Below are 265,205 nucleotides of genomic sequence, written 5' to 3' on the forward strand. Positions count from 1 at the left end.
CAACAATAATAATGACCTTACCTGTTGGGGAGGGAGAAGGAGAATCTTGCTTAGGGAGGTAGTAAAGCCCCAATCCCCAAGTTACCTGTGTGAAGAAAACAATTATCAACTGGAGTCCCAAACCCAACTGATATTTAGCTGGACTGGCTTAGGGTACAAGTTAAATATTTTGTCAGGGGTTTTGGGGAGGGGTTGAGGAGTGAGGGAATGTGTTTAGGCTTCTAGGGTTACATGCCTAGTGGGTATTAGATGTTGTCTTGGAATGCCTAAAAACCTTTATCTTAATCTTCAGGTGCTAAAAGATCTTTGGAAATGGTCCCCTACACCTTGGGAAATGGTGGTGCCCAAATGTAAGTCTTCAATCTTAATAAGTTCAGAAGTAGCACAGACTTTCACTAGTTCTGTGAAACCACAGGTAAGACATGAAATAAAAAGAAGACATGACTGGGGAGGGGATGCAGTCATGGCTTTTGAAATACCTTGCTGTTCAGAAAATGTAGTGTTCAAACCAAATTGCTAGGCAATCTAATGACTGCTAATGACCTCTTCATGCATTGAAGGAGCAAAAGTTTTGCTTGTGTTTGAGCTTGAAATGTTTTCTTTGTCAGAGTTTTGAACGTGTTTTGGTCAGGACTCACCTGTGCTCCCACTTCAGTCACTGCAGGATTTACTGTGTTTTGAAGGAGCTCAAAATAAACATTGTGGATGGCAGCAGTGTTTGTCTTATATCCTGCTTCTCCCTTGAAACCTCATTTATCTATTTAGGAAGGCTCACAGGGAGTTGATAATCTGTGCTATCTCAGGGCTAGGATTTCCAATTTCCAAAATTTTTGCTTATTTCCAGTCATGAAGTTACGTGAACAGAATGTGAACTGCAGTATTTGCAGAAGTTTTTGAAGTACGCTGAAAGGGCTGGGGTGGTTTCACAAAAGGGCTAAGGTTTATACTAAGGGCTAAGACTGAGAGTTAACTTCAGCCCAGAGTGGCATCACTGTCATGTTAATATATAGTGTAGAGAAAAGATGAAGGTCAGATGCATGTACTCACTAGCAAGTACTAACCAGCCTGTCTTATTTAACCACCACTGCAGGTGTCGTCTCCAATTGCCAAAATTAAGGCATGTCATTACTTTGTGTAAATTACTGTTATCATTTTTATACAGTAATCAGCCCCTGGCATAACTACATTTCTGTCAAATCAATTTCACATCCTTTTAAACTGCATACTTCATTTTAGGTTCTTTACAGATACTGCGTCTTCCAGCAGGACATTGGCAGTGAGCATCTGGCACTCTCTCTATGTATTTTATACATATATATGTGTATAGGTTTCAAGTCCCACTTACTGATCTCAGTTTCACACAGCCTGGAGTGGTTATGAACCCAAAATACTGCCAGAGTCCATTGGCAAAATGTCAGACCATGAGCTGTGTAGATAAGTTTTACCACTTTGAATCCTTCACATGTTTCATAAGAAATGAATATGCATTTGACATAAGTACTGTCATGTGCATGGTATAAAATGACCAGACTCCATTTTCACATTTCGCCTGATTGCCTGGCAAAAAGCTCCTGGAAATTTGCATTACCTCATGTTCTCATAGCACTCCTAGATAAAGATATTTCCCAAGTCATTTGGACCACTGAGGTCCATTAGCAACTCTTCCAGCTCTTTAGCTGGACAAGTTTGGGGGCCATGATTAATTGGACATTTTCTTGAAAAATAATAAAACAATTGCATGTAATTTGGTAAAAACAGATCCAAATGCTTCCTGTGTGGCCTCAGGTTTATGCCAATGACATTGAGATTCCTGATTTGCACTGGATCCCTTGAGGCTTTAGAGTAACAAACAAACAAACAAAACCCAAACCAAAACAAAAAAAACACAAAACTCCCCCCCCCCCCCCCCAAAACCCCAAACCAACCACAAAACCACAAATTTAAGTATTACAAAAGTGCAGGTAGTATTGTAGAAGATCAGATACAAAGGGAAATGTGGATTTTCATAATACTCTGAATTTATTCAAATCTGTACCTAGTAAATCGGACCTTGCTCCTCTGGTGGGCTCAGCATGGGATGCAGTTTTACAGTCATTGCTGATGGCATCACCAGGGACTGGTAACTGCTGCTTTGGGGCTACTTCTCCTCTCCCTTTGGGTTTTACTTTGTAGGAGCAAATATTAATAGGACCATTTGTCTCTTCCTGGAGGAAATACATGCCAGTTTCTCACATAGTTTGAGTCTGACCTGGCTAAATCATAGGAAACTTTTATTATAGAAATCCAATTTAGGAAGCCTGCCACATACAGGCTCATTGTCAAAAAGATTAAATTGTTTACTTGAACCTATACTGGCCATCTTTGCGGAGTTGAAGTGGCTTAACAATTTGGGACCTTAAACTGGATTAATCTTTGCTTGATTTAGCCTTATTTGCCTTCCTACCTCACCAACTGAAAGAAAATTGGGTGAAGAAAGAATCCATATACGTGGGCCCACTGTTGGGGCTTGCAGGGTGTTGTATTTTAGCCCTCTGCATAGGGCTGCTTTCCTCACAGCAAGTTGTGTTACTCCTGCCAGTTCTCTGGGCTTGTTGCTGTCCTTGAGGTTTTCCATCAGTAAGGCAGCCTTCCTCATCCTGTTTACTGTTATGTTCTGGCTGTTTGCAGAGCATCTTTTCCTGTAGACTTGAAAAAAAAAGATAAATAGATGAGTAAATAGATAAAGAATAAGGTTTCTTGTTTTTGTCACTGTGGTTCCTTATGAAGATGGACTCTGTAGAGAGTGAAACTCTTAGCCATTAAAAAAAAATGGCTATTTGAATTTATTGTGACCCTTAGAGAAAGCAGAGGAAATACATCCCAAGATGCAACAGGAGAAGCGCTGTCTCAAGAATGCCCTTGATAGGGGCACGTGATGACAAATCCAGCTGACCTCATTACAGCTTACACAATCCCCTTGCTGCAGTGTCTCACATAGCCTTCTAATTGTGTGTGTTTGTGTGTGTATCCTGATAGGAATGGTTATTTCACACTATTCTTTTAGGAGGAAGGTAAAAGAAGCTCTTAAGGATACTGCTTTAAGGAGGCTATTATGCTACTGAGCATCATGTCACTTTGTGAAAGGGTTTGCTCATTGTTTTCAAAACTGTTTGAAGAGGGTGCTTTTTATTAAATGTAGTTGCTTATGAAGTAGTGAACAATTGTTTTTTCCCTTTTTTTCTTTAAAGGTTTCAGTTCTTGAAGTTAGAAATGTACAGTATTTAAATAGGAAGGGTTGTGTGTTGTGGTTTTCTTTTTTCTTGTTTTCTCTTTCTCTCTCTCTCTCTTTCTCTCTTTCTCTCTTTCGCTCTCTCTCTCTCTTTCGCTCTCTCTCTCTCTTTCGCTCTCTCTCTCTCTTTCGCTCTCTCTCTCTCTTTCGCTCTCTCTCTCTCTTTCGCTCTCTCTCTCTCTTTCGCTCTCTCTCTCTCTTTCGCTCTCTCTCTCTCTCTTTCGCTCTCTCTCTCTCTCTTTCGCTCTCTCTCTCTTTCTTTTTTAAGGGGTCCACATTGCAAAACTGCTTATCTTCCAATTTGGGACACGAGTCGGTGTTACCTGCAGACATGCAGAGGAAGTGAGCGTCAACTGTGTGTGTTTGGAGCAGGTGAACCCCCATGTTTGGCTTGTCACCTCTCCTAGGTGTGTGTCAAGATTTAGTGTTAAAAGCAGTAATTGTTTGTCTTCTGTACTTCAAAATACAGCATAATGCTGTTCCTCTTCAAGGTGTTTTTAAAAAATCTAACTACGCTGTGACTAACATAAAAATAATGAGAGAACCAAACAAAAACAATGGAAAAAACCCCAAATGAAAAACAAACAAACAAACACTCAGAATCCCTAAACACACACAACCCAAAAGCCTTGGCTATGCTGTGACATTGTAGTTTCAACACCCCAAACAAAACTGATGGCACCCTGGCCTTGCAGAGGTTGCATGCTTTCAGTCCTTTGGTAGCTGTTATGTAGTTTACCGCCAAGTCTTGGCAACATTGGCAAGTGTGGCAGTGAAGTAAATATTCAGCCATAATTTTGAGGTAACCAATATAAAGATGAATCTGTCTATCAAAGATATCTATGAAGCTGAGGGTAGAGTCCTACTACATGGGCAGAAAGCCACTGCATAGGAGGCTTTTGGTCAAAAATGTACTTGGGCTGTAGCCAGAGAACTGGTAAGCTCAGTCCTTGAAAGAAATGATTCTGTTGTGAGCAAACTGGGAAAACTGATCAGGGTGAACAGGACCCAGAAAGGCCAGATTTTTGTGGGTGTATGAAATTGGGTCCCATGGCAAATACTTCCTGTGGCTGGGGTATACAGGGCTGTGGAGCATCAGCAGGAAAAAAAGGTTCAGCTCAAAACAGTTCATCATGCAGTAGCCTTGTGTCACCATATGGCTAAGGAGCATACAATGCATTTGTGAAAATTTTGGCCAACTTTTCCTCCCTGTTTTTGAATTTCCACAGGGAAGAGGACAAAGCTTCCTAAAATGCTATGATTTTAGGTTTGGTGAGGGGAAAAAAGCAGGCTCAAATGAGAGTGATGGCAGTGTGGATGTATACTGCTGTCTGTGTTGGTAACCAGAAATCTGTTTTAGAGACTCAAATCTCTCAGTTGTCATTTGAGAGGACAAGATGTTTAATTGAAGTAGGTGGCAGTTTGATTAAATGCTTTCCTTGCAATACAGTGATATGTTTCTTAAAGTGCCTTTTCTTCTTAATGTAAAATGATGAAAAGAAGGCAGGCTATCTCAGCTTTGTCTAGCTTCACGTGCACCATTTCTTTTAACTAACAGTGAATCTGCTTTGAGAGCCACTTGTGGGTATCTTAAATTAATGGATGGGAAGCTGATGAAGAGCAGCTATTGGGCACATTTGGTCTTTGCTACTTTTGCGTTCCCTTCAAATAACTTGTAAAGGAGCTGGTGTCTTACAGCACATGCAGCTAGGGGCCAGCACCAGCTCACGTTTGCATTTTGCCTGACAATTGTCTTGCTTGGCATGGCCTTAAGCAATAGGAGCTCATCTATATGGTGCACTATTTGCATACCCTAACGAGATGGGCTATAATTGGCCTTCATTGATTTTGTTTTCATTGAGCTAAAATAGAGTCAGAGCTTCTTAGGCAAGAAGAGTGGATTGATTTGTGGTAGGATTCAGGACTATTCAGCTGAAGAAATAATTAATTATGTTCTTATTTAGTAATCATCAGGGTCTAAGTTTGCTCCTACTTTTCCAGTAGACACTGCTGAATTTTATCACTAGACTGAGCCCTTTTAAAAGCTGGGATAAGGTGCCAACATATGGAAAATGGTTCACAGGAAACACTCAACTCGCTTCCTTCTCTACCCCTTCATTATAACTTCTTTTTTCTCTGCACTTCCTCCCTACTTATACATAAGCATGCAGTTCTTCTTCCCTGGTGTTAATTGATCAGCTCCATTCCCTGGCAATTTTCTTTTATATAATTCCAACAAGGCACCTTTTTAACCAGAAGCTGGAAAGCAAAAGAAAAAGTAATTGCTTACTTTAGAAAAAGTTATGTTCACATGCTGTTAAAATTTGAGGGAAGGTGTGGTGGCAGTGTTAGTAGTCAAGTTCTTGCCTTACTGAAATGCTTTCTTGTTTTGAGAATAGGTGCTGAGCACATACACCTGCGTTGATCAGGAGCTGGGGGGTGTTGATTGCGTGCTGTTATGCACTCGTAAAGTTGAAACAGTGGATATGTTTGTGTACAAGTGAGTTATGGTCTGTCTGAAACTGTGGAAGAGTCCCTGTCCTTCCTTGTGCTTTTCTTACGAAGTATTTGTTCAATTAAATGTTAATGCTGTGTCTGAGCAGACAGTGCTATACGGCTGAAGCAGATTTTTTGAGCTGGTGCAGTATAGTTGAAAGCAAGGTTATAATTGCCACATACAGCAACGTTAGTGTTGAGAGATATGTAACAAAAATGTTTAGTACGTTTTTTACTCATCTTGTGCTTGCGGCATAATATGGAGGCAATGTTTACTAGTGCTTGTTAAGTGGTGGATCATATTGCAACTATAATATTAAACATTAATGAATTGAGTCCAAGTGCTCTCTGTGCTGCTGCCAGGAATACAGAGCTCAGTAAATACCTTGCACCAAGCAAGTAAATGATAAAGGTGCTCCCTGGACAAACAACACCCACATGTGAGAGATTGTTCTTCGTAACAAATTAGTTCTTAAATAGAAGGATCTTCCACTGGCTTCACTGGACGAAGCCTCTTGGCTCAGTGAGTGCACTGAAGTGGACACAATTGCCAATAATAAGCAAGACACAACCCCTGGGCAGCCTCAAGTCCTTCACGATATGAGAGTTGTAGGGGTGGGAAAACCAGAAGAGAAAACTCAGATGAATGCGGTTTGCTCCAGGAATGCTACCCGTTTGCATGAGAGTTGCTGGAAATCTTATGGAAACGGCCATGGAAAAACTGCAAAATTCCTTTTCATATGTGCTTCGCAGGGAAGGAAGAATTGAATTTGGAAGGATCTTAACAAAAACACCATGTTAGAACTCCACTGTGTTAAGGTTTCTCCTTTCTTCTCCAAGGAAACGCAGGAGGAGGAACACTTGGATACACAGGAGAATCTTCCCACTCATTAGTTTCCTTCAAAAAATTATGGAAAGATAGAGAGGAAGTAGTTTCTGAGTTTTTTGGGGTTTTTTTTATTCATTTTGTAAGAATAAAGGGGCGTTGTTGTTGTGTGTGTTTGTTTTTCTTTTGTGAAAGATTTCTTATTTGGAAAAGTTGGACCAAATTTCTTTAGCAGTTTGGGGAATATCATTCCTAGCCTTTTACATTTCCCACATGTGAACAAGCTTCTTTAGTCCTACTGTATGGAAGGAGCTCCTCCAGAGAGAGAAAACAGACTGGAGGCAAGGTTCTTTCAGCTGATATCTGGACTTTGAATGCCATCCCGTGTCTGAGATATTTACAGGCTCGTGGCAAATTTGCAGCTGGATAATAAAGCCAGGGCACTCAGTGACCTGTGAAAACTTCTGGCTGCATCATCTAAGTTATCTTTTTGGTGGTGGCTTTTCTCTAGATGATGCTCTGTATTATTCTGGATGGTCCTGTTTTGAGAGCTTAAGTCTTCACCATTTCTATAGAGTTGCCTCCCCTCTCCTCTCTTATGTTACTGACCTGTTTTAAGGAGCAGGGATGTGTTGCGTTTTCCTGCAGAATCTTCCTCTGTGAAGTCGAGGTCTTTCATAATAAAGTCCCTCTTTGTTAAAAAAGTGAACAGGTGCACCATGCCACCAGGCAACTAGCATACTTTTGTGTCTGAATGTTTTTCCAGTATGGAATTAACCAACATATGTACCTCCTGGGATTTCTGTCATTTGTGCTGCCCTCTCGCTATTTGTTCTGCATCAGAGGTCACAGGTCATTTTGGAGCAAGGAAGGCAGGAACTCGGATATTTTGCACTGGTGCTTTCTTGCTTTCATACACCAGAAATCTGAAGGCACTTCCTGCCTACATTCAGTTTACCAAAGGCAGCTTTCTTCACTGCGTATGCATCTCTTGGATTGGATTCTTACATATTTCTGCCTTGGAACAGAGGTTGTGTGTCAGGCAGACCAGTGTATTTGTAAAGATTATCTGGCTTTGTCAGCATTGTGAAAATAATCTGAATTCCAAGTGCTGGGGGTTGAGTGCATCTGCCATACTTGCTAAGTGTTTTTCCCTTTGCTTTCATTGAAAGCAAAATGAGGCCTTAAACCCATCCAATGTTAAACATGTTTACAGGTCTCTTAAGCTCAGATGTTTAGGGTGGACCAAACTTCAAAAACTTGTCATGTATACTATACTTATTGCCTTGAAAAATAAAGAATTTTCTATGCTGTTATGCTCTGGATAATGAATAACCAGCCTAGAAGAAGGTGAGCAGCTTGGCAGTTGTGAGGATTATTGGACCACCTATGCTGGAGCTTTAGCTATTGCATTGTAAAGATAATGAATTGATCTCATACTTAGTACTTAACTTAATTGATAGCAGTGTTTTGGCTGCACTGGCTGCTGCAGCAGCTTAGACTTAGAGGATATACCGTTCTATGTCAAAAAAACCCCAACAAGGGGCATAGGACAAGGAACAAAGTGCCACCCATAAGTATCCTCACTGGCCCACATAATTGTTGTGTGTTAAATGAGAGTGGAGGAGAGAGCTGGAAAAGGGGAGCACAGCAGGAGTGTTCCCAGCAGGGGAGATGCAGAAACTCCTGCTGTATGGAGAGAAGAGCTTGCATTGCAACCTTCTTCTCCCTTACTAACTAAGACCTCAATTTCTCTCTTTTCAGAAGAATGCAGAACTATGTGAAATGTCTGAGGCTGACCTGGGTATCTCTCCTGGGTATCTTCTCCTTTACAAATGAGTTTATTGCAGCAAGCTTCAGCTACAAGGACTTGTTGCTGCTGTTGTGCTATTTCCTCTTCTCAGCAGTACTGCCTAGATTGTCTGTGTCCTTGGCAGATTATTAGGCCCTGTACTCCTGTGTTTCCAAGGGTGAGTTACAGAAATAAGTGGCTGTTAAAAGAGGCAATTGGCCACAGTATGTCCATGTCAGACATGAAGTTAGTTCATGTTAGCATTGCCTTTGTCTTTGTAACCAGCAAATCCCTATTTTCTGCCACTTGTTTGTACAGTATGTAAAATAACTTACCAGGTCTAAAGGGAGCCCTGGCAGCTGTGCAGCTCCAATCTTCTTTGCAACAAGGGAGAGTTACAGTCACATTTTCTCTAACAGTCTGCCAGAAACCATCACACATTCATTTCACAAAGTGGGAGGAAAAAGCTCTGCAACTCCTCAACATAAATCAGGGAACCAGCTGTACAACTACATTGTCTTTCCTCCTTTCTGACGAAAGGAGAAAGGGTCCTACAATGACTCGCATCAGAATAGGATGCTGGAATAGATGCTTTCTGGGTTGTTCATCTGTCCTTTTCCTGGGTGAGCCTTCATCTTGAGGGAGGTGATGGTAGCAACATACAATGGTTGGAATTGTTCCTCTTGCTGAAATTCCTCCCTAGTTTGGAAAAAGGCTGAGGTAAATCTAGTAAAATGGCACTTGAAAATGAAAATAGGGACATTACATTGCGAATATATGGTTGAATGGATGGAGCGTGAACTTGCCTATACATCTGTGGTAATCTTTATGACCAGTGAGCTGACTTGGGAAAAAAACTCTGGAACAAAGGACTGCAGCTTTCGACCAGATAGCCCAATTTTGAAAAGGACAGACACGTGTCATTAGTGCCCCAGAGATGTGAAATCCCATTGGTGTGAAAATAAGTTCATTTTCTAATGTGCTGTTTCTGATTTTGCAAGTTAGAAATAATTGCCAATATAAGAGTGGAAACAGATACAAATGAGTATGCTACGGTGTTAGCAAATGGAAGTTATGTTAATCTTGGTATGAAGAGTCTATATATGTTAATAATGATCAAATAAAATTGCTCATTAATAGTCATCATAAGTAATATTGATCTCTACGGCCCTTTCCAACCAGATGCTCCAAAATGTTTTACGAACCTTTGAAAAATCACAGTAAGATGAGGTTAGCAATTTTGCCTAACACAGGCAGTGGGAGGGGGAGATGAGATCTGGGGTCACAATGACTTGGCTTTCTTCACTGAAAGTTTTTGAGTTGTCCTGAGCAGAACTGAGACTTCTTGACTTGGTCTGATGCCTGAAGACAGATGTTCACTGATGTTACTAGCAAGTGGCAGTGCAACAAAACTTAGTAGCTTTGACACTGCTTCTGCTGCTGTGGAGCAACTTATTTATGGTGTTCTGGGTACATGATATGCCCTTGCAAGATAGTGAGCGTGGTATATTTCATAGCAATAATGTGTGAAAAATCTTTTAGGTTGATTTTTCTAATTTGTTTCTGCTTCAATTAACTTTTTTAACTGCATGTCTTGTCTTGTAAAATGATGAACGCCTTCCAATTTATTGAAACAGTGGTTCTATAAAAGAACAATATGCTTGAGCCACCCTTTGTACTGATACATCATCATCAACCTTAGTAATGAGTGGGAGAGAGATAGAGCTGGTTTGGGCTCCACTGAAAACATTTGTAGATTTTATCTGCAACAGATTTTATTAAAATTGCAACAAACTTTATAAAGCCCAATATACGCTTCATTAAGTGAAGATTACCTTACAATTATGATTAATTAGATTAAACTTATGAAAGTGTGTTATTTGTTCAAATCAAAAGGGTGGCAGGGAAGAATGATGGATGATGAAAGAGTATGATAAATGAAGAAAGCAGCTGAACTAAATTGAATGTGTATTCATCCGTTTTCACTTCATAACTAATGATAAATTGAGCATGTCACATTTAACAATACATGTCTGAGCTTAAGCACAGTCCCAGCTCCTGTAGTCTAATGTCTTTTGTCAGGTAGCTGCATTCAGGGGATGTGATATTTGTTTAGAGAAACGTACACAGTTCATTATCTATCTGTCCTTGCAGGTAAAATCACAAGTGAAAGCTCTTGCACTCTTCTTGTAATAAAATCACGGAAGTCTCAACTAGGATAGAGCTGTCTAGGAAGCAGAATCTGACTGTGAAGTGTTAATTTGACTCGAAAATCAGGTGATGTATTGAAAATTGTGTGTTGTTGACAAGAATACAGTTTGGGATAATTGCGAACTTGAACAAGCCTGTGAGGGTCAGAGTCTAACTCATGGGCTCACAGTCACTTATTGTGCAGCCACTTGAGAAGGATGCTGTTTGGCACCAGCTGAAATGTCTGAATTTGGCCTGAGGGACTCGGAGACTTTGTGTGGGCAGTGCTTGGGTTCCTCAGGATGGTTTCACAGGCTTCTGCGCTCATACTACATTTTCTTCTGGGTTAACTGTTTTTTCCCTCTGGAAGTCAACCTAGAAAACAGTCTTTCCAATGATAACCAACAATTCTGCTTCTATTCCTGGTTGTAGTAGATGTGAAGCAGGGTGACAACAATGAATGAGTACTGAGGAGAGGATCTTAATTTTGTTATCATCAGAATTAGAAAGAAAATCATTTTATTCTGGCATCACCAAAAGCTTTGGTCACCATTTAATACCAGAAATTTTGTTTTAGCTGACTTTGTTGTTTCATTCCTGTTCCAAAACTATTAAAACATGTTAGGCCAAATTCACTGATGGTGGATTGATCTGCTGAGCTACACCACGGATGAATTTTGGGTGTGAGATGTTTAGCACTTCCAGGAATAGTTCAGCAGTGATCCTACAAATCCTTGTGTGCTGTTAGACCAAAGAGTGAGAAAAGTTTGTTGTATAGTATAGGGGTATAGTTGTATAGTATAGTATAGTATAGTATAGTATATTATAGTATAGGGGTGTTGTATAGTATAGTATAGTATAGGGGTAATAGGAAGCAATTGCAGAAGAGCTGAAATAGTCCTCCAAAACCAAAATGGAAGGAAGTCCTGCACCTCTAAGAGTACTGGGCATAAAGGAATGTGCTGTAAAGAGATAAGAAATGCCAAGGTGAGCATGGGCATAAATGTCACGAATAGTGGTAGCCAAAAAATATAGGGAAAGGTAAGTCTCTTTCTCTGGTTATTAGGAAAAGGATTCCTTGTTGGCTGCAAGATGTTGCTTTAGTGCAGGACCCATTTTTCTCCCTGTGCTGTTCTTGAAAGTCATGTATCCCCTGTTTGCAGTCAAGTCTCTTGACATGAGAACTGCATCCTGTGCCACGTCCATGTCCCTTGCCTGAAGCTCCCCTGTAGAGTTTGAATGACAGTTGTATTTTTAAGCCTCTAAGTCAGGAGTGGACTCAACTCGATTTCTACATGGTGCTGCCTGTAAGACTGGATGTTAAAGCAGTTCTGGACCGTTAAAGTCATTTAAGAAAGTCAGTGAGATTGAACTTTGCTGGGTTCTCTAAATTTAGTGGTGGGAGGAAAGGGGTTTGTGTGTGCAAAAGTCAAGAAAAAGCCTGAAGACTGCCAAATAAAGGGAAGCAAGCTGTAATGTTAAACTTTTCAACCCATTTTAATAATGAAGTTGTTTTCCCCCTAGACTAACACCAGGGTTTGAAGTGGTTGCAGTATTGTTCAGCACTGGTCTCGGGTGGGTGGGTGCTTTGTGGCTATGTGCCAGACATCACACCTGGGATGGATGTGAGGGAGTTTCTGTGAAGTCATCTCTGCTTTGCCTTTGTCCCAGGAATGCTGTAAAAGGTTTTAGTCCTTTCAGCTGAGGACTGCAAGAGAGAATCTCTTGGTGTGTAAAGAAGTAATTTATTTACGCCTGTAACCACCACCCATAAAACAGGAACCTGAGTGTCTTGAACTATTCAGGTCTTATCCTTTGGGAAGGCTGTGATAACACACAGCATAGAATTGTCTCTAGCAGTCAGGTTAATAGGGGTAGGATTCTGTTTAAATTATGGTGTTTGTAGTGAAATGAATTCTGCACTTGAATTGTGTAGTTACTAGCAACAAAAGTTTAAGGAATTTGATGGAAGTCCTGTGCAAATTAGCAGTTTCATTTATCCTGTGCTCCATGAATGTGGTTGGGTGGGTTTTTTATGTAGCAGATACATGAAGTGCCAATTTTGTGCTTATCTCTGGCTATTATTAGTGATGCTTCTCAAACAATAGTTTATGATTGCCACAGAGATATTTCTGACTCTGACCTGATTGATTTGGTGTGTTTTTTGAGAAATGGTCTTTTCTGTGAAGATATTGAAGTCCCTAGGAGGTGGTGTAAGTGGCCCACATGACCTATTTTAGCCATTTCAAGCTTCAGTATCTCAATAGGTGATTTTTACAGCAAGGCTAGATTTGGGTGAGAAAGGAGGGTGTGAGCTGCAGGGGCTTCTTTTTGGAATATTCCCACAGGCCCTTTGATTGCGTGTCCTTAATCCAATACCCTTGCATCTCTGTATTGCCAATTCTGTAAGCCCCTTCCCTGCCAGCTCTGCTCTGCTTATGCTGCTGCATTCTCTTGTAGAAAACAGCAAGTTGACTGAGCAGGATGAGAAGGTGACTCTTCTGGAGAAAATGCTGCAGATTGTTTGGCCCCCTTGAAGAGATCACTTCTTCAGTGTGTCACCCACCATTTTGGGTGGCCCAGTTGGAGATTCCTTGAAAAAAAATGGCTATGAGTACTTTCTGGACTTCAGATTTCTTCAAGGCTTTGCAGTGTGAGCTCCTATAAAACAGAGGTAGTGGAAGTAACTCCCTTCTTAAAAGGCCACCTTTCGTCTTTAAAGAGTTATGTAGGCCACCCTTCCCCCATGGCTGGGTAGAAGCAGAAGGTGCAGAGGAGACACGGGTGTAGGAATCATTAAAGTGAAGTGTGAGTCATGTTCATTAAAGGCAAGCTAGCGGAATGTCTTATATTAGTGGCTGTGTAATGATTAGAGCTTCCTGTAATAATGATGATGGCGATTCAACTATATGAATTGAACATTCATTCTAAGTTAATTCACATCCTTTTAACTAATAAGTTATTTAAGGGGGGAAAAAAACCCAGTCCTTTTTAGCTCATAATTTGAATAAACTGGTCAGAAGAATACTGAAATAGCAACCCTTCTGCTGTGCTGGGGAGATTCAAACTCTAATCTGTATCTGAATTTTCTAGTGAAGGCATACTTATATTTATTTATTCATCATTCATTGCATCTCTGCTAAATGCTAGACCTTCCTCCTATTGGAACTTATATATGTGTTCACTAGCAATATGTTCCTTGCTGAGATATTAATAAAGAGCTTTATTTTGAGATTATTTAAAGAGAGCTTCACTTTGATTTTCGTTATTGTGAGACATGGCAGGGAGATGAATGATCTACTGTTTGCCTTACAAACATCTCAATTTTGAGCAAGAAATCATGGTCTACAAATACTACTTGTCTGTGAAAAAATGTAAAAGGCAAAAGAATTATTTATTATATATTGGAAATAGAAATTTAGAATAGCAAGATGAAAAGGAGAGCAAAATGTTTAGGTTAAATATTGAAGGAAAGCTTTGGTGGTGACAGCCGTGGCTTTGCAGTAGTCCCTTGGTGGGGAGGGAAACCTGTGGTTAAGGCTGTTTAAAGATAGCCTAGAGGCTATTAAATAAATAAATATGAACTGCCCCAGTGGACTGGAAGATGGCTTCAATTAATTAATTGGTCTTTTGCAGCTTTGTTCATTCTGGAGATCTGGATCACAGTATCACAGTATCACAGTATGTTTGGGATTGGAAGGGACCTCAAAAGATCATCTAGTCCAATCCCCCTGCTGGAGCAGGAACGCCTAAGTGAGGTCGCACAGGAACATGTCCAGGCGGGTTTTGAATGTCTCCAGAGAAGGAGACTCCACAACCCCCCTGGGCAGCCTGTTCCAGTGCTCTGGCACCCTCACTGAGAAGAAGTTTTTTCTCAAATTTAAGTGGAACCTCTTTTGTTCCAGCTTGATCCTATTACCCCTTGTCCTATCATTGTTTGCCACCGAGAAGAGCCTGGCTCCATCCTCATGGCACTCACCCTTTATAAACGTTAATAAGGTCCCCCCTTAGTCTCCTCTTCTCCAACCTAAAGAGACCCAGCTCCCTCAGCCTTTCTTCATAAGGGAGGTGCTCCACTCCCTTAATCATCTTCGTTGCCTCTCTTCAGCAGTTCCCTGTCCTTGAACTGAGGGGCCCAGAACTGGACACAATATTCCAGATGTGGTCTCACCAGGGCGGAGTAGAGGGGAAGGAGGACCTCTCTCGATGCCATTGGCCTTCCTGGCCACAAGGGCACAGTGCTGGCTCATGGTCATCCTGTTGTCCACCAGGACCCCCAGGTTCCTTTCCCCTACACTGCTCTCTAATATGTAGTTTCCCAACCTATACTGGAACCTGGGGTTGTTCCTGCCCAGATGCAGGATTCTACGCTTTCCCTTGTTAAATTTCATTAGGATCCATTAATAAGTCGACGATCTTAGAAGCTGTGCTCCATTGTTGTCAGCTTCTGCATGTTTGCAAATCTGCTTGAACAATTAAAGGTATTTCAGTTAAAAAGGTGAGTTTTCTCATCATTTCATTAAATACCTTTGCCTTGCAGTCAGAATAGGTATGTCAAATAAAAGTTTTGGCAAAGTTAGGTATAAACACTGTAGAGAATGCCACAGTGCTTGAGCCGTGAATGCTGCTTAGAAGTAACAACTGAATTATTACAATGATTTCTGTTTTGATTAAAGGATTACATTTATTAAAATATTTCTTGCATTGCCATACATTTCAAGACTAAACTAGTCAAAAGCTCCGCTGTGAACACTGTCAAAACTTGGAGGAATTCCAAATTATGTGAACTGAGGGGCTCAAAGGGAACTTCAGATTAATATAATTTGGTATGAGTCTGGATGATATATTCTGATGTATATTCAAGCTTGTTCAGCTGACTTCTAGCACATAATAGGTTTTACAGGTTGGCTTGTGTGGAACTGCAAGCATGTAGGAATTGTAAATAACTTGTCATAATTTATTCTTCAGGTTGTGCTCTTGTTTCTGATGTGCAGTCTAATCTGCAAAGCCCTCAGAGTCAGTACTTGCCTGCAATAACTCAAATAGAAGATATCTGTTTCCTTCTATATTAGTCACTTGACAATGAGCAAATGGTTATTTTGGTTCTAACTAAAATTAGTTTGGCAAATGTTTGGTTTTGGATGTTGCAACATATTCTGGAGGAGAACAGCCATGGCGGGGAGGCCGGCTGCTGAAGCCTCTGACTCAGAGGGCCCTGCGGGCTGAGGGAACTGTCCAGCCTTGGGTTCTGCACAAGTTTTGCAATGGTACCTCTTAAAATATTTTTTTTTTTCTTTCCATAAGATGAGAGCTTTCCTGTTTGCCTCTTCAGAACTAAAAGCAAATCCTTACTGTGCTCAAGGCTGCTCTGGAATAGCAGTACTGGAAGCCACGCCAAATCAGGCTTGGATTAACGTTTTAATAAAATAGCAAGTACTAACTACCCTAGTTCAAATAGACTGAAACACTAGCATTTTACTGTGTTATGATGCTGCAGATGACATTTCCACTTCAGGGTGTATCAAACTTGAAGTAATCTCTACAATGTGGCTGTCTCCTCATTCACAGCTCTGAGAAAATAGTTTTCAGTAGGCTTAACTCTTCTGATTTTGAGCCATATTGCCTTCCTCAGAAGTGTTTATGTGCTTTCATTGTCTTTACTGATGATGATACCCAGAGTCATCGTGTACGATGATGTAGGTGTTGAAGGATGCTGGCAGTTCTAATCCAAAACATATATGAAGTAGAATACAAGAGAAGGCCTAGTATATGCTGTCTAGTGCCTGCATGTTAGACTCAGGACTTGAGGAATTGCTTAGCAACTTTGTTGATGACAGAAAACTGGGAGGAGCAGTTGACACTCTTGAGGGCAGAGAGGCCCAGCAGAGGGATCTGGACAAATTGGAGAACTGGGCAATCACCAACCACATGAAGTTCAACAAGAGCAAGTGCTGGACTTTGCACCTGAGACATGGCAACATACAGACTAACGCGTGAGATGCTGGAAAGCAGCTCCGTGGAGAAGGATCTGGGGATTCTGGTCGACGGCAAGTTGAATATGAGCCAACAGTTGTCCCCTGGCAGTCAAGAGGGCCAATATGTCCCAGGGTGCACCAGGCAAAGCGTTGCCAGCCAGGCAAGGGAGGTGATTGTCCCGCTCTGCTCTGCACTGGTGCGGCCTCACCTGGAGCACTGTGTGCAGCTCTGGGCACTACAGGATAAAACAGATACTAAGCTACTGGAGAGTGTCCAAAGTGGGCTATGAAGTTGGTGAAGGGTTTGGAGAGGAAGCCACATGAGGAGCAGCTAAAGTCACTTAGTTTGTGCAGCCTGGAGTAGACTAGGAGGAGACCTCATCGCAGCTACAGCTTCCTCACAAGGGGAGGAGGAACTGCAGGTGCCGAACTCTTCTCTTTAGTGACCAATGACAGAACCCAAGGGAATGGCAGGAAGATGTGCCGGGGAGGTTTAGGTTGGACATTAGGAAAAAATATTCTTCACCCAGAGGGTGGTGGAGCACTGAAATAGGCTCCCTCCAAGCCTGACAGTGTTCAAGAAGAGACTGGACAACACCCTCAGACATATAGTGTGAACTGTGAGGTTGTCATATGCAGGGACAGGAGCTGGACTTGATGATCCTTGTGGGTCCCTTCCAACTCAGGACATTCTATGATTCTATTTTGCAGTGGAAGATAGCTGGATATTCAGAAATTAATCAATAGTCAGGATCATAATGATCAAAAAGAATGTTCATGGATTGTAATTAGCTATCTTCTGGCTTTATTTTTTTGCCAACAAATATAATGTTCTGATGAAGTTGTAGTTTAATTAACCTCATCTGAACAGTCTCCAAAAAACTATTCTTTGCAAGAATCAGTCATGCCCTGTTAGCTGTCTACAGTGATGTTTCCATCAGCATTATTTGCTGTAATCTTCACATGTTGACTGAAAATTGCATCGAACTTTACTGTGAAATTCATTAAGAACTCTGCTTCAGAGCAACTGTCAGAAGAGGTTTTTTATCCTTGCAACCTGAACATTCATGTATTTACATTTAGCTCTGTGGGAAACCACTTTAAAAAAGGGATTTTATTTTCCTTCTCCTCTTACTTTCCTCCTTCCACTGCCTTTCCCAACACTCTCCTTTACTTCCATCTCCCTTCAATAATGTCGCCTAGATACCTATTAGCTCTGTCTTTCAATAGCACAGCTCTGGCTTCAACAAAAGTGCTTTTTAATGTTGGAGATGTACTTCAGCCATAACACTGGGGTCATTTTCTGAGTAACATTTTATGGGATTGATTAAACTTTAACACCATAACTGTTGACTTTATAGGCCAAGGAAGAGACACTGAGTGCTAAGCTCCAGATAATTTGTGCTTCACAATTTTTTAGAATCAAATAGAGATAAGAGTTTAATGTGTTTGATAAAGCAACCCTCTATTTTTTCCCATTGTCTTCTATTTTAAAAGATTGCCAACATTTAACATGAAATAATGCCTTTAACACTAATGAAGTAAAGTTATAGTAAATAACCATATTAAAAAAAAAAAAAGTGTTCAACCCTATGGGAAGAATATGAGAAAGATTTAATTTGCTCTCTACTTGGCTTCAAATGTGAGCACCTCTTATTTTTTGTTATTTCTAGAAAGTGAACATATGGGTGCTGTAGGCTGAGATCTGATGCTGCAGAAACATTGTTCCTTCACACTGAAAATTCTCTCCTTCCAATGACTTTGGTAGGGCAGAAAAAATGGCAGTTTTGTTAAATTAGCTGAAGAACCTCAACTCTCCTTAAATTGCTTCTTTCAGTGCGCACATGTGTTGCTGCTGAGAAAGTGCTGGATGGGAGTGCATCTTGCCATGTACCGAGAAGAAAGATGAGCATGAAGGAGGCCTTGAAGGACAAATGTGACTGCAGGTCTGAGGACAGTTCTTGGGTTGGTGGCAGTCTCACATGACTTTAAACAGGTCATCTGTGATTTCCTCATCACCTCACCTGTCAAGTGGCTAACAGAGCAATTATCTACCAGGGTCTCCCTTTTCTTTTTTAGCCTGTCAGTGTCTTCTCTGGCTGGAGCTGACATACTGTTCCTAATGACTCTGGCACGTTCACCCAGAAAAAGGGATGTACAGTTGTACTTCTTTGTGGAGTCTGGTAAGTCCAATGCATGGTTGACCTCAGATGGGAGGACACTGAGGTTCAGTTTCATCCTGGCTGAGTGACTCAGGTGCAGGTTCTCTGGAGACCCTGGAGACATACCCAGGCTGCTAGAATGTGCTGCAGGTTATGAGACTGATGCTTCCCTGCATGTTTTTACTCTATTAGAGCAAATTTGTGCAGGGATGTTGGATAACACCATGCGGATCTGTGTTATAAGCATGAGCTTCCATTTGGGGTTTCTGGGTCTCAGATGAAAAATGATAGTTAAAAGCTCTTAATGAATCCTTCGAGGTATTAAGCCTGTGTCCTGGTGAAACCCAGGTACCTGCAAGGAGAGAGACACCTTCCCAGTTGGAAAAGATGACTTGGTGTGGCCAGTGAGTGCAGTTATGGCCTAGCATCAGCACATTTCCTGATGAAGTCACAGTAAGATTGTTATTTTAGAAAATCAATAACATGGTTAATTGTCTTGTCCTAACATTTCTTGGGAAGGGTAATTGCACCACTTAAAAAAGAGCCAAATTTTAAAAGCCTTGTGGCTTACCATTTGAGTTGAAACATTTTAAAATGGAAAGCTAGATCATGCTTGTATTGCTAACCTACTCAAACACCTCAGCCAATTTCTTCTCTTGAGACTTGAAGGAGGGGAGTTCTGGAGGAGTTTCGTCTCTCTCCTGAATGCATGAGAGGCCTGGCCTCCTAGGAAGGCAAATACCCTGAGAGCTGCTGGGAAAAGCTGGAGACCTCAAGGTGGGTTATAGCTAAGGAAGGCCAACCTCTCCATGAGCCCTTCACATGATGTTCTTCTGCCTGGCACTATTCCCAGTAGCTCCGGCCAACATCTAAATGCCCTTCTCGAGAGATGGGTGGTAGTGGGAAGGGGTAGGGATGGCACTGATTTAAGGGCAGGTCTCTAGAGCTGCTCAAAAGTGTTAGTTCATCAAAAGCACAATTATGCTGTTAAGGGGGATTGGATACTATGAGTGATGTGGAAGAGGCAGCCTCTGGTTCAGGAGATCCTTGAAACGCTTTCTGCTGGAAACTGGGAATAACACCCAGAGAACAAACGCTCTTTCTTGATCTTGTGCGGTTTCTCAGGAAGTCTACTACTTGCAGCTATCAGAGATAGGTGCAGTACCGAATGGATGTTGAGTCCATTCTTAGTGTTTGTTAAAACTCTTAACTAGTAACTAAAATGGTTTGATATGTCTCCAAGAAGCTCCGTAGCAAATAAAATGAAGGTTGCTTTGTTTTCATTCCCAGAATTATGCGTATGAAATATAGCAGACTTTTTTTGTTTGTTCAAGTGTCTGAGTTGTTTTATCCTGGCCTCTCTGACTGCAAAAAATAAGAGTTTGTGATGTGGGGTTTTTTGTTGTGGTTTGTTTGTTTGTTTGTTCGGTGGTGTTGTTGTTTTTGTTTTTTGTTTGTTTGTTTTAAGCAGGTTATCCACAGTCTGTATACTTTTTCTGTTCATAAAGAGCTGCATATTCATAAGCCAAACTCATATTTTTTAAGATTAAAAAATACAGTCCAAGATCAGATCAAAGTAAAAATCTCTGTGAAAAAGCAAAGCATGTGCTTGCTTTGGGTTACTGTGCTTTCTCAGCTGCAGCAGTACCCAAAGGTTGCTATTTCTGCACATAAGCTAAATCCAGGGGAGTTCAGATTGACTGTGGAAACCAGGAGGAATCTTGATCATAGTTCCCTAGATGGAATTTCACAGGTTGAGTATAAGGTTGCAGATGGTGGAGTCTCATTCCTGCTGGAAATTCACTGTATTGGATGCCTGCTTTCTCTGCTACTTTATCTTAGTGGTTTTCTTTCAAACGAATATGTTTCTAATTTTATACTTTGCCTTCCCAACTTTCTTAGAACTTTTCATTCTCTGGCTTCTTCTCATAGGTGTTTCTTTTGCCTCCTTAAACTTCATCTTTCTCACCCAAAAAAAGAGCCTACTAAACATTGGATGTCTTTTCCCTTCCACACTGACAAGTCAGTCTGTATTTTCCCCTTAAGCCGAATATATTTCTTAGATAATTTCTCTAGCTGTTTCATTCTCTCTCTGAATCCATACAGGATTTGTTACTTGTGATTCCCCTTCAGTATTTTCTTTGCCCTTGAGTCTCGTGTCCTTTAGTGTGCCACTTAAGCTGATCGCTGAAGTCTCAAGAGAGCCTGGCAGGCACTGTTGCTGTTTTCTGATCTTGCCAACAGTAATATTTCTTCCAGGCAAGGCCCCTCATAATTCAGGTGAGGTCAGTCAGGACCTAAGAGCTGAACCTGTCCTTTCCGATGAATCAGCAGTGGCATTGAAAGAGTTTATGCAAACTATCAAAATGATTTTGTTTGTTCCCAGGTTGGAGGTAGGTCTCATAGCATCACAAGTGTTCTTTTCTGCAGCAAACAGTTAAAAAGTGTAGGATCCGTTAGAGATCAGCTCAAGCCTCATTCATCCTGGATGTGGGCCTTGAGCCAGTCCTCTTACTGCACAGGAAGCAGAAGAATGAAGCTAAACACAAACTTTTAGGTAACAATTTATCACAAGCCTGCTTGTTCCTCCTTGAAGTTGCTCACCACCACTCAGCACCTGAGAGTCCTGCCTCTCACCTAAGGGAATGTGGTTTTCCTCTCAGGCCATAATTAATTGCTTTCTCAGATACAGGCACTAGACTGAGAATTTGTCTCCTACTCTGCGTTTGCTGTTGTTTAGAGACTCTCAGATGAGAGAAAGAGGTGTTTTTCTTAGAGCAGGCTGTACTTTCAGAATTAACTGGTGTAACAATAGTCCATCTACCTACTTACAGCTGTTTTATTGAAATTAGAGCTCATTTGGACTCAGCAGTGTGTATTTTGGTGTCATTTAACTTTCTGAAGGCTTTGAGATCTGACTCCTGGTCCAAGCCTGGATTTCTGTTGTGGGCACTCATGTTGTAATGAGGTGGACCATGAGAGAAAGAAACACAAAACACAGATGATTTGAACCTTCAGGGAAAGCTTATCTGTACAGAAATGCTGTGGAAAGAAAAAAACTGACTGGGTAAAGCAGTAAAATCAGTTTGTGGACACTCTGAGGTACACCTGGTAGGTAAAGGCAAAACATGCTCAGCATGTGCTTCAGGTTGCCTGGAACCAAGTCTGCTCTAGTGGGGAAGCTCTTCTTTGGTGCTGTGCTTTGCCTAGTATCTCACTGCTGCTGTGCCTTTTTAAATAGTCTGCCTTTAAAGGTTAGGATAAGATACCTTCTAATTCTCTTTCCAGAAGACTGTTAAGTGTGCAGACTGCTACCATTGTTGAACTAACATGCTATACAAGTTAAGTCAGCCCAGTTTTCCTGAAAATTTTAATGTAGCCGTATTTAGATTCAGCTCTTGGAGATTTTGAAACCTTTTCCATAAATAGTTTCCTATTCTAAGCACTGTTTCTTTTACTCTAAAATAAATCGGGAGCATTAGTAGTAGCTCAAAAGTGTGAACTGCACCCACTGGAGCCAATGCAGTCCAGGTCCAAAAAATGTGGATGTGATCTGTTCTTTGTTTTGGTCGCTTCTTTACCAAGGAAAAGTGTCATTCATCTGTGGAAGAGGACATAGTTAAGACACGCAGTCTTAAATCCAGAATGTGTTATCTTTGCTCACGTGAATGGCACCTTGGTTCCTGAGCACTCCTGTCCTTGTCAGTATTTTCCAGAGCAAGGTGCTACAGCTGAGGGTTGTTATCCACCCATGAACAACACAGAGCACTTTAAACTCACACAGTAAGGTTTTGCACACTTCTCTCCCTTGAGCTCGTTGCCAAAGCAGACATTAATCAGCTTTACTCTCAGAGTTAGAATAGGAACTTGCTTGTAAATTACGACCATTACATTTCCGGCTTAAATTTCCCTACTCCTTTAAGCTAATGTTTTAAAAGACTAACCCTGCCACTCTGGCAAGAGCTGCATCTTGCCTTTACATCCATTTGGCACACTCTGTCTTTTTTTTTTTTTTTTAAGTTGAAGAATTACATGATGTCTGTGAAATAACTTTTCCTTCTTTAGTTGTTCAATTTGATTCAAGGATTTTTGATTAAGCTTTCAGGGGTTATGAATAAATAAGAACCAGCAGCCCAGTAATTGGTATATCATTACTCCCTAGTAGCACATTTAATCCTCAGCTTCGCTGCACCATGTAACCTTTTCCTTCAGTCCTCCTCCTCCTCAATATTGCTTACAAAAAAAGAAGGGGGGGGGGGAAGCTATGTCACTGCAAGCTTCACAAGTTATCATTAAAATGAATACTTTTTAATTTCTCTGGATGAGATGGGGCCCTGTGCTCTGGGACAATGCTGATGGATGACATTTTAATGCAGCCGAAATGTTATTTTTACTGAACCAGGGAAAACTATAAATTTTGCTTCATTGCCACTGATGGCTCTATGCATAAAACTATGGTGGCGCCCATTGCCCATGAATAATCACCTCAGCATGGCAGATGTTACTTCGCAGGGAAAGCAATTCTTATGCCGAAGAATTGTGGAAAGATTAATTGTCTACAGCTGTTTCATGGCCCACAGCAATCTTGATACATTTATGATAAGTTTAAGAGCTCACTAGAGGCAGCCCCTATTCCCTGTTGTGAGAGAGGGAAGGGGGGTGAGCTGAATGGCTTTATTTTGACACCTGGATTCATAGAATCTGTCAGCTCCATTACAGCCTTCATAGAAAGCTGGTGGTTGGCAGGTTTGGGATGATTGTGAGTGGGCTAAGATGCAGGAATTATCTAGACATAGATAAAGAAAAGGAGACTGAGAAGAATTATTCAAATTTGTGCAAATGAATTGCTTCCATTTTTCCTCCCTCTGCCAAGTGGAAATTGAACGTAACCCGCTCTGACCTTTCTCTATTAAGTGCTGCAAATTGCAGTAAATGCATAGTTCTGAGTGCCCTAATGAGACAAAGCTCTAGCAATGCCTCATTAATAAGGAAAGTTTGACCTTGCTGGTCAGCCCTTCATTCGATATTGAAAAGAAATAGGAAAAAAGAAGAGATGACCTGCTGTAAATTTTGAACAATACCTTTGATTTAGTTTGTATATACTCCCAAGCAGACACTTCACAACCTTTTTTTTTTTTTTCTTCCATTTTTGCTACACTAGTGAAGTAGAGGTATTTACTTACGAGGTTCCTCTGTAAATTCATGATGACTGTGGTGATTTGTGGCGGTAATGCACACAAGCTATCTGATGAAGCTTTTTTAAAATCTGGTTTTAGTATCCTTGTATTGATGAAAGAATATTGATACCATCCATCTTGTACTGGTTTGTTTTCCCTTTTTCCTCAGCCCACATCCATGATCACTGTATCTGAGCGCCAACATGTATTCCTGCATTACTTGAAAAGAGTACTGCAAAGAAATAATATTCTGTCCTTAAATATACAGTTGCTGGAGCAGGGAATCCATCTGAGAGGGTGATGGGAGATGTTTGCTCCCCAACCTGACAGACCAGCTCTGTGATTCCAGCCACTGGTCCTAGCTGAGATATAACTTAAAGGGCATGGTACTTTATTTACTGGTATATGCCAATAAGCCAGGCTAAAGAGCTGTATTAGAAAATGCCAAACCTGTGAATGTGTGTGTATGGAGGAGAAAAAGGATTGAATGAGGATAGAAATTAAGAAAGAAAACTCAAAGTCATCAAATACATTTATATAGGTAGAATGGTTATAAACTGTGGTATTCTATGGTCAGTCTCACTCTTAGAAATCATAACAGGTCAAATGTTGCAAAAGTATATTCCTCTTTTGAATTACTTGTTCATGATCATAGAAACATAGAATGGTTTGGGTTGGAAAGGAACTTAAAGATCATCTGCAGACATTCAAGCCAGGCTGCATGGAGCTCAGTGGAACCTGATCAGGGTGAAGATGTCCCTGCTTATGGCAGGGGGGTTGGACTAGATGAGCTTTGAAGGTCCTTCCTAGCCCAAACTATTTTATGACTCTATGGCTATGAACAGTAAATGAATGGGTAAAAGGGTGAAGTCTGCTCAGAAATGGTTGATGGACAGAACTAATGTCACTCAATTTGCTGAATAACTTATAAAGAAAAAGTTGACCAGCTCTGTTCGATGTTCACAGTGCCTCCAGAAATTGCATCCCCTGGGATTTGCGGGTGGTGGGGGATGTGGAGGATGATGCCCTTAGGGATGCTGTAACAAAAGGGAGATGGATGGAGGTTTTGTGAGTCCTGCAGAGACTTCCTGCAGTGGTATCCTTAGATCAGCTTTTGGCAAAAAAATGATTAGGAACGTGTTGCGAACTATGATCCATTTTGTGAGTGGAGCAGTGGCCCTCTTGAGGTGAACTGGACTGCCACACAAAACAAGAATATGAGTACATGCTTTGCAAGATCAAAGCATCAAATGTTGAAATGTTGACCAAGGAATCTAGTTTCGTCCATCCGGTTTTGAAAGTGGTTTTAGGGGCTGAGGGGTGTCAGGTCTTTACGAATAGTATGGTTTTCTACAACAGATCATAACATCTGTGCTTGCCATGTTCCTGCTGGGGACATAAATAGCTGCTGACCTCCAGGTGGCTTGTGAAGCAGTGTTCGTTTTCTGGAGAACAAGGATGCTGGGGTGTGTTTTCCGGTTTGAAAAGCTAGTTGTTACTATTGCCCACAGACACAGATATTTTTTCAGTTTCACATTGTCATGTGGTATGGCTGTCATGGATACTAATGTTATGGGTTCTGAATCAGAAACAGCCTTCAGAAGAGCTTTAAAACTTTTGGGACTCCAAGGAAAGGATTGGGTTACCCCACAGAGGCAGTGTTGCAGAGCGGCAGCCAGAAAATGTCATCAAATCTGGTGGGGGAAAAAATGAAGTCTGAAATTCCACTTTGTTTAAGAAACTGCTGATGACAAAAAAATACTCCCTGAAAGATTTCAGGAAATAAAATAGATGTGTTAGTGTTTTTATCTATACAGTGCTGTAATCAAGAGCAGAGTTGTGCCTCTTAGTGTGGGTGTCACCGGATGCTTTGCAGCGGTACTGTCCATTCCATAGGTGTCCCTCATATACAGTCGGTGGACCTTATGTAAACATGCACAGCTGGAAACTGAGTCTCAAATCCTTAGTTTCCACATGGTAGTCTGTGGTCTGTCAGGTCCTAAGTGGTCTGTGGAGAGTCTGTGGACCTGTGATCCGGAATAACATTTATATAATCATGGATTTCTAAGTAGCAGTGCTGGCGATGGAGAAAATTTGGAGGGGTGACAGCAATCATCAGCCTAAAATGTTTGGGAATCTTTGTAGTAAAGGGACATCAGCTGCCTGGTTGAGCCCTGTATAGGGGTTTCTATAAAGGAATCTGGGCAGAGGATGTATATAGTAAGGTATTGTGTAATGGAAGGTATGAGCATATGGAAGGAGGGCATTTTTAATGGATGGATTAGTTTTAAGTAGTTTTTTGACATGTTTTATATTTCTAACTTTGCAATCTCTCCAGGATTTTGCTATTAGACCTACAGTAACAAAGGTCAGTGGCCATATGAACAGAGGTATATGAGAAAAGAATCCTAAACAACAATTATGGAACATATCAGCTTAATAGTTTCCTTGCATTGGCATACGTGATGGAAAGAGTGCAAGTGCTACATACATGGCAGCATTCTGCCCGCGCTTACTCATTGCATCTAGTTCTAAGACTAGTATTTTTTCTTTTAATAAGTTACACCTGGGAACAGATAGAATTTCATCAATATGTTAATAATTCAAAATAATTTACTAAAATTCTGTGAATGTATCTTAAAATGAATATTATTTGCAAGTGGGCTCTGACAAATATCACTTTAAATATTCTGAAGTCAAGACAAGCCAGACAGCTTTCTTTGGATATGTGAGCCTCATGCCTCTGATTGGATGAATGTAACACTTTGAATTCCCACAGTGAATATTTATACTTAAGACTTAAAATGTTCATTTTGTATCAATATTTTCCAACGTGAACTTAAAATGTACTGTTTCTGCAAACATTCCTCCAGAAGGAGTCACTTGTTTGAACATGGTGAAAGTGTCTCAAAAAAGGTTGCCTGCACAGCTGGAATAATTTTGAATAAAAATTCTGATGTATTTACCCACAGGTTGTATAATACTCACTTACCCCTCATAAAGGGAGCTATTTGAGCTTGGTGAATAAGATTAATAATCTGCTGCCAAATTCTTCAGTCTTCAGGATCAGATTTTTAAGCATAGCTCGAAGATTGCAAATATTTAGTAAAAGATTAATTACGTAAGAAACCTGTTTGCAGTTGGAAGTGCAAAAACACTTAAAATGACATTTTGTGGGAGCTGTCACTGGACTAAAATATGACGTGATTTCAATGAGATTTTTTTTTTTCAACTATAATTAACTTTGTCTTTTGACAACTCCTTCTGAGGCATATATTAATTAAATATGGGATAATGAATAGAGACAACTAGATCATCAGGGTATAAATCAATTGAGGGGTTCTGATGATACCATAAACCACAAGAATGGAGTATGTGCAGTTAATAATAACATCAAAAGACTGTGATTGATTTGGAACTTAGTGATCCTTCTACATTCATTATTATTTTATATAAAGCATAAAAACGAGTGGTGTTTTATGCAAAGGCAGGATGATTTTTATCCCCTGGGTTCTTTGATAATGGAGAAATTGTCATTGTTCACAGTTAAAGAAAAAGGCCATGGTTATTATGTGGAGAGGGATAGTGGAAGATCCTTGTGTGGTCACAGAGAAGCCCTGGGACTAAGAACAGTTTTACTGTAGTTATTGATATACTGTCTACAAGGAAACAAGGGCCAAATTTTCTGATGGTTTAAAATGCAGCTGCTACTTGGAACCCACTGAAATTTTACTGACTTTTTTTTTTTTTTTTAAACAAACAAACAAAAAAACCCAAACAAACAAAAAAAACCACCCTGCAGGTTGTGCCCTTTTGCCAGATTCTCTTCTATGGTGTCTAAGACCCTTTCTCTGTAAATGACCTCAGTTTTTTATTTTTTCCAGAGAAATAAACCCCTACACTTACCGATGTTTAAAGTATAGAAATGATAATAGCCTTTTTTTGTCAATGGTAATGTTCAGTTCAAACTAGTGGATTTTCCATGCAGTCGTGCATCTGCACATTAAATCTGGACCAGATGTGTGCTCTCTGTGGTATGACAGTAGTTGTTTTAGAAAACTGCATGGGGATAAATATGTTTGTGTGTAAATACACAGACGTATATAAAAGTGTACTTTTGTAAAATAGCATTGGATGAGCACGGTATATCTCTGGCTTATGCCATATACACTCCTTACAAATTCAGTGTTTTCCATTTTAAATTTATTTAGCATGGGAAGAGGTGGTGGAACATGAGATGTTTGATTCCCAGTTCAGAATGTTCAATGGGAGAAGTCTTCAGACAGAAAGATGAGCTCCTGATTCTTTTACCTGTGCTGTGATGCTGTCAGAAGTACATACAGAAGGGGTTTTAGCTGATAAATAGGGCACTGGTCGAAGTCTCGTTATTATTTCTTAATAAACCTTTCAGTTGTGGTCAGCTATCTCTGGGCCTTGCAACACTTTGTAAACCAAAACAAAACTAGCAGATGGCTCTGTAATTGCATACCATGCACAATGATGGAACATGATTTTGGCTGTTTGATCAGATATAGCATTTAAGAATGAGGAGTTGAGTTTGACTTTGTCAGTTAACCCTGCTGTCATCACCGACCAAGGATAAATGCATTAAGTTAAAGTCTCTGTCCCCTCCATCCTGACTGCTTTCCCCAGGCTGATTTGCAGAGCTTTCTGGCAGCTCTAACATTCATTCTTTGCTGGTAACTTTTGAAGTTACAGATATTGAAAAGAAAGACCCTGTAATCCCAGAGGGCATGTGAGCCCTGGAAATTGTTGGCTTTGCAGCCTGGTGCTTGCTGCTCCTCTCAGCATTGCTCATTTTGACACCGAGAATCTGTCACATTTTATGTGTGTGAGGGTTAGAGCCTAGGTGTTGGCAAGAAGATGCTGAGAGGTTTTGGGAAGGGGAAGGAGAACCAGCGGGGTGCAGGTTATGATATAGCAGTCCATGTTTGTGAGCTTCAGCCCCTTTCTTGTGGAAAGCTGGGCTGGGCTCAGGGGCCAGGAGTCAGCCACAGCTGCTGGAGGAGGATCAAAGGCTTGAGGGGCGTTTGGGTTTATCTTGACTCCCCCACACTCTAGGTATGTTTTAAAACCAGGTTCATTTATACTTACTTTGCAGTTATAATTGTGTGCACACATAGTCCAAAGTAACTGGTTGCTTCAGGACCTTCTCTTTACCTGTAATCTGCTCTGAGTCTTAAAACGAACCTGACTGCAGATGGCTTGGCCTCAGATTCTTTTTATATCACCTCAAATTGGCTTCCAAACACATGGGAGAAAAAAAAAACAAACAGTCATTTTTTAAAAAGTCTATCTGTCCATCTAAAATGTAAATTTGCTGCTAAGGGCACTGCTTATAAGTAAAGCACATTTTAAACATAAAATCCATTTTATTTGCTGAAACTTTGGGTACATTCTAATACTTTAATGCCAGCATTTTAAGTGTATTTTTGTGAGGCCTCTAGAGCGCTGTTGCAGATAGGCACCATATAAATAACGTTTATTGTTATTATCATTGTATGTTGTATTCACTCTGTTTTGCTACCATTAATAAACCATTCAGGCAATGTTGTTGCAATGTATAATATTAGCAGCAGCCTCCTTTGGGAGACATATAACGGGGTATTTAATATTCTAGCTGTTTCCTGGGCCATCTCTCTACAGGCGCAGATGCTACAGTGTGTTCAAAGTTCAATACAAAAAATATGGGCTGGCTGTGCAAAGATCACAGCATCTTACAACATGCCCCACGTTAACTCACATGCTGGCTGCTGCTGTCAAAATTCTGCTACACTAGATAATAGTAAATTAGTGAAATTGCCTGTAATTTGGAGGACACTATTTTGCTCTTTTAAAATACGCCACTGCTCAGAAAAAAAAAAGAATTTACTAAATTAATTGTCCTCATCCTCAGAGATAAGGCTGTTGCCCTGCAGGCCTCTCGTGGGACTGCCTAAATTAGAGAAAAGGCTCGTGCTAATGGAAAGTGTGAAACCCAGGGTTATTGGAGGGCTATATTAATTTTTGCTGAGGATCTGAGCCTTATGAATATCCTCCTTAATTGCTTGCAAAGCACAACTGCTATGACCTTTTCTTTTACTAAACAATATACAAAACCCAGCCATGCTTAAAATTGCGCTCTTAAAAAACACAAAAAGAAACAACATTTTTGGATAACAACATCATTGTGAATATGGAAGAAACAGAAAAGTATACAGGTGTGAAAGCACCATTGGATTAGTGGGTGGCTTTGCCAGACAGGGAGGAGCATCCCTCCTGCAGGGCCTCCACACCATGTAGCCACCCAAATGCTTCATCAGCTCACATGGCAGAAAGCACAGGCTGGCAAACACCCCCGAAGGCTCCTGCTGGCCAGGTGGGTTCGGGTCTGGCAGCCACGTGGCCCTGTAAGGGCAGTCCTGGCTGTACCTGCTTGCTTTGGGTTTTCTCCTTTTAGAGTTGTACAGCTTTTCTTGTGTTGCTGCTTTTCCTCTTGGGTCACATTTTCTTACCCCTCTGTGGATTTTCTCACAGCTCTTCCTTGGCACTCTGAGTCACGGTGACGTGGCTGGGACATATCAGAGCTTGTCCGTGGTCTGGCAGCTGACCTCGGGAGGACAGGAGGGAGCTCGTGCCAGGCAGCCTCAGCACCCACAGGCATCCAGGTAGGAACACAAACCTGTGGCTCCATGACTTTGTAGCTCTAGACACACTTTTCTTTCCTTGTTGCCTGTCCTGCCTTTACATTTTCCACACCTAGGAAATAAAACCTTGCTGACATCAGCCACCAATAGCGAGCAAAAAGCCAGCACAAGCCGTTGGTTTGGAGGGCCCCCATGCTGTCACCCCCACCCTGCCTGCCAGGTTCTGGAAGTCTCACAGTGGCTCCGCTGTCCATATGGCCAGCTCATAGCATGGGATGGAGCTGTGTCCTGCAACTGAATCATCTTGAAGGTGAGAGTGTGCTACCACCTCCTCCCCAATGTCATCAGGAGAGCCCTGTGATCTTTACAGCAACTAACACTTTTTTCCAGACTTCCATCACTTATTCCACATAAAGCTTTCGATGTAACTTGCACACTCATGCATTACTTGTTTAATGGCCTCTCTGGGACTGATTGTTCCATCTCTTTGAACATAAGCTGTTAACTTTTCTGTCTAATGATTGGATCATCATATTAGTCCATATTAGTGCAAAACTCCTCCTAGCCATGCATAGCCTGGGAGAAATGTTTCCTTGCCTTTTATCAGAAGGAAACTGCATTTCAGGGCAGGCTAACAGGTTTTCAGCCTGCACACATGATGGGAGGGCAGGGGTGTAGGAAGTGTGTCCTCATCAAGGTCCAGACCAGTGCACTGTTTCTTACACAGACAATGCTATCTGTGGAGGAATCTGAATAATGGGCACATAGTAGAACAGCTGTCTGATACTGAGAAGATTAAATATCATAAATTGGTGTTGTAAATGTTCTCCGTGATTTTTTTACATTCATTTCACTGCATGACTGCTATTGGTAGGCACCTGCTTCTTTAAAACCTTAATAACTGGCAGACCAGCCCATGGAAATTCACCACCTCCTGCCGTAAGTTCAGCTCAGTGCAATTGTGCCACCTCGTGAAATGTTTGCAGCCAGGCAATGATGATGTTTTGACCAGTGGTCAGAAGTGTGGTCAAAGTCTTTGGGGTTAATGCTGAGTATGTTCCCTAATTGTTCTTGCACATTTGCAGGACAGCTAGTACTAAAAAAAAAAAAACCAACCCAGACAAATTGATTTTAAAAAGAAGAGATTTAAATAAATCGAAATGGAGAACAGTAACTGAATTATATACAAGACATAATCAAGTTCCAAAAGCAATCTCAGATTTCTTCTTAAAGGTTACAAGAGGAATGCAGGATTTTAAGGATCATGGACATCAGCATGTCAGCTCCTTCAGAAACTGGTGACCATTAATAGATACCATGTCCAGAAAGGCCCAAAAGGACTGTAGTCTCTGGTTGCCTGGTGTGTTTTCTGGGTACTAAGCCAGACTGTATCTCATTATGACAGACTACTTTTAAATAAAGCTCCCTCCTAAAGACTGGGTGCCGAACAAGGCTGGGGATCTGGTTACCAGTGTGTCTCAAGTGGATTTCTGCAGTTCGTTCATTCACTGGATGCAGTCTGTTGTTCTTGGTAGCATGGAGCTTTTCTGTGTGATCAGTTGATGGGGACCTGAGGGTATTAAAGAGGTATTGGAATATGGCAAAGCTTGGAGGAAGGTGATGGGGCCTGAGTCTATCTGTAACTTAGATATTTCTGTATGTACATAATAAACATCCTTCAGTACACAGGTCAGTTGGGTTGCGCATATCTTGGTTTTCAGCAGCGCTTCATCAGTTCAGTCGTGTATTTTGTTGTGAGAGTAACACTGTCCCCATTCATGACCATTGCACAGATGTGGTGCAGAAAATAAATATCTGGTTTTCCCAGAGATTTTCTGTCTGTCAGATCTGCCAGCGTGGGGATGCTGCATGGCTGTTATAGGTCAGGTGTACAGTATCATCTTTATTTCAAATGAAGACAGGAGATGTTACACTACTGGAATAAGACCTTTGGCTTAAAATGTTAAGACTGCTGGAATATTGCAAACAGTCAGGGTGACACTCTCTCCCATTGAACTAAACATGGGAAGAGAGATCACTTATCCCTCTTCAGCATCTGTGCACTGCCTGCTGCATCCTTTCAAACTCTCACTGACCCAGGCTGTCACTTGTAGAAATCCCAGGGCAGCGTGTAGGCCTCACGTTGTTCTTTGTGCTTATTACTTTATTTCAGCCCTTTCTTTTTCAATTCTGGGATTGACATGTGGCTCTGGTGGTGATGTGCAGTGTCATAAATAGACACCCTGAGTGCAGACAGTTAGTAGCTTGGGAAATCAGGGAGTGAGCTGTTGCCCTTGCACTCCCCCTGCTTTGCCCTAGGCTATAAAGCTCAGAGAAAATTATTTCTATATTTCTTTTATGTATAAGAATACTATGTATATTTTAACTTATTTTTTCCTTTAAAAATCTTTGAGAAGCTATCTGAATGGTAGCATTTCACGAACATTTGCTTTATGCAAAATGTTTGTGGGGTGAATCTGGCTTCCTCAAAAAATACAGTGCTTCAAGCTCTGATGAGCACCTTCCAGAAAGCTCTTCAATGGACACGGAACTTTCCTGGGACATTTTGCTGGCCTCTTTGGAAGCTGTGAGCTAATTACCCACTTGAACTTCACAAAAGAAACTGGGCCATGCTTTCTCCCATGAGCAGGGAAAAATGGGATGAGGACAGCTAGAGTAAGATAGAGAGGGGGGAGAAAAGAGCAGTGAAAGCAGCTCATCAAAGTCCACTCTTGGCTGCTACCTGTTGATAGTGAAGAGAAGATGAATCACCAGCTTAGGTCTGTGACAGGTTTCCTGAGATGAGAAAAACAGGGGCCCAGCAAACGCATACAGCCTTCTCCTATCATCCCTTTAATAACCTGTAATATTGTAGCAGGATATTTTTGTCGCACGGACTCTGATTGATGGTCTTGGCTATAAGACATTACAAGTGTAGAGTAAATTGACCGAACACCTAAACATACAAATTATTAAAAGGAGGGGGGAGCAGGCTTGAGCCTCCTGGGGAAAGCAGGCAGGCTTTAGTTAAGATGATCCCATTTCCAAGTGCAATTTATAGTCTATTGACTTGCAGCAGTGTCTTTTCAGATGTGAGGAAATTGTCATACATTGCAAATGAGAAGCTGTTTTGACATCAGGATCGCAGAGAGTGCCAGGAAGAAATGATATCAATGCCTGGTCTGTTAAGGTTAAATGAAGTTGCATTGTTGCCAGCAGATAGGCATTCATTTCCTTTTCTTCCCTACCTGTCCCTGTGTACAATTACTGTGATTAGGATGAGTAACAATGTGCTTCTGACACCCATTGTATTGACAGCTCGTCCAGTTTTTTCCACTCAAGTGGCACTAGTCATTACTTAAACACTTGGGTATTTTGACAGGGAAGATCCACGCCTGCCAGTCAAGTGTATCAATGACAAGGCAGCCTTAGCTCCTGGACACGTACCTCTGAATTAAAGCAGTCGAAGTCATCACTGCTGGAATATGATGAACCTTTTTAGAATGGGACTCTGGCAAGCCTACAGATGCACTGATGCACTAGGTCTGTTCTTTCTGCCTTCTCCATGTATTGCTGCTGTTAATGTGCATATTTTTTTCCCATGTACTTTGTGATCTTTTGGAGGAAAGTATGATTGCAAAGTAAATTATAACGGAGGAGAAAGGAGTCAAAATGGTTGTGGGTTTTTAAATTGGGAAATAGTTTTAATTTGGACTATTCTGGAGAAGAGCCTCAGTTTACTAGAAAGGGGCAATCTTGCATATCTAGATACTGTCAGAGAAATGATAGCGTGGGCTCATGCGAGTAGAGGGACGTACATGAGAGACCAGCAAGCAGCCAGTTGGTTCTCAATGCTTTGAACAGAAACCGGTGACTCCCAGGTTAATGTCCCACCTAATTCCTTCCCTTTGGTTTGGCGGACAATCTCACGTTCTCTCTGAATGTCTGAAGAAGGTGTATGCCCTGATAGGGAGGAAGGGCGAATATAAATATTAGTGCCTTGGGCCAAAGCACTCTTGAAATAATGAATTCTGCAGCTTGAATAGATCAAGTAGGAGAAGAGAGAATTGTTTTGGTGTGGGTTTTTTTGTTTGTTTCTTTGTAATTTTTTGTTGTTTTTATGGGTGTTTGTTTTGTTTGTTTTGGGGTTTTTTGTTTGTTGGTTTTTTTTTTTTTTCTGTCAGTGGGATCAAAAATATTGATATGTATTATATGGGAAAGTTTACATATGGCAGATGATCTAATTACAGGCAAATTACACACTGCATACCATATGTGGCATTTGTTATATATGCTTGACTGTACCTACTAGTTTGCTCTGTAGCATGTCCTGAGATCTTTTTCCAAATTGCATCTTTCATATGTTTCAAAAACAAATGAATATATAAAAGTTCTTCTTTTTTTTTCTTTTCCCCAGGAGGCTTTGATAGTTGAGAAAAATTTGGGAGGAATAAAAAACTAGCTTTGTGCAGAAGGATTCTGCCAATTGAAAAAATATTTGTGCTGAAGGTGAGAGGATGAAGGTGTACAACTAACATATATGGAACGGGGAAAAAAAAATCCCAGCTGTGAGTTTTTACTAGGTTTCATTTCAATATCTTTGAATACCTGGATAAGTGCTTGGGCATGCATGCAGTTGTTTAAGTGTTATTGTGCTTTCAAAGACCTTCAGGACTTTGCAGATGTCCTTGTTTATGTGAATATAGGAGCATGTACATGCACACAAAGCATTTGACAGATTATTCTTAGAGCTACTAAACTAGTACTTTAGTACTTTGCAAACCCACCTGATTTTCATAATCTGCCTCTTACCCCATTTTTCCTCACCCTTCCCCAGTGCTGGATGATGATAAAGAAAATGGTTCACAGATTTCTATTAGAATCAGAAAGGAGTCTAAGCTTTACTGGAAAATCAATTATGTAGTAGGCAAAGTACCCCATAACATTCAGCAAAAAAATATGCTAACATCCAGGTCAGTACATTGGAAAACACATTTATCATGATTTCCATGATAGCCTCAGCATAGTGCATCACAAGAGCAACCTCTGAACTTTCTTGAACCAAATATTCAAATGGACAACTCTGCCTACTTAGCATTTTAAAAATTTGCATCTCTACTGAGCCTTGAACTGGAAGTCTCGGAAACTGAGCCCTTCAGTCTCCCCAAGGAGGTTTTCATAAACATTTCTTATAGAGGAGATTTTTTTTCCTAACTTGTTTCTTTGACTCACCTCTAAAAAGGACTTCATTAGAGTCCCTAAACTTCTTTATTCAGTGTTTTGCCTTAAGAAACATTGACTACTAAATGTACAAAGCATCAAATTTATATACTATCAAATTACAGTTTCTGGCAGTTACATAGGTTTCCTTTAAATCCTTGCTTCTTTACTTAGCTTGGCATTCCACATTTCTGTTACGGTTTATCATGGAGATGCTAGTTATGGGCTTGGCAGTGTTGTGCTTAGGTGCTGTACGAGTACAAGACTAGAGATAGAGATGGTCCTTTTACTGAGCTGTTTACAACTAGAAAATGTGTGTACACTTGAGGAAACGCCTGTGCCGTGATCGAATGAGAAAGCTATAAATGGCTGAAAGTCAATCAAAACTAATTTCAACTTTGCCCTTTTGAGAGTTACCAACTCTGCTGCGGCCTTTGGACTGGGAATGCAAAGCAAATTTCCAAATGAAAAACCAGCCAAGCTCCTGTAGAGCTGTCTGTGAGGAGGATGTATCATGACATGCAATGTGGTGCCCAGGACAGGTTAAATAGTCAAGCTGACTTCCTCTGGTGAGACAAAATCCTTCAGCCCTCTTCCTCTCAACATGACCTGCAGAAAAGAAACCTGGGGTTTCACATGACTGCCCATATCTCAGGGTATATCCTGTCATCCTGATGTGTGTCAGTCTCTCACTTTTTCTGCGTAAGCTGTAAGCAGAAATTGTCTTTGAGTAGCTATACATTTTCTAGTGGAATATTTGAAATAAATTAGGGGGAGCATTCAGCATCCACATTTGACTGCCTTGCTCTATCAACTTTAAAATAAAGTATTAATGTTGTTAAGTCTTGCTAGACTTTATTTATAGTGTCATTCCTCAACACAAAATAAGCACAGTACTGGGACACAGTGGCATCTGCAGATTCCTTTGCTAAAAAAAGGTGGAAGATTTCTCTCTTTTTTACCCCAGCTGCATTTCTGAACTAGCCACAAAAAGTGTAGAAAAACAGGACAGTAGGGACCATTGAAAGCAGTTCTGTGCATTCCTCTGCCCCAAGCAGACTCAGCAATACTTCTGTCATTCCTGACAGATGTCTATAAAAAGAGAGTTTAAAGATGTCCCATTCTGGAGGCTTTTGCAGCCTGTCTGGGCTTCATCATCCTTCCCATTAGACGGCTTTTTAATGTCTAACATTTTTATTCCTCTGCCTGAATTATATGCGCATTCTTTCTTGGCTTATCCACTGTGAGTGTAAAGAACAAGTTACTCCTTTCCTGTTTGCAGCAAAATTTGAATGTATTTTATGACTGTTTGGTGTCATATCCACAACCTCAACTCTTGCATTTGATAGGTTTCTCTGTATAATTTCCCTATGTATCTTGTGAGGCATATTGATTCACTCATGTGATATTCTTTTCTGCAATGATAACATTGGTCTGATAGTATTTTTTAATCCACTTTTAATGATGCTTAAACATGCAGAGGATACAGTGTGTCCCTTTCCATAGCTAGGAAAAAGGTCTTGCCAGCTTGCAGTAAAGTATAGTGCTTCCCACAGCCTCATCAATGTACTGATATCTTTGGCTAATGGGCCTCTTATCTCAAGTAGCAAGTGATAGGACAAGAGGAAATGGCCTCAAATTGCACCAGGGGAGGTTTAGATTGGATATTAGGAAAAATTCTTCATGAAAAGGGTTGTCAGGCATTGGAACAGGCTGCCCAGGGCAGTGGTGGAGTCACCATCCCTGAAGGTGTTTAAAAGGCATTTAGACGAGATTCTTAGGAACATGGTTTAGTGCTAAAGTTAGGTTAGGTTATGGTTGAACTCGATGATCCTGAGGGTCTTGTCCAACTTAAATGATTCTATGAATCTTGTGACTTTGTTCTTGTTGATGGATGGAGACAGAGTATGCATGGATGAAAGGAAAATACCTCAGATCAGTTATTATTGTTACTAGTTGTGATCCTAAGAATATTCTGTGACTGGAGCAGGAAAAAAAGATTTAGTGGAAGTCTATATGTTTTCCTTTTTTGTTGCTTACCTAAAATGTACAATTTCCTGTCCTGGTAGTGAAAGAAAACAGTGTCAGTCCTAAAAAGACAATCTACTTAAAATCAATTTGTAATGAATTTCAATATGTGGGGGAACAGTGTTATTTAAATGAAGCTGCTGCTGGTGATTCTCTCAGACAGATGAGGAGGTTAATGCACTTACCCAAAAGTGGGCCTACAGCTCAGTGTGCTCAAGGGAAAATAGGAGCAGAAAAGTCCGTTTCTCTTTGCCTTTGAGTAAAAAGATGGTCTCTGTTCAAAACTTATTTTAAGCATTGGAAGAAACAGCAACATAGCACTTTGTATTGGTGTGAGGTGCTTGGAAGGGGATGGTAACAGATGTAATGCCCTTGCCATAGGAAAAGTTAATCATGCGAGAGGGGATCACACTCATAAAATATGCCATATTTTCTTGATATGTAGTAAGAACACAGCTATAAGGACAGTCTCACACTTATAGCCAGAGTTTATCTAAAGAAATTCTTCACCATGCCTGATCCAGAAAAGAAAGCTGAGCAACAGAAATGGGTGAGAAATCTGGGTGGGCTCTTTTGCATGGCAGTGTAAGTTCCGGGTGAGCAGTGCTGAGACATTGTCTTGCTGAAGTTAAGGTGTGGAGATGATGCTACTAGGTCCTATTATGATTTTTTTTTTTTAATTTTTATTTTATTTTATTTTAACCCTGCAGCTTCTCATAGGGAGCTAATTCTTTGTGTTAAGTTATAGTACACTGCCCTTCAAATCTACCCAGACATGTTTTGACATCTTTCACTCTGAAATGTTATAATCCTCACATTGGTTTTGTTGCTGGCATGGCAAGCCCTATCAAAAACTAGTGATGAGCTGTGTTCATTGCTCTCTTTTATATGATTGTAGAAGAAGTGATTTTGTTTTTTTTCAGTTCATATGTTGAGCTGAAACTTAAATCCTTCCCTGCTGGTGTGAAGGGAGAACGGATAAATAATTTTTTTTTATAGTCAAGTTAAGTACCAGGCAGGTCTTTAGATTCTGCAGCCACCAGTAAACAAAGCTGCCTGGCAACACCCAAGGGATATGAGCACTTTCAAGCATTCTTTGCATGTCTAGGAAAAAGCTTGACAGTCTTGTGGGAAATGCTAAGCATGGATATCTTCATTACTTTTCAATTAAGCAGCGAGCTTATGGATTACAGGAAACCCTTGAGTCAGAAGCTGAGCTCTGACTGTGACTCTCAGGGGTTGCATTGGGGAGAGTTTGTTGCTAGAACAGTGTATATTTTGAGAAAGGATCCCAAAGATGGGATTTATTGTCTGGAAGATGTAGGACAGTGAGAAATGCCTTGAGAATTAGTTTTATCTGGCACTGTGGTGACTGACAGGAACAGAAGCAGCAGAGAAACAGACCTCCAGAATTGCTGGTGGTTATAATTCCTCACTTATTGTGAAAAAGACAGTATTTCCTAGAGCTTGTGATCCCATTGCCTCATGTTCCACTCCTATCTCCATGTTTCTTAGTGCCTTTCAGCTTCTCACCCTCCATGAAGTGCAATTTCTTCAGGGACATGTGGCTTCACAGTGGCAAGATTTCCAGAAACAAGGCAAAATCCCCACATAGCTGTGCGGTGCCTCCCAGTGAAGCTGGGAAGAAGTTGACTGTGCTCTGAGCTGGTGAGGGAAAATGATCTGATCATAGGGAAATACTTACTGGAACATTATTGTTTGTTGTAGGAGAGTGGGAAGAATGCCTCCGAACCCCAGTAATGTCATTGTAAGGTATAGATGCTGGATGTTTTGGAGTTCGGTGTTTGGAACAAGACCACTGCATCTCCTGGGCCACTGCATGGCAGTTGTACTGCAGCTTCTATGGAAGGTTATTTTACATAAACTGAAAAAGGGCAGAATGGAGTAAACTGAGGCTGTAGTTGGTATATCTGCTGAGTGTCAGAATGGGATGATATATAAGAGATCTATGTTTGGTACAGAAGTATCACAGGGGACAAATAGGGAAAAGTAAGAACACAAAACACTGCCTGTTCAGTTGCCTAATAAATAATATCGTAGATAATGTCCTCTATGTAAAAGAAAAAAGCTGACATTGACTTCTTTGACCACACAAAACTAAATGCCTTAAAGGTTAAGGAACAACTATTAAAAACCTGAGGTATCTTCAATTTATATTTCAGAACTTTATACCCATTATAAAACTGAAGATATTTTATAATTATGCCAACAACAATTAATTAACTTAACATCAAGAACTTCAGAATGATTGAATTAACAGTAAAATCATTATAAGGCTTCAGTTCATCTTAGAGTTTTAGCAAATAATTTATTATCCAGTAAATGCTTAGTCTTAATCACACATTTTAAGAGTCACTATTTTTCTCTCTTCCTTTACATGAGTTTCAGTCCCGGTCTTGCAGTCCAAGCTGAAATGCCATCTCCTATGCAGAGCTGTGCTTATTTCAGCAAAACTCTGCCAGAAATCCAAAGCCAGCTTGGGAGGAGCAGGTTTCAAACCAAGCCTGTGACTATAGGAGAAAAACCCCACATTTGTTTTGTATGTTTTAAACTTTGCACAATGGAGAGCATACTTTAAAGGTAGTTCAGCACAGAACCATTTTAAGCAATAGAACAAAATGCATTCTGCAGTGATCCTGATGACTCTCTGCTTGCACTTGAGGTTGTTGGCACCGACTGGCTGGGTGAAATGGGTGGAACATGGCATTAATGTAGTCGGATAGCTTCTGTTCCTGCTCACAAATTGCCAGGAAAGCCACAGTGCTCACAGTGAATTGTCTCTGGATTATTCTAATTTTCATTTTTTGAGCACCTTGACATCAATGACAGTGTAGAAGAGCTTTGTAATACAAATGAGCTCACCAGCAGTGCAGTGGAAATCGCCCTGGCATTATATTGCTTCCAAGTGGAAGTGGTTTGATTCCTCCACCTCCTTGCCTGTTTGCTGTAACTACAGTTCTTTGGGTGTAGAAGTTATTTGGGGTTACTGCTGTCAGAACTGCAGGGGTGGAACAATCAGTCCCTTTAACGGAGAAGCTGATAAAGTCTGGCTCTGTATGGGTCTGTCTCAAGAATGTGCTTCTGTGTGGAGTCTGTGAAAGGAGTCCAAGAGCATTTGTGTCCCTGATGGTGAGTTTATGTTGCCGCTTTGATCTCTGCTGGGGAACTGACAGAGGCTTTGCTCACTCCCTCTCTCCTCTCTCTGGCCACCCATTTTCCTAAGGCTGTGGGAATTCAATGTCAGGGAGAGCTTTGTCTGTGCATTGGAGTTGGTCAGAACTTGTTCTTGGCTTGAAGAGTTATTGGGAAGGGTCATCAAGACAGATAGCATGATTGCAAGTTTTATTTCTTCAGTCATAACCAAAACTAGTATTTCTAGACAAAAAGGGCAAGCTTTAATACAAGAGAGAACCACGTTCAAAATTACTCACTTGGTAGTCACACTTTAAAAGCCTTTAAAAATATTAATATATTTAAAAACTTAGATGCAGAATATAAACATGGAATATCAACCCAGTGTCTCCTTTTTTGTTCTAGGATTTGTGCAGTGACTTTGAATCTGATTTATGTATCCATAAATATGGGATAGACTTCTTCTTTAACTCCTACAAGGGATTTTGTGTCTTGGCACAGGTCCCAGGAAAATTTCTTATTCACTAGGTTGGCTGTGCAGTTTAATTGACATGGAGCAGGGAATGCAGAGCTTCTTACTGTTCAACCCAAATGTATGCTGACTGGGTAGTATCTCATACCTAGTTAATTTCTTGTATTGGCTTTTACAAATATGCAGGAATATGGAAAATCAGGCTCATATTACTTTCTTAGGCAACTTTTGGTAAAACTTCTAAAGATTAAATCTAGATTCTCATTAGCACAATATGTCTTTGCTACTTCCAAATTGGTTTGAAGAATTCCTTTATGAAAGGGTCAAATTCTACTCTATTCACTCATGTTGTTCCCACTTCCTTTGATTTTCTGTAGTCCTCCTCAAAATAAATATGCTGAACTCGAACTTCTGTCTGCACAGCCAACACAAATTTTCACAGACAATGAAAAACTTCTGTCAAGTTCACAGGATGTCTTCTGCTGAGGAGCCTCGTTAACAAAGGCTTAGTGCTCTTGCTTTCTTAGTTTTGGAGGAGTGCAAAGATCTTCATTCCAAAACAGACAATGAGATAAAAACAAGTAGCAGAAATACTGCATTATTATTGTCCTCCCTTGTGGCTTTTTCTCCTTTGGAGTTTTTCTAGGAGTTGCTTAGTTCTGTCCTCTGATTAATCTTCAGCATTTTAGCACATTTCCAGTGATTCCTAGACAAATTAGCTTTACTCTCCATGGCTGTCTGGGCTGGCTCAGGCAGAAAAAAGAAGCATGAATAAAGTAAATCTTCTGTACACCATTTGCAACCAACCTATTATAGGCCTCTGAGAAGTCTGGCTATATAGAAAAAAATGTATATACATACCATATGTTTAAGTACAACTACCTTCCTCTGTCCCTGCCACTTTCACCCATTTTCATCCGGCTTTTTCCTTTTAATAAGTTGCCACCTTTCAAAAGAGAAACAAAACCAGAGAGGTTGAACCCGATAGTTTGGATGACAGCAAGGGTGCATCTGAAGTTTAAATGATTTCACTGAGAAAAGTAGTGGCACAAAATAATGTGCAACGAATATGGGTGACTCATGGTTGTTGTGTTTATAAGCATCTTTCCTATGAAAGAACCCAAATGGTATTCACCATCAACAGCAAACAAAGGAGAGAGGTGGTGCTCGCTCCTGTCTTAATGTAAAGATCAATCTATACTAGAAAGAGAAGGTCAGATTGTTTATGGCCTTTACTGTAGGGGAAAGGGAGGGCCCATTCCTTTATGAAGGATGAGAACTCTTTACTTGTGTAAGGCTTATGTTGGGAATAGCTACTAAAAGTTGGAGGAAATACTTGTCTGTGATTCTCATTTAGACCATGGAGGAAAACTAGGCTACCTGGAAGCAAGAAGGAGGTACCACGTCGTACTGACTTGTGCACAGAGTGCTCATCGGAACATGGCTCAGCTTAGCATTGCTGCTTTCCGAATTTCTTGCATTTCTCAAACTTGGGACAACATGGAGGGGATTTGGGATATTTTCTGGTTTGGCCTGTTTTCCTTCCTCTGGAATTTTCCAGAGGGAAGTAGTGACTGCAATTAAAATGAAAGTCAGCTGAGGATTTTTTGTGTAATCACAATACATTTATAACTGTTCATCTCTGTTTTTGAAACCCTGACCACCAAGGCTTCTGACCTACATTGAATATAATTTTCTTTTGGGAAAGCTTGCATAGCTTTTGCTGGTAAATTTTGCTCACTTATACTAGTATAAATCCGTTGAATCCTGTCCTAGAAATAGAAAGAGAACTTTAGCTCCTTGCACTTGTAAGTTTTACATGCTGTGTTCTTTTTACCCTGAACTTAGGCTGCCTTTTCCCCTCTGGTGACACTGTGAGTGGCTGTCTCATATTAAGTCAAATGTATCACATTTGCTTCAATTTCTTCTAATTTCAGAAGAGAATGGGTGATTATTGAATGGCCGTTCACTGACAGGAGAGGTATGGATAACTCGAGATGAATACATGTCATGATGAGGAAACAGCCAATATTGGTATGGAGAGATTTCTGAAAGGACTACACAGAAGAATCTCCTAGAAGGCTGGCAAGTTTCTAGTTTCCACTGCTTGGGAACCAGTTGTGGTTTTGGAATTCAGCTCAGACGGGAGTCTATAACAGCATCTTCTGCTGTTATGAAGCTCAGTGATGAAGCTCATCTAGATGAAAAGAACAAACAAAAAGTCTAGTCTGTTCCAGAACTGAGAGAAAAAGGAAGAAGAACAAGGTTTTACAGGGTAAAGATCTTAATAATGGGTATAATTCTGTGTATGAAAGGCACAAGCAAGAAGCAGTTAAAGTGTCATGGGGCCTGGGCCTTGTACCTACATGGAACTGCATCCGCAAAGTGTGACTTGGTTGCTGGTGGACCCATACACTAGAAGCAGGGAAGGTAAAATGGCAGTTTGATGTATTCAATAGACACTAGACAAGTGACATCTATCTTTTGGGCAGCACTGGCCAGCTGAGGTCACGCATTATGTTTTGAAGTAGTTGAAAAGTCTTCTGTGGTTTCCCCATCTCTCTGTTTCCCAGAGGTTCAAAACTGTTAGCTTCTGAACGGCAGGCAACGTGGGAGGATGCTGTGCTATGGACACAGGTGTGTAGACTGGAACCACTCAGGTCAATGTGCAGCTTAATGATTTGGACGGACAAGTGTTATCATTGTTCATTGGCTTAAATCCAACTTCAGGTACCCAGTGAGAGCATGATTTGCCTCCCAGGACGGAGCAGTCTTATGCATCCATTGGAGTAAACGGCATGTCATGCTGATGATTATTTTAAATTTAGGAAAAGAATCACTGCTGTGCCCTATGAAGTTTTGTTTTGCTTTTTAAAGGTGTGTTTATGTGTGTGCTGTGGAAGGTGTGTTGTGCCTGTTGAAAACAAGAAGGAAGCAGCTGTTTTTCTCTAGGTGTTTGATCTGACTGACAGCCTCTGTCTGAACTTACTAGTGATTTGCCGTTTCATTAGCTGCCAGGTTTTCAATTTCTGCCTCTTGGAAGTTACACCGCTTTGAACAAGTCCCCACAGTAATTGAATTTGCCACAGAAATAGAACACTGGAAAATTTCATTTTCTTCCCCGCGTGAAGGCAAGCAGGCAGACACATATTCCTGCTGGACTGCTTATCTTACTGCCCCTCCATCTCCTCCTGCCCCCTTCCCAGCATGGCAATACGTTTGCTGGTGGCCCCCACCATCCACACACACAGTCACCGAAAAAAGACCTCCTTTGGAATCAGCTCTGAGTGCATCAGCCTGTCGCTTTGTAATTTTCTTCTAAATGCCTTCCACAAATAATGGTTTTCAAAATGAGCATTAACAGGCTTGATTACATGAAATTGTCCTTTTAATTTACACCAGGATTCTATTGATCACACAAGTGCAGATTAAAGTGTTCAATGAAGCCCATGATGAGGTATTAACCAGCTAAGGGTCCTCCAGGGGCCGCCAGGGACGGCCAGGAATATGCTAGAAGTGTACAGTTATTTCCCCATAATGAAGTGGCACTATGCGAAGGCATGAATCGCTGGCAGGAAGAATAGATCGGAGATGATGAGCTCTTCAAAGTCATTTCTTGCTCACTCATTCAGCCTCATGCCCAGATCCTCTTGCGATTCTTCTGCATTACTTGTCATGAAATGCCAGGATTTACTTAGCCAGCTGATGCAATTTTTATGACCTTATTGCTTTTTCACCATGGTAATAGTTTTGAATCAATTTATCAATCCAGCAGTGCCATCAGACATATTGCCCTGAAGATCAAGTCCAGGTCATTCCATCAATTCACTGCGGTTTACGAAGATGGAGAAAAAAGCCGGGCCGTGTGGGCTATCAACTTCAAATGGCTTAGTAAACATGCTGCTGCTACTTTAACTGCTTCACTTCTGACTCCAGACCTTTTTGCTTATAAAAATCAACCACTGCTCTCTCCTTCTCTCCCTGCATCTTAATTTCAAACATATTAGCTGTGTGACAAATAAGCTAGGGAAGAACTGGTGGAGGGCTACACAAGGATTTCAAGCCTGCCACAAAAGTCTAGAAAAAACAAGCAGCTTTCTAATACATTTTCCACTGTTGCACTGATGAGCCTCCTGGTTTTGTTAGTTTGTCAGCTACTTTTCTTGTGTCGTCAAGGAATGGCAACATCCTATGTCAACAACGAGGAAATGAAAGTGGCACTAACAAGCAGAAGGAAAGCGTAGCTCCAGGAACAGATAGCTGGACACAAAGCTTTTCTCCCTATTAAATGTTTTGGTCAAATAGACTTAATGCTCACTGTGTCCAGAAGACATTACCATCTGGGGGAAGCTGGTTATAGACTAGACCCTACATTACACAGTGCAGAAAACAGTGGAAGTTCTACTGGCAGTCATAGAGTTGGGTTCTGGATGAAGCTGTGCAGCAAGTGTGTCGGAGTCATGATAGAGAAAATGTGGTAAAGAGCTAGCAGAGGATAGTGTCAGGTTAGAGCCAATGTGGGCATTTCACAAAGATTTTAGGGGTAGGGAAATATTTTTCCTTTTGCATGTTTCCTTTAAGGTTTTGTAAAACCAATGCTAGCTCAGTTTCCAGTCTGCTCTGTGAACCAGTGTCATCCTTCGTAATTTCTTGATGCATGGTTATCCAACTTCATTATATCTCCTAAACCACAGCACTCAAGAGAACTTCTGTAATTACATTTGGCCCCACAATTCAGAGGGAGGAATTCTCTGAGTGCTAGGAGGTGACACATTTTCCTTCATCATAATAAGCAGGGTCAGAGATATAAATCCCATTTTTCCAGTATTAGCAAACACAGACTGATGAGAATTACTGAAAGTTTTTCCCTGCCTCACTGCAGCTGTCTAAACTCTATGAACACATGTGATTCAAGCACAATTAAAGCCTTTATAGTGAAGTGATGAAACCAGCCAGAAACCATTCACATAACATCCATGCATGGTTTCCACATGTCCCGTAATTTGCAGCGTACCTTGTTTTCACAAATCCAAGCAATGCCCTACAATAGGAATAATAAGCGTGGAAACATAGGCTATTTGGGTGCATACACAAATGAGATCAAACGCATCTGATCTGCTTTGAAGCCTGAAAAACCCTTGGGGACAGGGGACCTGAAGAATGTCTTGGAATCTCATCTGCCTGGCCCCCATTTATACCTGTGGGTCTGTTAACAGCTGCAACTCTTCCTATGTCTTGTTTTGCTTGTTCTGTTAGACCAGCAAAGTTGCAGTGGTATTATAAACCATATATTGTTCAAGCATATGAAAAGGGCTTGTAAAGTGCTAGTCAGTGTGCACGATGACATGAGCTACCAGGTTGTGACTGACACCGCCAGGAGACAGGTATGGCACAAGTATGGATGTATGTATGGGTAAACGTAGCTGACTGCTTCAGCAATTCTGGCAGAACGTCTTTAAATACAATAGAGAGATAATACCGTTGTTGTTGTTATTGATAGTAGGAAAACCATGGCCAAAAAAGAACTGGAGGTTGTGGCTTCAACTGGGTGGGGGCTTTCAAACTTGGATGGCCAGTGTCAGCATCAGCTACTGTCTATAAATGTCTTATTATTTTTGCTTGTTTTAAAATAATTCCTCCTTGATACACAAACCTGGTAAGTCTAAAGAACTTAATAAGAAGAGCAAACATCATGGAAATGTTGGCTTTTTGACCAAGCAGGCTCCAAATTTCTCTCTCCACCCTGCAGTATAAGCTTTAGCGTGCAGAATGAAGTTGTGGTAAAGCCATAGCCTTTTGGTCACAGTGCCAAACTTCCAGCACGAGGCTGCTGGGAGCCCTGCCTTGGCTATATCAGCCTAACAGCTGCTCATGATAGTAAAGCAGGTTCAAATTTATACTTGAAAAAAATAGCGGCTCATAAAAAAGAATATGGAACAATGACAACCATGGGGAAAAGGTAATAATTTAAGCCATGAAAAATTAATCAGGGGGTGATACATTATTTTTTTAAGCAAAATGTGTTGCAGTAGGAAAAAAAAATCCTGTGGCTTTAATTAATTCTGCTTAACATTAATAGAATAAGGTCAGGCACACCAAAAACTGTTGAATAAAGCAAAACTGTGTGAAAGATATATTCTCTGATGTTACTCATAATGAAGAAGGGTTATCTTGTGGTCAATACAGCACCATTATTTTTAAGTTAGAGGTGGAACTGCTGAAAATATACAGTAGCCATAACAACTTACCCAACTGGATTGTGAAAAAGGGTTCACATAAAAAGCGTTTTATGAAATGATACTCCCATTTGGATGATCACAATTTACAACTGTTTCTAGCTCTTAAACAACCCCAGGTTTGTTCAGTCCAAAATAGGGAGCCTTCCTAGCATGAACAAACCACACCGTGTATTTGAAATGACAAAATGACAAGAATATACATTTGGGAATAACTTCTTGCTAAAAGTCCATGTGCAGAGAAATGGCTCTCAGCCCAGCTGTTTTGTGCATCTACAGAAATAGAAGCTCTGGGGCAACAACTGTAAGCATGTTATTTATAGCCAGAAACAACCTCACATGGTTTTTCTTATGGCTGTGTATGGGACCTGTGGAAACGGCAGCTTCCCAAAAAAGGAGAATACTTTTAAAATGTACCAAAATGTGTCAGAAACAAATGGGTTCCCAGCCAGCTCAAGTTCCTTCTCTGTTCCTGAGACTGGACTAGGACCCTCTGTAGAACACAGGTCAAGGGTATGGATTCACATCTGCAAAATTCAGATATCCACATATCTCCTAGCTGCCCACATGCCTTTTATGATCAGTGAAGAGACACCTCCAGGCAGTGATTTGTCTGACATGTTTTAAGTGACTGACTTTAGTTCCTCCCAGCCAGTCGGTGGTAGCAGGGACTCGCTCAAAGGCCAGCTGAGATTAATTTGATCGTTGGTGTCTGAGCAGAGCTCTGGCAGGCCCTGAAGGCACCTGGACCCTCAATTTCCCTGGGCAGGTTCATCTGCCCTCGTCCCACATGCTCCATTTATTGGCTCAGGACCCCTATTTAAGCTCAAGTCAAGAAGTATAATCCTTTTCTCCCATGTTTTGGGTTGGTGCTGTTACTTGCTTGAGTGCCTTAGTGCCTTGTTGGTGAAGACTTCTTTTTTTTTTTTTTTTTTTTTTTTTTTTTTTTTTTTTAAAAAGACTTCTGGATGGTTGCTGACCCTAGTTGCTGTTACCAACCTGTTCTGCTCTCTTCTTTTGAGTGCTGTGATCTTCTCTGGCTCCTGGATTGCCTGACCATGTGGGGTTTTGTAGCCTAGTTCCTGCTACTCTAACAGGTACTCTCAAATCTGTTGCTAATAGAATTTTCTGTTGAGTTAATAAGAGCTAAAAATATTTAGAATCATGCAAGCAATATTTGGCATTCCTGAATTTTTAGAGCTTTTATTTAGGCTTGACCAAAGAAGACAGATGTAAACAGCCTTCAAAACATCTGTTTGATGAGTTGTTACACAAAAATTGTGCAGCTATAGATTTAGTTCAAGTGTTTCTGCAGGTTAGTATGTAGTTATACTGACTTTCCAGTAGTGCAGAGCAATGCTGGGACTGTTGTTCTGTTGTGAAGTTGCTGTAGGTTTCCTAGACCTGTTACCACAGCTTCTTTTCTCTGTTCAAACTGCTAACAGAGCTTCAGGTGGCGATACGGATGATGTTTTTTAATCCATGAAGCACACTAACATTTTTGCATGTGTGATATTTTTGAACAGTTTCTAAATGGTGATATCATGAGAGTTCCATACAGCTGATGTGTGTCGTAATACAAATGTTTCTTACTGCCTCAATACAGTTTGACCCAGTATAGTTCACATGTTTGCCATGGTTTAACCCCAGCTGGCAGCAAACCACAACACAGCTGCTTGCCCAATACCCCCTGGTGGGATGGGGGAGAGAATTGGAGGGGTAAATGTGAGCAAACTCGTGGCTTGAGGTGAAGACTGTGTTTAATAGGTAAAACAAAAGCTGTGCCTGCAAGCAAAATGAACCAAGGGATTCGTTCACTACTTCCTATCATCAGGCAGGTGTTCAGCCATCTCCAGGAGAGCTGGGCTCCATGATGTGTACTGGTGACTTGGGAAGACAAAGGCAGTAGCTCTGAATGTCCCCTGCTTTCTCCCTTTTCCCCTGAAATATATACTGAGTATGGCCTCATATGATACGGGACAACCCTCTGGCCAGCTGGGGTCAGCTGTGCCCCTCCCAGCTTCTTGTGCACCTGGCACAGCGTGAGAAGCTGAATAGTCCTTGACTGCTTAGCAACAACTAAAACATGAGTGTATTGTCAACATGATTCTCATTCTAAATCCGAAACACCAGGGTCTGGTCAAGTGCTCTGCGCTCCAGGCTGTGTCCTGCCATGCACCAGTCTTTATTTCTCTTAGCTGCGGCTCAGCCAGTGAGGACTGTGACAGAAACTCTTCCTCAGATGGTGAAATACCTGATGACAGCTGTGTGCTAATAACCAGTGCTCACTCTCAAGGTATTCCTCTTAAAGCATCCTGTGTGGATTGCTTGCCTATCTCATAAAGTAAATATTTTCAGTGTTTTACTATGATCTTACCTATTTGCTCAGTTTATGGTTATTTCTCTTGTAAGCAAAACCTAATAGCAACAGTCTGCTTATTGATTTGTAGATGCAGCTTGATATTTTGTGTATTTGAACATCTTAAGAGGTGTTTGTCTTTAAGAACAAGGATACATACGCACATGATTCTTCCAGTCAAGCAGGCCTGTGTGTCAGCCTTCTGGGCCACTAAGCTGTGATTCTTCAGGTTAGTGCAAGAGAACTCAGTTTGGGCATTCCAGGATAGAGCACTGGAAGCCACCCACCCCATTAAATAGACAGTCTATTGGGAAAATACCTGTTTTATTTGTGGTTGGTTGGTTTGTTTGGTTTTATTTTTGTGTGGGTGTTTTTGTTTGTTTGTTTTTTGTGGTGTTGTAGTTTTTGGTGGTTTGTTTAGTTTTAACTCCTGCAGGTTTGACTGTTTTGCTGGGTTTTTTTTCCCTCCTGCATAGGAAAGATCACAAATAGTTGTGCATAGTGGAACCTTGCATTGGCAGAAAGTGTGTTATGCAGAGAAATTGTATCTATGATTTTGTTGCTTGTACTGCTGGCTGTTTTGGATAACTTCAATAAAGTATTAGGTAGAGTCTGTTTATAGTTTACTTACAACTTCAGATCTGGTTTTGCAAAAGGGACTTTTTAAGTCCCGATGTTGCTAAATATTGGTGTCCTGTTGTGAATTTTCTAATGCTTTTTGTGTTCTGTAATGCTGAAGTAAAGAAATTGATTTGGGGAGCAGTGTTAAACTCAGATTTCACTTTTCAAAAAGTGATAGCCTCATGATTTTTGAGGAAAGGCTTCAAAGTAATTGACTTTTTTAAATTTTTTTTTTTTTTTTTTTTTTTTTTTTGTCCCTAGGGCTTTGAAAAATGGAGGAGGAGGGAGATGAACTGCTTTTCTACTGTTTTAAACCTTCATGCTGATTTTTTGAGAGACTTTTTTTTTTTTAAATGTTGCAAATAAGTGATATTGAGAGCAATTTGAGACTGAATTATTAACACTTATCTTTGAGTGACTTACTGGGAATCAAATGGATTACCTCCTATGGAATGGCTCATGAAACAAGGAGTTTTATGGTGCAGCTTGTCTCCCCTTCAAATTCACTGCTTATTTCTTTGGCTAACTTCTGGCCATGCAGAGACCTTAGTCAATACACTAAAGCTGCTGAAATGAATTTTCTGAGTGAGCGATAACATGCTGATGTTGCTTTTGCTGGATGCCAGGTTCTATACATTTCAAAGGGTGTTTAAGAGCTGTTAAGATACTAGACTTGCGCAGGTTTTTTGGACAAAGTAGAAAAGAAACTTCTCAAGCTGTATGTTAGAGAAACTTGTTTACCTGTTGATAAAGACGATGGATCTGGCATCTTCGCAAAAGTAAAATATCGTTGTCTCCTCTGACTCTGATTCAATGTGCTTCTTGTGTCTGTGTACTAATAACTAACGTGCTTATTCTTCAGTGTGTGAGATTAGGTGACCTAACCATCCAAGGGTATTTTTAATAGTTGCTAACGTTATTAAAACAGCTTAAATATTTAGTGAATAGTCATTTGAGGCAGTAATACCAATTGAAAAAATTCTTACTGATCAGAGAGTAAGATATTAGGGAAATGTAATGAGGCTCTCCATGAGAAGAATTTAGCTCATGGGTGGGATGGTTGCTCTCCAAGGGGAGATGTGCCATCCTAATGGCAGCAGACTGATTTGTGGAAACCTTGAGTTACCATGTGCTCTTGTGCTCTTTTATTCTTAACTGTCCCTTCCACCTCTGCCTTCCGAATGTAACAGATCTCAATTCTTGCTTAGCAACAGCAAAATAAATATTCCTTACTGATGAGCTGACCCTTTTCCACAATATCCTCTTCATCAACAAAGTAGTGCCCTAAGCCTGTGTTCACTGACTGCAACCATATTTATTATGGAGGCATATTGAATAATTGTGTATTTACCAAGTTCCATGTAACCTCAAGGTTTGAGTCTTTTATCCTCTCAATTTGACTGATTTTTCTCTGCAAAATGAAAAATCACGTGTTTCTTCTAGACCTGTAGTGTTTCATTGGCACTGCAGCTGTTTCCTTGCCGAGAGCTGTTGTCTCAGCTGACAGCCATTGGGAAGGAGGCTCAGTTCATGGAGGATTTTTTTCCAGTCTATTTTAGATGTCTTTATGCAAATAATAGATCAAGTACCTATATGTTTTCTTACATGTCTCAGAGGGGCACCCTTTCATAGTGTACATATTATTGGGCTGCTTCGTAGCATTAATGGGGGAAGACTTTTTTGGGTGATGTTTTGTCTCTACATACAGTTATTCAAGAAACACTTTTGCGCCCTTTCTGTTAAGGAATGGACCTCAAATGTGTGTGTAGTGACTGGAGTATCTTAAACCCAGAGTGGGCTGTGTTAGAGCACCTTCTTAGACAGCTGAGACACTGATTTTGTTAATGTTTAATACTGTCAAGGATCTTATTTTAACAGAGATGCAAGGGTAGATAGCTACTTGGGCATGTGTTGACCCCTCTAATTATCTGTTGTAAAAATAGATATTATCCTCCCTCTGAGAAACAGAGAAAATAGGAGGGTAGCAGGGCCTGGTGTTAGCTCTTACCTCTGCTCTAAAGGCAGGTTAGGAAGCTTTAAGGAAGTTCTATAAATTAACTAAGACCAGTAGAGTAAGAGCCAGATTAGTTTCTTTTAAGAGTTTTGGGGTTGTCTCAAACTTGCAAAGGGTTTGTGCTTCCCTGTGCTTGTTTCATTTTTCTGCTAATTCTTGCACATCTGTATTTTCTTACCAGCTCCCAAACATTCTGGCTCTTTCTTCTCTCCTTTGCCCCATCAGAATGCTCTTCCATTGCTGCTGCCTCAGGTAGAGGGAAGCTGAATAAAGTTTGCTTCCAATATTTCTACCTTTGAAGATTCATTAATCCTTGCATGATTTTCCAAAGCAGGCAGTGATGCTGGTGTTTCTTTCCCAACCTTCTCTCAATAAGAATCTAGTTGCCGAGGAAATAAGTAGAGGACCTGCTCTCATTCCAACAAGCTAATTTTTTATTTTTGACCATTGGAAATGAGCCTGGTGATCATCAATATTTTTACTTAAAATGAACAGCTGCATCATCTTTGAATATGTGTACCTTCAGAAAGTAAAAATCTGTCTCCTGGGCAGTGCCTATAGGTTTTGACCCTATTAGGCTACAGGTGAACTGAAGAAAACCTAATAGCTTCTCCCACTGGTGAAGAGATTCCACCTCTATAAGCACAGACACAGTGAACAGAAAGCAGCACTGTGTGTAACTATGCTCCATGTCTGCTTCTTAAAGCAACAACCAAAGAACTTGTCCCAAATGGTAAAATTCATTTTTATGAGCTCTACTTAGAGTGAGGTCCTTATCTCATTTCATAGTAAATAGGTTGTTATTGGCTGTGTGAATAGGGGCACTCTCAATGATATTTAGTGTGATTTCCTTCCCCCCTCTCCATTTAATTCATTCACTGAAGCCACAATTCAGTATTTCTGACGTCAGACTTAATTCCCATAGAGGCCATTGTGGCCTCAAAAGCATTGAACTGTGGCCTTACTGAATGAATCAGGCAGGAGAAATAGGGATAATCATCAAGGAGGAAAGTGTATATTTATACACGGATTGTCATAACTGATAATAGCTGAAAGGGAAATGCAGGAGAAATACGTAAGTGTTTTAAATGAGGATTTTGAGTAGGAGTTCTCTAAACATGCTGCAGGAGTAATTACTCATCAGAGCTGTAGCTTGGGGATTATTGCAATGTGTTTCTGTGAAAGGGAACAAGAACCCTAAAACCACTCCTCCTCCCTCCCCCCCCAAAAAAAAAAATTCCACACAACCACCACAAATCAAAACAAACAAAAAAAAAAAAACACCCACCAAAAAACTTTAATCAGTGTTTTCTTTTTGACAGCGGGTGCTTTAGCTCTGCCAAGACATTTTTACTATGAAGTCAGTTCTGCATCAAAGATTTAAATGATGCGTAGGATTTCATGGCTAGTTCTGTGGTTTAAATGTTATGACTGATCAGGGCAGAAGAAATGCCTTTTCATTTCGCTGTGATACTACAGGAAAGTCTCATGTTGCGTGGAAAGAAACTACAATTTTTTTTCTATACCCTTTCCTCTTCGCCACACATCTAAAGTTTTCCCCCTACTGTTAAAACAGTCCAGTCTAAACAATAAAGCACCATAGGCAGGCTGTACAAAGATCAGTCCAGTTCCATGTTTATTAGCCTGAGAGATCTGGGTTTTAATAATGGCCAAAAGACAGGCTTTCCTTGTGGAGAAGGGGAGGGGGCATCAGCAACGCTCTACCTTCAGCCTTCAGGCATCTGCATGCTCTAACAGATGTCCCAGTCGTGGTATTGAGCTGTGTGGTTTAAAACTTTGTCTTTCCTCCTGGACTAGCTGAAAGGAGCAGACAGCAGAAGTGCTTATGTTCACATAAGATAGGTCTCAAACCAAAGCTTGGGCTTTAGACCATGAGGCATTGTGCAGATATGACATGGCCAAACCTTTACCTGCGGAGCCTTGTGAACATCTGGGACAAGAGAGAGCTGCTCTGTGTACTCTCAAGAAATGATGAGACTTAAAAAAAAAAAACAAAGGAAAATTTGAGTTGTTTGCCTGTTACAAAACATGATAGTGAAACATAGATGACCAGCTGTCCCCTTAGTGATGATTATGGGTCTAGAGCTCCTTTCTTATGAGGAGAAACTGAGAGAGCTGGGTCTGTTCAGCCTGGAGAAGAGAAGGCTGAGAGGGGATCTCATGAATGTTGATAAATATCTCAAGGGTGGGTGTCAAGAGAATGAACCAGACTCCTTTCAGCGTTGCCCAACAACAGGATGAGGGGCTATGGGTACAGACAGTAGGTTCCATCTAAACATGAGGAGAAAGTTCTTTCCTTTGAGGGTGCCAGAGCACTGGAACAGGCTGCCCAGAGAGGTTGTGGAGTCTCCTTCTCTGGAGACATTCGAGACCCACCTAGACACATTCCTGTGTGATCTACTCTGGTGAACCTGCTTTAGCAGGTGGGTTAGACTAGATGATCTCCAGAGGTCCCTTTCAGCCCCAACTACTCTGTGATTCTTTGATTCTATGTAGCTTATTGCTTCCCTAACTGTGTAGATATGCTGTTCTGGCTGGTATAAGGTTAGTCTGTGAGGCCAGTAGAGGAATCTGATTACCTTGGGGATGGTTTGATTTTATATATATATATTTTCCTTCTCCATCTTTTATTTCTGTAACTTCTAATAGGAATGTGTGTGGTAGAAAGTTGTTTATGTGTGGGGCCTATAGTAAGAGGGCTGTTTGTTTAAATTAGTCAAAGCAGGAAAGATTCATGTTTAAAATCAAACATCTGGGTATGACTGAGATGACATTTCCTAACAGAAGATTCAGTGTGTTAAAGGTATATATTTATAAATACTGAGGAAAACGGGACACGTGTAGATCTAGCTCTATTGGATATTTATGAAGTGCCATAGTTTTATTTGGATACAAGTTTGGTAATTATCAACACTAGGGCCATTTATTAAGTTTGAAATTAAATTAATAACAAATTGGTATTCAATTTATTTTGTGACCACTTTGCTGCCGTCTAACATGCCAACAAGGTGAAACAGAATGCGCCTATGGGACTGTCACATGTACCAGGTACAAGGAGAGACCCATAGGTGTGCTTTCCACTGTTAGTTGCTTTCATGAATTACTGTGTTATAGTAAGGAATTTTCAGAGGAGAATGAGGCACATACTCCCATGGTAAAGGAAAAAATGATTGCAATGTGTGGGGTTCAGCCGATGGGTGCCAATGCGAACTGAAGAAGCTCTGTGGTAAGGGGCTTGTTTATTGTGTGATCTGTTTTAAATGCCTTGGAGCTTTTGCAAGTGCTGGGAAAGACATTTGTTGTGCATTGCTTTGTTATGTTTGAAAGTAGCTAAATATGCAGAATGCTACCCCAAGCCAAGAAAAGCTGAGTGTCTGCTCTTGAATTGCTGACAATGATCATGTTAGCAATAAAAAGCATATGGTCAAAAATGACACCAAAAACTGAAACCTGTATATTTTTACTGGCAACACCCGTTAAGTTTCTGGTGACACAGGTGGAATAAAGTAAGTAATTAGAGGTGATGAACCTCTGAGGCCAACTCTTCCTTGGGCACATTGTTCTTTGAGGATGGCTTGTTCTCTGGTAGCAGGTTTAAGTTTTGTGGGACAATAATACTGTTGTGCTGGGTATAGGTAGATCTCTTTGTTAGTTCAGTTTTGCACAGTATCTCCATGATTTTGTGGCAGGCAAGAGTTGACATTGTGGCTCCCCTGGAGAAGGGAGCTTGATCTTATCCTATAGACTTGGCTTCAGCTGAGCTTATGGAATACATGCTGGGCTTGTGAGCGCGTAAGAATTAACACCCCTTGTTACATACCAAAAAAGGGGGAAAAAAAAAAAGTAATATGTGAAGTTTGCAAACTGTTCTGGGGTTTGCGGCAACAGTATGATTGAAGATCTTGTGTGCAGCGGGTTTTGGAAGGATTCAGAATTCAGCCATTGGCACCTATCACTGAGCTGTTGCCTCAAGGGACTGAGCCAAAATCTGAGATCCTGATCTCTACTGATACCAGTTTAGCATCCAAACACAAATCTCTTGGCGCAGATCTCCTCTGTTTGAGTGTGCACTGAGGAAGGTAGGAAATATATTATAGTCTTAATAGTATTACTCAAATTAAAAACAAAATGGAGGGAAAGAGTCCAGACACAGAGAAAAGACTAATTGCCTGGAAGCTAAGAAAGTGTAATGATCCTTAAACAACCAATTTGCAACAATTACTGGTATTTAGATTTTCCTCAAGGACCTTCATCCTTTGATCATGGCTACTGCTGGTTAGCAGGTGGAACAGCATTTGCTGTATTTGTGAGTTTTCTGGCCTGGCTGTGTCATCATGAACTAGGAGCTACCCAAATAAACTAAATTTTGTTGCACTGAGCTGCTTAAGGAGAGGTTTTAGTATGTGGCATTTGAACCATGGCTAAAGTGACAGTTCAACAGAAGAACATGTGGTCTGCCTTCTGCTTTGAGAAGGTATCACTTAGGAAGTGGAAGCTGTGGCTGATGTCCTCAGTGTGGTGACTGTTGTGCCTGATCATCTATCAGTGAGTTGATGGAAAAGCCAGACTAGCAGCTTTCAATGGATTGTTTTTTTGTGGTTGAGGTGCTGGCAAACTCATGCCCAAGAATTGATCTGTTGATTATCTACCTCTTAAAAGCTGTGAACCTTATCTGACAGGGGATTACAGAATCATTTTGGTTGGAAAAGACCCTCAAGATCATTGAGTCCAACTGTTAACCTAATGCTGTTACTAAACCATGTCCCTAAGAACCTTGTTGACGTGTCTTTTAAACACTTCCAGGGATGGTGGCTCATCTGCTGCCTGTCATACAAGCAACATCTTTAGGTAACCTTAGCCTTGACTGGTAAAGATTCTGTAGTTAGGCCTTGTTTCAAAGTTGTAAACGTGTTGATTTAGTAACTGTTGCCTGGTGAGTGGAAGGATGACAGGCTCTGACTTCACCTGAGGAACGTGCAGGTGTTTCTCAGCTGAGGATGTGAGGGCATGAATGGGAATGTTGGCTTGTTGGGAAGTGACGTGATCAGATGCTCTGCCATGAGAGCTGCGATGAGGTGCTGTTATTGCCCTTCCTGCAAACTGGCCTTGTGTTTGTGAGAGAAGCAATGGGTGAAAGGTTCCATGCTCTGCCAAAGTCGCTGTGTTGGAAGAATACAGCAGATAGTGAGATATGAAAATACAAATAGCCGGGAGCCAACAAACCATTTAGTTGAAAATGAATGAAATATAAATACTCTCCTGTAGAGCAAGCAGAATATGTCCTGGACCTGTCTTTCCAGTGACCTACAGGATTTTAAGAGAAGAGCTTCAGAATTTTATTGGCATTGCCACTATTAGACGAACTTTTCTTTCTCTTCTCCCCAGACTGGGGTCAGCTTTAAAGAGAGCATTAAGTGAATGGCTAATGGAATTAAGGGTATAATAATAGAAGGATATAGTGAGACAATTGTATTAACAAGAAATAAATCATGTTGAGTGTAAGGTAAGTGTTTTTTAATTGATTGATGGGAAGGATGCTCCATAGGTTTTTTTCGAGGACTAACAGCCACTTGCCTTCCCATCTACAGTAAAAAGCCAAAAGGGAAAAAGAGATAAGAAAATTATGCAGTGGGGAGATAAATTATTCAGAGAAGATGGCCACTTTGTGCTGACATCACTAATGTGAAAAAGCATTAAATCTTTGACACTAGATGTGTTCCTCGAAGGTTGTGGTGGCTGGTAAGAGATATTAGAGATTACAGCTAGAATACCACTTCAACTTCCCTGGATGCCTTCAGTGGCTTTCCAAGGTGATCCAGTAAGTAAAGACTCAGCAAGAGTTGTAGGTACCAAGCTGCTCTGACTTTTTCATTTATTTATATTATTCTAGTGACTTCATCTCTAGTGAAAACAGTTCTGATATTCTATGTAGTATGGCCTGGAGATACAGTCAATATATGTAGAGGTTAACGGAAGATGATGGCTATTTTAAGTGGGGAGCTTAAAATCTGTGTGTACATAACTCCACTGAAAAAGAGGAGATGGGAATGTTAAGTATGAAAGGAAGTTTTTAGGGACAAATCTTCATACTCTGTAAATAATCTGATTTTACAAATAGGAGCATGATGCCAGGTGTGCGTCTTTTCAGGACCTGGTTTGCTTTAGTCAGGGGGTGCAGAAATTAGGTCCTAGACATAAGCTGGTATGGCAACTCAAATGGAAGCTTTGTGAAAATGCAGTTTACGGTAACCACCAAAGGTCTATAGAGTATGTAAGGAAAATCTAAGTAATGTGAAGGGAGAGAGGTCATTTCATGGCTTTTTTTCAGTTGAGAGCTTTTATGCACCGCAGTTGAAGTACCTTTCATTGTCAATAATTCAGCAGGACCATCTGTATGATGCAAGACCTTAAATCTAACCTTGTTTGATTCCTCAAGACTTGAATTGACTGTCCCCTCAACAATTCCCTCACCTATTCTGTTCATCTGTGTGTGGCGTCTCCTGAGGTCAGAGTTGCGGCTGACAGCCCGCACCAACAAACCAGAGCAATGATGCCTGCGTGGAGACACATGTCTGCTGGTGGACAGCGTGGGGATGCCACTTCAGCAGCCACATTGCTTCTACAGCTTTTTTTACTCCAAATAGGGTAACCCCTAACTTCTTGCACCACTTAAACCACAGATTTCACTTAAAATCCTTCAGTGAGTGTTACCTATCAGGTTTATGTGTCCCTTTGAGTTGAGAACTCTGGATCAGCCTTGCTGGGCAACTTGAACATCACTGCAGTGTTGCTGTTTGTGTCCTACACATGAACACAAACTGTTTTTTCAAATGAAGGAACAGAAGCGTGTGAATTTTTTTTTTAATGAGTTTGTATATGCCTCCAGTAAAGCAAAAAAAAAAATGTTTCTAAAAAGTCAGCTCAGTAAAATGCAATAGAAATAAAATGGAGAGCTCTAATTAATACTTGTTTTGAAAGACAGTGTCTTGTTCCCTGTTTAGTTTTCAGCTAAATACACACAACTTGCTAAATAGACATCTTTGAATATTTCTGTTTTCCCTAAAGTGGGATCAACTTCTACCCTGTCATGTTGCTGTCTTGAAGCTTCAGAACTCTCTGAATGCTCGTTTTTGCTTTAGTGGTGTGCGGTGGTCAGCCTGTCATTGACTTGTCAGTAGCCGATCACAGCAATTTTTGACCATACCGCAGTGTCATTCGCTGTAAATTAATTTACTTTTGCCATTAACTACAGACAGTATGCGGTCAATTCAATTTTGTCCATTAAAGACAATAACCCTAGCCAAGCTCTTTGATGCTATTCTTAGTTCACCCCTTGGGACTACTCTACTTACATCTCCAGAGGTACTGATAAATTTATATTATCATTCCTTGTCTAATATTCATGATTTGTTGGCTTTGCTTTAATACATGCACAGTTAAGTCTAAATGCAAAGGCTCTTGCACAGTGTAGTCTCAGGGATGTGAAAGTTCTAGGAAGAGAAACTCAGGTGGAAGGGAAATGAAATTACAGAATATATCCTCCTGTGTAAGGGAAGACTTAGCTGAATGTACAGAGTAGCAGATGTGCAAAGCTTATCTGGGACTTCTGTCTATCTGTGTGCTGTGAAACATTTTCTAGCCCTCTGTAGGGTAAATGTCTCAAAGTCTTGCCTGCTGGAGAAAGTGGATGTGATTGGGAATAGCAGATGCAATATTTGTCATCTGTTTTGGAGTTTGATCATCTTTGTTTCCTTACTTTCAGCATGACACATTACTACTTTCACCACAAAATACGGTGGCATGTCCTGGATTGCTCAGCGGTCTGTGAATATCCCACCAGCTGTATAGGTATTTAGATACTTATTGTTAAAGTAATACAGACAGATTGAGAGCTACATGCAGTTCATTACTTTTCTGCAGCTTTATCAGACATTGGAGAATCTTCTAACCTGTTGACTTCAGCTTCTTTTACATGCAAAGATAGCTGGCAGAAAGGGGAAGTAAATAAAGAAAATTACGTTTCTTTGTATCCTGTCTCTCTTTACTCATTTAGACTTGTGTTCTTCTATAACTCTCATATCCAGATCCCCTACAAGTTGTTTTTTCCTCAGTCTTCTGTGACATAATGAAAAATGCTGTGTTCCTGCTTGGGTATTGCTAGAGATGCAAGTGTTAAATAGTTTTACTATGTTTGTCCCTGACTTATCTTGAATAACCATGTGTTTGTTTTTGGTCTTATGAAGCCATGTCAGTACATTCTCTGGATTAGTAGTTGATGGTGTGTGTATGTACTAAGTACTTAGCAAAGCTGTTTTCCACTAGTGGTTTAGAAAGCTAGAAGCTGTAACAAACAGCACATAACTTCTTGTGGTAGTGGATTCACCATTCCTTGTGGTTGTACAGTTCAATGAAGAATTAGCTTTGCTTCAGAACTTTTTGTAACAGTTAGGTTTTTCTCTACATAATTTTGTTACCTAAAAGCTGGGTGACATGCTGTCTTGCTAAATGAAAGAACCTGATCAAGCGGAAAGCAGTTGTGACTTTATGGTCTGGCCTGTAAAAGGGAAGAAAATGCACCCAGGATGACATGGTAGTAACATTTGCAGGACACAGAGAAGTTCTGTTCCTCCAAGGATGCTCTATATGTGGTGTAGGAATACTTCTAGCAATACTTCATTGCTGTATTTTGGCTGTTTCTGTAGAATTAAAAGGTGGTATGAGGTATTGTGCATCAGTAGTTCTGCACGTTTGGACAAACTGAACCAAAAGATCTTGCCTTCCAGTTGTAGGCTGGGTGCACGAGGAGGGATGGAGAAAAGCATCTGAATACTGGGGAACGTGGCAAAGTCTGAACCATCCATCCCTGAAAAACAGGAAAGCAAAACCGATTTATGCTATGTCTTGGCCAACAGGAGGAACAGAGGTTGCATGTTAATCAGATAGACTTGAACAGGCAAGAGACGATTGGAAAAATATCTCCATTTCTTTGGGTTAATGCAGTATGCTAGCCTTTCACCCCTTGAGACAGTAGGATCAATTCAGGTTTGGGTCACAAGTGGAAATGAGGTTAGCGAGCTCTGGCTATTCTCCAGTGGACATTTGTCTACATTACAAAGTCATAGTGTGATGTGGCAGGGATGGCCAGCAGTGGTTTCAGGGAGGCTGGGGGAGCTGGGACTGCCTCAGCAGTTGTACCTGAAAAACAACCAAAACACAACTTCATCTTTGTTCTGCTTAAAGCTGCTTCCTAGGTATTTTGCCTCACTGCTGTCAAAAAAAAAAAAAAAACCCAAAAAACTCTACAACACCAAAATAACACTACTCCCCCTGTCTCCTCCAAAAAAAAAAAAGGTAGCAAAAAAATGCTTGAAATTGCAGTTGGACTACTGTTGTGCTGTCCAAATCTGGAAATGACTGTTACAGCTGAAATCAGGCTTCTAATATACACACTCTGGTAAGCGCCTAAGCAAGTGCTGGTGGAAGGCAATTCTGGCTCTCAAAATGTTGCAACTTCTACCACTAATAGTAACTTCAGAGCATGGGGGTCTTGACAAATACAAGTGTGAAAATGATACTTTCTCCAGGGAGCCAATACCTAGGGTATAAAACTGCAGTGGCAAGAGAGGAGTAATGATGTTAGGACTCAGTCATGTCCCGGTGGTTGAGGGAAGTTGTCAGCTTCTGAGTTCCCATTTGTGGTGCTGCACAAAAAAAAACACTGGGCAGGAGCAAAACGACAGTGTGGAATCAAGTTATCATGTAGTGTCGTGGCAGATATGGGAGATCATTTGGATGGCTGGTACTTTTCACTGAGTAGGATGGCTGAAATAAGAGACTATAGGAGATAAGAGGACAAATAATAACTTCAAATTTTAAGGAGAGGAATTAGAGATGTAAGTGCTGCATAAATGGAAAGGGATAGACCAGAAGATCACTAGGTGACAGTCTTTGAGTGATCATCTCCAAAGAGCGTTGTTGCTGATGCTGGGCAGGTCTGAGATGGAAAATAAATACCTTAATTTTGCATTCTAGCAATTGCCAATTCAGTTGGAAGCTGCAGAGAGTTAAGGTAAACATATGAGTTCAGTAGCTTGCTCTATCTCCTGGCATGGCTTTTTCTTACTTAATAGGTTAAATAAAATCATGTCAATATTGCTGACTCTCTTGCTCTTGGTTTGATAGTGAACAAGTGCAAAACTGAAGTAAAAGGGGGAGGGAAGAATAAGTATACCAATGTTTTGGAGAGCTGAAGCTCTTTAAATGTCTCTGGTTGTAATCCTCCATTTCAAAGGTTTAAATTGACTTATTCCTTAATTTAGCTACAGGAATTGCTTCTTGCATCTTGCCTTTCAACCCACCTGCTGCTGTTATGTGTTTCCTGGGGATTTTTTTCTTTAACTACTTTACAAAAGCTTAAAAATAAGATGTCCTCCCAGACTAAAGAGCCATGGTGCCTTGAAAATGTGTTTGCTGCTGTGTTCAATTGTGTACTTCATGTCCTTTTAATTTCTCCAGCCTGAGGACAGCAATGGAAGCACAGTGGGCAGCCCAGCAGCAGGAGAGGGTCACGCAGTGGCTGCTGGGCCCATTTTTCTGCTAATGGCCTGGGGGCTTTAAACTCTGCTGACCAGCCCATGGTTGGACCTCGTAGTCACAAAGCTGGTTTAGTACAGACTGACTCCATAGGCACAATTGCCGTATGCAACTGTCTGGCCCCTAGGTGGGAGGTGAAAATTAAGCTTAAAGTAGTTTTCCTGCAGTGTTTTGCACACTATGAATTTGCAACAATGTGGTATGTGTGTTGTTTCTTTTTTTTTTTTTCCTTAATTTGAGAAACTTCTGTTTTCTTTCAGATTGATAGCAGTGATTACCTCTGAGTATAGAGCAAAAATTGGATCCCCTGTGTTAAATACGTAAGTGCCTGGAGCTTATTTAGGGAGTATTACCACAGCGGGTGGACGCTGCTTTTCTTGCTGGCAGGAGCCATGTGTTCAGTCACTGTTTTGGAGCTCTGGCTTTGCAACTTGACAGTATTTGGGGTTGTTTAGCTTAATTTCAGAGTGTGGTTTGGGTCAGGACTTGTTTGAAATTTGGGTGCTCAAGGCCCCTCTATGCTGGCAAAGTATGGAAAGCCATCACTTTCTTCCACTGTTCTTTTCTCTCTTCGCACTTTGATATCAGCATATATTCAAGAACAGGCAGTTGTGTAACATACTGGCAACTGACACCCACCAGCCTCACCACAGGCCTTAGTGAGCAAAGCAATTGTATGTAAACACTGGTTTAAAAGTAGTTACAGAGATCCTCTTAGCTTCATTCAGTACACAGAATGAGTGTGAATGACAAGCATCATATCTCTAAACTGGGGAGACTATCCAACAGAAAACATTTAGTGGAAGACATTGATACAATTTAAATAAATTGCTGTTTCTGGTGTGCATCTACAGGCTTTTGCATGACCAAAGTGGGATAAAACCCACTGATCTCTGATCCTGTGGTGAAAAACCAACTTCTCAAGACTTCTACAGGCAGCAATAACAGCAACTAACTTTCTAAATGTTAGGTTGTGAGCGCCATGAGAATTGTTGGTTGGCAAATGACTTTCTAGTAAGTGCTTCTGTAAGATGCTTACTTGAAGGGTCTAAAACTCACTCCCTGATAGCTTGTCCTGCTAAATACAGAATCACCACTCCTGGTCCAAGAAATTACTAATCCAAATACTACTAGAAGCCAAAAAACTATTCTGGGGAGAAGCCTTTGTATACTTGTAAGTTTTCATTTTCTTCCTGCTGTTCCCTGGACATCTCTTATGGACTATCATGGAGACAGGATCCCAGGCTAGACAGACCTGGTTGGAGGTGGTAAGGCTGTTTGTACAGTCCCAGTGTATAAGCTGTGTATATGCCAGGCTCCTCTGAGAAGGTTTAACTGAGCAAAGCCTGCCAGGTAGCTCTTGTGAGGTGTGCTGTAGTTCATGGAGGTTTTTGGTGATGTGGACCATGGTCTGGAGTTCTTCCAGGCCATCTTTCTATGGACCCACACTGAAAGGAGCAGGGGTGCATCAAGAGCTTTGAGCTGTGCTTTGGAAATGCAGGAGGCATTGTATCCCTTGGTGGCTGGGCAGTCCATCTAGAACAAGTTTGGGGCAGGGTTTGTACAGAAGCTTGCTATTTGAGTTAGCCTGTTAGCCTTTGATATGCTGCAGGAGCCCTTGCAAAGCCCGCAATGACAGTTTGATCCCTACACCTTAAAAGTAAGCACTTGAATCAGATATTTTCTTCTTAAAACCCTAGTATTTGAATACTGAGCATTTGTCCAGGGCATTCAGTTATGTCACAAGTTGTGTTGTGTGGTGGTGGTGTTTGTTGTTGTTGTTTGTTTTATTGTTTGTTTGGTTTTACTTCTGTGCTTTCTTCCTAATATAAGTTTTGGAAAATTGCATTGTAGATGTTGAGACTATGAAATGGCTTGAGTTGGTACATTGCAATTAGTATGAGTTAGATAGTAATGACATGTATAGTCTAATGGCCCTTCTGATTTCTTTCAGAGAAGGGAATATTTGCTTTGAAAAGGGGCAGAGCTATTAATTGCATCATTTGCTGTTCAAACTCAGTGCAGGCTTTCATCTAGACAGCTGAGGTAGATATGAGTCTACATCTATCTTCTCACTGTATATTTATGTTTTTCTTTTCCATGTATGCAAAGCCAAGAACAAGAAAAAATATTCTTTTGAAAGCTGAGAAATGCCATATTACTAATGAAGCATATGTTACAAAAAATATGGATTGGAAAGTGCCATCACTGAGCTGAAAGGAAAGGGTACTCTGTTGAGAGGGAGCCAGCAAGGGTATATCACAGATGCCATGACCAAATTAAGAGACATTTAAGTCCTGAAGCCCTGTTGTGCTGTGGACTTGTGTGGAGATGCTGCTCTGTGTCCAAAGAGTTTCAGGTGCTGTTTCTAGTAGTGGGAGCTGAGCTATCTGTTCGTGGGGTGCTGCACCTGAAGTGATGGCTGCAATTAGATGCTCTGGGGTGTGCAGCTGTATGCCTGGTCCAGGAGTGCTGTTGCATTACTGGGGACCTGTGGGCAGGTTCTGGGCCGGGTGTATTGGTTCCGACATTCAGGAGTTGTCTGTAGGTCTTCCATACTCTTGGATGAGTCAATTTACTACTTGGTTTAATTTCTCTGCTTGTAAAGCAGAAGTGATAGTATGTATTTGATTCTACTCTCCTCCACTCTCAGAATCCACTTGCATAGGTGGGGGACATGTAATTAAAAGATGAGATAAGAAGAGGGTCTGTTCTCTAGAAAGTTACAAAACTGCCAAGAAAAACTCCAACAGAAAATTTATGTTTACACTTTACCCAAAGTTTTACCTGAAGCAAAAATAATAGTATTTGGATACTAGAGAGAAAAGGAGAAACCTCTAGCTCAGTTGTGCAAATATTTCATCCCAGATTCTGCTGATACTCTGTTGTAGGTTGGCACTGTCTTATCAAAATACTGGGCTGCTGGTCACAGACTCCCTGGTAATACAAAATTTCGACCTGCTGTTCCTTGGAGGCCAGCAGATAAAAATCCATGGAGCAAGAATTCAGTATATTGAGGGAGATTCTAATATTCTTTGAGTAAAATCGATGAACTGCAAAAAGTGGGAAGAATACTTTTTTGTTTTTTCCTGAATTTTTTACAGGTCCCCGTTGAGCTCTCCTTGGCCTCCTTGAAGCAAAACAAATAACAATCCAACCTACTGAGGCTGTAGAGCTAAATTGAGCACAAGTTTTGCTGCTGTGAAAGCCATCAACATGAAGCTTTAAAATGTTGCAGAGCAAACTAGATAATAAAAACTTCTTTAAAGACTCATTCAAACCCACAGGCAGTGGGTTGACCAGATCAGCTGGAAGTCAATCTAGCTTTCTCCATTGCGTTGCTGAATTAAGCTGTCATATCACCCCCTACTGAAATCTTGTCTTTACCTCCCATTGCAGTCACGTACTGGAAGTGCTGGGGAGAAGCGTAGATGCCTTTGCCCTGCTGGAGTCTTGACTTCTGCTTTAGGCTGATTTCTTCTGGAGGAATGGGATCTGCTCAGCTCCCTGCCGTTGCCATCAAAAGCTGTTTTGTGCAAATGGGTTGTGGCTTTTGTCTGTCAGATCTTCTCGCAGGAGTAAGTGCCGCACAGTGCCAAGGATAAGAGCTTGGTTCAGCAGAGGGGAGGGATTATGAACTGCTTTCCTAAATTGGGCAAGCAGGCTCTGCCACTTCTCTCACAAGTGGCTGGTTGGCTTGGTTTGGGTAAGTTTATCCCATAAAAAGCAGCTGCTTGCGTACCACCTGCTTCTACGTCACCACCTTGAGCATCTGTTTGAATATGTAAATAAATGTTTGTGGTAATTATTGTTAAGGGATCCCTGTGTAGAAGAGCTGTGGTGCTTCTAATATGAAGAAGTAGTAGAGAAGATGGGTTGCCCCCAGCATTTTGTTTTTCAGGTTCCTCAGTGGACCAGAGAAGTGTGAGTGAATAGTTGTCCTGAACTGAAACATCAGGAGAACAGATCTGTGTTTTATAGAGATGCAGCATCTGAATTCATGGTGTCCCAGGTGAACTTTTTTTGGTTGGTGCCTCTCCCTAGCTGGCTTCACGCCTCCCCTTGTGCTCACGCAGCCCTGTGCTCCCATGATAATCATCCACCTCCAGCTATTATAAGCAGTACAAACAAATGACAAATCTCTGGGTGCAGGAAGGTAACAAGAAGCTGATCAGTAGCTTTAGTTATCTTTCCTTCATGTTTATTGCAGTCTGCGGCAGTTATTTCAAAGGCACTGACATTGATCGACAGCTTCTATTAAGGCCCATCCAAGGCAGCTGGATTGAACAGATACATTAAATAAAGCAGTTATTGCTTTTCATTGCCTTTCTGTAAAATATCACTGCTAAATAGCTTCTGCCATCAGATGCAGTTAGGTACATGGTTTTAATTTGAGGGACTGCTTTATAACACTGCACAATCAACACTGGTCTTTGTTTCCCCTACAATAATGATTGTGTACATCCTGGAGAATTGATGAGCTGTCTTCTGAGGGTAGAGGGAGGGAGCCAGGGGGGCAGCCGCCTTTGTTGCTCTCACTCTTTTTTTATACTTGCCATGCTTGTCAGTTGTTTGCAGCACAGACAGAAATAATGTCAAGCAGGGCCCCTTATCTCAGGATGTTGTAATGTAGCTGCTGTAAGCCCTCGCCTGGAGACGAGATAAGAGCAACCTTACAAGCTGGTGGGGGGAGCGGGGAGGGGGAGACCAGCAGTGCCACTGCTGGGACAACAATGGCAGAGCTGTCACTTGCACATTATGACTCTTTCTGGTGCCAAGGAAAGATATGTATGCTGAGTGGTGAATAACAAGCACGAAAATAAAAGTCCCGAATGTTCATCTGATAATGATGTATTTGTAACGGGATTAGACTGCCCAATGATATTCTTTCTTTATCTCCTCGCTAAATGGTGGGGCAGCTGTGTGCTTTGGCACGGCATGATGTCCTTTCTTTTGTGTGCTGCATATTAATCCTTTATTGAAGTAATTAAATGTGTGCTTAATGGCAATGAGCTGGCAGAATGAACGTACAATTGAATTAGCAGTTATGACAGGGACCATGCTACAAGATGAACTAAATGCAATTACTGTAGGCATTTTTCTCCAAGTCGAATCTAGCTACATGACATGACTTAATTACAGGTTGTTAGACACACTCCCTGATCTTGTGGTGGCGCATGTGGAGGCACAGCTTCAGCTCTGTCGCGGACCTGTAACACGTGCACAGGCACCCGTTCACTAACAGATTTACCCTGGTGAGAGGGTCGATGTGGATTCCTGCTGCAGACAGCTGGGAAACACAGTTGCAGTGGGAAACACAGACTAAAAAACAGGCAAACAACAAAAGGAAGGTCAGTATTCTGCTACTAGTAATCTGGTGGGGTCTTTGACCAGCTCCTTGTTGTCTAGTGATCACCCCCCTTTCTCAGAGGACACCTGTTCTTTCTTGAGGACAAGGTGGACAAAAAGCAGGTAACAGTCTTCTGAGGAGTCCTTCTCTCAACATCTGTGCCTCCAGTCAAATTCTGCTCTCAACAGGTCCACAGATAAACTTGTCTTACCCCAGCTGGACATCTCTAGACAACCAAGAACAGAGTTTGTTGGTTTTTGAAAAAAAAAAAAAAATTGGAAATGAAATGGAAAAAGGCAAAACCGTGTGAAGCTTTTAATTTGCAAAGATAACTAAGATCCATAATACAACCTGCAGTTGCATCACGACAAAGATAGTCCTGTAATTTAGGCCTTTGGAAGTCCTTGAGATTTCTGACACTAGGGGGACTGTAGGTACAGTTGTGCAACTATGGATTTGCCAACTCTTTAGGCATCTAAAATGCCAAATCCTGGATTTCCAGAGGTGTTCTGTCTCTGGTTCAGAATTGGACTGAGCTTCAGCTGTCATCAAGGAAAGATTTACTCAACCATGGGCTTTGGGATTTGGTCTGTTTTGATAATTGTTGAGTCTGGATCAATGTCAGCAGCATATAAATAGGGCCTGCCTTGTGTTACTGGCACACAAGAGAGAAGGTGGCCTTCTTGAGGAAGGCAGGACACGAGGTATGAAATATCTCAGACAATACCCTGAGATGGAATGTGTTGTGGCCACTCAGTCCTCAGTCTGGAGGTGGCCCAAGCCTTTGCTTACATCAGAAAGAGCTCTGCTGTCAAGTCTGTGCATCCTATTGCTTAGCGAGTCTTAAACTGCAAGTCTCCTGTGACCCTTCAAGGTGATACAAACCTTATAGGGTGTCTCTGAGTGGCTGTGGAAAGGTGCAGGTGATCAGTGTTGCACTTGGGTGCATTGCTGTCCTGTATTGATTGTGGCCTACGTTCCTTCCTAAATCTGACATGAGAACACAGAGCAGAGTAAGGGGACAGAAGTAACAGTGAAACTGATGGTACAATATGTAACAGTTTATGAAACAGAAAATGTTCTATTTTTTATTTTAACCTAATATGGCAAACCTTCTGGTCACCAGGGTGCTCAAGGTTTATTTTATAGCCTTCATTCTCTTCGGGGCCATAAATGAAACCCTTTCAGCCCTAATGACCACAACGACTTTCCTCGATCATGTTATTGCTACTTTGGCACATTTATTGCTTTCACATGCACTAATGGATGAGTTTGGATATGTTAACAATTTATATATCATTTGATCCTAAAAAAGAGCCCCCTTCCACCAACCAAACTAACTTAGCCCTGAGGATTGAGTAGCTTTTAAGGAGTATAAATGAATTTAATGCTTTAGAAAGAGCTTCTGTAAATTATGAACATGACACCTATTACATTAAGCTGCATTAAGCATTAATACATCTTCATTACTGGCAGGTTGCCCAAACCTCCAAGGTTGAAAAAGCTGCCTGAAATGCCCAACGTGGTAGTCACCTAAGCTAAGATTTATGACCTTTTTTTGGGAGGGTGGCACACCCTGACTCGCAGCCTGCTGCATTTGCCCATGGAGACATGTCCTTGTGATACCTGTTGCATGATGGCTTTTTATCCTAAAGTTTTGCTGGCCTTTCTGCATTGAAGTGTCAGACTCTTAGGTAAAAAGGTGCGATAAATCTCGTGGTAGCTGCTGGAGAAACAGAAACTAGTTGCACTAACCTTTTTAAGCCACTGGTAGTGGATTGCTTGACAGATTTTTTTCTAACCACTGGCCAAAAATTATCTCACTAAGCATGTAACAGTCATTTCTTATTGTAAATCCTTTCTGTGATGTAGGCACCAAAAGCTGGAATTGCTGAATTGGTGTTTCCAATGGTTATGGAGGAAGAAAGTCTAAAAAATAATCACAGTACATTAATAAGAGCCTGCTCTACACGGTCAAAGAAAGAAATAAAAGTGATTTTAGTGTCTTAAAAAGCAATATCCATTAGACTCAGATTTGGCTAAAAGTGGACTGAAAGGCTCTTATTTCATCAAGAGGTACAGGCTCAGGAAAAAAAAAAACACAAGCTAAATGCTTCTGACATTGTAATTGATTTTATGCGGTACATTTATGAGACTTTCAATTCCTGTTCCATATGAGTTGTTGCACTGAGGTGTTATTGCAACTTCTGAGAGGGTTATGTTGTTGTTCTTGATGGAAAAATTGGGCGATTCCCCTGGTCCCAGAACAAGTGCTGACTTGGGCTCAGTGTTTACACCTTGCAATGGAGAAATACCTAAACTAGGGGCTGCTTTGGCACAAATGGGAATACACGGCACAGCTTGGGAATTTGGGTGCCACAGGATGCTGTAGTGAGCATCGCGTTGGCAGGGAGAGGGTGAACTGCTGTCTGGGAGAGGCGACAATACAAGACTGCAACCCAAAACTAAAGCGATATGGTCGCTATATGAGATGGAGATTTAATGGATATTGTTCTTGGTGTTGGAATATATGAAGCAATAAATTGCTTTTCTGGATGATTCAGTGCTGAAGCAAGAATGAAGACTTAGGTAACTGCACATGGTTTACTGCAAATACACTAGCTTTACAGTGGTAAATGCATAACCTATTAGACAGCGGAGGGGAGAAGGAAAAACAAGCAAACCCCAAATCCTTTTAATCAAAGCAGTACTCCAAGGTTCAAAGTCAAGCTCTCAGAAGCTGAGAAATACCATATTTAAGGTAACCTAGCCTTCTAAATCACACAGTCTCTGAGTGTTTGCGTGTTTATATAGAATCAAAGATGTGTGTGCACATTTTATTATAGGCTTCAATTATAAAAAAATGTGTGTGGGGTTTTTTTTTTTCCGGATGTTACTAGCTTCAGCACACAGCATGAACCATGCACAAAGTGTGAAACAACTCAACAGTATTTCTGCCTGTAGTCATGGCTCAGTGCCAGGGGTCATGTAAACTCTGCGATGAATATGCATTTAATAATTTCCTGATGTTGTTCTTTGTGGCAACCATCACTGCTGTAGACAAATATTAATGAATTTGTCTTGATTGCTTTCCTGTGACATGGCCAGCTGACATACTTACATCATTAAGCATAATTCACCAGAAGTCAGAGAAAAAGCTTGAGTGCTTCAAGTTAAGCACATGCTTGAATCTCAGTGGGATCAGGGCCTTGAATGCCTTTACTGGATTAGTGGAAATGTGAAAATGAAAATAAATGGTAAAATATATCAGTGTGACTTCTTTGAAAGTATGAAGCTTACCAGTGTGTCCTGAAAAGCATATTGAGGAAATACTTAGGCATGCAGGATTTAGACACACATTTATGTTTAACTGGAGCTCTGCTTGCCATTCCTTGGCATGCTTGGTTTTCTTTTTTTGTTGTTGTTACTGTTTGCAAACAAACACAACAGCTGCTAGTATTGTATATTCTCTTAACTGAAACTTAATTTGAAAGTGTATTGTTTTTTAAGGTTATTCTGGTTCTATTGGTGTCTGTGGCAAAACTCCTATATTGAGAAGTGTGTCCAGGAGGATGTCCTAGAAAATGATATACCATAAAAAAAAAAAATCTCTTCCTGCTGTGAGGTGCCTGCAGGAAAGCTCTGTGTCTTTTGTCACTCATTAAGTAATTTGCTGGTGCTTGTGAAGAATATACTTCATTATCTCATCTCGTGTAGATTGTCTGCCTTGCTCTGTGTTTAACAACAGAACAAATTGCTTTTTATAAGGTCTTCCCAATTTTTACAGAAACTTCCTTCATAAACAATATCATGTTAATTATTTGTCCAGCACTTGTCATAATTTAAATATTTACCAGAAGCATTTATTTTAAGTTTACATTATCAGTTATCATTAACTCCTACAGACTTTAAACTGTACAAGGGAATATGATCTTGAGCCTTTTTGGCTATTGTAAAATCCTGTCCTAGCAGAAACTATAGGTCACTATTAAAGTTATGTGAAATAATTTGCATCTACTGGCTTCGAAGGAATTGAATAAAAATATCCTTAGGGTTCAAATAGAATAACTGAGCTTTTGAATCAACTCTAATGTTTAAGCTAAGAATTTGCAAGTGTATCTAAACATGTGAAGAACAAGAACTCAAGGCTTTTTTTGAAAGTTGGACAAGACCGTGTATGAAGTTAGGATCTCCTTTAATTGAAGGCTTGTATGGTAATTGTATCAAAACCCAAAAGATCATTGTGTTTTGTTTTGTTTTTTTCTTGTACGAAGTGCTGTCCCAACTCTGAAAATATCATGCTTCCAATTAGGCATAGAGAGAGGAAAATATGGATGCACTTTGAAGTATGTAAACTGGTTACTTCCCTGCATAAACTTTGTATTTCTGGATATTCCAGGCTATAGTAAAGAGCATAGACAATTACTCTTTACTTTGCTTCACAGGAAAAGTGCTTGGAGAATGTACAATAGATTCCTTGACTTCTGAAGTGTATAAAAAGGTTTTTGCGGGTTTCAAGGCCTGAGTTAATCTATTCAAGGCAGAATTTCATATATGCAAAATGTACATATTTAAGAAACTATGTAATTATCAAATATTTGGCAAACGTAAAATATTGCACTTCGTAGACATGATGTGTGAAAGGTGTATAGAAATTGGGAATTTTAAAACCAGAAAGTTATCTGTATTTAAGTTTAAGGAATTCTATCTTCTCTCCCAGTAAGCTGAAGATATGAGCTATGCATCTCAGTTGTTGTCTTTATTAAGCCAAGTATCTGAATGCATTGAACTGTGAATCTACAACAGATGCAGAGCAATCTCAGGCCCTTTGATTGAGCTCACATACTTAACTAAGTATAGATACAGACATCTGAAAATGTTGATTCATGTTGTTGCTGTTTCAGTCTTAACTACTGGGCTACAAAATGCACTGAAACCAAGTCATAGTTAAAACTATATTATTTGATTATTTTAATGCTGCTGGAGCACATGTTTGCTGGGGCAAGGACCAGCTTGAAGTGGATATGTTTTTTTCTTTTGAGTGAGTTATGTAGGAAAATGCTATGATATGAGAAGCAAGAACTGCTTTGCCCCTGTGTAGCCCTTGTTTGATGTACCTGGTTACTTCTTTATTATGCAAAGGTACCTAAATATCGGAGGTGAGATTAGTTTAATACATTAAATCGCTTGGAAAGCACAAGGGACTCTGTTATCATGCATCTCTTAATGACCTGCACAGTGTGTGTCCCATTCAAAGCATGGAGCAGGAACTAATCTGACTGCTATTTCAGTGCTGTTTGATTGGAAATGGACCAAGAATTGAAAGGAAAGTGCGGGAATCAACCCTTTGTGTAGGTGGTGATGTTGCTCATAATGCCCAAGCCACCTCATCTTCAAGGTGATTCATGTTTAAGATGAGCCAGCAAAGGAATGCTTTTCTCTTTTCTAGTTCAGGAATAGCTGTTATTAGATTTATACACCTTATAAATGCTCTTACAATACACAGGATTTCTGCATGTGTGTATTTGCCTGTGGTCAGCTAGAGGAATACAGACTTTCTATGAATGAATGTGCTTCAAGTAAGATCTCAGCATCTGAAGGCACGAACTCCACCAGTTCCCTTTCCCTTCCAGGTTTTGGGGGTGAGATGACCCTGGCACAGAGCTGTGTGTGGGACTTTTCTGCAGACATGAGCTCGGAGAGGAAATGTTACGGAACATGAAATGCCGTAGGCAGCACTCCACCATACTACGTGGATGTGTGTTACACAGCCTGTTGTGTTAGACCATTTCCAGTGCTTTCCAACAGGAAGGAAGACTTGAAGTCAGGAATGTTCTTCAGTCTGCAGCTGTGTTTTAATGGTTCCTCAGACTCCATGGTTTGAGACATCTTTCTTTCAAACTGCAGTAGATACTAGAGCAGGGGTGTCAAAACTTGTTTTCACTGGGGGCCACATCAGCCTCACAGTTGCCTTCAAAGGGCCGAATGTAATTTTAGGACTGTATCACTGTAGGAGTAGTTACATTTATAGAGTCTAGAGGCTTTAATGTTTGTCCCTGACCGATTTTTAGGCTGAATCTACCCATTTCAGGTACATGGAAGCCTCTTGCTGTTCCCGTCAGACAATTTGTTGTTATGATTGCTATGAGCTTTCTGGATTATATGACTGCTGAAAGTTTTAATGAGATTAAGATTGCTTCTACAAATGAGCACTCAGTATGCTGTTAAAATTGTTCTCTCGTTGAAAGACATTGTATTTGAGAGGCTGCTGTAACCACAGGGAAAAGTGGCTCAGGCAACAGCCAATGAAGTCAGTAAATCAAAATAAATAAATGGAAATGCCAGGGGCTATGAGCATGTATTTTATGCAGTTCAGAGCAATTACTGTTACCTGGACAGGGAATTCCATCATGCAGAAGCAACCCTACCTGTGGGTGGAAAACCTGCTCAGATTTCATGGTTCCAGTCATGGTCCCTCAGCAGGAAGTTTTGCCTCTGAGGGCACAACTTGAAAGTTTAGCTTGACTTTTTTCAAGGACCCGAGTAATTTCTTGGTTTCTATTTTTACATAGGCTTCTCTCTGCCATTAGAAAGTGATGATTCTGAATTCTGCCCAGGAGGGATGTCATTCTCTTTTGGACTGTTGAGAGCAAATGAATCTTGTGATGCTGCCCGTTTGCAGTGGCCAAACATGTTCTGTGTGTAAAAATGATCAGTGAATGTACATGTGTTGGTGTAGAGTACCTAAGCTCTTTGGTGTTGGATATTTTAAACACTGTTGTGAATTTAAGTAGAATTCCTCCATGTATTTCCTTGTTTGGAATAAATGGTGGTATGAAATTCAGCCCAGTTTCTCCAGAAAGAGAAGATCAGTTGACCCTCACATTCCTAAAAGCTGAGCTAAAAATTTTGAGGCTCACATCAAAGCTCTGTAAATAAAGTGAGTAACACTTTGGCCGCTTCTGGTGGGGAGCGGGGGAGGGGGAAATTCCCTCTATAAAGAACACCCAAGTATTTTAAAAGAAATGGTTAGGTTTAAATATCTCACTGTTTTTCTTCTCCAGGGCTCCATGCTGAGGATTTTATTTTCCTTTGCAATGCTTATGCTGCTGAGCCTGTTTCTCAGAGGTAGGCTGATGTTAGCATGCTGAAGCAGCTAGCAGGTTCACTAGAGCAAGTTTATTTGTAGTGTGGCCTTAGTTGCGTTTGAGGGTGCCATTATGATTCAGAAAGCTTCACAAGGCTTGAATATCAATGGCACTTCAAAGGACTAGAGCTGGGAATGAGCAGACCTGCTCCCTTGCAGGCCCCAGGAGGAGGGAGGGATGGGTTTAAAGGTAGGAAATGGGTGAACATTTTTCCAAGGGTACTAATAGCAAAGTAGGCACCCCAGGTCCTTAGAAATGTGGTGGAGTCTCTCTGGGATCAGCAGACTCTGGATTGTATAGAAGCCAGACTGCTCTCCTCCCTTTGCTGCCCTGTGTACCCCTTTTGTCCAGCCAAGAACTGAGGAGAAAGAAATGCTTTCACTTTTTCCCCACAGAGTTTTGCATGTTGGTGGTTTGTGCTGTGGGGTTTTTCTGTGTGTGGTGGTTTGTGTTTTGGTGGCACTTGTGGTTTTTTGTTTTGTTTTTGTTTTGTTTTGTTTTTCTGTGAGAGGTATAAATGGAAACCATATAGTTTATCTCAGGCTTTTTCAGGTATCATTTAAGACTTTGGGATTCTTTCCTAAACCACTCAAGTCTTCTTTCACTTGGTATAAGCAAAACTAAAACTAAGGGTAGTTCCTTTTTCTTACTCTTATAGTTCAACTAAGCCAATTACTTAATTTTCTTACTGGGGGATGAGTGAGGAAGTGTGGTAATTTTTGGTTTTAACTGTTGAAGCACTCTTAAAAATTATATTAGAGATCAGTGAAGCTGGGCAAAACATCAGATGATCAGAGAGACCTACATTTCGAAAAAGACTGTGTCCTTATCAGTAAGTCTGGTGAATGCAGAAGACCAATATCCTTAATTCAAGGACAGGAAGCTTGTGAACAGGTATTAAATGACTTAACCGAGGTCAATCAAGCAAACAATGGCAGGAATAGGAAACTGGTGGCAATACAACATGATTTCATGCTGTAGTAATGAACTACAGGTAAAAGTATGGTCTTGATACCTCTTAACTAAATTAACTCTGCTCAGGCAGCTTGTTTTGATGGTTTTGTCTATTTTAATTTTTTCAAAGGGATTTTACCACCATGCCTTTCTCTCTGGAAAGGGAGGGTCTAGAACTGGATTTTCTGCCCTAACTTTGGCTACACCTGAGTTGAGTATGCTTAGGCTTTGGAGAACCTCAGCAGTATCTTAGCAGTATTTTTGTGCTAACCCTTGCAGCTTCTAGGCCTGGAATTTGTGATTGGATGGAGCATGCTGTAGGTTTGGACTGGCTGCACCACATGCAAGTGCAGGGCTCTGGATGCGTTGCCCAAGCAGATCTTGCCAAATGGCTTCATATGTGCCAAGCCTGAAGATCTCTGATTTCATGTAAGGTAGGCAATGCACTGATTTACTTAGTTGATACAATACTGTGCCCTGGGTTCCACCAGGGAAGCTTTTTTCTCTTCGTGGTTATAAATATAATTAAATTGAATTGAGCATTTAAGCAGTTGGTTTACAGACATCAGCACATAATTTTGAGCACTGCTAGTCCAGCTGCTTATGAAATGTTAGACTAAGTACGATACTAACTCTAGTATCGTACTAGATACTGTGCAGAATAGTATTCAGCAATGCTTCAAGGTATGCTCAAAAAGCTATTAATAAAATGTGCAACACAACTGTGTTGCCTGCTCTGCTAAGTCGGTGGCTGAGGGATTCTCTTTGTCGTTGAGCAAATGAACGATAATGCTCCAAACGGCTCTTTAAGATGGGATGTAAAATATGCAAACTGGTTTTGCATTAACCACAGTAGGAAAAGGGTTTAAGGACACCTAACCAAAAGGTACTTAGAGGCTGCATCTATGTCTAGATCCTTGTTGTAATTTCTTGTGAATCCTTCCAAGGTGGAGATGACTGTATGATTTGCAGCTGAACCTGAACTGCTGGGACAGGTTCCAGTTTGCTGGTCTGCTGCCGGCTTTTTCTGGAGCTGGGGATGAAATCTGAGCTGGCTAGGTTAACTAGGCTGCTTTGGGGAGGGAAAGTGTAATTCAACTTCAGCTAGACAAGTGTGTTCTGACTTTAGCTTGTGTTTTGCTGGTTTATGCTAGCATAAGGCTGCCTAGTATGTGTATTTCTCTATGTAATTATTTTTGGAACTTTTCTTTTTATTCATCTGTCTCTAGCCTGAGACATGTTTTCCCCTTTAGACTGCTGGGTTGCATTCATTTTATTCACAAAGTAGTTCTTCTTCCTTGAGATCAAAGACTATATTTTATGTTGATGTTCCTCATCAGTTTGCTTTCAAAATTGTTGGAGCATGCTTTTGTGTTCTAACCTTTCAATATTTAATCTGACCTTGTTTGGTTTGGAGCAAATGTCTTCATTAGCTGCTGTTTGTTCAGGACTTGGATAATAGAGGCACTTTGCTACTGTGAAGTATTTTACATTAGACTAAGGCCCAAAGCACATTTCTCATGGACAGCAGCCAATGTAAGACACAGGCATCATCTTGCCATTGCTTTGGCTCCAGTGATGGGTCCTGTGTGAGAATCGTGGCTGGTTTTGGCAGGTCAGGAAGAGTTCCCTGTCCTAGCAGTGCTTGTGCTGCTCAGTGGGCACATCAGAGCTGGGAAACACGGGCAGTGCTTGGGGTTTGGACTTGCCGTGTGCTGAAGTTGGAGGAGCAGCCAGAGTAGTTACTGCCCTACCTCAGAAGTCACAAGGCAAGTAAATATTCAGAAGACAGAGGAATAGATAACAGGGGCAAGTGGAAGAAAAGCAGGTGGTAAAAGCTGTTATTGCAGTTATCGGAGAGAGGCTACAGACATCTCGCCCTCTCCTCTGAGAGCACAGGGAAGTGGGAAGAGTCTGAGCAATACCAATGTGTTAAAATGGAAGAGAGCTTACCTCTTTGGTACACAAGTTGTTGCTTTTGTCCTTGCTCTGAAGACACCTCGTGAACTTGTGCAGCATCTGGTCACTTGTGGAGGAGACTGGAGGTGCAGAGAAGCTCTGAACACAAAGCAGACATCTGCAACCTGTTTGCTGATGCCAAGCCACATCAGCTGGTCTGAACGTGTACTTTGTCACTCTGAGGATGCTCCTGTCTGGCATGGCTGTCCCTGTCCCTGTGAGGGCTGAGACTGTTGCGGCACATCCCAGCATGAAGCAGGAGTTGGTGAATTCATAGACTTCATTCTGCACATGTTTAACCACTGGTGTATTAGTGATTCTGCTGCTGTGCCAGCCTAATGACACAGTATTGCCATTTTGTGAACTCTGCTGGGCAGACAGGAGCTTATTAGTTTCTGCAAGGATTTGCTTTTTTCCAGACCCATCACTTGTTTTATAAAGCTATCACGTACCATTTAGATACTTACTGCTGTTCTACAGTCTGCTTACAGTACTTTTTGCTCTGATATATTGCAAAATGGTCTATGTTAAATCCAGGGTAATATGATTGAATATCAATCATTATTAAAATTTTTTTGGTTCAATGATATTTCGGTGTGGCCTAAGATAAAAGGAATTAATCTTTTAGGGATGGACTCTCATTATTCTTCATTTCTTACTTTATTCTTGGAATATTCTCTTTTTTTTTTTTTTTTCCAGATTGCTTGCAGTATTAGAATGAGTAAATAGGGCAAGAGTGAAAACATACTGTGTAGGACAGCTCAAAGCTGGGAAAGCAAATCAAGTTTGATTTTTTTTTTTTTTTTTTTTTTTATCTGTTACAGTGTATTTCCTGTGCAATGTTTTTACTGCTTTTAGATGGTTCAGGTTTTTCCTTTTCTCTAACTATACTTTTTGCTCACATGCGTTATGAGGTTGCATTCTAGACTCACTTGCTGATATTTTCCACAGTGACAAGTGATTTTTTTTTTTTTGAGGTTTATAAACAATCTCAACTCGAGCTTCCATCTTTAGAAGTCTTAATTCTTTTGATTTGAATGCTCAGCCACCTGTTCTCCAGTGGCCAAGTGATATGTTTTACTGCTTAGGATGAATGAGCTTTAATAAACTTGATTATATCTGTCTGTAATATTTCTTCAGTGAGTAGATAGCTGCATACACTTATTTTTCCATACTCGGCCGTTATTCTTGACAGCATATCTGACAGCATTTTCTGCAGAGGTTTCTATGACAGTCCAAGAGGCTGCACAGATTTTATCTCATCAGTGACAGGATACAACATGAAAATACTCAACATTTCAAGTTTAACCCATAACTCCAAGGTATTAAGCTGTTAATTTGAGAGCACGGCAATGAAAATTGATGTGTGGCTGTCTGCAAAACAGGCCAGAAAATATCACAAACTCCAGATCTTGAGCCACAGACCCTGTCTGTAAGCTGTGCTGTTTCCCACTTAAGCACTTGGTGCTGAGCCATGGGCATATCCTTCTGTTGTGGTAGTTCCAGTGTACGATGACTGCACGGAGTAGGTGACCTGTGTTCTCCAGGTCTCTTGCATTGGAAGGTGAATGTTATACTTGCTGGAGTTTTGTCTTCCTGAGTGTTCCTGTAAATACAGGTAACCGCCACAGACAGGAGCAGCTGTGCACTGGTAGCAATTTGCAATGGCTGATTTTCCACATTATATGAATGTTCCATCAAGGCACAGAAATTGTTTTGGAATCAGTTAAGATGCGTGTAGTCACCATTCTTAAGACAGTGCTGAAAGAGAGCAGCCATCATATGTGGTCTTTAGACTTCAGATGCCTGACCTCTGTGTATTTCTGAAAGGAGAGTGTGGATGGACTAGGAAAACAAAATTGCCTGCGAATATGAGGCCAAATCATGGGGCTGAACAGCTGCTAGGAGCCTCTCCACATGATGGAGTCACTGGGGGCTGCTGTTGTACTATGTACCCTCTGAGACTGGAGTGGCAGACTTTGGGATATCTGGAACTGTCTGCATTGGAAAGGGCCTGTAGGATGACACTTGTGTTGTATAGGTGGTTAACGTGAGCAACCAATGAAGCCCAAAGCTCTTCTGGAGCTGATGTTCCACTTTGGCACTTGTATTGGCAGACTGACTCTTTTGAGATACTTTTCATATTTTACTGTGATGCAGGTAGGATCAAAATTTTTGTCTTGAAAGACTCCTGTAGATACCAGTGGAAGTATGGTCAAATGTGTGGTATGAGAGATGACCTCTTCATATTAATTCCAGCTACTTCGGCTGTGGTGCACAGCAGGGCCAGGAACATGTACTCAGTGTTGGCCCCAGAAGCCATTGCTCTGTGAGACTATCAAGATAAGAATGACTAGCAGATGTCCTGTGAGCTCAGAGGAGCTTGCTGGACCCAACATGAAGCTTGAGTGAACATTTAACTGCAGCTTTTGGTTGGGACACCGGGTCCACAAAGCCTTATGTCTCAGAGAAACAAGCCCAGCAGAAAATAGAATTGGTGTTCTGGCTTTATGAGTATCAGATGGGGGAAGACAGGGTTAGTGTCAGGGACTAAGCAGCCAGTCCAGCATTTTGTGCCAAAGTGCTTTGCCTCAAGCCATGTCAGTAGAGAGGTTGCATGGTGTACATAAGCTATGTTAGTAACTGCTACTCCAAAATTATTGGGGGGAAAAAAGAAGGAGAATGCTGTAGAGTAATTATTTTTCTACATTAACAATGAACATTTTCTTGTCTTGTTTTCCACCGGGATAGTAAGATAGTGTCATACTCACAGAGTGTGAGACTGTCCAATTGAGAGGAAGGTATTCTGTAAGGGCATGCAAAAAGGGGCTCATCTGCTGTAACAGAGAGGGATAAGTGAGTACTTGTAGAATAGAACATCAGTTTTATTGCAGCCTTTCAGTTCTTAAAAGGGGCCTGTAAGAAAGATGGGGACAGACTTTTTAGTAGGGTCTCTAGTGATAGGACAAGGGGTGGTGGTTTTAAACTAAAGAAGGGGTGATTCAGGCTACACATGAGGAAGAAATTTTTTTACAGTGAGGGTGGTGAAACACTGGCCCAGGTTGCCCAGAAAGGTGGTGGATGCCCCATCCCTGGAGACTTCCCAGGCCAGGCTGGATGGGGCTCTGAACAACCTGATCTGGCTGAAGATGCCCCTGCTCACGGCAGGGGGTTGGACTTGATGAGCTTTGAAGGTCCCTTCCAACCCAAACTATTCTCTGATTCTATAATGAATTGCTTGAAGGGAGTGAGAAGTAGAGAGAAGGAAAACACGCTATGGCAGGGTGGGGGGTGGGGAAAGGCCAGGTAGTGACTCTCATCCTAGAATTAGTCATGGTTTCCATGTTGTCTTTGTGCCTTATCTGATGCATCCAGCCATGATGTTCTTGCTAATAGATGGTTTTCACTTTGCATCTACAGTTTCATTTTTCTGTGCCCCAAATGGAAATGTATGTTACTTTGGTGAGCAAGCCTCTCAAGTACCTACTGTCAGTCAGAACCTAGTATTCATTCATGTGCTTTATTTCCTTATCCAGTGCAGTCTAAACTTTTATTTTGATCCTTTATATTATAATTAGGTGGCAAATAATAACACACTCATGTGACACTGTCACACCTGACAGCTGCTCATGTTGAATGGAGATGTTCTGAGCTTTTTAAAAGCTTTACTTTTTCCCATGCATTATGTGATGCATATTAATAGAAGAAAAATCCTCTTTTGAAAGAAACTGGTATAATTCCTTTTGACTTGAATAAAATCAGGAGTAAATTCTGGGAGTTGAATATAAAATAGACCTAAAAGTAGGAAGGTGCTCTGAAGTACTTGAAGTAGTCTGATTATTTTTTTTAAGGACTTTATTCAAAAAAATATTTAAGAATCCCCCCACAAGCAACATGCCCGTTGATTAGGTATTTTTATTACCATAAGCTTACCTTTCTAGTTGACAAAATATTGCTAAATTCTTTATATGGGTTCAATGCCAAGAATAGTAGCAGGGGGAAAAAACCTTATAGTGTATTTATATGTTCACGTCATTCATTTGCGTAAATGGTTGTAGAAGCTGCTTTGATTTATATGGCCAGCAGATGTTGGAACTTAAAGCACCTGCTAAGAAAAGCAGATTCTTTACGGCCGCGGCCTAGCCCCGTCTCCACAGGTTTTTATTTTTCCCCTGGCCTCCTTGCTGCGGCCCAGCGGTATCTGTGCTGTTAGTTCATCTGTGCAGGCAGTGGCTGCGGTGGGTCTTGGATGCACTGTTCTGCATGTCTGCCAGGCCTGCTTTGATAATGCAGCCAAGCCACTGCTGGTTGAAATGTGAAAAATGCCAGAAGCTTCTTTTTCTGTGTGTACAAAACCAGCCCAGGAGGCCTGTGACATGAAGAAAGCATGACTCGTTCTACTATGCTGCTTAAAAAAACAGCAAAAAAACCAAAACAAATAAAAGAGGCTTACTAGCAACACCTAGGCAGCACTGCAGCTTAAAAGGCTCGTATTGTGTGAACTTGATACAATTGCTCTATCTGGACAAGAAAAAGTCCTATTAAGAAACTATGAAGGAACTAAATTAATCCTAAACAAACTGTTTGTTCCAGTGTTTTGGTTTTTTATTTTTTTTTTTTTTGTACCCATCAGTGTGTTTGTATTAAAAAGCAGCAAGCTGTCTTACATGCTATTTCTGGGAGCTGATGTTCCAGCAGCACTGCCCAGAATTTGAGTCAAATGGCACTGATTTACCCCCCAGATATCTATCTATCTATCTATCTATCTATCTATCTATCTATCTATCTATCTATCTATAATCTCAGTAAAAACAATCTGTTGCTTATAAGTTTTCTCCTCCCATCATTACCTCTGTTGATCTTCCCTGTGCCATCCCTGTCTTTCAAAATAGATGCACAGCAGATGTGGAGCAAGCAGACCAGAATTTCAGGTTTGATGCTAGTGGGCACTGATGAACGGTTTCTGCAGATGATGGAAAATCTGCCTGTGGTGGCCTTTTAGTGTAACCTTGCTGTATATGAAACTGTGAACAGGCAATGTGTGCCTCGTCAACAGGTGACCTTTTGTCAGGGGATTCATTTTCAGCCTGGAGAAGTCTGAGTTGGGGATCTTATTTATGCTTATAAATGTCTCAAGGGTGGGTGTCAATAGGATAGGATCAGACTTTTCAGTGGTGCCCAACAAGAGGATGAGGGGCAACTGGCACAGACTGAAGCATCAGAGGTTCCATCTGAACATGAGGAGAAATTTCTTTCCTTTGAGGATGCAAGAACACTGGCACAGGCTGCCCAGAGAGGTTGTGGAGTCTCCTTCTCTGGAGACATTCAAAACCTGCCTGGACACGTTCCTGTGCAATCTGCTCTGTGAACCTGCTTTAGCAGGTGGGTTGGACTTAGATGATCTCCAGAGGTTCCTTCCAACCCCAACTACTCTGTAATTGTGTGATAGGACAGGGGGTGAGGCTGACATGGTGTCAAGGACGATTTGAGGGCGACAATAAACCGCGGCAAATGCTTTAACTCCCTCCCCTTCCCCTCCCTTCCCCACTTCACTCTCCCCTTCCCGCTAAATAAGGGCAATAGGAGGGCAAAGAGAGGCGAAAAGAGAGAGAACTTGCAAGTTGGAAAGAATTAAAAATGTGTTACTAATGCTACTAATAAAATAGAGAAAATAATACAACATATACAAAACCAATCTTGAATTTCCCAGCAAAGCTCAGCACTGCTCCGGCAGCAGCAGGGCGGGCACCCGGAAGTCCTGGGTTGGACTCTGCAGCAAACCGGAACTGGATTCAAGGATGCAGGATCTGTTACTGGGGACAGGGACAGCAGACAGAGAGAGCCTTGTGATCTCCCATTTTATATGGTGTCATGATGTGGATGGGATGGAATACTTGGTTGGTTTTAGTCATCTGTTCATTTTGTTCCTCCTTTCCCTTCTCACTTATGTGATGTCCTCCTTCCCCTCTACTCTATCCTGGTGAGACCACATCTGGAATATTGTGTCCAGTTCTGGGCCCCTCAGTTCAAGAAGGACAGGGAACTGCTGGAGAGGGTCCAGCGTAGGGCAACAAAGATGATTAAGGGAGTGGAGCACCTCCCTTACGAAGAAAGGCTGAGGGTGCTGGGTCTCTTTAGTTTGGAGAAGAGGAGACCGAGGGGGGACCTTATTAATGTTTATAAATATATAAAGGGTGAGTGCCATGAGGACGGAGCCAGGCTCTTGTTGGTGGCAAACAATGATAGGACAAGGGGTAATAGGATCAAGCTGGAACACAAGAGGTTCCACTTGAATTTGAGAAAAAACTTCTTCTCAGTGAGGGTGACAGAGCACTGGAACAGGCTGCCCAGGGAGGTTGTGGAGTCTCCTTCTCTGGAGACATTCAAAACCCGCCTGGACATGTTCCTGTGTGACCTCACTTAGGCGTTCCTGCTCCAGCAGGGGGATTGGACTAGATGATCTTTTGAGGTCCTGTCCAATCCCAAACATACTGTGATACTGGGATACTGTGATGTGCATTCTTATCAGCGACCTTGCATACCATTGCTATGTCTACCAAAACATGTATCCAACTTCAGAAAAGTGCAGTTACTAAGAAGGGCTTATCTGAAAGAAAAATTCACTAAAAGAGAAACCAGTCTTGTTTTTAACAAAACCAGGACACACAGAAAATACATCATGATGCTAAAACAGCTGAAAACCTCAGATATCTGCACCAGGTCCCACACAGAAGGGTGATGCCCACTTCCTTAAATGAAGAGCAGACTGCATTTGAAGTGAAAAGGCAAAGACTGTAGGCACAACACCACTGACAGACAGACTGGTGGAGAAGCCATCAGCATTAGGAGATGGGTTGGGCTGAGTGCATCAGGGCAGCTGAGTAGCAGGTGACTTTTGGAACAACAGTGAGATGTTTGCAGTGATGGTGTCACTCATCCTTCCCTGGACAATTCCCATGCAGAAGCAGAAACCTGCTGATCTTCAGGGTGTAGTGAAGAGCTGTGCCTCATTGGAGACCTCACTTCGTGTAATGGACTGTAACTTGAGTCTGGATGGGTGATGGATCAGAAATATGAAAATGAGGCTTGCTTACCTTAAATAAAAATCACATCACAGCTCACAAATCCTCTAATGATAAAGTTTTTCATTCAGTTATAAAACTCTAAATTGTATCTGAATCAAAGTTACTCCAATTATAACAGTTTTTTAATGCTATGAATATTCTGTCAAGTACAGAAGCTTAGGTATTAAAGGAATACATCATATCCATTAGTTAATGATGTAGTTTTGTCCAGCCAAGTACTGCTTAAAAAAAATTGGAGAGCACTAAAGGAAGTGACATAGTTTGGCACCTTGACTGATAATGAATGATCCTTCACCTCGTTTAATTGAAGTGGTAACTGATCTCAAATACAGTATTTCTTTTAGCTCCTAATGACTTTTGCAATATCTGCTTGTAGAGTCAGTCCTCTGCCACAGCTGTTAATCGTTCACTTTTTCAGTTCTCTGTCAGTCTTGACTTCTGCCAGACTCTGTGTTACTGAAGTGGGTGCCTTGCCCTTTACCTCAGCAGGTACAGAATAAGCCCCCAGCACAGGAGGTGGCCTCTGTGAATGTCACTCTGTCCTGCTCACACCAAAGGGAAGATGAGTCCAAGTCATACCCTTGGGGATGGGGCAGTTACCTCTAACTTAGCCAACACAGCCCTCCAGCTGTTTGTTTCAACAGCAGTGCTTTCACCTACTCTGAAGCCAAGTCCCACCCAGGTGAGGGAGTAGTTTCTCTTAATCTTCAGCTTTCTCTGACGTACTTTACAACTGTTACTTCTCATCTTCTCTAGGCAGCCTGCAAGTTAAAACTGAAGATTGATGATGTTTGCTTGTTGGAACATAATTTTGTTGTTTTTCCTGCTGTCTGGGCTGCCAGACAGGGAGAAATAGTTAAGATGTGTTGTGCTACAGGGCATAAATGAGAACAGGGCATTTGTATTGTTCAACAAGCTGGCATGCTGTCCTGGCAGGAGCCAGCTCTTCCAAAGGTGTTCTTTGGCTTTGCTGCATCTCATTCACTAAAGCACTCTCCTTTGAACACTGAGTGAGCCTCCTTCTTAGAGCTAAGCATTTAACCTTGTGTTTGGCATTAAATTGCAGCTTTACTCTGAAAAATGTCAGGCAATAGCCTGTTAGGTTGTATTGGTCTCTACTGGTGAATTGGGATGGACTGTCTGCAGCAAGTAAAATTATTTGGAAGAACGAGGCAGATCTGCAGTGTGTGAATTAAGCCAGATGACGTGTCTGTTTAATCAGATGTGACCATCATTTGTGTTGCTGCAGTTTATTAGTGCTAAACTAATAAAGGCTTTCTGTAGCTAACAGAATTGTCATAGCCTTCCTCATTGAAGTATTTCCAAATTTAAGGTAAAGGTCTCTACTCCTTGATGGAGTGAAAGTCTTGCTGACATGAAGTGAAAGGTTTTCTGGGTTTAGGATTGCATGTATAGACAGGTCTGTTTGTGAATGACAAACTCAGATTGAAAAGACAGCACCAGGAATGTGGATTAAAAAAAAGAGTGACTCGGGCATAAGCACAGCTTAAAATTGGTGTTCTGCATTACGATGTAAAGAGAAAGATCGCTTAACAGTAAGAAGAGTAATTATACAGTACTAGTAAAACAGTGTGCAACAAGAGGCCAGTATATCACATGCAAATCACTGCACTGAACTGCCGAGCTGGAGAAATACATCCATTGACTCAGCTGGGAGAGGGGACCAATGCGCAGGGAACATCTGAGGCACCTTCTCCAGCAGAGAGTGTGTGCCTGTGGCTGCGGACAGAAGCTACAGATGAGGAAGTATACAGGATCTGGTGAAGATGAGGGATGAGAGTTGTGTCCCCTCTGTGGAGACACGATTCTATTCATGGGCTCTGTTTTGTTTTGCCCAGATGGCTGCTGAAACATGAGACAAAAGTAACCAGGGAAACTTAGGTTGGAGAGGCTCTGGCATCCTGGTGGAGCCTTAGAAATATCTTACAGCCCCTTTCTGCTTTAAGGAAGACATAGGGCTTGATGAATAGAGGACAACTTATCTCTAGAAGAAATTATTAGTTATACTTAAAATTATAGGGTTGGAAATTCAAATCTTGTCCTCTTAAAAAAAATGAGGATAGGTGAGGGGTGATCAGACTGAAACAGTAAGGTGAATTTAATCACGTATATACAATACAGCTCCAAGGGACAAAATGCTGAGGAAGAAGGTTTAAGATATTATTTAACTTCTTTAATGATCTTGAAAGGTAGTAGGCAGTACATTAATGAACTGATAATAAATTAGGAGGATCTTCGGATAGATAAATGATAAAAAAGGGGCATTGATTTCTTAATACAGAAAGAATAGCAAAATGATTTTCAAGCAATCGCCACTGAAGGCAGCAGTGAATGCCAGAAATCTCTAATATTAAAGAGGTACTTATATAAAACAGTGGGTGTTCTGGCTGCGTGGTGTTTGAAGCTAATTTTTTTGCCCAAGCTTGTTCTTCTAGCAAATGACAGAACAAACTCTTCTGTTCTTCATAAATATTTAAATTTTGGTAGTTTATCCTTGATAAGAGGTTTTCCAAACTGATTTAAATGTAAAGCAGCAATACATTGCTGGTGTATGATACTGTGAGTTTCCAAAATTATCTTGAAAAATTAGTCATTGTTTTCCTAATCGTATCTGTATGTTCCTCTGTAGGTGGGCCGTCAAACTACAGGAAAAATTATCAATTACTGTTCAGAATTTTGCCCACTCTTTCTTTGGCTTCATCTGAAAAATATTGGGGCAGCACTGCACATCATAGTCCATAATTTGCGCTCCCCAGGCAATTACGAAAGAATTAGTAGTGTCTTCAGTTAAATGTGAAATGTACCTTAAAATTAAATGGCTACTAGAATAACCCTCTTGGCCAGGCTGGTTGCAGGAGGTAGTCCCTCAATTTAAGGGACTTTACGTAAAGTTGAATCACAGAAAAGGAACCTGAGCACCCCAACTTGTTTTAGGGTGAGTGTGGTATGAAGTGTTTCCTCAGCTCAAAGACAAGATATTTTGATTAATGGCTTAGAGATGAGGACTCATCTCTATTGATACCATAAAGAAACCTTTTCATATTCTTACATTTCTGTATGAGAATCCTGGCAGTCATTTTGGTCATAGATGGAGCAATAAATATTTGCCAAAGCTCTAGACAAGCTAAAAAAACCATGACAAACTGTCTTTTTATTTGATGTTTATTGAAAAATACAATGCCTTTTTACTAAGTACTGTAGAAACAAGGTTGATAATCAATAGTAACAGGAAATACAACTCACCTTTAACATCTCTATTTAGGAAACGTCCAAGAAAAGCTTGAAAGGATGTGTTGTGTTTTAAGAGTTCACTGTGTATGCACTGTATAGTGGCACAAAACAGGGCCTGGAGGGGTTTTTGTGTCAAGAACTTGACTCTCTCAAACTGCTAGAAACAGCAGCCTGTAGCTTATGCAGTGTATCATATAGGCATCCCCTTCTATCTCTTGCATGTAGGTCTGTAATCTTGCAGTTTTACCCATTGTGTTCTCTTGCACTTCCTTCACATTAGATTAAAACTATCCAAACAGCATAAGCAGGAGAGATTTCTGGCTGGGTATGGCTTAGTGCTGGTCCTTTTCCCTCACCCTGCAGATTGTGGCTTTCCACTTGCTGAGATGATGGCTACAAACCCGAACTTTTGGCATGTAACCTAGGCAAATATTCTGATGTTGTCACTGAAGCATGGGCAAAAGGGTCCCAGGAGAAGCTGTGTTTCTTGGAGGCCCCAGCTGCAGCTGTGGCTTCTGGAGATAACATTTGATTAAATGAAAGCAGTTGCATCCCCAGCTCTTTATGCTCGTAGCTCCCCTTGGTGGGGTTGGAGTACGGAGTCTCTCATAGCGACATGCGGCTGTGATGGTGCTGCATGGTCACATATGGCTGTATTAACTGGGGCAGGAGCAAGTCTTGCCCACCCTGAGCACCATCCCTGGTCCCTGGGGGCTCCCGCTGCTTTGAAGGGCTCTGTGGTCCTGCCTTGTCCCCTTGTGCTGCTCAGGAGGAGCCTGAGGACCCTCACTTGTGTCCCCCAGCAGAGGCTCCCTGGAAGGGCTCATTATTGTGTAGAAACCTCTGTGGTGCTGCTGTTAGAAAGACATATGTAAGGAAGTCTCTCAGGAGACAAAGCTGATGTTGGTAACACAGACATCTTCGGAAGCCCTTGGCTGCCAAAGTGCTGGAGCCACCTCTTCAGCATTGTGGTGGGAGCTCCCAGGCAGATGTTGGAGAGCATCTTTCCTATTAGCCAGAGACTTACCTTTGCTGTAGAGCAGGTACAGCCTTCCTGTTTTATCTTGGAAAAATGCATGCTATTGAAAAGAAGGTGACCGGGGTAGCCTGCTAAGTGCTAGGCAGGGCCCTGATCTGAGGTATTCTCTACATCCTTGCTGGGTGTTGCTGAAATACAGTAAGGAAAAAATGTTGTGGGAAACTTCTTGGTTGAAAACTATTATTACTGCTTGGGTCCATTTTACCAGTTAAGTATTTAATGTTAATGTTAATTTTTTTCACCCAAAACCAAGTGCATGTTTGGGCTCCACAGATTCAGTAACTTCAGCTTAGTGAAATTTCCAATGCTCTGAAAAAGTGACTAGTTTATAAAATGGAAACAAAACTTCGTCCTTTGTTTGCTGGTAAGTCTAAGTATCGAGGGATTTTTTTAATTATTATTATTACTGTGCAACAGAAATGACTTTGTACAGAATTAAAAAATATTATCTGCTGGAATTTTAGGTATTGTGTGTGTGTAATCTTCTTGTGGCAGTACGTTTATGAATTCAATAAACCTTGTCAGTTATATACCAAATATAAGATAACTGTTGTATCTGCTAATGTCTGTGAGCAAGCCTTTAGAGGACTGAACCAGGACTGGTAGACAGGAGTTGGTACATCTGAATCTTCTCATCCATATTCATTTTTACTAGGGCAAAACAAGTGTAAAAATTATTCAGTCAAACAACAGTGTTAAACTCATTTTTCTCAAGCTACCCTGCAGTGAAAGGGGATTGCTTCTCCCTGCTGCTTATTAGTTGGGCCCAGAGAAACTCTACCTATGTAATTATTTTGTAAGTCTTTTGAGGTGGAGACTGAATTTTGTATGGTGTCTTGTTGGTATCCTTGGGGCATAGCCACTTACTGATTAACAACATACATATACAATATGTAGTCCATAGGTATTGATATTGAAAGCTGCAAATGTTAAGAGAAAACATGGCCCAAGACCGTTATTATCAGGGTCTAATTAGATATTGTTGGCATCGTCACATACTAGGTCAGGTTTTCAGTGAAGTATTTGGTTCTAAGTGCTCGTGTCATATGAAACTGTCATTTTTTTAATCCAGGCTTAATACTCTTCCTTCTGAATAAATAGGTTAAATGTGCCGTGTTAATTTGAGAGAGAATGTAGCATAAGAGGCAATTGCGTACAATTGGAAAGAAATATTTACGGTCAGTTTAGCAGGATCAGCTATCAGATGACCTATGACATCCACAATCATCTACTAAAGAGCTAATTAGCTGTAAAAGTAGATGACAAGTCAATTGCATCAGCACAAAGGATTAATTTGTCTTTTTGGGGTTTGCTGGTAATAAAGTCTGCTGGATAAAGGAAGGCAGAGAGCCACCTGTGTGTGAAAAGCAAACTTTCCTGACGGAAGGTTAACGGAAGATGCCATTGTAAACAGAAGCATGAGGGCACAGTAAAGGTACAGGATGGGGGAATGTTTGTGGTTAAATGGGTGGAGGGGCTCATGGTGACAACAAGGTAATGAAACAAAGGAGAAAATTCAGTCTGTAGACAATAGGTTTAGCCTCATGGTAATTCAGATTGTCCTGATTTCTAAAAAGTTGTGCATCCTCGTTGCAGCTCTTGAGGATGACATTGGCTACATTCAATGATGGCATGTTTATCCCGGAATGAAGTAAAGGAGACTTTCTCAGATGCATGAGTGCCCTTTTTTCAGTGCAGAGCCTTATGCTTTCAAATACACAGCCTGCTTATTTTTATGCAGCAGTTGCCAATGGGACTAGCCCCAGGTTCATGCCTCAACATTAACTTCTCCATTTCTGTGTTTTAGCCTTGAGACAATTGAAGTTCTCCTTCACATTGGCATAAATTGAAATTAATTGTTCTGTAGCTTTGAAATTTGCTCCAGATAACTGGAAAGAATGTTTGACTTGGTCAAGTGAAACTCCCTATTTTGTCTTCTCAGCTTTGTCTGCTCCTTGAAATGTTTGTAGCTGCTGCAAGTGGATAGAGGCTGGGGGAACTGCCATATGGGATCTAGAGAAGCTGAGACATTTTCAGCAGCATTGAGAAGATCCAATGGGAGCTGTTCAGCCCTACACTGCACAGAAGACCTTCTGGACTGTGCTCTTCCTTTTTTCCTTTTGTGGTGTTTTTTTTCCTACAAAGTTCTCTTCTGTGACTTAGTCCTGTACTGTGCAGTTGTCTGCACAGCCACATAAAGTGATGCACTGGTAGCTTTACCAGCAACAAATCAGGGTTACCTCGTCCCTCTTGCTGTTTCTGAAATGCTGGCACAAAACTCTTTTCTGACTGGCTCTACTGGGGAAAAAATGGGAGCGGCTACACTTCCTAGTGATTCTGAGATGGGGTGAGACCAGGGTTTATTTTGGGTGAAATGGTGTCTCAGTAGCTGTGTGCTTCCCTTGCTCTCATTCTCTGCATTCTCCTGCTTTCTCTTCACCTGATGCACATGATGTTGCACATTTGGTGGAAAAGGGAATTTCTTCTCCTCCGAATGAAGAGCCAAGCAGTCCTGGCTGAGGGACAGATTCTGTTTTGGACAAAATGAGATGCTGTAGTGAAATGATTGCATTGCTTTCAGGTAAAAAATAATCCATATGGAATCAAACTAAAGTCTGGAGTGGATTGCAATAATCCAAGCTTAGTTAGAATTCTGTTTGTTTATTTGAAGTTGTTTGAGGGTAAAGAGCGTCTCTTGAAGTGTGCAATACTTAGCTCTTTATGTTGCTTTTCATATTTTTATAGAATTTTTAAACTATCTTTTAAAATTATTTATTAAAAAGGAAAACATTTTGATCCACTGTTGTGCCCTTATATTTTATTCAGACTCTTCTATCGTGCCCACTTCTGGGGTGCCTGTATGCTTAGCTACCACTGCACTACAGCACACCAGCATGAAGCAATATAAAAGACTATCACAGCAGTGAGAAAGCATGATTGAAGGCTTTAAAGGGCTGTATAGGTCAGGGAGAGCACCTTGGAGCTAATGTGAAATTTGACTGGCAAGCAGTGGATGATGGAGACAGAAGTGGAATTATGTGCTCACTCCATCTGGTGCCAGTCAGAATCCCAGCAGCAACATTTGATACCAGCTGCAGTCTGTTAATTGTGTGTTCAAGGAGACTGGCAAAAAGGGCATTACAGTGGTTCAAATGAAATTAAACAAAAGCAGGAGCAAATACCTCTGCTTCTGAAAGGGCAAGTTGCTGGCACAGCCAGGCAGTGTTTCTGAAGTAAAAAATGGTGCATTTGCTTGACAGAGAGCTTTCATCTGCATGTGTGTAATTCCAGGTGCAAGGAAAAGTCTGTTTCCTAAATGACTAAGGGAATAAATTGCAGTGATCCTTTCAAAATACGTAAATAAAAATAAGAGATTGAAGGCAGCGTATGTAGATGACTTTTGCAGTATTTATTTTTAAGTTTTAATTAAAGAACGCTTCAGATACTTCCACCCAGGCTTTGGTATGACAAGAAGGCATATGGCGTGACCATATGAATGTGATATAACAGTGGTAATGGTTCACTGTGACTTGAGAATTGATTTAAAAACAGGTACCTAGGAAAAGTGTCAGAGGTTATGGAGGTACATCTCAATAGTCACCAAGTGGAGAAGAAACAGAAGTGGGACAGATTTGGACCTTTCTTATACAGCATGATGTGTCAGAGGAGAGAAGGGCAGAGGTCCCAACTCAACCTACTTATGTCCTGTACCTTCCCACATGAGATCCTCGTGCACCAGGAAAATGGAGTGCAAGCATATGCTTTTCTAAAATAAAAATGAACTAGATTCAGGAAGAGTGTGTGTTACAAAGGCATGCAAATCTTAAATGGCTGAGGCACAACATATAATACCAAAATACCAGGAGAGCAATAAAAGCTGAGTTTTATCTGCACCTTCCTGTCTTGCTCATCAGAAAGGATGTAAGGTAGTTGGATGCTCTTTGTATCACACACTGACAAAGCTCATGCACTTGGCTGAACACTTGATGTACCTTCCTGGAATGCTTTGCCTTTCAAATCTGAGAGCAAACAGCTGACTCTGCACTGCAGTGTTTGCTGTACCTGTCCTCATCAGGTCTGTACAAGCTGCAGGAAAGATGTTGACAAAAGGAATCAATAGAGTAAAGAATGATGAACCAATGAGAAGGATCTGACTGAAAGGCCACAAATGGAGATAGCAACAGTCATGAAGTGTCATAATTATCATTTTTGGGGACGGTAAATTAAAATGCTAACACAGAAATTAACACCTTGCTAAGTGTAAGGTTAGAGAAAAAAGGCCGAGGTGGTAACTGTTCTGCACAAAAGAATGCTTTCTTTACTGTTTAGTTTATCGGCATATTCATCAGTTGTGATGCAATCCTAGACCTGTTTGCAGACTCCTTCAAATACTGATAATACACCAAAGAACTGGAGAGTGGAGGGGAGATAATGTTTTCATATGTAGGTATTACAGAAGCCAGGTTCCTACTGGGTTGTGTTGCTGCCAGCTGCTTGTGTGACCTTGAGCACAGGACAGTTTACTTCCTAATGATTCCTTTTTCATGTAAAAAAAGGATTATGCCTTTTAAATTTGTGTTTTGAAAGTACTTTGCTATACTTGTATGGAAGGCAACTCTAAGTGTTCAGACACAATATTCAACATTGCATTAAAATGATACTACTTAACGTTAACTGCAGTAAAGCTGTGGCTTAAGATCTTGATTCACAAATTCTTCTAATTTTACTATTTGCCATGCTTGGAGTTTAGAGAAAGAGTATGACTGAAGGTTTACAATACTTGTGTAACTGTGCAGGACAGTGTCATTATGGGTAAGCAAATTAGCTTTGTTTAAATCTCTGAAAATACTGTGTATGCAGGCTGAGTCCTAATTTGCATTATTTGAAAGCTCTATTTCCATTTGTGAGGAACTGGAAGGCTGAAATGAAAAGAAGGGAGAGGGGGAAAGCCCAGAATTCAACAGGAAAAGAGGACGTGAGAGACTAAATACTGAAGGTGAAAGAGAAGTATATAGAGAAAAAAAAATGGGAAAGGATGTATTTGTTAGTGTAAAATGAGAGTGTTTGAGGCTGATAGGTGCCTCCAGAAATGGTCAGTCTAATGCTCAAGCATGATAAGAGAGAACACCTTGCCAAAGACCATGTCCGGTTGGGTTTTGAGTATGTTCATGGATAGAGACTCCATAGCTTCTCTGGGCAAACTGTTACGGTGTTCAACCACCCTCATGTTTAAGATTTTTCTTGCCTTAAAAATTAGTGCTGCTTGTCTCTTGTCCTGGCACTGGGCACCAAGCACAGTGGCCTGGCTCCCTCTGCTTTAGAACCTTTCCACCTTCCCAGCTGAACGGTCCCAGCTCTCGGATTCTCTTTGTCTGAGCAGTCGTTCATCACTTCTGTGAGCTGGAGTCACCACAGCCAGTGGCAACCCAGTCTCGTCCTGGGAACCCAGCACTGAACCCAACACTCGAGATGCCTCTCACAGGGAGTCATGGCTCTTGACCTGCTGGCATCACTCTTCCTGATGCAGCAGCTTTCAGGGACTGATCTTTGCAAAAAATCAGCTCTTTTAAAAAGAAAAAAAAATTGTGAACGTGCCAACACATCTCAAGAGCATTGTGTGATCTTGAAAATGTGTCCACCAGTATGCTGATTCCTTCATGGGTGCAGGGCCACTGTCCATGCTATTTGGTGTCTGAAAGATCTAAATTAAGACATTGATTTCTGCAGAAAAGGTTTACACCACATCTAAATGCTAAGATGCACTTTTAAATATTTTTCACGCTTTTTTCTTTTCCTCCAGCTTGTGTATTGCATTGTGTAGAGCTATTGCACTAGCTTGGCTCAGTGCATGTTATAAGCTCTGCTGGTGCTCTGAAAATGGAGAGGACTGCTGTTTAGTCCTAGACCTAAAATTTTGGTTGACGAGAAGGTTTTGGTCACAGCCTTAATTTATCATCATGTTTAATCAGGAAATGTAATTTCTAAAACAGAATTTAAAAGCAGTTCTTTCACGGCCACCTGTGATCAAATCTTAGAGATGTTCAGTCCCTGCAGCACACTTCACATTATCATTGTTATTGACTCTTCTGCTATGAAAAGATCAATAGATATATATTACACAAAAATTTCTGTGAGTGTTCTTTCAGTGCAAAACTTAATTCTGTTGTTGCTGCTTTGCTGTGTCTGAGTTTGTCTTCCCCTAGTGTTTCTGTGACTAAAGAACTTATAAAGACATGGGGAAAATGAACTTCAAAAGGATTTTGTTGGTTTTACAGAGAGATTGGATTCAAACTCTTGCATATATATATATGTGTGAGGAAAAACACTGGATAAACAACTAACACAAGGACTGATCATAAACATATTAAGGGTGAATAATAATTCCCAAAAAAAATCTTAAACTTGTTCTGAGGAATTAGGAATTTTTGATAAAGCCTACATTTGCCATGAAAGGAAGAAGCTTATGTTCAAGCTATTTTCTTACCTGATTCTATACTTTAACTGCATCTTATCTCAGGCTCTCATATAATGTAGATTTTTCTGTACTCTTCTGCTTTGCCCAAGTTAAACTCACCTTATTGAAAGCTTGAGAGTAACACCATGTGACAGGCACCATTAGCTTTTTTCAGATGTATGCTGCTTTAATTACCGTGTGTCAAATATTTCCAACCAGCTTGTGGTCTGCAGAACAAATTACTCATCTCCATAAAGTAGTTTAAAAAATTATCCAAAACTGGACTAAACTTGAACCATGAATATATTAATGATAATCTCAATCTGTTCATGGACACACTGAGCAACAAAAAGCAGCATTAATCAGGTCAATTACTTGCTTTGCCATTTTCACTTGCTCTACATTTGGGTAGTAGCACGAACGAGGGAATTTGATTTTCAGTGTTCTCTTCAGTATGCTTATTTCTTTCAACTTTTAATTGAGCATAGACTTTTCTATCTGTATAAGGTAGAAAGTGTCTTTGTTAGCTTGGGCAGCTTTCGTGTTGGAAAAAGCAGCCTGGTCGGTCAGTTAGAAGGCATATTTCCCTGCACACGTGCTGCCTGTAATTCATGCTGAGGTTGTCAATCAGTAAGCTAACATGTCTACAGGTATCTGTGTCAGTGTGTATAAGATAATATTGCTTTTCATTTTCTAGCGAAGGGCATTACTCCAATAATGGCACTATTCCCAGTATCCCTGTGAGTTTGCCTAGGACTGAAGCGTAGCTCCTGAATATAGGTCAGAAAAGGACGTTGTTATATCTAGTGTCCTTGATGGAAACTGATATGTGCTGAATCTGCAAAAAGTCTGAGTTCAGTGTCATCCATTTTCAGTATTTCCCAAACAATTGATTTATTTCACATTATTAATGAACTTTGCAGCAGTTCTACTTGTCAGGCCTACTCTGCAGGGGTCAATAATGAGAGGAAACCTGATGTTAGTGGATCCAGCTTAAGTGATTCTGTCATGCTAAGGATTCAATATATCAGGACAAATGTCAGCTCCTTCCAATATGTTAATTCCTCTGATCCTATTTGCATAAACTACAGTCAATGAAATACAAGTTCCCCCTCCAGGATAGTTAATGGAGATTTGTAAGGGATTTTTATTTATTTTTTTTTTCTGGGTCTCTTAAGAAGACTGAGGAGAATGGGACCTAATTCCTGAGCTCTGTGTGTAATTTGGAAGCAAATATGTGGCTTTACTTGACCATGAGTGCTTCAAGGAGTAGGTTTAGCTACCTGATTTAGGTGATAGTAGAGGTGAGGACGAGACATCCACTGTCTCTGATTTTGGAAATCTTGGATGGGCTTGCTCTTGAACCAAGCAAGCAGAGAGTTCTGACCTCTTATGCTCAGAACAGAGGACTAACATTTCAGGTTAGTGTGCATGGGAGGATGTATTTTCCCTGTCTTTCAGGCAAAAAATATTGCTCAATTGTCTTCATAAAACAAAAGTTGCTGTCAACAAAGCACTCTCGGTAGCTCTGCACTAGCAAGCTTTCAGAACATGCACTTCTGGTTCTCCGGGGTCTTGTCTGATTTCTCAGTTGCTTAGGCTGAAGGTGTTTCTGCATTTGAAGGGGTGAAATCCTTGCCTATGGATCGCACCAAGTTCTTCAACATGGCTGAATTGGGGCTTCTGAGGTTTGCACTTGACTTGTCCACAGCAACGACCTTATTTTCTTCTTACGTTGCTGTGCTTTTGTGTGCACAAATTTTCATTTAGGAATGAAAAAATAAGTCATGGAAATTAAAAGTGGGAAAATCAATTCCCTGTGTGTTTGTGGAGTAGATGTTACTTGTTGCTGTGCACTTGGTTGTGGTCCATGTACTGCCTCCTTGGTACCTGAAGATGCTACAATGCTTGAATAACTTAAACATTTATTTCTATAAGCAACTCTACGGTGTACACTTAAAACAAGATTTTGTTGTCTGTGACTACTTTGCTTCTACCAAAATTTCGTAATTAAAAATGAGGGGATTTTTATGGTACTTCCCTCCCTCCTTCCCCTGGCTTTTTGACGTGACGCTTCAGCTTTCAGTAGCAGCAGTAAAAGCCTGGAATACTAATGGTTGTAAACACCATGAGGGGAAGGCAGCCTTTCCCATAGAGTGTTAAAGTTTCTCAGGACCCAAAAAAAAAAAAAGATAAGTAGCTACCACTTTGTTTTATTCTACTTCCTCTGTGTATGAAATCACTTTGATAGATCTGCAGGAAGAGATTTAGTTGCAGATGGCAGAGGTCAGTGTATTGTGTATTCAATGTAGTCAATAATAAAGTCAGGACTTATGCTAACTGAATGTTAATAAGGAATCACAAGGACCTTGGAAAGTCATTATGTCTGGTCATTTGCTTCACAATGTTGCTCCAAACAGACTCTGGAGGCCAATGCAAGGGGGTTAAAAAAAAAAAAAAAAAAAAAAAAAAAAAAAAAAAAAAAAAAAAAAAAAAAAAAAGTCTGGAGGAATAAGGGAAAGCAGAAAGGCTAAAAATAGAAGGTTCATGTAATGTGCAACAGAGCATTGTAAAGACAGGGTATGGTTGTTACACGGGGAAGAAAACTGTATTACTTCATTTCATGACTTCAACGTTGAGCTTCATCCTAGCAGTCCTTTCTCCCCCCAAGATTGCTGTCCAGTTGGCCTGGGAGATTAAGATGAAGCTGTGCATTTTTTCCGTAATAGTAGAGATTTTAACTATGGTTATAAAGTAGAAATAACGCAAACTACATTCAGTTGTCAAGATTACAGGTGAAATAGACACAAGACAGAAGTGGGTTGATTCATGTAGCTCTAGATACTTGAGCAAAATTTTTATTTGCTGTGATTTTCATATGTCTGAACAATTTGAGATTTGTCCTAGGAGCTCCATTTTGGGGTTGGGCTCGAAAGTAAAACTTTTAGGCTATAGCATGACCCAAGTCATTAGTCTTTGTATTCTACAAACCAAATATTTATTCATCCCTTACAATAAAGCATCATTATTTTGTTCCCTTGCCTGAAATGATCAAAACCGGAACAAAAACTTCGAACCCTAAATAGGATCATTTGATCTCAACCAGACAAAGCTATCTTTGGAGGAGTGATTTCACTGCACTCAATGTAGGATCTTAGTGTTGCTCCTCACCTTTATTTCCTGAGGCTGCTAATGAAGGAAATACCTTTCAGGAAATTATCAGTGTAGTCGGTGAGCCCGCAGGTGATGTTGCTGCCATGGGACATGCAGCCGCCCTATTTCTTGTGACTTGTGCAGATAAAACTCCAACCTTTAGCATTTCAGTGAGCAATGACCCATCCTGCAGTACACTCAGTTCTACTACTTGGCTATGCATGATGCTGTCTCTGTGCCACTGAGCTGGCCTCCACCAGTTAATTTATTACAAATGCCTATAAAATGCATGTAGAAGGCAGATAGGTCTGTCATAAATCTCAAAGAATTAGCTTAATGCTCTTATTGTTTGCAGGCTGAGTCCACGGGCATAATGCCTGTGTGTTCATTATAATTTGGTCTGAGGGTAAGAGTTCGGTAGACAAAACTGCTGGTTTTGCAGCGATGTTCCAGTATATTTACAGGGGAGAAGACCAGTGAGGTTGTTAATATTGCATTGAATTCCATTACTGGACACGTTTCAAACCCCATACATAGGGCACCTTAATTTTCATCAACTTTGCTGTAGTGAGGAAGCTCAGCCCTCTGTACAGAAAGTCAGTGTGGGTCATAAGGCTTCAGATGACTTGGGGTTAGGAAAATTGATGGTCTCACTTATAAATATGCTCTAGTCAATGAAGCTATGTCCACAGTTTAGATGAAGCTTGAATACCAGAAAAATGCAGCCTGGTGAGTGACAGGGATTCTGTTGGGATTAATTCAATTTTCTTGTCAGAGAGAGTCAAGATCTGGGTGGAAGTCTCACACCGCATCCTGAGCCATGAGTGACTTGCATGCCTTAAACATTGCTTATTGTAAAAAATATTAAGACCCGCAAAGCATTGTATTTTATTTATTTGAGGCATATAATTCCCTTACTCAGCTTCTGTGCAAAACTGAACTAAGTGTGATTCAGGCTGAGTTTGCCCAACCCATCCTCTTGTAGATCTGAAACGCAGTAGTGATATAGCTCAGTATCCTGAAGACAATGTGAATGTTCAGCCTTTCCCTTTAATGTGTTGGGTGTTTCTAGGTGGATCTTCCATGTTGGATGGAAAAATCTGTAAAACACCTCCCAAAGACTCATCTTGTCAGTGCTCATCAGAGCAGATGGTAAATATAAATAACCTGTGGAGCAGTTTTTCTTTAACCTGTGCACTCCACTTTAATCTTCACTGGAGCAATGCTGGTCCATCACAATTTAGTCCTCAAATATCACATCCTTGTTATATTGAAAAAGCCACTGGAAAATGTCCTCCATGTTGATCTAAAGGGGAGAGTAAATGAATAAAAAATGAGGGAGTTGTCCCTCAAAAGTTGATATTAACTGCTTTGCCACCATTTGTTAGTGCTCAGAGGAATGTGTTTCAAGTATTAAAGTATCACAGGAACTTACTGCCGTCAGCTTCCATCCAGTTTCCTTTGAGGAGAGAGTGTGGAGGCTCTGGGTTGCAAAAACCTTGTGTTGTCAGTGACATCATCTTCATTAAATTCTTACACATAAATCCTAGATTGTATTGTGTGTGAAGGGCTGTGAGGGATGGAAGCTTTAATGAGCATGCACATCCTTTTCTTCCTTTTTTTTTTTTTGTTCAGTGATCCTTCATTTGATAAGGAATTGCAACGTTTCAGAGTTCCAATATGTAAAACTATGTGCATTTTTAACAAACTCAGAAGCACAGAGATTAACTGTCTCTTTCTGCTTAACCCCAGGCTAAATAACACATGCTTGCTGATAAAATGAGAATGAACTACAAGTTTCTATATTACAAACAAAGTATAGAAAGGGTATTTAGCTTTTGTCAAGTTATAATAATGAAAATATGACTCTTGTGTTTAAGGTACCTTCTATCTCAGAATATGTTGGCATATTGGAAAACTTTACAGGAAGCCCTTTTTTATATTTTTTGATATCTGGGTGGCAACGTATTTAAGCTTTGGGGATGCTGCTGACTTAAGTCAGTGCAGCTTCGTTGTTTTGTGGGTTTTATTTTTTAAGGGATCTGATTCACGTGAAAGATGGTTCAAAACAAATATCAGCCTTTGCATCTACCTTAACCTCATGTAGAGCCTTGTGTTACTTGAGGAAAGGAGAACTCAAATAGCCCTATAAATGTTTTGCAAGCATACCTAATGCAAATTACATCTTTGCTAACTCCCAAGTAAACTCCAGTTGTCCAAGGCCCCTTTTACTCCAGGAATATTCCCCTTCTACCCAACTTGGTCCCATGACCTAACCCTTTTTCTATTCCACGAAGAAAACCACTGTGTTGAGATGCTGCAGGACATGAGTTGAAATAAATGTAACCATTTCAAATATTAATGCTCTTCTTCTAACAATTAGTAGACACAGTGGGACTTAAATAAGCATTCCTCGCAGGATGAAGCTTCTTAACAAATGGAGACATGAATTGTGGCAACATCATGAGGAAATAATTCCAGCCCAAAAGCTGCGCAGTTGTCCAAATGTGGGGTGGTATTCTTAAGCAGCAATTTGTGTATCAACACACTCTGCACAAGATTGAAGAGCAAGTTTCAATTATAGGCCTTTTAAAAACATTTGGAAAATGCTGTTACTTCATGCCTATTGATTTCCTTATTGAAATCAATATTCATATAATGAGGTCTGACGCATTTCTGACCTGTGTAAATGCAGTGAATTCTTTGGGGGGAGGTATGGAGGGGGAGAAAACTCTGGTAATGGAAATTTAAGGATCTATCTTAAATCTGTATGAGATACAGGCACTTGAAATATGCCTCTCATAAGGCAGAAGGTGGTTTGGTACACTTAATTTTGACCTTGATTACATAGGCATTTTTAGGGATGAGAACAGGGTCTTTGCTTATGCAATCACCTAGCAATAAGCAATAAAATATATTGAGGTCATATTTACTTTACAAATCCTGAATGGTACAAAACTGAATGAACCCTCGGATGATACAGTTGATCACCATCACTGCTGCTGAAAGATGTCAAAATGGGGACAGTGAATGTAAGAGCCCAAGCTGAGATGAATGCAGTACAGTACAATGTAACCTTACTTAAATGCTTAGTTAAGAGTATATCAAGATGTTCTCATGTGTAAATGTATCAGGCTGTCGCTGGGTGGGGTGGGTTTATGTGGTGTTTTTTGTTGTTGATTGTTTGTTATGTGTTTTTTGTTTTAGTTTGTTTTTTTGTTTGTTTGTTATGTGTTGGGTTTTTTTTAATTTAGTTTGGTTTTTTGTTTGTTTTGGTGTGTGCAGTGGGTTTTGTGTGTGTTGTTGATTTTGGTTTTGTTTTCTTCTGTGGTATTGTAAACAAAGTGATAGAGAAGATCTGGTATATATATTTGGCATGATTTCTGCCCTTCTGGATAGATCTGCTCTGTGCTGCTGTCTTCATAAGTGGAAAGAGAAAGAGTAGCTCCCACTCCCTTTGTGAAGTGCTCTGATAAATGAAGAAAAGAGCTGATTTTCACTAGCATTCTACCTAATCCTTAGACATTATGGTTGTTTTAATACCTGTTCCCTTCTTGTGTGGGGAGCTAACAATTTTCTTAGGATTACTTGGGGCTTTTAATGTTTGCTGGTCAATTAGCTGCAAAAAAATAACTATTAAGGAGTAGTTGCAAATGAGAAAGCTAAACCAGAAAATACTCATTTTTGTTTTTGTTTTTTCCCCACTTAGCAGGCATTTTAGCTAACCAAATAGGTAAAGTCAAAGTGTGCCCCTAAATGAGACCACCAGCATAAAGGTATGTGGTCCTAGAGTAGTTTATGCACATTAATAAATCCTATATCAGGCCCAGGGCTGTGTCATTACAGTTTCTTTTCTTAAGACACAGCCCTATTCTCATTTAAGAACATGACTTTAACATAATCTACTATTTCAAAGGAGAGGATTTTAGTGGTCACTTGGCCTCATTGCTAAGAATATGCTGTTCATCAGTAGCATGAATTTATTATGCTTCAGTTTCTAGCAGCTGAATTTTTTTATTTTGTTTAAAAACTAAAAATCTACCCAAAACTTGTATGTTTTCTTGGTAGGTGATGGTATTACTCCTTCATCTTGTCTTGCCATGCTTCTAATTCCTCTTAGTTCTAAATAACTGGTAAATGTTGAAAAACATCTTTCCTAAAATAGTTTTGCGAGTATCCATTTTGATCTTAGCCAACTGAAAGTACCTGTGAGGATTAGGAAGATCAGTGTCTTGCATTATCCATCTGTGGTTTCCTCCTTTCCCATGGTTGAGGGTGTTTGTGCTACCAAGATCCTTACTAGAGAAATATTCTAGAGTGCTTCTAACAGATTGCTTTCAGTTAGGGGTAGAAGATATGGATATCTTTATCCATAGGGCATATACAGATTGTCAGGAGACCCAAGAATCATGTGAAGGAACAAAATCAACAGTCTTTTTAAGCCTTGTTCTTATGAGATGTTAGAGTGGGAATAACATTGTTGGTTACCTCATGCAGTGAAATAACCATGCAGTGGTAAAATATTCTTGTCATTTGTAAGTGTACATGGAGATGTAGTTCTCTGAAAATTCATTGGGGGTGGAACAGTCGTGTATTTTACTTTATCCTGATAGAAAGTAATTGATTACGTAAAGGTGATTATTTTTGTGCCTTAGTACTGAATGATTGGATAACAGTAGGTGTAATGTCTCTGTTTTCTAAGCTGTTAATCTAGAAGTAGCTGCAGATGGAAGGAACACACTGAATGGGATCAGAGCTGATATTAATTTACTTAGGACAAATTGTGACATACTGACCTGGTACATATCTAATAGGGCAAGTTCACTGTTTAGGAGATATAGGAAGTACAATGGGTTTCCTGCATGAGGAAATGATTAGTGAAGAACGAAGAACACAGGAGTTGTTAAAAGTGCAAAGTGGCTAAGCAAGCAGTTATGCACCACTGATGAAAGGCAACATGGCTACAAAGCTCAGAGGACAGTTGCTGAGGGTATTTCTTGTCTGGTGTTGGTCTTTGGTGGCTCTTGCTCAAATTGTCATCAGTGACCTTGTGAGCACATTCATTTTGTGCTGAAGCTGGAAAAATATTGGGACTTAACAGGAGAGCTGGGATATCAGAAGGTGGAATAGGAGGGGTACTGAAGATTGGAGCAAAAAAAGATAAGGCTTTAAAAGAGCACAAAATGCACAGAATGCCATGTATATCAGTTAGATCTATAATAAGGTGAGAAAGTATGATTTGAGCTGAAGAGAAGAGAATGAATGATAGGATGGCTCTGGGCCAATGGAGGTGAGTTGGCTCTAGGAAAGATAAATATTGCTCTAGCCCAGAGAGATGTCAATACAAGGAGGAGTGAGGTGATGGTATTGTACCAGGCACTGGGGAGAGCTCACGCAGAACACACGGTACTGTCCAGATACAGTGCAAAAAAGACAAACTCTCAGTGAATCAAATGCGAAAGAGAGATCTGGGGATAATTAAAGAACTGATCTGACCATCATCCCAGAGAGAACTGAAAGAGCATGGCTTGCTTAGCCTAGCAGTATTCAGAGGTGGTATCACTGTTTCCTATAAATCTATCAGAATAATATAGTTCTTGAAGAGAGGCTGCTGTCAGCACAAACTCATGAATATAAGCTGCAAACTGATTTCAGCTGGAAACCAGGAGAATTTTTCTTTGAGCTGTTACCTGTTGGGATGATGAGGCCCATTTATCCTTTCAGGTCCTTATGGCTCTTACCTAGAAGTAGGATGGAGCTTGACTGGTGTACAAAAGATGTGTATGATGGGGGTACCTGAACTACTGGGTCCATGGCCCAGTGGCAAACTTGAAAGGCATGTGAAGAAAATACCTTAAATTATTAAACCGCATAAGGGCCCTTTACTGAGTGGTCAACTCTCTCCTCTTCGAGTTCTTCAGGTGAGAAAGAGCACCAAACTAATTGAAAAACTCATCTGGCTCAGAAGGGGACCCTGAAAGCAATTAGAAAAACATGGATGTCACATGGAAGGAAGCAGAAAAACTAGTGGTAATTAATATAAATAAGAAGATAAGAGTGGTAGAAAGCTGGTATAGAAGCAGAAAGGTGCAGGGAAAAATGTGTGGCTAGCCTACTTAAGGTTAGTAAACTCACCTTTTAAATTACATTAAGAATGAAAGATATCTCAGGAGTAGTATTGCTCTGTTGCTGGAGGAAGATTAAAACTGGAGATAACAAAGCAGAGCTTATCAAGCAAAGTATTCTGTATTTACAGTAAAGGTCAGATGGTCATTGTGTGATGTTGATCTGCCTTTCTGTTCCAGCAGTGTAAGGGTTGTGAAAACAAGGACATCAAAGTGAATGCTTCTGAAGCAGTGGGGTAGGAGATGTCAAAGCTCTGCTTGTTTGCTTTTCAAGAACTGTGCAATAATTGACTGAAGACCCTTTCAATAATACTTCTGAAATATATATACTGAAATTATGGTGAGACTTGTGCTTGTTTTTGTTGTGTGTGGTTTGTTGTTTGTTTGTTTGGTTTTTTGAATGAAAATTTGAATGGAGAGACTAAGATGATTGAAATTTAAGTCAGCACCTGGTATTGCTTGAAACGCAGGTAAGATTAAGTCTAAGAAGGTATTTCTGAGTCTGAGCAGCTGCTGATTTCTGAGTAGTGAGTGATTTGCCAGCAGGATCTATTGGGGTTGGTTCTTGGCTTTGAGACATTTAACGCTATTAGTGGCCTGGCAGGAAGCACAAACTGTGGCAGGTGAAAATGTCAGCAGGAAGGGGCAGAAGCAGAGACCTGGATCACAGGGGAGAAGGTCGTTTTGCGGAACTGAACAAATAGGACTATGGGAGAAAATAGCTTTAGGAGCCATTTACCAAAACTGTGTTGGATGTTTTTCACTCATGCTCTTTAAAATCAAAGTGTTTTCCTCAATGGAGCATGCCTCAGACAGTAGTCATGTCTGTTGCCTTTGTGGAACATATAAATAATAACTCTGAAATCATCTGAGATGTGTTCAGCTTGTCTGTCATGTGTGTCTCCTCCAGATGCTGGAATATCCTGTCTCAGCTGAAAAAAATAACTGCAAGGGTTGATGTTGACCTGGTGTTAACAACAGTAGCTGTTTGGCTTCCTAGAGGAGGGGCAGACATCCAAGCTTTTGCTTTTCATTACCATTAATGTTATAGATTTTAAGGGAAAATTACTTTAAAACTATTTCATAATGATACTAGTTAGCAGGGGGAAACAGTTTACTGAAGTGACAAAGACAAGGTAATTTCTGATGTATTAATGTCACTTTGAGTAGCAAATGTTGAAAATCATGAATCAAAGTAATTGGGATTTTTGTTTGACCTGTCACTGTATGGTACTATGAAATCATGTTTTGGTGTCATAGAAGGCAACTGATATGTCTCAGCATGAAACCTGTCTAGGACTGAGCTAGTTGGTTTCCAGCTGGTGTCTGCAGAGCTGTGGGAATCAAAAAGCAATCCCAAAAGCTAAGTTTGGTAAGATTAAATTCCCTATGCAGGCTTCTGCAACTGAAGCAGGGGGAAAAATAATTGAAGTTTGATAAACTGAAGAAAATTCTAGACACAAGGAAGAATTTTTTTTTTATACTGAGGGTGGTGAAACACTGGCCCAGGTTGCCCAGAGAGGTGGTGGATGCCCCATCCCTGGAGACATCCCAGACCAGGCTGGACAGGGCTCTGAGCAACCTGATCTGGTTGAAGATGTCCCTGCTCATTGCAGGGGGTTGGACTAGATGAGCCTTGAAGGTCTCTTCCAGCCCAAACTGTTCTGTGATTCTATGAAAATTGAAAGTCACCAGGGGATTAATGATTTGGTGGAAATTAATATATTTTTTAAAACAGAAGGTTCTTAACTGTGTTACCTGGCATGGCCTTTCTTCTTGAATTGTGTTTCCTATAGTATAGGGCAGGAGTAATTACATTTATACAGTCCTAAAATTACATTCGGCCCTTTGAAGGCAACTGCAAGGCTGATGTGGCTCCCAATGAAAATGACTTTGACACCCTTGGTGTAGGGAGTTCCTTTGCAGAAGAAACCTAGGCTGCTGTTTCTGGGCAAGGTCAATGGTACTGGAAAGGTACTTCAATGCATGATCTTGAGGACTGTTGTAAAAACAATCAGAGTTAATGGTACACAAAGCTGGGGATGCCATTCGCACCCCAGTGGTTGCCGTGCTACTCTTTCTTTCTTAATATTTCAGCTTATGCTCTTGGCTAATGTGTTCTTGCCTGGCTTCTAAAGGTCTGGGTTGTGGTTTTGATTTTTCTGCTTTTTGTGTTCTCCTTAAATAAGGTTAGTTGCAGAGCAACAACTTTTTGTTCTTCTTAAGACAAGCTATCGGATGCAGCATGCAGGGACCTGTCCCTGCAGCTACCGAGGAAATGGGGCCGTATAGCTGGAGCTTTGCATGGGCACTAATTACGAAGCCAGCAAAATGCATCTTGTTTTTTAAAAGCTGCAAGTGCTAAACCTGGGGTCAATCGTTTAATTTCAGAAATTAAGGGACAAAACTTAGCACAATGCCCTTAGGTATTTTTGAACAGCTTGTGAATGTAGGTATAGGTGTTTAATCCCAGAATCCATTTAAAAGGGCTTAAATCTATACATATGTACAAATGATGAATTAAGTGGATCAATTTTGCCTTATGTGTATTCATCTCCATACTGTTCATTAGCTGAACAAAGAAAATAGCTTCAAGATTGCAGATCAAGAGTCTATCAAGGTTTGGCAAGCTGAACAACTTATGCAGAAGCTTGGCCTCGTGGGACATGAATGCTCCAGAGTGACCTTGAAAGCGTGATTTTGCAGGACAGACTGGGCAGAAGTGTCGTGGCTGTAGGGGCTGTATGAGGAAGTGGAGAGGGTTTGGTTTGTTAGCTGAACTGGGAAAACAGAAAACTCTCTGGGGCTGGTCCCAGCGTACAAACGCCCTTACTGAAACAGAATACCAAAACACAGTGAGCTATGGGAAATGTTAATATTGCTTATGACCCTGAAATATTACATTTTTGTTAACTTCTTTAAGTATTAATGATTTAAGAGCAAAACATTGTTTCAGCATGGAAAACAAACTATTCAAAAGCCTTTTCTTTGTTTTCAAGGGTAGAAAGCACTCCAAAACCACAAATACTTTTCAAAATGCTTTGCAAATATTGTTTTACTTAGCTTTTACTTAGAAGGTACTTATATATGGAAGTTTACAGCTTACTTCAAGAAAATAATATGGAAACTACATTGTTCTTGAATGTGTCCTGCTGAAGGACCTGTGTCCGGCTCTCATCTAACTCTTGTGTACACCTGCCTACAGCTGTAGGATTGCAGGTGGGTCTTACAAATAGGGAACAAGGAATGATTGTTCTGAATATTGAGTTTAGCAGAGTGTGGAAATCAAGTAAGAGTTGCATTATGGTATAAATCTTTACTCAAATAGAAGTAAATTCCAGCATCATTCAGTACTGGCCGACAAACCTGGCTAACTTACCTTGAATGACTTTTCTGTTTTGGACCAGATGACTATAAATGGCTCTGTAACTTTGTCTAGTACTCTTTGATATATACTATACCAAAAGTATTTTAAGAAATCATTCGGCTGTCATAGTGAATTAGAAAATGGTAGAGTCACCAATTTATTTCTATTAATCATAATGCCCACAGGATGCTTGAATTCAGTTTTTCTGGTATTATATTAGCAGCAGAACTGCTGCACTCAGTTGTTTAAGCTTGCTAAGGGCAGTATCGGGGGAAAACAGGAGAAAAAAAGGGGTTGAAAGGAAGGATCACTGTTGCTCCCATGGTGATGGGAGTGGCACCTGAGACCCACGGTGTAGGATTAACTTTCATCCTGACCGCACTTAGTTGGTGCCCTGCTTTTTGATCGTGTCTCTTCAATGCTGTATTGTGTTTTATCCAGATCTGAAATGTGGAAAGGTTTGGGGGGAGCTTTTAATGATCTGCTTAACTAGAAAGCCTCATTCTAACTGAAGCTACCTAGAGTGAGAGACACAGTGGAAAAACTTGTACAGTATTTGGGAGATTTAACTTGAAATGTGCATTGGTGTGAAGTTTGGAAAACTTTTTCCTGGTATTTTCAAGCTTGTTTTCCGAACTACATGGTAAAAGTAGGTGTAGGTAACTGAAAATGGTCTGTTGAGCTAACGGAAGACTTTTCTGTGGAACTGGTGGATAAGCTCGGGAAAAACAGCACTATTCTTAATTGTTCCAATGAAGTGCTGCTACCAGGAGGCATTCAGCTTGACCTACCAACATCTACACCCTGTTGCTGTACTGCAACTCAACCAATGTCTCTCCATTTCATTGTGTAATTCATCCCACCGTCACCGCAAGTCTGAACTACACTTGTAACCTCAGCTCCCAATATGCTGAATTGGCGATAAAATCAAAGTGGGGGGAGAAATATTTTTTTTACAAAGAACAGACATTACTCCCTTTTGACAAGAGACAAATGTTTCATTCAAATGCTGCATTTCGCATATTGGAAACAGTAATGAATTCTTGTGCACCTTTCTCCCTAGTTCACAATGTCAGCCCCAGGCGTAGAGGCACCTCAGGCTTTTCTTACAAAATTAAATTTAATGTTACACCCTCCAGTGGAATGATGCATAAATCAAGTGTTTGATTTGCATGGACTCTAGTGAACAGCCCCATTCTGTGCAAATATAAACCCCGTCTTGAATATTATGTCAGGGACAGGAACAAAGCAATCTAGGGTTTCCAATGAGAGTCTGGTACCAAGTGTAATTCAGGCTGGTATTATGTTGCTCTCATGTCAAGGCTGTTATTAAAATTCTTAGATTTCGCCTCCTTTTTTTCATCTCAAAAGAAAATGTTTTTTCTGACCTTCTTGTATTTTGGCAAACCAGTATATACCAGTGCTATTTATACAGTGTCTGTGCAGAGTTGAGATGGAATTGTTGGAGGTTTTTCAGTTTTCTCTTGGATAAGCAGTGAGGCTAGCAGGATACAGGGGTAATGAAACAAGGCAAAGTGAAGATGATCATGGAATAAAAATGCAAATGGAAAGAAAAATATTAGGTAGCTCTGTACCCTTTTTGTAAATAGGCCGCTTTCCACATGAGCGTTCAGAGCCTGGTGCAGGTCAGCAAAGTTGAGGGACTAGAAGGCAATAAATATATTCTGCTTCAACGTGTAAATGCTTTTTTGTTCAGCACGCTACAAATTCATCTGCAGGGATTTTTCCTGGAGCCAGGCTGTCAGGTACTGTGCTGCCATATATAGTATTTATTACAGAAGGATGTTCTTAAGTTCTTCATAGTTGTGATGGTTCTTCTAGTCTAGTGAATTTTCAGTGCTGTTGCTCACAAACTCTGCTGAAATTTTGATTGATTTATGAGCTTGAAGTTTGTCGGTGAGATGCTGAGTTTCTATCAAACCAATAAAGTCTTTACACAGTATTTGTGCATTGACTGTATTGGGATATGGGACTTCTTCGTGGTGCTAAATATGTCAGGGTCTGATGCTTTCACCTTTCCTGCACTATTCCATCCCCTCTTTCCCTGCTTCTGTTAAGGCTAGGAGTTCATACTTCCCCCCCCACCCAGCTTCCCTTCTTCCTCAGCAGATGCAATCCGAGGGTACCCTACAGGAATTAATTGCATGGGTACCGATTTGTACTGGGCAAGGATCTGCCTCCTAGATCTGCAAGACTCTAGGTTACAATAATGACAGTGCAAGCAATAACTCTTCAGATAAAAAAGAAAATCAACAATTCCATTGGTGGTCTATTTTCACTCTCAATTCCAGTTGAATGGTGCCCTTTCCTCCAAACTTTGGTTTATATAGTAAGTGGCAGCGCGTGTCATAACCTACTAAACCTACTTTCCTTTAGCTTCAGAAATTAGATTTTCTTGCACTTATTCACTTGTGCAATAACCTTAATTTGGACAAAAACCTGCCATTGTGTTAAAATGTAATACTGGATTACTAATATAATTTCTGTTTGAACAGTAGTCATACAATTCTTAGCAACTTAATCTGTAATTTAATTTTGCCTTTGTTTCCAAACAAGCAATACACAGCTTTCTTGGATCGATCACAAACTATCGAGAAGTCAAATGTACTTTTTTCCAGTTCTCCTTTGCTAAATGAGGTGGTCTGCTGATTCTGCTTTTTAGCAGTAACCAAGATGTGGCTGGGGATATGGTAGTCAATGGCAGTGGCATGAATTGGTAGAGCTACAAATCCAAAGGGGAGTGAGACAGGGTAACAGCTGGATGAATCTCTGATTGCAAGAGTAGGCTTTGATTTTCCAGGGATCTGCTTGGCAGCATCCAGTAGAAGGCTGCTCTGGAGAGCAAACAAGTTTTGGAGACACTATCTGACCTTCAAGGACAATCTTCTCTAAGCACAGCCAAATTTGGTCCTGATGAGCAAGAAAATTAGAAGCCAAGGAAGATGGCTAGCGGGCTGGAAGAAAAGGGGAAATTCTGTCTAAACTGAAATAAAAAAAGACACGTGGGAGATAGAAGTAGGGATTAGTTACTGAAATGTGTAGAAGCATCATCCATAAACTTGGGAATGGATAATTTGACTAAAATTATATTTAGGATAAAACTGGGAATAGTAAAGCTCATTTGCATTTTTAAACTGGTGTGGGATGTGAAAGAAGGAGAAAAAGTAGGAAAATTGTGGGCTCCTAGCTGAATGGGGTGGGCAACAAGTGATGAAGGTTACAGAAAAGATTGAGGCTTCTGATGGCATCTTGGCATTAGTCTTTGCTGGCAAGGTTGGGTTGCAGGACTGGTTCAGGGAGATAGAGTACCTGCTGTAGAGGATTGGGTAACGAGTTATTTACTGGAGGTAGACAAGTCGTTCCTGCTCCAGCAGGGGGATTGGACTAGATGATCTTTTGAGGTCCCTTCCAGTCCCAAATATACTGTGATACTGTGAAGTTTCTGGGATGGGGTGGGATGTGCCTCTGGGTGATGAGGGAGCCAGTTGCTGTCACTAGTGTTACTGTCTAAAACGTTGGAGTCTGTATCTGCCCCAGACAGGCTAACATAAGGTCTCGGTGCTAAAACCTTTGGTCAGAATTGGCTTTGGAAACCTTGGGCACTCAAGACTCCTTCCAGCCTTATATATTTCCTGTGGGTACATCTCATGCATTTAGAATCTCCTTTTCTTGTATCATTATAAGGCTAAATGATAATGTTTACCTACAGTGTTCAAGCTCTTATTCTGTATCTGGCTTTTGTTCTTCATAGGATGCTTTATAACAAGAAATATCTAATTATTTTATTGCATATTGATCTTTCTGATCTGAAAATCGAGTGCCGAATAAAGCACACTGTGTGAGGGTCTATGTCCACTAGAAAGAACTGGCGAAGCAGAACATGAGTGCAACTCTACACATTGAGGAAGAACATAAGGCCAGTTTTCAATAGGAGGCCGGAAATCTGTTATCATTTATCACTGATGAGATCCCTTCTAAAGATGAGGAGCTCTGTTGGAGAGAGGGGCTTAAATGCACCAATGAAAAAGTGTATCCATGGCCAATGGGCTGTTTTAAAAGACAGTGTGTTCCTTTAAAGTGTTGTTGGGAACTGTACCGTCAAATGTTGAGTATTCATGAGCATAACTGCTTTCAGTGCTTAAACAATATTTACTTCTATGGTGAAATGCACAGGGAACTTGTGGGGATTTTCTTGCACCCTCATACAATTCCAACTGACTTCAAGGTCTGTTTTCTTTGAAAAAAGGACTGTCAAAATGAGTTATGGGTAAATAAAAATTATTATTTAAAGAAGCATGAAAATAACTTCATTAGTGTAAGTTGCTAACAGTTGAACAAGAAGAAAATAAGATCCACCCTGAATATGGCACATATATACCTAGCATTGTAAAATGACAACAGACTTTTCAGACTTGATAATGTACTGAAGAGTGAATTTCCAAGTAACTTGAAGCTTTTGCCTTATTTTTCCCAGTTTGTACAATGGATAGTATTATTTGTATAATGTGTGTGATGTTTTTGTGCTGTCATGTGGGCACATATACATTTATCTTACTGTTTCCAAAGCCCTTTATTAGGCAGTTGCTATACAGTTGTCAAGTGCCACTCCTGTTAGCTGCCTACATTTTCTTTCAGTTAGTATTTCCACTGTGAAAGGTACTGAAAACATTCTAAAAGGTCAGGGCTTCCATAGTAAGATTTTGATACAGCAACTCACTTTGATTTAATTATCCTTTACTGATGTTTATGGAAGTCAATAGGACTAACTCATTTTCTGTATTAAGTACAAGTTAAGTGTTTTGATGGATTGGAATGCTTTTAAGTGTGTATTTTAAGTTACACACCTGCCTAAGTGCTTTGCTGAATTGAAGCCTAGGGAACTATAGTGTTTTGATTGTCATAATCTGCAATGGAACTTGGAAAGTTAACTGGATATTCTCAAGCTTGCTTGGAGCATCACTAGGTCAGCTTTGGAGACCCAGACAGGGTCATATCAGGTGCTTATTCTCTTCGTCTTCAGGTTTTTTGCAAGCATTTTAATCTCAAGTTCTTAGCTTATTGAAGTAGTTGCTGTAGTTGGCAGAGATTGCATCTGCGAGAGGGATGTGATCTGAGCAATGAGGAATAAGATGAGGGCGCAGGTTAATCTTTGGACTAATAGATGATTCATGATATGAAAAGGTTTAAGATCCCAAATGCCAGGACTTGTGGAAAATAAGGGCAGCTCTGTTGCTTCACATTGGTGAGAAGGTTGTGTTGCAATGGGGTTTGGTTTTGATTAGGGAGATGTTTTTCTTCCTACAGCTGTGCAATCAGTGCTCAGCAAAGTAAAAGCTCAATGACTTGTCACCTTGTTTTGTTACAGAACTAAGAGTGGCATCTGTGTGATAACAGTGTGTAGTGAGCAGTCTCCATGTCTGTTGCCTGACAGAGATGTGCTATATGGGCTACCTTAAGCTCTTGCAAGCTGAATGATCTGGTTAGACTGATGACAATCTGTGCTTTTTTTGGCCTAGGTATCATGGCTGCAAGGTGAGGATGGGCGATCTTTCAGGCAAGGCTCTGGACTGGTTAAACTCAAAAGGAACCTGAGTTTATAGGTCTGCCACAGACATTCTGTATAAACTTCAACAACTTCCTACATAATTATGTCCATAGAGTTCATATCTTTGAAATACACTGATAACCGCTTTGTCACATTTGATCTGTTCCTTGGATGTAAGCGTCTTTGGATGATGACTTTGTGTCATGCCATGCTTAATAGGGCCCCAGCATTTTGGATGGGAGTCCCAAAGCACTTTTGATGTAGATGAAAAGAAAAAGAGACTGTCTGTTGATAAGAAGATCACTGTTTTAACTTTGCAGTTTTCTACCTGTATACAGGTGCCTTTCAGGTACACTTAGAGCATGCTAGAAATGTCTTGTCAAATTCTTCGAGAGCTCTTTTGGGGAGGACTCAAATACAGCAGAGTTGACTCTAAGCTTGTTTCATTCTTTTGTTGTTTGGGGAAAAAAAAACATATTGTTCTAGCACCAGGAAGCATATATAACTTGGAAACTGTGTGTTCATAATTCATTTATAGCCCTAATATGGCATATGGTCATCCTGATTTTAACCCTGTCCCATAAGGATTCCTACTGGCCACTGTTAAACTCAGACCTACATTAACATCTGGTCTAAAATGCTTTAATTAAAAAAGCAAACAAACAAAACCAAACAAACAAGAACTGCCCCCAACCCCCCCCCCCCCACAAAAAAACCTCAAACAAACAAACAAACAAACAAAAAAAAACCACAACAAAAACCATTTAGCTCCTTATTGAGATCAAGCAGTGACCAGGGAAGGTTTTGTAAGTTTATCCCAAAAAGTGCGGTTCTCTCTCTTACAGGAAGTATTGTTGAGAAACATCCAAAATTGTGTGGATTACAGAGCGACTTAGGAGTAAATAAAACTTCTGTTGCTTTAGAATTGTTCGAATAGATCATCTAGTTCATAACTGCATGATACCTGAACATACCTACCTCTGTAACGTGCTTTCAGAGACTGACAGACCTACCCATTTTGGTAGCCTTGTATGCAATTATGAGTGCTGTGCCCATTTTTACTCGTGACGTGATTCTTGCAATTACTGTGAATATACAGCCATAGAAATGGTTATATTGGAAAAATCAATTGTATCAAATGCTTTGAAATTCTTCCATAAGCAGGCCATGTGTATACATTTCCAGGCTTTGGTTATTATTTCGCATCTCTCTGCTGGTTGGTTTTTTGTTTGGTTGGTTTTTTGTTTGGTTGTTTGGGTTTTTTTTCCTCTTTTAAAAGGCATGAGTTTGGCATCTACTCTTGGACAAGAGATCATCTGTGGCATGTTTTTGACAGGGCCAACAAGAAAACCATTCTTCAACAGAGGCTGAAGATTTTGCTTTTGAGGAAATCAAAGCTTGTAGGATTTTGTAATGCACTGGGAGATCAGGACCATTGTTGTTATCATTGTGATGAAGGGAGGATGTGAACAGTGACCCTTGTTGTGATTAAATGTGTAGTAAATAATGTGGACAGTGGGAATCTATTTAAATCACAGTGGAAGAAAATTGCTGCTTAAAAAGGTAACACAGAGAAAACTCTGATTTTATCTGCTACCTAGCAATGTAATATCATAAAGTAGCAAAGGATCTAATTCTTAAAATAAATGAGGAGAATTCCATTTACATCAAAGAACATCCTTAGAAAGCTTGACTTGCTTTGAAATTTACTAATCTGAAAGACAATATAGTTTAGGAATGTAATCTCTAGTAAGTTTGCTCCAAGTTGGGAATCTTGAATGGGGAGAACAATATCCCCACATCACAATCCCAACCCCATCAGCTTCACCATGCAAGATTGAATAGATCCATGCACGGCGTGTGCTGGTGCAGCTGGTTGAATTGCATGCCCTGTAACCAAATTTCTTCTTGCAGACAAAAGGCTATAGTCCTTCCAGCTTTTAAAAGTGATCTTTAACCTGTTGAATCAAAGAGTCCTGTTTTTTACAGCTTAAAAAGAACTTGACTCAGGTTAAGTAATGATTTTTGCCTCAGCAATTATCTTATTAAATTCTCGCAGAAAACAACTGCAAGGTTATTTGGTGAAACAAGCACAAAACATACTTACCCAGCTAGCTCTGTGCTTTTATATTCAGTCATGAAGACTAATGAATCAGAGACGATTGCTATGGTAAAATCCAAATGTAGATATTTGCTGTCCTTGCTAATGGGAGAAAAATATAGTATACCATTGGCCTAAAGGCTCCAGCTGTGATTCCTTTGTAAGTTGGAGTGCATTAAAAAAGCTTCAGTCAGCAAGATAAGTTAATTTTTTTATGACCTTTATAAACTGTTTTAGCCTGGAACTCAGGAACATCTCTTTAAGATTAAATGTTTAAATCCTTTTAGCTCAGGATAGCTAAGCATCTTGAGGTCTCCTTTGTTTCAGAAGGAACCTCCAAGATCTATAAAGAAATTCTGTTTGTGACAATTATTGTCAAAAGAATTATTAGCTAATGTGGAACTCCTAAGGTTTTTAATGATTCTTCTCTCTGTGATACCAATCTAGTAGAGGAGAGCTGCTTTCTCTGAATGTAGGGCTTCCCAAGGTGTGCATGGTCACCCGGTGCTATTCCCTACACTTGCAAACATTTGGAGGAATGAACTGACTTGTCACCAGCGTAATTATTTTGTCCTGCCACTGTTGTTATCTTGGCCAAAGAAATTTAAGAAAAGAACATATTTCTGTGAAACTGCACCCATGTAAAACACTGGGCTGCTTTGAGCAATACACTGGAACCGAAGTCATAGCGCGTCAGGTGAAATAGGTGAGAAAATGTGGCCAATGCTTCAGGTGGGCTACTTGGCTGTCATAGCTCAGCTCCATTCTAATGCCTGATGCCCAGAGTTCGCTTTATGCATATCTGCATTTCTTTAGTCATGCAGGAGGATGGGTTGTGTCTCTGATACTGGAACAGCCTCCTGCATTTCAGTGAAGCTCATCTATGTATGCAAAGCTGTTCATTGTTCAGCATGTGGGTTGGGTAGTCCTTAAACTAAGCTCTTTCCATTTGGTTCTGATAGCTAGTGTTCAAAATGACAAAAGCAAAAATAGCAGCAGTTGAATACTGATAAATTAGGTATGAAGTGTTGCATATGGCCCCTGCTTAGGGGATAAATTCAGCTAAAGATCCATTGTCCGGAGTTGGATGCTGACACTATAATCCCCTAAGTACTTTTACAGATCTGTCAGAGTTTTGTAACTTGAAATAGCATCTTTAATGAATCAACAGCTATAAGTGGGGAGAAGTAGCAACAATGGGCAGAAGGTGCCTTTTCCATATCTGATCAGAATCTGAGATACAGGTAAGTATATTAAAGTCTAATATATTTTTCCCAACTGCATCAGTGAGTCTAATGAAAGTTCTTGTTCTACCTATAAACCGCATCTTGCCTGATTCTTTACGCTGACCATTAAAGTGTGACAACTTAAATAGAAATGTTTCTTTTTTTTTTCATGTCAAGGTAGATGAGGTGGATTCAACTGTTCTTTATGGTGACTAGAATGATGAGGAGCTATCCTGGATTGTATTTGATGGGATCATAGGCAAATAGTTCAGGATTTTTCTTTTAACTTAGCTGTATTAACTTGTTGGTGTCTAAGGTTGACCCTTTGCTATCAATTGCTGCAAAGTCAGGAATGTGTATATCAGTCATCTGTTGGAAACTGTGGTGGTTATAAGGCTGGTTTCAAAGTAATTTAGTTTTTCTTTTGGGTACTTTGAGATTACTTCTTTTTATGTTGTGTGGTTTTGTTGTTTATTTTTGTCGTTGTGTTGTTTTTTTTTTTAAAGGATATAAATAGTAACCAATGGTTGCTAGTTAATTAATTTGTTTGTCGGTTATAACTTGATATCCTCGTTTAGTCATGTACCAAACTGAAATACCTATTTCAGGCTGTGAATGCAGAGAAGGTTTTGTGCAGCACTAGCAACAAATGGTTGTGCATATTTTTGTGGAAATAAGGTTGTTCAGGGAAGTTTCTTCTGCTTATAATTTACATACAAGAAGTGTCCATAAATATAATTGATCCAACCAGGCATGAGTGCTGCTTATACATTCCAGCAGTGTTCTTTAGAAAACTAAAGACTGACTAGAAATGTACAGCTGCATCATTTTGTGCAGGAATCTGTACCTTCTGCACACTGCTGAACAATACAAAATGTGTTATTGATCATATACATGATTGGATGGAGGTTAGTGGAGGGGATACCCTCTGTAAATGTCCTTTGATCCTGCTAAATGTTGTTACCCGTGTGCTACAGGAAATAAGTGAGTGTAATGATTTTAGAGTGGTGATATTGTTGGCTATATCAAAGATGAAACACTGCCTGTGTTCCCTTAGCAGACTTTACAGTAGTGCCACCATGAAAGATCTGAAGATCATTATTTACTGGAAATAAAAGAACAAGGCAGAAATCGATTACTACAACACTAGATTTATGTCTCCGTTGCACTCTATATACATCTGCTATTTGTTCTATCTTTGTGGAAGGATATTTAATACGTAATGGAAAGGGGCTTTTGCTTTTGATTTATTTTTTGTTTATTATTTTTGGCATTCCTTGGAGAAATTCTGGAAATCAATACTTGGATGTAAGTGTGCGTGGATGTAGGTAGAGGAAGGCAGTGGCAAGTGATGTATCTGTGCATTTTTGCACTTACGTGAGAATCTGGCATACACAGTGCTCTGTCATAGTAGGATGCTCTCAGCCTAAGAGGGGAGAAAGCCATGTTTCTTCCATCATCTATTTGCTTCAAAAATTATCAAAGAGGCATATGTAAATTTGGGTAGCTAACTTAAAGCTTGGAAATCAGTCCCACTACAGTATTTAGTTACAAGTCTAAATATTTGCTGCATCAAGATGAGAGATGAAGACAAATGTTCTCAATGATGATGGAAAACTTGAGCATATATTGTCTTAAGATGGGGCAGGGGGGATGCCAAGTGCTGAGAAATTTCGTCATAAATTACTTGAAAATGGAAAAAATGGACATGGCTTTTATTTCTCTGCTGTCTTTTGATCTGTTAGGTGGTGCTCAGTTGATTTTTTTTGTCCTTGCCCCGATTTCAGTTGAAGGTTTAAACCTCTAGTAGTTGTAATGTCTAAAGAAACTGTAGAATACTTCTTGTCTTAAGATAAAATAGTGAGATTTGCCTTAAAAATCCGAAGGCTGGATCTTGAGGTCATGTGCTGCAGCAGAAGTTCCTACTGCAGTAGACCTTATAGGGGTTTGAAAGCAAAGTCAGACTGTTTGTTGTCCCTTGAATACCTTTTGGTAAGACGTAGCAGGTAAACAGTGGGCAAAATAAGGATAGGATTTGAATCACTGACTTAGGTGGTCTGGAGTAGGGCACTCATTAAAGGCATTTATATGAGATGCCACAACTCAGAGGGCCACCTAAATTACCCAAGAAAGAGCACAGCAGGACCTTGGATCCCCTCCCACCAGTACTGTGCTGTCACAGGCTGCAAAATACCAGGTTCTCCACAAAAATGACCCTTTCCCTGAACAAGCTTGTGCTCTGAAAGTGTGTTGTTACTCCTGTTTTCTCCTAATGTGCCTCATTTGTAGAATGGTTTGTTAAAGCTCCACTCACTTGTGTATAGTCTGTATAAAGTATGATCTTTAATGGTGTTCAGGACATTTGTGGGGGCTGTTGCTTCTTTCCTGCAGAGAAGATTTCACTCTTGTGAACTTGCAAACCCAGGGGCTGGACCAGTCACTGAGCTGGGGCAAGACCTACTCTGTGAATTCCCACTGTATGGTGGACAAGAATAGAAGGAAGGGAAAGCTATCTTGACACCTCCCCTCTACCCCAGTTTAAAATAACAAATTTGAATATGGTTGGTTCAAGTGACGATAATGGTTAATATCCTCTGTGGATGACTTGTGGCCTTTCAACTTGTCAAGGAGAATTGGTTATGTGAAACAGCACTAGGCTTCACCCAGAAAAATCTCTACTTTTCCAATTCAAGGGCAACTTGGAAATTCTGTTCTTCCATGGCAATGTAAAGTATTAAAATGCTTCCCCTTCTGCGCAGATTAATTTGTGATGAGAGGAAAAAAAAAGTTTATTCCCTTTATTCCTTATTGGTTTTTAGGCATGAATAGGAGCAGCGAATGGACAACAATAATAGTTTGTTGTTGTTTTGGTTTGGTTTTTTTCCCCTGAATAGCACTGATCAGTGATAGCTCCAATTCTGTGTATCCTCTATGGTTATGCAGTTCTGACACCACCACTCCCTTGCTAAAACATCTATCAATAACAATTTCTAGCTGATGTATATAGCTTTATGAAAAAGAGTCGGCATCAGCTGAAGTCTAACAATGCACCTCCATCAGGGCTTCCTGGAGCAGTGTGATCAATATTCTTAGTTAAGTTTATGAGGATGCCTTGAAACCCTCTAAATGCAGTGGCATTCTCTCCAACCTTTCTTGCAGCCCATCAATTATAGACTAAAAGGTCAGTCTTGCTGTAGGAAAAGTCTGTCTTCAGTAAAGATTTTCTTCTACTTTTCCTGCTGGGGGGTGGGAGGCGGGTTTTTTTTGGCAGGAACTGTTCCTTTATAGCAAACCGCACCAAAAAAAAAAAAAAGGAGGAGAATCCTTCTTGCTATTCGATGCGTCTTTCTGTTCAATTTCCGAATCCTCTCTGCTAAGTCAGGGGTATTTTGAAGCTTGTAGTGAAATAGCCACTGGTGATGCACAATCTGTACTGAGCTGGCAGGGAGTAAATGGAGCTCAAAGCAGGTGCCGTGTTACAATATTAACAATGTTCTGCTTTGCTATCAGTTCTTGTACGATGATTCCAATTTTCCCTGAAGAACTCCACAAGGTTACAAAGCCAATCTACGAATGGAACATCCATCCTGTATCTGCCTTGATGTTCTCTGTGCTCCCTGAGTATGCAAAGCTTCTCACGTACTTGCTTGTGTGAATACAGGCCAAAAAACCAGCCCCAAAGTATGTGGCTTGATGTTTCTACACTCCAACCTTCTTAGCTAGGGAAGAGGCTTCAGCACTATTGCATGCCTTAACCTCTTTGGAGGAGAGCTGGTTTGAAACTTGTTTCATTAATGGTCAGTTATTTTGAAGATTGTCAGGCTTGGCATAGCTCCATTCACCCTGGTGCTCCAGCTGCAACTAGGAACAGTTTGGCCATTGCTGAGTGGTTTTCAATGCAGCTTGGTAATGTTTTATTGAAGAACTGTCACAGAATGCATATGCCTTCATGTATATTCACAAATTACTTGCAAAGTTCAGCAAATAATAAAGAGGATGGAAGGAGAGGAGGAAATACTAAGTAATAATTTTGAAAACCACAGTGGAAGTAAGCAAAAACACCTTTTTCAAAAAAAGTGAGTAATCTAAAGCTAACAACATTGGTGTGCTCTAAAAAAAAAATAAAATAAAATAAAATAAAAATAAAACCAAACAAAAAACAAAAACCCAAAAAAAACCCCACAAACAAACAAAAACCAAACCAAATTTTGAACCTTTTTTTTTTTTTTTCTTTTTTTTTTTTCCCTTTAAGTAATTCCTAACCTGAATTCTAAATGAAAGCTTTTTTGGCAGAGTCTAACCTCACCCTGGGGAAAAATGGAGGAACCCCCTATGTGAGATGGGATGTGAGTGCAGCAATTATATTACTTCTTTCTTATCTTTTCCCCCAAGAAGTAAATGTTTTTGTCCTGTACAACAACATTTAGTCCTGTGACAATTTACCTCCAACACCTGGAGGATTTTGAGCCCCATCTTTCCACCCTGTGCTCGGGGCACTTGTCAGATTGTGATATAACCAAAGAGAGGGTCAAAAGGGATCAAATGCTTATTTTTTTCTCCTCTTTTTTGAGGCTGTACCCTTAGCAGCTGCCAGTGTGTTGCTGGTATTGGGCTGTAGGGAGGATTTCATCTGGATAAGCTTAAAAGGACTGAGGGAAATGCACCGAAGAAGGGATTTATGTAAAGAGCAATGATGTTGATGGTATGTTGGTTGTGGGTTCTTTTTTTTTTTGGGGGGGTGGTTTGTTTCTGTTGTTTTTCTTCTTTCAGAGGAATCTGTGTTCCTCCAGCACGGTCACTGCACCCTTCACTTTGGCACTTTCTGGGTTCTTATACTTCAGAGAATAAGCACATTTGTGTCGCAACTGTACTGCCTGGTGGGATACTGATTAAGGGCCCTTGCGGAGTCCATCTGGAATGAAGGGTCCTTGATTTAGCTGGAGCTGTATAACTGATGTACAGACCTTAGTTTAGCTGGATACATGTCATGTGAGTGGGTCAGGAATAAAAGGGCTGCCTGTTATTGTGTCCCATCGACCAGGTGTGGGGCTACCACCTGACTTCAAAAGGAGGTGCAAAAGTCCCTCCAGAAAACATTTTCGGTTTCCTGTTGCTAAGATCAGGCTTCTATTCTAGAGAAGCCTCAAATTATTTTCTTTTGATTTGCTGTTTTGTTTTGCTTTTTTTAAAAAAAAAAAAAGCTGTAAAATACTTCCGCTCTGTCAGCTTAGAGGTGACTGTAAACAAGTGAAAAATGTAGGATCAAAAAAATTGTCACCATCAAGTTCACCACAAAGGACTACAGCATGTTTTGCTGATACATCTCTTCAGTACAGTGTGTGTATATATTTTCTATTTACAGTATCATTTTTGCACTCAGAGCAGATGAACAAATTAAATCCATGTGCAGAGGGAATACATACTGTCTCTATATCATCTTCTGTGTTGGAAGCCTGACACAGTTTTAGCTTTGGATTATTTTTACCTATTTGGGGTTTCTTTGGTGGGGAGGGAGGGACTAAAGACAGGTCCTCCTTGACCAACCTGATCTCCTTCTATGACAAGGTGACCTGCTTAGTGAGGAGAAACAGGCTGCTTGTGGTTTGGATGGCCAGAGTTAGTTCAATGGTTGGACTCAATGGTCTTGAGGGTCTCTTCCAACCAAAACGACTCTATGGTAAGGGACAATACAGGCCTTGTGCAGCACAGGACAGGCTGTTAGATGGGAAAACTGGGTGACCGCTAGATGTTTCCAGAGTGTTTAATGAATTTTTGCATGAATGTGTTTGAAAAATCACTACATGGGTACCCTATTTGTCTGAAAATCCTTTTAAGCATCCAATCAGAAAACAGAAATCACACTGGGACTCAGAAAACTGATTGTACAACATTGTGGCTGCTTTTGTAAGTGAATATCTTATGAGTTACTTATACCCTATGTGTTAGTAGTTTATAAATACTTAAAATTACAAATCTGAATAAACAATATGTTCTTTTTTTCAGAAGTTGGAATTCATTTTTTAATCGCATAAGGCAGCAATTTATAATGAGCACTGCATGTATTTGTGTTAATAATTTACATTTGCAAGCTACAGGCAAAAATACTTGCTCTCAAAAAGACTGAATGGTCCATGTGTTGCTGTGGCTGTACTAGTATAGAATCATTTCGTTTGGAAGAGACCCTCAAGATCATGGAGTCCAACCATAACCTTAACCCTAGCACTAAACCATGTCCCTAAGAACCTCATCTAAATGTCTTTTAAACACTTCCAGAGATGGTAACTCCACCATTTCCCTGGAGAGCCTGTTCCAATGCCCAACAATCCTTCCTGTGAATAATTTTTTCCTAGTATCCAATCTAAACCTCCCCTGGTGCAACTTGAGGCTATTTCCTCTTGTCCTATCACTTGCTAAGCGATAGTATCTAACAGTGCTTTCAAACAGAGTGAGCCCCTGCCCACGTAAGAGTGCCTAGGCTTGTCTGCTTCTGTAGATGTGGGGGAGGACTACATTGATCTACTTCTGAAAAATAAAGCAATGCATTGTTTAGGAAGTCCAGCCCTTGTTTTCCATTCCTGTGACAGCCTAGGACAGTGTCAGTGTGCTTTAAGAAGGTGTCACCCTCTGGGTGAGTGGCTTTGGATGGGCTCATCATGCTTCTCGCTGGGTGCTGTGAAAAGAAGAGCCGATGCTCTCTGCATCTGCAGCTCAGCACTGTCTCACAGCTAGGATGGTGGCAAGCACTAGCTCACTTGCTTGAAGTGTCTTTAAAATGGGAGGTAAGAGTACTTCGTCAGTGAGACAGCCTTCCTTTGTGTTGAATTATCTTTTAGCTGTAATGAATTACTTGACCAAGTGAGATGAGCCATGCTAAACCCTATGTTTTCGAGCAAAAAACAGTGGACTCTGCAACCATAGATCCCAATGGCTTCAGCAGGTCCTTCACTAGGTATCACTTTCTTTCTGCTCAGGCTCTCAGTGCACATGATGGTCTTCAAACCTATTTGTGAAATGATGATGTAGATGTAGCTTTAAAATACAATGGGAAAAATGGGCAGTAAGTACCACTGTTTGAGATGCAGACAAATAGTACACCATTTTCAGTATGCAAATATTTGTGAGAGGAACTAAAAGCAACTGCAAAAATGTTTTCTAGCATCTTGCTTCCTGTGATATTGTCCCAAATGGCACAAAGACATCCTCTGCTCTGAAAAGCAGCTAAGGTACCACTTTCCCCCAGTAGCTCCAGGAATTAAGAAAAAACGTTGCATTAGCAGCCCCTTAATCTTGTCATTGTCTAAAGACAGCAGGATTTGCTCGGACGGTTTGTTGAGGAAGGATTTCTGACCTGAATCACAGTGTTAAATGAAGGCATCTCTTCCCTAGCTCCCCCTGCTTGCAGGAATCTAGTTCAGGACGGGCTGTCTGTGACACCATGATAATAATTCAAAGCCTTTTCTAGATAAACAATAAATAAAGCCAGTAAAGAGTTAAATGTGGCATATATTAGATTTCAGTGATGAAGTCTCTGATTAATATAATGAAAAGCCTGGTTTAATTGCATTACCTTCCATTAGCTCCCCTCTTCCTCTTTTTATAATTGTTTCTAAGACTCTGAGTCCCTCATCCCTACTGGGACTTCCAACCCACGTTTATTCAAGTGAGGTTTCTGCTTGCAAAACTGCACCTTTCATCAATCTCCTATTAATTAGCCAAATGCCGCATCATATTATACATTGATGCATTCGGTTGAGCGTGTGCTATAATGAGAGGAGAGCCCGCAGTATGCCTGGGCTCCTCTCAGGAGCTGGTCATTGGTATTCCAGGATAAGTCAGCTTACTGTAATTTGAAATTGGCCTGCTGTCCCATTAGGAATCTGCCCGATCAATACCAAGTGAATTAGAGTTTCAGTGATCTGATTAACTCCCCATTATTTTCTACCCTGGCTGATTTAGAATGCATGATGAGACAATATTCCAGTTTCTTTGCTTTATCCCAGTTTAAATGAAATATAGACATCTGAGGAAGCAGTGGCTGTGCATTTGATTTGGCTGTGCTGTAATAAAGTCAAACACTGTAAGTGTCTGCTTTGCCGTGACAGCCGGGAGCGAGGGCTGCCATGCCCATGCTGTGCAGAGAGACAGCAGGCAGAGGGGACAGGACTTTATCTCGGCACTGCTGCTCCCTTCCAACTCTACTGTTCTGTGCCTTTGTCACAGAGGCACCCGAAAAGTCAATTCAGGCAGGCAACAAGCTCCAAACAAACTTTATTCTAACCAGAAATGTTTAGCAGAAAACCAGCTACAAATGGGGCTTATCCAAAAGTATTCAGTACTCCAACAAGGTTATACAACACAGGTTTGGATATCAGGACTTCGTTTACTACATAACTGGTTCAAACTGAAGGGGATCAGATCCTTAAACTGTAGAGCAATGACTCAAAATTAGCATCTTCCTACTCTCATGAAGAGAGGACTCCTAGAGGTACCCAGAAGATCACTTACCAGGTTAGCAATGTGTCTCAGTCCCTGGTGCATGTTCCTTAGATAGTCAGTCTAAGGAGGAGAGTCTTGGACTGCAGACCCACTGCTCCAAGGAAGACCAGTTCAATGGGGGCCTTCAGTGGGCTCTATTGGTACCCTAGCTGAATCTGAGCTGTGCTCACTTATGGTAGTGGTCCAGAAACTTCTCCCAACCAAGGTTTTTCATTGGTTAAGGACCCTATCTGTTGACTAAGGAGTGTGTGCATGACCATAGTGGTTCATTGGCCTTGAAGTTCCTGTTCCTTTTGTGGAGGTGGGGGAGAGTCCAACTGCCACAGCATTGGTAGAGTGGCATTGGCTGGACAGTGCTCAGCAAGGCATGTTTGTTTGGTAGATGGCCACACCGTTTGTGGTCCTGTGCAAGTCATGAGCTGGATGCAGGTATGTGCTCTCCTGAGTACTGACCCAAGGCGTAAAGTTGAAAAGCTTGGTGTGCAGACCCAAATTTGGTGCAAGCCTGAGACAGGGCTAAGGCTTAGAAGATGTGCAACAGAAACAAGAAAAATGCTCCAAATTAATCTACATTAATGGGATCCCTGCTGCCTTGAGAAAGGAAAGTTAGAAAATCTCATAAAATGTAGTTAGGTATAAATCCTTGGTTGTGGTTGAGATGGACAAATGACGTAGACCAAGTTCTTAAGTACAAACAACAGTCTCCATTTGTTGCTGCAAGTGCATTTTTATACAGTTTTACCAATTCATGTGTTTCTTCACTATTGGTTACGAGTTACAGCAGTAACATCTCATTGGCTAATTTTGCTATTATCAATGTTACTCTTCCACTCCCTTCTCTCTCATAGGTACATCCCTTCTTTCTCACGGGTACACCTTAACATCTCTGGATACTCCTTTACTCCCATCTCTCTCAGGGGTAAACCTTAATACCTTCAAGGCTGATCTCTGTTCCCACACCCTCTGTCAGGGAATCCATGAACCCACTGTAGTTTCCCACAGTCCTTCATCTTCAGGACATGGATGATTATTTTGTGATGGCAGCTTGTAGATGCAATCCCTAAATTGAGCTTGCAGCTGCTATTTTATTGCAAGGATATAACAACATTAAGCAGGACCAGAAAATAGGCCTCATTCTTTTGGGGAGTCTGGAAGGTAGCTTTTAAGGAGAAAAATTGCTGGCTTTTGTTCATCTGCTGATTTTGAGATTATGTTAATAGGCCCTACTCATAATCTATTATTTTATTCTTAATTTTGCCTTTCCAGTATAAAAAGGCTTAGCGTTTTTATTGCAGATTCCCTTGGCAATGAACATTAATATTGGCATGGTGAAAGAACAATGCCAGTTTGCTGCAAAGAACTGTACAACCCAATAACCTTAATGGCAATTCTGTCTCACAGTCTTCAGTGCTCATCGGTCAAAGAAAAGAAATAAAATAGAAAAAAAAAAATGCCTGCATGATACCCAGAGATGCTTCAGCAAGGTATTCCCACCTGAAGAACTTGCCCCTAAAAAACCAGGCCATGACAGCTACATGTATGAAAGACTAGAAGAGCAAGGATTCAAATCATGCTTAGCTACTCAAAAAGACAATTTGAACCCTAAGTAGAAGTTGCTTTATTTTTAAAAGTACAGTCTTAATGTAGCAGTAGACCAGAATTACAAAATATTTTGAAAATCAGAAAATTATCTAGAGAAAGCTGCAGATGTGTTTATTTTAGGGGGTAAAAATCTTGTTTGTGTTTCTCATCAAGCTGTGGTAGAGTCCTGGCCCCTTTAATGTATTTCAGGGCATAAAATAATGAGCGGTGCTGCACGTTTTGTGTGCTAAGAGGGAAGAAAAGGGTCATAATTTGCTTAATATGTGCAATGAGTCTATTAATATTAATTTCTCTCTTTTGCAAATTAATTTCGATTTGCTGAGTAGTACATGTGTAATACATAAATAAAAGTTTAATGCAGGCATACTCCTGTAGCTCCCGCCAGTATACATTGATGTAATTTGAGTATTTCTTCATTGCTGCTTCATAGACAGTTTATAGGTTTTTTTCAAATGAGAAAAGAAAATAAAGATTTAGAAGTGCTGAGAGTTTGGGTCATCTGTGGGCAGTCAACCTGGAACCTTTGACTCTCAAAGGTTAAGCCCCTGCTAGTGATTTTCAGAGGTCCTGGGGCAGGACACCAGTGATGGGATGGTGAAGCTCTGTATGTAGCTCACTAAAGGGTGACAAAGCCTTATGTGAGGACAATAGAGGTGATTCTGCTCCCCTGGGCATCAGGGGTCCAGAGGCCTTGGCATCTTCCTTCCTCCCTGATGCCCCCGCCCTGGTTCACCTGCCAGGCTTAAAATGCTGGTGTCCAATGGCATAAACCATCCCTGCCTGAGGAATGCGAGCTGGGCCTTGAGCTTGTAGGTGGTAACCACCCCAAGAATCTCCTCAGTGTCACGAGATGGAGGAAACAGTTCACACTCTACTTGTGCTAAAAGTTCTGGGAAAAATATGAAAGCAGATGCAGGACAGCTGACCTCATCCACAGTACCATGAGTAGGGGCTGAGAGCTGTGCATTATGCAGTTGGTTTTGTTCACAGATAAGGACATGTGGAGAGGTGGCCATAAACTAACTCAGTGAATCAGTAGCCAGTTGGCCTATTCCAAACCGGCCGAAGCTGATGAAGAGGTGAGCTGCTGACCTGGCTAGGCTTTTGATCATGACCACAGCAGAAAGACTCATTGCAGAGTGTCCCAGCAAAGCTAGGTGGCCCTCAGGCTGGAAAGAGACCCTTTGGCTGCAGTGGTCTCAAGCATGTTGCTCCTGTAGAGAAATGCCATTTAACAGGTCAATGCATGACAGCCCTGTGGGAGACCTCTTGCTCCACAAAAATGCCTCTTAAACTATAAAACTACCTATTTTGGTAGTTGCTACCATCTCTGTGCAAGTATTAAGAGTAAATCCAGGGTTTGCAATCTCTAGCTGATGGTCAGAGATGGAAATCCCAAAATCTGCAGAGCAGCAGTGCTGTACTGGTCAAGTTCAGACACCCATGTGGGTTTCCACATGTTGATTGGAGGACGCCGCATATCTGCTGGTGAACCTGGAAATGTGAGGTCTCTGCTAGATCTGAGATGGTAGGAAGCACCATGGAAAGCTGGTAACTATCCAGGAACCAGGAGCTGAAGTGAAGCTTCACCTCACTTGTGTTGGAAGCACCAATAGACTGTGAGGTGCTTTCCTCAGGTGTTCCTTGTTGGTCTGCTGTGTGCTGAGCTTGCTGAGAGCAGCTCTGTCCACCCTGTAGGTTTTCATTAAATAGACTTTTAGTTAGGTGTTCTGCATCTCACTATTGTGCTGAGGCTTCTTTAGTGTCTGTAGCTTCATTCAGTGGGGTTTGTGGCAGGGATAGGTTGATGAAGATGAAAATAAATTTCCAGGAGAAATGTTGCAAGCTCTGACCTATGTGTAGCTTAACATTTAAGTGCCATGGACCAATTCAGTATCGCTCATGGACTGAGGAAAGAGAAATAGAAGGGGAAAGAAAAAGGTATTGGTGAACATTCATATAAAATGTGCTAAACTTAAAAAATAAAATAAAAATCTAATAGTAAAGTGTTGCAGTTGTATGAAAAAAAAATCTCAAAAGGGCTAATCATCTTTGGAACTGCGCAAATTGTGAAATCCTGAATAAAAATTTGTAGAATTTGAAATGAGTTTGTGACTGATTTCAGGCATGATTTACTACTTCAGTGTTTTATTATTATTTCTGAGAAACCCATATAGAACTCTATTAATTAAAACTCAGACCGACACTTTGGCTCATAAGATTTAGGAATTAGTGAGATTTTATCTCATTAGCGCATTTATTGCACTGTTCGTCCTTTTAATTAAGCATTAAGTCCCTCCAAGGTGAGTTTTATCATCCCATAATGCATCTGGGCTTTCACTACTTGTCTAAATATGCATTAGGGGATGACAGCCACCTTGGAGAAACCTTAATTGTGTTATCACTGAAGTTTGATTCTTTCATTTGTCTATTTTTGGGTGATAGACTTTAATCTCTTTCCAGTCTGCTGCAAATATGTAGGAAACATGATGGAAGTTGTGTCTAATGTCAGTGCTGCTGTAATGTGGGTAGGAAGGATGAATTCAAAGGACTTGAGAAGAACCTGAGCCAAGGTCCAAAGAGGTCTTCCCACTGGTCATGGTGGCCTTTAAAAGGGATCTATGATGTGGCAGCTGGGCTGAGAGCTGCTGGTCCTGCTTGCTTACTGTCCCAGGGAGATTAATCAAAATGTGTATTGTTTAGGGAAATATTTTATATAATACAATATGTTTATCAGTAAAAGAAAATATGATTCCTTATTGCAAAAGTGTAATCTATAGAATTTTCTGTGATCAACACTGAACTGCATCTTGCCTGTTGTTGGGCATCCATAGCTGGTCAAAGATGGTGGTTGCACAGACAGTGTAGTTTAGTGCAGGCCTGTTGCTCTTCTGGATTGTGGTGTTTCCATGTGATAGGCACGTTGCTCCTACAGCACCTCCATTTTGATGACGTTAAGACTTTGTGGAGCCACAGGGTCATTCAAAGTAGGTAACTGAACATTTTGGAAGCAAACCTATTGAAAAATCAACCTTCTGAATTAAACTGTGGTACTATGACTACATGAAGGGTGTTGGTCTCTCCTCCCAAGCAGCAAACGATTGGACGAGAGGAAATGGCCTCAAGTTGCGCCGGGGAGATTTATATTAGGTATTAGGAAAAAATTATTCACAGAAAGGGTTGTGAAACACTGGAGCAGGTTGCCCAGGGAAGTGGCAGAGTCACCATCCCTGCAGGGGTTTAAAACGTGCATGGACAAGGTATTTAGGAGCATGGTTCAGAGGTGGATGTGACAGTGTTGGGTTAACAGTTGAACTTGATGATCATTTAGGTCTTTTCCAACCTAAATGTTTCCATGAGTCAGTGAAGGGTGCTGGCACACCTCGTGTCAGACTTGGGCTTTCCAGCAGGCAAGTGAAGCTGGTGGTGGGCTCCATCACATGGTCAGCTGTGCTTGGAAAGCACTCCTGCACCCATACTTGGGTGCAGGTTGAGGAAACCATAAAGCTCAGATCTGCCAAGATATTCACGTCTCTGTCTCCCATGTCATATATTGAGGCAGGGAGCCTAGCTTCCCGTGGTGCTGGTTAGTCATAATTTTCATTGAAATGAGGGTGTGTCTTGTATGTATATAGATACATATGTGTGGTATAAACATATGTGTGGGTGTGCATATAATGTACATACATGTGTATATATATACAAAAAAAAAAGGGTAACTTTTGCCCAAAGAACTTGCACTGTTAGCAGTTGAAAGACACTGAGTGAGCACACAAAGAAGAGATGCATAGTGACGGAAAAGCGTACTATAATTAAATTATCCCTGCAGATCTACTGAGCTGTGAATACAGTCCTGTTTAAATAGTATTTTTTGCAGTATGGACATGTGTATATTTGTAATAGTCAGCCTATTTCAACAAGCCGTTTTGCTGTCACCAGATGGCAATGTAACGATGTTTCGTCATTATTTTGCCTTGATATGTCGCTGCCAATTTGTGGTACTTGGTGTTTCTCGAAAAACCCTCATTGTGTTTTGTTTTGTTGGGGTTTTTTTTGTTGTTGTGTTTTGTTGTTTTTTTTAATCTGGTTTTCTGTATCCATTTTACTTTGTTGCTGCTAACTTCTTTATTTGAATAAATAGCTTTAAGGAGTGCAGGAATTAAGAAATCAGTTTTGCGTGGGTGTCAGCCTTGCAGGTCCAAGCCCCCCAGGTCAAATAGAGAACCATGTTATTGTCGTGACTATTGTTGCTGTTAGCACTAGTTTGTGAAATATTTGTTTATTTTTGGTAAATGCATCATGACTGTAAAATGTAAGGGGTTGGTCAACAATACAGATTTTTCTCAGTAAAGAGACAAGGCTGAAAAATGGCAATTAGTTCATACAAGTCAGACTAAATACTCAGAAATGAGGCAAAATTATTGCTGTTTGCCTGGACAGTGTTACTTCTAACATAGTAAGGATTGTGTGTGATGTAATAAAATAAAACTTGGGAAGTTTTGGAAACATCTAGAAAATCTCGGGTTCCTTAGACGTTACTATGAAGCTTGGATATTCCTGTGTTAGGAAAAAAAAAAAAAGAGAGAGAGAGAAAACAAATAATATTTTTATAAACCCTAGTATGAAATATACCTTTAAAGTAACTAAACTTGAGCATGCTACAAGTATAGCAGTGTCAAAGTAGTACGTCTTCTGTGTGCAGAGATAAACTACATGTACATGATTTTTATATAAAGCCCCTTTCCCTTCCTTTTGTGGCTGACTCTGAAGAGCTTAACACCCTTCTTATCTGTTTTGCATTGTTTTTCATGTAATACTTCTGCCATTGCTTTGAAGGAATATTTAATTGTTTCTTCTAGAAACATAACTTTTTTAAGTCTGAGGAGGTAAAGACAATATACAAGCAACCAGAGCACCAAAATCACAGTTAATTATAATACATAAAACCTCTTTAAAAGAAAAGTACCTTTCCCAGTCAGGTAAATAGTAGGTAAAAAAGAAAAACATTGCTTCTCAGAAATGTTATGTTCAAGCAGGCTCATAGTTAAACCCATCGTGCATCTCCATTCTTTCCCCTGGACTCTCCTTAGGAGTTGGTCAGTGTGTCTGGGAAGTAGTGGACAGGTGTCTGAGCAAGACTCCTTAGCTAGAAGCAGACCTGCTTATGCTAAACCCAAATATCAAGTTGAGCTTTTGTTATTGAAGACCAGGTGTTAAGAAGAAAAACAGCTGGTCCAAATAATGAATTTTTCTTTCCATTCCTGAGACTTCAAAAACACAAGAGTAAGATGTAATTAACATCTGGAGGAGAGGTCATGCATGGTGCCAGCTTTGTACATCACCCAGGATTGACAGCAGAAAGTCTTAAATTTGTTTTACATGGATTCAGTTCTGGCTTTTTTGGACAGAGTGTTGTTACTGGATATGAGAGTGCTGATCCCCATTGCCTGGTTCTGTGACCAGTACTGGCACTTTCAGACTTTCTAGTCAGAAAGTCTGATGCTTTTCTATGCAGGTGTAAATCAAAAGATGTTCTCCTGAATTAAGTTGAACTGTGCTTGCATAAATGTGCCCTGAGGAGAGACTGAGGCATGTACAGTAATGCATATTAAGCACTTGTGATTTAGTGCTACCAAGTCTACTTCCCTAAATTTCAGTTTTCTCCTGTGTAGACAATCCTAGCGCTCTCCTCTGTTGGAGTGATGGGATTACTCTGTATGATTGCAGTGCAGCTGTAGTGGAAGTCCAGATGTAGAGACTTGCCCCCTCCTATATAAAGAGATTACTGATTCTGAATATAATCTGAGGAGAAGTTATCTTGCCCTGCTTCAGTAATGAAAAGTCACCTATTTTTCCAACAAATTACAAGAAAAGGTTTTATATTGTATGAAAAATTCATCCTACTACTCTGCGGAAGGGTGCAGGAATCACCTTTTGATCCCAAATATGGATGCTCAAGTTTGTAAATTTAATAAAAGAGATAAAAACCTGTGGCAGTGCTTATACCAGAAGCAATAAACTCTGATTAGATCTCGCTAGTTTTGTATTGGAGTCTCTTTGGCTTGCACAGAGGTGAGAGCTTTGGATGAGATTATAGCTTCAGACAAATGCTAGAACGTATGAAGTTTAAAGACCCGTTCAGATCTCACATTGTTTAGGAAATTAAAATAATCAAATATGTTTTCTGTCATTGTCCCTTGTGTGTCTGTCTGTGCCACTCTATCATTCATTCTCACATGATGAAGGATATACATATTTTTTCTGTTACACAGCTTGGATGTCTGCATGCTATGAATAATCTCCATCAACATATCTTTACTAACCTTTAAAACAGCAAAGAGCCTGAACCAAGTAATCAGGAACCATCAGAACATCAGAGATGTTTCTAGCACTTGTCTTATGGTTTCCACTTACAATCAAATAAAATTAGTGTTTTCCCCTCACTTTTGCTTGTTGTGCAGTTATCTTAGTGCAAGTGATAAAACAAGGGAGTGAGATGAAGGTGAAATGGGGAGGACGACCTGTTGTGTGCCACCCAGTCCAGCTGTTACCTGTGTTACCCTAGGTAGACTTCATGAGCTTTAACTGATACTAAAATGCAAGTTGTCATTGTGTCAAAGATGACTGATGACTAATTGAACATTGAAGCTAAGACTGCAGTTACCAACTTTCACCCAACCGCTGTCATTGCTGAAAGAATGCCTATACAGATTGCACATTGTCTTCTCAGTAAGAATCTCCTTGAGAAACAGAGCTTCAAAACCCTGTGGCTTTTCTTTTTTTTAAAGGCAGTAAAGTGTTCTCTATTCAGTTTGAAACAAGGTGCATGATAGATAATAAATACTTGTGCAGTGAATTTTCTTGGACTCAAGCTGGGATTTGAGCAAAATATATTCCTCCTGCTTACCTTTTCCTGTTGTGCCTATTATGTGAAGCTGATGATGAATCTTTCATGAAGACAACCAAGTACCAACCTCTGTTTTTTCTAATGTCTCATATAGTTGCTGTCAGCAATTTTGCTGTGGGGCCCATGTAGGAGGGAGCAGATGTGTCTAATGGGACAGTGAAGTGGACTGGAGAGTGGGAATGGCTAGAATGAAATTATTTTGCTCATGCTGGTAAACCAAGGGCTTCTCAAATGTACAGGACCACATGAAACCTTGTCTAAAGCATGGAGATATTTAAAGATGTGCATTGTGTATACTTGCAAAGTTATGACTATGTGACCATCTGCCTTAAGTAAATTTGTATGTTCTAAAATTTAGACACAACCCTAATGTTACATGATGTCATGTTGAGTTTTGGGGAGGTTGAGGGTGTAATAATAATTCCCTGTTACTCTAAGTAGAAGAACTATAAAGCTTACCCTTTTTTTTGACTCATAAATACCTGCATTTTTAATTGGAAGTAGACCTCTACCTCAGGAAACTAATGTTCTGGACTTCCATTGATTTTTCTGTAAATTAAGTTTTTATAACATCAGTTTTTTCCTTTAAAACTGGATACACACCAGACCTTACCTCTTGTGCTGGCTGCTGCATGCTGCTTGGGCAAGGTGTAGAGTCTCACAACAGCTCAGAGTATTGTTTGTCCAGCAGGAGTTAAATAGTTTTAAATCCCAGAGCTTCAAGTGGCAAATCTCCTCATTTACAATGCTTGCAGAAGTAGAAGTCTCAGGGATGTTATAAGGGGATATGTGTGTGAGGGAGGATGGTCCTTATGCAGCTTTTGGAGAGGTCTATTTGCAGCAGCAAAGAGATGGCTCCTTAATCTGGAGCAGCTGAGCATGTGCAGGTTTCCTTAGAGAGCATCAGCTCAGCTGGAATAAAAAAAAAAGTGTATTCAAGTGCAAAAATAATCACAAAACAAGCAAACGCTTGTCTGGGAGGATAATAACATAAAGCAAGTCTGAAAGTCACTCATAAAGGACAGGATATTAAAGCAACGAGCCAGGGGTAGGAAAGGGGGTAAGCCATTAATCCATGTGTCTGTGGTGTCAAAGACATGCCAAATGGTTCTGCAGTTTGGACACCTTCCAGTAGAGATGTTCACCAGTCGAAGTGCAGAGCTTGGCCTATCTTCCCCCCAACTCTTAGGTTTCTCAGGAAAAAGCAGTAAATATTTTACAAGAAAGTGTAGTTGGAGTAAACAGAAACGAACTCGAGTAGTTCAGAAAATGCAGGATGTGATAAATTATCCTGTTCATGAGAAAACCATGCTCTAAAAGACAGACTATAGCAGAAGCCTGTAGCCAAGCTACAACCACGTGACAGTCTGTACATAGATATATATAATTTTTTTTCCTCCTTCAAACTTGGTGCTCAGTCCCTGAAAGGAGCAGACAGTAGAACCTGCTGAGCAGGTGAGGTGAAACCCTGCATTGCCTTGGGCTGTCAGGCTGGCTGCTTGAGGGGAGGCAGCATCTGTGGTGGTATCACCTCTACCAGGTACCATGCAAAAAAGAAAGAGAGGCAGATAAAGGAACAGCCTTTGTCAGTGGATTATTTTTTCCCCACCCTTTGCACAGATTGCTAGGTACCCCAGGGTGTATCACAACATTGAGTCTGATTGCAGCTCTCAAAGTATTTTTCTCTTTTCTCCTGGCAACTTTTTCTCTAGTTTTTTGCTGGTGTGGGCAGCAAATAGTTCATCAGTGGGGCTGTAGATTTCCTGTGCCAGTGGCTGAGCATGCATGAAATGAAATGGATTCCTGTTTACGGCCTGCAGTGGCAGGTAGGGCTATGGTTATAGCAGAAGCAACTTCACTGTTGGCTCTTAAGGACACCTATGAATGATTTGTCTGAGGTCACTGTGGAGGTCTGTGCTGGAATTAAAGGGTGTTTTTAGCTAACCTGACTCCTTGTCTAATTCAAATGACAGGGAGGCTGAGCTGTCAAACAGGCAAAATTCCTGTCCCCTTGAATGCAGACTTAGCAGGTAGTCAGAGATGGCAAGGACCTCACTCCTTGCTGTTACCTCTCTCTTTCCTACTTATTTTGCTTGTGTTTTGTTTTGTAAGGACAACAGTTAGTCTTTTATTTCAGAAATCAGCCATGATGTATCTGATTACAGGTGCTAAAAATAACCATGGTCTTGTTAGTGTATAGTGGTTCTTACTCAGTTAACCAAGTTGGTGTTGGCTTAATCTGTGTTTTTCTAAAGCTATATAGAATTTATTCATCCTGAATATCTCAGAGACTGTTTGCAGGCAAAATTTGTGGCACACATTGGTTATTCCCTCATAAATTTGAGGCAAATCTGGTCAGACTCTCAGGTCATATCAGTTGAACCTGCTTGCTTGAAGTGAATGACACAACAACGCCGGGACGGTTGGACTGGAAGCTGATATGCACCATGTTTGCCTCTAGTTCAGATCAGAGCAGGAGAGAGAGGTTTCACTTCACCTCTGAAGAAACAAAGAGATGCCTTTGCTGCCCTTCCGGAGAAAGAGCCTGTCAAATTTGCTTTTGCAAATTTTGAATGAAAAGGTATTGAACTGGAAGGATGAGCTTCTGCACAATTTAACTTCTCATTGAGTTTTTGGTCTCTCAGACTCCTGTTAAATGGTGAAAGTGAAGCCCCTGTGAACATGCTCAGGTTAGCTGATGTAGCCCCAAGGCAGCGAGGATGTCACTCACCATAGACAAGCATGTTTCTGGTCTCCAGGCGAGCAAAGGGATCTGTCTGTGGAGATACACACACAGAGGGGATCTGTGCTTCCCGCCCCTTCCTTTTAAGGACAATATAAAAAGATCCCTTGTAAAGCAAGTTTATAAATAATTCAATAGCAGATATAAAAAGCTTTTACTTTTTTTTGAACTGGCACTTTTTTTTGTTAATCTGTCTATATGAAAAATTTTCCTAGCAAAGTTCACACAGAGAAGGCTTAAAGTTATTATTAGGCATATAAATTGACTGCTTTCTCATTTATATGCAGACAAATTTCTTTAATTTATTAATCTGATTTGCATAGAAAATTATGGCACTCATTGTCACCAAGAAATTTCGTTAAGGAAGGCTTTATAAATGCTATAACTAAACAGGAATAGAAGAAAATACGTAAGTGTTTGGTGGTGTGGTTTTTTTCACTTCCCCAAAATATTTTTCTTTAATGGAAAAAAAAAAATCAAAAGTTGTACCTATTGCAAGAATTTGGAAATGGCTTGAAAATTGCTTTACAAAAACATATGTTGTATTCGTAATTTAATTCAGGACAGAGGAAAAACATTATTGAACTTAAGTTTTAATGTTCACCGGGGGGGAAAATAGCTTAGAGGAACTGTTCTTGGTAATGTAGGATGACACTTAATTAACTTGGGCTTCATTTAAAACTGTAGTGTAAATCTTTTCAAAATGAATCAAAGTCTCTGCTGAATTATGTCTTAGCCAAGTTTTACAGTCAAAAGGGTCTTAAATCAGTAAGACCTGTCACTGTGAGAGCTGTGGTAGTGTTTTCACTTTCTCTGCAAGCTCATGTGCTCTCGGACTTGAAAGTCTCTTCCCTGGGTCTATTTGCTCTGGCAACAGCTGGCTTTTGGAAGCAGCACATTAGCAGCTCACAATTAAACAGTATTCCAGCTAATTTGAGCTCAGGCAGATGACAAACGTCAATGACAGTGAGTTTCCTCCCTCCCACCTTCTACTTGTTCAGTATTAAATATTTATATATTATATATATATATATATATATATATATATATATATATATATATATATATATAATTTAATCGCTCTTTGGAGACATGAGTTGCTCTCTTCATTTTGGAGTGTCCAGCTGAGAAATTGTTCTCCCATTTTGCTGAGGCAAAAGGAGAGAGCATCAGCCCACACATGCTGCAGATGTGTCAGGGGGTAAAACTGGGGGAAGCAATGACAATTAAAGAGCATATGGTGCAAAATAAATCTGTACAGTAGTGCCAGTCCATATTAATCACAAGATTAAGAATAATAGTGTATCTGTACAAGTAGCATGCTAAATCTCCTATTACATTTACTAGCCTTCATATATCTGTATGTTTATCAGGGTGTCTAATATGATATAATATATGAAGTGAGGGAGGATTTATAGTACGTTTTGTGTAAATGGACCTGATAAAAACTGCAAAAATACATGATAAAACATTAACATCTGGGAAGATGTATGTCACTGGAACAACACGCAGCAAATACACTTGTGAAAACAGTAGAATTAAAGCTTTATCTTAGCAGAACTGCAGCACACCAAGCTTGTTACGAATCTGGGTAAAAATGTGGTGTGTAAGTTTTCATCTCATATTTAGCACTGGGGAGGCTTTATGCCATATCATTGTTAACATGTTACTTTGTGACATCTTGGGCTTTCGTTAGAAGGATTTATTTTAGAAATAACTTCATACCTTTCTGAGACGGGTCTGTTCTGCTCTGTACACATGTGCCTGGGAAGGACTGAGGAACAGGCAGAACTGAAATGAGAGAGTTGCCCACTCTGAGGTTTTGTCAACAAAAACAACACTTCTAACCAGTCTTTACGTTAGTTTTTGTTCTGCTAGGAATGGGCAGGGAAACGGATGCTTCCCCCCTCCCCTGCCCCAGAAGGATGGTGCCCAGTGGGGGTGGGGAGGGGGGATACCAGGTTGGGAGTAGCAGCCATACCAGAAGGATGTTGGATGTTGCTCAGCCTCAAGACTGAACCAAAGAAAAGCCCTGCTTTAGAGGAGAAGCTCTGTCAGGCTACCAGGTTGTCTCTGCAATTCTAGGGATTTTTTTAAAGGATGCAAAGGTTTCTGTTACTCCATCAGTAGTGGTTTCAAAGGCAGGAGCACCCCATGTCTCAGGCTAAACCATAAAAAACAGATGCTCTGCAATAACTCTGAGACCCCCTGATATGTACTTAGGTCAGAGACCTACCCTTAATATGTTGCTCAACTGTACCTGTATGCCTGTTTCTGCTCAGCAAAGCACTGAAGCACGTATATAAAGTATTGTTCAAAGTACTTAACCATGGTTAGTCAGAGAATTATAACATTTCTATCTTGTACAGTATTTTATGATGCATTAATTTTCCTGAAGTATATGAACATATATTTAGGAATGACTGTCAGAGACAATGTACTATATAGTGGTATTAAGGGTTCCTGATATTTTGATTTCTGTTTTTGATATAAGAATGCACTTGTCCTGACAGAGATGAGTATCAGGGCACTTTGGAAGTATGCATGTACACCAGAAACATCAGAATCAAGCTTTTCTTCATTGGGATCTTACTTTGTCTTCATTGCCTGCTACTCAGAGTTCCCAAGCATGCCTCAGTCTCAGTTTCTCATTTGCAGAAACAATGTTACCTGGGGAGAAATATAATGCATACGCAAAATATTATCAGAAGTACAAGGTGTCCTTGTGCCCGTCACAGGCAATAGTTGCATCCCATTTATAAACTTGTCTCTGTGCAGCAGTACATGCCAGGGCTGGTTTGTGCAGAATAGGAATGGGGCTGCTTCAGAAGTGGAGAGAATGCTGGTAAGGTGCTTGTTGGAGACACACTTCATCCGACAGGAAAGATAATAGAATTGCTTTTTTAAAATCAGCTCCTAAAATAAAGAACTTTTTGACTTGATATTTCAATAGATATGGATTTATTTATCAGCCTTGCAATTCACACGATCTCATGAATCCATCACACGAGAAATACCAGAACTGTGCCTCTGCCTGTTTGCTCCTCTATCTCAACCCTTATTAAGTGGCTACAGCAAGAGAGGATTAGATATGAAAATTCCCTATGCACTGAGCATCTCAAGTAGTTCATGGTCTTAAGGTGGGTCAGTCACTGGAACAAGGTCCCCTGGGAAGTGGCCATGGCCTCAAGCCTGTCAGAGTTCAAGGAGCATCTGGACGACACTCTTAGTCCTATGGTTTAGTTTTAAGCAGTCCTGTGAGGAGCAGGGAGTTAAACTCAATCTGTATCAGTCCCTTCCAACTTAAGATATACTGTGATTTAGGTGTAAAGAGATGCAGCTTTATTCAAATGAAAGCTTTCTCTTCGAAATCTTTTCAGGTAAAAGCACCTGCAGGAAGCTTTTTTCAAATAGTCTGACAACCACTTCCTTTCTGTTGTTCTAGTCCGTGTCAAAATGCTTCTGTGAACCCCTAACTGCAAATGAATGGGCTGTATGGTTGGGGCTGTGTTATGATTGTTGACAAGTTCGAGTTCAAACAGAGCAGCTAACATGGGCCAAGCCGTTCAAGCTTCACTGAATTCCTCAAAATTGAAAGAAGTCATTACACTGCAGAGGCTTTTTCAAGTGGACAGTAACTTTCTGCAGGTCAGCATATAATTTTTCATGCCAAGTCGTCTGTTCTTTCCGGCTTCCTCCCAGCCTTGTGATACGTGTGCAGCAGCCCTCTCAGATTTACTGGTTTGCGTCTGAACAAGGAAGCAGCTGCTGATGCTATGATGATGCATGCAGTCTAAGGCTGCCAAGTTTTTATTCCTGTCTGTGGGGCTTTTCTTTGGCTTCTACTGAGAAACTTATTTGGTACAGTCAGAGTTTTAAGATGGGTTGGGGACACAGTTAAAATACAGTTAATGGGGTGCTTAGATACTTAGAGACTTACAAGTACTTTAAATGTGTTCTAAACAAGGTCCTGATGTGGGTAGAAGGGATTTTTAATGGAGGACTAACCCAAAATAAATATTTTTCTTAAGGTTTTGTTGTGTTGGGGTTTTTTTTGTGTGTGTGTGATAGTTTCTGAACAAGTGTTCCCTTAAGATTAGAGCATCAGATTATGCATTTGAACAGTATAGAAGCTACAGACAAGAAGTGGATGCCTTGAGATTTTTGTGGTGACTGCACAGAACTTGGTCCTGATGAAGAAAATCGGATTTTGTTCACAAGTGGACCGTGAATCAAAACACTCCTTTTTTCCCTTGCTCTGTTGCTGTCACACCTCTGAGCTAAGCTTTGCTGTTGTGTACATGCAATTCAGCTGAGTTAAGGTCCCTGTGACGGTGCTGGGCAGCAGCTGCCTTGCAGCACCTTTGCCCAGGCTGAGCTCTGCCTCAGTAGGGATGAAACTACCCCAAGAGTGTCCCATCCTCAGTATTTATGGACCAGGGGTGATTACTGCAGTGGAGAGCATTAGCTAGAGCTGTGAAAATTAATCTGTGGCTTCATCTCCAAGGGTCTGTCAGATGCAGTTTATTTAGGGTGACAGTCTTTTAATGAAGCTGGAAAAGGACTTTGTAAATGCTGCAGAGGGTAACAAGAACAGGGTAAGAGAAAGATGCAAAACTTCTGTGATTATTTTCACTTGAATTACAAATATTTTTCTTATACAAAAACAATTGGCACACAAATGCTAATAGAAGTATGTTTAACTATCTAAAAAGGTCACTTGTAGCCAGAGCATTGATCTGTCTGCTTGTTACTCTAAACATGGGTGGAATAACCTCCAAGTTATTATATTTAGCTGGTGTTCTGTCTTCCTGTTACAGCCTTAAGCAATATCCAGACTTGTTTGGTTGCTTTGTCTCCTTTTTGGTATCTGTTTTTCTCTTTGTCAGCTGATGTGAATAGCTTGAGACTTATCCATCACTTGAACCTTCATTTGAGGTTTTAACTCATGCAAACACCTAATATTAGGACTGTGCAAAGCTGGATTTTGCATGTTACATAGACGGTGAAGCACAAAACAATTAACTTCAGATTAAGTTGCAGGTGTATTACAGCCATTTCAATGTGTCCCAGAGCCATAGCACAAGGGCAGAAAGGGCTTAGGGATTGAAAGCTGAAGCTTGATTGGGTTGGGGCAGAGGAAAAAGAAGAAATTGAAGGAAAGTAACTGCAATACCAGCCATCAAATCCAGTACCTCTTGGTACAGGTACCTGGGAGGAAGAGATAGTGTGAAAACCAGTGGGCTAGCATAGCTAGAGTTGACTTTTTTTTTTTTTTTTTTTTGGCAGGGCTCCCAATAGTATTCACATAGGTTAAGTGCAAGTGGGGGTGCTGACAGAACTTGTAAACACTTCTCCTTGCTGCAGTAAAGGTAGGGCTTGACACCACCCATATAAACATATGTTTCTTTTTGTGCCTGTCAGGCTTCCGGTTTCAAGGGGGTGGTACAGGCTTGTCTTTCAGTATGGTCGCATGGAAGGTATTCCTTAACATTTTACACCTACGTGCTGTCTACGTGTCTTGTCAGTCTTTCTCATATTGAATATAGCTCCTAAACTATCCTACCAACTGTGGTTGATTTGCAGACAGTTATGCTGCATGTTGCTGTGGAGAGAGAGACAGAAAAATTGAGAATTCACAGGTTGTGAGCAACGAAACAAATGTTTTGACCTCATGTTTGTGGACTGACTTTGCCACACTGGACGGGAGCAAGCAGGTGCTAGTTACCTTTCTATGTATTTATGTATCTACTCTGCTGTACACTTGGGCATGGGCAAGCATGCTCATTAAGGATTCAGGGACACTCCAGAATGTTAACACATCATTAATATGCAAAGATGCAGCTATCTGTCAGGTTATATAATGCTATTCCATTTATCTAGTGCTAGTACTTGAAGGATATAGAGAGGCTCCATTTCCAGCTAGAGAGACATCCTAAATAAAGCCACCAAGTCACTGCAGAAGTTACCAGGCAGCTTGCAGGAGTTCAGGTTCAGTTCCTCTTTCTCCGTTAACCAGCTCTTAAATTCATCTCAAATGTCTCTACATGTGCTCCTGCAACTCGTGTACCTTCTTGCCCTCACCATCACCATCGGTTCACCATTGAAGTCTTCTCCTCCTCCCATGAAGATGGAGTCCCCTGAGACTCTGCAAGTAAGGTTGAGGTGGCAAATGGGCTGCTTCTCATCTCTCCAGCTTTTTCTCCAGAAGTGTCATTTGCTTTGTGCAAGATGTGGGTGTTATTGCTTAATATGCCCTTATGAAAGAGTAAAGGTATCTTTAAGCCTAATGTGCTAGTACTGATGTACAGAAAAATAGTTTTTCTTCACCTCTTGGGTTGATAGAAATAACATTTGGATACGTGTACTTAAAATTTCCATATTGCTGGTCCAAGGTGCCAGGATAATGGTCTTGCAGGCCATAAGAATCTCTGTTATCCACACAGAAAAGACAAAAACATGGGTCAGAGTAAAATACTCAAAGAATCCTCTTTCTTGTCTGATAGCCAAGATCCCACTAAAATAAATTAAAAGGCACATGCTACTTCAATTGTCTCAATCTTAACCTGAAGAAACTGCCTCTGAAGGTAAATAGCTTGTTAACTTGTATGAATCCCATGTTTATCTCTCAGATGGCCCAAAAATGCGAGTGTTACTGGTGAAGAGTCATGTCCAATGAACTGGATACATGTTTGTGACCTCTGCCTCAGGGGAGGGGTGGAAAACTATATATCTGATATTGCCACTATAAATATATATGTGTGTGTGTATATATATATATATATATATATATGTATTTTTTATAAGGTATGGCATGAACAGCTGAAGAAGTAGGACTGAACAAGATCTTGACTTACAAGCTGCTCTTCTGAGAATCAAGGATGCTTACTCATGAGGGTAGATCCAGCAGCAGTACTCTGGCCACTTGCTCTTTCTAACTGTGACTCTTTCATAAAATAAAGGTTTAGAAATAACATGGCAGACCTCTGCAATTGCAATCAACATTAGTGTAGAAGGGTTTATAGCATGTAGTTGTCACAGCCCCCAACCTGGCTTTAATTTTAAGCTTAGGCATGCAAGCATTAGTTTTGCTTTGCAGTGTGGTGATCTAGAGCAGTGAAGACAATATATAAAATAATATTAATACTAGACATGATAGCCTATTGTGATCAATGTGATGGGATATCATTTTACCACTTAAAATATATTCTGTGTTGTGCAGTTTTTGAGAGATGCATTTGAGGGTAAGAGTTTTTGAATTACAGCAAGTCAGTCGTCAAACAGATTTGCTGCAGAGGGGGAGGTAATGCTTGAAAGCAGTGTAAGCATGAGAAATAGGCAAGAGACCTTGTCTTGATATTTTTTACCTAAGCACAACCCAAGGTAGCAAAGAGCAGAACAAAACCAGGAAAGAATAACATGCTGACTTTGTTCTGTATAGGGCACCCTGTACAGGTTTCATCAGCTTATTTATTTGCAGCTTTTTAAGTCTGTGTGTCTTGTTTCCTTTTCTGAGGGGCTTGCTTTGTAAATGCAAGTATCTTGTAAAGGGGACAAATAATATTTATTTCTTATTTTCTAAAAGGGTCTCAAACTCTTCTGAGATGTATCAAAAGAATATTTTTCCAAGGAGACCTTATAGCAGCCTTCCAGTACCTAAAGTGGCCCTACAGGAAAGCTGGAGAGTGACCTATTCCAAGGGTGTGTAGTGATAGGGCAAGGGTAAATGGCTTTAATCTGAAGGAGGGTAGGTTTAGATTAGATATAAGGAAGAAATTCTTTTCCATGAGGGTGGTGAACAGGCTGCCCAGAGCAGCTGTGGATGCCCCATCTCTGGGAGTGTTCAAGGCCAAGTTGGATGGGGCTTTGAGCAACCTGGTCCAGTGGAAGGTGTCCCTGCCCATGGCAGGGGAGCTGGAGCTAGATGATCTCTAAGGTCCCTTCTAACGCAAAGCATTCCATGATTCTACGATTGTAGCTTGTTCTGAAACAGTTGGTGGACACATTAAGTGCTCCACCATATTGCGCAGCAAAGAAACTCAGTGTTAGCCTCACTCAAGGCGGAAGTTACATCCCGTTGTGTAAGTTCATGCTCAAAGTTAATCCGGTGTTTAAATGCATTGCTGTAATGTCTGCTGAAGTCTGATGTCTGGATAAGACCAACGAAGTATTGACAGTACAGAAGAAAAATTGAGTGATGGTTCTTGTCATAGTGTTAGAATGAGCGATATTAAATATCTATATCTATATATATATCTGTGGCAGGGTTTATAGGTACCAGTTTTCCAGAAGGACTAATTGGGGGACAGGAAAGATAAGCAATCTGCCATCATCTTGTGAATTGCAACAACTTGGCATGCAACCCAGAAGCCTGCCTTTAGGTGCTCTGACTTGAGGAGTAAGACAGCTTGCTCTGAAGGAAGGTGTCTGGCTTCCTGCTTGGAAAGAGATTAAATTAGCATGGCGGTATGTGCTTCGTACATCTGCTGTGTAATATGCTTTGTAAAATGCAGACATCCAAGAGTAAGGATGCAGATGCTCTGCTACTTGTAGAAGTTAATGACAATTATCCCAGTCTTTGATGGCAAATGAAGTCGTGAGGCTCTCATTTCCACAATCCATCATGTCACTGAAGGCTGGCTGAGTGATACTTCATGACGGGCTGGTGAGAAAAATATACAAACTCATATGCCGGTGTTGCAAATCAATTCTGCAGCGAAGTGGAAATAACTCTTGTACCAATAAGCAGAGAGGCCTATGGAAAAAATACCCGTTTTGTGAATTTTCAACTTGCAGATAGCGAGAGAAACCATCAATCATGTTAGAGAGCTTCTATTCCAGTGATGTTCTTAAAGACACACCAGATGAAATCAGACAAGACCAGAATATGCAAAGTCTTTTTTTTTTCTTTCTTCACTCCTTCCTAGAGGGTTGGGTATGAGAAAGGACCTTTCTCTTTTTTTTTTTTTCTACTTTTTTTAAGGCAAAGCTGTAGCCTGGCAAAAAAGTGTATATTGGTCAAGTTTACTGTCAAAATGATTAATTAATTGCTTTACAAATGGCTATTTAATCATACATTAATGAGATGCTCTCTTTGCTTTGGTGACTAGAGACTCTGTGGCCGTTCTCTCTCCTTGGTACCCCAAGCAGGCCGAAAGCATGCACAGCTCCATTAATCTTACTGCACCATGGGCTGTTTGAAACTGCTCACCAGCTGAAGAGAAGCAAATAGTTGGGACATTTAAACTGTCCATACTTCACTGTGTATAAATTCAGAAGCACTTAATCATTCCTCCAAGCATTCTTTTGTTCCTTTTCTTTCTGCCTTTTTAGGTATATTTGAAGCATATCCTGGGCCACAAGAAAAAGGCTCCAACACATCCCTTTCCAAGCATGTTTAGATAAACTGCTGCCTGTTATCTTGCAAAAATGACCATCATCTTGTGTATAGCAAATAAAAATTGAAACCTACTAGTCATGCTCTCAGCATCCCTTGAAATCCATCTGAATTGTTAATGTTTGCAGCGAACAGAAGGAAAAGGGCATCATGCACTGGGATACTGTTTCATTTTCTCATTGGCAGAGAAGCAAAATACTATGAGAGAGAGACTGTTGGCAAGATTGACATCTCAGATAAATTTACATTTTCCTCTTTAATGTAAATCAAGTTAGGTCAGTTTGCACCACTAGAAAGCCTAATACATTTTGCAGCAATTAATTTTTTTTGTTTTGACAAAAAACAGGGTAGTACTTTTTTGATCAAGATAGCATGAGATTCAAGTGATTCTCAAACAGACTGAGGAGAACAGTGGCCTGTCAGTGTCTGTACCCAAAACACTTCAAAAAGTTAAGACAGGTACACTCTTTGCTCTATCTGTAATAGTAGCGTGTGATCTGAGAAGCCCTGGTTGTGTGTTGTGCAGTTGGGACCTGCTTGAGAAATACACTCTCTGTATTCAAAGGTGTTATTGGGACATACTAAAAACTGTTAAGCAATTCTGTTAATAATTAGTCGTGAATTAAATGAGATTTTTGGAGAGGCATTAAAATCTGCCTATTGAGGAGCATAAGTCAATCTCTTAGTACTGGAGTTGTAGGAAGTTCTCCTGAGTTCATTATTGCTTGGTAGGTGTTGTGGTTTAACTCCAGCTGACACCTAAGCCCCACACAGACACTCACTCATTCCTCCCAGTGAGATGAGGGAGAGAATCAGACGAGTAAAAATGAGCAAACTTGTGGGTAGAGATAAAGACAGTTTAACAGGTAAAGCAAACCAAGCAGCTTATTCACTGCTTCCTATGGGCAGGCTGGTGTTCAGGCAGCTCCAGGACGGCAGGGCTGCATCACGCCTAACAGTTACTTGAAAAGAAAAACACCATCACTCTGAATGTACCCCCTGGTTCCTCCTTCTTCCCCCAAAATATATATTAAGCATGAAGACGTATGGTACGGAGTATCCCTCTGGCCAGCTGGGGTGGGCTGTCCTGGCTGTGCCCCCTCCCAGCTTCTTGTGCACCTGGCACAGCATGAGAAGCTGAAAAGCTCAGCAACGACTAAAACATCAGTGTATTGTCAACAAGATTCTCATTCTAAATCCAAAACACAGCACTGTACCAGCTACTAGGAAGAAAATTCACTCTACCCCAGCCAAAACCAGGACAATTTTTCTCTCAGTTTCATCTGAGATAGCTAAAATAGGCTACAGATACAGACAAGGTGCTGAAGCATGCAGATCTTTGACCTCATTCAATACAGCAAGTTGTATGTTACCGCGTGTATGATTTTCACTGATTCAAATGTCAAGATAGTGGTGATGCCATGGATTTCCATGCAGTGGTGTTATGTTAAGAGTGCTAGAAGCAAGTAGCAAGATAATAAGAAGTGTTAAGATATATGTTTATGACTTCTCATCAGTGCTTTTGTGTCTTCTCGTCTGTTCCATCACTGCCCTTTTCTGTCCACGGTGGCTGTTTGTTGTTAATTTAACCTTAGTGTCGGCAGGATGGGAAAAGATCAAGAATGCTCCTTCACATGCTGTGATGCGTGGTGCTCTTAAGGATAATGTTTGAGAGTTACTCAGGTTTAGCTATAGCAGGAACTGATGGATGGCCGCTTAAATTGCTCCTACTTAGAGACAGAAATGTTTGACCAGCTGAAAACACACAATCTCATGTGCCTACACTTCTAGGCTTTTGATGTGTTTCAAAACTGTCTACAGTTTGGCCGAAAGGTTGAACATATAGTTATGGAATTGATTTTAGAAACCGCTGTCAGTTGATGAACAATATGAAAGCCACAGAAGAGCTCTGTGTTTCTGGTGTTTTTTACTGCTGGCACTTCATACAACCTTCTCTGCTTAGTTCAAGAGGCCAGTTCAAATACAACAGGAAATGGACTAATACCAGATATAGCTGTCAGATGAAACTCACTGTCCAATTGATGAAACTTTAATTTACATTGTTCTTGTCCTTTCCAAATGGCTACCTTTTCGTTTCCCCTCCACTGGGATTCTGTAGATGTTCATTTTCTGAGAAAAACGTATTTGTTCTCTAAAGGGTACTGCGGTATGTTTTTCTGTGGCAACAGACTGATGAAAATAATAAATTATTCAACCCAAGAATATCTAAAATGCTGACTCACTGCTGGTTTCTATTTTTTAGGTCTTGTTTTCATTAGCTTCCACATTAATAGTCCAAGTGTGTAGTTAGATTGAAATGTCCTGTAAAATTGCTTTGCTTTCCTCAAATTTGGAAGCCCTCAGCCTGTAGTAACTGTTGTGGGGTGTTGTTCTTCATTCTGGGAAATAAAATATGGTCCCGATTTGACAAGAAAAGATTGATCTGTAACCACTGTAAGCCACCCATCCCTCCAAAACAAAAAAGCACTGCAGCGGCAGTGAAGGTAGGAGTCATTATTAGAGAAAGTGTCAAAATTACCTTCTCACAACTGCTGAGCATTCTTGGCTTTACCTCTTTCATAATGAAAGCCAAGAAATAAGTTCAGAGGACGTACGCCCCAAGTATGCTCTTGAGTAATTTTAGCTTTCTCATAAGGGAAAACTAACACTGCAAGTTCACCATCAATATATTTGTTTTCACCTTGCATAAACTAGAGAGTGTAAAATATTACTTCTTTCTTCATTGAAATCAAATACTGTGGTAGACAAAAATAGATATTTGTTGTGCTGATGGGAGTCTTCTGTGCTGCACCGCTGGGTCAAAGCCTCCAAGGCTGCTCACAGGATAAACCTTCACTACTCTGAGTAAACACATTTATTTGAAGATGTTATCTGGAGAAAAAATGGTGAATGCCCATTCGATATGTGAATTCTGGGTTTGTAACTGTATGTTGTGTGCACAATGAGTAAAGTAATGGCATGTGACCAGCATACTTAAGACATTCTGGCTGCACAAGCTTCATTTAAGCCATTTTTGGTGCATCTAATACAGGGCAGCTCCTGACCCTCAGCAGCTGCATGGCGATGGAGACATTTGCCAGGGTGGTGGGACAGGATGAGAAGAAATGGCCTCAAGTTGCACCAGGGGAGGTTTAGATTGGATATTGGGAAAAATTTCTTCACAGAAAGGGTTGTCAGGCATTGAAACAGGCTGCCCAGGGAAGTGGTGGAGTCACCATCCCTGGAGGGGTTTAAAAGACGTGTAGATGAGGTTCTCAGGCACGTGGTTTAGTGACGGACTTGGAAGTGTTGCGTTAATGGTTGGCCTTGATGGTCTTGAGGGTCTTTTCCAACCAAAATGATTCTATGATTGAGAGCTAGCTTCTCAGACACCTCTAAGAGACTAGTCCTTCTTGCTGTGTGCTCTTTGCTTTTGTTTTTTTCTAATTGAAGGAGCGTTGAAATGACTTTGAGGACTGGTGTTTTGGGTTTGGGGTGTGTATTTGTTTTGTTGTTTTGATTTGGTTTTTAAACTTTCTAACGACCATTTTTTCAGATAGAAGACCTGGATGTTGTCGCAGCCATTCTCTGTGCTCCCAGGAGAATCAGTCAGCCATGGCGGGCGCTCAATGCAGAGCATGTGTGCTGGCTCCCAAACGAAGGCTTCCTTTAATCAGAGTTAATTAGTCAGTGAGTTGGGTGGGGAGAGGGATCTGGGCTGTGGTGACGAGGCAGCAGCACCCCGCTGGTTCTGGCTGTTGCAGCAGGTGGCAGGGGCAGGACTGGACCAAGGCCTGTGGGGAGACTCCAGTATGAGCCGCATTGAGCTTGTGGGCTTGTATTCTTATTATAGCATCTGGAACATTTTGAATTTTGTGCGTTTGAAGACCCAGATAAAGATCATGTTTAGTGTGACACCTACCATTATAAATAAGTGACAGTTTCAAGTATGCATCAGATGTTGTTTTGCTTTCTTTCTTTTTTTTTTTTTTTTTTTTTTGAGGGGATTGTTGTGGTGGTTTTGTTTTGGTTTTTGTTCTAGTTTGGTAAAATAGTAATAATAATAATTATAAAATATACTTATATGTGGCTGGAAGAGACCCATGGAGATGATACAGTCAGTTCGCTGTCTGCAAAGCAGATCCTTTACAGATGTCTGCCTGACCTGTTGCAAAGGACCGTGGCAATGGTAGACCCTGCTCCAGTTTTCTCTTACAAATTTTCTGCTCAATTCTGATGTGAAATCTTCCTTGCTGCAGTCTCAGCCTGTTGAGTTTGATTCCATTAATGCCAACTACTGGAGCAAATTATTCCTTTTGCCTTTGCAAAAGCATTTTCCTGTTAGAATTTTCCCTTTTACTTAGTCTCTGTAGGGCAGGGTGTCAAACTCATTTTCACCGAGGGCCACATCAGCCTCATGGTGCAGTTTTGTTGAATAACTGGAAAGCATCAAACAATACCAGACTCCTGTAAAACTCCACAAAATAGGTCCTTCTGTGTCAGTAGTGAACCGCTGCTTGTTACACCGCAGCTATAGCTAAGCAACTAGTTTTATTCCCACCATATGGCAGTTTCATCAAGACCCCATTTCTTGGCTACATGGTCATAAAATGAAAGAGATATGTCAGAAGTCTTATTGAAATCACAATACCGAAGTCATAATTTATCATGTCATGTCGTTTTTCTCGCCTTCCACGCCTGTTGCATGTCACTGATAGACATCAGATGGTTTTGGCTTAGAGCTTTGTTCTTGGTGAATCCAGAATGGCTATGGTCAGCACCCTGCCTCTGTTTTCACATCTTAATACTGTTGCAATGGCAATTTGGAAATGAAATCCAGGGTGCTATGTATGGTTAAAAGAAAAACCCAGGCTGGGTTCTGAGAGAAACTCAAAATCTTAATGTTAGGGTACAATGAAGCTGGAAACACAATTGGCTTGATATTAGGTTGAAGAGTAGATAAGTAGTTTCTTTTAAATAGGTGCCAGGTTGACATTTGCTCATATGGTTAAAATTTGATAATTGAAAACCTTTGGAACTGACGTTTATTTTAATATAAGCTTAAAAAAAGATATCATTTGCTGAGGAAATTTTCTAAAAGACTATTTAAACATATTATCAGTTTTTTTCTAGTTCAACAGAATCAGAGTTGTTTGATTAGTTTGATTAATTTCCATTATTTTCCTATCATTTTCAGTCCATGCCCTGACCTGTTTCTCTGTCACAGACTAAAGTGTTTCAGCGGTGGACTAGGCGGTCTCCCAATGTTTTGCATTTGTAAAAACATTTATAAAACTCGTCTTTGTTGTTCAACTCATTCTGATTGACTTGTCACTTTCAAAATGTGTTTCATGCAGCTCCTATATTGTAGAAAATAAGTAGTTAACTTTGTTTGTCTGAGCAGTGCTTTGCTTAAATACTATTGTTTGTTTTCATCTAGTCATCAATACTTTTTTCTAATTATTGCTTTAAAAATGAGGTAATTTCTACATTATGTCTTAATAATTATTTTATTTCAGATTATGCCAAATGCATTTTGGGTTGATCTGTTTGTTTTGTCTTTAAGAGATTTGGATGTGCTGAGCCCCCTGAAGATCTGTACTGACTAAAGGCACACTGCAGATTTATGCAGACACCTATTTCACGTTGTGACCAAGAGGGTACTGAAAGCATTTAGCTGCTCCTTCATGGATAGGAGCAAAAAGGGCTGAACCTCCGTGAGCTTTCAGTTTTGGTGTTTTCCCATGCTTATTAACAGGAAATTTGTAGGTTATGTTCCCCAAATTCATCCTCAGCGTCTCCTTTGGTTGTGTATTTTACACAAAGAAGACAGATTCTCCCCCGTGTCTAATCTTGTTTGTGCTGCAGATGCTTCCTCAGAGTCTTTTTATACACTCTTTTTTTTGTGATGCATGTTTCTTATTTCTCCTCAGCGATGATTGTGTTCTTTCCTAACTCATCTAAACAAGGAAACATTTCCATATATTTAGTGGGTCCTGGGAATTTTCCTTTCAGATTTGAGAAAACAACAAGCTGACAAGCTTCTTCTTGGCATGACACAGCATGCGTTAATCGGTGTTGTTTCCAGTCTACTTTGTTCATAGTTAATTTGTTAAATTCTTTGTGAGAACAGACATGTTCCCCACTGAGCAATCGGCACAGCTGCACGGAGAGCCGGTGGCCAAACAGAGCCCACTGTGCGCTGTGTGTTCAGGGCTGGGATGTGAAGTCAGGCCAGGGCCAGTGTCCCCAGAAAAACACATGGCTGCTTTGGGGTCACCTTTGTACTCGGGACTGGCAGTAACGCCAGCCACTGCACACCAGAGTTGTGTCCTGCTTCAACTGTTACCCCATAAAAGGGAGAAAAAAATTGGTGAAGAGAGATCAAATAGTATTACTTAGCCAAAAAAAAAAAGAGAGAGATTGCATCACAGCTCTAACTTCACCTTGGTGTTCACAAACATGTTCCTACACAGTATCCCTTAAGGCGGCAGTATCATAAGATCCCCCAAAACATTAAGACAAAAACATGCAGATCCCAGCTGTTAATTCTAGAAACCTCAGCTGATCTTTTTCAGTTTTGTGAGGTTCTGAATTGTAACTCTTCTGTCACTGAAAATCGGTTCTCCTCAAAATACCCTAGGCTACATACCAAATAATCCCATCTATGTAAATGTTGGGGGAAGGAAGGGAGATTAAGCTCTTTGTGTTTATCCCTGTTTTTATGGAGGGCCTTTCAAAAACCATTGATATGAAAATGCCACTTGACAATGAGCCCATGAACAACTTGGTAACTCTTCACAATTCATGCATCCTCACACATTTTTGTGAAAGATTAGGAGGAACACAGTACTGCAAGTTCCCTTACAAGTAGGGCATGTTGTCCAGCTCCTGTGACTCTCATGCTGTACTCAGATGTCTGTCTATGTGTAAGGAATTAAAAGTGGTTTCTTTGTTTTCTGTTGCAGAACTGTTGTCCTGGTGCAAGCATCTGAAGAGCCTTTTAGTCCAGCCGTTGGAGCTCTGAGCCTGCAAGGTAAGGGGGGCCCTCTTAAGTTCAGTGCTGGAACTTAACAGTGCTTTCCCTGTGCTTCTGTTGGTTGTGTCTCTGTGATTCGGAGCTAAACACAGACCATGATGTTTTAGTGTCCCTATGGGTAAGATGCATAGCTATCCGAGTCCTGGAGAAACAGGCTGTTTGGACAGGTCTTAGCATTTAAAGGGATATTTTGACATTTGACGTCAGAGGATTTAATTACAGTTTGTCAGGTGTTCTTCTGCACCTTTCTTTGGGAAGACTAGTTGACCATGAGGCAACCTGCAGGACACTTTTTTTTTCTTTAAGCTTTATTATACAGTCATATGAACACACTGCCTGGAAGTTTATGAAGCTGGTTCTGCCAAGAGGAGAAGATTAAGATAACGTTCAAGGTGTGTGGAACTGTCTGTGCCTCAAGGAAGTAAATAAATGGTTGAACAAATAAGGAAGGAGGAGCAGGACAAGTTTTTTGGAGGGTTTAGCTCCAACTTCTCCACACTGTGATGCAGGGTTTTGAAAGCACTCAGCTCCCTGTGGTTCACATGGAGAATAAGGAAAGGTCTTGGGAGTCAAGCTTTCTTAAAAAGCTGTCCTCTTAAACTAGACACAGGGGAAATTCCTGATATTAGTGTATTTTGTGTTGCTTGGGGTAGGCAGGAAAGAACAATGACTGCCTCAGACACAGGTATACTCCAATTTCTTTTACCCTTTTGTGATTTGCTTGAGTGCTGTGTGAGCAGCTGGCTTTTCATTGCGTGGCAGTGAGGATTCACCACTGCCCTTCCTGCAGCTGTTTTACACAGGCAGTCCATGTTAACCAAGAATCCTTTCCGGACCCAGGGTTGAGAGTGTGAACAGATCTGTTGAGGTGCCCACTCCATACTTGGTCCCAATGACTGCTTGAAGGTAGCCCCTCACAGCTAGTGCCTGTCAGTGATGGGGCCCATTGCTGCTTGCAGGCTGCCCAAGGCCGTGAGATGACTTTCGAAATCCAAGTGATGTACCAGGCTAAACCACCACTGTTAGGGATATTATTTTGAGTTTATCATGTTAGGTATTGCTTTCTCTGTAAGTAGGAATGGGATTGTCAAGTACGTGCTAAACGCTGATCAGAACCACAGATTTGCTATTTCCTCAGAAACCAGATTGCAATGATTTATTTGGGGTATTAGTGCTAGAACCGTAGCTCAGAATATTCTTATGAATTTCAACAGCAACTATTTTAAGCTGAGTGATCCTCTTGCCTCTCTGTTTCAGGCTGGGTCCTCAGTCTGGAGAAAAACAGCTAAGTTGTGCTTTATGATGTCTCTTGATGGGCCTTCAAGTCTCCCTTTTGAGTGGGACTGGCTCTCTAGGAGATGGCATTCAAAGGTCTGAATGGCAAGGCTCTCTTGTCATTTATTTCCCAGTGTGGCCACAGGGAGCTTGATAGAGGAGGAGAAGCTTTTTATGACTAAGGGTGGAATAGTCTCCTTCACTGTCTGTGTCCATTGAGAACCCACCACATTAGTATGGAGAATGTGGTGAATGTCAGAGCAGCTACTGGGGGTGGGAAAGGAGTACTGCTTGCTGGGCTTACAGGGAGCTTGACAAGGTGCTTTGATATGAAATTTTCAACCTTATTGCAGAATTTTGATACCTGAATCCTGCCCAGGGATGCTAATAATTTTGAGATATGCATTGCTTGGCCCTAAGATTTCTGGCAAACTGTCTGCATCTTCTGTGAAATAAAAATGGAAAGGTGGTCTCCCTTAGTGGAGACAGCACTGAGTAAACAGCTGTCAGCCTGTGCTCTGGATTCCCAGATCTGCATTCCCAAGAAAGCCAAGTAGAGAGAAATAGGTGTACATTCATTTGATAATAGCCATAATAACACACTAAGATTACCTGAGCTTTCTTATATTTTTATTCTTCTTTTTTTTTTTCCCCCCTTCTTTCTGGTTGGGAGGAGAAGGAGGAGTTTGTTGTAAAAAGGTCAAACACATAACTTTGCAGCTTTCAGCCGTCTCTATTCTTTTCTTTTGCAATTCTTCTCTCTGATTAAACCTCCAGATAAGTCTAGGCACTGTTGCCCAGCCCTTCACATTTAATGATTTTATGCATCACTTGCTCTTGGCACTGCTCACAGGCCTGCCATCTCCACTGCAGCCCGTGATCTTCTCCTCTAAATGTTTGACATCCACCAGCATTTCTCTTTTGCTCCAAGATGCCTTCTTTTTCTTGTGAGGTTTGGAGAGGGAAAATGGTGGCAGACAACCCTGAGACGAATTACCTAATACTCAAGGATTTTCTTTCTTGCCTTTCTTAATGAAAGGAAATTCTTCCCTTCCTATTTACCTCTTTCCGATTAATTAAAAAAAAAAAAAAAAAAAACCACACAAAGGAAAACCCTAAACACACAACTTGTCCTCGATCTAGATTCCTGCCCCACAGCTGAATCTGTTTAAATGATTACTAAAATAAATATGCAGCATTTCTCAGAGGATTCTCTATAGGAAGGAAACTCGTTAGTCCAAAGACAAGTTTTTGGTTTGGTTTTGGTTCTGTTGGTGGGTTTTGTTGTTGTTCTTTTGTTTGTTGTTTTTGGGGGTTTTTTTTAACCTTCTTGTTTATATCTAGTTCTTCAATGGGGTTTATCAGAGAGATGTGTAGACTCCAGGATGGAGTGGAAAAGGTGAAGAGAGAACAATGGTTTGCTATTTATAATGTTAGAAAAAGCAGCCACCTGAGGAAGTGAACTGATAGCAAGACTTTGGTCTCTCTAAGTGGATGTGGTTTAAAAAAAAAATGAAGGAAAACAAGATTGTGCATTTTTACTGTTTTGAGCTCATCTCTGTTGAATTCTGTGAATGTAAAATAATAAATCTATTGAAGTGTTTAGACAAAATAAGTCAAGAGCCACTCGCAGCTTTTGAATACAGTATAGTAACCTCCAGCTTAGGAAATCATTAAGACACGGTTGATGTCTGTATGTGTAAGATAATTCAATAATTGTGTTTTCTTTACTCTCCCCTTAACCTTGTGCTGTTGGCTCCCGTGTAAGTCAGGGTACAGGACTACATGAGCCTTGGGGTCTGATGCCGTACATACTTTCCTATAATCTGACCAGAAGCAACAGTGTTTCATGTGCACCCAGAGAAACAGAAATGAGGGTTCCCTATATAAAGTTACAAATCCAGTATCATGCTTTGTGTTTACCTCCCTTTATGATGTTCATGGCAAACACCCCATACTACTTGTGGTGATTCTTAGGTATATAAGCTAAAAAGAACACACTGCAGGAATATCTTTACTGTTGGAGAGGACTTTGTAGGGTGGATTATATGTTGTAGGCCATCCCTAGGCTTGCACTGCTGGCCACTGCAGGGACAGAAGAAGAGTAAACCTTAACTAAATGCTGTGTTACCTTTGGGAGTTGTGCTGTTAATGAGTAAAGATGAATGAACTGCTTATTGCCCGGGTAATTAAATGTTGGTTTCTCCATTGAAGATATTATATTTGAAAACACTGTCACCTTCATTACCTGCATACCAGGATTTTGTCTTTGGGTCTACTATAACAGCCAGTGATGGCATGAACATGCAGCTCTCTAGTCTTCACTGTTTTGGGTAGCTGTGATGTCTTTTACTGTAACAACAGTGGAATAAAAAAACAAGGAAAGAAAGAAGAAACTGCTCTTGAATTGTTTAAAATAGTTTAAAATACATGTAAACAAGTTTTATGGAAGAAAGACCAGGGAGACTATACAATTTAAATAGTTGCTATGATGAAATCGCTTCCATTGAAATAGATTTCTACCACTTGGAAATAATTAACATTTACTAAATAATATTGGAATTAAGAATATGACTTCCAGAGGGCACCAGTTCATCAACATTATGCACTCTGGCTTCTCTGTGGAGTTTGTAATAGCAATTACTACAGTAGTTCATTGCCCTTTGTAATATAATCTCTTTGTGTTTCTCTGTGGGGCTTATAGCAGCTATCAGTGTAGAAGTATCCCATTCACGGATGCTGTGAACTCTGCTGGTTGCTTTCTGGAGTTTGCAGGACCGAAGAGCATAGAAATAGCTTCTTCAGGATCACCACCAACACTTTCTGTCTGTGTTTTTTTTCTGTTCTGACCTCTGAAATGTGACTTTTGTAAGCACTGCAGACTCTGAGAGGGCCAGCAGCCCAAGTGTCTGATCTCATAGCTTGTGCATTAGTGTTAGTTGCAGTAGGGGAAATGTTCAGATACTCAAAGGCTGAACGAAGTCTTCAGAATTAAGCTGGATGGTGAGAAAGTAGTGTTGAAAACCTTCCTCTCCAGGACTGTCATGAGGTTTCCAGTTATTGCATGTCAGATTTTAAGCTCCTTTCCCTCATTTCCTATTCAGTTTGCACTGTCAGTTATACATGTTATTGTTCAGGAGCACAAAAAGTCAGCCCAGGCAGGTAAAATACATTACATGGAGGCACTTGAAATGAAAATTTCAAAGCTTCATTCCAATACTTGTCATTCAAGGCAGTTAGCCAATTTTAGTTCTTAAGTTTAATGTTTCCTTTGACAAAATTTAGAGTTTGACATTTTTGGTCCAGAATGGAGACTTTAATCTAAGCACTTGCTTAATACAGTCTTAACTGGTTTTGGTTGGTGTTTTTTGTGGGGTTTTTTGGTTTTGTTTGTTTGTTTTGTTTTTTGTGCAAGGACCGAGAACCATCTGCTTTGGGGAGGCTGACATCTACCACATCTCGTCCACAGGTGGTATTTAAAATGGTTTCAAGGAGTTTTCAAATCTTACTGTGGCACCTTTCAGAAATACGTGTGTAACTTCTGCCAAGGCTTGGAGATTCATTTTTCTTTTTCCTCCCTGAAAGAGGGTCAGTTTTCCTTGGAAGAGATCCCATCTCCCAGACACGTATTGGAGGCATATTTAAACATCTAGCTTTGAGCTGTGGATCAGCCTTTTGTAGTTCCCTGTTGTGCTAGGATAATGGTCCCTGTAGCTAGAATTGTGGAAACTCTACATGTGGATTCTACCCTTGTGGTTATAGATCAGATTATCAAGCTCCAAAGGATTAAGGTTATTTTCTTTGGCCCTTTGCCAAGTAAGTTAATTACCTGATTTTTTTTTTGAGATTGTGACCTACTGGAGAACTGTAGTGCCTAGTTGTTAAATTTCATATCTGGTAAATGATTCCCTCCATTTTAATTTCCTATTGCGTTTTCATAAATAATATCATATGTGGACTTCAAGGTTTGGGTTTTTTTTTAATCTCCTTTTTTTATCCATTATTTTTTCTTTGTTTCTTATTTCTTTTTATTTTTGTTTTGTTTTGGTTTTGTTTTCTTCTTCTTTTTTTCTTTGCTTTTTTTTTTTCTCCCCATGACAGGGAAAGAAAAAAGGAATAGTTTTATGTTTCCTTGTCATGTGGATCCATATAGCTGTGAAATTTCACATCAATTTAGTGTAAACAGTATGTGTACTTTGAACAGGTTAGAACTTCTGACAACAGGAAACATCTTGTGACTTTTTGCAAAACATACCTGTACATATCATGCATTACTGTTTTACAAATAGAGAACTTTAAACCTTGCCTTGAACTCATATTTAATGTCTTTTACTCCTTGAAGACCTGTATTCTAATAAATGGTGATTCTAATACAGTAATTATTTTTTGAAAAGTGGGTCAAAGATGGTTTTGACATATGAAAAGGTAGAAACTATATCATTAATGTTGGAACCTTGAGCCTGGCTTAATCATTGCTGGTAATGCTGGCAAAATTTACTGACCAGTGTTTGCTGAAATTGCTGTAGTGTTTTCTATGGTGGACTCTGCAATGTTTGAAAGGCAGATTAAAAGAAATATCTGAGAGCAGTTCATCTGTACTTTGAAATCATTTTCATCCCCTGATAATTATATAATAAATGATGTTATGCAGATGGTGTTTCTTCTTTGCATTCAGTGATCTGACCTCCTATGTACTACTTTCAGGCAGAACAGAAGCTGTAGATCAACTAATTAACAAATTTCTAGCCTAGCTGGAAAAACTGTTCATTAAAAGACACATTTCTTCATTTACTGGACTTTGAATTATTTGCATTGACACAGAAAATTTAAGTGGTATCATATTATACTTCCAAGTTTATACTCTTAACCCCTGTTTACTGCTTAAATAAAGTATAATACGGCTGATAAGAGGGCTCTGTATTGTACCTCCTTTGACAGGTCTTAATGGTAGTTATACTAAATACCTTGTAAAAAGCAATTTGTAGTGCTTTCTACTGGGGTGGCAAACAACCAGGCTAAGAAAAGACACCATTTTTACAGTCTAGGCTGCAGGAAATAAGTCTTCATTGATTTTTTTTTTTTTTTTTTTTTCTTTGAAGGTTATGGATGCTTTTAAGCAATGTGTGAAATACTTACACTACTGAAGTGAAAAATTTTGCTAAAGTTGGGACTAAAATACTGCCCGGCTTTAGTAGAAGTGCAGTGCAACATGATATTTTGTACTAAAGAAACGAATGCAATCTGATCTTCCTTTTATTGATTTCTTAAGTCACATGATATTGTTGGTCTTTTGTAAGTGGAGAAACTTAAGCCCTAAGATTCAGTTTCTCACTCAAATTCTCAGTGAAAATACATTTCAAGTTAATCTCTCTTTTATGAGAGAAGGTGTAAAATCTAACTTTGTGGCTTTTTGTTCAAACAAACCTAAAAGAATGTAACTGTGGCTGTGATAGCTTTTTTTAATTTAAGTTCATGTGAATGATTGTGGAAAGTATTTTGAATTATTTACCTGGCTGTAGCTCAAAGGTGTATTTCTGGATTCTTACTTTTGCCCACAAAAAACTGAGGAGATTAGGCATTCTTTACTTTCCAATTGAATAACTCTTGTTGCAGCAGATAAAGTATTGTGTGACTGAAAACGTTTATTGCCCTTGGGTTGAATTAGTCTGTGCCTCTTTTGAATAAATGCCATATCCAATAAATGCCATGGTAGTTTTAGTGTAGAAAGGCAAACCTGTCCTCAGAATCTTAATGAATCTTTTGAGTATTGGCAGGTTTCTTCCACCATTTGAAGTCTGCTAAGAGGCCTTCAGACCAATTCTGCAGTTGCTTAACTTAGTGGCTTTACCCCAGACTCTTGGCTGGCATGAGTGTGAGCAGAAAACTGAAATTTGGATTTCACATTGCAGTTATCTGGGTGGTCTTTTTTAAGAGAGCAAATTCTGTGCAATAGTTAATTTAGATGGAATTCCTCACTGGCAGTGTCCATCAGCTGACTCTTGCCACTTTGCTGAAGCAAGGCTAGTGCTATTGTATCCAGACCACTCAACAAGCAGTGAGTTAAAAGAATAGATTGCCACATACAGATATGAGATCTTGGTTAACAGGACTGTAACATGACATTAGAGACCATCAAAGTTTCCTTCTAAGCAGAAGTTACAACTGGAGAAGTGAGGAATGAATTTAAACTTAAATGATGGGATTTTGATTTGGCTATCTAGAAGGGTTCTCTCTGATGGGTGTTCCTACATATAGTATATTGCATGTTTACGTAAGTAACTTGTGTTTTTTCCAAGTTTAAATGAGCATTTCTTTTTTACCTTCTTCATAATAAGCACAGGGTAGATGCTTATACCTTAGCATTTTGTAAGAAGCCTGAAACACAGGTGTATCCTCCACTAAAAATAAGTATGTCCAAGCAATATCAGAGCTGATTATTTCACTTGCTGTGGTGAACAGTTGTGTGACATTTACCGTTTTAGTTACTTTGCATCCTGACTCATGAAAAGATGGCCCAGAATTAAATGAACAGAGAAGTTTTTCTCTCTTTCTTCCTTATTGTTCCCTGCTGAATGAAGCCCTAGCAAGAATCATAGAATAGTTTGAAATGAGGCTCTTTCCCAGTGATGACAAGAATGGTGAATTTTCTATGTACACTGCAATATGGAAGAAATTATACAGGAATATCCTTAGTATATCACATGAAAATATTTAGTGGAGATGATAATGTTACCCAGGGGAAGCTCCCAACAACTTGAACATGAAATGCAGCAATTGGAGATCCAAGACTGTCACATCTCACTGACAACATGAAAGCTTCAGTTACGCTGTTTGAGAGAGCTAGATTTTGAATTGAACTCAATCATCACAAGGCTCTCTCTGACCTGGGCTGTTTCTAACCAGACTGAACTGCTTGCTGACAGTGCTAATTTAATTGCCAGTAGCAAATGAGCATGCCTCTTCAAATAGCCCTATGTGCGTATCTTAATATCAAAGCAAGATTTGCGGAAGGATTATCAGTTATTAGTTGGAGTAATAGAGTTAATTGTGTGTACTTTAGATCCTTGTGACTATAGCAACTGGGTCAACAAGCGTAGCAAAAGGTGCTGCTTCTCTCCAGAAGCTTTTCTTGTCTGGGTTGGTCAACCACTTCAGTTTGCCTGTCCTACCCACTCCTCAGTCAGAGAATCACAGAGTGGCTGGGGTTGGAAGGGACCCTCTGGAGATCATCTAGTCCATCCCACCTGCTATAGCAGAGTCACCAGAGTAGATTGCACACAAATGCGTCCAGGCAGGTTTTGAATGTCTCCAGAGAAGGAGACTCCACAACCTCTCTGGGCAGCAATATCATATATAAAATCAAGTAGTACTTAAAACTTTGACGTGGATTTGGATCTTGAGGCTCCTGAAGGTTGGGATTATCTAAACCTGAGGGTTGGATTAGGACCCTCTCTGCCTTCCCACCTGTGTTGCAAGGACAAACATATGATGTAAATCTAATAAAAGGGAATTGGACCCAGCGCTTGAGGAAAAAGACTTCACCACCCTGCAGTTGTTAAAAATGAATTTCAATAGACAGCCCTTTGCCTTCAGCAACTTCCATTTCACAACAGTGATTCCTCTTTTACTGCTGCAGCAGCCTGGAGATAAATTCTGCTGTCTCTGGTATACACACACCACAAACAGCAAGTGGAAATCAGCATCACAAAAACACACTTTGCTTATCCATTGGCTAAAAGCACGTGAACAATGTTGCATGATGTTTTTAACTAAAGTATGGCTGAAAATGAGACTTTTCATGGCCTCTTTGTCATTGTAAAGGGAAAATAATTACCGGAAAAATAATATTTTCACTGACAGTGCAGGGTAATTAGCTTCCCAGGGAGAAGACATTGGTAGCAAAGGATTTTACACAGGGAGCCTTTGTCATTTTATGGATGCTCATCTATCAACTGTCAGGTTGTTTCAAAAGAACTCTGGTTATAATGTTTTCCCTCTGCACCTTTCCCATCATGGTGGCCCAAATTTGCCTGAATAGTCATTCATCTTCCTGTTTGCCTAGTCTGGGCATGTACAATGAGTCAGGAGATAGCAGTGTTGCTGTGGCTGCACAGCACGGGGGGTTTGTTGGGGGAGCATCTTGTGCGTTATCATGGCTTTGGTGCAGAGGATGGAGCGGCTACACGTGTGCTTTTTCAGGCAAGGTAGGCTTAGCAAATTAAGCGGGACTTCTTCCCTAGGTGGAAAAAAAATAGGGGAGGGCTGGAATTAGTTTCTTCCGTGGGAGAATGTCCTCCTCAGTTTGAGTATATTGATTAAAGATGTACCAGATTTTTATTAGTCTTGCCCACATCACGTTTTGGGGCATCTTTTTCTGAGACACAATTATTCTTTCACTGTGACATTAGAATGAATGTGAAGAAACACTAAATTTCCAGATCTGGATGCCTCAAAAGATGCAGGTGCTTTGACACTGCCAGATACAAAAAATGTTTGTTTTTTTCTTGTAGACATGGCCTTACTTGGTGCCATGACCTATAGAGTGATAAAGAAAGGGATTTTGGCTAAAACCTGAGGAAATGGAAGTCATGGAAGCAACAGCTAAAGCTTTGCCATACCTCCTCTCCTTTGCCTTCTCCTGTGAGCTCTTGGCTGGCGGAGTGTGGCTCACTTGCCCCCAGTCCTGATTGCTTTTAGAACAAAATGGTTTTACTGTCTTTCTACTTTTTTCTTGTGTTGTCTCATTTTAAAGGTAGCATCCAGGGCAAGAGCCATACTAGAAATAAAACTGTGTTGTACTGAATACCATATGCCTGCCACTGTCATGAAGAGCCTTTCAAACTTCACTTTTTCTGGGAAAAAAGCAGGGAGGTGATTGGAGATGAGCTTTAGAAAAATGTCAGCAACCGAGCACACTGGGAAAAGTGTGCATGCCTGCACAGAGAGCAGAGGTATAAGCACAGTGCAAGTATCTGAGTAAGTCTTTGGAAGGCTTGCACACTCTTCCTCATCTATCCTGGGAAATCTTTCTTCCCAATGCTTTTCTTCCTCTAGAGAGATTTAAACTAGTTCTTGATCCCTGTTGTATCTGAAATGCCCCAACCTCCCTTTCAGTTCTCTTTGTTTTTTTTTCCTGATTTCTGGTACATCAAAACACTCAACTCTGCAGAGAGTAGGCAGCTATTTTCAGGACTGTAGGAAGTGTCTTGCAAAGAAACCAGCTTGCTTTTAGGTGTGTGTATAAATACACCATTGACGGTCAAGGAAATATTAATGAGCATTTAGTATTTGATGTTAAGAATAAACTTCTTGTCCTTAATGTTAAAGATGTAGTGTTTGTTGTCAAGGCAAAGGTTTAATGCACACACACACACATGCACACACCCCCTTTATTCCTTTTTTTTTTCGGGACAACTCATTTGAGTTCATGATATATTGATAAGGAACCCACAATCTGCATTTCAAGTATTTTTATGAGAATTCACTGAGAATTGCAACAAAAAGTGTGAAAATATGAGTTGAGACATCTGTGTTGGGGAGGGGGGGAAATCTAAACTAAAATGATTTGTCCTAAATAACAATAATATTACTGTCTTTCTTTAGCGAGGCAAGTAGTTTTACAGTTTGGATTGCTTAGGTATGTAGCCTCTAATATTTTTTCAGTTTGGTAAATTAATTGGGTGCTTAGAGATGCCAATCTGACAAACAGGAGTTTCTAAGGGTGTGACTAAATAAATGTAAAAAAAAAATGAAGGCCAGAGACCTCTAGCTTTTTTCAGTTTCTACTTGTGTTGCTCAGTGACACTGAAGAGTAGCTGGAAATGCTCTCTTGATGGAGTCAGATTGCTTCTTTATTAATTCCATTCATAAATACACACTGGGTGTCCAGTGGAGCACTTAAAACCCTGATAATCAAAAGCTTATTGTGTGTTTGAGAAGCCTGAAAGGGAAACTGAAGTAAATACCAAGGGAAAATAGGGTAAAGTTAGAGTTTTTCTTTCTAAACCAGCAGGAGGTCGTCTAAAGTATAATGTTATGCACAAGGTTTACCACTGAGGCTGTGATGGGGGTGCAAATGTGTGTGCAATTACAGTAGTAAAATCAGTGTGCCACGCATAATTAAGCTGACACTCTACAGAATTCCAAAGCAGCATTAGCAGCTAGCTGATGGCCTGTGTGTGCGAGACATAGAGGACTTGTACCTTTATTTCATCTCCGTATTTAGTTCCATCCCACTCAACTAGCACAATGTAATAATTCAGGTGAAAGCAATTAAAAAAAGAGGCTATTTTTTTCCTCAGGTGTGTCTTTCTCTAAAGCAAAAATGTTGACTTTACAAATTCCTCCACAAAAATGTTTTTCAATCACGGTTCTGCATTAGTGAGGTTCTCTTATCAGTCAGTGAGTATGTATGGAGAATGGAAAGGTGGTGTTTGCACACCAGTGAAGTTGTGTTGGTTGAATTAATCTGGTTAAGTCTACATAAGCTGCACTCCTTTTTTTTTTTTTTTTTTGCTATAGGGCAGAGTTATAGGGAGATAGACAGAGCAGAGGCTGTTTCTTCCAGAGCTGCCAATTGACTAGGTTCTCCACACCTTCTGTAAAGCATATTCACTTCTCATCAGCTGAAGACTTGCATAAGATTTCATCCTACAGCTTTGCAATAGCAATTTTGCTTTTGAATTAGTACTACTTCTGCTCAACTGCATATGGACTTTGACTTGGGTGAAGATTGTGCCCTGAGGCTTGGTACCTGCACAATGCTTTGCTGGTCTCTTTTTGGGTCTTTTCTTAAATCTTTGACATGGCAGGCAATAAGAAACTAGTTCTGAGATTATATGCATGATGGTACACCTAATCCATGCCTCTGTGGTGTAGATAAGTGCATCCTGTGAAGAAAATTATGTGATTCTTCAGCATATCCTTTCATTTTATGGAATCATTTCCATGAAGGCATGGCAGCAGAGGATCTCTCATGAGGAGCCATGAGAAGTACTGAGTACTGGAAATAAATACTTCTCTGAGATAAACAATAACATTGATCTTGGCCGAGCATAACACAGAATTTTTCCCAAGATCCCCCCGTCAGGTCCTTTGAAAGTTCGAGGCCCAAGCAGGTCCCTTTCTGGGCAGAATTGCTTAGTTGCTTTTCTTTGGAGAAATATAAAACTATTTTTGGCTTATTTTTTTTTTATTCTGTACTGATAACTGTGAATGATGACAATCTTGAGTGCTTTCTATTCTACTCTCCTCATTAAAACCTCAAAGAAACAGAAAGAACTGAAACTCCCAGGTTGCTGGAGTAATAATAACATGGTTGACTTTTCAGAAGGATTGCACATAGGAATAAAGCAAGGAGGATACTACTCCTAACCTATCTGTAGTAGACTGAGAAATTGTCATCTAAAATGATTCAGTAACAAAAAAACCAACATCACTACCACAACAAAAACAAAGTTATATATGAGGGAGGAAAAATCAATGTTTTTAACCACAAGATCTTATTGCAGATAATATAGGATTGTGTTAAAAGGCAGATTTTCTTACTCTATTCTACAGTTCACTTTTGCAACAGTGAAGGACCTTTTTGCCTTTGTAGCTTGTGAAAGGTATGTGATCTCACTCTGTTGCCTACTGCATACAGAGAAATGGCTCTCAAAAACTGCTCCTGGTCAGGAGGAGGAAAAGTGGGTGCAACAACTGACCCCAGTAGTGCAGAACAGTATTTCTATCATGTTTTTCACCGCAATACAGTGTTGGAATAGTGTTTCTGAGAATTGCGTGGCCTGTTTCCCGTGTCTTTTTCCAGGCAAATATTCCTCCCCAAACAGAAGAGCAGGGCTTTTAGACCACTGGTGGTTGGCAGAAAAGGACCTAGAGGCAGCTAGCAGGATGAAACCCAAGTTCGTCTTTTGATACTGATCTAGGAGGGGTCAACAAAATACAAGCTAAATTAAACCAATGGGATCCCAGTGTGGATCAACAGACCCAGCAAAAGAGAGACCTAGAGGGTTTATTTCTGCCTGATGCTTTCTCCAATAAGATGAGCATACACTGCTGGAGCCCTACATTGGTGTGAGGCTCTGGTGTAACTGCTGCTCTGGACAAGGATTGCCTGGGCTATGCAGCACTAAGCACATCTGGAACCACTGTTAGTCACAGCACTGATGAAAGGTGATAGTGGCCCATGCACCAAAGCAGGAAGACTTGCACAGGGATGTGTGCTGACAAATAAGGTAGCTTTTACTATGTGCTTCCTTTCTGCTACTGATGTTTTGTGCACTTTGAGCGTTGGGATTTTTTTACGTGTCAGTTAGTTTTTAAACAATCTTACATATTCTCCAGCATCTGCAGACAAGTACATAGGAGCTAAACTGTTTGTCAGGCTGGGATTCCTGTTTGTATGGCAAAACTTTTTCATGACATATGAGTTTTTAAATAAAAACCAGGGAAAGGCAGCAAATCACTTGGCTTCAGACAACGGAAGGGGAAAAAAAAAAATCCCACCTAAACAATAGATATTTAAGTAGAAAGTGTTCCAGCTCCTTCTGACAAAGAGCCTCCAGAGGATTACAATGCAGTCAATGTTGCTTTAATTAAATTTAATGCTGTGTGAAATGCACTCTGAGAAACTTTGATGAATGACTGGGGCAATTCATGCGGCTCACTAAAGGGCATCCAGCCCTTGCAGGGGTGTCAAACTACGATGAATTGGTTAGTACAGGCCATGTTTATAGACTGCCTAAGGAACCTTGTATCTGTGTGGTAATGTCAGAGATAATGTTATGATTCTCTGGACCTTGGGGGGCGTTGGTGACATGGTTAATGAGATAGCCCAGGGAGTGTCCCAGTAGGTTACTTGCAGACCTCCCACATCAAAAGGAGCAGCTTTGCCCCTTCAGAGCCTGCCGTCCTCTAGATCTCTCAGCTGGCCCTCACTTTCCATAGGGCCACTTTTTTTTTTTTTTTCTACCTCCTCCCCCTTCTTTTAGGTTCTCAGTCAACATTAACTTTGGCTGCTGAAATTCAAAAGTTGTTAGTATTTAATTTGGTTTCTCTTTGACCTGCCTACACAATGGCTTTCAAAGATTTCATAGGAACAGCAACCACCACAGTTACCCCTCCTCCCAAAGTCTCAAAATAACAACAACAAAGCTTAAGCTGAGAAGGAAAAATAAAGGGGGGGGGGGGGGGGGTAAAACCTTAATTCTCCCTCTCTCTCTCCCCATCATAAAAAAAGAGGGAATGTTTCTCTCATGCAGAGTTTGGTTACAAAGCAGTGGGCTATGATAGTACAACTGGGTCTTTTATCTGCTGCACCCAAAGAATTGTAGGGGGGAAATAAACCCAAACAAAACAGTGGATCAATTACTAAATGGAAGTCTGTTATTCAAGCTTGATTTAAAGGGTTGATTATAGGCCTGTGGAAAAGGTTGTTTAACAATTTCTCTTTGTAGGGAGAAAAACTCACAGTACATTTGGCTTAAGGTGAGGTTAGATGGCAAGTAATCTTTCTTGTAATAATACAGAAATCTTTGCAAAATTGCTGGGTCAGGAAGTAGACATTCAGATATTACATCATCGAAGGAGACGTGCATCAGAGTTAATACAAGACTACCTCAAATGATCCTTCTCAACTATAAAAACTCTAAAGTTTTTATTGTACTTTTGAAATTTTATAGGAAAGAAAAGGGAGGAGGGCTGATGATAGATCAGACTTGATAAACGTCAAATCTCACAGATCTGATGACTGTTGCGAGTGTCCTCCTTTGGATGAATGACTTTGTGTGGTTAAGGCTTGTGATCCTGGGCAGAGAAATAAATATTTACAAGAAACCAAGATGAGATCTTCTGAAATGGCGTAAGCGTCATGCTATCTGGTCTTGCCTGTGAATGTTCTGAACCCCACTGCGTTCCTTGAAAGGGTCTGAATCTGGTAGTTTAAGATGTGTGTCATGAACTTTGAACATTGATCTCATTCTGTTCTACTATGTCAGAATTTAAGTATCTGTTCGTTGCAAATAATACTGACGATATGGTGAGCATAAATGTGTACATATTTTTTAGTATATTTATATATACGTACACTTTTGTTGAGTCAAATATTCTTGGTCCCACTACTATTTTCTTTCAAATCCATTTTATCTACTCCTCAGAGTTTGAAAAGAGCTCTGCGACAAAAAAAAAAAAAAACAAAGCAAACATAAAACCAGTCCTGTTTAGCTGAGTCATCTCTGGCCACCTCATTGAAAAGACCAGAAACAGTCACCTGCTTTCTGCGAACCTTATTTGTGTTGAACAATTATTCTGGGGGCAGCTTCTTGCAGGAGGGGTGTGGGGAAAGGTGGTGCTGGTGGTTTGTGTAGTTAATGATCATAGCAGGTGCTAAGTCTCCTGGTGTTCTGTGGAAAAAAATGAAGCTCCTAATCACTCTTTTGTATGTTCATTCAATGTTTAGCTGTTCTATACTTGCTGTTGGAGCCACATCAAGAGATGATAATGAGAACAGGCCATCCATAGAAGCCTGTAGTATTGTGGTTATGGCTAGAAGTGCCTGCGGTGGAACATTTAGTTCAGAAGGCTGGGTTTTTACTGCCAGTGAGTAAAAGAAATATCTGTGTTCCCCTCTAGAGGGGACAACAGCATCCATGAGCACTGTCAGCAGAAATGGTACACAGTAAAGAGCTTCCTGGGAAAAGTCACCAAGCCAGCACCACCCTTCTGGTGACATGCTGTAAGAGTCAAACCATCTGTGCTGAGCCTCATGCCCTCTTCCTTCTGCGGGCAGCTCCCTGGGTGCTGCTGTCAACTTTGTGGGGAAAAAAGCCCTCTTAAAATATTTTTGGGTGTGGATGCTGTTTTGTTAAGAAAGTAAATACAATTAAAATTAAAAGAAAAAAAAAAAACTACAGAGCTACATATGCCAAAGTGCACAGAACTAAAACTGTGTAATTGGAATCGAGATTTTTTTTGGGGGGTGGGGGGATTGTTGTAAAGAGCTGATGTGACCTTGAAAGAACTATATCAGTTCTCCTCTTGTTGCAGGGCTGGGAGATGCTGCTCTCCCTTGCCTGGCCAGCTGGCAGAAAAGACAAAGTGGACAGAACCAGGCCAGCACCTCCCTTTTTCTCTGTCTCTCCGTTATCTGAATCAGCTATCCAGGTAGAAGCACTTAAATGGCATTTATTTAATAAGTTACTTGCTGCTGGCCAATATTGCTATAATGAAGTTGTAACTAGATCAGGGAGGAAGCAAATGCCAGGTTTGGTTTGCTAGCTTGTCTTGCAGGGAAGAGAGGAAAAAGGCAGAGTAAGCTGAGTGGTTTCCGAGACCCTAATCTATTTTTAAATAGGTCTCTCTGAAACTGTAGCAGCAACCACAATCTTTGCTGTAGTGAACCAGCTGTCAGTGTATTCTTTATTTGAATGACTGTTTTCTGAATCAGAAGTTAAAGACATCATGTTGTTGTCACTGGGTCAATGGCAGCAAGCCTGACAAAGCACCTTGAAGCTACTGCGAGCAGCAACCTCTAATGGCTTCAAAGTACCAGCAAGGTCAGGGAAAAGGCAAACACAGTGCCCCAGTCCCAGCGGTGTGGCCACGCAGGGTGTTTATGGTAGCCAAGTCTTAAACACAAATCATCTCCCCTCCTCAGTGCATCACACACAACCCTAGAGCAGGGAAGGGCTTGTTGCTTATTACCTTTGAAGTATAAAAGGGTGCAACAATTCATAAATCTGGTTGTAGGACGGAGTTGTTGCAGAAGTGTAACTTGAAGAACCAGACCTATAAGTGATCCTGCTGGTAGATGGGTGTGAAATCCTGGGTGCTGCTCCTAGGACATCAGCAGAGGGCTCAGAGGGAAGCCCTGGAGCTGGAAAGCTTCCTCGTGGGGCAGTCAGGGCACAGAGCACCCTTCAACTCCCATGGATATTCTACACCTTGAGTAGTTGGAGGAGAACAGGGCGGCCTTTGTCTCTTTGTCAACATTGAACAGTGCAACTGGATTTAAATGGGCAGATGCTATGATGCTACAGGATATCTTCTGTGTTGGGCTGCCAAACTGATTGAGAGCTTGGAATCCCTTCACCCCCTTGATATACAATATCCTTTTCCAGTGTTCATGGTAAAGAAGTGAAGGTCTCCCCAGCGCTGTTGAGCTCTGGGGTAGGTTAACTGGATGAAATCAGATTTGGCTGGGTGATGGTAAGTGTATGCGCAGCAGTGGAGAAAAGCAGCTAGAAATGGAAATTAAAAAATGTGGAGGGGGGAAACACAAGGTAGACGCAAAATAAGCTTTAAACAGTGCTAAAGGAACACAATGTCTATTTTTCTAGAGGCAATATTACCTCAAATGGGGCAACTGACCCCTTCCTGCTGGGCCCGCAGGTCATCCCCTACCAAGAGAGGGTTTAACTTCTCCACATGGGTTGCAGTGGCTGGGGCTGAAAAGGTGGGCTGGAGCTAAAGTTCCTTCTTTCAGCTGGGCCCTCCTTTGCTTTGGCATGTTATAATCAGACATTTAACATTATTTTAACATAGGAGGTTTTTGTATTCAGTCTCTGTGTAGTTTAAAATTCATTTCCAGGCTGTGATCTAATGGCAGTAATTACCTCAGAAGTGCATACGGTACAGGGTATGTTTATTTTTGTTTCAGCCAAGGCAAATGATTACAAGCCTTGGCTTTACTTCAGGGCCCAGCTCTATTGGGAGAGCCAAAAACAACATCTACCTTTTCAATCTGGCAAGCAGGTCCTAAATACCTTACATGAATGTTTGATTTAACGATATGAAGGGTAGTGAGAGCAGGAGAGCAAAGCCCTCTGAGTCTTGATGTTGCAGGGGATGGCTGGAGTGCAAATTACTTACTATCACAGTATCACAGTATGTTTGGGATTGGAAGGGACCTCAAAAGATCATCTAGTCCAGTCCCCCTGCTGGAGCAGGAACGCCTAGGTGAGGTCGCACAGGAACATGTCCAGGCGGGTTTTGAATGTCTCCAGAGAAGGAGACTCCACAACCTCCCTGGGCAGCCTGTTCCAGTGTCTGTCACCCTCACTGAGAAGAAGTTTTTTCTCAAATTTAAGTGGAACCTCTTGTGTTCCAGCTTGATCCCATTACCCCTTGTCCTATCATTGTTTGCCACCGACAAGAGCCTGGCTCCGTCCTCATGGCACTCACCCTTTATATATTTATAAACATTAATAAGGTCCCCCCTTAGTCTCCTCTTCTCCAAACTAAAGAGGCCCAGCTCCCTTGGCCTTTCTTCATAAGGGAGATGCTCCACTCCCTTAATCATCTTTGTTGCCCTTCGTTACTATGTTGTGGAGTGACATGGCTTTGTCATATAATGACTACCATTCCCTACTATCAAATAGTAATTTGCTCACTAATTTTCTTATGCTTCTGCAGTGCATTGTGGGCTAACATTGGCAACAACATAAAAGGCATAAGTAGCAAAATACCTCTACGATTTGTCTGCATGCAGGTTTCAGTAACTATAGGAATAATTCAGTCTGTTACATGCAAAAATGAGTTTGCATAATCGCATACTTGGAGCTCAGGTCACTTGTGCAAGCATAGCTGTTCCCCCTTTAAGTGTTTCCCGGCAGAAGCATCTTGTGAGAGAGTGGCGGATGAACAGGGAGAACAATTTCATCCCTCTCGAATAGCATGTGGTGGTGTAGCCCACACAGCTCATTCTGCCCATATAGAGTTAATCAAGAAGTTTATATTTTGGTGCTTTTGCCAAGGTGCAGATTATTTAATTTATTTCTTCTACTTGAAGAACTGGAACATAAAAATCAAGTCCTTAACTATGTATCTAAAGAGCAGAGGGGAAGTTTTCATCCTTCCCTCAGTTTAATTTCTTCATGATGTGTACCAACATACAGCTGAATATTCTGGGTTAGCAGTTGGCTGTACGTGGAAAAAAACATGAGAAGGCTTTGTGGATCTTAGCTGTATCTGTAGAAAGGAAACATTTCTTTTGAATATCTGACATCTTTGTAAGGATTTCTTTGTAAGCACAACTTATGCAATGTCCTAATTTCACATCTTCTTTACTGCTCTAATTCTTGGGAAGAATAAGAAGATACAGAGGAAAGTGGGGAGTAATCTTAATAGGTATCTGAACATGGAAGTGAGGTGATGATAATTACCTTGGAGCTGCCATAAATTTCGGCAGGAACCAGGAGCACTTGGCACATCTCAAGTTCATGAAAGGAGGATTTAGCTTACTTTGAATATGTTTTTCATGTTAGCGATGGCTATTAAGCTTTGCCAGTCCATGTGGATTCAAGAGACCTACAAATACTCAAAACCACTGAAAAGAGAGATTTATGCTTTAAAATCTTGAGTCCTGCTTTCTAGCAAGAAGAGGCATGCTGTTGTGGCTGTTTCATTTTTAAATTGCTTAAGTGTCATCGGCTTCAGTAGACTTGCTGAGTTTATACTGTAAAAGAGAAGATCAAACTCTTCCCCCCGGCCCGGAATAGAAAATGCTATTTTAATGTGTTTTGTATTTTCTGGCTTTCTCACTTGACTTCACAATCTAATTTCTCTGCTACCAGAGATCCTCTGTCACATCTAGGTTAAAAATTAAAAAGCAATATATATTTAAATGTAAAACAATATGGATGAGTGTGTGCTCACGTGGAAAAGTACATTTGGGGGGGATGTACACAGATATGTACAGTCTTAGTGAGAGAAGATGAGTTGATACAGTGGTGACGATTAAAATTGTGAATTAAAATTTCAAGAATTTTTAATTATTTAATGAATAGTGAAACTGTAAAGAGTAATATTAGAACATACAGAACCACTGAAATTGTGCCAAAGGCATAATTTCCTTTTGAAACAGAGTGTATATAGTGCTTTGCCAGGTGTCTCCGGCTCTTCACTGTTCACCATTTCAGATGAAAGTTAGTGGCTAATAATGCCTGTGTGTTGTAAATGTTTATTTTGACCTTTGGAAAAAGACTGATGTGCTAAGGGATGGCATCTAACCTATTAAAAAATCAACCAACCAAACAAAAACCCCAAACAAACAAACCCCACCACCAAACCCACAGCATCTCTAAAGTGAGAAACAAAGCTTCTTCAAAGTTGAGATTCCACTTTGCATTGAAGTAAGTGTTTGTAGGAATGGAAAAATCCAAACCAAACCAGTTCTCATCCCAGATCTTGAGTTAATCTGTATTTCTGTGGAGCTACTCATTTTGTTTCCATTTCATTGGCTAACTTAGCATTTCCTACGAACTTAAAAGAAGAGATAATCTTACCTGCATTCCCTTTTCTTTTCTCCTATCCAACTGCAGTAGTAGATTAACTCATTTACTGAGGTCTTTGTATATGCATATAATTTATTGAAGGCTGTCAAAATTCAGGAAGAGCTTTGCATTTATTATTGAAAATGGTGCAGACTAGCATTATTTTGAAGGGGATGGAGAAGGATAAATTATTTTAGTTTGATTCTTCTTCTGAGAGGGTTTCCCCGGATCTGATGCTACCCCAAATTCCGAGAAATCTCGGTTTATTTGTCACCAGCGTGATGACTGCAGTAGGATGTGGCTGTGAAACACTGCTCAGTTAGGCATGATGACTGCATGGTAAGAATACGGACATTACAAAGTGGACCCTCTATAGTGTTGGGAAGCCAGTGCAAAGAGTGGAGCTCCAAGTTGTTGTAACAGGTTGAATTATGCTTGCTTTAAGTTTTATGGGTCATAGTCTTTCCAGATTGTGTTGTCTGGAGTGTTGGGTACAATTGATTTCAAATAGTGCTAGTAGTATTTATATTAATGCTGGATGCTTGTGCAAAATGGACAAAACAAAACACCTACAGGCTCCCAAGTGAAATCCCTGCTTGATTTGAACAGCAACAGGGAGGTTAAAAAATGGTTCATGCTTTCATGATATCAAAAGTAATACCTTTAAAACTGTAGTATAGAAAAGTTGGTTAAACTATGTGGACTGCTTATAAAACCGTGATCTATTTTGTAGGCTTGTGAAACTGAGGAGCAGTAGAAGATCTGAGAGCTGTTGAAGGATGGAGTCCTGTGGGACCAAGCCAGAACTTCATGCCCTCTGTTTCACCTTGGAGGCAATGCTCTGTCAGGTTCACAAAGCTTGCATGTGTTTCTTCCAAATATTTTTAAACTTCAGAGCCTGAGAAGATATTGCACTCTTCTAGAAAGAAATTGCTGTGTTTGCTTCACTGTTGTTAACTGCTGCCATAAGTAGCAGCTAGCATAAAAACAAAAGTAAAACAAAATGTTAGTGGATCTGTAAAGGTGTCTCAAAATGATTCCAATCACGATAAAAAAAAAAAATCTAGAAGTTTGCACAAACATATATACATAGCTATACTGTCACTTCCTTCAGATTCCAAGGTTTTCAGGTACTGGGTTACTCAACGCTGAAGGAAAACACAACGGAAATGGCCAAAAAAACCCACTCTTATTCCTATAAACGTTATGGAAGTACAGCAAAACTCCAAACGACTTTCAGACATTAGAGATTGAAGCTATGAATGTTTTCTTACCTATCTATACTATCTTATATATACGCTTATCTGTTTTATAGCTAGTTATACTTATCTATACTATTTTAATATTACCTGCACAAAAAACACCAAAAAAAAGCACAAAAAGAAAAAAAACCCAACTTTTGAAAAAGGAAACGTACTGTGTTGCAGGTGGGAATTTAAATACTTTTAAAAGTCAGAAAATATTAGGACATGCTCAGGTAAAATTCTGCTTGGGAGTTGTGGGGTTTTTCTCTGTTCTTCAGATATACTTATCTCCTTGTGAATTAGAGACCCCTTCAGTGTTGCTTTTGGATCAAACCTGGATGATCAGGCTTATTCTATTACTGCTTTTAGTAGAAGCAATTAAAAACAAACAAACAAACAAAAACAAACAAGCTACTGTTGGGCTACCTATGAAAAAGGGATGATGATTTAGAGTTACGAGGGATGTGTGCAGAAAAGGTCAGAATCTGGGAAGAGCTCAAGGCCAGTTTAATGTGCTTGTTTCCCCAACTCTCGCTTCCCAATAGCTTCCAGAGAGATCATTAAAGTCGGCATGTGCTGAGATCCTCAAAACATTGTGGACATCTGTAAACTTCTTTATCTAGAAAAAAACTACTTTTTTTTTTAACATCCACCAGTAGCTGAGCCAAGCTTGTTTCAAGCAAGGAAAATGTGTAATATCAAAGATTTACTTAATTTTCATTGCTGCACATAAAACATCTGACAGTATTTGCCGAGAAAACCAAAATGCCTCTCTTTGTTTGTACAAGTCAAAGGAAAAGTACAGTGTATCCATCTGCAAACGAACATCAAAGCACTTTTGCAAAATCAGGGATGGTGACATATATTTGGAGAAACAGTATGAGACCCGCCTGTTACAGAGTCGTGGGGGTCTCTGCACTTACCAAACATAATCCTGATTGGAGCCACATCTTTTCTTTTTTCTCTTTATTATCACTTTGTGGTTAACATTTGTTGATGAGTAGGATTAACAGCCCATTTTCAGTGACATTTAGCTCTTTTAACAAGCCCTCTGCAGTCAAAGGTGGCTGGCCTGGAAAAAAAAAAAAAAAGAGAAAAGTCATTAAGCAAACAAATCTTTGCCAAGAGTTGATGCTAAACATGCCATCGCCCTGTGTGAGTTATTCACAGTATATGAAATTTATTCCACAAGACTGTGACCTTGATGTTGATTAACCAGAAATCCCTTCTTCTCTTGTCATTATTAACAGCTTTAGGTGCCTTCAGTGGCCCCTCTCTCTTTCTTTTTCTTAGTTTTTTAAGGATCCATTAAGGAAGATTTTCTCAATTTATCATTTCTTTCGTGGTGTTGCTCATTGGTGAAACCTCTCGAGGCACCACCGCTGGTTTCTGGTCCTGTGGTTGCTCTGCCTCTCTCGGCTTTGCCCCAGTGCAGATGGTTACTGGCACGTAATGAAAGGCAAAGGGGCCTCGTGAGGAATCGGGCTATTCCTTTAACGTGGTGATGCATCTGAATAGTCTTATAGATGCCTCTGAGTCCTAGGGATCTCAGGGGAGACTTTTATTATTTCAGGCAATTGAGTCTATTATCCAAAATCATGGAAAGGGAAATAGGATTTCTCCTCCTGTGCTTTCCTATTTCCCAGGTCTGTCAGTCACAGCAAGGCTGCTTTGTGGCTCATGCAGCAGAGATACTGTCCGGAGCCAGGACACAGTTTCTGCACTTGTGCCTGCAAAGAGGAGAGGGAGCATATTATGGTTATTCTTTGCTTACTCAGGGCTCAAAACGGCCTCTCTGTAGATGTAAGAGATGGAGCATCAGTAGGTTGTCCTTAGGTCACTCAGCTTTGAGTAGATCCCAAATATGGAAGATGGTTTAAATCCACCTTCAGCTCAGTATAAACACAGGATCAGAGCAAGAACTGAACCTTTTTGGCCCCTGCTGCTAAGCGTGAAACCGTTTACAGAACAGAAACACTGCAAGTATTCATTTATGCTGGTGATTTCTGGAAGGGGGGGTGGAAAAATCAAGGGATGAGAACTACGTAAAAAAAAAATGCTGGTTGTGTTTTGGATTCTTTTTGGGTGAAGTCACATGGTGATAAATGGAACAGACTGGGAGAATTGAAAACTGAATTTGCTGTAAAGCCTGATTAGAGTGGATTGCATTGTGGTGTGTAGGTGGCACCTCTTGCTATGAAGAAACCTGGCTGGTTTAGCCTTAGCAGCCATTGACATAGATTCATTCAGTACTTTGAGATTTTGCTGTTAACTCTTGCCTTTGGCAACCTCTTGGTACACACTCTCTTATGGTGGTGTATGAAGTTTATCACTGCAGCTGGATGAGATAGTACCAGGTCTGAAAGCTTTCAGTATCAATTATTGACAGTCTGTATCTTCCTTAGTTTTGTATTGGCTATACCAGCTGAGTGCATCGCTTGTGCTTTGCTGTTCCCTCTGTAGCTCACAAGCAAGCCTGCAAAACCAAACATGCAAAAAGGCACAGCATCTTTAAGATGGCTTACGTAATCTTAATACTACTGCTTTGTGCAAATACGATGTAGTGCTGTGTAGTCACTGCCTAGGCTACATCTAACCTGAGTGACTGCTGCTGCAATCCCAAGCCCAGGTGACTTGTTGGCCACATCTCTGTCCCCCAGTGGGATGGATGGTGCAAGGCAACCACCCCTTCGTTGTACCTCAGTCACAAAGAGGAGGAGAGCTGGCTGCATGGAATAATTAGGAGTGGGGATGTGCTCTACAGACCCCCAACCTAGGTGTTCTGTGAGACCCTGGCCATGGGGCATGCCCTGGGGTATGCTTGCAAGGTGGTATAAGTGCAGCATCTGTACTGTTCTTCATGGAACCCTTAATTCTGTGCATTTCACAGGCAAGGCAGAGTGTGTGAACTGTGGAGTGATTGTTATCTTGAGCCTCAAGATGCAGCTTCTTGCTAAATATCCTGTAAAGACCAACATGGAGCTTTTCATTCCTTAAGGGCATTACTAGGATGCTGTTGGCAGTGGTATCGCTATGATACATATGACATTGTTGGAGATGGGAGATGTATTAGTCCTGGCACAAAGCTGTGCTTCTGGAGGGTGTTAATGCTTGGGTGGGGATGGTGGGACAGTGGGGTGGGGGAAGTGAGTGGATACAGCTGAAAACCATGATTGGTTCTTATTTACAGCACAAACAAACATGTTTTTTCAGCAAGCATAGGCAAACCAGCAGCTACTACAATTACATCCCCAGGGGAACTCAGTAAGCCAAGTACAAAATTATGAGATCAGGTGAGAAATACACAAACAAAAGAGATTAAATGACATTTGAGACTTTAAAATTGAATAGTCTCAAAGCATTGGGTTTTGTTGCAATCTGTATATTTGTCGAATGCTTTGCTTTTGGCAGATGAACAACTTTTTCATGAAACTGCCTAAATGAAAAACTTCTGACCCAGGTACAGGTGGTTAATACTTTAATAAATCCATATGCTTACTAATTTACTAAAAATTTTCAAGTTAATATGCTAAGAATATTTTCTTCAGTTTGGGAACTGTTTTGTTTCAGGCTTTGTTTTTCATTGGCTTGTCATGCAGAAGACTGATCTGTACAATCTGTTATTATGTTATTTATTTCTTTAGCTTTGAAAAGCTCCATTTATCCAATTTTCCATTATTTCCTCTGTTACACGTGATGTCATTTTGTTATTAGTATTATCATAGTATCCAATAATCACATTAATGTGACAGGAGTTATTTAAAGGGGGGTGAGAAGTTGTTTCACTGCAGAACATACTGCAGCGGCTCCAGCCGATACAACTGGTTGCCTCTGCTCTCTCTTGTTTCCTGTTGACAAACAGGAGTGCAACATTCCTGCTGATGTTTTCCCCTGTATATTCACAGGTCAAATGCAAAAGCAACTGTTGTTTTCTCTGTGGTGTTCTGGGCATCACAGAGCATGACCTGCGACTCCATTAAGAAATCTGCAGAAACTGAACTGATTCTCTCCTTGCATTGAGCAGTTTCTTTGGGTTTTATTAATACACTCAGCTGCTCTGTTTTGATTCACGAGTTTTCTCTATCTCTAGAGAGGTGCTAGGTTGCTTATCTTCCTTTATTATATAAAGGTTTGTAAATATTTAAACTGAAATGCAAACCCTGAATTTAGAACTGCACATCTTGCCTGGCAATTGGTGCTGCAAGCTTGGGGCTCTGATGACCCAGGCTACGATGCTGTGGGGTATCTGCATGGCAGCAGCATGCTCTGTAAGAGCTTTTTTCACATCTTCCCCTAGGTCACCTTTCAGCTGTCTTGTGGAAAAGGACCTGGGGGTGTTGGTCAACAGCCAGCTGAACACAAGCCAGCAGTGTGCCCAGGTGGCCAAAAAGGCCAACAGCATCCTGGTGTGGATCCAGAAGTGTGGCCAGCAGGACTAGGACAGTGAGCATCCCCCTGTACTCAGCACTGGTGAGACCGCACCTTGAATTCTGTGTTCTGTTTTGGGCCCCCCTCACGAGAAGAAAGACCTTGAAGTGCTGGAGAGAGTTCAGAGAAGCACAAGTAACCTGGTGAGGAGCCTGGAGCACAAGTCTGATGGGGAGCGGTTGAGGGAACTGAGGTGTTTCAGCCTGGAGAAAAGGAGGCTGAGGGGAGACCTTATCACTGTCTACAACTACCTGAAAGGAGATTGTAGCATGGAGGGTGTTGGTGTCTTCCTCCAAGTAGCAACTGATAGGACAAGAGGAAATGGCCTCAAATCACACCAGGGGAGATTTAGATTGGATATTAGGAAAAATTTCTTCCTGGAAAGGGTTGTCAGGCATTGGAACAGGCTGCCCAGAGAGGTGGGGGAGTCACCATCCTTGGAGGGGTTTAAAAGATGTTAATTTCCATGTGGGAAGGTGTGGGCTGGGAAAAGGAGCGTATGTACTTTGAATCTTCTTAGGGGTTGTGGAAAAGAATATAATGTACCTAGCAGGTAGTTTCCTATGTGTTGAAAAGTCAGCCTGAATGTTTTCCTTAAGTAGAATTGTCTGTGGGGAAGGGGAGTAAGATACCATCTCTTCATCTTGTCAAATATATGGTTTAAAAAATTAGAAGACTTATGCAACCTAGCTGAATTACATAATTTTAGTTTCTGTTTAGCAGCATGTTAGTTGAACTGTCTTCCAGTTCCTGCATTGTAAACAAGGATAATATAAGAAAAACATTGACCAGGTTATTTTAATGTAATATGAAGCTGAGAAACTAAATGTACATAAACTAGGACAAGTTGAATCACAAAATCATAGAATGTTAGGGATTGGAAGGGATCTCAAAAGATCATCCAGTCCAATCCCCCTACCGGAGCGGGAACACCTAGATGAGATTAAACAGGAATGTGTCCAGGCGGGTTTTGAATGTCTCCAGAGTAGGAGACTCCACAACCCCCGTAGGCAGCCTGTTCCAGTGCTCTGTTACCCTCATTGAGAAGTTTCTTCTCAAATTTAAGTGGAAGCTCTTGTGTTCCAGTTTGAACCCATTACCTCTTGTCTTACTATTGGTTGTCACTGAGAAGAGCCTGGCTTCATCCTTGTGACACTCACCCTTTATATATCTGTAAACATTAGTGAGGTCACCCCTCAGTCTTCTCTTCTCCAAGCTCAAGAGACCCAGCTCTCTCAGCCTTTTCTCATATGGGAGACGCTCCACTCCCTTAATCATCTTTGTTGCCCTGTGCTGGACTCTCTCCAGCAGTTCCCTGTCCTTCTGGAACTGAGGGGCCCAGAACTGGACACAATATTCCAGATGTGGTCTCACCAGGGCAGAGTAGAGGGGAAGGAGAACCTCTCTGGACCTACTAACCACCCCCCTTCTAATACACCCCAGGATGCCATTGGCCTTCCTGGCCACAAGGGCCCAGTGCTGGCTCATGGTCATCCTGCTGTCCACCAGGACCCCCAGGTCCCTTTCCCCTATGCTGCTCTCTAATAGGTCATTCCCCAACTTAATTCTAGAAGTCCTTGTAGCTCCTTAATAGGAAGATTTGCCCTTGTGTTTATGGATAAGTTTTTATGACTGGATATTACTGGTTAAAAGAGTGGAATCTGCATGTCCAATGTATTTGAATTAACATGGTTCCAAGTATTTTGGTTTATATTCTTAATCCCACAGTATTATAAATGGACCTCCTGTCCTCGATGTCTTCCTTCTATGCTTTTATAAAGAGGGAAGAAGGAAAGTTGCAAGATTACTGGAAAACAAACAAACTTTTTAAAAAGTGCTGTTCCTACTTGAATATTTTCATAGCAAGTTGTTTTTCAAAATATGCAATTTCACATCAGTGACAGCCATTGCAGCTTTAGCTGTGACAAGAATATGAATTGGAGAACACTGCACTTAAAGCTGCACTGTCTGTTGCTTTGTTAATAGATCAGAAGGCCTGGAATAAGAAAGAGTTACTGCATTATAAAAGAAAAGATTCATCTAAGCTCTGCTTAGCTTTTAATGTGCATTAAACTTGCCAAACTCAAGTTGAAGGGGATCTCAACCACAAACTTCTGTAACAGTGTTAGAGGACATACTGTGCAGTGGTGAAAGCAGTAGAGCCTGATCTCAGGTTGGCACTATGAGTAGCCTTAGGTTTGCTGTTTGACTTTGGGCAAAACACTTGGGCTCTGTTAGTGTTGAATCAAGGAGAAACGCCATTTTGGAACGCACCCTGTGTACATGGCAATTCCTGCCTCTCATTTCCACAGAAGGGTAATTTGGATGTGTGGACCAGAAGAGAGCTGGGGTATGATGTTAGCAAGTCTCCTGGTCTGTGCGTGCAAAGGCAGAGTACTTCTGATGCCCGCTGTGGAACCTGGACAGGCTTCTCCCTTTTTCAACAATATCACAAAATCAATAGAGACCACGTTTACTGATCTCGTTAGGGAGCTGAGATGAACTTGGTGCAGTACCTGAATATTTCACCAGTGTGAGTTGTTATTAAAATATTAGAGAGGGGCTCATATATATATATATGATATATAGATACATGACATATCTATAAAAATCCAGCTCAGATATTTCAAAGATGAGTATTTGGTCATTAATTTCTGGCTCAATAACCAGCATTTGGATGTTTTCCTCTTTCTAAGTGAAAATTGTGCTGGAGGTCCAAAAAATGTTAACGCCTGGTAGCAGCAACAGGATTGCGCACATGCGTCTAAGGTAAAAATGGACCAAAATATTACTAGATAAGACATGATGATTTTTCAGGTTTTCAGCTAAGAAAGAATGAGCTGTGCTATATCTAATTCAGAATTAGCAGTATTCCTGATATGCTTGATGTTTTTAATGCTGTGCCGTGGCTTGGTATAATTGGCTTTTTTGGTGTGTGTAAGCTGGGAGATTTGCAGGCTGCACAGAACACAGCCTGTGTGGCATCAGCTCCCCTGTTGGTTTAGTTTCATTCGCTGTTTTTCTGCCTTGCTCAACTGCCTGTAACGGCATTAAAGTATTCTTCTGATCTTTGTTTCCATGTGTTCACAAAACACAGTTTTTGAAAACCTTTATGCCAAAGGGACGTTCAGAATGAGAGGCAGCTCTCAGATTTGTTTCAAAAGCCGTTGCCAAATTACATACTTGATTAAGACTTGTTTATAGTAACTTCTACTGAGAGAGCCTTCGCATTGAGATTAGATTAAACAGAGAAGGGCTAAACTGAAGCACCCAGAAATTATTTGCTTGTGATATTGAAATGGTGCCTTGGAGCAGGAGGCAATGAGAGCTTCATGAGAAAGTCTGCAGCCCCAAGAAGTGTGGCTAGATTATCTTCTCTTCTAATACCTACCTTGTATTAGAAAAGCCTTAATTCATTGGTTTGGAGTATGACATAAATTGGTGAACTGTGATTAAAATATGATATCCCATGGAAGCTGTCAGCACTCTCCAACTTCTTCACTGAATTTCAGGGCTCCTGGCCAACTTTCCTCTGCCCTTCCCTGCTGCATCTAACTTTGCTAGTAACACGTTAAGTGTGTTAAGTTTTGCCTCTTGCTATTGCTGAGTTGCATGATAAGACACCTGAGGAGCTGTGGATCCATTCATGTCCTAGTTCTCAGCAAAATCATGCATGCTTGCTGGGAACTTACTACAGAAACTCTGGTCAGACAAATCCATTCAGTAGAACAAAACTTGAGTCCTACCTTGGGCTGCAAGTACAGACAAGCACTTGTTACCATCTGTACTGTGCTGTCAGAGTTCAAGCTCTTTCTTGATTGCTTCCTGCCCAGATTTGTGTTCAAAGCTACAGGCAGTGATAAGTCAATGCATGCTGCAAAGGGGTTGTGGGGAATCACCGGCCGTAGAAAGTAGAGAAGTACATGGTTGTGCTTCCCTTAGGTACCAAAGAACTAAATTGCAGGAAAAGGCATTAGGCTGGAACAGCTTAATGTCTCTGCAGGAACAGCCTCAAAAACTTAAGACTAATACATCCTCTGACTTCCTACTTCTCCACAGTTAAACTCCACATCCATGCCAAGATTTTCGCTTACTGCTTCAACTGCTTTCACTTAATTCCTCCTCTTGTTTCTTTGCCATTCTTGTATCCTGCCATTTCCAATCTGAAAACAAGCTGATGTGGCTCTAGCTGAATAATGACTGAACTTACAGTGCTGTCTAGCATCGTATATATGTACCTTCTACTTACTAAATAGACATTAGGAAAATTTATGGTGAAATTAAGAGGAGAGGTTTCTTTGCATCGGTGTGCCTTCTCAGGGGCACTGGCTAAACCCATATCTTTTAGAAAGTGTTCCTAGCTTGCTGTATTCTGTAATAACTCTCTGCTCTGACTTGTGTTTTGACTGCTGGCCTACTGTGCACACCTTGCCTGGTTTTGTCTCATGTAGTTAATGTTACGTGCCTATAACTCAGGGGATGTATCATTTCCTCCTTATAAGGCACCTTGAACAGAGTTAGTTTAAAATGTTGTCAGCAGAGCATTGATGATGCAGATTCTGCAGGTGAAGAGGAGAGAAACATTGCTTCTGGTGGGGGGTTTACAAGCTTTTGAGAGTGACTCTTGGTCATTTTATATGTGGAAATGAGCAGAGAAGTGGAAAAGATGATCTGGAATAGAATGCCAACTTGTAAAGAATTTGATTTTTCTATAGACTTGTGGCTGAAGAAGAGTTAGAACTCACCCAAGTTAGACAACAGTACTTTGTTATTGACAAAAATCAGTGCTATTGACAACCATCAGAAACGTATTTGCTCCCCAGCAGAGGCAACAAATTGCATCAGTGAAATCTTCTGAGAGCTGACTTCCAGACTGAGTGATTTTGGGGGAGGATAAATCAATTGCATTACATTTCATCTGGCTGGATTGGGCAGTGAGGACTGGCCACCTGTACTGACTGCTCTCCTCCAGATGCAACAGCTGTTTCTTAATTCAAGCTCCAAGTTCAAATGAACTGTGGATATTGCAAGCTCTTCCAGGCACTGGAAGTTTTGGGTTGAGTGTTACTTACTAAATGATGCCTTGACCACCCAAAGTGAAGCTGGTGACTAGCTTTTTGGAGACTCATTTGAGATGATGATTCAGCCCCTTCACTAACCCCTTCATTGTCCTGTTTCTCCTGTTTGGGAAAGTTTGTTAGAGTTTTACATATCTAAATGGTCATTGAACCATTCATTTATCTCCAGAAGAGATATTTTGTATGCCTACCACCAATGACAAAATAAGGATATAAACCACTGACATTTCCTATATCAGTAAAACCAAATTCTTTCCAAAGTCATCAGAAGCACTTGAAGAAAGAAATGTGTGCAATAGTATCATATACTGAACATGAACTGAAGGTGAATGACTTACAGTGCAGGCAGACTTTAAGCAAAGGATTGGTAAGCATGGTGTACAAAGCAATCAGCAAAATGATGGGGTTAATGCTTGAGAAAGTAGCTTTCCATAGTCTGTCGTCTTCCACTGTGCAAGAAGGGAGCATCATATAGACTGCTTCATACTTCAGCCTGTCTCTTACAGAAATCAGAGGTGCTTTGTGAACTTTTAGCTGTCTCTCAGCCCAAAGCCAGCCAGCAGTTTGGTCATTTGAGTTCTCTGTGTTTAGTTTAACGCTTTGCTAGAAAGATGCCAGTTACCATGCTGATAGTGGCTGGTTTGTACTAGAAAGGAACTACAAGACAAGGTCACCATAGGGATCCTTCTCTTTCTCTCAGTTCTTGTTGCCTTTTTTCCCTTTATTATAGGTGTTTGAAGAAAAATATTGAGTAGTGTGCAAAAAAAAAAAGTCTGTGGCAGACACTGCCACTTCCAAGCAGCTTGGAAGACCAGAAAACCTTTTGGATTTTGGGGAAGATAAGTGTGAATTTGTCTTATGCTGTAAACCATGACAGTGACTAATTTATTTCAGGATCAGGAGGCCAACAAACATAGCTAGAAATTATTTTTGACCCTCATTTCTAGCCATTGGTGAACCAGCTTAGAGGTGGTAACTTCTTGGTTCTAACTTTCTGAGATTTATCTTCCTTTGGTCCCCAGCCAATCTGTAGTGGCTATATGAAAAGGAAAAGCCAGCAGTCTACAGAAGCTGTTGTATACAAACTAGAGGATACTTTTTTTTTAAGACTGCTTATGAATTGACTCAGATTTCCTGAGGAAAGAGAACTGGGAAGGGCAGATCCACATCTGTCATCACTGTTTTGCTCACAGATACTTTGGCTTGACAACATCTTGGAAACAACTTGCCTGCACTTGCCATGCAAGTTGCAGAATGTTCATAAAATCATCCTGCCTTGGCAATACATCTAGAAGAAAATTTCCTGCCTCTAGTGAGTATTTGTTCATTTGAAATGCTTTTGCTTTTACTTTCTGTTCTGAGAAAGTGTCTAAGAAAGAATGTGTCCAATTGTCACTTACTAACTCTTAAGAACCTGTTTACAATCCTGGAACTTCAATGCTGTGCTGAATTTGTGGATTCAGTTTTTCTATCAACCCTGTAAAAGTTGTTTCTCTTCTCCATTATTTGTGAATTGTTGACAGATAGTGCTCCACCTCTGAAAATACCTCAGCTGAAATTATGTCTTTCAGAGCCAGTAGTGTATTCCTTGTCCATTTAGCAGGTTTTGGAGCACTTGGACCCAGTTCTTTCAAATCAATAGTCTTGTGCTGTGGTGCAGAATTTCAGCCACTCTATTTAGCAGGCACACACAGTTACTTGATCTTAGCTCTTTTAGTGACAATGAATCTCCCACTTTCTTCATAAATTGAATTCAATTATCACTTCTTTGCCCTGTCTTCACAAGCAAGTTTAGACATCTCACTTTTCATCTTGCATTTTAGGTAGAAGAAAAAATAGTTGTAGTCACTTCTGCATTTTTATGACATAAGAGATGGCCTAATGAATTAAAAAAAAAAAAAAACAACTGCAAAGGAATTTTGGTTAAGTTTGTCTAACATGCTTTTGCAAACTACTGTTAAGCCCCATGGGATCCCCTGAAAACAGCCTGGTGTTACTTTTCTTAGACTGACAAATGAGTTATATAAAGGCTATGAGACCTGTTGAAAGTAGCACAAGTCAGTGTCAGGAAGAGGACATCAATATAGTTAGTTATTCCTCAGGCTGTTACCAAAGCACGTAGCCCATGTGGTGTGTGTTTCAGCTGACACTGGACAGTTAAACAAAGCACCAGGTTACATCAAGGGAAGATTCTGCAGCTAATGGAAAAACTGGGGAAACTTTTGCTCTTGTAACTGTGGGTATAAAGATTTCTTTCCTTCCATCAAGGAAATCTGGGCAGTCTGAGCCTATACATTATTCCACCTCAATAGCAGCATAACTGTCCCGGAGAATTGCACAAGCTTCCTTTATGCTGGCTGCATAAACTGCCACATTCACTTCATCAAGCCTAAGTGTTAACTACTTCCCATTAACTCAAATGTTCCCAGGTTCAGGATCAAGAGATCCTGCTTAAGCAAAGCATCTGTCTGAGTTCCTCTCAGGTTAATGTTCCATACATTGTGCTTCTGAAAGGCTGGCAAGGGAAGAGGGGAAAGCCTTGGCAATTCTATTTCTTCCACTGTTTACAGGGGAGAAGAAAGCCGGGGGTGGAGCAAATAAAATAAAAAAATCTTACTGTGTGTACTTTCTTTATACTTCTGTGAGTTTGGGTCTTCATTACGAGCTCTGATAGTTTAAAGGATGGGAGGAGAGATTTGTAGTCTAGTCACACAGTTAACAGTCAAGAATTTGCAAGCCTGAGGCTCTTGGCCCCAACATGTGAATCCACTGAGTGCAAGGCAGAACTGGAAAGCTGTGGTGGCTCTTGTCCAAAGGAACAATGTGAACGCAGTAGAGGTGGCACAATGTCCATTTCACAGTATGTCCAAATGGAATAAAAAAAAAAAAGAAATCCAGATGACCTCTCTGTCTGGGAAGAGAGCTAAGTGGAACTAAATGCAGAGACGCATTTCGGTCACAAATACATATTACGTCTGTGCAGGGAGCTAACCTTTTACTGACCACAGGATGTTCGAATCAGACGAACACATCAATTCAAGCAGACCTAATGCCTTCACCTCATTAGAGATGACTTGTACTCTAGAAACATGAATGATCTGTAGTTTGCCTTACACGACTCTGCTATGGAGGGCAGCCTTGTTCCACTCTTGGTTATGTGTGTGTATCTAAAGATATGTCATGTACCAGAGGGGAATTCAAGCTGGAAAGCCATAAATATATGCCACAAACAGTCACTCAAGAAGAGTTAAAACAAATAAAAGGGGCAAGCATATATGTCATAGCACCCTTCAACAGCCTCCCATCCTTTACTCAGTAAAGAGATTTCACAAACCCCCTCTTGTTTATCAAACAAACTTCAGGATATATTTATTGGCGCTTTTTTTTTCTGGTATCTTACACAGAGTTCTTGCATCCAGACTCTCCTTTGTCCAGGACTTTCTCATGTTTCCACCTTGCTGTGTGGAGAGACATTTCTTTCTGTCCGATTTGAACTTGACTCCTACCTTCATATTTCAGCACTAAATTATTGTGTTGGAAGAAATGGTGGATTCCTATACACCTTCTCCAGACTACTTTCTTGTGATTTTCAGCCTTGTCATATGCCTCAGTCATCTTTTTTTCTGGGCTGAGGAGTTCCAATGTGTTCAGTCATTCATTGTGCATTTGCCTTTTAGGCTCCAGAGCTGTAATGCCTTCAACCAAACCCAATACCTTGGACGCCAGCACAAAAATCATTATGGTAATCTAATAAAAAGGAAAAAAAAGATCTCTATTGGTAGATCATCTCCCGTCTGGAGCTGTGATATGGGAAGGGTATGTTGTGTGCAGCCAGTGTGGAAGAGTCACCTAAGAGACTGTCAGTGCCAGCATCTAAAATATAAGGACAACACATATAAAGAAGTCATATTTTTCAGGGATTTCTAGGACCCTCAGAAATTCTAAAGGATTTGTTCCTAAAACATGGCAGAGATGTCTTTAGTCATGGGAAGAAATCTAAAAACTTGGAGCAACTAAACACCAAACCAAACAAAAACCAGCACTAGCATTGATTGTCATTACCCATATGGTCTTATTGTACTTCAGGAGATTTTTCAGTTTGCACCAGTTCCTCTAGTGTACACACTCTCTCTGATAAGGGAACGGACACCTCAGCGTTTTCCTTGTATGCACTCCTTCCTATGTATCTGCCATGCATTTAGAACAAAAACAAAACAAAATCACATCACCAATGAATGCAAGCCCTCCAGTGTGCTAGAGTTATTTCCTCATCTCTCTGAGTTTTCCTATTGCTGCAATTCCCTTCTCATGTCAGCTAGTGGCTGCTGAGTCCTTCTGCAGCTCCGAAGGTGCCACATGCCCCCAGGAGCACCAGAGAGCTCAGTAGAACTCCTAGGAGATTTGTGCTAAGGATGCACTAGTCACAAGTTTTTTTACAGGGTGTTTAAAAAGATAAACCCAATTTCAAAGCAGTATTGATTTCATATTGAGTCCATCTTTGTGAAACACCTTGTATTCCTGGTTATTGAATCTGACACCATAATCTTTCTGCAAGCAAAATAGCCAGTGTCTTTCATGGAAAAGGAGAAAGAACAGGCATAAATATTTGAATTTTGAGTTAACTTCTGCTGTTTATGCATAATCCCTCTTGATATTTTGAAGTGAGAATCAGACCTTTAATGTGGGGAAAATATTCAGTTCTAGAGAGAATGCAGAAGAAGGTGATGAAGCTGGTGAGGGGCCTGGAGCACCAGTCTGAAGAGGAGTGGTTGAGGGAGCTGGAGCTGTTTAGCCTGGAGAAAAAGGAGGCTGAGGGGATATGTTACTGCTGTCTACACTACCTGAAAGGAGGTTGTAGCATGGAGGCTGTTGGTTTCTTTCCCCATGTAGCAACTGATAGGAAAAGAAGAAATGGTCTCAAGTTGCGTCACGGCAAGTTTAGGTTGGATATTAGGAAAAAAAATCCACAGAAAGGGTTGTCAGGTATTAGAACAGGCTGCCCAGGGAAGTGGTGGAGTCACTATGCCTGGAGGTGTTTAAAAGGTGTTTAGACGACATTCTTAGGGACATGGTTTAGTGCTAGAGTTAGGTTAGGTTACGGTTAGACTTGATGATCCTGAGGGTCTCTTCCAACTGAAATGTTGCTAAGATTCACTAATATCCTCTTTGCAGTTGCATCCATAAGCAACTTAAATGGGTCCAGGATGAGCCAAGGTAATTTTTTTTAACAGTGTTCATCCTGATCTTCACTCCAAACCAGGGACAGTTCAGATCAAAATAATGAGTAAAAAAAACACAAGCAATAAACCTACTGTTAATAATTGCTCAATTTCTTTTCAAACTGTGAAGTGGTATCACCATCCTATATGCATAACTAAGGGAAACCAGCTTCTCCTTGTGACAAAGAGGGATTTTGTTTGCCATGGTGGGTTTAATTTGCTCAAAAAGTGTGAGTAGTCATTAATCTCCGATTTTGTAGGGTAGTGGTTTTGCTTTGTGTTTAGTTTTTCATGTGTTTTTGTTGTTGTTGTTTTGCTTCTGTGTGTGTGTGTTGTGGTTTTGTTGGTTTTGGTTGTTTGCGGGTTTGGTTTTGTGGTTTTTTGTTTATTTTGTTGTTGTTGTTTGTTTTGGTTGGTTGGGCTTTTTGTCTGGTGATTGCTTTTTTTGTTGTTGTTTGATTGATTTTTGTTCCAATAAATACATCCATAGGATCCTTATTTAAATTTACCCGGCAGGGTTGTTTGAAGGGGGTGTTGTGGTGATATATCTTGTTGAATAAGAGCAGGTGGTTTTCACCACTGTCTGTCGTCAGCCTGAGTTGCCGCTTGGTTTATGATGAGAGGTGTGAAACAGGCCTGCTTTTTCCACAGGGCAAACACACGTGTGGGTGAAGGCTTGTGTTTAAAGGGCAGATAATTAACTAGCTGTGGAGAGTCCCTTCCTCTAAATATAGCAATGTGGTGATTTTCACTTGAATAAGTACTGCCAGGGGAGAACTTTTTAACAAACAAACAAAAATTCACTAAGGAATTTAAGGCCAGGACTCATGTTTGGAGCCAGTAAGATTCACCGTCTTACCTCTTTTGGGTATTTCTATCAATCTCTTTCTGAGTATCATTGGAGACATGTCTGAGATGTCTCATTGGGATGCGGGAGGATGGGAGTGGGGTGCGTGAGCACTCGGTCCCTCCCAATGAAAGTCTGGCAGAGTCACAACTGGTACAAGAAGGGCTCTTAATGTGTTTTCCAGAGACAAAAGACCCTACAGAAGTGGTAGCCAGGACTTGACTGTGTAGACCTGGGGACAGGAGAGGACAACTGGCCACTTGGTCCTGACTCTTCTTCGGTGGTGAACCCCGTCAGATCAGGGGTTTCTCTTTCAGTCAGCTTTCTGCAGTGTTGGGGAGGGGAAGAGGGGGACAGGCCAAAGGTTGTTATTTTTCTTCATTTAATCTTTCTTTTACATCTATGTAGTTTTCCAAGTAGTATTTATACTGCTCCCCCCCCCGCTTCATTCCTTCCCACAATTACACTTCATTTTCTGTGCTGCTGGCAGCCACAGAGTCAGCCAACTTCTCTGCCTGAGGTTGTGCAGTGGTGGGAACAGATTAAAAAAGAGGAGCAAAACCAAAATCAAGATGTGCATGTGGGAGGGAGGAGGCATAGGGAGGCAGGGGGTATTCATGGAGCCCTGCATGGAAGGACCAGCAGCCTGCGTGGCACAAAAGCATTTTAAACTCACAACAGAGGAACACTCTGTGGACTGAACACTTCAAAGGGAGAGCCTGCCAGCTACAAAAACCAAATCTTTAAATAACATGGAGAGAAATGAGCAAAAAAAGTATGACCTGCTCGCTCATGGGAAGAAAGTGCGCTTTGCTCAGCCTCGGTGTAAAGCAATGTAATCCCATTGGCTTCAGAGCCATTGCAAGGGCTTATGCCATGGAAGAATTTAACCTACTGGGTCCAACAATCTTGTTTAGGCTGAATAATTCTTTTGTCCCATCTCTGCATCGTGATTGCAGCAATAGGCAGCAGAATGTGTGTTGGTTTTGCTCCAGTGAGGCAAGGTTTACCAGGCTTGTGTGAGGGACCCTTGTTAAAACTGCACTGCTGAAGTAAAGGAAAAGTTTCTCCAGCTTTCAAAAAAGTTCTCATTTTTGGGCAGACTTCAAGCTTGGAAAATGTCAGCCTGAGAGGTGAAACTTAAGAAAAATTACGAGCAACAGAGGACAAGCAGTTACGATGGAAATACTTTGTGAGGGTTGAAAATAGCTAGCAGGCTACTTTTCACAGCTATATTATATAGTTTAAAGGAAAATGTCTTTTATAAAGTTATATAATGTACTTTGCAATTTATCAAAGGAGTTTATTGCTCCATAATACTGGGTAAAGCCCTGCCTTGCAAAATGTACATTAGTTAGATAATTGAAGTGAGCTGGATCCTCTATGCTGGTACCTTTGCTGTAGTTCCTCTGGCCACATCTCACACTCTGTGCCCTCCTGGCACAGGAACTGACGGCTTTTGGTCAGTCCTTGCTACTACTGTGGTGGGTACCATGTGCTTCTGCTTCTCCATCTGACCTTGAAATAGTGTCCCCTGAGCATCTGATGTGAAACAGATAGTGAGAAAAACACACAAGTGATGGAATCTCTGTTAGTATCTCTGTAAGGACCAAGATTCGCCAGATATCTGGTTTCTTTCCAGTAGATTTTATAGTCCGTCCTTCCAAGAAGATGCTGCTTGGTTTAGAAGTATGTGTGTGATTGCACATACTTTTCTCAAGCTTTCCTCAGACTCCAGTGCATAGTTCTTCAGAAATGTAATGGGCAGGTAGGCGTGGGAAGGAATTTGATTATACTTGAAAAAAAAGACAAAATAGATCTGAATGGTAAAGCTATCCAGCGTGATTTTGGTTTCTCTCTGTAGCTTAGGTGGTGGAAACGATTATTCTTTTGCCAGTGTAAATATAGACATTTTAAAAGAGATGTCAAGGACTGCTTAACATATAGACAAAAAAACGTTTCACACATCTGCCCTTATAATGGCCCTATGTGTTTTGCATTCTATTATTTATGCATTCGCATTTGGTTTATTTATGAGATCTTTGCCCAGAAATGTTTCTCTGTTAGCTCTGTATGGTTCTATATGGTAATTAATATAGCACTATGATATTCCATATGTTGTTTTTTCTCCAGTATTTGCACCTATGAGCTCCAACTAAGATCAGAGTCTCATTTGGATCAGAGGATCAAAGCCTCTTTTGTAGTGGGGACTCCACATATGCATAGAAAGTATCGTCTGAACCTTGCAGGCTAAACACGGAAACCAATCAAGCGTCAGCAAATGGACGGGTGCTGGGTCTTGTGTCACACTGACCGACCTGCTGAGCATTTTGGGGAAGATGTCTTGGAAGTCAGGCTCAGGTCCTCCACAGTGTTGCCTTTCCAAAGGAAAAGGCATGGTGTGATTGGGACTTACTTGCTGTATTTGGGCTGCGTAAACTGCCCCCCAAGACCACAGAAAGAGGTATAATAATTGCACCTGGTGCTATAATCTTTTTGCTCATTAAATGGAAGAACAGAGCAATACTTACCAGGCTTAACACCAGGAATACCCTAACCTGAGTCTTGTTTCTGTGAGATTTCACATACAAGTAAGCGGCTGCTGGGGGCGATGGGGGCTGAAATCCGTAGTCTTCTCTGTAGCAGGCTGGGAAATACAGGAGATGGCTGCTCTCCTGCCCTGTATAGCACGGAAGATGCTTGAAGGCTAACTGTGGCTAGGCTGGGAAGCCAGTAATGATGGTTCAGAAGGGAGTAAAGGTAGGGTTGGCGTCACTGTGGTTATGGTATATGAACCCAAAGCTAAATTAAAAATAAATAACTTGTATGTGGGAATAGAAGGAGCATTCTAATTCAGCATGGTGGATTGTGGGCAAGTGATTCTGGCAGACCAAGGTAATGTTTTAACTGTTATGGTGATGGTGTTATTGCTGTGTACTCTGAAAGCAGAGAGAAGACTGTCTTTTGTTGGAATGTTAATGTGCTAATAATTATAAAATATGTCACTCCAAACTCCTATCCAATGAAAACAGTCTTCATAAGCAGGGTGGCGTTCGTGCTGTCAGGCAGTCACTATTTCTGTTCAGTGGTGGCAGGAAGGCACTAGCTTAACTGTAAATACTAAAGCAAGCTGAAAAATCTTCTGCTGGAGGGGAGGAAAAAAAGTTAAAACAAATGGTCAAGTACCCAACTTTATAGTTTCCTGACAGTAGAAACAGAGATGATTATATTTATGACATGTAGAAAATACCAAAGGAAACACAAAATGAAACATCCAGACTCAATAGCAGTGCTGGGAATTATTTTTTTGCTACCTGAAGCTCTATCAAAATATTTCTGTTCCCACTTTCTGTCTTCCTTCTTGGAAAAAGAGACCTTTTGTGGGGTGGGAATGGGGGAAAACAATGATTGTCAGTATTTAAGATGTGAAGATCAAAATATGTTTCTTTCTCTGAAATGACACATTTCCACTCTGCTGCTTGGTCTATATCTTTCATTCTAAACCTATGAGCCATCTCTCTGCAGGAGGGGCATTGTGGAAGATGCCATATTGTGCTCTGCAACGTCTTTTGTTTGAATGGTGTGTTAACTGAAGAGACCCCTGTAAACCAGACTTGTGTGTTGCTATGTGGGTGATGCTCTGATGGGAAGTCTCTCCTGAGGCTGTATTGAAGGATGGCTTTTGAAACAGAATAAGAACAATGAAATTTCATAAAGTTTTCCTGTGGATCACGTGAATAATCTAAAACAAAATAAAACAAAAAACTCAGAACTGGATTCAAGCAGCTATCTCAGAGGCTATTTATCTGCCCCTTTTAGTCCCAAAGAACTCCAAACACACCTTATTTCCAAAAGAAATATCCAAAGGAATAAACTTCCAACTTATCTGCATGTATTTGTGTTGCTGAGAGTTTTTTGGCTGTAGATACTTTCCACGCTGTGCAGGGGTCCAGCCCAGAGTTATGTACTGTAGGTATGGAAGCAAACTGGCTTTTCCTGCCTTGCAACTTGGCTGAGAGTGAGCAGACACAATTTTGCCTTTAATTTTTACTTCTTTTTATTTTGTGAATTTACATATGGCTGTAATCTGGTGACTAGACTTCCTAGTTACGTAGCAATTTAGGCCTAATGCAAGTGCAACATGCCAGGTTGGAGCACAAAATTTTTGTCTGAAGTTACTCAAGTTGTCTCGAAAGATATTTTCTGTTGGGCTTTTTTTAGTAGGTTGTTGTATGAGCTACAGCATTAAAAATGTTCAGACAAAATTTTCTAATTTAATAAAGGGTTTTAAAATTATCATTATGAAAATAGAAAAAAGCACTTTTATGAACAGGCATATCTTGCTTTATTTTTCACTTTACTGTCATCTATAAACATTTAGAGTAATTACTCAGATTTCTCACTGGGGATTTCTTATGTTAATGTATAAATAAACCACAAAGCCACAAATAAGCTCTTGCCACTTTGTTCTTTTGAAAGCTATCTGCAGTGGCATATTTGAACTTTAGGAAGCCTTTTTACAAGCAAGGATTTGCGAAGATGTACTGACGTACTGCAAGTTAAGCTCCAACACGCTTGGTAAGGCATGACTATAACTTTAGTTAATATGGTTATAAAGGACTCTGATGCCTCAAACATATCACCTCATTACTGCCTGTATTCTGCAGTTTGAGAACTGCCATCCAAAGAAAATTGCAGGACTTGGAGCACATGACTAGTAATGAGAAACATTCCACTTCTCTGTTCAATCAGTTTTGTCTTAGGTCTTTGTGGTGACCCAGTCAAGAGCCAGATTGAAGAGCACATTTTAAAACGTGTTTTCTTCCTTAGTATCTCCAACTCTGCCAGGGTCAGGGCCATGAGTTGTAGGAGTATGATGCTACCTTATAACAGCAACGTGGAGATGTTAGCTTAATAAAAGGGTACTGCAGCTTTGTCACTTCCACAATCAGCATAATGTTAAATTGCCCAAGCTGCATGAAGCCTGTTCGATATCATGCTCATCTTCCTAGTATTTTTTAACTTTCTACCAACAATGTCAACTGATTTAAGCCGAATAACTTAAATACTTAATGAGGTTAGCTACCCGGCACTTATCTGTGCTTATCTCTTTTCAGAAAGTGCTCATATCTGGTCAGGAATGAGACTCACAGGACAAACCAGCAACAGGCAGCTGTGAAGTGTAGGTCTCCACCTGACACTAAAATGTGACAGACCACTGCAAAGCACTGAGTTAAAAATTGAGAGAAAATGGGAAACAGATGCTGAAGAGGGACAAATATAATTTTCTGTACCAAGAGGTAACACATCTCTTTTTATGAGAAGCGGGACCCCAAGGAGGGAATGCCACTGTGTGCATGTTACTGAGCTGTACCTCTGCTTTGGCGTAGCATCGACAGTGGGCTCAGTGCACTGCATGTAGCAACTCTCCCCCAAAAATGAGAGTGTCTTGAAGTGATAGGCTGTTCTAGCTTGGGACAGACCTTAGCACTGACAGAAATAGACTGCATGCAGTATTGGAGCTAAATCTATTCTTTCTTTATGAAAAGTCCGTCCAACTTGAGGATGATGTACAGTGCTATTTAATAATGGCAGAACACTGACGCAGGGAGATGCGTTGTGGGAGGATCAAGCCCTGACTCCGCAACCCAGTTAGAAATGTGGACTAAATCCAGAGTGCTAACTCCAGCACAGTTACAATGATGTAAATCAAGTGTCAGACCTAAATCTTTCCACATGCTTCACGCTGTGGTTGGTGATGAGTGTTAGAACCATGTTGTTCCAGTCCTAGATCCCTTCTCTAACCACTCTGCAGTGAGGTGTATTTTTACCAGCCAGCCAAACTTCACCCTGGGCAATTTGAAAATGTGATAGCGAGTGTGTGGGTATGGTCTGTCCCTAGTTATGTGTGTCTGGTGGGATAGGGGAGAAGGCAAGGTCTTATCAGAGACAGTGGTTTTATGCATATTTGAAGGTATGGTATACAGTAATGGACTAGGACATACATTTCATACATACAATTGGCCAAGGCCTTATGGGCATCATTTCAAAAAGGCTCTACAGCTATGACGGTGCTTGCATTTTGCTTTAGGGGGAAGGGCAGAAGAGACAGAGAGCAAAAATACCTCTGCCAAAATGGTTCTTGTCTTGAAAAAAAAAAATCTGACCTAATTTTTCTTAAATGCTGTGCAAATACTCAGGGTAAACATTGTGCTTAAACTTCCCTTACTCTTCTACCAGGCAAGATATAATTGCCTCCATTACTACTTAAAATGGTCTTTCAGTCCAGATGCAAGTTTATTTCTTTATCACTGTGATGAAGCATGTTTTACTAAACTTTATTTTATTGCAGCTTCCCAGAAATGCATATTTTAATATACCAGACAAGCATAAGCAATGAGCTTATGTGCAGAAAAGGGTCTCTTTTATAGTTATTGAATATACATGCTCTGTGTTTGTTATGAGTTTAATATGGATATCACGTGTTCTATCAATCAATTAAAGCATAAATGGAAAAGTTGGGTGATAATGGAAAGAATCCAAAGGCTTTGAATAGAAAAGGGCTCAATGAAAAGAAAGGTAGGAAGAGCTTTGATTAAGCTGTTTATGTTTGTTTTTCACGGCAAACTCTCTAACAGCTGTAATTATGGAAGGGAATTTCTTTAAGCTGATCAATAATAGTGCAAGTATATTAATTAGCTGGTACAATTGACACAAGAAAAGATGCTCATTTTATTGGAAGCTGAAAAAAGAAAAGCTATAGATTTTGTAACTCAAATGCACTGATAGGAAAGCAAAATCCTGCCTGTTAAGCAGTGCAGGTCTAACTCTTAACAGTAACTGTAAAATAGTACTATGGCATTTTGTGGTTCTTCTCTTCTAGCTATTTCATGTCAAAGGTGCTTATCTGCAAGCAAGTCAATGGTTTTCTGAACTGTCAGTAACACACAATCTCACTGGAAGCTGGTAGTCAAATTGTGTTGCTTTTGGCTCGTACATCAGAAACAATAAAGATTGGATTGTTAGAAGCTGCAGCATGATCTTTAGTCTGTCCATGGACTTCAGAGGGTATTGCTTCTGTCCTCTCACGTTTAAGAGCTTGGCATTTTTAGTAGTTCTTGTTACTGTTGTTGTTTAGTGTGTTTCACCTTTCGATTTGCCAGCATCCTTTTGAGCCTGGACATCTCAAGCTGCTTTTCTCTAGGGTGTCTAACAATAGAGGAGACAGCGCTCTCTGTTTTTACCTCATTCCAGGGAGCAAAAATTGGCCCCAGTTGAAAAAAATACTGCTGATGAAATGGGCAGGCTTTTGCACAGTTGGATTCCGGCATGGCACTACTGTGGAGGGAAAACACAAACAAAGGCCTTGCCTCTGTTGCAGTCACCAGCAGGGTGTACCCAGTCCTCCTTGCTGTCAGGAGGACAGCACAAACCTGGCAAATCACAGAATCACAGAGTGGCTGGGGTTGGAAGGGACCTCTGGAGATCATCTAGTCCAACCCACCTGCTAAAGCAAGTTCACCTAGAGTAGTTTGCACACAAATGTGTCCAGATGGGTTTTGAATGTCTCCAGAGAAGGAGACTCCACAACCTCTCTGGGCAGCCTGTTCCTGTGCTCTGGCATCCTCAAAGGAAAGAAGTTTCTCCTCATGTTCAGATGGAACCTCCAATGCTTCAGTCTGTGCCTGTTGCCCCTCATCCTGTCATTTGACACCACTGAAGGAGTCTGGTCCATCTTCTTGACATCCACCCTTGAGATACTTATAAACATTCAGCCTTCCCTTCTCCAGGCTGAACAGACCCAGCTCTCTCAGTCTCTCCTCATAAGAAAAGTGCTCTAGGTCCCTAACTATCTTCATAGCCCACTGCTGGACTCCCTCCAGTAATTCCTTGTCCTTCTTAAACTGGGGGGCCCAGAACTGGACATAGCACTCTAGATGTGGCCTCACCAGGGCAGAGTAGAGGGGGAGGAGAACCTTCCTCAACCTGCTGGTCACACTCTTCTTCATGCACCCCAGGTACTATTGGCCTTCTTGGCCACAAGGGCATGTTGCTGACTCATGATCAACGTGTTGTCAACCAGAACTCCCAAGTCCTTCTCTGCAGTGCTGCTTTCTAGCAGGCCCACCCCCAACCTGTACTGGTGCCTGGGGTTATTCCTCCTCAGGTGCAGGACCCTACACCTGTCCTTGATAAACTTCATTAGTTCTTCTCTGCTCATTCCTCCAGCCTGTCCAGGTCTTGCTGAATGGCAGCACAGCCTTCTGGTGTGTCTGCCCTTCCAGTTTGATATCATCAACAGACTTGCTGAGGGTGCATTCAGTCACTTCATCTAAATACAAGAGGCAAATCCTTCCCCTTGAGCTGAGCTACCCTCTGCACATCAGCCATGTGCAGCTGCGGCAGAGCCATGGTACCAGGTGAGGAAATGGCATGGTTCAATTGCCTACGTCGCACGCTCTTGATTAAAGACAGGCATTTGCCCATGTTCTCTAAATTACTTGGGATCATTTACAGTTGTAAAAATATGCTGTTACAAAAGCTTTGTCATTCACCTTTAGGGATGAACATGTTCAGCTCTTACAATGTTATCTAGAGAGAACAGCGGCTCCAATCATCTCAAACATGCTTGCAATATAACACAGCTTCAGGTGAAGCTTGCTGACACCAATGTTGCAGAAGAAAGGAATGATAATGAACTGACCATTACAATGAGAAATGTGAGGCAGATGACATGCAATTTTGCTTGAACAACCAAATTTAAATAACAGAAAATTGCACTGCCTGTCCTTTTTTCTTTTCTAGTTCTCTGGAGGTCTTCTTTCTGTAGCAGTGAATTATTCCTGGGCTTTTAACATAAACCACCATTTATCCCCGAAAGCTGTAGCGCTGTCTGCCCAGACAGAGCAAAAGGCTTCCGAAACACTGCCGTCTCGTGGCCGTCCCTTCACGCCTCTGCAGCTGCTCACACACGTACAGCCTTGCCAGAGGTCACAGGCAGATGTTACAGGCATTTAGCAGCAGACAGGATCCACAGCAGAAACTTCCTCAGATTTCACAGATGAAGACAGAGAGTTGTGGGTTTTTTTAAGGGAAAAAAAAAAAAAAAAGGAAAATCAATCAGATGAGACAGGTGCCCAGTCAGATGATGACAAAGTAACTGAACTGCTGCCAAGCAAAAGGCAGCCCTGGATTCCCTTGATGGGTTTCTGTGCTTTCATGAGCCTCACAGCAGCCCTGAATTCAGTCACCTTGCTGGAGCAGTTCAGCGTCTGCATTGACAGACAGTCAGGAAGGTTTACGGCTTGGGAAGGCAGATGACCCGGGATGGCTTTCTCAGAAAGGGACCTTTCATCTTTTCCAAGCCAAACTTGGTGTACTGCCTCCAGCACATCCTGTTACATACACTTGGTACAAAGCTATAGGCTAATTTTGCAGTAAATATCCAATGAAGGTATGCTAAAGAACGTGAACCTTTTTTTTCTTCCACACTGCCAGCACTAAGTCAGGGAGGTTTTCTGCCGTGGCTTGCTTTAGTACTCATCACCTTGGAAAAAAGAATAAAATCATTATCTCTGTGTATAAATTATCACCATTCAGAGTATTTTAACACCTATTCTACAGTGTGCTTTTAAACGCAAATCAGTGTCTGTCTTAATTTTTGATGTATGAATTATTTCCTAGGATTACGGTCTTTAACTTAGACAAATGGGAGTCAGCTTTCCCAGTCTGTGGCTTTTAAGCACAGTGGCTTTTTTCAGAAGAGTTATTTTGTGCAGGGTTGAAGACCTGCTTAGATGCAAGTCTGACCTGTACATCTGGCAGCCTCCACAGGACCTTATCCAGAGCCCATTAAAGCCACTCGGTGGGTTTCCACTGACCTGTGATGAAGAATCTTTTTATCCTGTGCCAAATGTGTTGACCTCCTGTCCTGTAGGATATGTCAAAGTTTGTATGAATCTTCTGCATATTGCAGTCTGCCTGGAGGTACTGTTAGAAAGAAACCCTTGCACGACTGCGAGCGCAGGGTCGGGGCGGGGGGGGCATGTGTTTAATTGTATAGCCCCTTAAATAATGTCTTTTTAAATAAAGCTTATGGTGGCTTTTCTATGCTTCACCAAAATGATCTGACCCTGACCTCAAAGTTGGTGTCTACTTCTTTAAATGCAGATGTCCATAGAAAAAGGCAGGGAGCTATAGAATCTTGCAGTATTACATTCAGTATACACAGTACATAATTGCTGCTAATTTTCATTCATATAAATTTTACTAATTCTCTTTATAAAAAGCAGAGTTGAGTACAGCTTTGTGCAATTATCGGTACTTTCAATAACACTGTTTTGCCTCACTCTCCTCAAAGATTTGAAAGAAAGGTTTAGTGACTAAACCTCTTCCCATCACATCCCACCATTTTTAATTGGAACAGGGTCAGACTCGGAAGTTTTGCTGATCAGATTTCAGGACACTTCAAGGAATTATGGGTAACTTTCCCAAAGTCCTAGCACATGTTTCACTAGTGGGTGCCTGAGGATAGGCATCTCTGCTTTTAAAGTCAGAGGCAGCTCAGGGGATTTGAAGCTGCTCTTCATCATTTATAATGCATTAATGCTGTAGAGGCATGTTTTCTAGCCCTGGTTCAAACTAGCTCTGGAGTATACGTTTAATATGGTGCATGCTGGTGGAGTGTCTACATCTGCTGTGCCCTTGGTAGCTGTGCAGGAAATACCAGGGCTGGGAGCTTAAGCTAGTGATGCTTGTTGTTCTTCCATGGATGGAGTGGAAACCAGGCTGGCCAGAACCTGGATCCCCTTGCAGACAAGGAGTCAGCTCTTGCTGGGGAAGAGCCAGAGTCATGAGCAATGCCGAGGCAATATGGGTGACCGGGGAGGTGAGACACATACAGGGGTTCAAGCCCAGAGATAACGTGACAGTGTGACATGCTGCTTATGTACAAGGGGAAAATTCCTGTGCTTAGCTACGTTTTCTTCCAATAGCATGGCCCTCCTGGGGCCAGAATGCTTGTTGCCTTGTGAGACTAAGTCCCTTGATGTAAAGTACCACTCTGAGGCACCTGATGTTCGTGGCTTTAGCAGTAACACTGTTATCACATGGGTAGTCCCACCAGCCTACAATAAAAATCCTGAAGAGGCAAAAAGTACTGAGTTGCAAATACAGCTGTGATAATAATGCTCCCTTCGTAACACATTGATATAGCTACTGGCACCCATACAGATTTGCAAGACCTAGGTAGCGTTGTAATTTGATGCCTTTCTTGCCTTATTCACTCAAAAGTATATAATTTTATGTACCCACAGCTTATAGCCCTTGGCTTCACATGTCTGCTGCTGTAAAACACAAGCCTGTCATTTTCTTAGAGATTTCCCACCTGTTCTTCTTCTGTTCATAATTGACTTTTTTTTTCCACCCTTCCATGCACCTTGCTTTCCTTAATGACGTGATGCAGTTGCAGAGATATTTTATGTAAGGTGGGGGGGCTTGTTGTCTTTCTGTTGCAGAAAAATATTTGGTTTTCATGGCTCAAATTTGCTAAAATTTTTATCAGCTTTTGTTTTCCTAACTCTTCCCCCTGTTGTGCCCTCAGGTGAACTCAAGGGCTGTCTGTAAACCCTGTCTTTGATACTGACATAAGCTGCAGCTCACTAAACTGTCATTCTTGTTTGTTTTTGATATTTAATCTATTTGGTCATCCCTAAAAGTAGAGAGACTTTGAGGCAGTGATAAAGCTGCTGATCAGTTTATTAAGTCATCCTTGTTTAAAAGTGACAAGCTTCATCTGCTCTTGAAGCCTGACTAAATATAGCCAAGAAGAAAAATGGAGAAAGCCATTCATCTTTTTTTATTATTCTTCTTAAACTCTGAGGTCATCTGGTATCTAACTGACACTGCCCAAAACCACATATACATCTGCTTTTGCATACACATGCACAGGGTTAAAAGGAAGGTTTGTCCTTTGAGAGCTGGGCCCTTGGCCACCATAAGCTGTGGTAATTCCAGTACCCAAGCTCAGACTCAGTCACTGTTTTCACTTCGTCACCGGTCCGGCCAAAAATCAAATGTTGCAGGTGGAGGCTTCATAGTCCTCTGGTGACAAGACGGCACTGATAGTAGTTATATGTTGGACTTAACTGTTGTAGATTGTAGGGCAAATGTTTCCAGTTGTGCTGAGCGAGGCTGGGGGTCCAGCAGTAAGTTGCTTAAATCTTCACTAACAAAGTAAATTGTGTTACAGAATGTTTATGAGCATTTTGTCTCTGTGAATTATCTCTCTTAAACTGCTAAAAAGACTATAAAAAAATCACTCTTGTAACTGTCTATTCATAAAATAGCGGTAGGAACAAAACAAGGGAGCACAGTTCCGCTCCAGAGGAAAAGAAGGTGCCAAAGTTGTTTCAATGCTGAAGGTGACTGTAATTTCTTAGGGCTATGATACTTTTGGTGCCAGCATGCTTGCTGCAGTGTAGTCAGGCCCTGGGGTTTGTTTGTTGTACAGTCCAAGACCAGTGGAGTCCTAGCAGAGCATCGCCACGTCTGCAGAGGATCCCAGCAACACACTGACGCCCATAATGACTATACATCAGAAATTGTTCTGTAGGTGAGTTCCTACCTGTTTGGATAAATTAGTGTCCCGCTAGCATCTTTTGGCATTGGAGTCCCCCACATTGGAACAGAAACTTGTGTAAACGTGAAGAACTGCTTCTTTCAGCCCAGTAGTTTCCGATTAAGGACAAATGAATGCCCAGCAATGGCCTTCTAGTTGCTTATTCTTGCGTCTTTGCCTGGGAAAACCTTGTCCTCTCATCTCTCCCGCTCAGTTTGTCTAGCCAGTCCCTGACTCCAGCCTCTCAAAACACATGGAAAAAGTGGCTGCACCAGAGCTGCTAGCTGCGGTGACAAAATATTTTTCTGCCCTGGCTGGGCTGGGGCAGCCGGCACTGGGCTGGTGCCATGTGTGATGGTGCCTCCTCAGGAACCTGCTGGGGTAAGAGCGGATAGCAAGGCAAGTGAATCAATGAGCCTGTGGAAAGATCCAGAGGCTTATTGGGAAGTGCATTGTTAATACTATTAAATGTTACTTAGGCCTACAGCGAGCTGCACATTCAACAGTTTAAACTGTAATTACCAGCTGATGCAGAAATAAGACTGAATATATGTAAATCCTGTTGAAAGCTAATATCATTTTGGCTTCTTAGTTGGATTAGCAACCTCTACAATTAGCAGTGTGTGCAGCTGAAGATGCTAGGGGAGAACCCATCACACAGTGCCGTAGGATGCATTCAAATCTGAATACAGTAGATGTGCTGATTTTTCCAACCTCAGTAGTATTCCTGGATAACCAGATAATGCAGAGACCATGCTGTGTCCTTTGTAGGAGGAGGAGGCCAGGAGCCTCAGGAATGTGTGACTGACTTCCAGTAACCTTGAGTCTTTCTCTTTCTTCTCATTATGTTCATGTTTTACTGTTCCGTCTGAGAAGACAATGTCTCATCCATTTTCTGCCTACTCTGCTCTTTTCCTGTGATACAGCAATGTTTGGCGGGGGGGAGGGAGAAAACTCCCTCATGTGGCCTAAGCAGTTATACCAAGCTCATGCCGTCTAAAGTCCTTTTATCAGCACATGTTTTCATACACTTTTTTGCATGTGCATACCACTCTATGTATCTGTTTAGGACAAGAGTTGGAGATGCATGTTCACATAAAGCCCAATAGATGGCTTTCCTACCATACCTAAAGTCTAATTTTTGCAACAAGCATCTGAAGAGTGAGTAAATTGGGTTGTAGGGCCCATGTTGGATGAAAGAGAAGTGTAGATGCACTGCGACTGCCTGAAATGTGACCAGTCTTAATTGTTTTTTTTAATGTATTTTGGAACAAAGGCACATATGTCCCACCTCCCTGTTGTCTTGAAGTCCAGAGATTTAGCTTCTTATTCTGTCCTTCAACAAACAAACAAGTGGTTTGCCCTTTTCCGTGGCTCAGTCTATACAGTTTCTAGCACCTAAGGACCTCTGACAGTCGTGTCATACCTGGCTGTGAATCCCCTACATCCCAGTGTAGGCTGCACAGTGTCCAGATCAGCTCTTATCTCATTTTTGTGTCATTTAAATTATTTTTCATGGCAGGCGGGTGAGACTGTAGTAGCCATATTATATCTAGCACCTCAAGATTTCCTTCTCACTGCTTCCCTTCTTTTCAGAACTTGAGGCAACACGTTGTTATTAACAGAGCTGGCATTGGGAGGGCTCTCATGGTTGTTTGCCATGAGTGCAGATAAAATCATCACCACAGTGACGATGTCGCTGTTGTTAGCTGAGACTTCACTCTGGTGCTGAGAAAAAGGACAAGTGAGTTGAATACAATTAAAAATAACTTGATGGAGGAGAAAAAAAACCTCTTTTCTGCAATTTTTCCTGAAGTGAAAGGATTATTGCTCCCTATAGTCCACCACTGCTCTTGAGCAATCCTTTAACATGGAACATGTGATTTGCAGGTAGAATTCTCTGCCCACAACACCAGTACTTTTTTCCTTACCAGCTGCTCTGAGAAGGTCAGTTTTCAAAACAGCTTCTGGAAATACGCAGGTGAACAAACAGTGCTTTGAAAACCCCAAAATGTGTTTAAATCTGCACACAGCGCTGTACACACAGCTTTCAAAAGCAACCCTGTGTTGGAGCGAAATAAGGACTCAGCAAAACAAGTCGATTCAATGTGAATCATGCTAAAGCCATTTATTACAGAAACCAGCCTCCTTATATATGCAACTATATTCTAATCACGCGCCCACGCTCCAAGCATGGATTCGCTAAATGAGTATCATGGGCTGTCCATGCGCTGGAGTCTCACTGATGATACGTCCGACGATTCACGCCACGCCAGGACCCCACTGATTGAGGAACACCCCTCTGTCTCACAGCAGATTCTGTTCTCAGCTTCTCGAAGTGGCCTTGAGGTTCCTTTGAGCCTGACTAATTCAGCAACAAATCTTTATCTGTCAAAACCCCTCCACAACCCTGGGTGCAGGGCTGTGCCAGCCGCTGGGTCTCAGAAGACACAGCAGCTTGACCGTGTGTGGCCCCTATGCAAACAGGACAAATAGTGGTAAGGAGAATCAAGTTCTGGAGATGCATCTGTGGAAGGAGAGTTTCTGTTCTTTCATAGTGGAAAGACAGTTTTAGACTTGCTGTGGGGGATATTATTACCTTATTATTATTTTAAAGAACTTATCTCATTCCAGTCACACACATACTCTTCAGAAATGTTAATCTCACTGTTGTTCTTAATTGCTTTAGGAAGGTGGGGTGTATTTTTTCCAAAAGGATTTAAGTTGCTAAGAAATGTGAGGACGTAGGGCTTTTTTATTTTTAATTTTTTTTTCCTGCAGATGAGAGCGTTAGCCAAAAGTGAATTAAAGGAGGGTTTTTTTGTAAAAGTTCTTTAAATAACATTACTGTGCTTCTTAGATATCCCTTATAAAGCCCTTTTTAATAGCAAGCCCACTCAGGCAGTCTGACAGCTCACATCATTGTTTATGTGGCTATGACACAAACATGCAGGGTCAGTGGAGGAAGAACTTTGTTGGGCCTGGCTGTTCCCAAGCTGGGAGCCCTCCAGGCAGACACCTTCTTGTCTTTAGGGAAGGGAATAACCTGGCTCAGCTTTGTAGGAGCTGATGCAGATCCTCTGAGGCCACAAGGCTGCAATTGGTGTCCTTCCGCCTTCTCTGGGAGATGCCTGGCAAAGCCACCATGTTAAACTTCTGTAGACCAATTTGCTTTTTTGGTGGTTTGCATTACAAAACTTTGTTCCATGTTTGCCCAGCTGAAATGTGGTTGAGCCAAGTGCAAAGGAACTTTTAGATGGTGGTGACTGCTGCTGCTGTTTTCTGTAGTTTTGGTTTGTTTACGCTCAGTTCTAAAGCGAACCTTCTCTCCAAGAACAAAGAGCCTCAGCAAACCACGGTGACTCAAGTCTCCCCACCATCTCCTCAAAAGAGCCAGACACAGAATTTAGCTCAGCAGATTTTATCTGCTCTGAACCTACATGTACAATGACAAAACATCCCAGGGTGCTTCAAAGAGGGGGCACAGATTATTGTGTGTCTGTCCGTCACACGTGTAACATTGGTTCAGCCATGGGAACTGGAGAGCAGACTGTTCCAGAACCAGGCAGCTCAGCAAACAGCCCTGATTTGAAACAGTGCTTTTGAAGAGCTGGCATGCACCTCAGTCCGCTTCCTCCTGGTCCTGTGTGGCTGCTGTCGTGCTCATCTTCACTTGTGGTCAGGAGAAGGGCTGTGACCTCTGTAAAACGAGAAGAGGGTTGCTGAAGAAGCTGCTCTTAAGCCCTTGCCATCTGTCTCTCCTTCCTTCTCCCTGCCAGAAGACAAGTAACTACTGTCACTAACACAATGATCTCTGGCTCCCATAGATGCCCTGAATTAGACTAGGAGGATAACCTTAATTTTTTTTTTTCCTGAATGGTTCTTCAAATTGACTCTTCAAGATTCAATACCAACATTTCTAACATCTGGTAGCAAAAGGATTTTTTTTATTATTATTATTATTCCCTGTGGAAGAACAAGGCCTCATGGAGAAGAAAATGAATGCCATCCAAAAGGGTCCTGTGATTGCCTTGAAGAGCAGAATGAGTGACATGCCAGCCTGAGAGGTTTTCTTCATATTTCAAGTTCAAGGACTATTAGGAGGCAAAAGGGAAACATTTCAGTGCTTCTTAGAGACATGAATTACTTAGTGGAAGCCTGGTGAGAGTCAAAAAATTGTTGTCATCACAGGGAAGAGCTAAGGCATGTAGGGATTATGTGCTAGAACACAAATTATCTGCTAATTATCAAGTTGCTGATCTTCCACCCATACATGACATCTGGGAAAAAAAAAACAGAGCAGCAAAGAAACACAGTCCTTAGCAACCTCATAGAGGTGTCACCTGTGCTTTTTAATTAATTTCTTTGTAGATAACTTAGACCATAACATGGTCTGGTTGTTTTGTGGTGGTGTTGTAGATGATGATGATGATGATCGTTTAATGAGTTAATACATTCATTACTCCAACATGTTTCTGCTCACTCAGAAACTAAAAAGTTGTTTTTCAGGACAGGTTGGCAAACATCCCTTAGTCAAGGATCCAAGGGCATCATCCTCTCTCAGCTGCACAGCTTCTCATTAATATTTGAAAAGGTTTAGTGCAAGATTTAGGGTCGGACTGTAGTATTTTATGCAGTTGTTTCAAAATTCATAGATTCCTAGATTTTTCAGGCAAGAAGGGACTATTATGTGCACCTTCTCTGACCCCCTGTATAATGTATGCTACATTTGTTCAAAGTTTCAATTTGTTTTCCTGAGCAAACTGGTATTTATTATATGTAGCTTGGTACAGAGGAGTAGCTGGTGAAAAGGTTGAAACCCATAAATATTATATCAGACCACCTGGTGCTCCGGAGCTTGCTTCTGAGTGTTGGCCGCTCAAAACGAAGAGAAGCTTGAAAGACAGGGAGATAAAATGATATGACTATTGCAAAAAGCAAATGAATGGCTCCATGATAGGGAAAGTTATTTCTGGGAGCCTGTTTCTAGTTCAAGTGTTATGTTTTTTTTCCTTCAGCAAACAAATCCTTTTTCAGTCAGCATAACCTTTATTTTAGAAACAGGGAAATAAGAAGAGAGAAAGGTTTCTTTAGGAGAGCACACTACATATGAATAACTCGGTAATGAAGCGCCATATCAAACTGAAAAAGGAACATGCCTTGCAAAAGGGCCGAATGTACACTTACAGGTGCAGCATGAAGAAAATAGCCTGACACCTACGTAACTATAGTCACTATAGTATAATGACTCATCTAAATAGTGGGAAAATGTATTTTGTATTTACTGACATCCTGTTGTGTGATTGAAGATGTGTTGAATGGCTCAAGAGATGTTTCTGTCTTAGCATCTCTGTTTTAAACAAAGATAAAAAGGAAGTGCCATAGGAGTCTCAGACTGACTAGCTGTCTCTGTGACATTACCCTGGACTGCAATGATCTTGTTTTTACTCAGCCTATTGCTCACACTAGATGCCCGCAGAAGTGCTTCATAGTTCTGCATAGACCCACTGTGTAAAAACTGAGGGCTCTGTCTTGATGATTAACATTAGCTGTTTGAAATAATCCAAATGCTGCCCTATGATCTGATAAAAAGAATAAATATGTTGGGTGTGAATGATGGAAGCTGGGAGGAGGAACTAGAAAGGGACAGGAGTTTTTCCAGGGTTTGTTTTCTGAAAATGAAACAGCTTTGGAGGGTGGGAGTGCTTCAGATATTGCTGTGCTGCAAGCTTGAGCCTTATCTGGAGACAATGTTTTACTGGACTGCTCTGCAGGCTGTCTGGCGTGCGAGAGCGGAGAGATTCTCCCATAAAACAGCAACACAGACTCTCTGGTGGTGTGGGAGGAGTTCTGCTCATGGTACATCCACAAACAAATTAATGAAGGGAAGTACTTCAGGTCTCCACAAGTACAAAATCTGTCAATAGAGTTCAACAAATCATGAGGTACTGACCTGCCAGCTTTTCTTATATCTTTCCCAGCTCATTTAGCCTTCTGTGCACCTTGCTAGGCTGTATTTGGTCTCTGCACACCCCATTTTACTGCAGTGAAGACTAGGTATTTAAAGGTGAGAGCATCAGCGATACGAGCACATGCTTGTGTCTGAAGACACTACTGGACCTGTAGAAATAGATCAGATCCCAGAAATAAGTGAACTATTCTGCATCAAACAATGTCTAATAAATACAAAAAGTTAGAAAAATCACAGTATGCAGTAATAAGATAAATTAAATGAGTTGCATCTCTGCAATGTGCAAAGGTATTCTCTTACACGTAGAGATTTTTCATTTGATTCATCATTTCACTCTTTCAGTTTATGATGACGTAACTTAGCTTTTTTGTCAATACAGCTCTTTTGCTATTTCTGGTGTTTAAACCCCTATTAATAGGTTTGTTTTCTATTGATATTTTAGGAGATGTTATAATCACTTTGTGATCATGTAATCGTGTTCTAATCATTATATCTGATTACATCAGCTGCTTTCATCTGGCTTTAATGTCCTACTATTTTTCTTCATGCCTTTTAATATATTTTAATAATCTTTCCATTAAACCTGCAATTTTCTGGATATGACACAAGTATATTAGAACTATCTATTGTTACTACATTTGGCGTTTTTTTAATTATATAAAGTAACAAAAGGGAAACTGCTGGCTCTATGGAATAGATTTGGTGACTCATGGATTGTTTTAAGTGGAATACGAATAAGACAACAGCCAAACTGTTTTAAAAAAAAAAAAAAAAAAAACAAAAAACACAGAAATTAGGAGCCACTCATAACAGTGTTTTGCCATTTTCTGCACATGCTTGTTTGACAGACTGTATTTATGTGAGCATGAAGGAAAGGAGAGTGCTGCAAGGTTTTTTTTTCTGTGAGCATCCATTCTGGATGTGATAAAAAGACTTTTGTACATTGAGTCATGAGAAATTCAAGGGTCTGCTCTGGAGCTTCTTGAGCAATAGGTTATTTATTTTATTATAGCGAAGGTTCTGCAATGTCACAAACTACTGGCAAATAAGTTGATAGCAGGTTAATGGATTAAAAAGCAGGGTCTCAGGCATGGTGCCTGACCTGGAGAACCAGAGCAGGTGTGTTCTGTATGTCCTGGACAAGACACGATGCTCCTTTTGTTGGTCTGGGGACAGGTGCGTAAAGGATTAGCTCTTTGGGGAAGAACTACATTGTGGGACCATATGAACAGATAGTTTCTAACATCTGCTGCAGATGTGTTTGCACCTGAGGTGGTTGTTCAGGCCCTTTTTTAGGCAGTGCATGGAATGAATTGAGCTTTCCCAAGGTAAAAAAATCATTAGACCTATTTTCAGCATCCTATTTTGTGATGAAATAAATGTACTTCTTAGAAATTCCTACACTGAATAGAAAGGAAACCTGTTGTCACTAGCTCTCGTTCGGACATTAACCTTTAATCACATTAAATGGGTGAGATAATCCAACCTCACCTGTCACTGTAGGGTTCCAGTTTCTTACAGAGCTTCTGGGTGCTGTTCAGGTATATAAAATAATAACTGATTTCTTTAACTTTGAAATAAACTAATTCTGTTTGCAAATACAAATGGTGCTTTGTATCAGTAATTGCTTACAGTATACAAGGAGTTTGTGTGTCAGGTTCTGACACAGCAGCATTTGTTTTTGGGGGTTGATGAGTGAAGGAGATGAAAATATTACTGAAAAAAAAAAAAGCTTGGATACTAACTGCTAGCAAGAAGCTGCTTCTGCTCTTCTGTTCCGTTGTTTGCTTTTTAAACTGTTCTTTCCTCTCCACACAAGAGATTTCACACCTGTATATGAAGAGGGTCTCTATTCAGACACAGACAGGAGGTAACATGCCTAATCTTGGGCATATTCAGTCCCTGGACCCGCTCAGAGGTCCAGCAGGGAGATCCCCCGGCAGGGACTGAGACTTAGGGACTGAGCAGAGCTCACCCATGCAGTTCAACCAGCAACAGGAGTAATTCATCTTTGCTTCCACATGCAAGCTTTCAGATCAGTGACATGGGACTGAATGACAGGCTGGTGCCAGTCATCCAGGGGCTCAGAGACTCTTTCTCCAGCATTGCACGGAGATACCTGTGTTCTCCTTATTCACTGAAGGACAACCTTCAGACAGTAAAAATACTTCATGATCCACCTTTAGGAACCTCCCAAGGATATGGAGCCAATACGATCCACATTACTAAATTACTCAGAGCCTTGATGATCATTCTTATTATCACTCTTATGTCTTATTATTTATTACATATGTAAAGGAATAAGACTTCTCTTTCTCTCTCTGAAATGACTTGCTTCCAGACTTAGAAATACCAAAATGGGAAAGAAGAACACTTACCTAAAATTATATTATTGTGAGCTTTATCAAAGAGATAACAATATATCCAGAACTGTATCTTCCACATGCTATGATGTATCTCTGAGTGCTGTACCTTGTCCAGAGCTGTACAGTTTTCAGTAAAGCTCTTGCACGAAGACATTTAAGAGAGTATGTGCAAAACCTGGTGAAGGAGTTCAAGGCTCTCCCCCAGACTTGTTCAGTTCTGCAGTAAGAATGCTTTCAAAGCAGGTTTTATGGAGGAGTTTTCCATTAATGTCGACCAGACACAGTGAGTTTGGATACACGGAAAGGCAGATGCACCATTTGTGGAACACTAGGGAAGGGCACAGAAGAAAGGGCAGCTTCTCCACATGCCCCTTTTTTAAACTCTGAGTTTGCCTTATCAGAAACGAACACTAAATGCGGGATCAGCTCATTGCCTTCTCAGCCTGAAGCCATCTTCCCTGGGTTGGGCGCATTAACCATACCCAGGTAGCACTTTTCAGCTGTCTGGGATTTTCCTTTTCCTTCCTTTTTGAATCAGTTTGGCTCAAAGGCGGGAGGGGGCCAGGGGGTGTTGGGGTGCGTTTTGTTGTCTGGTCTTTTCTCCTGCCTGACTTAAGCCACTGGTCTATCTACTTTTGTTACTGTTTTCCTCATGGAGTAGCATGCAATGATAATTTGTTACTGTGAAGCCTCTAATGACTTTTAATTGTGGCTCCTAATGTCACATGCTGTCATTTAAATCTCAATGGCTGTCACTTCCTCCTCCTCTCTCAGAGAAAATACGGCCTTTTCTCCCTTCAAACATCTGCATTAGTGCACAGTTTATGTGTGCCTTGGTTGGGCTAAGTGAGTCACAAAAAGCCAGCTCCTCGAATTATTAGCTTCTCTGACTTAGCCCTGGTGGGGAAAAAAAAATATCACAACCATAGTCTATTTGTTGCTTTCAGTGGACACTCAGGATACAAAAGAATCATTGCAGATTCAAACAGACATTTCTTTGCAGATATGTTTGTGTGGTTTTGTTTGTTTGAAGAAAGCCAGCCTTGTGGCTCTTGCTTTCTTTTTTAGAAGGAAACAAAATCATCCAAGCAGTTGTTCTCATGGGTGCTTTCTTGAGCAGAGCGAGATGCTCTGCTGCACTGAAGTCATTGGAGTTTTCCCTCCTCATTTCAGTGGCATTGAATTTCATGCCCAGAACTTAGCACTTAACACTAAGCAGTTTTCACCACCTTGTATATACATAGGACAGGGGGAGGAGGAGGGATTTCTGGGTAAATCCCAGGAACAACACGGCATATAATTGCAGTAAAGTTCTCACTCAAGTAATGTGCTACCTTTAAAACTGAATAAATTAAATTAAAATTAAATCTTTTTAAAGCACTGGGAGGACAGTGTCTGTGATCCATAGATCAGCCAGATCTAGAGGTAGCCACATGATTTGTTGTGGTAAGAACTCTGCCAGCAAGGTATGAGTGCAGGTTGGGGCACAGAGGCTGGTGACCCTCACAAATCTCACCCTGGAAGAAGCCCACAAGATGCCACAAGGCAGTAGCTGTGGAGGTACAGCAGAGGGAAACATTGAAAGTATTCATCTTTCCATCAGGACACAGCATGGGAGGAAGTGTTCGTTCTTGCCGACTGCTGTCTCTTTCACCTGGTCAGTATAATATAATGCCAGTCGGAGCTATCACATACTTTCCTAAGGTTGGGTGTCCTTGGGAAATAACTGTGGAACTTCTGCACTGGGAAATGTAAGTCTCCCGCCTGAGCTACCCAAATGCTTGTCAACAGCTGTAGGCTGGTCAGCTCTTACATGAACCAGACAGAGAGGAACAGAAACACAAATGGCTGGCATGGTTGTGTGTGGTTAGTCATCTCTGCTGCAGGAATGCCCCCACAGAAACAGACAGATGAAATTGTGCTAGCAGAGGGTATTAAAGTGTTTGTTTAGTATCCCGTGCTGAAAATAGGCAATATCATTCTCCATTTATTCTATTCCGTTTTGGTTGTTGTGGGGTTTGTGTTTTTCTTTTTGTTTTGTTTTGATTTTTGTTTTGTTTTTTGTTCTGTTTTGATTTTTGTTTTCTTTTGTTTTTTCCTAAAGCTCAAGCTGAAACCTAAAATGTGACTCCATAAGTAACTGTGGTTTAACAGAACAATAACCCAGCATGTGTCTGAATGAAATCTGAGATTTACAGAGGAGCCTGACGAGACTGAGCACTCGTCTCTGAGCAGAAGGGAATTGCAGTTAGCTCCTGCTGCTTTCCAGGTCTGACTCCCCGTGCTTTCCTTCTGGAAGCTCACCTCACATTGTATAGCGGAGATAATGTCTAAACAAATATTAAGAAATATGGAAGACTGTATTGATCTTTGATTTTGTTTTCAATGTTTCTACATCTTGACTGATTTCATGCTTCTTGTTTAAGCTGCACAATTGTCATTAGCCAGCATCGTCAGCCAGAGAACAGTGTCATGGCAGCAGGTTGTATGAACTGCTGTCTGCTGTCAGATTTTTCTTACGTCCTTATTACAGAAGAGCAAAACCTAGCTATCAAAGACATGCTGTGTGTGCATCATCCAGCAAAGTGACAGAGTCCTCCTGCTCATCGCATGGCTTTAAAAGCTGTTTAACACAGAGGGACTTCATCAGGCTCTATACTCATTGCATTTCCAGTGCAAGCTAAGTGGTGCTTTCTGATATTAAGTATTGGCACTTGCTTTCAATGAGCTACTTGCACTTCAGTTTGGTTGAAAATATTTTTGCTTTTATTAATAGGAATGAGGACAGGAGTGATGGATTGTACCCACTGAAGAGCTATTTTGCTAAAAAAAGTGGTGGTTTCTGGGTTCTAACGGTAATGCAGTCTGCTATTACAGGGAAGTGGGTACTATCTGTAGGAGCTGATGGGTATAAGAGCTTGACCCTTCTGTAACCAGCAACCTTCATTCTTCCTTTCTTCAGTTGTATTTCCCCAGATACTAACAAGCTGAGGGAATCTTCTGACAGCAATTTCTCCCCTCTGGCACAATAGTGCAGGTGCTTCCTGAGCTGCCTTGGGTTTGCCAGGGAGAGGGCTGACATGAAACAGGGTGAGACTTGAGGCCATGCCCTGCCTCGGCCAACATGGAAAGCTGATGGCAAAACAGCTTGGGAGATGCTTTAGCTTCTTTTTGAAATCTCGCCAACGTGGTGGGTGGAGAGGTGTGCGGTTGGCAGTGAATACAAGTCTTGCAGTTCTAGTGTGTTAATTTAGAAGGTTCTGCCACCTTTTGATTCTCCTGCGCTCCGTATCTAGAATTAATCAGTAAACACTGTGTAGTCCAAGTGAAGTACATGGTTCGGTGGTAGCGGCAGCCTCAAATGAGCGGCTCAGGGCTGAACGAATATCCATATCTGTGGAGGTGGGGACACTCTGGTGACAGTAGGCTGGTGGTCCAGAGCTGCTCTTCCTGAGCCTATTGCACAGACACACAGAAAGCCACAGCGATGGGCCCTGTCAGCACAGCTGACTCCTTCAGCTCCAGCTGTTCAGTTGTACAGCAAGGGAGAGAGAGCTCTGTGTTTTCAAGGGGAGGAGGGGATGCTTAAATTGGCAGCTGGAAAAGATGCCGTAGGTTGGCTTCTGTGATGTAAGATGCTCCAGCAGAGATCAGGGCAACATCTGCTTTGCTTGTCTTGTGCATACCTACATATTCATGCACAGCTTTCTGAACTCTCACGAGACAACTGAGCGTATAGGAAGAAGAGTTCCAGTGAGCTGTAAACCTCCTGCTTTAGCTGATGGGAGATGAAATATCTTTTCTCTATCATATTTTCATCCCCAAAGAATTTTTCAGGCTCATGAGAAAAGACAGATCTTTTAGAGGGTGCCTACCTCTTCACCTGTTTCCTGATAAACGCGAAGGAATAGGAAATTACAAAAATTAAGCACGTGCTAAGAACCGGGCTATCTGGGGAATAATGCTTTTTTGTACAGGCCCTTTGAGCTAACGCAGTGTGAGTAAACTAAGCTCGAGGGAGTGATGTACAGCCCTGGCAAGGACATGGGCGGCCCTATGGTGAAAAAAGGGTTCCTCACACATCCAGCGCGAAGTGTGGAATGTGCTCTTTGCTGGAGCCAGGCCCTTCTCTCTAACACTGGCCAAATGAAAAGAAATCAATGGACGGTATGTTAGATCTGCTGCAGAAGTGGATCCTGTGAGACTACCAGCTTTCCAGGGCAAGGAGCTCTCCCATGATAATGCTCGGCTCCCCAAACCTGCTAGGGCAGTCCCTGGAATTTGTGACTTACAAAGCTGCATGCTGCAAAAAGTCTGAGCCTGATGTGTCCTGCACAACATGATGCAGAGCTTGTTCTTGCAGAGCAGGACAGGATGAAGGAAGCTCTTTACAGCAATCACTGTGCACCACTTCCTCCAGGTTTTTTTTAACTAAGCCTTGCCTAGGTGGGAGGATCTTGCCCAAATCTGCTTGATATTCTGAGTGCACCAACATTACAAACATCTGGGCACTTCTCAGTTAAATCTGTCTTAGAAGAACTAGTTTTAATCTTGAAGATCACACCTTTTTACTCTGATACTCAAGAAAAATCATAAAAGCACATGGCAATTCTCTCTTTAGTTACATTTCAGATTTGCTCTGCACCTGGGAAAGGACATTTTTTTCCTCTGTTTTCCTTCCAACAGGTGGCTTAAAGTAATCATCTGCATTTGTCATCTCGCTCATTATTTGATCACTGGTTTCTGTCTCGCTGGCACCATTACTGTGGTGAGCACATGCTGTTCTTGGCTGGTCCTTGACCTCCTGAAATCTCATCTTACCTTGTGGATGAAGCTGTGTGAAGGCAGAACATCCCAGAAAGATGTGTGTATGTTTAACGCACATGCTGCTGGGCAGAAATTTTGTCTTTCTGTGCTGTCTACCACCCTGCCTCCCCTAAAGAGAATCAATATGTGTTTTCAAACCAGTGTTCAGCTTGCTGCTCTCTTGGCTCTGAAACCTTCCGGTTGCAGCAGTCACTCTGAGTTTGGGCATCTGTGTTCTGGTAAAATAAAGCAGAGTGATTTTTAAAAAGGCTCTGAGCACTATGTAACTTGGAAAAAAAAAAGGAAAGGGACAGTCTCAAGTAGTAGTGATCTGGCAGGATACCATTTGGTGGTCTCCTCTTTTTCACTGCTCACTTGCACACAAGCTGGTTTACAACAGCACCTAGACACTCTAATGTGTAGCAGATGCAGAGAGGAACAAAACTGTTGCTTGAAAAGGCTGCACTCAAAGTGGTCTAAAAGTTGTGAACCGATATAAACAGATATAAAAGAGTTTGTTAAGCGAAACACGTGTTTTTCAGATTCCTTTGTTTGGATTGAAAGGGTTGTTTCTATTTTCTTCATGTTTAGAGTAACCAAAGAAGTCATTCTTTCATTTTGTTCTCTTTTTTTCACTTTTCAATGGGTAGAGATACCAGTGGAACATTTTAATGGAAGTTAAAGTAAGTTAATCAGAGATTTCAGGCTTCAGCTTTACACTAGATTGTCACCTCTGCTTGATAAAGTCACTCTCACTCTAACTTGTTTGCATTTCAGTGCTTCACACGATGCTTTTGGTGCTAAAGCAACTCTGTGCAGGAAAACAACTCTGTGCCTTTCTTCCTTAAGTCTCTTCAGAGCAAAGCAATTGTAAGGTTTTAAACTGAAAGATTCACATCAAAGTTTTAGAGCAAACTTCTGCCCACTGCTGCTCAGGGTAAAGAGCATACCAGCCAGGTGGGGAAGGCAAATCCCTGCTGCAACAACCAGAGATGCTAAACACCACACTCAGGAAGCACAAGCAGATGAGCAAACCACTCAGTCTAGGCCTGTAGCTGAAATAATGACAACCCAGGAATCTGTGTCATTTTGTGTCAACCTGCTGGTAATCTAGGCACAGTGTGTGTATTGCTCCTTCTCTTTGTTTCTGTCAATGGCTATATTTGGGGTCATCTCAGTCTCCATCTAATCCATCCTTGGCTCAGGCTGATCTTCAGTGCTGAAGAAACTGGGACTTCGACACTTGCAAGAGGGTGGATGGGTAGTGGGAAAAGGGAGCCACCGAGGAAAAAGGCATTTCTTTAGGGCTGGGAACATCTCAGTACTGTAGGGAAGAGCTGTTGCCAGTGGCCACGGGGGAGCCTGTAACCACTGCTGGGAGAGCTGACACAGAACCTGTGCCACCACATTTGGGCCTCCCTGTGACCCTTTCCCCTGCAGGGAATTTCACTCTGAGGGAGAGCTTTGCAAAAGCTGAGCGCTCATATAATCGCCAAATTAAGGTCTTGGTCCATTTCCAGTCGAAGTCAGAGGCATAACTCACACCAATTTCTGGAGTGCTGGACGGAGGCCTGAAGAAGTCAATGTGTCGGAGGGCTGCCCTATTTTGAAATTCCAATAACAAGTACATGGAAACTGCAGAGGAACAAGCATCCAGAGCTGTGTTTGCAATAACTAATATTTAGCACTGTGAACATAAATACTTTTAAAAATGTTTAACACAAATGATTGTTGCCATAAAGCTGGAACGGTGCAGGGGCTTCATGCATCTTAGAAATGTTTTGACATAACAGCCTAAACTAGGATTTAATAAAAATCTTGTGCTCTAAAAACTACTCATAATTTTTGCTTAATTTCTACATGTTTTCTCCACCATTAATTGTAGTTCAACAAAGTGGAGGGACTAATCTCAGATAAAAGTAGAAACGCCAAGACTAAAGTGCACTTCTGTTTATTTTTAAGGGCAGTGGGTTAATATGAGCACTCTATTGTTGATGTCAGCGTCACAAGCCAAAGATAAACACCACTTTTCTGCACTTACATCACATTTTCAGGGCATTATTCTTCATTAATGAGTATTTTCTGCAATGGAAAAGAATGACTTTTTCAAAAGCGTATTGGTTACTGGTCATAGCCATTTTGTGACTGTTCTATAAAATATCTACTCTTCTTTATCATGGTCTCTGGATTTATTTCAGCATCACTTTTATTGTCATTTCTTCAAGTTCTGATTATTTTTTTTTCCCAATGAGGTTATTCCTTTTTTTAAAAAATAAAATAATTTTATTCTTTAAATGCATGTATTTTCTCTTGTTGTATCTCTGTTACCACTACATCAAGTAAGATATAAGAAACTTGATGCTCTTGCTATTATAAAGGTTCCAAATACCCTGTAAGGAAGACATGATAATGTATATTTACAGGGCTGTTCCCTGTTTCTGTTTTCTTTCTCTTGCTTGATATATTGTTGGAGACTTTAGTCATTTTACGAGCAAAGTCTGTGTAGAAATTTGCTTTAGAAGGACTGGGAGCTAATATCTACCTAGGTAGCTACAAAGACATTAATTATTGCAATCGTTCTTCTTGTTCAGCTTTTGAAGTGTCCCTTTAAGAACATCTGTCACCTGGATCCAGGTACTCGGGTCCTCCCACAAACAATTTCATCACATGATCAGGGAATATCGTGATTTTCGAAAAGGGAGATGGAGAGGTTTCAAAGCCATGGAGAAACATCTTTGTTCTTCTTTTGAAAGGCATTTCTGCAGACCGCCAAGCAGCAAATCCTACAGCTGCCAGCAGTTACATGCTTCTGATGCTGGTGTGTGGAAAACCATGCAACATGAAGCCCTATGCTGTGAAATAACACGGGAAATTAGTAATTTAAAATATTTTCTTACTGTCATTTTATTTTGATCTCTACCTCTTGCAGGACAGTCTCTGAAATGTATATGCCCTTGCTTATCTAGGCTGAAATTGCCTTGTCTCCATCTTACTCATCTGCAGAGATACATGCAGGTTATAGCAAATATCCTTCTTCTTTTGTTCCTCTTAAGCTTTGGATGAGGAACAGTCAGATTAAAAGTTTCATTTTTCCACACTTAGAAAGTAAATCTAGGTAATATAACTTATTGAGGCCAAAATCTCACTGGACAGCCCTAAAGTAATTCTCAATTACTATTTTCCTATGTGGAAATTTAGAAATATTGTGACATTTTTTCCAGTTTGTTTCCCTTTCTTCACATGGTTCTGACTCACAGAACAACCTGCTCAAAAGAGCTACAGTGCCGCAGAAAGAGACAAGAAACAAGATTATGTGATTTAAAGGATCAGCTGCATTTTACCAATGCTGCTTGCATACCACCTTCTAGTCACTGATGTTCAATAAATAATTTCATCAACCAATTTTGAACAAATAGAAAAATTCACCATGCTATCAGAAGAAGAAAAAAAATACAAGTTATTAGAGCAGATTATCAATTGTGAAAAAAATTGTTGTCATTTAAATACAGAATGATAGAATTATTTGGGTTGGAAGGGACCTTCAAAGCTCATCTAGTCCAACCCCCTGCAATGAGCAGGGACATCTTCACCCAGACCACATTGCTCAGAACCCCATCCAGCCTGGCTGGGATGTCTCCATGGATAGGGTCTGTTCTAGTATAGCCTTCCTGGCACAAAAATGGTCACAGCAAAAGAAGCTGAAGGCAGCCAACTGCTGTACTGTCTATGTTTAATTATAGGGTTGCCCACCGAAGCAACCAGTTGTTCCTGGTTGGTGGGATAAGAGGTACTAAAAATACTGACATGTAGTCCTGAGGTAATTTCCTCTGACTCCATTTGAAATACTTAGGCAAACATGTTGTATTTTTGAGAACGCCACATAGAAAATAAAAGCATTAGAAATCAGCTTACTAGAATTAAGTGTGCTAAACTACAGACTGTTACAAAGTCTTGTTTATATACTCATGTAACCATCTTCATACATGTAGACCCTGTATTTGCATGCCTATAAATGTCTTGCAGATTAGGGTACAAAAAGAGACTATTGTGATAATCTAGTCCAGCCTTTAGCCAGCAATGCTTTGTTGCATCAAGTATTTGTACTCGCTCTTGTATGCATCTCTCCAGCCATCACTCAGTTGTTAGATTTTCTAAGCAAAAGTTCAGGCTTCCTCAAATTTTTCTATCCACCCACTTACTTTTGAACATCTCCCTTTTCCTGGGAAAAAGTGATGTGAATTCTTTGATCTTCCAAATTCTTGTAGAACAGCAGGCATCCAACTTGATCTGTGCATGTCTGCATTTACATGAGAATAACTTTCCTTCTTCCAACTTGTCTTTGGGAAGGAAATCAGCAGAATGACATAGTTCTCAGTAATGTTTTCCTACTGCACCGTTGCTGTAGTAACAAAGTTTCAAAACTTATTTGACTGTAATTTCCACAAGCTGATACCTGAAATACTTTCAAGATTTCTTGTCCAAGGCAGGAGAACTTGCAGCCTCAGAAAACTTACACTGACTGTCACCAAAGCGCACCTAAGAATCTCACTCTTAAGGCCAGCTAATGGGTTAATTTGTAAATTGTGTCTCACTGTTGAGCTCTTAGGTCACACTTGTCTCTCTTTTAAAAACATTATTAGTAATTTTGCTGTAAATCCTTCAGTAGTGAGGGCTGAAGCACCATGTTGTAAGAGCTGTTGCATCCAAGTTATGGCTGTTGCAGATTATGCACCCAGTAGTTGTAGTCATCAAGCTCATGTGAAACAAATTAACTAATTAGCTGCTAGTCTGTGAATGGGAATGTTGCTCCAGAACCATGCTCTGTAGTCTTTCTTCTGTGTTTCCGACTTGAGTAGCAACCTGCCCTGAGTGTGTGTGCAGGCGTTATTGTACCAGATGTCAGCTTCAACTGAAATATTGCTTCACCTTTTCTGTAATTGTACTAGTTCTCTACTATCATGATGTTGGGCCAAGCAAAAAGTGAGCACCCTTTTTCTCTTCTCCAAAACCCTCCTCTCTTTGATTTGTGGGCTATCACCTTCTTTGCAGCTGACCCAGTCAGCAGAGAGGTCTGAAAACTGCAGTTACTTTTAATCATCAACAACAATGCATGTTAGGAAAAACTTCTACAACTTTGCCAAGGTAAGAGAAAGATGTCTGAGCCTAAAATAAAATGGGTTACTAAGCATCCAAACAAAGAGAGTTCTTCTTGCCTTGTTTATGCTTATTCAGAAAGCTGATATAGTAGATGTATGTTCTAGACTAATCAGATTACAATATAATTCAGTTGAGTAGCTCATCTTCAGCACTGATCTCACATCTCAAAAGAGCTAAAGCTTAAACTTGAGCAAAGTCATATTGCTTTTCTCCAGCATAATTTGCAATTATTCAAATAGCAATACTACAGATAATGAATTCCAAGTTAATCAAATTGTTTTACCAATGAGCTTGGTAGTTCATCTTCAATTTCAACTTCATAAGATCATTTATGGTCAACTGCTTAAAAAATAAGGCCTTATCTTCAACAAAATTGTAATCTAGTTAGTTTTTGTGATTTGTGTCAGGATGAGGTTCTAGAGGAAATAAACCCACACAAATTCAAGTTGAATTGCTGCTTAGTGAGGAAGCAGACCCATCTGAGTGAGCCTGTGTGCTTTCTGATGCCTCTGAGAAATGTATGAAACTTTTTGCTTTAGTGAGATATAATTTTCCTGTTATTCTTTCCCAACTTTATTGTATTAACCAGTGGTTTTACTAGTAGGTAAAAAAGATAACATGATGATACTGAATTTTTGTGAGAATGCATAAAGTGTGATATGAAATCACCTATTTAACTGGAAGGGGAAGGAAAACCATCACAAATATAACTTTAGATGTCTGTTCAAAGTTATAGACCTTCACAGAAGCTCAGAACATTTTCTTTTCATCTACAGTGCAGCAGCCTGCCAAGTACTGATGAAAGCTTTGTTCGTTTCTGACTTTTTCTTCTAGGTACTTAGAAGGATTTTCAGTGAAGCCTCCACAGGGGAATATTTGTAGCCAGTAGAAAGTTTGTTATCAAGCATTACGGAGGAGACCAAAATCTGGTCGACTGACAGATTTGTTCTGAGTAGCTCGAAATCTAAAAGACACCATAGGCTGATGAAGGTTCAGAACTTGGCCTGTTCTGCAGTGTCAGTGTGAGAGGCAGGATCCAGTCATGTGCTTCAGCTAGCGGAGGAATGTTCTTCTGCTGTGATGGACACAGAATCGGCCCCAGTGTGACTGATGTTCATAGCAAATGCCAGCTTTTGTATAGGGGAAAGTACTGGGTGCCATATCAGGAACACAGACCAGGGACTGAAACAGGAAAGGTCATTACTTGCAATCAGCTTTTGTAGCGCCTGAACAAGAGCTCGTACATGCCGCATTCACTGAGGTGGGGAAGGGGAGTAGAAAATTGACCTGGGTGATGGATCTGTGGCCTGCTGGTGTGTATGTTCATGTGCTGGAACCATCTGAGTGTTAACACATGGTCTCCCTATCAAAGGTCTGTATATGAAACTCAGCTGCTGGAGTGACAGAAGATTTTGTGCTGTTAGCGCACACTTCATTAAAATACCAGCTGAAATCCAAGTCTGAAATCCCACAGTTTGTGTTAGTTGATAAAACTCAATTGCCTCTAATTACATTAGTATGGCTTTAAAATAATATTTTCTTGTAGTAAAGGGTCCCTTGTGATGAGGAATAGCTGGTATTCACAACTGGAAATTTGGAAGAGCGTAAATGCATGGCAGGGTGAGAAATATGATCAAGGCTGTTCTTACCAGTGTGTTCTACAACTTCCAGCAACAGCACTGGAAGAAAAATATCAGGGATGCAATACTGAACAAGGGAAATACTAAATGTTTTTGCCTCCAATAGTTAAATGAAGTTGCTATGAAATAAAGCAAACAATTGCAAGTCCTCCTTGAGTCTGAGAGGCAGTTTCACGATTTGGAGAGGAGAACCTGTCACTGCTTTATATCATTTGAGTAGACCTTAATCCTGCAAAGCACTTGTGTAAAGTTGAGACCTTTTCTCTCTTTAAACTCTCACTCATGCTTAGCACTCAGCTCAATGTTCAAGAGTTTTGCAGCAGCAGGACCTTTCTAGCTGTGGTGAAATATCTGATATTGTATGACACCACAAGGTGCTTCCTTTGCCTGCATCCAGGTGTGCTCTCATAACCATGTAGTTAAAATGAGTTCACTGCCTCAAAGCAAAACTGGGGTGGAGACAGGTGTAGTCAGGGTTTTTTCACAGGAGTTTGTCTGTTCAACAGGCAGCGTTGTGTCTGGGATTGACCTTTAAACAGGGATGAAAGCCTTGTTAGTCCATACATTTTTAGAATAGGACAAGGAGCAGAGCATACAGTCTTAGTTTTATTCTAAGACAGAAAGAAGAAAAGTGATTGGGTTCTTTAAACTTTGTCTTTCTAAGCCGCATAGTAAAATATTCGTAGGAGGTGTTCACAAAAAATCACATCAATGCATTTGTATATTGCTTTAGCTACAGGCTTCCATTCATGAAAAACCATTTTAACAACATCGTTGGATACCTTATGAAACTTTAATAAGACTTTTTATTGACATAGTAAGAAATATTTTCAGAATATTTTGTTTTAAATCAAAATTCTTTGGACTACCTGCTAAGAAGTACAAGTGAATCCATGATCCTAGCTGATCTCCACTAGTTGTGGGTGCAATTGCAGAGAAAAATGGAAAAACCAGTGATGGACAAATACATGTTTGAACAGAAGCAGGCAATGAAACAGCCGGTAAGTGCAATTTATTTTTATTCTGTTGATTCTGGTTGGAGCTGTAGACTTGAACAGGGTCAAGATTACATGCCAGCAACCACTAGAATTATATTTACTCCTGAATAATGACCCTATTATGGAGTCCGGTGCATTTGGGAAGGGCACTGAACTGCCTTTTAGTACTCACAACCCTCTGTATGGCACTTTCTCATTGGCCGCATCTTCTGGGGAAGGTGATGAGCCTGAGAGTAGGTCCCATAAAAGATGGTGGGCTGAGCAGGCACCAACGCGCTCACCAGGAGGAGATGCCGAGGGACATAATGAGTCGCTTCTCAGAGGGCAACTCTGAGCTGGAAGAGAATGTTTCTTCTTGTTTCACTAGCACTCAGTTCAAATGATACAAGTAATAGGTTTTTGTCTTGCTCTGCGCTCTCCCAACCAAACACGTGTAGAAGCCTTTTTGCTGTTTGTAAGAACAGCAAAAGTTTGCTTGTTGCTTGTGGTAGCAAGAATGTGTAGGTCAGCCATGGGAATCTCAGGCTGGTGTATGGTTTTGTCTGATTTAATCCAGAGACCCGAACAGAGGGAATTAATGAGAACAGAAAGTAATCTGCCTCAGATACGCAGGACATTATAAATAATCTGAGGTGCTCGTGAGTTTGTTAGAAGTGTCTCCCAGGACTTTGGGACTTTCTGATCCTGTTGAGCTGGAAACGTTACAGGCGTGGCCTTTGTATTTGAACATTTCCCCCCTCAGAACCCAGACGTGCACAGTGACAAAAACACAAAAGGAACTTTTCACACCTCAAAATAGATTTAATTTGGGTTCAGTCAGAGTTTGGGGCAAAGGTTTGTGATCTTTCTCATTTTAATCAAAGTAGTTGGCTCATGCCCTCAAAACTTTCATTGTCAGAGTAAGATCAGCAGAATTCACTTGCAGGTCCATTAAGCAAACAAAACCACATTCTCTGCTGTCACCTCAGTTCATGCTTTGGCAATTTTTAGAAGCTCTTTTTAAAAATAACTTTCTCTAGGTTCCAGGGCCACTATTACTGCAGCCTGAGTGGTTATACTTGTTTATATAAACGTGCAGCACAACATAGTGAAGTGCATACATCTGGGTTTTACCACCACAATCCTTATTCTGAAACAAAAAAAAATATATAAAGCTTCATTTTGATATCCTTTAAATCAGTATTGAAACCCTTCCAGAATGTGAAAGTTATTCTGGCAACTTGCTGAAGGTTAACTTTAGCATTCTGGAAGGATTTCAATAGTAATGAAAAGGACAGTAAAGTGCGTAAAGCTATTTCAGAAGCATTCCTGAAGGATAACGCTGGCATGCTTAAGAGATTTCAACAGTAGGCTAGAGGGCAGCAAAATTATTTCTGAAGTATTCCTGAAGGAGAACTTTAATAATCTAGGAGTATTTTAAATAGTTCTACTGTGGTGGTAAAACTATATGGCAAATGGCCCTGACAGGTAATTTCATTCTTTGAAATAACACGGCAAAGCCTCAAAAGTCTGAAGCCTGCTGCTCAGAAACGACACCTGTAAGAAATGGAGTGGTGAAGCAGTTGCTCTGGAGGGCTGGTAAGGATCTACAAATCTGGAACCTGCTCAGTCTGGATGGAAAGTGAGAAATCTCACCCAGTGGATTTTTGTGAAGGTCTGGATGCTGCCTACTTTCGATTCAGCTGGGAATACCGCAAGAGCAAGCTTTCTTAAAATGTCTCACTTCTTCGTCCAGCTGACTCAGAGAAACACACAGGCATGTGCAAATTAAGTACAGACATAATTTAGCCGACCAAATATGCAACCCAGCATGAAATCTGTTTGGGTTGGACAAATTTTGCCTAGTAGTTCTGGCTCCTTCTTATATATCATATCCTAGCTGGTAAGCTGCATTAAGCTACATTTCATGTTAGAGGTAACTGTGACCCAGTCAATAAGGAGCAATTAACTTGTGCCCCTGTGTTTTTTCCACTGTTCCCATTGTTCTTTGGTGAGAGAAATAAAGGCATTTTACACTCTGCCTGTACAAGGAACTGTCTCATCTGCAAGCAAGGCACCATTTTCAACAAGGAGACTATGTCCGATTTTTATTTCTAAGAACAACTGGCACATTTGGAAAAAACAATGACAAATTTCAGTCAGATTTGGGAAATATATCTTGCTACCTTCATCTCATTTATATTCTTGGGGACCACCACGGCAACAATAGTGCTACTACTTAGCCTTTAGCACGTGCTGCTGTTTTCCAGATTTGGCCAAGTTCATCTAGTCTGTCTGCTTTTTGCAGATGATACTGAACTCCTTCATTTACTCCATTTGGAAAAGCATTCCCAACGCAAAAACAGCAGCACGCTGTAGCTACATTTTGGCCTTAAGCACATCTATGTGGAAGTGTATGGGAAATAAGAATTAAATTAATACAAACTTCTTAAAATACAATCCCATGAACTTATTGAGAACAAAAATACGACTTTGCAAATGGATAATTGGTAAAGATCTGGATGCTTTTGCAGCCAGAATTGATTTTGCAGAAAGCATTCAGATTCTGGAGCAGAGAGTGCCATTAGAGGTAGAAAGTATCTTGAGGGAACCCTCAGGCACCCACAAATGTTTAAATGTGATACCATAAAGCCTGGCTTAAACAAGCCTCTGAGAAACTCTGCAGAGACCAGGGCTTGTGCACAGGAACTGTGTGGTGAATCATTTTGATGGATGAATACTGTCCAAGAAAATAATAATCTGCCTGAGAATTGGAGGGTGGGGGCAGGAAATGGAGAAATCTGCCTCATTTGTTTAATGTTAAATACTCTTCTAGATCTTACAGTAATAGCTATCAAACATGGATGTACTACCTATGAAAAATGTGTGGGTTTGCTGATGTTCCCCAGAAATACTCCCCAGGTTGTCTCCATCTTAAAGATAACATCCTGAAACATCCAGGTTCCTGGTTGAGTTTTACTTCTCCATCAGCCGATCTGAACCATGCTGTGTGGTTCTTCAAAGCTGTAGCATTCTACATCACTGCTGTTGATTACAGGAGCCTTTTTTTTTCCTCCTTATAAGAAAAATTGCTGCATCCACTGGAGTCTCAGTCTCTTCCAGTGGCTTTTCATACTTATGAAGTAGATATTTACAGGTTCCAATAGAATCAACATTTGCATAGCCCGATGAGGAGAGATTAGATTTATCAGCATTTTCTTTAAATGGATGTCCTTCAAGGACAGCCCCCAGAAAGCAGAGGTCAATGCGGTAAAGGTAGCGGCATTAATCATCTTCACCATTTGAGATAAGGAAGAATAAATAAATAAACAGCTTAGCATCATGATCATGTATCAGGGGGTTACTTTAGGTCACACACATTAAATGTAATCCCAAGGATGTCAGGACCCATGTTAAGAATGTTTTTATTAACGCAGTTTCATGGATGGTAAGGTAGAGCCTTGCATATAGGCTATGTAATGTTATCAATAATAACAGGGTGTATATCATAGCGGCTCAATGAGTTTGTCCGGGGTGTGAACCTTTCTGTAACAACAAGTGTTAGGGCTTCCACACCTTGGTTTGGAGCAAGCAGTAGGGAATGCTGATGTGGTGATGCCCGTGGGTTGTCTCTCTCATTCCATGGGCCAGTCTGTGGGCGGTTCATACCGAGTGAAAGAGGCACTGGCATCAGTATAAGAAGGAATATCATTAGGGGAAGATGCTGAGGAATATTGTAAGTTAACCAAATACTGGAGAAGAAAAAGCTGCTTCCCACTAAGGAAGCTGAGGTGGTGGGACATGGGGCTGAGGAAGAGAGAGAAGACTTTATGATTAGCCAATGACACCTGGAGTTAACGAACTAGCAGCCCAAGAAGTAACTAGCTTACACGCTCCCCACGTAATTCTACTATTTTTAAATCTGAGCCTTCTGCTGCTAGGTTAGCTAGGGTGCTGTTGTTTTGTGAGTGTGGAAAATGTATATGTGGTTTCAGCAAAAATCCTTTTGTAAGCCGAGTTTTGGCAATTTTGGTACTTAGGATTTGTGCCTATTGCTTACACGGAAAGGAATAAGCAATAATTTTTCAAAAACCTATTCAAGTGCATTACTTCGCACACCAGAGTAGCCTCAATTTAATATGACTGAAAGTGTGGATGCACACATACTGCCTGAGTAGAAGCATATGGCAATTCGTTATAGTGACTGAAAATTATTAGTTTTTAAATATTTGGGAGAGTGTCAATATCTTTCAAATGAAAAAGTACTTTGTAATTATTGAAAAAAGGCTTTTTAATCATTTTAGTCAAAATCCTTATGGAGATATTTAGTTCACTGAAATTCTATAATGAAAACCAGCCCCTAAAAAAAAATATGAAAAATATAAAGATTATCTGAAATTCAAAATAAGAGTCTACTTCTGTCCTTATATAGGACTTCAAAGTCACAAAATTGTCCATGAAATAATTCCCAATTTTGTCTTTATTCTGGTACGTACTGAGAAAAAGTATTAATTGCTTCTTAACGGACATCTTATATATTTATCAGTATGAAAGCATCCTGAAGGCTTTCTGGTAGAGTTCGCTACTACCGTCTCTTTGTTCTTTTCAATGTATTTTTAAATAGTCAGATTTTTTTAAAAAGTAATTTAACTTTATAAAAAGCTAATTTGATTTATTGGAGTTATTTTTATTTATTAACCTATTTGCTTCTGGGTTGATTTTCTTAAGTGCTAAGCTTCATAATGGAAATGCTGACACAACTTTAACTATAGGAGCAAATGCTATTCTAATAATTCAGCTGAATAAATACAAGCCAGCATTTAGTTATTTTCCCAGGAACTGGATAAACAGCCACTTCCTTTTTAGTGTCTCTTTGTAAAGTAAAAGTTCCACAGCCTGCTAATCATCACTATGAAATTTTCTATTAAAAATCCTCCAACCTTTCTTTTGTTTATTCTGCAAGATCTTTGTGGTTCCATATTAGTCATGTTATAAAAAAAAAAAAAAAAGAAACAAAAAAGAAACCCAAACAAAAAAAATCAAAACAAATACTCTGACTTGGCAACGAATCACATTTTGACCTATTTCAAAAAGCACCATTTCTGAACTTTGTGGCTTTTGCAGATGAGAACAAGGGGTTGAGCTTGGCTGAATAATTCAGATGATGATCCACATTTCAAACATTCAGGACTATTCCAGTACAGAGATTTAATTTTGACTGTCGTTTTGGAATTTGCAGTGAAGTTTACAACTTGGGCATCGCAGCAGCCGCTCAGCTGTGGGGTATAGGGAGGCTGCACTTGAGTGTTCCCCAGAATATGACACCACCTTGGCAAGGTGGTCTGTTGTTTCAAGCTTGTCATGGTCTTGGATCTGGTGCGGGTTCGGTTTGTAAACCAAACTAGTGGACTAAATTAATGTGGCACCCAGATTAAGTTAATACAACATCATCTGGTATAATGAACTAAAATTCTTCACAAGGGGTGATAGATAACCTGCTCCTGATGTGATTTTACCTGACACATCAAACTATCACAGTGCTGTGAGTATTGCATTATGTCACGACAGGACAGGGTTGTGTAGGAATGGTTTTACTCTACAAACTGCCATTATGCAACTGAGAAGTAATTTTGCACTGAAAAACCAGGAATGGTTTGAGCTTGGGGATTTTTTAAAAGAATTTTTTGTTTTGGCAAGGTGGAAGGGAGTTGGTTTCCCAAAAAGTTCTGCTAGTAAAAGGATAGTTTCTCATGGAAAGCTTCAACTCTGAATTTGTTAGGAAAGATAATGGCAGTTCCTGAGATAAGCACCAGCAACTCCTGGATAAATCCTTACACACAGATTACTGACAGGTGTTTTTAACTCAGTTGTGTCTGGAAAAAGCAGGCATGAGGCTGGGTCCTCTGCTGATGGGAATATCCATCAGGGTCTGCCATGTGCCACTCACAAAACCTGAATTATTCAGATCACACAGCCCCTGTTTTGCATGTCGGGCCTTCCCTGTTTCCATTTCACTAATAGCTACCCCACTGTGTCGATGGTGTGACAGCTCCTGAGTTTACACACCCTTAAACAGTACTAATTACTGGCTTTTAAGTAACTAAGGGTTTTTATGGCATCTTCATTAGGGTAATAGTAAGTGGGTGGATATGCACGTCAATCAAGTGAAATGGTGGATGAATTGTACATGGTATTTCAGTTAACTTGTCCTGTTAATTTTCTTGTGATATTTGCAGCTGTTGAGAATGACAGCCTCCTTTGTGGAAATGGAACTGGCTTGTCACATCACCCAGCTTCCTCCTCCTGAGCAGTTACATGCTTTTATTGTAGTATGTGTGGAGCTGTCAGAGAAATACTCCCTGAATTTTGGCACGTGGGTATGAGCAAGAGCAAGGGAGGTGCTGTGGGAAATTGGTGTCTCATGAGAAGTTAGAAAGCTGGGCAGATGCCCTTGTTCTCAGTAATGTCATAGTTAAGGCACTGATATTTTGAGTTCAGATTGGATATTAGGAAAAATTTCTTCACAGAAAGGGTTGTCAGGCAATTGGACAGGCTGCCCAGGGAAGTGGTGGAGTCACCATCCCTGGAGGTGTTTAAAAGATGTATTGATGAGGCTCTTAGGGATGTGGTTTAGTGCCAGAGTTATGTTAAAGGTTGGACTCGATCTTAAGGGTCTCCTCTAAACAAAGTGATTCTATGAATCTATCATGTAGTCTCTGAGCTTGCAAGTAGTGGCCTCTTAACACGTGCCCAGGAGATAAACCTCAGAGGAGGGCACGCTGTAAAGGGGCCGTTACTCATTGACTTTGTCAGAGGTGTCTGATCTGCTTCTGTTGTGGTGGCTTGCAGTTTAAGCAGCAGTTTAAGCTTCTTTCCGAAGAGTTTTGATCTGATTAGCTAGGCACCGACTTGGAATAAGGGAAGACCATGCAAAGCAGTCGAGTCCTGTTCTGGTATGCTTTCAGGAGCTTTTCAAACTGATTCTAATAAGTGGTTTGGAAACTTAGAATAATAAAAGAAAAACAAACGTAAACAGTCAAAAATGGGGCAAAAGATGTGCTGCCCTTACCAACTGTATGTATTTTCCTGCCTTCCTCTCTCGATAACTCTAAAAAGTATGAAAGAGGGGCAGCCCTTGGGAAAGGCTGGGGTGGGCTGTTTGGGGCTGTGACAGCCTCCCACAAAAAGAGGCTGTTTAAGCCCTCTGTAGTGAGAGTTGATGAGGAGGAATGACCTCTGGGAATGGATATGGACTCAAGATAAAAATAGTGAACTGAAAGAATGTATTTATTCAGCTGAGCAATGGTGAAGTTAGTTGAGGAGGGGAAGGCTGCATTCTGTGGAGCAGCTCTTGTCACGTAAGGAGCATCGCCCAGGTGACGGCACAAAGGCATTAGGAAGCATTTACTTGGGTTAGAGGTTTTGTTTGATTTGGTGTGTGTATTTTATTGCCATGGATATCCATACAAGCAGGGGTTTTTTTAAAACAAGAGTGTATGTGGAAAAAAGTATGAACTTCTAAACTTGCTGAAGCCAGCAGGACTGTTGCTCTCTAAATGCAGCAACAAAAAGAGCTTCAGCCATGAAGTATGGAATAGAAACTTTCAGTTTTTTCCAGCCTATGCTTCAAAACGTGCGAGTTTATCATACAGTTCAGCTTCTCTGAAGGAAAAGACCAACATTCGTAACACACTGTGAAATATGGGAGTTTCTGTCAGTAAAGCTGTACTGAGCTTTGTCTACCTTTCTACTGCCTAGCTCATAGACCTGGGTATATCAGCAAGATAAGTGAGTAGAGCACAAAACTAATTAATTACAATCCTTCTCACCTTCCCCGTTGTGCAGAGATCATAAGAGGCTTGTTGATAATGGTAAGAAAACTATAAGAAAAGCATCTTACTATATTTCTGTGAGTGTTTTATCATAATGTCAGTAATATACTCAATTTTTATGGACTGTGTTTTAAAATTATATTTCTCACAGGAATATGTCATTTTGATTACTCTTGATAAGAAATTTTACAGTGCAACCAGATAAGCCTCTTCTGATTAAAATGGAAAATTTGATATTGAAAACTTTCAGCTGATTGGCCTTTGCTTTTTTCCCTTTTGCCTCCCTTGTTAACACTGAATGCAGAGGAATGGAAAAAAGCTTCTGTGTTCAGCATTTTCTTTTCAGAAATTTAACCTGTATCATATATAATTTTCATAACTGCTTCAACTTTCAAAAATTTCCCATAGAATAATTACAGTTTCTTTTATTTGTTTTGTCCACACTGACTCTTTCAATGTCGATATATTTTTGAGAGACAAAAAGAATTCTGGAGAGAGAGAAAAAAGATAAATAAAAATTGAGTGTGTATGGGGGGAAGAGACTCAGGACAGCCTATATCCTTTCAAGTCAGCAGAAACAAATCTTCAGGAATAATTTACAGATAAATTAAAAAAAAAAAAAAGGCAAACAAAAAACAAGTGAAGACCCCGGGAACAGAAGCAAATGTGCAAATGCAGAATTTTGCATTTATTCTGATAGTTGAGTATCCACTTTCTAGAACATTATGTCACAGACACATCTCATATATGCTCATCCTTAGCTCTCGATTTCTGAAAGTATCAGAAAATGTTTGCTGGAAATGGGAAATGTGGTAAATTCCTGCAAGCCCGTGGATATAGGTGATAGGACTCATTTACACTTGGTCCAAGTGGCCAGTGCCTCCCACAAAATTTATTTTAAAAGCTAAAATCCTTTTATCTGAGAATCCAGAAGCTGTGACCAGTTATTTTGGAGCAGAATGACGGTGTCCAGCTCTAAAATCACAGGCCAGGAGGACAGATGACCCAGACGCTGTCATTGATTTGGAGCATAGACGTGAGCCTTGGAGATGTCAACTGCTCCAGTACATTGTGCAGCATCTGCTTAGCAATGCAGAGAGGTGCTGCCCGACAGGTTGAAAGACACAGGGAAATGCAACAGGGAAATTTAGGTAGGCCAAAGGCAATTTTCCAAATTGTTTTCAAGGTGGAAAGCTGCTGTCCTCATTTTTTTATTTTAAAACTAATTGCTTTCAAGCAGAGGGGAGAAAATCCACCGTGTAAGTGTGATTCCATTCCAGCTTTGTATTGCAGTCTCCTCTGAGCTCTGGTTACTGCTTTGATATTATAATGGTGTTATTTCTTGTAGCATGGGGCTACTATGGGACTCATTAGTTGTAAACCTTACCCTTGGAAAATGTAAAAGTCAACATTAACCATCACTAATAATGTATTTCACCTACTGTTATTGTAAGTATGTGAACACAGTCAGAATCTGCTCAGTGCGGGCTTATGTTGTCCTTTGGAAATATCCTTTTGCAGGCTTTCTTCCTCTTCTAAGCACAGGGTCCATTTAACATATTTATTTCGTATCTTCAAACATTTTTCTACTTACAAAAAGAAGCAATTGATCTAGGGGATTGCTGTAAGGTTAGGGTTTTTTCCTTAGGAGGAAACAAAATTTGGGTGCAGACCTGAGGGGAGATACCTGCTCCACATTTCATCTTGGCCCACCCCACCATTCCTTCTCATGAGCTTTCACAAATTTTTGTGTTTCAAAGTCCAGTATCTGTAAAATAGAACACCTAGTTTTCAGAGCTTTGTATATTTAGCAGATTAGCTGGTAAGTGGCCTCAACCCTGTATCAGTGCTCTTTGTGATGTGCAAATTGCCAGCTACTTCGGAAAGACTCGTCCTTCCCCTCATCACTGAGGTGCTCTGGTTCTGCTGCAGATGATGCCTTCCCTTCCCTTCTTCCCCACCCATGCTAAAGCCAATTATAGCATTACACTGAATGAGCAGGTAAAACAGCAGTGGCAGCCCTTATCACAGAATCACAGAATCACAGAATCGACTGGGTTGGAAAAGACCTCAGAGATCATCGAGTCCAACCCTTGGTCCAACTCTAGTCCATTTACTAGATCATGGCACTAAGTGCCATGTCCAATCTCAGTTTAAAAACCTCCAGGGACGGCGAGTCCACCACCTCCCTGGGCAGGCCATTCCAATGCCTGACCACTCTCTCTGTAAAGAATTTCTTTCTAATATCCAGCCTAAATTTCCCCTGGCAGAGTTTAAGCCCATGCCCCCTTGTCCTATTGCTGCCTGGGAGAAGAGACCAATCCCCACCTGGCTATAACTTCCCTTCAGGTAGTTATAGAGAGTGATGAGGTCACCTCTAAGCCTCCGTTCGTGTAGCCTATTGACTTTCAAGAGGTTTAAGGGAAAAATAAAAGAATACTCTCCTATACCTCTAAGTTTACCCAGCAACAGAATCTGGCAGGAGCAAATAAACCCCAACCGTATCCAACTCTGTTAGCAGAACAAAGTTCCTAAAATGTGGATTAGTGCTGCCTGCAGGTTTGGCTGTGCTTGTAAGCCCATATGTGAGGAAGCAGCTGGTATCTGCTCCTGACATAGATCAAGGCAGAAGTCTAGACCTGGACACCATTAATGTGGCCATGGGAAGATAAGATGGTAAAATCCAGGGATCTTGGTGTCCAGTCATTTCTGCTTGCCATACATTTTCTTTTAGCTGGTGGAGTAACCACTGTGCCTAGGGTTGGCCAAAAATTTTCACCATGTTGTTTGTGTAATGAAGTAACACAGAAAACATCAGCCAATGAGTTTCTGTGCTAAATCAAATTAATATGAAAATATTCTATAGCTTCTACATGTTGTATTGCATGAAGAGAGAGAAATACATCTTCTATTCACACATTCCTTTGTTACTGATCATTTAACTTCAGTTTTCTACATATAGATATATATTTTTAAATCTTCTGGATTGAAATAGGTGTGGATAGATTGATTGTGAACTGATTTATGATCCATATTGCACCAGAGAAGTAATTTTATGCATATAACTGCTTTTACAATTACCTCCACAATGATTTCAAAGGATTTCACTACTTGTGGGAGGCCGTCAATAAGTGGCACTTGCATATTCATCCATTTCAATCTGAGATTTTTGAATACCTAAGGGAATAAAACAGAGCCACTGGAAATTAATTTTTTCAACAAGTTTGCTTTTTCATTTTTTTTAGGGAGAGTCATGCTTCAGTGAAGGCTTTTCTAAAATGAAAATATTCCTAAATTCACAAATGCTGAAAGCTAAAGATTTCCACCAAAATGTAGCAATTCTTTTCAGTATCCTTTGTCATTCAGCTGAATGTAAATCTTGCATCTGGGCTTTTGTAGATATTTCTTTTCTATTAAACATACTATTCCCAAGTGAACAAAACTACTCAGAAATGAGTTTGTTCTTTGACTAGGAAATCAGCTTTCCCAATTTCTTGGATTATTTATTTAACAGAAGTAGGCTTCTAAAATAGCCAGCTTAAAGCTCTCGCTCCTGCAGCAACAGAGGGTCTGAGGGTCAGTTTCTGGCTGAAGGGCAGAGCTCAAAGGGTTGCAGTGAACGGGGCTCCATCTGGCTGGTGACCGGTCACCAGCAGTGCTCCTCAGGGCTCAGTCCCAAAGCCAGTGCTGTTCAATGTATTTATCCACAATCTGGGTACAGCAGTTGAACGTACCATTAGCGAGTTCACTGGTGATACCAAACTGGGAGGTGCTGTTGACTCTCTTGAGGTGCAAGATGCCTTGCAGAGGGATCGAGATGGATTGGAGCATTGGGCAATGATCAACAGGATGAAATTTAACAAGTCCAGATGCCAGATTCTACACTTGGGACAGAGCAATGCCAGGCACAAGTATAAATTGGGAGAGGAGTGGCTGGAGATCAGCCCTGCAGAAAGGGACCTGGGGGTGCTGCTGGCAGGAGCTCAATGTGAGTCAGCAGCATGTGCTCACAATTTAGGAAGAATGTGAAGGTCCTCAGATGTGTCCAGAGGAGGGCAACAAAGCTGATGGAAGGACTGGAAGGCATATCCTATAAGGAACGACTAAGGACTTTGGGTTTGACCAGCATGGAGAGAAGGAGGCTAGTGCAACCTCATTGCTCTCTACAGCTTCCTGAGGAGGGGACATGGACAGAGGGAGGTACTGAGCTCTTCTCCCTGGTATTCAGTGACAGGACACTTGGGAATGTTTCAAAGCTGCTCCAGGAGAGGTTTAGACTGGACATCAGGAAGCATTTATGTACAGAAAGGGTGGTCAAACACTGGAACAGGCTTCCTAGAAACTGGTCAATGCCTCAAGCCTGTCAGTGTTTAGGAGGCATTTGGACAGTGCCCTTAATAACAGGATTTAACTTTTGGTCAGCCTTGAAGTGGGCAGGTGGTTGCGGTGGGTGATCATTGTAGGCCCTTTCCAACTGAAAATATTATATTTTATTCTATTGTCTCATTAGGCTAATAATTCCTGCCCTTAGGCCAACTGTACTAACTGCAGCATCACATGCCTTTGGTATGCTGCTCCCAGTTCTGCAGTTACTTTGGCTTGTGGCAAATCAGGTCTCTCTCCACGACTGTAAATTGCATGGTGGCACCTCAGCCATGAGCAGTGATGGTCAATGTGCAGCGTGCTGGTATTTCACCCCATCACTGCTGTGATGGGAACCAGTCTTTTTGGGTTGCTCAGATAGTTTCTGCTGACTTCTTCCATAGGTACTTCTGTTTCTCTACTCAAAGACAGCAAATGCAGTCTAGACATTGATTATCCATTACATTTGTTTTAATGCAAGAAGAATAATGTCTTTGAGAAGCTGTGATATCCACTCCTATATGGTGACACCAATACCCCAGCCCTTAGGGTTAATCACTGGAAGTGGAGAAAGATTTGAGGGGGACTTTGTTCAAATATTGACTGCACATCACCACACTTCTGCAGTCTCAAGCTATATGTAAACGCTAGAATGAGTTGAAAAAATTACACTTCTAAAATTCCTTTTTAATTTGTAATAAATCCATTTTGGAATTTATTAAGGCCAGCGCCAGATGGCCTGGAGCATGTTCTCATTCATATTTCAAAATAGAAAAACCTTTCTCAGAATTTGCAAGCTATGTCTTTTTCATGGGGATGATTTCTGTTGAGCAAGGAAAACTCAGGTTAATTAGGCCAAATAAGCTGATGCAGTCAGAGGCAGAGACGCAGAGGTTGCAAGATTGAAATCCATCAAGACACTGTGTTGACAGATGCCCTCTTAACTTGTTTGTTATTTGCTAGGGGGATTGGCCACTTAATTATATAGAAATATATTGCTTTTTTTGTAGCCATAGTATGTCGATGTACAAGGTCTTCATTCAGTAGAGTGACAAGGTTCAGCCAAGCAAAACTGCACCTTATGAAGACTACAAGGAAACTGCACCAAGGCAAAAGGGTATTGAAAAGTTCCATCTCAATAGTAGAAAACGCTGCAAAAATGCCCTTGAGGGTATGGAAATGAACACTGTAAGGGGTGTCAAACTCAGGACTGTATAACTATAGGAGTAGTTACATTTATACTGTCCTGAAATTACATTTGGCCCTTTGAAGGCAACTGTGAGGCTGATGTGGGTTCCAGTGAAAATGAGCTTGTCACCCCTGCTGTAAGTGGTTTGGGGGAAACCAGAAGGGAAGTCCAGAGCAGAGGAGCCTCAAGGGTTCCTTCCCACCTGCCCACATGCATGTATATTCTGTGATTTGAACTCTGAAAGTGAGGGAGAGCTGGACACCAAACTAGGAAGAAGTACTTTAGGAGGTGAAACAGCAACATGCTGTACTGAGAAAGCTATAGCCTGCTCCCTCTGATTTCAGAGTGTTTAACTGCTAATGGAGAGCAAGTATTCACCTGAAGAATGGGTGAATTCCCGTAACTGCAGAGAAAAAGAGATTTAAACCTAAACTCTCCAGGTTATTGTGGTCCTGTTACTTAGGGCTTATGTCACTTCTCACTGTCCTCATTGCCTGCATCTTCAGGAGCCTTCAGCTCTAGGGATGTCTTCCTTGCACCCTGGGTGTTTTATGACCTCTGAAAGTAAATGGATAGACAGCGAGAAAGATTTAGAATTGCCTTAGATCAGGCCAGCAATTCATCTTTTCCAGTGTTAGCAGTGGCCAGCACCAGATATTTTTAAGGAAGAAACAAGACTTTCAGCAAACGCTACAGAGCACCGTTGTGCTGCAAATAGAATTATTTTTGTAACTTTTGGGAAACAGCCACCTACATGATTCAGAGCGACATCAGAGGCCAAGTTCAGACAGCATATTTTTCTACATGTCGTTTTACACAGGCTGGATGCAGGAGGAGAAATCTTTGTCCAGGTTGTTTGCGTCGTTGTGGGACACAGCAGTGTGGCGCTTTTTTCACTGCCTGCCAGCAACCTGTCCCTGTCAGCGCCCATACAGGTAATTCTGTGCTCCCCACCCATCCCAGGCCTTTTCAGGTTTGTCAGGCGTGTTTGGCTGTAGTCAAAGCAAGGATGGATGTCTGTCTCCCACGGCTCTCTGGGCCTTTGCTGCCACCCTCGGTCACTCTGAGAGCACACCGTCTCCATCAACAAAGTCCCACCACTGGCAGTGTGCATGTCAAACGCAGATCTTCCCCACTTCTGATTGAGTTATCGATCTGCCTTCAGAGAGCATGACCTGGATTTATCCCTACACGCTGTGCAGGTCTCTGGGCCAGAGAAAATGAAAGTTAATCAGAGAAGGATCTTAGCCACTTTCAAGAAATAAGCATTGTCTAACACAGGCTTAACGCCAGGCTGGGTAGTTCTTTGAAGAAAAGCATATCCTACCATGGTGCTCTTGAACTACATTAAGTACAGTAATTCTCTGTGTCTGCCTTCACTCAAAGCTGAGGCATATCTGAAATCAAGTACTGTTTCTTTAAAAAAAGTCCTAAATTATGTCTTCTGTTCTGGCTGCGTGGATGCTCCTTGCCCCTGTCTGTTGAAGGGAATGGGAAGCTGGAGGATGTGAAGTTGGAGGCACTAGAACGGGACTTGAGAAAGACTCTGGCCACGGGCTGCTTTCATTTGGTTGAGTCAGCAATCTCTTTGGGCCTGTGTTTAGATAAATGCGAATGTGTCTCGGTGTTTCTGCACATCTGGATCTCCCTTTCTGCGATGCTCAGCCTTTGATGTTGGGTCAGGAATTGCCTGCGTGCTGCCAAGCACTGTGAGCACCCAGCCCCTGGGGAGTACCATTGTGCCTAAGTATAGCTGTTGTTTGCAAAGCTACATAGTAGTATCCTACAAAATATTAATCACTTCTCTGTCTTGTCAAGTCTTTTAACAAGCAGTGATTTAGCTTTGTTAGACAGTACCTAAGAGTACTTTATTTGTTCTTGGAGTTACTTGATGTATCTGTGCAGAAGGTACTTTTGGGTCCTGACAAAAATGCCTTTACCTTCTTATGTTTAGCATTGCAGAGGGATCACAGCCAGGACACTGGAAATCCTAGGTCCTATATTCAGCCCCACCATGGGCTGGCCAAGTGAAGAGATGCCTTCATCATGCTGTGCTAATTCCCTTTCTCCTCTTGTGTTTCACTAGGTGGCATCTTCTTCGGGCCAACAACAGATGTCAGAGCCCCAGGTACACTCAACTCTCCCACCTGGCTGGGCAACCTGGGGCTGCTTTTGCTGCCACTGAAAATAATAGAAGTAACAAGTGAAGGATAGTCCTCCCTGCCAGGTTCACTGCTAGACCTCCCTCCCATGGTCAGCAGGACACTGAAATGGTGGCACTCACGGACACTGTGATGAGTGCCCACACACTCATGTCCACATGCTCCATCTCTCCATGTTTAATATCTGCTCAGTGCTGATGGAGCCTCTTTTGAAGAAGTACTCATGCTGTGCTCTTGTAATGGGGGAGAAAGGCTAGAATGCGAGAGGGACTGATCTTTGTTTTTCTTTGGCAGTTTTGTGGTGAGCACTGTGGTTGGCATGTAGACTGAGATGTTACAGGGTGGGAGAAGTTTAAATATAATTACAAGTCGCTGCTGTCTGAAGCCAGCTCTGTAGCTCATACAGGAGATGAAGAGAACAATTTTCCCATGGTGTTAGGGGAGCACAGAGGAAGCCGTGTTTGCTGAAGATTTGTACAGATCTGAGAGAAATGGACTTCTGTTTGGGAAGGGGAGATATAATAGTTTTTGGTGAGCAGGAAGAAAGCAGAAAATTAGACAAGCCAAAGAGCTCCTCACGCATCAATATAACAAAACTAATAGAAAATACTGTAGTTTGTAAGAGGGGGAAAAGGCTGCTCAAACTTCATAATCCAGAGTCCATCAATTTCCGTAGACCTGGGGTGGATACTTTTTAATTTTGGGAGGAGTAGAAATGATATGGAATTCTTTTCCCTGTTCCTGCTAACACCTTCTATGATTTGTTAAGACCAGTGGTCTCTGTAATGTGATATACCTTCTCAGCTGGGGTAGCAGAGAGGTGTTTAGAGCCCTGAACTTCTTCTCTGGCTGCTCTGCTCTCTGTGTTGACAGTTTCTTTTAATTTTACCATTTAAAGCCTTTGATGGACATTGCAGCACCCTGTGTATGTTTCCATCTCAACCTCAATTTTGGTGCCATAGAGCTTTCAGAATTTATTTTTAATTTCTTTTTGTCTTTTCGTTTAAGAAATGGGTAACTTTCAGAAGTGCACGAAGAGCAGAGGTGAACGCATTTATTTGTAATTAAGATTCAGGACGCATGGGAAAGGAAGGCAGAAAGTGCACAGTAAAACAAGGACTAATAAATTGCAGCACTTTAAAGAAAATGCCTGTGAGTTTGGTAGTAGTTTGGTAATGTTGGCATGTACAGCCTTACAGGCTTGTAAGCCTCTTTCCAGGAAGTCTGTAGTGTTCCAGAAAGCGCAGGCAGACTTTCAGGCACAAAAGTTCTTCTTCAGATTACCCTCAAACCTTTTTGTGAGTCAAGGCTTTTTTTTTTTCTTTTCTGTTTTGTTTCATTTGTTTCCCACAAGTGCATCTGTTTGGGTTCCTACAAACTGCCTTATGTGTATTCAAGTAAGACAGTGCCATGCCCCAAGATACTCTTATGACTCCTCTGTTATTTACTTAGTGGTCTGACACACATATGAGGAAACTACATGCTCTCTCCGCAGATGGTTTTGTGTTAAGAATAGGTTGCGGTCAACATTTTTTAAATTCTATGAAAAAATTGGCTTCTGAAGCACAGAGTTGCAAACACTTGAGTGTTAGATAATTCCAATAGTGAGTGAGTATATATCACCATGGTCTCATTCATATTTTTGAAAATTACCACAAAATCACATCCAGGTACTTAATAAAGATGCTGGTTTCCCACTGAGCTGAATCCTTGAAGCTCCTTACAACCAATAGTTATTTAGATTAAATTAAATAGGGATGCTTTCCTTCAGAGGCTTGAACCTGCCTGGAGTCTGGCTTTGGTTATTTGTATAAGAAAATGCTGGCCTGGGGTTTCACTGCTGCTCAGGCTTCTCTGTTTCACAGGGGAAAAATGAAGATAAATGAGATGGGGTCAAATCTCTCTTCTCACTTATGCCTGGTAAATCTGGAATAATTTCACACTGCTTTCAGTTCAGCTGAGGTAAATCTGGGATCACAGCAGTAAAGCTATAGCAGGTTTGCTGTATTCATACTGTTCTGAAGAGGTGCTGAGTACTACACAAAAAGCTTCAGGTTTGTTTGTTTGTTTGTTTTAAACTGAAAATAGTTTAACAGAGAGCATCTCCTGTGATTTAAAACTCTGGTAGGTTCCACTGCATCTCTAAAATCAGAGGGAGGGAGAAGCAGCACTTCCAGATGGGAAGCTGCATGAGAAGTGTGGAGTGTCCATCTGAAAAGAGACACCTGGGTAAGCGACAATACTAATAAATAAGCATCCTGGGCTTTGAGCCTTGTGAGTGCTTGTAAGAGAACAGTTGGAAAGCCTTAAGTGAGGGTGTCTTGCTCGTACACAGCTGACCGAGTGTGTTGCTTACAGTTACCATGTGTCAAGATGTTTCTTGCTCATTAGTTTTACACTGATGGAAAGCAACTTTAAATCACTCTTTAGAGGAATCCACCGTGAGGCATGCCAGCTGTGTGCCAGATGAAGGAGTTGTAAAGTCGTGTTGGACAGGCAAGAATATACCAGAGAGAGAGATTTAAAGTCATGAGAAAGATAATTACTCTGCACTCAGAGATTAGCCATAGGAAAGGAAAGGGAACAGTTATACTCTGCATTTGTTACAAGGTTTCCCGCTACCCCTCCATCCCACTCGCACATGCACACACATGCACACAGCTGAATTTACTGTCACAGTGTCAGGTCAGCCAGGACTGCCAGCATGGGAGAAATCCTTATGGGAAGATTTCTCGACAAGCACAGACTCACTCCTTTCTTTCTTGCTTGCTGCATTTGCTTTTACACTACAGACTGTAGAAGATGTTGCTCCAGACAGGATGGATTTAGATGCTTTGCTTGTTGTGAGGGTTTGAAAACATTTCCTCTCTCTCATTACTATTTCTATTAATAAAAAGTAGGTCTGGAGATGAGGCAGGCAGCAGGTACCATTTCTCTGGAGGTGGTGAGGAAGGCAATGATGTAGGGACCTGCTCAGGTCAGAAGAAAGCATGGCTGAGCCACCAAGAATGGACCAGGTCATCCCAACCACATGCTTGAGGCAATCTCACAGTATGCACCAACAACTCTTTGCATTTCTGCTCCAGGATACGTGTCAGAGCCATCCTGTACTTCAGCGACTTCTTGAGATGTGTCATGGCTATTGTCACAAATCCTGTGGCCCCTTCAGACCAGACCCCAGCATTCTCTCCCATCACAGCTGTCTCTTTTGCCTTTCTGGTCCTTCCAGCTTTTCTTGGTTGTCCTTATCCTCCCATCTTGATGTTGTCCTTTCTTCATAGATTCTTTTTCACTACCCTGTATTCATAATAACAGAAGAGCATTACAAAAAATAAACCCCCCAGCTTAATCGCTGGATCAGTGTTGTACTGTTAGCATGAAGTCCCTATTAGTCTCATTTCTTTTACTAATTTCTTTAATTCCAAGTTGAAAGTGGATAAATGTACTAGTTTCACATCTGCTGAGTTCATATATACTGAATATACTTCCTTCTGAATGCTATTGGCATCATGAAGTTAAAAGCAATTTAAATATTCTGCATAATAGGGCCTCCAAAATTTCGTACTAGTGGACATGTTCGCATTGAACTTGAATTTGTGTGGAATGTTATTAAAAGCTTTCCAGACAAAAGCCACCATTTTCTGTTGAGATCAGGCACCATGCTTCCAGCAGCTGTATAAAGAGATTATTCATGTTTGGATTCAATGATCTTAAAGGTCTTTTACAACCAAAATTATTCTATGGTTCTTTGGTTCTTTCAGATCAAATAATTATTGTTTTAGTGCACTAGCATTCATCTTGCAGGGGCTTGGGGGGATGTTGGCTGTGTTGGAAGTTATAAACTGGTGAGCTGGGGACGTTCTTTGCCTCCAAGGACAGAGCTGACATGCTGCAGGCCCTGGCCTTGCTGAGTGCATCCTCCAGCTTGCACAGCTGGAAATTTTGGAATTGATCAGGTGCTGCCCAGCCAGCTTGGAGGGTTCTCAGCCTTGGTCAATGTTTGTATTACAGTAGTACCTTTGGGCACTGTCTCAGGCGAAAACCTAACATGAACACTGTCAAAAGAGTTAAAAGAAACAAAATTGCTTTTAATGCGCAAAAGATCTGTTATACCAGCCATCTAATTTTCTATTAAGTGACACAGGCACCACAAGTATTTTCACTAGATACATCAGGAGAATGCTATCAATAAAATGCTTCTGCTTAAAACAACAGGGCACTTTTTTTTTAAATTGAGGTCTTTTGAAGCCCTTCTGAAAGGCTACCAGCAGATGCCCTGACATTGACACCCTGCCCCAGAAAGCCAGCAGCTGAGATGTAGGGTTTGTGCTGCATGTAATCACCCCTAGTGCAATGAAACTCTCCTTTTATCATTGATTTGGTTTGGTTTTTTTAAGTCATTCTACCTAAATTGACGTATCTTTACAGGAAATTTCTTTCTGCTCATTTGTCAAGGCCTTAACCACTGCAGCTGCAAACATCACTGCTGCCTGCAGATGGGAATTACAGCCTTATGAAGTCTCTATAACGTGACCTTATTACCTGCCCCCCTTCCTCATTTTTATCTAGCTTTGTGCATGGATGGACCTTTTGGAAAGTTATAATTTGGATGTGAAACAATTATCCTAAAACAGTTAGCCAGAGCAGAGTGGACACACAAATTTATCTTCTCTCTCTCTCTTTTGGTGTAGAACATCTATCTTCCTTGACCTCTTGATTACTGAAGCCTTCAAAATATATTCTTTGGTCTGTGACACTGTGCTTGGTTCAGGGCTGAGCATTAAATATCACCCTCTGTGATTAATTGGAAGTTAATTAAATCTATCACTGAAACAATGAGAGGGCAATGATCTATGTAATCATTGAAATAGTAAATGAAATGATGTAAGGGCCCTCCATTTCGCTTATTGACAGTGATGGAGGGGTGCCTAAGCCCTGCTGCTCAGCTGTGTTTTCTGCCTGACCACACAGGCCTGCTCAGGCAGACACAAACTTCACAACGAGCCAAGTGGTGAAGCAGAGCTAATGGTAGGTCTGCAAGATGCTGCTTTGCCTTTGCTTTCCTCAGATGGGGCTTCAAAGGCCTCCAAGGTAACCCTGGTATTTGGGGTGCGTGATGCAAGCGCATGTACCTGAAACAGCAATCCCAAGGGACAAAGCCTCTCAGTGTTCAGCACAGATCGTCTTGCTGTTTTCGGCTTGAATGAAAGCATTGTTGCTCTGATTGTTCAGTAAGCAATAATGTAACATTCATTATTTCACATTTTAAAAGTACTTCTCACCTGAATCTATAGGTTTTTGATAGTTCTGAAGCTGATGCTGTTCATCCCATACTGGTAAGAGATGTCAAGCACATAATGATGTTCTTCATTTCTCACTTATTATTAAATCATTCTAAACAGTGAAGAATGCTAAAATATGTGAAAGTGTGGCTGGAAAGGACGCCGTATGTCATAGCCAGTACCCAACCAATTTCTCTACCTATATTTTGGGGGAAAATTAAGATATTATCATATTCCCTCTTAAATTAGCATTGTGATAGATTTTCCTTTTGAATGTTGTTCCACACAATGAAAATAGCACTTGTTTTTTAGTGCAATAGGAAATATTTTGTATTCCTTATTTTGGATGTGTGATGGTAACACTCAGCATAGGTATACCCTCTGACCCCGCTCTTAATAAATAGTCTCTCGCTCTGGAAACAAAAATGGCAACCTTGAAGGAAAGGTCGGGAACTCGTCCATCCTGTCTTTCCTCCCACCTTGCTTTTTCCCTAAAGCTGTCCCTGGGTGTGTGAGTTCCCATGGAGGGACACAAATCTCTGCATTCCCATTTCACAGGATGGGCTCAGTTCTTTGCCTTGGCTCCATGGGCTCTCAAAGTGCACCCAAAAGCTCAAAAGACTCACATAATCAAAGGGGATTCCCTTATCTTGCCCATTGGTACAATTGCACTCTTTAATCAGGAGACAACATCACTTTTTGATGTACTACTTACTATCTGCTATCCAAAGAGTTTGCAAACAAAAGAGCTTAAGCTTCTCATTTCCCCAGGACTAGCTTAAGACTATCCCTGTTACACTCTGCATCCCAGTCCTCATCTCTGCCATGGGTAGAACATTTTATTCTCTCCAGCAATGTTTTCCACAAAAAACAGTGGCAGTGCATGTGTTGAGGTATGAAAAGGCCTTTCCGAAGACCCATGACTCCTTTGGGAAGGAAAATATATCATAATTTTTCTTTTCGCCTTCCTTACTCTGCATCTTCCAGTTTCTATGTTCTTTTCTTACAGATAACCAGAGGCAATGTCCGATTTGTTTAATTAAATGAAAACTAAACCCACCACTAAGCAATACTTACTGACATAGCAGGAGGGACCTGTTATTTATCATGAGAGCTGTAAGAGAGCCATTTCTATGTGTCCTCCTCACTAACAGCAATAAATTAGTAACCTCACAGTATCCTGTTAACTAAATGAGGTTCCAGACACCTGCTCAAACCACTGTGGTCAGGAGATAGTTCTTCTGTGTTCCATCTCTGTCTTTCTTTAACCAATACAGGAATTATTTCTGAGATGATCAAAGGGAAATAGTTTGTTGCAGGAATATTTGAAATACACAGCCCTCACTTGAGGAAATCATGGTCATATTCTCTGTAGCTTGATTAAGGGGTGTGAGACCTGGGGTTTACACTGCAAATCAGCTTTACTGATTTTACTTGCTTGCCAGAACCTGTCAGATTTGTTTGGCCTAGTAATCTGAAAGCCACTACCTTGTGGGAAGCTGCATCTCCTGCCCCAGGTGAGTTCACCCCTACAGACACCCCTGCTGTCCGAAAAGGTGGCTGGGGACTCAGTGGTGTGAGGTGGGCAGCAATGGACCATCTGAGACAACCTCCCCTACCAGGTTCTATGGCAGGCAGTGCTCTCCAACTGCTTCATTCAGCAAAGAAGACAGCTGAAACTCAAAATCAGACCCAGACCAGCCAGAAGACAGTGTTGGCTTCTCTCTTCTGTCACAGCCACACCTCGGTCCCCAAGATAAAGCTTCTGGGGAAAATGAACCCTAATTCCTGAGCAAAGAATCATTCACATTGAATATTCAAGGTCAAGTTCCTACCATTTATTATTTATTGAGCTCTCTGAGCTTGCTCAGCAGCGCATAATACATAAAGACACAGACTCTATCATAATGGATTTGCAATCTAAATTTCACAGTGTAAGATAGATATTGGTACATGTGGTACCTGGTGGCTAGGTCACAGTCCGGTCTCAGAACAATGCAGAGATTTTTTTTTAAAAGCTTCTTCCATTAGTAGTCCATTAGAGCAGCATAAACTTTTTAGATTTGAACAGTTAATCCCCCTAAAAATATTCAAATGGATACATTGAATATTTTAAATACATTCAGTACATGTGGAAATTGCTGACCTGACATAACTACATATCTATGTCCTACTACCCACAGTGCAGTAACAGCAGGGAGTCTAAAGAAGCGGTTTCACATTTTCGGTAGTGGTGCCATCCGTTTACAACCATTGCCACACACCGTTCCCAGACCCTGCTCCAATATGGTGTCAGAGCCAGAACAAGAGATTGGGGCAAGAGGTTGGTGCCTCAGCTGTTGGCACAGGGCAAACAGGCTTTGTAGGGCGCCCTGTGAGGCTGGTTTTGCGTGCCTTGTGGGCACGTTTCCAGAAGAAATCTGTGATGTCGCAGGTTATTCATGCCTCTCATGAGATGATCCCAAAGACAACACTCCCCAACCCCCATAAATCTGACCATCTCCATGGAAAAACATGAAAATACAGTGATGTGGGATGGTGAAGGGAGATGTGCTGGTAGCTCTTTGGATCCCCTCTCTTGGAAGCAAAGAGCAGCTTAGTTAAGCAAGGCAGCTGCCACCAGTCAGCCTAGGAAGCTGCAAATGGCAAAAAGTCCTAGAGAGCTGAATTGCAGCCCTCATGGTAGAAACCTGCCCTAAGACTGTCTTGAAGACTAAAATGAAGCAACCCAGGTGGGTGTAGAAAAGAAATAATCATCTGCAAAATGAGAGAATGGGGAGAGAAGACTTTTGAAACCACAGTAAAATCAGTAGTACCATCAGATGTGTTTTATCTGTACAGGAAACAGAATTGTCCCTGTCACCATGCAAGGGACTCTTCCTAATGCCATGCAGAGCATGTGCAGCCTCAGGGAGCTCCCTCATTTATCCTTTCACAGAATGGCAGATACGAATGCTTTATTGTACTGTTATTTTTCTGGGTAAATAGACTGCTATTTGATTTTTGGTCCCAAGAGCAGCGGTTTTATTTCTCCTTTTGCCGTTAGTGTCTGTTAGAGCTGCATGCTTGCAAGAGGTGTCTTCTGCACTTCTGTGCAAGCCTGCATCTGAGGAATGGGTACGTGCTTCTGTGCTAGTGAGGCTGTGATCTGTTTTCCCTTTTTCGTCCATTCCCGTGCCCTGAAGATTGCCTGTAGAACCTAACTCCTGCTAAGTCAGTACCCAGACATGAACCCAAATCACAATGAGGAAACTTGGTGTTTTCTAATTTGTAACTTGCCCTTTTTGAACAGCAAGTTACTTCTTGATTTCCCGCAGTCCTTCTGCCTGCCAGGCTCCCTCTGTGCTGCTTCAAGAAAAGTTAGGAACTTTGCTGGTAAACTCATGATATAGGCACATGCAGGCTGGGGACAGAGTGGGAGCTGAAGGTGTCACTTCTACTCTATGACAAGTTCAGACATAATTTCTTAGAACTGCATTTTTTCCAATAAGTTAGCTTCCTAATGACTTTGTAGTGGAACATTGAGTACATGCCCTTTACACATACTTTGAGCTGAAGCATGAGGTTAAGAGAAGGCGTGTTTTCCTTTTCTCCATGCCTGTTCTCCTTGTTGAGCACTGTTCAACTGCACTCTTGGTCCTTGTCAAAGGCAGAGACATTTCAGTGGGGCTTGAGCTTATGGTTATAAACAAGTCACTCACAGGCTTTCTAAAAGATGATTAACATTTGAGGAACTCAATGCATTATACTGCCAGAACATCACATGGAAATTTGGAACCCTCCTACTAAAACCAGGGCAGAGCTGGTTACTTTAACACAACAATAAACGGAGGCCGCTATTTCTTAATACATAAAATAAATAGGTGAAAACACTGAAACCCAGCTCTGCAATTGATGGTATTTCTGTTCAAAGCCACATGCTCTTAGCTCATCTTCTCCATTATACGCTGCATGAGAAAAAGACTTTCTATTCTCTAGGGTTTTCTGTGTGTTTGAAGGGCTTTTTGTGTAGAGAGCAACTCTGTGGGGATATTTCCCACCTCGCTAGCAGTGGGAGCTACCACAACTGCTAAGGAACATCTTAGCAGCAATACTGTTCCCTTGACAACAAAACACTACAGTGAGAATTTACTGCAATTAAGCTGCTTCTGTAGAGGAAACTTGAAACATTTAAGGAAGAGACAAGAAAGCAGAACACAGTTTTGCCTTTTGCTCCTCCCCTGCTGCCTGGAAAAGTTTCGCCAATTTTTCTGAAGACATATCCATCACCAGCCCCATGGATCTGCTGAATACTTTGTGGGCTTAAAAAAAAAAAAGTACCTCATGATTCCCATAGGCACTCCAACCCTTTCTTGTTTCTAATTTCAAAAGCCCTTTTGAGTGGGAAACAAAAGGTTAATTTTCTCGAGCTTGCCCAGGCTGACTTAATGTAACAGAAGGCAGCAAATTGTATTGATTTAGTGACATGCAACTGTCCAGAAAGAGCTATTTATACATTATTCAGGACAAACACTGTCATAATGGACAAACAGCAGCAGCATCTGGGATGTTAATGTCTACAAATAAGATTATTCTTTGAAAGGATTAGGACGAAGCATTTTGTGTAATTAGATTTCTCAGTTTCAGGAATGAATTGCCTTTTAGCAGTAAAAGCTGTCACTGAGGGAGCCATTAGCTCCTTATAACTGAATTAAATGCATAATTAGTGACATGATCGCATTAGGATTTGTTTCATTTTTAACTAATCCGGGGTGCAAGGCGGGGGGAGGGTGGTCTTTTGCAGGTCGCTGCAGCCCACCTCGATGGGGACCGGCCTCAGCTGGCGTGCTGGAGTCGGGAAAAGTCAGGCGCGTGTGAACGGGAGCCGGGGCCTCGCCACGGCGCTCGCGGGGCTATTCATCACTGGGTGCCGGGTGACAGTGACTGATGGGCTCGGCCCAGGCCTGGCACTTCACCAGTGCAAGAATCATACGAGCCAGGGAGCGGAATGACAGCTGGAGCGCCGTGTCAAGTGGTGTAGAGACCAGAGCTATTAATAATCTGTGCCACATGATCTGTGCCGCCAGAAAACAATGATTTAGACATTGGTTAGAATAAAGATTTCACATTTAGTATGGGGGGGACTAGCCTAGCACTGGAGGAATAAATCGCTATTCAATCAGCACGTATGAAAATAAGGTAATGAATACATTAAAGGTTAGCAAAAAGGAGGGGAGTGCCTAAGCCCCGATCCGGGATGAATCCTGTTAATCAGTATTTCCTCAGGCTTCAGTGAAACTTGCAAGTGATGGCATTAAACGGCTCTGGAAGAGCCACTCTTAAAGCTCTCCAGCCTATTGCAGGTGGAAAAAGACAAAGAAATCATGTAGCACACAAAATATAGCACCCTGTCCTCCTGGTCCTGATAAGCCTTTACACGTGCCACAGCCATGGCAAGTTGTACCTTTCTCGTCTCAAAAAGAACAGCAGATGCTTTTTGCCAAAAAAGCTCTTCCTGCACCCACATGACCTTCCTGGTACAACTACATCTTTCCCAGTCTCTGCAATGTCAAAAGGGAAAAAAAATAACATGAAGCGGCACCTGCTGGCCCCAATGACCATGTGGACTGGGGAGGATCTGTGGTTCGCTGTCCAGAAGAGGTGCAGAGGGCAAATTTGTCCTTAGCCTTTCCACAGCACGTGGTGTGAGGGTCAGTCCTGAAAGTGAGGAGCCTCAGGAGAAGGTTTGTGGCCACCAGATTTTTTTGTTTCTGTAGTTCTGCTTCAGTGGCTTTTGTAATAGTTCAAACTGTGGTATAAGGCAGAGCTTCTGAACACCATTTCTGCTAGTTTTGTCCTCGGTTCTGGCTCTCCTCTGTCACTTAAATACTGATAGTGAGGCTGTTTCACCCATTGTACATTTAATTGTGCTCTTTTCTCTCCACATACTTCCTTCAAATACTAGGTTTTGCTAGTATAATTGATTTTCCTCATTATTTGATGATCATGTCATGAATAACTTAGATTCACAGAGCGGGGATCAGAGCTCAAATTCCCAGAGAAGTTTTGATGCAGGTACCAGCTGAAATACTGCCGCTCCTTTCCACGAGATATGTTTTCAGAATTGAACTTTACTTACATGTGGTGTCATCATCATCTGAATTCCCACATCACAGTGAGTTTGTGAGTTGCAATGAATACAGTGCCTTATTTCCTTGTGCACCCCATCAACTGTCAAAGAGTGTAATCTTAGGAGTGTAATGTGCATGTGAAAATCGGCGGGGTGTAACCAAGAATCAGTCCCACAGTATGAACATGGGAGGACAGAGTCAGCCTCGGAGTGCAGAGTAGTTGAGGAACAGAAGAGGAGCAATTGGGATATAGAGACCCATGTTTGGCTGTCACTAATGGCCTGTCAGTGTCCCATATGCTTTGGCTTCTCTTTTTTTTTTTTCATTTTGTTTCGTTTTCTTGTAACTGCTTTCACCAGCCCTGAATCAAACACTTAAGTGAGTGATAATAATTCATCCTCTGTTGGGTAGTTTTTTGCTGTTTGTGTTGTGTACAATTATAAATTGTGTAAACTGAGCTCTCACAGCCAGAGCTTAATATATTTGACTTTATTGCTTTTCGTTTTATGGAAATAAATTACTGCTCACATTCTGACATTTAAATTAAAGGATCTGCACTAAATCTTGTGCACCACAATAAGAAATTAAGAGAGCATTCCTTGCTAAACAAGCAGAGCTGGAAGCCCCGGTCCATCAAACACCCTGGCCATTTAAACCAGTTTACAGAAGGGTCGATGTATGTTCTATCCATTCTGCTCTTCAACACCAGCCAGCAGACATCACTACCCTGGCCAGACCAGGCCCTGGATGTCTAAGGAGATGAGCTTTCCTAGACCAGAGCACCTCAGCTGAGGGAGCTTGCTATGCCCACTGGGATGGGCCACACCAATTTCTGGGGGGCTTGGGTTCCCACTTGCTTGTGAACAGGTTTGTGAACGGAAATATTCACCTAATTCATATGGAGAGTGAGATGACAAAGGGTCCCTGCTTGGATCTGTGACCCTAAGGCTTGCATGAGCAGAGACCAAAGCAGGATGAAGCTGGTTTAGGAACGGCAGGCTACTCAGGAATCACAAGTTGTGAAGCAGAGAAAGGGACTCCCCAGACTTTTGGTTTTAAAGCTGTTCTGTGCCTGGGGGTGGTGATTTCAAGCTTCTCTGTGCTGCACGAAGGGTTGAGATGTTCTGGTTTATTCTTCCATGGAAAACATGAGGTATTCATGCTGTCCAACCTCTGCAGGAGCAGAACTTTAAGAAAACTGGAGTGTTTAACAGTAAAATGTTGAGGGCTCACAGGACTGCAGGTTCCAATGGCATTATTTTATGCTAAATGGTACTTGTTTGGCTAAGCTAAGTAGACACTCAGAGGTTAGCAGCCAAGTACTCTAGGAGCCCAAGATTAAATGTGAACAAAACCAAGGGCAAAGCTTTCCCTTTACTTGTTGTTCCCACCTGGGCATAGCAACCTGGAGCAGGTAATGTACATGCCCTATGCATTTGATGCCGTCGGTGCCCCACAAGCTGTGTGAGCAAGGGAAAAGGGAAGAAAAAGACGAATCCGGGAAGCTGGGAGTGAAGAGACTGGGAGGACAAGGAGGAAGAGGCCGGTAGCAGGAGCTGCTCAGGCAAGGGAGTGAGAAGGAGCTGGGACAGGGTGGGTCTGGGAGCCACCGAGGAAAAGAAAAATAAATGAGCAAGAAGAACGAGGACCTGAGGTGGGATGTAATGCTTATGACAGAATTTGCTCTACAGTAACTTCAACAGCTGAAGTCAAAAGGGAGCTGGTTTTGTATGTACACAGGGCTAAAACTACGCAATTTTAATATTGGATAAAGCAATCAAAGGTATTTCGAACTGATAAAACTAAAGAATAAGTATTCTTTATCTGAATTTCTCAGTGAAATGGGAGCGCTAAAACTACGGGGACTTCACAGGGGTGAATTCAGTAATACTTGTGAAGGGCTGAGGTAGCAATGATGATTAAAGGTTGTATCAGAACTTGTCTGTGCAGCTTTAAAACCAAAATATCCTCACTCAGAACGATGGACTTTGCAGCCCCTACTCGTGTGTGCATTATGTAATAAATTGTATTGCAACTTGATATAAAACAAGGAGTGCAATGTCATTAAAGCCTGATGCCAAGCAATAGCTTTAATTTCAGAGTCCCAGGGGAGAGTGGACCTTTGGGTTACACAAGATGACACAATTAAACACACCCCGGAGTGTTCCTGGCACAGAGGCCGGTGGTGAGGAGCAGCTTGCAGCTTTGCTTGTAAATCCTCTTAGCTTCCAGGGCAGGATGAAGCACACACGTTGCTTATTGCTAGTTATTCCAGGTACAGATGTGCACCCTCTGGGCATCTTTTGAGAAGGTGCTGTTTGGCATGGGCCAAAACCATGTCAAGGAAAGTTGTCGCCATTTGTTTGGGGCAGATAACTGCATTCCTGTGACCAGGACTGTGTCCTCTCACTGCTTAATGCACTTATCTTGATGCAACCTTGATGTCTAATTGGTCCAGGTCCTGATGGTCTGGCCAGGCAGTCATCCTTTCACTTCAGTGATGATTTTACATTTATTTGGTTGACTTTCCATGAGCTTATGTGGCTTCTATTGATGCACATTAGGGGCACAGTTAGGGCAAAACACAGAATAACCATCAAAAGTCATACTGGACCTGAGATACCATTTCAGGTAATTAGCACCACCAACTGGCTTTGATATACTCTCATAAGCATGTAAGTAGTTTATGTTCACACATCTCAAGCAATGTCATCTAGCATTGGGGTACTCAGTTGACCTCCTTGTTTTAACCCCACATCTCTGCGACCTGTGGTGGGGGTCAGCGGGAGGGCTGAGTCCAGACTGCCTCACAGCTGCCCGAGAGGGAAATGGGCCATTTGCTCATATCCCGCCTTTGTTATTGTCTCATAGAGGATTACATATTCCAAATCAAATTCACAATATAACTGGATTTTGGGGAAGTCATTCTCTTGATTCCAAACAGAAAATACAGGAAAACGTGATGAAAATTTGAGTTCTCTTTCAAATGTTAATGTACTTAGCAGTAATAATGTTTAAAATCTGAGTTATAAAGTGAAAAGAGAGTTGAGAAGGCGGTATGTTTTGTCTGGAACCATATGCTTTTGAACACTTAGAAAAAGTTTTTGTTACGAGTTTCTTCTTCAATGATGTATGCAGACTGAAACAGATTCCTCTGGCTGGGAACTCTGGCAGGGCACACTCTGAGCTCTCATCATCCCCCTTTCCCCGAGGGCGATTCCCCGAGTGCAGGCCGGTGGGACAGACCCAAACCCCTGCAGCAGCCATGGATCGCCACCCAAAGCACCTCCCTGGGGTCTGGCAGCTCGGGGGGGTCAGTCACCAGCCCACCTCCCCAGGCAGTGGGGGCTGCAGCCCACCCAAAACTGGGGGACCAAGAGCGACATCAGGGATCAGTGGTGATAACCACTCATCCCTGCAGAGAAAGGAGGGATGCAGAGGGAGGGGTTGGGGATTTTGTGACTATCATACCAGGATACAGTATTTTTTTTCTCTTTCTGAGACTGCAGCAGATAGATGAATTTCTTTTTAGGAACAAGAATTCTAGTTTTAGTAATTGATGCCGTGTCGAAAAGAATAGAAGGTTGAGGCGTGCTACAACTTTTCTTCAGAGCAAGTGATCTAGATCTAATCCCCTCTGTTTCATCTGAAAAAACCCACTTACATATCCGAACATAAGAGTAAATTAGCATGTGCCTATGAATACTAATGCCGCATAAACTCCACTTTAAGCCTCTAAAAATGAATAGTACTAAGAAAACTAAATGAGAAGAGGCAAATTCAGAAAGGACATTAGCATTATCATTAGGTGCTTTGAAGAAATACGTTTAACTTTGTGTCAAAAATATTCAAATAAGAGGCTTTGCAACTGGAAAGTAACTAGAAAGACCTTTGTGTCTAGGTTGGTAGTTCAAGACCCAAGTTTTTGATGCCAGAAAAGAGATATCAAAGATGTAATTGCATGTGCAACTGTGTGTGAAGGTTAATATTTTTTGCTGTTTAACCCAATTCAGACAGAGAAAGGCTTGGCTTTTTTAAAAGAAAAGTAGAAAGGGGGAGATGAAGCTTTCAATATAGTGGGTACTTGCTTTCACATTTTTTTGCAGATCTCTTGTGGGTGGGCTCATTAGCCATTCAGCAACCCAGTATATAGGGGAAACAAGCTTTCACCTCCCTCTTTTCAAAATAGACCTGGAGGTGGAGGAGAGATTGTGAGAGGGGCCTGGGGGAGAAAGGCACTAGTTTAGTCATGCAACCATGGTGCTATGTCCAGCCCCTAAAAGTAACAACCCCTGTTAATCCTCTGGAGGGCTGCTTAGCTATAATTAGAGCAGTGTTTTTGTTCCCGATGTGAATCGTGACCACAGAGAAGTGTCAGAGCAAATAAGGGGGTAAAACAGCATGGGAAATGATACTGTCTCACACACCTGAGAGGATGAATAGCTAGAAATACCTCCAACAGAATGGGAATCTTGTTGGGCATATAGAATCTATAATCTTATCAAGATTGACTCCTCTTGCACCTTAAGTAGAAAAGGGATATGGAGGGCAAGAAGGGAATGGGAGCACAGAGAAGTGATGTTCCTTGTCTGAAGTCACATAACAAGTCAATAGCACAGGTAGGAATTAAAGGTGGACAACTAATTTGCAGGCCTGCCTCGCGTGGCACAGAGACGCCGATGTAAGCCTGTGGGCTCACTGGGGGCAGTGCAGCAGAGGCTGGGAGCTTGCTCTTTCCAGAATGTAGCTGCACTGCTTTAAGACCAAGCAAGACTATGTACAACCCACCTGGGTGTCTCTTCACTTGTTCATTGAGTTGTTTGAGATTCAGGGTTGTCATGATTGTCGTGATGCAGCGTGAGGGGAGGTGACATTCCCATTGGAATGATGTGACATTTATTTTTGTTCCCTTACATTATCCTTGTGCATTGTCTTCCTCACGTGACTAATGTTGTTATAAATTTGCTGTTTAGTGTAGGGTCATGCAAGAAAATTTTCTCATCTTGGGTGCTAGCAAGTGTATTACCAAACACTTTGTGGTTTGACAAAGAGGGCGGTTTCTTCTGTGGAAGACTGGAGAGCCAGTGTTATCAGAGGCTGCTCATGGGCAAGAAGAAAGGCACATCAGCTGTGCAAGCAGCTGGCTTGCCCTGCTGCCTGCCCACAACAGGCAAGGTCAGGATTTTGCCATTAGTGCCATTTCTCACAGTGCAAGAAGAAACCATGCCTGCTGCTGCTGGCTGGCTTGCTCAGGGCTGCAACCATGCTGTAGGTGTACTCAGAGCAGCATCCTCCAGCACTGGCCTTCTCACAACACCCACTTTCTTCCCGCATGTGGAAACAACCATCTTGTGACTGAGGCTTTCACCTCCTCTGGGCTGTTCCCACATACCCCCTGACAATTACATGCTGGGGTCACCCAATCCCATACATGGTGTTTGATGTCTGTGTGCTTATGTGGTTATCTCCTCACAGCCTCTGACTGAGGAAAAATCAACCCCACCAGCCTTTCTAGCTGGATGTCCAAGGAGAACGGCAGCATCTCTCATACTGCAGAGGGAAACTGAGCATTGCTGAGGTCAGTAGCCACATAAGTCGAATTTCAAGGATCTCTAGTAAATACAGAAATAGATGAGAAAGCCCATTCAGAAAACTGTAGTGTAAACAGCTGGGTTTTCAAATGCATTGTAGGAAAGGAAGAAAAGAATGAATGTGTGTAGGAACACAGTTGTGACATCGCAAGCTGTGATGTTTCGTGCTCTTTTGGTACCTGTGACATGAAGCAGCCTTACGAGCAGGGCCCAATTGCTCAAACCAAGAAAATCTGTCCTTAGAAGGAAAGGAGAAAAGAGGTCTCTTTTTTTTATCTCTTCTTCCCTAGGGCTTCACAAACAAGTCTAACAAGATCAGTCCCCTGCCAATTAAACCAGTCTTCCCCAATATGCTGCCTTGCCTGTCTTAAACCACCCCTGAGACACTTAACCTGCTGGATTGCCTTTCTGCAGACACCTGCCTGAGCAGCAGACTAAACAAACAGGGATTCTCAACTGCACAAAACTTGGCCCCTTTCAGCAGGGCTCCCATCTGTTAAAAAGCCATTGTCTGAGTGAGTGTTCAGCTAGCTGGGGAGGCAGCGCTCTTGCATATTGAGCTGCCCCTGTCCCCCATAAAAGTCCTCTTTAGCATTTTCTTTTCTCCCCTGTTTCCATTGCCTGATTTATTCATTGGTTTCACCTCTTCTCCCCTCCCCCTGTGGTTCATAAGGAGGGCCTCGTTGTCTTCTGTACCTCGGGGGTCATGTCTTTTCAGTCACTGGGACAATACCCGCTGCTGGCATCTGCTTCCAGATCCAATCAGCCATATTGTGATCACATCCTGCCAGAGAATTGTTCCTTCTTTTGCTCGGCTTTGTTGCCAATTTCATGCCATGTATCGCTCCGTGTTTTGTGCTTCATGAAGCTGTCACTGGCATAAAAGTGGCCTGACCAGGGTCGTAGTAAAAGGGGTGGGAATGAAACATCCACCAAAATGTTGAGCAGGCCACCCACCAGCCACACACACACACACACACACACACACGCACACACACACACACACACAGACACACAGGCAGGCATGCAGACATACAGACACACACAGGGCATCCCGCAGCGCTTAATTGGCATCCTGCTGAGCTGCTTTATGCTGTGCTGAAGGAGCGAAAACTTTGACAAGGAGCCATAGAGTTTGTTCCCCCCTTGGTGAAGATCAAAAGCATGTCATTTTCTTGATGTTTCTGGAGGATCTTGACTGCCTTATATCAGATAAGCTGTACTTAGCCATGAGCATGAAAGATGGAACTGGTGTGGTCTGTGTGGTCTGAGTCACTAGTGGGTGTCAGAGGAGAAAAAATACCCGTGCAAAAGAAATCTTATGGGAGAACTGCATCAGTGACAACTGCCACTCCAGCCTCTCGGTTGCTTTTCTGAGATCCCTTCTAGAAGTTACACTGAGGTCCGCTATGAATTGTGACCATCCTTTTTGGTCTGCACTTGGGTGTAGCTTAGTGGAGACTAAGTTTTATTCTGCCTTTAGTGTCCATTTGGACACAAGTCTAAATCATTGAGTGGCAGAAGTAGGGCCACCTCTGTGAAAACAGAAGAATGCTTGCCTGATGGCAGAGAATTTGGCCCAGCGTTCCCTATAGCGAAATCATTGCTTTCCTTGCAAAACACTGTGAAGCTAACAGGAGTAAATTACATGTCTGTTTAGACATAAGAAAACAGAAAGCAGAAACCTCTCTGTTTTGTTCTTGACTTCTTTTTTTTTCTTCCAGGAGGGAACATATTCATTTGTTGTGGGTGGGTTGTTTTGTGAATTGACAGACCCATTCGATGCTCTCCTGTGCCCTCCCAGCCTCCATTTGCTGAGCACTGGGAAGGTTTCTCATGGTTTTATTTCCTGCCTGTCAGAGCAGCCAGTAAACCTTGGGGAAAGGGCTCGTCCTTTCCAGAATACAAAGTAAGTCCAAGCAGGGTCAGGCGACTTCTCGCCTCTCCTTCTGGGGGGAGCCAATTCCCCATTTCCTTTCTTTTGGCTCGCTGCTGTCACTTGCATTCACACTGGGCACCACCTTCCCATGCTAATAACCCAATGGCAATCAATAGAGCTGTTCATGGAAGGCAGAGAAAGGAGAAGGATACGCTCACCCCCGTCTCGCTTTATGCCACGGTGCTTGACAGGCGAATTGGTGAGCAGTCCCGAGCTTCCCATGAAGGGACACCAGGCACCGGGCAGCTCTCCACATGGAGCCAGGGTGAACTCCTTTCTGCCTGGCCAAAACTTATCCTTCTCCAAGAGCCTGTATCTCTTGGTCTGGTTTATACGGGGAGTAATTCCACCAAGGATGCCCTCCTGCCATTGTCCTCAGATGGAGGAGAGAACCATGTGTAAAGATTTTGTAGACCTTGTGATCCTAATCCTCTGCCTTGGAAGTCAAACAGCAATGAGGTGCAAGGTGTGATGGCAGGAAGATTAGGCCCCATGAGTCTCTTGTCTGAAACTGCTGGTCTTGAGGTAAAACCTTGGTGGCTTTGAAAACCCAACAAGAACCTGAAAATCTTGGGCCTTCACTCCCGAGGGAGAGGAGAGGAGAGGAGGAGGAGGAGAGGAGGAGGAGAGGGAGAGGAGGACCCTCTCTCAACACACTCAGAAGACCTGGCTTTGTGATTCTCACAACTTCTCTGAAAAGTTTGCCACAGAGCACACGATCCCAGCAGCAACCTGTGGTCCTTACCACAGGCTCACAATTTCTTCTGTGATACCCAGGTTTTATTTATGTTTAAAATCGACATTGACCGAAAGTGAGAGACACGGGAGAGAGCAGGAGGGCAAGAGACAGCTTTGTGAGCGTGTGTGTGGTGTGTGCATGCGTGCGTGTGTTAAACAATTTCATGGACATCTGTCATGCACAGTTAACTTTGCATTGCTGCATTTTAAGTTGTAGGCCCAGGCTTGGCCGTCAGTGATAAAGTAGCTGGCAGTTTTCAAAAAGCCTCTGGATAACAGAGCATGAATCATAAAACACACTACTGTGTAGCAATATCCAAGTTCATTCAATGCAATGAAACCATGCAGAGGACCTTTATTCCCAGCTAATTATGTGGAAACGCCTAAGACAATAAAGCATCTGGTGGTCTTTCTTCCCCATTTCAATTTTTCTCAATATTGTGACAGGGGAAAGCATTGTGCTTTTCCCAGGGTAGTTGCTGTGAAGAGGAGTAAAAGCAAGGGTCAGGGAAGAGCAAATAGATGAATTTATAACTTTCTTTTTATTTATTCCTTTCCCATTGTTTCTCTGGAGACTCTTCCTTCAGGGCTGTATTTTCAAATCGCTATTCTCAGTACCCTCTGCCTGAATACTTTTTTTTTTTTTTTTTAATACCACCCAAACTGCCAGGCCCCTCTGTGTTCTCTACTTCGTTTTTTTTCCCCTGTTCACTTCTGCAGATGTATCCAAGAGTTGAAATCCAAGTCTGTGGTCTCCACTCACACCCTAGGTATTAAAAAAAGGAAAAAAAAAAAAAAAAAGTGGAAGCCTAGAAATAAATTGTGTTTAACTGAACAGGGAGAGAAAGGGTTTGATTTGGAGAGAGTTTCCAGTTGGTTGTGGGGTTTTCTTGTAACAGATGCTCCACAACTCTGTCAGGATCATTTTCTGTATATGAAATCTGGATAAGTTTGCTAATTCAACAGTGAACACTCAGCAAACTTAAAATAACCTCATAGCAAATGATTTCTGCTTCACAGATTATTTCTAGGCCATCGAATGACAATACCCTTTAAACTGTTTCTCCCTTGGCTCTCAGGCTACAGTTCTCATAAGTGAATATTCAAAAAAAACTCTCCTAATTCTTTATTTCAGAACAAAGCACACGAGCTTGATTTTCACTGGAACACCCTCCTTGATCAGACTATAGAATATTTTTTTTCTTTTCTGACCTAACACTGTGGGGACAAAAGGGAACAGATGAACCAGGTTCAGAGAGTGCTAAGCAGTGGAACGGGGTGGGGGGGGGGTGGTAGATTTTGAGAAAAGAATAAAAGAATGATTTTGCTAGTTGATAACGAGGTATCTGGCTAAAAGTAATACCTTTAAATTGTTAAAATAAGCTTTGTTTGGTTTGAATGGTGCTAATTACTGTCCTCCTGCGAGAAAAGCTGTGGGAAGAGTCTGATTTGGATCTTTGCTTTGCTAAGAGTTCACCTGCCTTGGCCAGATATGGTTGGGCTCCTGGAGCTGCCTACATACGGAGTGTCCAGTCTGAAATGCTTAGTAAATGCTAACAAGGAGATGCTCCAGGAAGCAGCTCGTCCCATACCAAGATGAGTGCTTAAAACAGGTGAAAAGTGAAGAAGCTCAGCTTAGACTCACCTCTTTTCTTTTTTGCATTGCAGTATTGTGGAGAAACGACAATCCAGCGTTAAACAAATGTAAAGGAAAGAAATAATAAAATCTGAAGGAGAGAAAGGTAAACTGTTTCCCAATTTGCTTAATAGTTTGGATGTCTCCTCAAGAGTAAATGTTTCACCTGCTTTTCAACTGTATCCTCTCTTTTGGGGATTCTCAGCTGCCACCGTGGTGTTTGAAGACTGTGCAACAATCAGTTTAGCCTCAAAATACACACAGAAGTATTTTTCATCCTTGTGCTTTAAGTAGTTGCAATTTGTACAGCACAGAACAGGGCTCAGATTCGCCGTGAAGAAATCAACATGAGGGAAGAAGTCACGCTGACAGACGCCAAAGGTACCATGAAATGCAGACATGAGAATATTTGGACGAGGAAGATTTGTACCATGGATTTAGGGGAAGCAGAAATGGAAGTGTTGAAGAGGAACTCACGGAAGACCAAGTGTATGGCAATGTGCGGAGTAAGTAGGAAGAAGCAAAAAGGAGTAAGAGGAAGTTTATCTGATGGGGGCAGCTCCAGGCTGAATTTCAGTCACCACCACAGTAAGGAAAAATTCCCATGGTGGGACTGTATTCTTAACTCCTGAAAGGACCTGACTACATCAAAACTCATACCTCTGGGATGTATTTTAAGCAGTATCTAAATTTTAAATAGGAACCTTGAGTCAGGTAGGGGCTGCAGTGAAGCTAGAATTGCCAATTAATTGAACGCTGCACTGAAATTTCTACCACTGATCCTCTGCATTAAGTGTAGGTCAAATCACTCTGTCCTTTCCTACTTTTTAGATTCCCAGTCAACAAAATAAAAATTATGGCCCCAGCTTTGGCATCTAACAGTGAATGTTATAATTAATTTGCTTCTAATATTTCAGTTGCTTTGTTCAGTGAAAGAGGTTGTGATTGACAAAGAAGTAGTCCTGTTTTTAGCCTGACTCTCCTTCACACATAGCACCCACCTGAAACATGACTTGAAACATGAAACAGGGAGAAATATAAAAAATAAGAGGGGGCAACGGAAACAAAAAGCAGAAGTGGGAGAAAATATGCAGGAATAATCATGTGAAATCCAGCTCTGCAGGCAAATCAGGCTTCTTCCCCTTGGGAATCCATGTAAACATCAACCATGTCATCCGCTCCCCTTAGCTCTTCAGAGTGACACTAGTGGACTCTCGATAAGGCCACAGATCCATATGACATCTGTCTTATTTTTTAGTGTGGGCAAGCACAGAAATAACATTCCATAGTTTACCAAAAGGCAAAAATCTAATACACTGTCTTCAACTAAGTATTCAGTATTACCTTTCACTGTAAGGTTTACAGGCACTTGTAGATGTGATGAATGTTTTACAGCCTTAAGTGCGTGTAAAGCTGTACAAACCATCATTTAGAATTGTCTGGGAACAGAAGGATGGAAGGATGGGGAAAAAAAAAAGAGGTGAATTTGTTGAGAGCTGAGGACATACAGGTGAAAATGGAAAATAAGGGAAAGGACAATAGCTACCTACCCAAATATTCAATTTTAAATTGGTATGGTAATGTCCTGGAATTTCTACAATTTCACAGCTGGCTGCAGCATGGTGAATGTGTGTATCTGAAAAGGACACATTTCCCAGTTGTGCTGTGGAAAACTATTCACAAATATCTATGTTACATTATAGGAAATCCAGCATTTCAGAAGTGTGCAACAGATGCGTGCTCAGAAATGCATGCTCTGACGTGCTAGAATTAAGGAATAGCATATCAGGAGTCTGTGACTGCAAGAGAGAATTGTGCGTTGAAAAATGCAGGTGCACCAGGTTCTGTGTGGTTTCAGCAGCACGCCGAGTGGAAGTGCATTTCTGCTAACAAACCCCTGACAGCCTCCCTTGAGAACCGTCTCTGAAATGTGTTTCTGCTTCTGCCCTTATCCTCCCACCACCCTCCTGAACCCTTAAAGGGTTCAATTCTTTCATCCTCTCTGTCTCGCAATCCACATCCTACCCAGTGAGCAATCACTATTTGTTACTGTATAATTTTTTTTGTCACACAGATTGTGATCCTAATTACTGTCCTTGCCTGGGAGACTCAGGTGTAAGAATCAGTTTGTTTGCTGGAGTTGTCTTCAGGTGATGGTTTCACTGCAATGTATTTACAAGGCTTTTAGAAGCTGCACCAAAGGGAAATGAAGACTCCCCAAGCCTGAGCCAAATGACATTATCTTCTTTCAGTGGGCAGAAGAAGGCAGGTTAGTCTTAATTACTTATGACTGAATGAGTAGAATATCTCTCTAGTGATTATACACATCTCATTTCCACAGACAACCCAGTGACAGGCAGTGTCATGTGGAGTCTCATTTACAGTTACACAGCGCTACTTACACCATGTTATGTGGCAAAGATTCCCATTAAACACTGGGCAAATAAATGGCAGAGGATTGTAGGAAACCTGATGAACCATCTGCACCTTTCCACAGAAAACAGGCTGAGATTTCCTCTAGATGAGAAGGTCCACTGGCTTCAAAGAACTGATTCATGTCCAACTCAGAAGACAAAAAGTCTTCTGTAAATTGAGTGGGGGAAAAAAAGGAAAGGGCAACCGAGAGTCCAAGAATTTAGATATTGACCATCATTTCCAAGTATACAGTATTAAGATGCTGAAAAGTCAGATTCCTTTAATGCGTGCCAAGCTCTGACCTTTGCTGCTATTTTGCTTCCAGCCTCCATGCTAGAGTTCTTTACAGAGCTGGTTTAGGTGTCAGTAAAATGTCGTAGATGCTACCAGTGCACTTTCCATCTACCTCCTGACTGAGAAACACTTGAATTATGCCTGATGTTATGAAGTCTACAAACATTCCGTTTTATTGATCACTTTGATTTTGGCACTGTGCACAGCCTGAGTAGCCTTTTGGTAATCTGCAGAAAGTCACCCTGTTCTGGAGGATTCTGAAACAGAACCATCAAATTACTGAAACTGTGTTTCAAATATTTTGTTAAGGTCAGGTCACAAGTTAGATTTGTAGGAAGGTTTTCAGATGTGCAAGGTTTACAAAGGCACTACTGGAAGCCAGCAGCTCTTGTGGTCTTACAGACAATGGGGAATGGGCATTTTAAAGGGAAAGTATTTTTCAAGTAACTTTCCCTAACTGATGGGTTTGGGTGACTTACATCCCTAGGTCTTCCATAATTTTGCCAAAAAGAAACTAAGGCACCTGAAGTGTCTTGTGTGTGGT

At 41.1% G+C, this 265,205-nt stretch overlaps 2 long non-coding RNA genes across 2 annotated transcripts; both read left to right on the top strand.

Annotated features, from left to right (window-relative positions):
• Positions 1 to 17,976: 17,976 nt before the first annotated feature.
• Positions 17,977 to 30,856, top strand: LOC110366152 (uncharacterized). Its single transcript, XR_002426267.2, has 4 exons — positions 17,977 to 18,493; positions 18,627 to 18,730; positions 30,424 to 30,554; positions 30,650 to 30,856. It is a non-coding gene; the product is annotated as an uncharacterized LOC110366152 (long non-coding RNA).
• A 17,718-nt stretch (positions 30,857 to 48,574) lies between these two features.
• LOC110366154 (uncharacterized) lies at positions 48,575 to 176,750 on the top strand. The gene is made up of 3 exons (XR_002426269.2): positions 48,575 to 48,739; positions 154,143 to 154,210; positions 175,493 to 176,750. It is a non-coding gene; the product is annotated as an uncharacterized LOC110366154 (long non-coding RNA).
• Positions 176,751 to 265,205: the final 88,455 nt, after the last annotated feature.

Source organism: Columba livia, chromosome 4, assembly GCF_036013475.1.
Source record: "Columba livia isolate bColLiv1 breed racing homer chromosome 4, bColLiv1.pat.W.v2, whole genome shotgun sequence".
NCBI classification, from domain to species: domain Eukaryota; kingdom Metazoa; phylum Chordata; class Aves; order Columbiformes; family Columbidae; genus Columba; species Columba livia.